This window comes from Giraffa tippelskirchi, chromosome 12, assembly GCF_054371585.1.
Source record: "Giraffa tippelskirchi isolate mGirTip1 chromosome 12, T2T-mGirTip1v1.2.pri, whole genome shotgun sequence".
Lineage (NCBI taxonomy): Eukaryota > Metazoa > Chordata > Mammalia > Artiodactyla > Giraffidae > Giraffa > Giraffa tippelskirchi.
Genome location: NC_137286.1, coordinates 122,446,121 through 122,734,478, shown reverse-complemented (window position 1 = coordinate 122,734,478; position 288,358 = coordinate 122,446,121). Strand labels below are relative to the sequence as shown.

At 39.5% G+C, this 288,358-nt stretch overlaps 1 protein-coding gene and 2 long non-coding RNA genes across 7 annotated transcripts; 2 read left to right on the top strand and 1 right to left on the bottom strand.

The window, feature by feature from the left end:
• The first annotated feature begins 44,358 nt into the window (after positions 1–44,358).
• Positions 44,359–50,273, top strand: SPRY2 (sprouty RTK signaling antagonist 2). Of its 5 annotated transcripts, none has more exons than XM_081547222.1 (3): positions 44,813–45,562; positions 47,666–47,788; positions 48,459–50,273. In XM_081547222.1, the coding sequence occupies exon 3, from the start codon at positions 48,510–48,512 to the stop codon at positions 49,455–49,457; it is 948 nt and encodes a 315-aa protein (XP_081403348.1). In that variant the 5' UTR covers positions 44,813–45,562; positions 47,666–47,788; positions 48,459–48,509; the 3' UTR covers positions 49,458–50,273. The 5 variants fall into 5 exon arrangements, with proteins under 5 accessions (XP_081403351.1, XP_081403347.1, XP_081403348.1 ...); XM_081547224.1 differs by having other exon boundaries at positions 44,992–45,539; XM_081547223.1 differs by lacking the exon at positions 44,813–45,562 and adding an exon at positions 47,206–47,423.
• A 32,308-nt stretch (positions 50,274–82,581) lies between these two features.
• On the bottom strand, positions 82,582–256,777 carry LOC145529448 (uncharacterized). Its single transcript, XR_014071240.1, has 4 exons — positions 256,543–256,777; positions 253,349–253,442; positions 172,380–172,563; positions 82,582–85,828 (listed from the first exon to the last, which is right to left on the bottom strand). It is a non-coding gene; the product is annotated as an uncharacterized LOC145529448 (long non-coding RNA).
• Positions 256,778–266,554: 9,777 nt separating this feature from the next.
• On the top strand, positions 266,555–270,769 carry LOC145529443 (uncharacterized). Its single transcript, XR_014071234.1, has 2 exons — positions 266,555–266,637; positions 267,932–270,769. It is a non-coding gene; the product is annotated as an uncharacterized LOC145529443 (long non-coding RNA).
• The last annotated feature ends 17,589 nt before the right edge of the window (positions 270,770–288,358 follow it).

Genomic DNA, 288,358 nt, shown 5'->3' with positions numbered 1-288,358 from the left:
GCAATTTAAGAGAAGCAATTCCAAGGGCAAAGGTATGGCCAAAAGTATATTTAAAGGAGCTCTAAAGAACCTCTTCTTAATCTTTGAAACTTTGTTTCTTGTATCAGTCACTTATCACTGTGTAACAAATCATCCTAAAATATAGAGGCTTAAGGCACTATTACTTATTATGAAACTATGTATCACCTTAACTGTTTTGTTGCCTTAGGTTTAAGTGTTCTCATTTGGATTCTCCATATGTTTGTGGTCAGCTGAGAGACCAGGGGCCAGGTGGTCTAAGCTAGCATTACTGGGGTGACTCATTTCTGCCTCATGTGTGTCTTATCCTTTAGCAAACCTCACAGACTTGTTTTCATGACAATGGCAGAATTTCAAGAGAAGAAGTAGGATAGCTCAAATACGTTTCCAAACCTCTGCCTGTATTATGTTTGCTACTATCCCATTGGCTGAAGAAAGTCATGTGAACAAGAGCAGAATCAGATAGGGAAAGCACTATCAAAGGACATAAATAAAGACAGCATGAAAAATAAGGACCATTAGCGCACCTTGGTTAATATGCTTAGGAAAGGCTAAGTTTACATAAAAATCTGTACCAGTCAGCACTCTAAGACCATTCCTGAAACCAGCTCACAGATGTGGTTCTGTGATTGTTCTGTGTGGTTCTAAGTGGTTGTTACTGGCTAATGACAACTCACTTACTAGAATCTATTCCCCTTTGTCCAGGCCCACTTGGCTTCTGTGTGCTCTTGCCAAGAAAGTCTGGCTCCCATAAGTCAATGGTCTCATAGCCCTGCACACACTTGGCACCTAAGATGTCTCTGTACACTCTTGATAAGAAAGCAAAATGGCCCATGGGCAGTTTATGTTTTTGTTTTTAATCTTGAAATCTTCCATGACTCTTAGAAATTGTTCCTTATCTATGCATCAAACCTCCATAAGTTAACAGTTGCAGACTGTCAGAGATTGAATGTTTGCATCCCTCCAAAATTCATCTGTTGAATCCCTACCACTCAATGTGATCATATTAGGAGGAGGGGTCTTTGGGGGTAATTAGGTTTAGATGTGGTCATGAGGGTAGAGGATAGCATCATCGACTCAATGGACATGAGTTTGAGCAAACTCAGGGAGATAGTGAAGGACAGGGAAGCCTGGCATGGGTTCACAAAGAGTCAGACATGACTTAGGAACTGAACAACAATGAGGGTGGAGCACTCACGATGGGATTATTGTCCTTATAAGGAAGAGACACCAGAACTTTCTCTCTCTGCATGTGAAGATACAGCAAGAAGGCAAACATCTACAGGCAAAGAATAAGGTCCTCATCACACACTGAATCTGCCAGCACCTTGATCTTGGCCTTCCCACCCTCCAGAACTGTGAGAAATAAATGTCTGTTGTTTAAGTCCATCAGTCTATGGTATTTTGTTATAGCAACCTGAGCTGACTGATACACAGACCAAAGTCAAATACCACAAGCCTAAAAACAGTAGAAAGAGAAAGTTTGTACAACATAAACGTCTACCAAGTGCCAAGATCAAAACAATCTACATACACATTAAAATCAAATGTCCAAAACTACACCAAAAGCTTCTTTGGGTGTAATTTTTATTGGCAAGTTTTATTCTCTGTTATATCTAGCAATATTTCTGACCTCTATACCAAATCCTAAGAATTTCAGAAGGTCTTAAGAAATAGCACCCCTCTCTCCTGCTGAAGTTATTACACAAGTTAAAAAGAAGACATATCAGCGCTTCAGCAACCAAAATATTGCCTTTATGATTGATAGAGGCAAAGCTAGAGGACAAAAGTTAGTGTGACAGCCAAATGTGCCTGCTAACTGAACCCTAGAATTAGGCAGACTCCTTTATTCAGACATACACAGTACTGATGAGAACTCCATTCCTTCTGATGGGAGCTGGGTGGTCTGATCCAGGGAGAATTACTGCATGGAAAGCAGAAGTTATCCTGCTTCCTGATTCTTGCTTCCCTCAGGCTTTTATTCCCCACAAGAAAAAGAGTGGAAACCAAGCCAAGCAGGTTTAATTTATTTCATCCAAACTGTAGAGCTCAGATGCATCGCCGATTGCTCTCTGGGACAGATTAAGTTAGGGGCTGAAATTACACTAATCAAGTTACCTCTACACTGAAAGATATATCAGAAATGGGAAGTACATATTTCTCCCTCAGGTCAACAAATTGAATTAAAAAAAATACAAAGATGTAATAGGAAAAATTCCCTGCATTAAAGGAAAAAGAAAATATGTATATTAAAATTAAGCACTATGAATTCCACTTCCACCATGAAGAAATTGAATGAAGGACATATATAGATATATGTCTGTGAGTGTACATATATATCCTTGACACTGGAGCAATTGGATATCAATGGGTTAAAAAAATGAAACCTGACCTTAATTTCACACTTCACGCAAAAACTTACTTAAAATGGATAGTGCACTTAAATTATAAAAGCTAAAGTGTTATTATCACAAGACAGGACAATGATTGTTGAGGAACCTTAAAGAAAATGTCCTTAGCTAGTAGTGATTTGGAAGTATTATTTCCAATCAGAAGTATCAATGCTGTCTGCTATTTATTGTTATTTATTCATTCATATATGTCACTCTTCTTGGGGGAGTTCAAAACACCAGAAAATAAGAGTGCTTGTTCTTCAGCCATCACATCTGCTGATCTGTCCTGAAGTTAATCCTGTAGAAGAAGTAACACTGAACCTCAGATGTGGTACCCTCATGGTGCACTGAGACATACTGCATTGGCTGAATTGTGGCAAGAAAGTGGGGAGATTGCTACGACCGGCTGCCCAGACACCTCATCTGCATTAAACTCTTCTGTCCAGATAGAATTCCTCTGAATTAAAATTTTTTTCATTGAGATATAGTGGATGTACAAGGTGGTTCAGTCAGTAAAGAATCCACCTGCAATGCAGGAGACCCGGTTTTGATACCTGGGTTGAGAAGTTCCCCTGGAGAAGGAAATGGCAACCCACTCCAGTGTTCTTGCCTGGAAAATCCCATGGACAGAGAAGCCTGGCAGGCTAAAGTTCATGGGGTCGCAAGGAGGCAAGGAGTTGGACAGGATTGAGCAACTAAACCACCACAATATTATATGTTTCAAGTGTACAACGTAGTGATTCACAATTTTTGAAGGTTATATTCCATTTATGGTTATTACAAAATACAAGTTCTATTCCCTGTGCTGTACCATATATCACTATAGTTTATTTCTTTTATACATAGTAGTTTGTGCCTCTTAAGCCCTACCCTTATTTTGACCCTTCCTTTTCCCCACTGGTAATGACTAGTTTGTTCTCTACAGAACTCTGAATCCTTTAGGTTCTTGGTAATTCTACTCTTACTTGAGTCATTCCTATCAGAAACAGCACAGAAAATGGGGGGGGAAAGGCAATAGTGGTGTTATTTTCACAACCATAAAAGGCTATCCGGTTGAGGATCTTCTGACTTTTTGCCCGCTTTCTGTTGCCAAACAGCACAACATTTATTAAAACATACCAAAAGCCAAGTAGGCTGGTTGCTGGCCACAAAATTCATTTAAAGAATTGAAGTAGGAAGATTACAGAACTTGAGAGCTATGAGAATTACTTTCCGAGGAAAGCTAAACAGTCAAGAAAGCACTGGAGCTTTTGTAACCCTGTCTGAAATCAGAGCAAGTGTGGGGAGCTGCTCCAGCATGTCTGGCCTGCTTTCCCTTCCCATGTTACAATATCAAAAGCAATATTAGCAATGATTTACCAATATCAAACATCGATAAGAGATGTGTGCAATGATACACTAATAATTAGGTTTAGAAACCACTGTGTGGATTTTTATCATCAACAACTGCATATTCTATTTCCTATAAGTCACTTTCATTCATGTTTTTAAAGTCTGTTTTAGTTTTTTTTTTAAAAAAAATGTTAAGGATTTTCACTTATCTATTTATTGTTTTCTATGTCATCTCTTGATGAGCCAGATTTGTCTCTTTCATACAGAGAAATCCTAGACCCTTCTGCCTGGCTTTCAACAGAGGGTCCCATTAGCAGAAGCAAAGGCAGTTGGTGACCTCCCAATTAGGAAGCCTCTCCCTTCAGCCCCTAGATAAGGACTATGGGCATTTGCTCACTATCAGGCAAAGTCCTACGCTGATGATGTTTCAAGATCAACCTCACTGCTGGCTTATTTTATAGAGAAATTCAGCCACCGTCAGCAAGTGGATTTAACATATTCAAAAAGATTTGGCATTTTACAAAGTTTTTTTTTTTTCTTTTTTCGCTGTTGTTACTGCTTAAAAAACACTGTAACAATTTGTATATTACTTCTTACAAAAATTGTTTCTTGCTATATCTAACTGCATTCATGATGATGCTTGTAACAATCTTCCATACATGAAGATAACTATTTTGAGGAATGGATAAAGATGTGGTGCATATATACAATGGAATATTACTCAACCATAAAAAGGAACAAAATTGGTAGAGATGTGGCTGGACCTAGAGGCTGTCATACAGAGTGAAATCAATCAGAAACAGAAAAACAAATATGGTACGTTAATGCATATATATGAAATCTAGAAAAATGATATAGATGATCTTATTTGCAAAGAAGAAATAGAAACACAGATGTAGAGAACAAACCTATGGATACCAAGGGGGAAAAATGGGAAGTGAGATGAATTGGGAGATTGGGGTTGATGTATATACAGTATCTATACTATGTATAAAATAGATGACTATGAGAACCTATTGTATAGCACAGGCAACTCTCCTCAGTGCTCTGTGGTGACCTAAATGAGAAGGAAATCCAAAAGGGAAGGGACATGTGTATACATGTGGCTGATTTGCTTTGCTGTACAGCAGAAACTGGAACAACATTGTAAAGCAACTGTACTCCAATAAAAATTAATTTAAAAACAAATGAATAAAAAGATAACTGACTACTTTGGATTTGAAAGCAACTTTATATATTGTATACCTATACATAATACATGCGAAGTAAATATTTTTACCCCTTTTTTAGAGATTAGGGGAAAAGGTCCATTTATATGTGCAAAGAACTCCTAGCTAGTAATTGGAAGAAGAAAAACTTGGACTTGGGTTTTCTGAGCAAGTCCACCAAGCTTTGCACCTCTACTCAAAAAATAACATAACCACTTACATTTTCATAACACTTGAAAATACTGAAAACAGTTTGCAGGCATGATGTCATTTGATCCTAGAAGGATGCTATGAAGTATATAGAACAAAGCATTATGTCCATTTTATAGATGTAAAAACCAAGGCCCTAAGGGTAGATACGGGGGGTAAAATGATTTATCTAGGATCAGACAACTTACTCTTTTTATGAGATCATATTTATTCAAAGCTTGCTATAGAAAGGGAGTCAGCCACCGTAAGTTATGTTTTTGTTTTTGTTTTTTTTTTTTTTGGAGTGTCCATTATGGTTTTTTTTTAAACTTTTTATTTTGTACTGGGGTATAGCCAATTAACAAACATGTTGTGATAGTTTCAGGCGAACAGTGAAAGAATTCACCCATACATATACGCGTATCCATTCTCCCCCCAAATTCCTCTCCAATCCAGGTTGCCACACAACATTGAACAGAGTTCCATGTGCTGTACAGTAAGTCCTTGTTGGTTATCCATATTAAATACAGCAGTGTGTACATACGCATCCCAAACTCCCTAACGATACCTTCCCTCCATCCTTCCCCCACCCAACCCAAGCACCCAGCATCCGTAAGTTCGTTCTCTAAGTCTCTGAGTCTCTTTCTGTTGGTGCAAGTAAGTTCATTTGTATCAGAGCTCAACTTTCAAGTGGCAAACTCAGAGATAGAAGCCAGGCACTGAACCCTCTTACTCAGTCATAGTCTGGTCCCCCTGGATTAGCTTGTGCATTGCCTCTTATTCAAACTCTTCTCAGTCAATCCAATTAAATTGGTGACAAACAGTTTTGCCTCTGTGCATGAAGAAAACTGGATTGGGGATATTTTTATAAGGAGAAAACTTCTTTGGAAGAGTTCTGTTCAATAGGATTTTTTTAAAAAATGATGAATAATGATGAAGGTGATGAGGATGACTGAGATAACAACTGTCAATTATCTCCAATGTGTTTGTGTGATTCTGTTTAGCTTTTCAATTATGGAAATGTATGCCCAACCTGTTTAAAACATGGTTAGTGTGAGGTTTGCTTTGTTTCACAGAATTGATGATTGCATCATGAGCATTATAGATTAATATTGGAGTTCAGTTCAGTTCAGTCGCTCAGTCATGTCCAACTCTTTGCGACCCCATGAATTGCAGCACGCCAGGCCTCTATGTCCATCACCAACTCCTGGAGTCTACCCAAACCCATGTCCATCGAGTTGGTGATGCCATCCAACCATCTCATCCTCTGTCGTCCCCTTCTCCTCCTGCCCCCAATCCTACCCAGCATTAGGGTCTTTTCCAATGAGTCAACCCTTCGCATGAGGTGGCCAAAGTATTGGAGTTTCAGCTTCAACATCAGACCTTCCAATGAACACCCAGGATTGATCTCTTTTAGGATGGATTGATTGGATCTCCTTGTAGTCCAAGGGACTCTCAAGAGTCTTCTCCAACACCACAATTCAAAAGCATCAATTCTGCGGCGCTCAGCTTTCTTCACCGTCCAACTCTCACATCCATACATGACCACTGGAAAAACCATAGCCTTGACTAGATGGACTTTTGTTGGCAAAGTAATGTTTCTGCTTTTAAATATGCTATCTAGGTTGGCCATAACCTTCCTTCCAAGGAGTAAGCGTCTTTTAATTTCATGGCTGCACTCACCATCAGCAGTGATTCTGGAGCCCCAAAAAATAAAGTCTGACACTGTTTCCACTGTTTCCCCATCTATTTGCCATGAAGTGATGGGACCAGATGCCATGATCTTAGTCTTCTGAACGTTGAGCTTTAAGCCAACTTTTTCACTCTCCTCTTTCACCTTCATCAAGAGGCTCTTTAGTTCTTCTTGAGATATCTTTAAATATTCAAGCTTTTATTTTAAAACTTCATTATTTGACATAATTGTCATAAAACACTTTGCAGACATAGAAAACTCTGTCAACTGGTTTAAATGATCTAGGATTGGGAATTGGTTGGCAGTCAAGTGGTTAGGACTCAACAATTTCATTGCTGGAGCCTGGGTTCAATCCCTGATTGGGGAACTAAAGTCCCGCAGGCCTCACAACATGGCCAAGAAAAGAAAATGAGCTAGGATCATTCAATATATAACTCATGTCTTTTTGACATAGAGAGGTGACATAGCAGTTATTTTATTTTCTATTCAAGTATAGTTGATTTATGTTAGTTTCTGGTATATAGCAAAGTGATTCAGTTTTTATATATATATGTATGTGTATATATATATTATTCTTCAAATTATTTTCCATTACAGTTGATTACAGGATATTGAATATAGTTTCCTGTGCTATACAATAGAGCCTTGTTGTTTGTCTGTTTTACATATAGTAGTTTGTATCTGCTAATCCCAAGCTCCTAATTTACACTGCCCCCCCCCAAAATTTTCTTTTCTGTTTGGTAACCATAGTCTGTTTTCTATGCCTGAGTCTCTTTCCATTTTGAAAATAAGTTCATTTGTATTATATTTTAGATTCCATATATAAGTGACATCATATCACTTAGTATGATAATCTCTGGATCCACCCATGTTGCTGCAAATGGCATTATATGGCTTTTTATGGCTGAGTGATATTCCATTACAAACACAAACACACACACATACATACCACATCTTCTTTATTAATTTGTATGTTAGTGGACACTTGGGTTGCTTCTTTATCTTGGCTATTGTAAATAGTGCTGCAATGAACTTAGGGATGTTCTTTTCAACTTAGCATTTTCATATTTTCTGATTTTCTGGAGGACCCTCCATCTTGTTTTCATTGCAGTGGCTGCACCAGCTTACATTCCCACCAAATGGTGTAGGAAGGTTCCCTTTTCTCCATGCCTTCTCCAAGTATTTAGTATTCAAAGGTTTTTCAATTCTGACCAGTGTGGGGGCTTCCCTGATAACTCAGCAGGTAAAGAATCTGCCTGCAATGCAGTAGACACAGGAGATACAGGTTCAATCCCAGGGTGGGAAAGATCCCCTGGAGGATGAAATAGCAACCCATTCCAATATTCTTGCTTGAAAAATCCCGTGGACAGAGGAGCCTTGTGGGCTACATAGTCCAATGGGTCAAAAAGAGTCAGACACAACTGAGCATGCACACACCACTGACTAGTGTGAAATGATATTTCATTGTAGTTTTGATTTGCATTTCTCTAATTAGTGATGTTGAGCATCTTTTCATGTGCCTATTGGTCATCTGTATGTCTTCTCTGGAGAAATGTTTAAGTCTTCTGCTCATTTTTTGATTGGGTTGTCTTTTTTTGTTGCTCTTGAGTTGTATAAGCCATTCGTATATTTCGGAAATTAAGCCCTTGTCGGTCCCATTGTCTGCAACTGTTTCCCAGTCCATAGGTTGTCTTTTCATTCTGTTAATGGTTTCCTCTGCTGTTCAAAGTTTATACTTTTGATTATGTCCCATTTGCTTATTTTTGCTCATAACAGTTATTTTCAAATAAAACTGTAAAGGATGAGATCAAAACACTTCCTTCCATTTAATTTTCCACTAAAAAAAAATTGTGTATTTCAGTTCCAAAGACATATAAACATCTTTGAAATTTGCTTGACTTAGTAAAAAGTGTGCAGATAGCACACCTTTGTTGAATAAAAATACAACTATGACTCTGAGGGTTTTAAAAATGTGCTAAAATTCTCTCCAAACATTAATATCAGTGAATATGAGGATATTTACAGAAAGATAATGAGGGTATAACATTTCCCTCTTTTGTTAAAAGGTAAGCTTTATTCCTGCCACAATGAATTCCTATTTCTCCCCAAAATGGTGTGTGTATGTGTGCATGTGTGTGTATGAAAATACTTCACCAACTACTGGACACTAGTCACATATACACTTTTTTATATCATTGCCCCATTAAGGAGTTAAAAGTATATCATTTGTTTCCCTTTAGCCTTTAGTGTCTGATTACTAGGCCATAGAGCTTCATGGATAATAAAGGTGAAATCGCCAATGAAATTTTTTTAAGAAAATAAAAATATCCAGCTAATGCCAAAGTTCTGAGAGTTCCACATTGTGCAACAAAGCCACTGGCTTTGAAACAGTGCCACAACTCCAGCACCTTGTGCCAGATACTACATTTACTCAGGGTCATTTGGGCAAAAGTAATGAAAAATATTAAAGCAATGTTTATGTAGCAGATATGCAATATCAATCACGTTATGTACATTGGTGATAACAGTAAGGATTGGGTTGTTCGGGAGAAAAGTGACATTTTCTCTTAAGCAGTGGAAAATTACCAGCCGACAGTGTGTTTGACTTCTCTAGTTCTTTTTTGTTTTGTTTCATTTTTTTCTTTTAATTCTGCTTCTTTATTCTTTCTTCAAGCAGCTCCACTGTTAAGTATTATGATAGAAAAAAAATAGTATCACCAGAAATCTTTTCGAGAAGTGATCTGAATTAAAAAAAAAAAAAAACATGGTGATGAACTATAACTTATACACTGTCTAGTCTATTATTTCCATGATGAGATAAATGAGCAAAGTGTGAGAGCAATAATTAGGCTCAGAAAATGCCTTACTAGTTGCCCTGAAGTAGAAGATCCCTATTCAGCTCCTACCTCTCCCAGCCTTACGCTGATGACCAATCCTGTGCATGCATGCTAAGTTGCTTCAGTCATGTCCAGTACTTTGCAACTCCATGGACTGTAAGCCCACCAGGCTCCTCTGTCCATGGGATTCTCCAGGCAAGAATATCGGAGTGGGTTGCCACTCCAGTGATCTCCTCTAGGAGATCTCCTCTAGAAGGTCTCCTCTAGGGGATCTTCCCAACTCAGGGATCAAATCCCCATCTTTTATGTCTCTTGCATTGGCAGGCAGGTTCTTTACCACTAGTGCCACCTGAGGAAGCCTGATAACAAATTCTAAAGGCTTATAATGGCAAGTGAGAACCTTGCAGTTCTGCTTAGCAATACAGCCTAAGTCCTAGATCCACCAATAGGTTCAAGTTGAGAGTTGTCTTGTGGCCCCAAATATAGTTTTATTTGAAACCCACTGAGCTGTTGCTGTTCCTCAAACCCCAGCAATGCTTGCTCCATCCTAGTGACTAGCTTTGCTGTTTATTCAGTAATCATTTAGTTGGGTCCTAATTCCACACCAAACTCTTGTGTCTACTGTCAGCAAACACTAGCCCTTGATACCTTATTTTCTATTCCCAAACTGAACACCATTCCCTAAAATAAAGGGCTCTCAATGCTTATCAATCCCCAGTCCAACCCATAGAAGCCTCAGTGGGTTCACATGGCACACATGAAAACAGTATTCTGAAGGTACTGAATCCCACCAGTGCAGCCAGAAAAGAATGTCTTCCACTGATAATAACAGAAACCTTTACCTATTTTTGAAGGGGAAGAAATAGAACTAAGCTTACCGCCTACATCATTGCCCTGGGCACTTCACACAGGTTATCCCATTTAATCCCCAAGCAGATATTACACAGATCTTACAAATGGGAAAACAGAGGCTCAGAGTCCAAACCGAAAAAGGAATAAGTGATTAAATCAGGATTCACACTGTTAACAGTCTAACTTCACAGCCCATGCTCCTTCCATGAGCACTATCCTGCCTTTCAAAAGAGAAGCCCAGGTCTAGGTCAGCTATTGCTCGGGCTTCTAAAGGAGGAACAAAGAGAAATTATTCCTGCTATGGGCTGAACCGTGTTTCCTCAAATTCACATGTTGAAGTCCTGGACCCAGCACCTCAGAACACGTCTGTATTTGGAGACAAGGCCTTTAATTAAGTTGAAATGAGTTAATTTCCGATGGGGGTGGGGGGTGAGCTATAATCCAGGATGATTAGAGTCCTTATCAAAAGAGATTAGGACACACTAAGAGATACCAGGGACATACACGTGTAAGAGTGTATTACACACACAGGGAAGAAAGCTCACATGAAACCACAGCAAGAAGGTGGCCATCCTCAAAGCAAAGAGAGAGGCCTCGGGGGAGATTAACCTGGTTAACACCTTAATCTTGGACTTCCAGCCTCCGGAAATGTGAGAAAAAACTGTAAGCCGCCTTATGGTTGTTCAGTCGCTAACAGTGTCTGACTCTTTGCAACCCCACGGACTGCAGCATGCCAGGCTTCCCTGCCCTTCACCGTCTCCTGTAAGCCACCATGGTATTTTGCAATAGCTGCTGCTGCTGCTGCTAAGTTGCTTCAGTCGTGTCCGACTCTGTGTGACCCCATAGACGGCAGCCCACCAGACTCCTCCGTCCATGGGAGTTTCCAGGCAAGAACACTGGAGTGGGGTGCCATTGCCTTCTCCTTGCAATAGCAGAACTAGCAAACTAATTTATTTCCCACATTAGGGAGTGCTGGACCTCCTAGCCACTCATGTAGGATGGGCTATTTTGAGGTCATGGTTGAACAATGCAATTCACCTTTTCTAGGCTTGAGATGTGATTTCTATCGAGCTTTCTAAATGACCAAACCAGTCTACTGTCTATTAGGTCTTCAAATACTTTCTTTAGGTACAGAAAAACACTTTATGTATGGGACTGAAGATAGAGATATAAAGTAAACATGACAGAGATGTGAACAATAACCTGATATGATTGGCACCCTCCCAGTCTGGGAAAACTCAGCTTTCGACCCCAAAGGTGGGGGTGTGATAGGCTGGAGATTAAGCTCTATAAAAGCTCAGGAAAGGCAAGATTTAATAAGCTTCTAGATGAGTGAATAGATGAAGGTGGTGGGAAGGTGACACACCCTAAGTGGGCAGGGAAGCTCCACACCCCTTTGCCTCACACCTAGTCCTATGCACTTCTCCCATACAGTTGTTTTCTGAGTTGTATCCTTTTAAAGTAAACCATTAAATGAAAGGGAAAACTTCCCTGGGTTCTGTGAACCATTCTAGCAAATCATCACTTGGTCAGAAGTATAGGTGGCAATCTGGGCTTGTGCTTGACATCTGGGGTGGAGGCAGTCCTGTGGAATTGAGCCCTTGACTTGCGTGATCTGATGCTATGTCCAGGTAGCTAGTGTCAGAATCAAGTTAAAGTTATGACATTCAGTCAGTGTCCACTGAGATTATAGGCCACTCAGTCAGTGTGCACTAAGAATTGGAGAATTTCTTGGTGTGGGAAAAATCCATATCTCTGGTGGTGTCAGAAGTATTGAGAGTAGAGCAGAAAAATTAAGTTTTATCTTACACTACCCTAAAAAAACCCACGTACCAGAGGGTCTGCTACTAGCTGCATCTTCCACGACACTGAGACTCAGAAACTTACCTTCTTCTGCTTCATCTGTGTGCTTTATTTAAAGGTTAAGATGTAGGATGAAATATTTAATAAGTACCCCAAGACTCACTGACTTCTATGTTGCACGTGTGTTTGCTAAGTTGCTTCAGTCATGGCCAACTCTTTGTGACTCTATGGACTGTAGCCCTCCAGGCTCCTCTGTCCACAGGATTCTCCAGGCAGGAATATTGGAGTGGGTTGTCATTTCCTTCTCCAGGAGATCTTCCCCACCCAGGGATTGAACCCGCATCTCCTGTGGCTCCTGTGTTGCTGGCAGATTCTTTATCGCTGAGCCACTGGGGAAGCCCCCTTCTGCTATATTACCTATCTTGATGTGAATGATGTCTTTAAATTAGCACATTGGCTTTTGATGTTCTCTAAAGCACACAGAAGTTGAACTGGAAAATCATTTCCCCCTCATCCTTCCGTTCCAATTCTCTGGGGTGGTGGAAGAATGATCTAGAGTCATTACTACATGCTTAAAGTCTGCTTCCAAAAGATAGATAGGGCAAATTACTTAGATATTAGGGAAGATAGAAACCTCAGTCTCCTCCCCAGCCAATTGTTACAGGGACGAGAGTTGACTTGTAAGCACACTTGCTGGGATTTGTAGGGCTCCACTCTGCCAAGCACAAGTGTGTTGCTCTCTGCCTGCCCCTGACCTGGGGCACTTCTCCTAAGTGTAAGCATGTGCTGGAGCCTGTGGGAGAGGCAGAGAGGGCAGGAGGGAGATGAGGAACAGAGGTCAGAGAGGAAAATCAGCCTTCAATGCCATCAGCAGCTTGCTCTCCCTAGTCAAGGGAAGAGTTCCATCGTGTACCATGTTCCTGGTCCCCTGGACAAGCTCAGTGGATACTGCCAGGGCAGCCAAGAAATGCTTCCATTCATAATCAAGCCCAGAAAGAAGACTCAGCCCCTGAGAGAAATGCTTTTTCCCAAACTCAAAGGGAAACTGCCAGCCTAGTGTCTACTTGCCTGATACCACAAATACATGGGCATCAACTTTGTTGCACTAGGACTCAAACCTTTATTACAAATTATCAGTATCATAGTTTTCAGAAGAGTATGGTGGTGGTTAGTTGCTAAGTTGTGTCCAGCTCTTGTGACCTCATAGACTGTAGCCCACCAGGCTCCTCTGTCCATGGAATTTTCCAGGCAAGAATAATAGAATGGGTAGCCTTTCCCTTCCCTGGGGGATCTTCTGGACCCAGGGATCGAACCTGGGTCTCCTGTACTGTAGGCAGATTCTTTACCAAGTGAGCTACCTTAAGATAAGACTTTATTAAAAAAGCATATTCCTTTATTGAAAAATCAGCCCCACCCATCATTCTTATTTTTCCTCCACCTTACTAGGGAATGAACTAAATCCTCTTTAGGCCCACAGTGCATGAAGGTATCTCTAGCTGGTGAAGGAGACTCTCCCCACCCTCCTCTCTCTCCTTTGGCCCCTGGCCAAGACTGCTGGCAGGATCTGCTCAGTTACACCACTTGAGAAGTCATAGGAGAGCTATGTGGTGGCCAGTGCTGGAGGGCAGAGCATCTACCCCTGACAGCAGCCCTCCACCCCCCACCAGCAGTCTCAGACATTCCATCTCGCTGGGAAGTGCAGCCAAGATGTTTGGGTGAGCCAGGTAAGGTGATGCGGAGAGCAAAGTTAGTCTTAAGTACATGGTTCTTCTTCAGGGAAGTCAGAAGAGGCATCCGAGGGAGAGAGAGCACCTCAGTGCATGTGTGCTGTGCTTAGTCACTCAGTCGTGTCTGACTCTTTGAGATCCCATGGACTGAACCCACCAGGCTGCTCTGTCCATGGGGATTTTCCAGGCAAGAATACTGGAGTGGGTTGACATGCCCTCCTCCAGGGGATCTTCCCAATCCAGGGATCAAACCCAGGTCTCCCACATTGCAGGTGGATTCTTTACCATCTGAGCCACTAGGAAAGCCCAAGAATCCTGGAATGGGTAGCCTATCTCTTCTCCAGGGAATCTTCCCCACCCAGGAATTGAACCAGGGTCTCCTGCATTGCAGGCGGATTCTTTACCAGCTGAGCTACCAGGAAAGCCCATCTCACTAGGTATTTATTCAATAATAGGAGAAAATGTGCTCCTACTGCAATTCTAAAAAAAAAAAAGAGTTCTTTAGAAAAATCTCACCCTCAAATGTGTATGCTTATTTCCTTTCACATAACAGAGAACAGGAAAAAAAAAAAAAAAAAGTGTGAAGGGACAAAATGACATCTCCCAAGTCATGGAACATCTGAAAGTAGGGATTAAAAGGGGTAGGGGGATGGTCTTCTACTGTAACTAAGCAGGACCCTATGGGGCCTTCCCAGAACCAACTCCCCACTCCCCACTATGTACTCTACCTGCCCCTTGTCCATAGCCTCCTAGGACTTCCCTGAGTCCCAAATAGTAAATTTAATCAGAGAAGTGGGGGAAAAAATGCAGAAAGAAAGAAACAAGACAAAATAATTATACTTTAGCCATTAAACAAAGTCAAGGATCTTTAATTCCTCAAGGGCTCTGCAATGCAGGAGACCTGGGTTCAATCCCTAGGTCAGGAAGATCCCCTGGAGAAGGAAATGGCAACCCACTCCAGTATCTTCTCCTGGAAAATTCCATTGACAGAGGAGCCTGGCAGGCTATAACCTAAGTAATAGCATTTCATGGCACAAATTTAAAGATATTTTGCGTCCATGGGGTCGCAAAGAGTTGGACACAACTGAGTGACTAACACACACATACATGTAAGAGTAAAGACTCTGCCTGCCATGCAGAAGACCTGGGCTTGATCCCTGGGCCGGGAAGATCCCCTGGAGAAGGGAACGGCAACCCTCTCCAGTATTCTTAACTGGGGAAATCCCGTGGGCAGAGGAGCCTGATGGGCTACAGTCTATGGGGTCACAAAAAGTCGGACACAACTGTGTGACTAACTTTCACTTTCAAGGGCTCTAGATAATATTCTGATCCATGTCCTTTGAGCTGTTTTGCAGATACTGAAACCCCCACCAGATGCAAGAAGTTAACCGTATGCTGCCCACAAGCCTGTAGACCCTAGATGGGTTGGAGCTAGCAGGTTGACGATAGTGACTCCTGATCACCTCACCACCAACCAATCAGAATGTTCACAAGCTGATAACAACCCCCCCAAACCCCATCTCCCTCACCCTGTCTTTAAAAATCTTTCCCTGAAAGCCTCCAGGAGTTGAGACCTTTGAAGCACTAGCTGCCTGCATTCCTTGCTTGGCAACCTGCACTAAACACTACTCTTTCTTTCACCACAACCCAGTGTCAGCAGATTTGCTTTACTGCAAAGCAAGCAGACCTAAATCTGGTTTGATAACACTCCTTTCCTTTCCCTTTTGTGGTCATACTGTGTGGCACGTGGGATGTGAGCTCCCCTGACCAGGGATCAAACCCCTGCCCCTACAGTCCAAGACCACTAAGGAAGTCCCTATCTTCCTCTCTAAAATGTCTCATTTCTAATCCACTAACAAGAACCAAGTATCTGGAAAGACAATAGAGAAAATAGATCATATTCTCATCATAAAGCAGAGAGAATAAAATCTGGTGGTACCCATTGTTACTTACAGAAAAAAAATTTTTCATTTACAAATATATTTAGCTTAAATACAAAATACCTTACTATACCCTTCTTATAAATTAGAATCTAGAGCAAAAATAAGCAAATGGAAAATAATTTTAGCAAATGTGCAGCTTAGGCTTTTACAATGTGTTGCTGTCTGTATAGCATACTATCCTTGCATCATCACACAAGAAAATTTAAGTGGACCTGTGAAAAATGATTAATTCTACCTATTTCTGAAAAATAGTGAATGACATTTATTAACACTTAAAGCCAAATGTTAAATATGCCTTGGATAAAACTGAACAGCAATTTAAAATTGATTATATCACCCATTGTTACTATGATTTACAGTTGGCAATCCTATATACATCCAGTAGCAATGGAAACTCCCCAAGGAGCCTATACATGGATGGACAACCCCTACACATGTGTATCAAGTAACATTTTCAAGTCATGCTACCCAAATATATGTATTATAGTACGTTGAATGTGAGTTTTAAATGATTTCACTTTTTAAAATTGTTTTTATTTCTTTTTCCTATGCTTCCTTTTTTAAACCCATATATGTGTATTTTCCTTCCATTTTAAAAATAATCTAAGTAATAGCATTTCGTTACACAAGTTTAAACAGTACCAGAGTCCGTCAGACAGTAAGGAGATCAAACCAGACAATCCTAAAGGAAATCAACCCCAAACATCGTTGGAAGAATTGATGCTGAAGCTGAGCTCCCATACTTTGACCACCTGATGCAAAGAGCTGATTCTTTGGAAAAGACCCTGATGCTGAAAAAGAATGAGGGCAAGAGGAGAAGGGGGCAACAGAGAATGAACTGGTTGAATAGCATCACTGACTGAATGGACAAGAGTTTGAGCAAACTCTGGAGATAGTGAAGGATGGGAAGATCTGGTGTACCGCAGTTCATGGGGTCGCAAAGAGTCAGATGCGACTTAGTAACTGAACAACAAGAATATACAACAGTAGACAAGGAAAGTCCCCAGCAAGATCACTAATAAAACCAGAGTCTTCCATGCAAACACTGGCTTTAGACTGCCTGCCTTCAAGCTCCTTCAACTTAGCTACTTGCTACCAGTGTGATGTTGGCATAGTTACTTCTATCTGTGAAAAGAGATAGATAAGAAAGGTAAAAATCCTTTCTCAAAATGTTATGAGCAATTCATGTTGATATTTGGCAGAAACAAACAAAATTCTGTAAAGCAATTATCCTTCAATTAAAAAACAAATTTTAAAAAAATGTTTTTAATATTATGAGCAGTAAATAAAATCATCCACATAAAACATATAGTAGGTACCCAGCTACACTTAAAGCCCAATGAATACTAGCTTATTGTCATCATCATCATCACCATCATTAGTATTATCATGTTTAATGGGCAACTACTTCAGTGGTTTGATTTAATTTTCAAAGTTACTTCACTACTCCTAGTGACCTGAAGATCTCAGTTCACTTCCCCCTTGACAGATTCTTAGACCTATTTCTGTAAAGTCACAGGAACCAAGTTCTGTGGATTGTAACAAAAGCCCAGGATAAATAGAAGCAGACTATTAAGACAATATCTGCTCTCTTTTCCTACTACCTTTTAGAATTTTCCTCTCACCAAGCGTTCATTTCCTGTCCCTGAGAGTTCTATTCACAAATAGATTTTCCTGGACAATTCTGTTATAGATTAGAAAGGCTGTGTAAATAGGTCATTCTCAATTGGTATCCAATGGGAATCTACCTTCTCTGCTCCTCAAGTTCAATGTCTTCTACCCTCAGGAATCCAACCCCATAACGCATTCACTCTCTACACTCCACTGGGGTCTCCACAAATTGCTCAATACTCCCCCTTGTTATAATCCCATATAACTATGTAAGGTACTATAACACCTTGAAAAAACCGATTGCTGGCATTTCACCTTTGCTTCCTCATGCCTGGCGTGCCCCGACACTCCTCCAGTCTGCAGGTTGCAAACATGAGCTGTGTATGACAACCTATCCTGGTGTATGTGCCTACAATCAGTTCTGCTAGAACGCTTATTTTGAAAACGTGAATTTGTTCCAACGTGACTGACAAATTAGGGAAGACTGTAGCACAATACTGATTTTGTATTTGTGCCAATTTTATCTGCAGGCCAACAAAGAAAACTGCACCTAGCAACAAAATGCACGCATGCGCACATCTCTTAAGAACAATGAACTCTACCTTTGCTGTTTAATTTACTGTTCCAACTTTCTCCCGGCTTCCCTGATAGCTCAGCTGGTAAAGAATCCGCCTGCAGTGCGGGAGACCTGGGTTCCACCCCTGGGTTGAGAAGATCCCCTAGAGAAGGGAACGGCTACCCACTCCAGTATTCTGGCCTGGAGAATTCCATGAACTGTATGGGATCGTAAAGAGTCGGACACAACTGAGCGACTTTCCCTTTCACTTCCCAACTTTCTCCTTGTGCTCTTCCAACATTCCATCCGAGTTCAGGTAACCTCCCAATCACAAGCTGCAACCTCGCTGACTGGCCATCAGCCTCATGCCGTCCCTTCCCTTTCATTTTTTCCCCTTCTTTCCTCTCAGCCTATTTTGTGTTTTTCCTGTCTGTTCTCTGTTATTTTTCTCTTTCTCTTTCCCTCGGTCTTTTTCTACTTTCCTAACAAGTTCTCTTCCTCTGACACCCAGAGTGGTGGCCAGGGAAACAAGGCAGGCATTGGAGGCGGGCAGTTGTAGAGCTCCACCCCCACAGGCAAATGAGACCTTTTCAGGGTCAAGCACCATATTGATTGTAATACTGGCATATTTCTTAACCATTCGCCATGGACAGAACCATGCTATCATGTTTATTATGTCCCTTCACATGTCACTGATGAAATTGTTGAATGTCTACTCCAGTGCCAGCCCTGTAGCTTCCATTGCATGATTTTGCACAGCACGGCGAGTCTTAGGAACACATCTGTTGCCTGCAACAGAATTGACATTATCTATCTAACTAAAGAGCCTCTTGATGAAGGTAAAGGAGGAGAGTGAAAAGGTTGGCTTAAAGCTCAACGTTCAGAAAACTAAGATCATGGCATCTGGTCCCATCACTCCATGGGAAATAGATGGGGAAACAGTGGAAACAGTGTCAGACTTTACTTTTTTGGGCTCCAGAATCACTGCTGATGGTGATTGCAGCCATGAAATTAAAAGACGCTTACTCCTTGGAAGGAAGGTTATGGCCAACCTAGATAGCATGTTTAAAAGCAGAGACATTACTTTGCCAACAAAAGTCCGTCTAGTCAAGGCTATGGTTTTTCCAGTGGTCATGTATGGATGTGAGAGTTGGACGGTGAAGAAAGCTGAGCGCCACAGAATTGATGCTTTTGAACTGTGGTGTTGGAGAAGACTCTTGAGAGTCCCTTGGACTGCAAGGAGATCCAATCAATCCATCCTAAAAGAGATCAATCCTGGGTGTTCATTGGAAGGTCTGATGTTGAAGCTGAAGCTCCAATACTTTGGCCACCTCATGCGAAGGGTTGACTCATTGGAAAAGACCCTAATGCTGGGTAGGATTGGGGGCGGGAGGAGAAGGGGACGACAGAGGATGAGATGGTTGGATGGCATCACCGACTCGATGAACATGGGTTTGGGTAGACTCCGAGAGTTGGTGATGGACAGAGAGGCCTGGCGTGCTGCAATTCATGGGGTCGCAGAGAGTCGGACACAACTGAGCGACTGAACTGAACTGAACTGAACTGATCTCTCTATGATCTATTGAGCTTTTATCAGAGTGTCAAAGAAATGCATCATTATTCAAAAAAGATTAAGAACTATTGGTCTACAGGAGTTTCCCTCAACAGAAATGTGAGCCATATATGTAAATTAAGATTTTTCAGTGGTAAAAAGTAAAAAGAAACAGAAATTAATGAAAAGAAATTAATTTCAATAATGTTTATTTAACCAACTATTGTCATTTCAATGTATAAAACAAAAATATGCAAATGAGCTAGTTCACCATCATTTTTTTTTTTCTGCACTAAGTCATTGAAATCTAGCATGTATTCAGGACATTTCAGCTACGTGTAACTAATGGCTGTTAACAGAGAAGGTAGGTCTAAAGGAGTCTATCTCTCTGATCAGAAGAGAATGAAAGGCAAAGAAAATTCTGATAATATAAATAAAGAAAAAAAGTAGCTTTGGTTAAAAAGGACCTAAAATAAATCTACCAGCTCTTATATGCATCCTAGCTTCGTTTAGATCAATACCTTGGCTGTGTCAAATTTTATGTGGTCCAAGGGTGGAAAAAAATGCACATCCACTTAAGTACATATCTATTTGCTGGGGAACTCCTGGGGTATAAAGACAGTTTTCTCTCTCCAGACTGCTTCTCCTGGACTATAAGGTTTATGAACCCATGAGCACTCTTGTACTAAAAGTTCTTCTAACAGTAAAAAGCATGGCTTTTAAAACCACTATCGTGAACAAAACAAGAAAAAGAAACACATATGATTTTAAGTTGAATCGTACAGGAATTCATATAGGACTAGTAATACATAAAGTATATATTCATAAACAAGTCAATTCATAAATATCATAAGTCAATTCATAAATAATCTAATTTAGACTTTCAGTGAAAAGTTTTCTACATTCAGTTGCTTTTAAATATTACGTTGATTATCATCAGCAAAACACACTCATAGTTTTGAAGTTTTTCAGGGCAATTCTTTCTTCAAGGGAAATACCATACAAAACCCAAATATGTAAAATCAAAGCTCCTTTCCCTCCCACACCCTCATGTAGAAACTCAGGGGATTTGCTCTATAGAGCATATTGGAAAAAACAAACAAAGCCCTAACATCTCTCATTTAGAATAATTTGGGTAAAATCAAGTTAAAATTCTTAGGGTAATGTAAAAGATTTGAGAAAACAGTCCTGCATTTAATAAATTTAAAATATATCACCTGAAGAGACAGAACTAAAAATAAATACATAAAAAATTAGAGAATAATTATGTGGGACTAATGGTAAATATAAATGTTCATTCAAATTTGATGGAGAAATCAAAAGCTTTTCAGACAAGCAAAAGTAAAAAGAATTCAAAACCACCAAAACAGTTTTACAACAAATGCTAAAGGAACTTCTCTAGGCAGGAAACACAAGAGAAGGAAAAGACCTACACAAAATAAAGCCAAAACAATTAGAAACTGGCAATAGGATCATGCATGCATACGTGCTAAGTCGCTTCAGTCACGTCCAACCGTGTGCAACCTTATAGACTGTAGTCCACCAGACTCCTCTGTCCGTGGGATTCTCCTGACAAGAATACTGGAGTGGGTTGCCATGCCCTCCTCCAGGGGAACTGCCCCACCCAGGGATTGAACCTGCGTCTCTTGAGTCTCCTGCATTGGCAGCCAGGCTCTTTACCACTAGTGCCTCCTACAAAGTCCCATTGGGGACAGTGGGGGGAGAGAGAGAGAGTGTGTGTGTTAGTCATTCAGTGGTGTCTGACTCTTTGTGACCCCATAGACTGTAGCCAGCAAGGCTCCTCTGTCCATGGAATTCTCTAGGCAAGAATACTGGAATGTGTTGACATTCCCTTCTCCACAGCAGGATCATACATATGGATAATTATCTTAAATGTAAATAGATTAAATGCATCAACCATAAGACATAGACTGGCTGAGTGGATGAAAACATATGCATGTATGCACTTCCACTTACCACATCACTCTACTTAATCCCCCAAATTGTGTGTGATTATTTTATACTGTTACGTTAATCATGTTTCCATTATAGCTTGCAACTGTAATTATGTTTTATTTTTTGTCTGGTTATTTATTGTGAAAACTGATAAACATCTTTTACTACTGTGACAAAAAAGAAATGGTGAAAATCGCTAATTTTATATTGCATGTATTATTCAAAGAAGTTATGTAATATACTCAAACTCATTTAACTGTACACTTTAAAAGGGTGGATTGTATAGTATCTGAATTTATACCTCAATACGTACATGCATGTTAAGTCGCTTCAGTTGTGTCCAACTCTTTGTGACCCCATGGGCTATAGCCTGCCAAGCTCCTCTGTCCATGGAATTCTCCAGGCTAGAACACTGCGGTGGGATGCCATGGTCTCTTGCAGGGGATCTTCCCTACCCAGGGATCAAACCCAGGTCTGGATCAAACCCGCATCTCCTGTGTTTCCTGCATTACAGGTGGATTCTTTCCCACTGAGCCACCAGGGGAACCCCTTATACCTCAATAAAGCTGTTTAAAAAATTCGAAGCAGGGGTGTTCTTCTTTCTTTAATCTCTAACCTCTAATGCACAGTGACTTTTTAAGTAGGTTAAATGTGCATTAGCCCATATATCATGGTTTGAGATGCAAGGGACATAACCTCCCATCCAATAACATCTCCTAAAATTCCAGATTTGGGCCATTATCTGCGTGGCTTGTAGGTCTTAACTGAACATGCACTCATACACAAACCCTCTCCAGACTCAGGATGAAGGAATTTGCTAGTACATTGGGGTCAATATCAAAACAGCCTTGACCCTAACTGCTCATAGCCCATGATCCAGAACAGGGATCCTGCCAGGAATCCTCCTGAACTCAGAGTCCAGGAGTTTTGTCTTTGCTATGATGCACTGCCTGGTACTCCAGGTTCTCCAGCACTGGAGTCCTACAGTATGTATGCGGATGCCCTCAGTATGCCCAGACCCCCAACACTCATCACCCTCCCCACTCTTTCCAGAGCCCAGAATTCCCATGCCTAAACTCCAGTAGCTGTGGCTGATCTCAGCTACATGAAACTGCCTGTCCCCAACATTGTCACTTGTCTAAATCTCTACCTGGTATTCTCCATGGAATGATCTGAGTATGGTATCTGGCTCATCCAGTGATGGGTAAAGTTGATTTATGAGATCTGGCTTTCTTCCCTATTATTCCCTTTCTCTTTCACCATTCCCTGAGCACCCCTCACGAAGGGAATGACTTTTTAAAAAGAAGAGCAATACACACTGCTATATTTAAAATGGATAACCACCAAGGTCTTACTGTATAGCAAAGGGAACTCTTTTCAAAGCTATGTGGCAGCCTGGATGGGAGGGGAGTTTGGGGGAGAAGGGATACGTGTATATATATATGGCTGGGCCCCTTTGCTGTCCACCTGAAACTATCATAGCATTGGTAAATGGCTACATTCCAATATAATATAAAAAGTTTTTTTTTTAAAAAAGGAAAGCAGTTCTCTTATAAGGAAATGCAACTCCTGTTCTTCTCCACTAAATAGCACCTCCCACATTCTTTATTGCCTATTGCTTGAAAAAGTGAAAGTCGCTCAGTAGTGTCTGACTCTTTGGGACCCCATGAACTACAGCCTGCCAGGCTCTTCTGCCTATTGCTTGGAATTCTCTAAATTCTCCATTTCTTTCCCATGGGCCTGTCCAGAGGTGACCCTTCTCCAGTCTACTTTATCCTCCTACAAAAGCCCTCTCCCTGAAACCTTCCATTAAAAATGCTTCTTTTGAAAGTTCATAGATTCACCAGAGCTCCCTATTAAATGCCTATATCCCTAAGGGAAACAGTGTCATATATTCTATCAGTTAATACTATAGCTGACATCTGCCTAAAGGCAAAGCTAGTAAAAAGAGTTGAATATGTACAGACAGAATCTTTACATTAAACCCCTTTAAGACACAGAATACCATATTATGTATATAATACAGAATACAATAAAAGATTTAGGAATGATTTAATAAGTGAATAGTATATATAATTCAACATATTCTGATCCATGAAAGTCAGGATCCTCCCCCCCAAAAAAACTGATGAATTCAATGAATTCTAAGAATCTTATAGTTTAGATATCGATATTAACTAAACCAAGAAAATTTCAAATATCTTTTATATAAGAATTTATAATTACAGTAATGATATAACAGGTATTTAATTTTTAAAATGGCTCATGGACTTCCCTGGTGGTACAGTGGATAAGAATCCATCTGCTAATGCAGGAGACTCGGGTTCAATCCCTGGTCAAGGAAGATTTCACATGCCATGGGTAAGCTGGTGTGCTACAGCTACCGAGCCCACTCTCTAGAGCCAGTGAGCCACAACTACTGAAGCCCACACGTCTAGGTAGAGCCTGTGCTCCACAACAAGAAAAACCACCACAATGAAAGGCCTACACACCACAGCTAGAGAGTAGACCCCACTTGCCGCAAATAGAGTAAGCCTGCGCACAGCAAGGAAGACCCAGCACAGCCAAAAATAAATACATAAATAATAAAAAATAAATAAAATTTAAAATGTTTATGTCTGAGCCACCAAGGAAGCTCAGAATAAAAATGGCCCGTGATAATGTCACTCTTCCCATAAGTTTTGCTTACTAATGTCAAGATGTTCCGTCAACTGACTACTAGAGTTAGTTATATAAAGTTAACCCCTACTCAAAAAGTCCCAATAAATTAGGAATATTTGTGTTTTATATCTTACTATATGATATGAAAAAGGAGAAATTTAATTATCTAGCCCAACTTCAGTATCACTGTTAAATATCAGGAAAGAATGCATTTTCACAAAGTGCTTTAACACTTGCTGCCAATCTAGGATAAAGCTCATATGTGGAAAGGGTGTTTAAAGATCAAAGAATCAACATAATTTTCACTGTTATCTTTTTACTCTCCCAAGTTGGCTGGCTAACTCTCACAGGGAAACCAGCAGAGGGAGCACCAACCATTGCCTTGTATGTGTGTGTGCTCTAAAAACAAAAGGGACTCTTTTCCTCGCGGATTTTTAGACATTTGAACAAGATTGGCCAAAACCTTGTAAAACACAAATATTATCAATGACTACTAAAGTTTGTCTTTAAGTGTTTATATTAAATCAGTATTGAAACTTTTTCCATTAATGTTTTAAGAAAGTAATACAATAAAATAATAATTTTAAAAAAAGTAACACGTATTTGTTGTACAAAGTGAAACAGAGCAGGAAAAAAGTTTATAAAGTTAATAAGTTCCTTATTGAAACATAATTATTACCCTGTGTAAAAGAGATAACCAGTGGGGCTTTGCTATACGAGGCAGGGAGCTCAAATCTGGTGCTCTGTGACAACATAGAGAGCTGAGACAGGGTGGGAGGTGAGAGGGAGGTTCAAGAGGGAGGGGACGTATGTATACCTATGGCTGATTCATGTTGATGTATGGCAGAAGCCAACACAATATTGTAAAGCAATTATCCTCCAATTAAAACTAAATAAATTCATTTTTTTTTAAAGTTAATAAGCTTCTGCCTCCCCTTCAGATCCTGTGTATTATAGACAGACTGATATGTTTCTTTTCATATCCTTCTTATTAAAACAAGTAAAATATATATATTTATATATTATATTTTAAATGTATTTTAAAATATTTTAAACGTACATATACTACATTTTATATACATATATATTTATGTCCCCCATGTAGTAGTCTTTTCGTTTTTTTTAATGAGGGGAGTCACCCTAAAAAAGCCTATCTATAAGTAGCAAAATAGAATAACACATTTTAGAATATACAATGGATGCAATAAGAAGTAACAAACACAATGTCAGGCCATGTAAAAACCATGTATGTACATAAGATCAAAAGCATACACCACCAAAATGACATTGCTGCCTTTTGAATGAAAAAAATCCAAACACATATGAATTGATGTGTAGATGTGGAAAATCCAATACGCAAGCCAGAATATACACCACCCTTCTTAAAAGGCCATGAGGAATGCTAAGTGAATTAACATCTGGCTTGTAATTTATATTACCAAACTCTTCACAGAATAAAATGAAAACAATAGCAATAAAATTCAACCACTAAAGATTTTTTAAAAGTGTGTGCTTAGTCACTCTGTTGTGTCTAACTCTTTGAGACTCACTGGACTGGACCCATTGGACTGGACCCATAGCCCTCTAAGCTCCTCTGTCCACGGAATTTCCTAGGCAAGACATCTGAAGTGAGTTGCCATTTCCTTCTCCAGGAGATCTTCCTGGCCCAGGGATCAAACCCATGTCTCCTGTGTCTCTTACACTGCAGACAAATTCTTTACCCACTGAACCAGGTAAAATGTATTAAGATACATGCTTTAAGATACATGTATTAAGATACATTCATGATACTTCACACACTCTAACTTGAAGTAGGAGTTTTGAAATCTCTTTCAACTCAAAGCTACACTCTATGCAGTTGTACAATTTACTGAAAAGGGAAAAGGATGCAGCCATGGCTGTGGTCAGAACAGGCCCTCCATCCTATCCCATTGAGAGAATCCTTGAATTTCACAACAGGTTCCAACCCTTTCCAATCCCATCTCTTTGAGACAACCTCTAAATAAGTGGTCCCAGGCCCCAGAGATCCATCTTGCCAGCTGGTAACTGTTTCTAAAGGTTTACCTTTCTAAGTCCAACATATTTGCAAAAGCTTCCCCTTACTGTCCCTCCCCATCCAATCAACTCAGGATACCCTCCTACTTTCTCAGTGTCTCTGCTCACCCACAATGAACAGAGCCTTTTAGAAGTGTTCTTCACCTTTGCTGATTTCTGCACACCTTGATCTCACAGCACATTGCTATGAAAGAAACATTGCAGCGGTAGAGGAAAAGGGAGAAGAAAGATGAAAAGAGCAAAAGAACAGGATGAGGTAAAAACTGACAAGGGGAGGAGGAAAATTCCTCATCTATAAGATTATAGAATGAATTACTTCTGGGAGTGGGGAGTAATTAATCAGCCACAGTTTCCTTTCCATCTCCCCCCCAAAAAGCAGAAGAAAAGGTCATTTTATCTAATTGCATTTCCCTTTTGCTAAGGGCTTCAAGCATTTAGAAATTCCTTCAACAACCACACCTTCCTGATAAATAAGAGAACATCCCACACTGATTCTCATTGTATAGAAGAGGAAAAGTGAGGTATGGGGAGGTCCAAAGCCTGGCTCAATGTCACAAGGCAAGGCAGTTGCAAAGTGAGGAGGATAAGACCCAGGGTTCTTGACTCCAGCCCTTGACTTTATCTACAAAGTCAACAGGAGCGGTCTAGATGCGTTATCTCGCTCCCTTCTGTCTCAAAGGCTGAGTGACAAAGAGCGCTTAGTGTGATAGTGAGTGTAAATGACAGCACAGGAAGTCCATTCTCAGGGCAAGCTGTGAGACTGGCAGCTGAACAGGAGGCCAGAAAGCAAGTCTGCACAGAGCACTTTCAGTCTACACTCGCTATCTCGCCTGCCCCTGCTGTGGCCACAGTCCACAGGGCCAAGGGGAGGAGCTGTGAGGCTGAAGGAGGACACCAGGAGGTTCAAAGGCCACTTAACTCAGCAATTCCTGAGCATCTCTGAGCGAAACAAAAGGCTGTGACTTAATAAGAAATGATTCATCTACAGAACTATTTTATAATATTTTAAACATAATATTTATTATGTAATTCACTTGCAAATTATAAGACCATTTATGAACCATACTATAATTACTGTGCAAATTCTCAAATTTTCTGACATGGTACTAACCTCAGGATTCAGCTCTTTGGAACATGTTAATACAGTTCTCCAGGAATTCCATCCAGTCACGTATCACATGCTCGAAGCTTAAATGCTGAAAGTAAAGAAATATTACATCAAAACAGGTTTGGTATGAATATCAGCTGTATATGGAAGAATCATTTAGATGGAAACCACACCCACTGCTAAATTCACACTTATATCAGCCAAGATATCTGTATATATACAAAGTGTATAAGTTTACTCATACAGCACCAAGATGGGTTTATTTGTGCTATTAAAGCATTGTCATTAATAAAGGAAATACAAAGGAAAACAAATTTAAAAAGAAATGAATAGAAATACAAAAGAAGCCTGCCATGACCTAATTCTACTGCAAATTGAATTTCATTATTATCTTCCTGTAAACTTTCATTACAAGTGTTTTATTACAAATGAATAATCTCTTCAACAAAATTAAGAAATATAAATTTATTATACATAAAGGTCAAAATCCCTAAGTATAATTTATAATTTCTCACTTAATGCTATATTATAATCAATGTTTTTTCATTTATTGTAGAGTGGTCAAAATATCCTGTAAAAGAGATGTTTTACATAATCTTAATATCTAATCCTGATTGTTTAGTTATATTTAAATAGATTGAAATAGGCCTAGTGCACTAAAATTTGACAGTTTCTCAAATACATTTCTTTTTTAATTCTCAAAGTCCACAAGTCGTGAAAAGCTGACCTCTAAGGTACACACTGATAGATCATGAAAATATTTTCACTTAAAATGGATTTCTATTGGAAATATCAAGGATCTGTAAAAGAAAGGTAAATGGTAATCATCACAGAAGAGTGTTACTTATATTTTTAATTACTGCTAAGGTCAATCAGAGGTTAGCAGATTTTTCTAGAATCTGAAGGGCAAACATAGTCAAGGAGAGAAAGACACACACAAAGGAAACACAAAAATAGGCACAAAGAGAGACGCAAAAAGAGCTCAAAATGTCCTTTCTTAAAACACCAGACTACTTCAGTTGTGACATATGCACTAGCTCAGGGTTCCTAAATCAGCAGACTGGAGAAAAACTGCCTTGTCATCAGAACTCCAAAATAAATGGATCTCTGGAGAAAAAGAGACGTGGAGCCATAGGTCTAAAGCCAAACTTTTCCTGCAGAAGAAAACAAATTTTAGCTGTATAAGAAGTGGAGCATCTTGACCACTATGTTAGAAATTACACCAAAGACAAAACACTAAACTCGTTTTCCTTTCATGAAGGAGGAAACCAGAGACAAGGGACCCACGACAGCACACAGAATGCAAAAAGGAAAAGCCGAAATAAAAAAAGGCCGATGAAAGCATAACATTAAAAAGAGAAGTGTTTAGCTGTTAAATCATCCAAATTGCTTTGCCAAATTTTGACATGCTTGATTTCCTGTAGTAAAAAAATCTCTCTTTTTTTTCGTCTTTGAAAAAAAAAAAAAAGTGAGGAAAAATAACCAGCTGTTCCTTGTATAGTTCAGGAAACAAGTTTGATTTATTACTTGAAGGTTATTTTTGAATGAGTCGCTTGTGGCAGCCAGAGTGCAAGAAAAGTCACTGAGGCCTGTCCACTTGAAGGGCTCAAACTGCTTCCTGAACAGTCCTTCACTCCGCACCTCCGACGGCTGTTATTGACAACGTGTGACTGGGGCCTTCCAGGATTTTAAAACAGCAGGGGGCCCGGCCAAACAATCAGGCTGTCAATTACCTTTTCCCCTGTTGTGAAAAAGGGGGCCCCTGGACAATGCAACTTCTCAGCAGGGAGTCGTGCAGCTCCCAGTCTGTAACCCACTACTGCCCCGTTCAGCATTCAAAACCCAGTAAATGGTCGGGGCCTTCAGTTTTGTCTGTTGCATCTCAGTTTCAACCAGCATTACTGCAAGGTAGAGATGTCTCCAGGGAAGGATTTTTCAGTTCTTGCTAGGGCAAAATTGACTCTGTACATTGCTTTCCCTGGTCTTGGTGGTGTTTCTTTTCTTCCTCTAAGATCCAAAAGGACTCAAAGAGCACCCCTCCCCTCCCAGCTCCCCCCAACCCTTGTCCTCTGGGAACACCCAATCCTCTCCACCTAGATTGTGGCTTTACAAACTTCGTGTGGGCATTGATGACTCGCTGTGAGGACTGTCCATCATCCCGCCCCTTTGTCCGGCAGTCACTTCCATTTGAATTTGACTGACCGAGGAAGCCTGAGTTATTTGTAAAGAACAACAAGGCTTTTCATTCATAATTTTAGTAGGGGGACAGGGTGCTAATGACTGAGCTTGAATAACTCGGGAATGTGGTATTCAAGGCAGGAAGAAGCTCAACCAACTGCCAAATGAGGGAAAGAGAGGATGTAGGTGAAAAGTGCCTGGGTAAAAAACCAGACAATGGGAGGAGAGATCACACATGTATACAAATACAAATCTAGGTTTTCAAAGGTGAGACAGTCAGAAAGATGGAAGCAGGAAGGAGGGCAGGGAAAGTTTAAGAGGATTTCATTAGCTTTGGGGTCAAGTTACATGGCAGAGTTTATGGAATCCAAAACCCATAAAGCGTCTACAGAGGAAGTGATCTTTTCTTCCACTGGTGGTTCTACAAAAACAAAAAAGAAGTTTAAAAAGAAAAAAAAAAAAAAACTGGATTGCACTCTCTTTTGGTACGTTACATATGTTCAGACAAAGAGAATTTGTTTTGCAGGGGTACTCGGCTTGGCAATCCAGTCTGGGTTCCAAAGAGCTTGCTTATTTTCAGGATCTCTCATCAATTTTATGTACATGCAGCATACATACAATATATATAATAATTTTGTCTACCTGCAGCTTCCAAGGAGGAGAGATTGTACAAATATCAAATTCTGATTTAGTTGAACTGTATACCTGAGTATTATAAGTCTTCTTTTTCTTGCTAAAATAATACAATTATAGTTGGACTTTTTTAAGTTAAGAAATTTAAAGTCTCATATTGGCTTTTTAATGCATGATTTTGTACTTAGGATTATAGAAAACAATCCAAAATAACAATGTTGCACATTTTAATGCAGAATGATACAAGCTGCTTTTTTCCCAAACAATACAATTCCCTAAGTGAAGAACGTTTCAATCATTACGAGAAAAGGTTTACTATGTCTCTTTTGTTAAAGCAAGTCAAATAAAGGTTAAAATGAACAATAACAAATGTTGATTTACTTAGAGATCAACAAAAACAAACTGTCAGGCAGTACCACTCTAGCTCTACCTCCACTGAGTCTACTAGGACTAGTGGTCCTAGAGAGCTCTTGGGGCTACTGAGGTCCAAGGTCAAAGTTCAGAATCTGGGCAGGGTGCTTACTTAGCTCTAAGTAATCAAAGTGTTAGTCGCCCGCAAGTCCCACTCAGGGACTGTAGTTCTCAAGGCTCCTCTGTCCATGGAATTCTCCAGGCATGAACACTGGAGTGGGTAGCCATTTCCTTCTCCAGGGGAACATCCTAACCCAGGATTAAAGCCAGATCTCCTGCATTACAGGCAGATTCTTTACCATCTGAGCCACCAGGGAAGTCCTTCTAAATTCCTAAGTTATAACCTAACCCAACAAACGTTCTTGAAAACTGAGGAACTAACTGCAATCACTATGCAGTTAAAATCCATTACCCATATCACTCTGATAACGATTCTGTTCTGATTAATGAGGAAACTAAGGCATGAAGACCCTCTAATACTTTCCATCCGTTTCCACCTGAGTACCCAACAAAGGCAAAGGACAATGAACAGAGCATCTCGGAGCATTCCAAAACTAACCTAAAGTAGACCTCAAGGGAATTTCATCATCATCATCACCACCATCATCACCATCATCATTTTGGGCTTGGGTTTTGAGAATGTACATCCATCTAAATATAAGTTAGATGGACCATGTTCATCTTGTGGCTTCCAATACCCCCTGCTATATCCCCCACAAATCCTTTTTTTCCCCAGATTTATTGAGGTATAATTGACAATTAAAATTTTAAATATTTAAAGTACCCAACACAATAATTTGATACACATATATATATCATGAAGGGCTTCCCTGGTCCGACTCAGCAGTAAAGAATCCGCCTGCAATGCAGGAGCCACAGGAAAGGTGAGTTCAATCCCCGGGTCCAAAAGATCTCCTGGAGGAGGAAGTGGCAACCCACTCCAGTATACTTATGTGGAGAATCCCATGGACAGACGACCCTGACGGGCTACAGTCCGTGAGATTGCAGAGAGTCAGGAACAACTGAAGCAACTTAGCATGCATGCATATATCATGAAATGATTCCAACACCAAGTTAATTGACACATCTATCACCTCATATAGTTACTTTGTGTTTGTGCATGTGAGAATGCTTTATATCTACTCACTTACCAAATTTCAAGTACACAATGAAGTATTATTAATTTTAGCCACCATGCTAGACATTAAATCCCCAGAATCTGTATTCAATCTATAACTGAAGGTGCGTACCCTTTGACCATCCTCTCCCCATTTCCACAAGCCTTTGGCAACCACCATTCTACTCTTTGTTTCTATAAGTTCAAATCCTTAAGTTTTTGAGGGCAGGATTAAATAATTTGCCCTAGACTTGGAACAAATGTTTGAGCGATAGCTCAATCATACTCTGGTGATTCTAGATTCAAAACCAGGTGAGGACCATGATACTCATAAATCTACCACCTCTACAGACTCAAAACTTTAGCCCTGGGTCCATGAATGACAGATACCATGGCTGTTGTTCAGTCGCTAAGTGTGTCTGAATCTTTGCAACCCTACAGACTGTATCATACCAGGCCTCCCTGTCTTTCACTATCTCCCAGAGTTTGCTCAAATTCATGTCCATTGAATCAGTGATGTTATCTAACCATCTTATCCTCTGCCACTCTCTTCTTTTACCTTCAATCTTTCCCAGCATCAGGATATTTTCCAATGAGATGCTCAAATTCATGTCCATTGAATCAGTGATGTTATCTAACCATCTTATCCTCTGCCACTCTCTTCTTTTACCTTCAATCTTTCCCAGCATCAGGATATTTTCCAATGAGATAGCTCTTCACATCACATGGCCAAAGTATTGGAGCTTCGGCATCAGTCCTTCCAATGAATATTCAGGGTTGATTTCCTTCAGAATTAACTCAGAATTCCTTCGGAATTGCAAGGTTTGATCTCCTTGCACTCTCGAGAGTCTTCTGCAGCATCACAATTGGAAAGCATGAATTCTTCAGCGCTCAGCCTTCTTTATGGTCCAACTCTCATATGCCATAACTGGCTAGGTCCAAATTCAGGCCAAACCACAAGGTAAATGTATGATGTTTTTCATCCCAGACCTCTCTGTCACTTGCCCTCATCCTCTCACATGGTGATATTGCCAATAACTGGATCTCTGGGGTACAAAAAAACAAAAGTGAAGAACTAAAAATCCTTGATTTCAGCCTTTGATGATTTCTGTGCTGTAAATAAATTCACCATGGCTGATTTTCAGACCTAACGTCACTAAATGTAGGGATGAGCAGAGATATCCATAATCAGCTCTTGCATGCAGATGTGAGCCTTTCTAGCATTTTCATCTACCCATGCTTTGCTTGGTATCTACTGCATTTTCTAGTTCTCAATGAGCTAGGAAACTCTATTATGGTTTCATTACAATAATACAATGACTTTCATTTATTTAAGAGTGATTACAAGTCAGACTTCTTCTAAAACTCCACCTGCATTACATATTTAACTCTCATGATGAAACTTGGACATAGGAAATAATTTTACCCCCACTTTATGGGTGAGGAAACTAAGGCAGTGAGCAACTAAGCAATAAGGCCCCTCTCAGACCAACCTAAAATAGACTCTACATGAAGGATCTTGTCATATAACCTTTGTAAATCTCCACAAGTAATGCTAATGTGTAGTCAGGGCCAAAAATCACTGATCTAGAAAATAAAACAAGAATCCTTGCTATTGGAAAAAAGTACAATTTTCCAACTGAATGTGGCTAACTGGCTTCCCGTGTAGCTCAGTTGGTAAAGAATCTGCCTACAGTTCAGGAGACCTGGGTTTGATCCTTGGGTCAGGAAGATTCCCTGGAGAAGGAAATGGCAACTCACTCCAGTATTCTTGCCTGGAGAATCCCATGGACAGAGGGGCCTGGCAGGCTACAGTCCATGGGGTCACAAGAATTGGACACGACTTAGCAACTAAACCACTACCAACTGTATGTTAGGTCTCAGATAAAGCTCAATTCATACTTCTACTTGGCTGTGTAGACATGCAACATACATTAAAAAGAAAAACAAAAAACCTTTGTTAGGATGTGGATCATCTTTAGGATGTGATAGAGTTTTTCAAAAAAAATATATTCTGAATAACCTAACTATCTCAATACATAAGGTAGCAGTACATTTTGAGATGACTAGCTTTTATTTTGAATACTGTCATATTGTTCTTTACTTGCTTTGCTTAATGTGGAGTCACCAGATAAGATACAATATTGACCAAACTTATAAAAAAAAACAAACCTATTTGTTGTTTATCTAAAATGCAAACATGACTGAGTATTCTGTGTTTTTATTTGTTAATCTGGCCTTCATTAGCATGCTCAGCTGTGTCCTACTCATTTCGAACCTATGGACAGGAGCCTGGCAGAGCCTTCACAGGCAAGAATATTGGAGCAGGTTGCCATTTCCTCCTCCAGTGGATCTTCCTGACCCAAGGATCAAACCCACATCTCTTGGGTCTTGCACTGGCAGGTGGATTCTTAATCTGGCAACCCCAACTTAATTCGATGCCAGAAATTTCATGCTTTGAATTAAAATTTTACACAGAACCATCTTCCATCCTTACCTCTCACCATCCAAATATTATTATTCTTCTTCCTTCAAATTTAGCCTAATGAGCATGCCAATAAGAGACATGGCTCAGCTATTTGTACCACATTATCCCCAACGATTTCAATTTTCAATGTTAATTTATAATTTATTACTATGACAGTCAAGAAGCTGTCTTAGGCAATTGAACACAGCCAGAAACCATGAATGAAAATAGGCATGAGCTCATTAACAAATTGAAAATGTCCGCATATGGAAAAAACAAAACAGAACAACAACAACAACAAAGATACCAAAGTTTGAAAGACAAATGGAAAAGGATGGAAATAATTGCATTTTAAAATGAGGTAACCAAAAATAAACAAAGGAACAGCACTCCAATTAAAACATGAACAAAGGATGTGAAATTCAAATCACAGAGAAAAAATGCTACTATCCAAAAAATATTAAAATGTAGGTTTAAATTCAGAACTAAACAAAGAAATACAAAATGAAACACTGAGATATCATGATCTACCTATTAGATAAGCACAGGTAAAAAACTGTGGCAAAACTTACTATTGGTAAGACTTACGGAGAAACAGTCTCTCTTAACTAGAATTAGAAATTTAAATTGGGATTTCCCTTACCACTTGGTCCAGTGGTTAAGACTGCCTTGCAATGTAGGGGACACTAGTTTGATCCCTGGTTCGGAAAGATCCCACGTGCCACATAACAACTGTGCCTGAGAGCTGCAACTACAAATACCCATGTGCTCTAGAGCCCTGTGCTCTGCAAACAGAGAAACCACTGCAATGAGAAGCCAGTGCACCTCAACTAAAGAGGAACCCCCTCTCTCTGCAACGAGAGAAAACGTGTGCATGCAACAACGAAGACCCCACACAGCCAAAAATCATTAAAAATATATAAATAAATAATGAATTAAAAAAAAAGGAAATGTAAACTGGAGAAATCATTTGGGGAGCTATTAGCAATAGTATCAAAAAATTTAATATGCATAAATTTGACTAAAATTCTACTTCTACGAATGTATCCTAGCAGGGTAAGATAAATGCATGAATATACAGGAACAAAATGCTTACCACAGCATTATTTATTCAAGCAAAACAACTGAACTCTGAGCCCTCAAAAAGAGAAAATTGAATGACTGGCAATAAAGTGTCTCAAAATAAATATTCATCAAATATTATCCGTGAGTGGGACTTCTACTTCTTCATAGTTTTCTGAATTGCTTGATTTTTATTTTCTTCTTATAGTGAACATGTAATTCAGAAAAAAATAAAATTAACCCATTTGTCATTTGGGAGGCAGCGATACAGAAAAAAAGCAGAGCAAGGTCAGTTATCTTTGGATAATTCTGGAACATAATGTATTCAGTATAAATTGATGGAAAGTGATCATCAAAAGATAGCAGAGATTTTTGGTAAAATCTCTACCATCTTACTGCAAGTATGCTAAACCCCTCCCAATCCTGATAATGTGATTTATAACACCTGCTGAGCTGCAGTGCTAATGTCTGCCACATGGATGGTGCCCTTTGCCTCAGAGGCACCTGGGGCCTAGGGCGTTTGGGTATTATTTTAGATTTCAGAAGTTTCAATCCACCAATAACTTGAGAAGTAGTCAAAAAGTACAAAAAGAAGTAAGGCATAGGTGGAAGGGAGGTGACACATATATTCTTATGGCTGATTCACATTGTTGTATGGCAGAAACCAATACAGCATTGTAAAGCAATCATCCGCCAATTAAAAATAATTTTTAAAAAAAGGTAAGGCATAAAAGCAACTTATTTTGGATTTCTGTGGTTGGTTCAGTGTTTAAGACTTTGCCTTCCAATGCAGAGAGTCCAAATTCAATCCCTGATTGGACAACTAAAATCCCACATGCCACACAGTGCAGCCAAAATATAAAAATTTTAAAAATATTTTAGAAAAGAAAACAAAGGTAAAATAGATAGCCAACAGGAATTTGCTATATGGCTCAGGAAACTCAAACAGGGGCTCTGCATCAACCTAGAGGAGTAGGATGGGGAGGGAAATGGGAGGGAAATTCAAAAGGGAGGGGATATATGTATACCTACGGCTCATTTATGTTGAGGTTGGACAGAAAACAACAAAATTCTGTAAAGCAATTATCCTTCAATAAAAAAATAAATTTTAAAAAAAGAAACTTATTTTAACAGTTGTACAAAGTTCATGAGAAAAGGGTGACAAATAACAGGAAGATAATCATTTGTCTGTTGCCACAAACCCTGGCCCTACCTGAGGTTGAAATGTTCCTAGGATGACTTGTATATATTAACAGAATATTTTAGGGAAATTTAAATATTTCAGCTTCTGTCCAAAACTGTCTTATCTGAACTCCATTCTAAAGTTAGAGTACTGGAGACATTAAGGGTCTTTTTCACCCACACCCTAGGCATACATTCAGAGAGTCTTAGCTTTTTAATAAACCACTCAATATGTACTGACAAAATGGGAGAATAACAGACCTGTACACTGAGGCTCAGAGGTGTCTCCTTTGGAAGCCTTCTTCCTAGCCCTGCTGAAACAGCAAACCCTCAAGCATCAACAGTACCCAGCTGAAAATGACTTAGTGCATGCGTGCTTAAGTAGCTTCAGTTGTGTCCGACTCTTTACAACCCTATGGACTGTAGCTTGCCAGGCTCCTCTGTCCATGGAGATTCTCCAGGCAAGAACACTGCAGTGGGTTGCCACACCCTCCTTCAGGGGATCTTCCCTGACCCAGAGATCGAACTGCATCTCTTATGTCTCCTGCATTGGCAGGCAGGTTCCCTACCACTAACGCCACCTGGGAAGCCCAGAGGACTTCGTAGATGCCCTTAAGTGGCTTTCCAGTGTTTTCATGGCTATTTGCCTCATCTCCCATTTAGCCTGTCAGCTCCTTGCAGCTAGACACTTGCAAGTTCTCATCTCAAACCCACTGAGCAAAGTGATCAAGCCAGCAACTCCCAGGCCATGAAGACAGGAACCCTGCCGCCAGAAGGCCACTCCATGTTGATATCGAATAAGAAAGAGTAGTTGATAAATGTTTCCTCAAAATGCTAGAGAACAGGACTTGTGATGTAGTTCAAGACTCTAAATATTATTCTGAGTTGTTGTACTTTCACCTTCACAGGATCATCATGACCCAAAGAATTGAAAACCATGAAACATCATTGCCTTCTGAAGTACAACAAACACCTCTGTCACACATCATTTACTGTAACTGAATGTGCATCTTCTTCCTAACAGAGGATGGAACTTCCAACCCCATTGCAGACACAAGGCTCCATCCCCAAGATATACACTTAAAAATTCACTGTTGGTAAGAGCCTAAATATCACTCTCAAATAAAAAGAAACTCACATTTCTAAAGCATCTATATTTTCTGAACAAGTAATTAAATCAAGAAAACTTCCAGCCAGAAACAACCACATCAGCTAAATAGGTCCCACCTTCTCTAAAGTGTTCTAGTTTTTCGAGAAGGGGCTTCCCTTGTGGCTCAGCCGGTCAAGAATCTGCCTGCAAGGCGGGAGACCTGGGTTTGATCCCTGGGTTGGGAAGATCCCCTGGAGAAGGGAAAGGCTACCCACTCCAGTATTCTGGCCTAGAGAATTCCATGGACTATATAGTCCATGGGGTCACAAAGAGTGGGACATGACTGAGCGACTTTCGCTCGTAACTCATGAAAACAAAAATCAGTATAAGGTTAATGTTTCTGTAGAAATACCATTAACAGCTGAGTATAGCTAATAATAGTCACTGAAACATGCTTTAAATCTCTACTTTTATTCCTACATAAACACAAACAAGTAAAATACATAAATTGGGGGCTTCCCAGGAGGTGCATGTGGTAAAGAATCCACCTGCCAATGCAGGAGACACAGAGACACATGTTTGATCCCTGGGTCAGGAAGATCCCCTGGAGAAGGGCATAGCAACAAACTCCAATATTCTTGCCTGGACAATTCTATGGACAGAGGAGCCTGGCATGCTAAGAGTCAGATATAACTGAGCAACTGAGCACTTACGTAATTTTTAAAACTTTTTGAAAATATGGGGGCAAAACAATTATTTCTACCAAATAAACTACCAAGCCCAATTGAACTGAAATTATCACTGCTACTTATTGAGAACTTTCCATACACTAGCCTTTGTAGGTACTTTATATCATCCAACCCCAACAGCAAGTCTTTTATAGGTGGGAACTAAGGTTAATTATCTGACTCACTCATTCATTCATCTTATTTAAAAATATTTGAGATACTTATATGTGCCAGGCCCTTCAGTGCCTTTATTAAATTGCAAGCAGCACCCACTTGGATTCCAGACCTCATGGAGCTTAAAATACAGCGAAGGAGACAGTTAATAAACGATCACTCAATTGTTACATGAATGTTTGCAGCAGGGACGGTCAGAAGAACAAGGGAGTTCTGACCAAGTCAAAAGGTCAGAAAAAAGGTTTTCTAAGAAGAAGACAAGAGAGATTTGAAAGATAAGTAGGAGTTAACACAGCAAAAGGCCAGAAAGTGAAAGGGGAAATTGCATATACAAAAGTAATAGTCATAGCAGCAGAAAGCAGGGGGTGAGGTGGGTGTGACAAAGGTTGTGAAGGAAAAGTGGACAGACTGTAGGACCAGGAAGTTGCATTAAGGACTTGGATCTTTATCCCAGGAAAAATGAAAAGCCAAGTTTGATCATCAAGGCATCCTGATGAGATTTGCCCCAAATGGCTGGAATTTTCACAAAGAACCTGAAAGGCAAAAATAGTCCACTATTTGGGGGCTTTCTGGAAGCTATTTTAAAAATGCATTCTTGAAAGTTAGCAAAGTGCTAACTTCTAAATTTGAAGCTACAGATTATTTAATTATTAATATATATAGACTTTTGTCAAATGCATTTTTGAAGGAAAAAAGTCATGAGTTTTCTTTTAGATATACTCTAGCTCTCCCATGATCAGTCTTTTTGTTAATTTCTTTAGTATACAGTTAGAGAATAGATGTTCCCTACATATTTTCTTTCAAGCACATAAAATTTCCATAAAGATATTTTTAAACTTTATAACATTTACTATTTCAGGGGTTAAAAATCATGGCCTTAACAGACTTATTTCAGTCACTTGCTAATAATTACACAAAACAATAGTAATTTCTAGATCAACAGAATGACTCAAGTTTAGTCATTAAAAAAAAATCTCAAAACTGTATTTAAGAAAATTAAGGTTAATAAAAAATTTAATTACATTTATTAATTTCATTCATTCATTGGAAAGCGCTTACTGAATGTGAACATTTAAGAATTTCAAAGTGAGTGTTTTTGGTTTTTTGAAAGAATAAGATGGTAAAGAATCTATTTTCAGTTACAACCCACTAAGTCCAAGGCAGTCCTGATATATACTCCCTCAGTCCTTGGGGCAGATTAGCCTTTTGAATAGTCACACCCAACACAGTTTGTATAGAAAAGCTGTTTTATACAACCCCACGATATCCTCAAATGATTAATTCTCTGTAACTTCATAACACTTCCTGTCCAAATGATCAGGACTGGAAGAACAAATTGAGTCAGTATGCACCCATCTTCCATTTACCAAATTGAACATTTTTAGACCTGACCTATTAACTGAGATTAATTCAGGGCTGGCTGGCAGCCTGGATGTTATGGCATCTGAATTATAAGAAGGACTATCATGGAATGTGTTCGACATCTTCCTTAGAGAACAAGTTGAACTTCCTATGCCCTTTTGATCACATGTCCACATAATGGGAAGTATAAAACCCAAAACTCCTATTTTATTCAGAGGCTAAAATCTTAGTAATATCCAAATATTTCAGTTTGTGGTTTTTACTTTAGCATCTAGGTTAAAAAGTTTCCAAAATATCCAAATATTTCCAAAAATATCCAAATATTTCAATTTGTGGTTTTTACTTTAGCATCTAGGTTAAAAAAGATTCCAAAATAAAGGGCATGTGTGTGTGCTAAGTCACTTCAGTCATGTCCAACTCTTTGCGACCCCATGGACTGTAGCCTGCCACGCTCCTCTGTCAATGGGAACTCTCCAGGGGAGAATACTGGAGGGGGGTGCCATGGCCTCCTCCAGGGGATCTTCCTGACCCAGGGATTGAACCCATGTCTCCTGCAGCTCCTGCACTGCAGGCAGATTCTTTACTGCTGAGCTACCAGTGAGTGAGTGAGTGAGTGAGTGAAGTCGCTCAGTCGTATCCGACTCTTTGCGACCCCATGAACTGTAGCCCACCAGGCTCCTCCATCCATGGAATTTTCTAGGCAAGAGTACTGGAGTGGGTTGCCATTTCCTTCTCCAAGGAAGCCCCATAATAAAGGGACCAAATGTTAAAAACAGAATAAAACATATAAACCTGGGACTATCTGGGGAAAGGCAAAGTAACAATACAATGGTCTCACCAATTAGACTTTCTCTCCAGACATCAGTCTTACAAAGGAAGAAGCCTGACGGAAGGTCAAGGGATAATGAGAAAAATCATGTTGGCCAGTAGAGAAATTTTGCCTTGTTACAGAAATTCAGTCCATAACTGACTTTCATAAATTGTAGTAATAAAGTTCCTAGAGCTGGCAGGAAGACTGATTAACCTGTAGAAATTGCCAAGTAGATTCAGGTTAACCATAAGATTTCTGAAAAAAAACAGACCAACCAGAGCCTCTAGTTCAAGATCAACCCATCACTTCTCTTACCCAAGGATGATGACTCCAGATCTTTCCCCCAGTTTAGCTAAGGATAAAAGGACATCACCAAAGAAGGTCAGATACAGAGATAAGCTCTCCCCAGTCTTCCTAGGGATGTAGATAAGAACTGAGTGTTCTATTTTGAATTTCTATTGTAGCAACTCCCAATTCTCTCCAAGAGGTAACAGATACAGAATTTAGAGATTCAAAGCAATTCAAAAAGTAAAATGACTACAGTCCTGGCTGTCAAATCAAAAGGTTATTATTGCAAAGCCGTTAACTTAGGAAGGTCTCTCCCAAAAGAGTCCACGCATAAATTTATTAAGGCAATTAAGATACTCAGTTTTTACTCTTGGAAGCAGTATACACTGTTGTGTATACTGGGCCATCTTTAAATATGAATACATAGATAAGTCACCTTGGTTATAAAACTAAAAAATAAATGAAACAATCAATGTTCTTCTTTGTCTCAAAAAAACACAACATATCACTGCAAGATACGGTTGGTTATAAAAACTGGATCTAAACCCTAAGCCAAGTGGTTCAGTTAATCTCACAAAAAAACTGGAACTAGAGTTGTTTAAAACTACATTCTCCTGTTACTACAATATAAATCAGAAGCTTCGATAAGTAAGTGCAACCTTGAAAATATCTGACTTAACTTGTCCAACAGACCTACTGGTAAATAAGCAGTCTACACTGTCTATGGAAGACTGGGGGAGGCAAAATTCAAACCTGTTTATACACTGCCTCATTTGAAAAAACAAATTGAAGGTACTTAGAGTTAATAAAGGGCTTTCCAGGTGGCTCAGGGGTAAAGAATCCACCTGCAATGCAGGAGATGCAGGAGACTGGGGTTTGATCCCTGGGGTCAGGAAGATCCCCTGGAGAAGGAAATGGCAACCCACTCCAGTATTCTTGTCTGGAGAACCCCATGGACAAGAGGAGCCTGGCAGGCTACAGTCCATAGCGTTGAAAAGAGTTGGACACTACAGAAGCGACTGAGTCAGCGAGCGATAGTTAATAAAAGGAAGTAAGTCCAAAGAAATGAATACAGAAAATTAAAAGAAGGCAGAAATAAGATCCCACTGTTCAACGAGTGCGATTAAGAGCACCTGTTACTTTGTGCCTCCAGAGAACTTAGAGGTAAGTGTTGGTGAGGCAGGTGTTTCCAAGGATTGGGCATTTTTCAACATCAGTCAAGCAGGAACACCTGTTCACATATTAGGGTTACCTCTCTGGAACTCTCCACAACACATTTGAAAATGGAATCCATTGTGAAGTTTTACATAACATTCTTTCAAAACTCTAAAGTATCTCCTCAAATTAACCCGTTATAATTTTTGCACATAACACGAAATCAATTTTAGCACACATTATAATAGCTACACCAAACACTTCACTAGGAGTGCATGCACGCACGTGCACACACACACAAACATAATTCCTCTTCGGGATCACAAGATAGTGCTTTATACACCACGTGCGGAAGTAGCAACAATGAATAATAATAAAAAAAATAGCAAGGAGTAAATTAGAATAAGAACCTAACAGATTCTCATTTTTACATTGGCTTAAGGTATAGGTTAAATGTTTTCCCAGCTTGCAACCCGGATGTTGGGTGAGCTAGATTACACGGAATTCCTTCCAATTCATGAAAGATAAGTATAAATTCCTAGATTCTTCCCTATTGACTCTGTAAACACAGAAGGTGTTCTATACAGCCAGAAGCTTCTAACTTAAATTCCACTTTATGCTTTGAGCCCGAACAGCGTTTTCGCAGAGCTCCTGCAGTGCTGGAAACACAGCCTGGGCACAAGTGTCCCCTAAGAAGCAGCCGTCGGGTTTCTTTCACCTGTTCGGCCCGAGACTTGTTGTCCAGACTGAGGCAGCGAGTTCCCGCCAGCCTTGCACACCCTGGCTTTGACCGCCAACTCCGTCCCCCTCGGGAAAAGCTGGGGTTCTTCAGCACCTGGGCCCCTCATTCGCACTCAAACGGAATGTGTCCGCGGAGATGGTAGGCAAAGGCACCTGCTGTTGCACTTACATGAAAAACGTCTTTTTATTCTTTGTGAACCGGCCGGACCAAGGTACATTTTGGAAGGCAACCCCGGCTGCCCTCGTGGAGTCGCGTTGAAGAAAGCAACCTCAGCCCCGCGCCGGGCGAGTGGGCGCCCCCTGGTGGCCCGACGGGCTGGGAACGCCGCGGCGCCTGCGTCCGCTGGGAGGCTCGGAGGACCTGAGGACCCGGGCGTCAGGGGAGCTGCCGGGGCTAGGGGAGGAGGCCCCGTCGTCCCGGGGACGCGCGGAGCAGGCGGACGTAGCCTGGTCCACCCGCACCCGAGGGGTAAGGGGGACGGGAGGCCAGCGTCCGGAAATAACGCAGGCCACTTCCCCTGCCACCTCTGGTTCCAAACCCGGGGCGAGGAGCACTAGAGAAACATGGAGAAGGCAGGGGAGAGGGCAGAGGGGCAGGGAACGCGCCCGGGACGTCCGCAGACGAGGGCTCGAGTCAGGGCGGCGAGCGCCAAGGTGGTTGTGAACCGAAGTGGGCTGGAGCCAGACTCGGGAAATCTAGCCCCACGTTTTCCTAGCAATTTCAAGAACTCTAACCCCAGGACCGCGAGGTCGCAGGTGCTATTCGGGAGTTCTGACCGTACTTCCCCGTAAAGTAAAATCATTCTGTAAATCATTCAGAATCCAATATTAAGAGTGTGTTGGGGGGGTGTTAATTTCCCATTGGTGCTCCCTCGTCCCTGCACGTTTCTTCGTCAACGATCGGCAGTTAGAGCAGTGCATATATATGCATTTTCTATCTTTACGTTTCTTTTTGTAAGTGGGAAAATAGATCGCCTTCCAAATGGACAATAGAATCTTCTTGGGGAATGTTCTACGTGACAAGGAGAGTCGGAAATGAAAGATGATGCTTCTAGTTGAGGAAATCTGCAGTGGAACGACGAGACCCCTCCCATTTCAGAAGCCCATGATGTGGCCCTTAGTAATCGAGTACGTGTGTAGGACTGAGTTATCTAAAATTTTTAAAGGCCTAGACTGTAGCATTTCCATCAGCAATTGGTTCTGTAGCTCACTCCCTCTGTTAGAACATCTAATATTAAACCGAAAAGCTACAACTGACACCATCAAAAGCAAATCCCGGCCAGAGCAGAAGGTACTTGAAACCCGAATCTGCATTCCGCCCCTCTCGTACGCCGCTCGGAGGTGGGGGTGGCGGTTTGTCCCAGTGCCTGGTGTATAATCGGGTTAATCCAGTAGACAAAGGATAAACCAATAGCCCTCCCACCTCACTTCCCGCTCCCCTTCCCCTCCCCCTGCTTCTCTCCCCGTCGCCCCCTCGAGGGGGAACAGAAAAGGCTGTCTTGCAATGGATTCCGAAGAAAGTCTCAAAACCCGCAACTGGTTTTTAATGCTAACACTGCCTGGCCGGGATTAGTCTGAAACGTTCATTCCCTTCTCCTAGTGGCGGTGAGAAAGTTCCCTAAATCCGCCGAGCTCAAGGTTCGTCCTCCTGGCCTCTGGGGAAAACTTTAAGGTCAGTGTTTCCTTGAAACTAGATCAACTGACCCCGCCGTGCCCAGCCCGGCCCCGCGGGCACCGCGCGTGACGGCGGCCCGGGCGGCAGGACCGGCCCCGGTACGCGCGGGGCGGCGCGGTTGCCCTTTTGAATGCCTCCTGCGGCTCGGAGCGCTGGCGGGCGCTGGAGTGTGAGTGAATGTAGCCCCGCGGAGCCAATGAGCTGGGACCGGATGCGATATATCCTCTGGGACAACAACTGCTCTGTTCCGCCTCGGATCCACATGACGCCATTTACTGCTGCCGCGGCCGCTGCAGAGCTCCCTGCCTCCTCCGGAAAGGCGAGGGCGCAGGCCAACGGCGAGCCCCCCCGGCCGGGCCCCAGACCCTCCTCCTCCTCTTCCTCCTCCTCCTCTTTCGCACCCACCGCCCCCGCCTCGGCCTCGCCGCCGCGCCTCCACAACGCCCAGTCTGCACCGCCGAGAGCTGCGCGCCGCAGCGCGAGCGGAGGAGAGGGGCCGGCGGAGCGCGCAGCGCCCAGGCCCCCGCGCCCGCCCGGCCCGGCTCGTCCCAGCCCGCCGCCCCGCGCGCCCCCGCGCCGCCTCCGCTCGGACGCGGCCGTGGCCGCACGACTTGGCCATCTGGCTTTTAGGTCCTCGCAAAGGCCGTTTTCTTTTCTCATTCGCTCATCTGCCGGGAAAGGAGACTCGCCGTTGGTGCTTCGGCCTCCAGTTCATTGAGAAAAAGGGGGGGGAAAAAAAAAGGAAATACTCCGCGTGCGCTTCTAGAAGGGGGGTCGCCTCCAGCCCCGAACTCCAGAGTGTTCTTCGGCTAGGACTTGGCTCCGGATTTTTTTTCCTCTGCTTTTCTCGCCCAGCCAATCGCTCAAAAGTTAGACTAAAGCAGAGTTTGGAAGGAAGGAGAGGCAAAAAGTTTGCATCAGGGCTGGATTTATTTGCACATCGCGGAAAGAAGAGAATCCAACGGAGAGGGGTTGGTGCAAAGCCGCGATCACGGTGAGGCGCGTTTGGCCGGCTCGTCCCCTCCTGGCGCCGCGGCCAGCGCGTTGTGGGCAACATGGAGTAGGTGCAGCCGGACCGGCAGTGGGGTCCGTCTCTCCTCGGGCCTCCCTTTCTCTCACTCCGCAGGTTTTCCGTGGGGAGCCCGGGAGCTGCCCACGGATCAGCCTTGCCCCCGCCTCGGCCTGCCTCGGCGGGGGTGGGGGGGTGAGGTGCCGCGCGCGCCGGGTCCCGTGTCCCCGGCCCCACGACCCAGCGCGCCCGCGCTGGGGGCTTGGGGTGGCGGCCGGCTCGCGGCGGCGCACTGGCCGCGAACTGGGCGCTGAAAGCGGGAGAGGGAGGGAAGCACTTTGTGTTTTCCAGGGCGCCGCTGCAGGCGCCCGCACTTCGAACCTGTTCTCTCCGGGGAAGACAGGTCCCAGGAGAGGCTGTCCCGAGGTAGGGGCGCTGGGGTACCGAGGGGGCGCGGGTCGCTGCCTCGCGGGTGGAAAAAAAGAGGACAGGGTGGCGAGTGGAGGGCGCCCCCGCCTCAGCTCAGCGTGGACTGCGGCGAGCACGCAGAGGGTGGGAGCGTCGCCCTGCCTGGCGCCGCGTCTCCGCGGTTCGGAAGTGCAGCTTTCTCTTTTTTCCGTTCGCCGCGGTCGGCCTGGGTCACGCTTTTTTTTTTTTTTTTTTGGACGATTGGGCTGACCCAGCACAGGAAGAAAGTCATCAAGCGGTCGCGATCGTTTTCCATTACCTGATAATAGGTGGCAAAAGAGACTAGGTTTGGGTTTTTTTTTTTTTTTTTCCTTTGATAGACTGATCCACTTTTTTGTGTGTGGTTGCTTCTGTTTTTTTAATTCGGAACCTTGTGCGTTTTTACAAAGCGGTTTCTATGTCGGTTTGCCCCACCCTTGTGCTGAAGTCCTTTTCCCCTCATCCTTAGTCTGATCACACACAGTTCTTAATGGGGGGTTTCAAAGCAGGAGGTGACGAGGGAGCGCGGGGCGGTGGTGGGGGGGGTTCTGCGGAGGGGAAGAGGGATCAGCAGAAATCACTTTAGCAAACCCCCTTACCCCCAAAAGATGCTACTTTGCACTGCAAGCATAGCAGCAAGTGTCCAGCTTAGGGACCTGGGTCTTGCATGCTCGGCGTAGGGTGCTGGAAAATGTTCTTAATTTTTAAAGCAATTTTTCTGTGACTTGAAGGAATACATACATGCATACAGATGTATATTTTTAATATTCAGGCGCGTGCACATTGCAGGCATTGCCCGTCAGGTCAGCGCAGGGTGGCGTCGCCGAGTGTCCCAGGGTTAGATGACCCAGCTCTGTGTCCCAGGCAGGACTTTCTTCCTTGGGGACACGGGGCTGAAAACCAGTGCCCTGCGTTCGAGGGCCTTGGCCGGAACGTCCTGCGATGGGCTGTGTGACCTCCGCCTGAAGGTGGAGCGGCTCCCTCTTGGAGTTGGGAGCCAGTTCTCTGGAGTGGGGGAGATTTCTATCTGGGAAGGCAGGGAGGGGTGCCTCCAGCGTTCCAGGGCATGTTCCTTTGCGAGGCGCCCGCACCCCCTCCCCCCCCCCCGCCCCCGCCTGTCTGTCCGTCCCGGGATTGTGCGCAGGGGGCCAGCTTGGCCGCTGGGCTGCGTCTGTCCCTCCGGACAAAAGTCCCTCGGGGCTCCGACCGAGTCCCACCTGCTGGGGACGGCATTGGGGCGCAGATAGAGCCGATAAACGGCGTGAAAGCTAAGAACAGTGCTGTCTTGTCTGCCTTTCTGTTGGAGCTGAGATCCGGTTTCCAGCTCTGCCTTTTTCCGAATTGGAAGGCGTGTGTCACCTGCCTGTGTCTGTTTTCTAAAAAGTCAGACAGGATGAAGGTCCACTTGAGCGCGTTTTTGGTCATTGTAGACTGGGTTGACAAAGAGGATGGTAGTTTTGAAATTTAACAGAGGGATGGCAATTTAAGCGGTTACTTGTCACGATTGATAGATTTGCGATGTGACACTTGAATTTTTAAATCACTTCCTGTTATCACCAATCAGTGTATGTTTTCAATTATTAGGTTTTGGGAAATGGGCAAAAGCAGTTAAGATTTTGACATGATTGATTTCTAAAACAGGGAGAACGGGTCTTTTAGCTGCAGAATCGAAGATGTTCTCCGAGGCTTTCAGGTTGTAAAATATGTGATTCTCACGTTGTTGGGAAGTTGAAAATAAGTTCCTGTCTTTTTGTTGCTGGAAGTGTAAGTTTGCTCTATTGTATTCCTGGCACCTAACAGGATTTTAATTGATGTGTTTTCAGTTCTATAACTTTGTGCTACTATATAGTTAATGATAATGCATGATTGTTGTATAAAGTGTATATTCCTGGGGAAGAGAAGTATTTACCTTTTTTTTGCATGTCATTTTCATCCTATGGGATTTTATAAAGTCACAGAATAGTTCAAGCTGTTTAATGTAAAAGCAGACGTAAAGCAGGAACCAAGAATTTCTAGGCTGTATCTATTGAAGTTCCAGGCAAAAGTGACCATGATAGGTTGAAACCTATTTCACGATTTCACCTTTTGAAAACGTCAGTATGAATGTTATGTTCCAAGAGTACTTTCCTGCAGTTTTTACAGGGAACCTGAACCTTGCAAATTTTTTGCTTGTACGAGTACTCCTGTGATTGAAGCAAAGATCAGTTTGGTGTCACTACACTTCACAGGATTAAAGAACCGTGGATACCTAGCTGTAATTTTCACTTTTGGGTACGGGCGTGGATCAGACGGCTGTCCTAATACACTCCACAGCCACTCCATTTTCAAAGTCTGTTTCTCCAGGGGTCGTGGGGAGTGAAGAGTTAAGCCAGGTGGGTGGAGAGTGGGTAGTGTTCTGAAGTGTAAACCGTCTCCTTCCTCTTGGTTTCCGCAGGAATTCAGATGTGTTCTAAGCCTGCTGGAGTGACTACACTTCCCAGACCTGATGGAGGCCAGAGCTCAGAGTGGCAGCGGGTCGCAGCCGTTGCTGCAGGCACCCCGTGAGGGTGGCCGGCAGCGTGGGGAGCCTGACCCCAGGGACGCCCTCCCCCAGCAGGTACACGTGCTGTCTCTGGATCAGATCAGGGCCATCCGGAACACGAATGAGTACACGGAGGGGCCCACTGTGCTCCCCAGAGCTGGGCTCAAGCCTGCTCCTCGCCCCACGGCCCAGCACAAACACGAAAGACTCCACGGGCTGCCCGAGCCCCGGCAGCCCGCCCGGCCCCAGCACCCGCCAGCCCACCCTTCGGCCAGGGCCCCTCTGGCCCGGTCCGTCAGCACAGTCAGCTCGGGCTCTCGCAGCAGCACGAGGACAAGTACTAGCAGCAGTTCCTCGGAACAGAGGCTCCTAGGATCCTCCTTCTCCTCGGGGCCTCTGGCAGACAGGATCATCCGAGTGCAGCCCAAATCGGAGCTCAAGCCAGGTGAGCTGAAGCCGCTGAGCAAGGAAGATGCAGGGCTGCACGCCTACAAGTGTGAGGACTGCGGCAAGTGCAAGTGCAAGGAGTGCACCTACCCGAGGCCCCTGCCGTCAGACTGGATCTGCGACAAGCAGTGCCTTTGCTCGGCCCAGAACGTGATCGACTATGGGACCTGCGTGTGCTGTGTGAAAGGCCTCTTCTATCACTGTTCCAGCGACGACGAGGACAATTGTGCGGACAATCCGTGCTCTTGCAGCCAGTCTCACTGCTGTACACGCTGGTCAGCCATGGGCGTCATGTCCCTCTTTCTGCCTTGCTTATGGTGTTACCTGCCAGCCAAGGGTTGCCTTAAATTGTGCCAGGGGTGTTATGACCGGGTGAACAGGCCCGGATGCCGTTGTAAAAATTCAAACACAGTTTGCTGCAAAGTTCCCACTGTCCCACCCAGGAACTTTGAAAAACCAACATAGCATCATGAATCAGGAAGATTACAGTCATAAGGATTGTTTCCCTCTGCCCCTCCTTTTTTTTTTTTTAATACACACATATGCAACCAACTAAACAGCTAGAATCTTGGCACTGTTGATAGAGGGTTGGGATATCCTGTGCTGTTTGCAGTGAAATGCTTTTTTCATCCATGTGCCATTTTAATTGATATGCTTGTTAGAACTTAGCTAGTGGAGCTCAGAGTATGGGATACAGACCTTGGTGACCTACATGTTGCATAAGCTAAAGCAATAGACACTCTAGGCGAAGTTTTTGTTTGTGAATAGTACTTGCAAAATTTGTAAATTAGCAGATGACTTCCCCTCTCCCCTCCCCTGCCCCCGTTGTTCTCTCCAGAGATAATGTGCTATATTTTTGTATATACAATAATATTTGCAACTGTGAAAAACAAGTTGTGCCGTACTATACGGCACATTCACAAAATATTATACTAATATGTTGTACATTCGGAAGAATGTGAATCAATCAGTATGTTTTTAGATTGTATTTTGCCTTACAGAAAGCCTTTATTGTAAGACTCTGATTTCCCTTTGGACTTCATGTATATTGTACAGTTACAGTAAAATGCAACCTTTATTTTCTAATTTTTTTCAACATATTGTTTAGTGTAAAGAATATTTATTTGAAGTTTTATTATTTTATAAAGAAGAATATTTATTTTAAGAGGCATCTTACAGATTTTGCCCCTTTTATGAGGATGTGATAGTTGCTGCCAATGAGGGGTTACAGATGCATATGTTCAATATAAAATAGAAAATATATTAACGTTTGAAATTAAACTGAGCTGTATTGTCTTATTTTACATTTTTTTCTTTTTTTTTGAACTGAAAAAGAAACCATTTTAGAAATAACATTTCAATGGCAGACAGTTTCACTTATCTATAAGATACTCTTATGCTTGCTTTAAAGTGGAGATTTGGTGATTTTCAGGGATGTTTCTAGCAATCAGGAGAGAAATAATTGAGGATTTGACTCACTTAACAGTATTAATCATAGGAGGGCTCATTTTGGCTCCTGTTGTTTTGCTGATTTGCAGACTAGCCTTTGTTTTGCAGGTTTAAAACAAAATCTTAAGTAATTCATTCAGGAGATTTACCTAAACGATGAACCATTAGACTATTTTATATAAAGTTATCAAGAATGAATGTCAAGGCTGGTTTAAGACCAGAGAAATGAATTTGGTTCTACATTTATTGAATGGTCTCTATGTGTCAGGCATGTAGTATACACAGATCAATGCTTATAATTGAGGCAAAATGTTTTCTTGACTTAACTGGCCATGTTTTTCCTAGTCTCTGTTTTAGACTGTTAGGCTTATCGCCATGATACAAGAAAAAGACATGGAAAATATAACTTGTTTTGATTCAGGTCCTGGGTATCAAGGAATTTCATCCTATATTGGCCTAATAATTCAGGCCCAAGCAGCCCCAACTTAGCTGTTTGAGAGGCCAACTTGAGAGGCCCTGTCTTAGTTGTTTAATCAGATTATCCAGGATATTGTTAAATTTTACACTGGGAAAAAGATGCAGTATGGCAAAAAAAAAAAAGTCAGTGTTTGTAGTTAACTTTTGGAAGCAAGCATATAACAAGCTCTTACAAGCCCATCTTGACAAATACTGGGTTTTCTTATTTGTAATAAGTCACTTGATTAGTCACTTCATGGCTGATTATTTTTTTTTCCAAAAGCACAACCTTTTGCTGCCAAGAATCACCGGAAGTCTAGGAAATGATTTACCTGTCATTATTGTTTAATCTCTCATTTCCTGTTCTAAGGTCTTAGTTAAGTCTTAGTACAGGCTGTCTTCTGTTTTGTCTTTTGAAAATGGCTTTCAAGGAACTATATAGCCTCCTAAACCAAGACATTGCTATAAGGACTTTCAGTGCCCTCTATGCTTTTCAAAAAACACAAAGCTAAATTCAGAAATTATTTACTCTTTAGTTCAACTTTGGAATACTGAATGTTGCAATTCTAATACTCTTAAGGTCTAATGCTGATGGTCTCAGAATTAGAATATTAGGGGAAAAATAGGGCAGTTTCTTATTCACTGTATAGTTTTTCAGGATTTGTAAAGCACAAAAATTTTGATTAACCAGTTTCTGACTGTTCATCAGATACTGCCATATGCACTGATAAAACTATTTTGGTATAGAAATTCTGAGAGTTCTTTTTTTTTTTCTTTTTAACACATGAGCAGCTGTCAAAGTCTAATCTAGATAAATTTATCAGATGCCATTGGGTGTTTATTGAAGATGTAGATTAAGGACCTCTTCCCATGATTATTGAATCAGTTTCTTATCCTATTGCTTAGGGATTTGCATTTTTAATCATTCCACTAGTGATTATGTATAGTTTGAGAACTATTGACCTAGAAATTGCTTTCTAATTTATCTTTTTTTGTTTTTTCAATGGAGCCCATTGCAAACCATAAGTCACTAGTTTGAATGTGGAACATGGTAATAAACCAACTGAAGCTAGAAGAAGACTTGGCATAAGTATATATATATATAAAGTCCTGATAAAAATTATTTAAAGATAAATAAGGAAAACTGGATTCCTCAAGAAGCTTCCAACTAACCTATTAAATGTTGAGTTTGTCTATAAACCAATAGAGAATTCATTTTCAGAATATAAAAAATGAAATATTTCTATCTAAACAGGTTGAAAACAGCTGATGTTCACTTTTCAGTGTGTTAAAAGAGTTTTCCAGTGTTACGGGTCATCTCACTAAGGAGGAAGAATGCTGCTGCTGCTGCTAAGTCACGTCAGTCATGTCCGACTCTGTGCGACCCCATAGACGGCAGCCCACCAAGCTCTGCTGTCCCTGGGATTGTCCAGGCAAGAACACTGGAGTGGGTTGCCATTTCCTTCTCCAATACTTGAAAGTGAAAAGTGAAAGTGAAGTCTCTCAGTCCAGTCCGACTCTTTGCAACCTCATGGACTGCAGCCTACCAGGCTCCTCCATCCATGGGATTTTCCAGGCAACAGTACTGGCTGGAGTGGGTTGCCATTGCCTTCTCTGAGATGGAGGAATAATCACCTCAAATTCATGAAAATTCTTATAAATACCAGTCGATAAAGCAGTGGTCATTATTTGGATATTGTGATAGGTTAAAAGTATAATGATACAGTAAGCATTAGTTGACTGCTTAGCATTTAGGGATATCTTCGCTATATATTCTGGTTTCTTGCCTTTTATTTTCTTAGAAACTATTGAGATTCATTTAAGGATAACAAATTGATTGCTGTTACTGAAAACATTTATGTGTGTTGAGATTTTAAGGCCCTGCCAGAGCTCTCCTTGTCGGAACATGCTCTGGGCATTGTCTGTGAAAGAAGAAAGCCAAAACCAAATGCAGGTACTCCCAACCAAACTTTTTGCATAAATTCTTTTTCCAATACACCTTTGTCTCAGGGACAACTCGCCTCCAGGTTATGTAAGACAGTGATGATGTCAGATAAATGAGTTCGCTCTTTGCCCAGAGCGGTGAGATACTGGATAGACAGTTGATGGGTCTGACGCTTTTGAACATGCATGTCAGAACTTTCAAGGGTTTATGGGTTTTGAGTTTCACTTGTGGTAACATCCCAAATTGACCATTTACCCTCCTCTCTTACATGTGCAGGAAGACCAGGATGTATGTGCCAAAGTCTCAGCTTTGAAAATGGGCAAAACAGTGTAGATCAAAAACATTGTTAGTCATCTTGTGCACAATAGTTTACACTATTTTAGTAAAGGAAAATAAAAATAGGCATTAAGGAATTACATCAATAGTGTATCAGGATCCATTCTTTGGTTTTTAGTATTTATTAAGACACAAGTGATGTTAATTTCAACTTTAGGCCAATTGCTTCATTTCTCTCTGAGATACCAAGGATGCATCTCCATTGATTGAAGACTAGAGCAGACTTTTAAAATAAGGCCTGTCTGATTTGGCTGAACTGATGGTCAGAATGAAGCTTTATATCTGGATTACTTAACCACTGGTTTGGCCACTCATGGGAGGATAAAGCTGCCAGACTATAGTTCGGGTTTCATTTGGATATCATGCCTCTATCTGCCTTATACCACGAGAGACAACTATGTGAATAATGAAAGACAATGTGCATTTTACTTATGATAGTATACCTCTGGTCAAAATTAAAGATACCCGTTTAACTTACAGTGAAAACAAAGGGAGAAATATATCTAGAATATAATATATGTTGTATAATACACATTATATTCTATATAGAGAGAATATAAAAACATACAGATGCATAGCAAATAAGAAAAAAAGATTAACACTTGACTATTCAAATGTTTCAATGTTTTTCTTTTTTCACTTTTTGGCTATACCAAGAGGCATGTGCGATCTTAGTTTCCCAACCAGGTATCAAACCCAAGTCCCCTGCATTGGAAGGCAGATTCCCTGGACCGTCAGGGAAGTACCTCACATTTTTATTTAAAAGTACCTTTTTATCAACCTAAAGAATTTTTAAAAACCAATCTTAGTTGATAACTAATATTTTCTGAACTATTAAAGGAGATTAGAACGAAGCCTGTTGCCTTGAACTCTGGCTTGGCTACATGAGCATATAAAGCTTCAGCATACCTCAAAGGAGTTTATTTCTCAAAACAGTTCTAATGCACAGAGAAGAAATAAAATTTTAGCTTACTACAGGGACCCCATACCCCTACCCCTGGAATGGAATTTGAACCTGAAAATATCAATAATTACGCATTTCAGTATAACACCTTTTATTTTTGAATGCCTACTCCTTACCCATCACAGGGCTAGTTGATGAAGTATAAAAGGAAAGGGTTAGTGGCTAATGCAAGACAGGACTTTTCACAGCAAAGGCGCAAGCAAGGTGCTATGAGACACAGAAGACGGGTAAAGCCCTGATGTGTTCCCTGCGGTGGGTTTGGTCTCCAGGGCTTTGCAATGGTTGTGTATATATGTGCTCACTCAGTCGTGTCCAACTCTTTGCCACCCAGCGGACTATAACCTGCCAAGCTCCTCTGTCTGTGGGATTTCGCAGGCAAGAATACTGGAGTAGGTTGCCATTTCCTTCTCCAAGGGATATTCCTCACCCAGGGATTGAACCTGGATCTCCAGTGTCTCTTGCAGTGGCAGGAGGATTCTCTACCATTGAGCCACCTGGGAAGCCCATTTAAATAGCCATGGAGTTTTTTGCTCAGGGAGATGCAATAGGACTCCCTTTATTCATTAAATAAAACTATGTTCACCATGCTTGTATCTTAAATTCTAAGTGAAATGTAGAGATGTTTGATTAATACTTAGACACCTATAATTTGCTATGTTTATTCTTAATTTCATGATTCATGACTCATTAAAACTTTTCTCTAAAAAATACATTTTTAAGATATGTAACTAAGACATAAGTTGGAAAGATCTGTTTATTCTTGCTTTTCCAGTTTTTGTTAGAATTTACCTCTTGTCATTAACCTGTAATTTTAGCATGCTTCTGTACCTAGAAAAATGAATACTCATGAGGAACAAATTGGGGATAATCAAGCTGAGAAGAAAAAAGTGTTCATGATAGTGTGAAAGGAAGTAGTTGAGCTTTGGAGTAATTCCGCCCTTGCCAAAACACAATGTCAGAGACCTGGCTTTGCAGATTCACAGAGCTTCCCAGCTGACTCAGTGGTATGGGTTTGATCCGTGGGTCAGAAAGATCCCCTGAAGGAAGAAATGACAACCCACTCCAGTATTCTTGCCTGGAAAATTCCGTTGACAGAGGAACCTGGCAGGTCACAGTCCAGTGGGTCACAGAGAATCAGACACGACTGAGCACACACATGTGCACATGGCTCTCAAAGCCCAGCTGACCACCTTTGGCACCTAAGTCAGTGAAGTGAAAGTCGCTCAGTCGTGTCTGACTCTGCGACCCCATGGACTGTAACCCACCACTCTCCTCTGTCCATGGGGATTCTCCAGGCAAAAATACTGGAGTGGGTTGCCATGCCCTCCTCCAGGGGATCGTCCCAACTCAGGGATCGAACCCCAGTCTCCCGCGTTGCAGGCAGATTCTTTACCGTCTGAGCCACCAGGGAAGCCCACCTAAGTCAGTAGAACTTCCATTTTTAAAAAATGGTTCTGTGTTCCACATAACATCTGTTTTATTGACTCGCATAGGGTTTACAGTCAAGCAGGGTTCTGGTAATTACCATATTTGTATCACCAAATATGGCTCTGGTAAATACCATATTTGTATCACCTCTTATTTCTGGAAGTTCTTAATAGGCTCAATGAATCCTTCCTAGACCTGGCTTTACTGCTCCAAAGTAGGCTCAAAGAAGCCCTCATACCCTCTGCTAGTCATACTGGAAACTGTTCCCGAGTTTCCTGCTCCAGGTCATAAGTTCCAAACTACATTTAAGGGTCACTGCAAATGTTATAAAGTCTAGTGACCAAGCAGCCCAGCATGCATCAAGCAGTGGCACAGAGCCTTGGGATCAACATTTAGCACCTGCTACGTTGGCACACTAGTGGCGAGGATGTCCTGAGAGAGATTTGTCTCTAACCCATCCATCTGCCAACAGGGAACTGACTCCAGGAGCACCAACAACCACACAGTCAACATTCGTATTCAGGTCCCCGTGTCACCTGGATTCTGACCACACATTTAGGATACAGCCCAATTCGCTTTTGTTCCAACCATTCATTAACATGATACCTTGAAGCTTAAACTTTGGAAATGGATTCTTTCACAAACTATTGATCTGATTCTAGTCATCTGTGAGAATTTACAAGAACCCAATAATGTGTCTTCAGAGCCTTTGCCCTGACATGTGAATGATAAAAAATCCAGGCTTAGAGTGCAACTTCTGGTCACTAACTTAATATTTAAGGTGTATCTGCACTTAATATGCCAGCAAATATGGAAAACTCAGCAGTGGCCACAGGACTGGAAAAGGTCAGTTTTCATTCCGGTCCCAAAGAAAGGCAATGCCAAAGAATGCTCAAACTACTGCACAATGCACTCACCTCACACGCTAGTAAAGTAATGCTCAAAATTCTCCAAGCCAGGCTTCAACAGTACATGAACCGTGAACTTCCAGATGTTCATGCTGGTTTTAGAAAAGGCAGAGGAACCAGAGATCAAATTGCCAACATCCGCTGATCATCGAAAAAGCAAGAGAGTACCAGAAAAACATCTACTTCTGCTTTATTGACTATGCCAAAGCCTTTGACTGTGTGGATCACAATAAACTGTGGAAAATCCTGAAAGAGATGGGAATACCAGACCACCTGACCTGTCTCTTGAGAAACCTGTATGCAGGTCAGGAAGCAACACTTAGAACTGGACATGGAACAACAGACTGGTTCCAAATAGGAAAAGGAGTACGTCAAGGCTGTATATTGTCACCCTGCTTATTTAACTTATATGCAGAGTACATCATGAGAAATGCTGCTCTGGATGAAGCACAAGCTGGAATCAAGATTGCTGGGAGAAATATCAATAACCTCACATATGCAGATGACACCACCCTTATGGCAGAAAGTGAAGAAGAACTAAAGAGCCTCTTGATGAAAGTGAAAGTGGAGAATGAAAAAGTTGGCTTAAAGCTCAACATTCAGAAAACTAAGATCATGGCATCTGGTCCCATCACTTCATGGCAGATAGATGGGGAAACAGTGGAAACCGTGGCTGACTTTATTTTTCTGGGCTCCAAAATCACTGCAGATGGTGATTGCAGCCATGAAATTAAAAGACGCTTACTCCTTGGAAGGAAAGTTATGACCAACCTAGATAGCATATTAGAAAGCAGAGACATTACTTTGCCAACAAAGGTCCGACTAGTCAAGGCTACGGTTTTTCCAGTGGTCATGTATGGACGTGAGAGTTGGACGGTGAAGAAAGCTGAGCGCCGAAGAATTGATGCTTTTGAACTGTGGTGTTGGAGAAGACTCTTGAGAGTCCCTTGGACTGCAAGGAGATCCAACCAGTCCATCCTAAAGGAGATCAGTCCTGGGTGTTCATTAGAAGGACTGATGTTGAAGCTGAAACTCCAATACTTTGGCCACCTGATGTGAAGAGCTGACTCATTTGAAAAGACCCTGATGCTGGGAAGGATTGGAGGCAGGAGGAGAAGGGGATGACAGAGGATGAGATGGCATCATCGACTCAATGGACATGGGTTTGAGTGGACTCAGGGAGTTGGTGATGGACAGGGAGGCCTGGCGTGCAGCGGTTCATGGCGTCGCAAAGGGTCAGACACGACTGAGCAACTGAACCGAACTGAACTCAGTGTAAAAGATGTTACTGTAAGTGGGGAAAAAAAGCAGTCATTTAGATCTGTGATTGTGGACCAGCAAAATAAGAACAATGCCCACAGCTCTTTGGAAGCTAATAACCAAGACTTAGATTCTAAACCATAGATAAAGATTGGTAGCAATATTTAATTCCTGCCCTGGGCAATTTGATTCCCCCAAGGGGACATTTGGCAAAGTCTGGAGACATTTTTGGATTTCACCACTGGGGGTTGAAAGGGGGAGCTATTGGTATTTGCAGGTAGAGGCAAATTGCTAAGCAGCTTCCACTGTCCAGGACAATCCTGACAATGAAGAATTATTCAGTCCCAGATGCCAATAACTGAGTTTGAGAAACCCTTCTAAGAGGAAGCTAGGGGAGTTGTGGGGAGAATGAAACATGTCCTTCTTAGATGGCCATCAGTGTGTGAGGAAGGGTGAGGTCAAAGTACATGGGGGAGGGGGGTTCACTGTGACCATAATTTTGAAATTTTCAACCTGAGTGCTAAACCTCTGAAATTCTTCTAGTGGAAAAATGCCCTGTTTGTTAGTATCTATATATGTCCATACACCAATTTTCTGTAGCGCTTGAAGTTCATGTGGCCTGCAGAGAAGTCGCTGTGCAAATTCCAAACCCCAACCCCAACCCCACCTCGTGACCTGTTAGCTGTGTAGCCACAGGCAAGTTAGTTAAGGTCTTTAGATCTGATGTCTTCATCTGAGAGATAATAATTCTTGACCCAAAGGATGTGAAGATTGAAGAGATGTGTGAAATATTAACTCTTAAGATAGGTACAAAATAAGTACTAAAAAAGTTTACTATTATTGTGTATTTAGGTGATTTTTCTTCCTCTGCTCCTCCTCTTCCTCCTCATTCTCCTCCTCCTTCACCTCAGGCTCAGTGTTAAACCTCCTCCTTCACCTCAGGCTCAGTGTTAAATGCTTATGATATAAGACAGTATCGCCTGCCCTCCTACAGCGTGCAGGACAGCGAAATGTTTACCATAGTGTATAATACACGTGATTACAGACTTAAAACACATGTAAAAATGAAAGGATTACCTCTACCTTGGGTGTAGTATGTGGGATCAGGAAAATTTCCCACAGAGGATGATGTCTACAAAGCAACTTGAATGATTTTCTCAAACTGAGGTGGTGGATGAGAGCCCACGGACAGCCAGGTGTGAAAGAGAAAGAGATCCATTCTTGAATGTGAAAGAAGAAAAACAGAAATGATGTGATGCCAAAGGATTGATCAATTTCAAATAGTGTTTCTTTATAAGAGATTTGTGAGATTTTAGTTTCTAAAAATTAACTTACAATAAATATGTGTGTGTGTGTGTGTGTGTATGTATGTATGGGCTTCCCTGGTGGTTCAGATGGTAAAGAATCCACCTGCAATGCAGGAGACGTGGGTTTGAACCCTGGGTCAGGAAGATCCCCTGGAGAAGGGACTGGCAACCCACTCCAGTATTCTTGCCTGGAGAATTCCATGGACAGAGGAGCCTTGCAGGCTAGTCTAAGGGGTCGCAAATACATTTTAATTGTGTTTAAAATGCCATCCCAAAACAGCATGAAAATGAAAAGGTTATCATATGCCCCCAAAGCAAAGCTATTAAGTGTTGTGTTACTGGGCTTAAATTTAATAGTAAGGAAAAATATGTTATTTGACAATTGATTCCAATCTGACTTTTCTTACAAAAAACAAATAAGTGCCTTTAGGATCTAAGAAACAAAGACCCAAAAGCTGATGAACAAATGAGATAAATTTCAAAGCCCATGCTAAGCTGGTATGACTAATTTATATACCTCAACAGACTCACATTAAGAATTTGCCACAAATTTATCAGCAGTACTTTCATTTTCTTCATTGTTCAAAAATATTATTGTCTCTTACAATCTTTTTTTTTTTTTTTCTGAAAAACTTTTCAGAAAAATAGTGATCATTTGGGACATTTTAAGATATTGGCAACATTCAACCAGGGTACCGAGGACAGAAAAATTTTGCCTAGCTCTTGAAAAATAAGTAATAAGGTGTTCTGGAAAGCCAAAAATCAGGATTGAGCGAAGGACAGAGTGAGTAGACTAGTCTGGCTGCAATGCATGTTTATGTAAGGGAGAAGTGAAAATGAAGACTGGAAAGATAGATTTGGCCTCAGCTCTGAGGAATCTGAATGTTAAAACTAAAGAACCTGGATTTTATCCGAACGTGTCTCCTCAAATCCATTTTTGGCTATTCCATCACATTTTCCAATTAACAGTAAGCATAATCCTTCAAAAGTGTATTATAAACATTTTGATCCCTTTATAAACAGATTTGATGACTTCCTTTTGCTCTTGGAACAGAATTCCAGTTCTGTCAGGATCCTGAATGATCTGGTTCCTCCCTACTCTGATATCAATCCTTCTGCCCCTTTCCACCCTAACCCCAAGGATCTGCCTTCTCTGCTTTTCTCATCAGTTTCTTTCCTTCCCTCCACACATCCTTCACAAATACGACTGCCTCTGTATGGAATTTTCTTCCTTAGCCCTCATCCCATATCCATTAACCTGAGAAACTCTTACTCTTCCTTTTTCAGTGAAAATGTCATCTCCCAGGAAATCAAGCTCCAACTCCTAGTCTAGATTAAATTTGTAATTCACTCTCATATTATTCAGTCTTCTTCCACAGCACATTATCAATGCAGCTATGTAATCATCTGTGTGATTACTTCATTTTTTATTTTCATTAGACCTTATTTATTTGGTTTACGGCTGGATTTCCAGGGCTAAATCCAGCACCTAGTATATAGGAGGTGCTCAACATGTATTTGAGGAATAAATGAATGGATGAATTGAATAGTATAAAGATACATTGATGGTGTCTAAGAAAGAATAGGTATGAAGAAGTAGCCATTTTGGAAAATTCAGCTGATCATTTTACATGGAATGAATTAGAAGAGTAAGAATTTAAAGAAAAATTTACCTCTTTTGCCTTTCATGGTCATTTGTTGGGGAGGCAGCTGTATTTTGTTATTGCTCTTACTTATACACCTATTCTTCTGAACTGACTATAAGGTTTTTAAGGATGGGAAAGAAATCTTTCTCTCTGTAGCATTTATCATAATGGTTGACACAAAGTAGATACCCTCTAAATGTCTTTCAAATGAATGGGCTTTTACTAACCACAATCCAACCATTACTGAGATGAGTCTATTATGGTTTTATGTATCTCTTATCCTAGATACTCATGACCCGTTAAGGTTTTTGTTTTTCTTAGCCGAGCAGTCTCTGCATCAACACCATCAATCCAAGCAGAAACATGGACTAGCTTTCCTAGTGGCGATGAATTTGATCACAAAATTGGGGAGTTTTATCAAAATTTTTGAGCTTTCTCAGTAGCAGAATGAAACCAACAACAATTTCCCTCACTAACCCCTCACTGTCCCAGAGCATTCAACTAGCCTGAAATAAAAGGACCCTCAAGTGCCCCCCAAACAGACACCAACCTAGCAGCAATGCACTTAAACAAATAAAAGGAAAAAGAGAAAAAAAAAAAATCTTGAATTTCTGATTATCCTGGGTAGGACTTCTTTAACTTAACTGTGTGCACAAAGACCTGGGGATCCTGTTAAAATATGCAAATTATGAACAGTAGTTCAAGGGAAGGATCTGAGATTATGAATTTCTAGGAAGTTCCCTACAGGTCTACTGGTCACTCTGGAGCAGTATATTAGTTAGGGTTCTCCAGAGAAATAGAAACAATAGGATATGTGTGCACACTTATACGATGCAAAACGAGAGATTAGTTTTAAGAAATTTACTCATAAAATTATGGAGTCTGACACATCCAAATTTTGCAGGATGGACTACAGGTTGGAGACCTAGGTAAGAGCCACCGTTGCAGTTCAAGTCCAAAGGCTTCTGCTGGTAGAATTCCTTCTTGGGAGGATGTCAGTCTTGGTTCTATGAAAGCCTTCAACTGACTGGATGAAGCTCACTTTACAGAGGGCCATCTCCTTTACTCAAAATCCACCAATTTAAATGTTAACCTCACCCCAAAGACACCCTTACAGAAATGCCAAGAATAATGTTTGACCAAATATCGGGATACCATGGCCCAGCCAAGTTGACACATAAAAGTATCACAAGCCACAAGGCTCTCGGCAAACACTTGGTTCTTAATCAGAATAGTCACGTCTGACTTGCTTTGTCGTTAGGCCTTCATCAATCCATCAGAAATTCACTGCTGCTGCTAAGTCGCTTTAGTCGTGTCCAACTCTGTGCGACCCCATAGACGGCAGCCCACCAGGCTCCCCCGTCCCTGGGATTCTCCAGGCAAGAATACTGAAGTGGGTTGCCATTTCCTTCTCCAATGCATGAAAGTGAAAAGTGAAAGTGAATTCGCTCAGTCGTGTCCGACTCTTCGCGACCCCATGGACTGCAGCCTACCAGGCTCCTCCGTCCATGGGATTTTTCCAGGCAAGAATACTGGAGTGGGTTGCCATTGCCTTCTCCGAATTCACTACCTGGTGACAAAAGAATGGGAATTTTAAAGATGGGGCACTAAGCCTTCAGTATTAAATGATATAAAATATATTTCTCTCCTGAAAACAGATATATTTAAAATGTCACTGTGTATGTAACTAACTTTATAAAAGAACAATGTAATGTCTAAACTACCTATTAGAGCTTCAGTTGGTCTCTAGGAAAGCACCAAAAATTTTATTTTGATGCCAAACACACATAAAGGCTTCCCAAGTGGCGCAATTGGTAAAGAATCTGCCTGCAATGCAGGAGATGCACGAGATGTGGGTTGGATCCCTGGGTCCGGAAGATCCTCTGGAGTAGGAAACGGCAACCCACTCTAATATTCTCACTTGGAAAATTCCACGGACAGAGGAGCGTGGTGGGCTACAGTCCATGGGGCTGTAAAGAGCAGGACATAACTAAGCAACTGAGCACACACACATACAAACATATACAGTCCAAATCACTTACTTTAGAAACTGACAGAAGGCTCCTCATATTGATGTCACCACTTGCCGGCTGAATGATCTTAGAGTGGTTACTTAGCATCTCTGAGCATTGGTTTAACCACATATGAAAGAGAGATTTAAACTATTCTTTTTGTGAACTGTTTTAGAATTAAAATTATAACCCTGGTGGTCCAGTGGTTAAGACTCTGTGCTTCCAATGCAGAAGGCACAGTTTTGACGCATGGTTGGTGAACTAAAATCCCACATGCCATGGGATGTTACCAAAAAAAATTTCAAAATTAAAAAGAATTATGACATATCTTTATAATCTTCAAGTTGGTTTATATACTTCCTGATGGGGCAAAGGATATTTTATTCCCAGTATCTGGCACATGCCTTAGATTTGCAACATTTGTGGCATAACTACAAGCAATAAACAAAGGACTTCATAAATGGCAGCTTTAGTTGTTAGGCAGCCACTTCACTTTATACAGTAAAGCAGAATAGAAATAAGGTCATTTTAGACTAAATATAATTATGTACCAAAGTACCCTATCTCTATTTTCACCCCCAAGTTCTGGATCCAGATTTTAATATGCAAATTGGGGCCATGTCTGTGTTAATCATAGTAATTTATTACAGTACCCTACTGTTGGCTTATTGCTGTCACATATCGAAACTCATTTTGACCTTTGATCCTCACAGGTGGCCCTGAGATGTTTGCAAAGACAGAAATTAATATTTCTATTTTACATAACAGGAAATTGGAATTTCTGTAGATGAGAGGGTTGCTACAAATCACATAGGAAGCAAGTGAAAATATCTTCAAGTCCAGACTTTTGATTCCAAGTCCCATGTTTTGACCATATCATAGTTGAATCTTTCTATTAATGATTGCAGAGAAACACCTTTTAAATGCACTCTGCATTGATGACATTTTCCATTATGGCATCTTCATACATGAGCAATGAATCATTATTTAAAATGAGGCTATTCCAAACTATCTTCTTACAGGAGATCCAACACAATTTTTTTTTACATATACATATTCATTTATTTGGCTACACCTGATCTCAGTTGAAGCACATGGGAGTTTTAGTTACAGCATGTGAGATCTAGTTCCCTGACCAGGGATCAGACCTGGTCCCCTGCATTGGGAGCACAGAGTCTTAGTCTCTGGACTACCAGGGAAGTCCCTCTAACCTTACTTTTATTGTTGTAATTGTTGCTACTACTCCTTCAAATCACAGATTAATAGTGTATCTGAGCCAATACTTCTCTGCAATTCTAATCCTATAAAATATTGAAAATATACAGACCTTCATATTTTTGATATAAAAAGCACTTAAAACATGTCTAAACAGAAAGTCATGAAAATATATTTTATATCCTCTACTGTGTTGTGTTTTAATGAACCAGAATTGAGAAAGTAGTTGAACAACATATGAGTTCTCTTGAATTGAAGAACAATTTATGTAACGGTTTACTCAAAATTTATCATTCACATCGCTGGTCAGTTAGCCTTTGGAAACATACCATTTTATGTTAATTGATTTTCCTAATCCTAATAACTATAAAATGCAATTATTTTGCAACTATTCTAATCATACTAACCTAAAAATGGAAAAAGAGTTATGAATTTAAAACTGAAACATTAAATTACACATTCTATTTGAATTTGATAGAACTGATAAATAAAGGTCACTGAAGGACTGTACTGAAGTTATAATTGTGAACCTCCCTAATTCTAGGTTGGTTATTACTACTGCAGCTTTCTTTTCTCCCCTATAGACAATGAAAAAATGCTGACTTCCTAAGCGTGGCAGATCCATTTTTATTGTTTTAATTTGTTGTCTGTCTCATACATCATTAAACTCTAGGATTCACATCTGCAATTGCATTTACCAAAAGGAGAAAAAATAACTTAAACTTTTCCCAAGTTCAACAGATTTGCAGGTACATTCAGATATATACATATGGGGCTTCCCTGGTGGCTCAGACAGTAAAGAATCTGCCTGCAATGCAGGAGACCCAAGTTTGATCCCTGGGTCAGGAAGATCCCCTAGAGAAGGGAATGGCAATCCACTCCAGTATCTTGCCTGGAGAATTCCATTGACAGAGGAGCCTGGTGGACTACAGTCCATGCGATCTCAAAGAGTCTGACATGATGGAGCGACTAACACTTTCACTTTCAGATACATGTAATTATCTGCTACCCCATCATCTGTGTTCCCTCTCTCCCCCACCAAAAGGAATCTCCTTTGCTAAGACTCTGAGTTTTTTTTTTTTCATAAGTTCCTATACATCCACTGAAGGGAGAAATGAGGCAAGGATTTGACTTAAAAGGCCAAACTCTCTCTTAGTTCCCTGCCCAAATCCTTGGAACCAAGCCTGCTGCTGCTGCTGCTGCTGCTGCTGCAAGCCTAAACTTTAGCAATTTAAACAGTAAATAAATTCTGCTAATGGCTATTAGATTGCTAGCCGGGGAGATTAGTGTAAGGACTAATTCTAATTAAATAGAGAACACTGCAGAGAATTGAAATGTTTCAAGAGCAGATTTTTGTCTCTCATGCCTCATTAGGAATATAAAATCAGCTTCCATTGTGAGAAAGACAATCTTTCAAACAATTGCTCTTTGGCCATAAAGAGGTCGTATATACTTCATTTTTAAATTTTGCATTGCTTTTTCAGTAGTGAAGGGTATTTTTCTGTCCAAACCCAACAGAAATGATGCTACATCACCATGTTCTGTGAACAACAATTTATCTCCCATTTAGACACATAAAAAGGCTGACTTCAGCCATTGTAGCAGAAGGTAAGATTTGATACATCATGGCTTCCCAGTGGTTCTCAGATAGGTTGTTAAAGGAGTGGGTGTTTTCTCCACTCGCCTTCTCCACCTCACCTGCCTTCTGGATCTGGATCTTGCACTTGTTGCAGCCCACTAGATATAATTCACAAGCAGAAGTGGAGAAGTTGAGGGTAGATCACTAAGTTATTGATGTGGTCTGCCTGAGAGTCTTATCAATTCAAAGTGTAATTGCATAATTGATTCACCTGAAAGGGTGACTGAGTTTTGTGGTAAGCGAAATGAAAAGAAAATCTTGTATTTGCTTCACTGATTCCTCCACTAACACGAGAGAGTTAGCACTAGTTCTACAAACTTTGCATTGAATCTCTGACTCGTGTTTGTTTGGCAGGTATTAACAATATTATGAGAGCATTTCATATAGAAGAGACTACAGTTTATTCTTTTTTTAATGTTGTATAATCATGATATAAATGTCTAAGGTTTTAAGCTTAGACATTGAGATAGAAAAGAATCACTTCCAAATTTTGAAAATAAACTTCTAGGGGATTTCTCCAAGAGTAGAAAATATAGAAAAACCCTCATGACATACACTGCTTTGAACATAAGGTAATGAACCTGCCACATATCTTAGCCAGAAGGAACGGCCAGGTGCCTAGTTGCATCCCCTAGCTCCTTTACTCAGTTGTTCCCCCCTCCTGTCTCTCCAAGTGGAACCAGAACAAATTATGCTGTGGTGTTGTCATAGATTATGTCAACATCATCAAGGTAGGTTTTGACCCTTTGCGTGGAATATACGTGCTGGTAGGGAGCACACCTATAACTAAGACTCTCATGAGTCATTTTATTTATTAGTTTATTTGCTTATTTTATGAAGGGAGTCATTTCCTGCAAAAATAAATTGTCCAATTTATTTATTTGTTCTACTGATTCATTGTAGAGAATGAACATGAGACTTGAAAGAACATAAGACTTGAAGTCGGCAATATCCTCATTTGGTCCCTGCTCTGCCAGAAAGCTTCCCTTGTGGCTCAGTTGGTAAAGAATCTGTCCTCAATGTGGGAGACTTGGGTTTGATCCCTGGGTTGGGAAGAGAAGGGAAAGGCTCCCCACTCCAGTATTCTGGCCTAGAGAATTCCATGGAAATTCTCTGTATAGGGGTCGAAAAGAGTTGGACATGACTGAGCAACTTTCACTTCACTTCACTTCTGCCAGAAGAAACCATGTGGCCTTGGGTGAGTGTCTTAACCTCTCTGAGTTTCTTTAGCCTTATTGAAAAGTACTATTTATCTCTCAAATTTTATAAGAATTCATGATAAGATAAGGTTTGTGCATTTTTAAGCACAGCAGCTGGCTCATGGAGGGTGGTTCACAAGTATCAATATTAGTTCCTTCTTATCTCCAATTCTCTTTACATCTGTCAATCTCATATCAATCTCTCATGTGACAGTCTAATCTCTCCTGATACCATAGTTTCGGTGTCTTATCTTTGCGTATGTGCGTGCTAAGTCACTTCAGTCATGTCCGACTCTTTGTGACCCTATGGACTGGGGCCTGCCAGGCTTCTCTGTCCTTGGGATTCTCCAGGCAAGAATACTGAAATGGGTCTCCATTCCCTTCTCCAGGGCATGTTCCCTACCCAAGGATCCAACCCCAGTCTCTTACATCTCCTGCATTGGCAGCCAGGTTCTTTACCACTAGTGCCACCTTTAGCTTTATATTCGTAATTAAGACACACTGACTGAATAGGTATCTTTTCATTCTGTTTCTACTATAGAGCCCCTCTCATCTGGCTCTTGAAGAAGGATTGCAATGAGAGTCAATATCCCTTTTAAGGAAATATACTTTTTCTCTCAGGGTGAGCAGCATTTCCCGGAACTGCTCAATACCAGGGAGTCAGCGGTGGTTTGAGATGCTAGGATATCAGCATCACCTGAGGCATAATCAAGTGGTAAATACTTGCCAAGTTCAAGCAACTTTAATGTTCCCCAATAGTCTCTGCAAAATTGAATAATGGAAGTCCTTCCCTTTCTGTGATGTAATTACACTGTTCAGTCCTTAGAGAATACATTCAGCCTTCCTGGTAGCATGTCCTCCTACACCAGGGGACAGGACCTTGCTTGGACTATCAAGACGATGCTGGAGATCTAGTACAATCAGACCTGCAATGCATGCAAAGCAATGGCATCACAGGGTTCTAACTACCGGTGGACATGTGTTCATGCCACAGCCAACCTAAAATGAAGCTACAATTCATGCACCAGCTTTCACTGTTTCTTTACACCCTCCCACATACTTTATTCCTGCTGCGACTAGGGCAGCCTATGGAAATAACATGGGCAAAGAGAGTAACTAGATAACTTTCTCGGAGAAGGCAATGGCAATCCACTCTAGTACTCTTGCCTGGAGAATCCCATGGACAGAGAAGCTTGGCAGGCTATAGCTCATGGGGTCTTAAAGAGTTGGACACGACTGAACGACTTCACTTTCACTTCTCACTTTCATGCATTGGAGAAGGAAATGGCAACCCACTCCAGTGTTCTTGCCTGGAGAATCCCAGGGATGGGGGAGCCTGGTGGGCTGCCGTCTAGGGGTCGCACAGAATCGGACATGACTGAAGCGACTTAGCAGCAGCAGCAGCAGATAACTTTTTAGAGTGTGCTCCATCCAAAGTCATTACTTTGCTTATATTATCCCAGATTTGCTTCTCTCTGTCTGTCTCACCTTTAAGAGTTTGATTTCTCTTCTAATTTATTTCACATAAAATTATTAACCAAATTTCCCAAAATGGCTACTTGTTCATATCTCTTCTTTCTTAGACACCAGCAGTATATCTTTGTTTTATAAATTCATTCAATCATTTATTCCTCAAATGCTTATTGAACACCATCTATGTAAGAGGTGCTAGGCTTAGCCCTGGATACCTGTGTGTGTGTGTGTTAGTCATTCAATCATGTCCAACTCTGCAACCCCATGGACTGTAGCCCACCAGTCTCCCCTGACCATGGAATTCTCCAGGCAATTCTCCACTGGAGTGGTTAGCCATTCCCTTCTCCAGAGGATCGATCTTCCTAACCCAGGGATTGAACCCAGGTCTCTCTTGTTGCAGGCAGATTCTTTACTGTCTGAGCCACTGGAGGAACCTAGTGGCTTCCAGTTTCCTGCAGCTGCCTCCCTGGGAACCCCAGACCAAGCTGAGTAAATGCTATTGCCCTGCTCACTCTACATTGCAACATGGCACTGGATCTGATGAGAAAATTTACTAAATGGTAACTGAAATCTCTTACAGAAATAATGGGTTCTACTTTTTGCAAAAAGAAAAGCAGAACTTAGCAATAGCTAAGTTCCTGCAGCTTTTTCCTATCTAGTCACCAAGATGCAACTCTCCTCTGATGTCTTTAACCTCTACCTCTAACTCTACCATCTCCAATCAGGGATTCCCTTGTGGCTCAGAGGGTAAAGAGTCTGCCTGCAATGCAGGAGACCTGAGTTAGATCCCTGGGTTGGGTAGATCCCCTGGAAAAGAAAATGGCAACCCACTCCAGTATTCTTGCCTGGAAAATCTCATGGATGGAGGAACCTGGCGGGCTACAGTCCACAGAGTTGCAAAGAGCTGGACACTACTGAGAGACTTCACCATTTCCAATCAGTCTATTCTAAAAGAAATCAACCCTGTAAGGACTGTTGCTGAAGCTGAAGCCCCAATACTTTGGCCACCTGCTGCAAAGGGCTGACTCATTGGAAAAGAACCTGACGTTAGGAAAAATTGAAGGCAAAAGAAGAAGGAGGTGGCAGAGGATGAGATGGTTAGATAACACCAATGACTCAATGGACATGGATTTGAGCAAATTCTAGGAGATAGTGGAAGACAGAGGAGCCTGGTATGCTGCAGTCCATGGGGTCACGAAGAGTTGGACCTGACTTAGCAACTAAACAATAACAACAACCATCTCCAAAGTACATTCTCAACCTTCCATGTTATCCAGGAACACAGTGAACTAAATTTTCAACACAGAAGGAAAGGATATCCTATGGAGTCCATTACACTGGATTTATATATGCCACACACACACAAAAAGAGAGAGATAAAGGTAGATTGATTGTCATTTAAAGACATTTACTCAAGGGAATAGCGTCTGCTTAGAGAATAAATTTATTTTGAATAAAATGCTACTTTACTACTAAAAAAATGTTCATTTCCAAGAGGTAACAAAATTGTTCTTTTCATCAGTAAGAAATTTTTTTTGTTTTTGGCTTTCATTGAAACTAATATTTCTGACCAGATTAGTCTTTTACGTTGAACAGTCTAGAGGAGTAGTCTCCAAAGTGGGCTGGGGGGTTCCCCAGAGGTGAACACAATGAACTACTGGAATGTAGAAAGAGTATACCTATTTTTTACTTTACAAATAACAAAAGTAGGACTTCCCTGGAGGTCCAGTGGCTAAAACTCCACACTCCCAACTCAGGGGACCCAGATTCAACCCTGGTCAGGGAACTAGATCCCACATGCTGCAACTGAGAGTCTGCATGCCGTACCTAAAGATCCCACATGACACAATGAAGATCGAAGATCCTGTGTGCGGAAATTAAGACCAGGTGCAGCCTAATTAATCCATTAATATTAAAGTGAATAAAAATAATAAAGGTTACTCTTTCTTAATTTTTAATTTAGGGATACACACTAATGACTTCAAAGTTCTCATGCAAATGTCAGACATTCATCCCAGGTGTGGGGAGCAGAATGCTGAGGAGAGTAGAGGACCTAGCACCTTGCTTTCAGCACATACTAACATTTGACAGCTATGTCTATGGGTTAACTGCATTTTCCCATTATATTTTATAGTTTACCTTAACCTAACACTCAAAGTCAAATGTTTAAAAATTTAATTCGAATAGTACAAGCACAAATAAGCAGTAAAAAAAATAATATCGCTTGATATTTCTACTTCAAGTCTTAGTTTCCCATTAGTTAAGATACAAAAAAAAAAGAGTGATAGTTTGAAAGGAAATTGAAAAAAAAACAACAAGGGTATGTAAAACATGGGCATATTCATTAGTATTAGCAATACAACACACCTCAAGTGTTTATTTTATATAATAACACTTTGTGACATGTCTTTCCCAACAACCAAACCAATTATCAATATTAGCTGAACCTAATCTAGAATCAGATTTTCAAGTCAGTGTATCAGAAAACATTAATTTTAAAATTAAGTATATTCAATAATAGTGATTTATCATTTGTAGTAAAAGCAAATTAATTTTTGTATTCAGTAATAAAATAAAGGATTACTTTAAAGCATTCATTATTCCATTTTTATCATATCCTTTTTAATTTTTATTTTGCTATATTTTGTTATAGACTTGATACATAAACATAGTAGCGCTTATATATTTACAAGTTATGACATAGTAGTACACTGTAAATTGTTACTGATGGGTTCACGAACAAATATGTTTGGTTACCACTGAGGGAAAAATTTAGAAAGTGACTTGAAGGAAGCCTTCTTCAAAGTGTCTTAGGTTTCCCACCTATAAAACGGGGCTAATAATAGCACCTAATATGTATGATTTTTGTGAGGATTAAATGTGTGTATATGTGTGTGTGTGTGTATCTTTTAAAAGTGCATGATGTTGATGTCTTAGATATTCGTTCATTCATTCATAATGTCACTACACCATTTCCCAAACTTTGTTCCAACATACTTTCTTAGTAAAGTGTCTGCATAATTGTGAGCAATGCCGCATGTTCATCTTTTCTTGGAGATCTCCAAAATACATTACTATGTTAATAGTTTTGAGGCTTCCTAAATAACCTGTTTAATTTTATTTCATTCTTCATTTCTCAGATATGGTTGAGCCCAGAAGTCTTTTTTTTTTTTTTTAAGAAACACATGACTATATCTCAAAACACGGTCTAGGAAAACTGCCTTTCTGATTATTTATATCTTAACATTGTTCTGCTATGAAATGTCATGAATGTTAAAAGTCAAGTTGGGACTTCCTTGGTGGTGCAGTAGATAAGAATTCACCTGCCAATTCAGAAGGCAAGGGTTTGATCCCTGGTCCCGGAAAATCCCACATGCCTCCAAGCAACTAAGTCCGAGCACCACAACGGCTGAAGCCCACAAGCCCTAGCCCATGAGCCGAAATAAGACAAGCCACCACAATGAGAAGACTGCCGAATGCAACTAGAGAAAGCCCTCAGAGAACCGAAGACGCAGCACAACCAAAAATAAATAAATAAAATTATTTTTTAAAAAAGATCAAGTTGGTTGGTATAAACTCTCACTACCCAGGTCTATGTCCAGAGAAAACTCACCCTTTATTGTTCGGTCATTAAGTCATGTCTGACTCTTCGAGACTTCATGGATAGACTGCAGCATGCCAGGCTCCCCTGTCCTTCACTGTCTCCTGAAGTTTGCTCAAATTCACATCCACTGAGTAGGTGATGTTCACCCTTGAGAAAGTGAAAGTGAAAGTGTTAGTTACTCAGTGGTGTCTGGCTCTGGGACCCCAGCGACTGTAGCCCACCAGGCTCCTCTGCCCATGAAATTCTTCAGGCAAGGATACTGGAATGGGTAGCCATTCCCTTCTCTAGGGGATCTTCCTTACCCAGGGTTAGGGCCGGGTCTCCGGTATTACAGGCAGATTCATTACTGTTGGAGCCACCAGGGAAGCCACTCCAATCATAGAATCTCCTTTTATTTCAGTTCTCCCCAGAAATTGAAAAAATACTAGGAAAACTCATTCAAATCGAAATAGCACAGTGAAACAGTGGATACCTCCATTTAAAAAAAAGAAAAGAATAAAGAAAATACTACTACTACTAGCACAGTGGCTTCCTTAGGGAGGTGAAGAGGGATTCTATTCTTGCTCAAGTCCTTGGCCTAAGATAAATGAATTTAAACCTCCCTTGACCTTCTGATCCAGAGCATAAATCAGGTACGAATATTGCTGAACACAGACTTAGCAGCAAGCCTTCCAGGGAGAGTTTGTTAAGTCCAGTACACTGCTGTTAACTCTCTCATAAGAGTAAGTTTCCACTTCCATCTCTGGTGTTTAAGGTTAAAATCAGCCCAGCAGAATCCCTGTTCCCCTTTCCTCAGGAGAAAGGCACATTTCCTTCCCATCTCCTGTGAAAACTTTTCTAAACAGCTGTCGACATGAACTAACAAAACTTCTAACTCTTCCTACAAATAGCAAAGCACAACGGAAAGGCTTTTGAACATTCTTATTTAAAATGTCATTGGAATCGTTCCCGGTTCTCTTCATTCATTTGTGTGTGTGTGTGTGTGTGTGTGTGTGTGCTTTTTCAGTAATACTATTCCTGTATTCCCCTGGAAATTCAAAATCAAAAGCATTTCAATATTAGCATTTCTGAAAAAAATATGTGCGATATATGAAATGAGAAGCAGAACATAATAGAAGAACCTCTTTAAACTGCTTTAAGAAAACTTAATAGCCTTGAATAAACAGAACAATTTCCAGGAATAATAACAATTCTTAGGGCATTTTTTTTTCCTTTTTCCAAAATAAAACATAGCATTAAAATATTCTTTATAAATCACTAAGATATGAAAATGAAGAAAGCTATGTAACTCCCTGAATCAGGAAAATGTCTTTAAATTCAATGTATCTACTTATAAGGAAAAATACATCGTATTTGAAGTATAAAATAATTATAGAGTCACAAGTAATTTATTCTTCAGAGTGGCAGACTTTTGAACAATTTCCAAATTTTCAACACTGTAAATAATACATAATTTAAGATTCTGTTCTTTATGTTACAGTGATGATGAAAGATATTTTTCTACTGAAATGCTGTCATAACTCTGGTAAATTTGTTCAAGTTAAAAGCCAGATATTTCATAATTAGATGATTAATGAGTTTCTTTCTTTAGTTCATGGGTCAGATAGGGGTCTGAGTTAAAGATTTCTTAGGGTTTATTATAAAGAAATACATTCACTCACATTCTTTAGTGCTTAAAAATGCCTAAGACACTTTCCTCTGGTTCCCTAACACAGCGGTCATTTGGCAATCTGGCCTGGAAAAGGTCAGAGCCTCGTATTTCCCCTGGAGAGTCTTCAAAAAGCTTTCTTTCTGAAACTCAGAACTGATCACAAAATCCTCCTGCACAAAATTCTTCCATACCAATTCATATTCTCTACAAAATGACCCCATCATCTCTCCAGCTCTACCAACCACTGCCCAGCCCAACTTTACCCTTCCCGTGTATGCTCGAAGTTTCTGAAATGTCATTCATCAATTATTATTCAAACTGTTTTCTCAGCCTGGAATTTCCATCTTCCACTACTCCCTCCACCTGCACCTTTAAATTCCACTGTGAATCCCACCTCCTCCAAGAAGACATTCCTAATGCCCTTAGTCAGAATGAAATTCAGCCATCCTTAAACTCTCGCAGCATCTGTGCTGATCCCTGGTATACCTTGGATTTTCTTCAGTATTCTAGCCTGTGTTCTTATCTCATCTTACTACAGATTCTCACCTTGGTGGTTAAAGTCATCTACCCCCATAGTATTAGCTATTATTGAAGTGAAACTGATTCCAAAATGTGTAACTTCTTTTCCGATCACTCCTCTGAGTGTCCCACTAAAACCTGCTCATTGACCTGCCTGCACTATACTGGAAGACAGTTTTATAACCTGCTTAGTCACTCAAGCTGTATTCCCAAATCACCTTTGACTCATGTCTCTTCCTTATCCTTCACATCCAATGGGTGTCCAAGTCTGGTCAATTAATCTGGCAAATGGCTCCAACTTCCTCATCCTCAGGGTTAGAGCCCAATGACAGACTTCGTTCGTTTTTTGCCTGGACTATTGCACCAGGCTCTTGGCTTCTTTTCTCTTTCTAGTTAGCCTGTTCCTGTTTTGGCTTTCACTTATTGCTAGAATTATCGCTTTAAAACAACAATGTGAGCAACATTAAGAATGTCCATTTCCAAAGTCAAGTAGATTTTGAGACCTAGATTTTCAACTTAGTGTATGACTTTGGGGAAGATACACTGTCTCTTTAAGCTTCAGTTTCTTCAAGGGCCAATGGAGTAAAAACAGTATGGACTTCAGGGGATTTTTTGACAGCTAAGCAGTACAAAGCATATAAAGCTTTCAAGACAAAATTCATCCTACAAGAATTCTCTATCAAAAAGCTTCATATGTGGGCTCCTATTATATTACTATCATCATCATTTTCACCATTAAACTGGCTAGACTCCTGAGTATTGAAAAGGTAGTTACTAATCATCATTCAATAAAAATGATCTTATTAAGTAAATTAACTCTAACGAAAAGCAGGCTGATTGCAAATCAATGCCTGCAATTTGGAACCTTTGCTCTCAGGGCTTATAGTTGAAACCACTGTTTATTCCTTTGTTCGTAGTATTTTAATTTGTTGTTAGTTCTCCCCCATCAGCTGTCATACAAGCCTCTTTCTGCCTTTTGGAGGATAGCTGCTTCTATGGCCCCCTAAAGTAAATTTAACATTTGTCAAGAACTTGGGTTTTAGGGCTCACCAACTCAAATGTAAATTTCAAGTTTGATGAAGTAAATTCAACTTTTTTGCTATGATCAGGTAAAGGGCACTTAGAGGCTCTAATATATATTGAAGTTGTTTTAAAAATTGCTGCTCTCTATTACCCTATTCCGGAGAAGGCAATGGCAACCCACTCCAGTACTCTTGCCTGGAAAATCCCATGGATGGAGGAGCCTGGTAGGCTGCAATCCATGGGGTCGCAAAGAGTCGGCAGGACTGAGCAACTAACACTTAACTTACTTACTTGTGTAGTTAACTTTGTAGATCTGAGTCCCTTGATTAAGTCATTAGTTTCTTTAGGATCATTAGTCCTTCTACAAATAATATCTAGTGCAGCACCTGGTATATAGCTACTGACTGGATCTTTGCTTCATACAATGGCATTATAATGATGTGTAGTACACTTTTGATAAACTTTTATTGAAGCTACTTCCAAACAAATTTTCCCAACTAGATTGTCTCCTGTGGGCAAACATCATGCTTCATTCTTCTTTATATTTCTCAGAAAGCCTATTATGGCCTTTTGACCACAGGAGGGGCATAAACTGGCAAAATACTAACATGAGAATAGATATTTACATTTTATTTGATTTTAGCATTTTAACCATTACATGTACAAAGGCTTTCCTAGAAAAGAAATGAAGCAAACTCAAAGAAACAGTTAAATCCAGGGGTTTCTATATAATTTTAGCAAAGGATAATAAACTGAGGGAGACATGATGAGATGAAGAAAAAGGGATTTGAGCTTCTAGGGGTAGTAAGTTATGAGAAGGTAAGTTATGAGAAGGGTAAACTAATGGCAAAAGAGAATTATTTTAGTAAGATTTATTTGTGCAGGCCCATTCCAGTGATAATCATTGCTTTTGCTTCCTGGTACAGGAAGAAAAAGGGGATAAACTTTCACAAACAGGAATTTATTTCTTGCTTTTAGGCAGGCAGGAGGAGGGCAGAGACCCCTTTCCATGTTTGCCGTTTTTTTAAACTGCTTTCAGCTTAAAACAAGTCTTATGCTAAAATGGCATATTTGGGGATGGCATATTCTGATCCCTATCATATAATATAGGTGACATTTTAAAGTCAAAGAGGAAATGATAGATTGTTTAATAAATAATTTGGAGTGTACTGACAACTGTTTGGGGGACAAAAGTAAGTTTGTCCCCTTCAAGTACAAATACATTCAAAAGGAAGAAATAGTCAAATGCATAAATTAAAAAGAAAACAGAAAACAAAAACTAAAGGAAGTTACATGAGCTTTTTCTTTTAATTAAAAAAAAAAGACTTTTCATAACACCAAAACCAGGAAATTTAATGTAAAATAGTGGCAGGTGGCTACATAGGTTTCTTCAATTGGCAAAGGCATAAATGAAGTTGAAAGACAATTTTTTATCCATCTATCTTCACCTACCTACTTATACCTATCTACCTACAGAGGGAGATTTCTTTTAAGAAAAGATGAGCCAAATCATGCAAAATGGGCAAACAATAAAAAAAAGAAGTTGAAAAAGTTGTGCAAGTGAAATATTGAAAGATGTTTAAGTCAATAACAGGAAAAGAAAGAAAAAATTGTTACCTATCACCTAAAACTCTGATAATGATTAAAAACTACCATGGGGCTTCCCTGGTAGTCCAGTGGCTAAGACTCCATCCTTTTAATGCAGGGGCCCAGGTTTGATCCCTGGTCAGGGAACTAGATCCCACATGATGCAATTAAGATCTCGTAGGCTGCAAGGAAGATTGGAGATCCAACATGCTGCAACAGAAGACCTGACATAGCCCAATAAATGAATATTAAAAAAAAAAGATTATATACATTGTTGGTAAAGTAGAGGAAAGCCCAAAATTGAGGAAATAAAGATTGGTACAAACTTTCTAGAGAACTAATGTGAAATATTTATAAAAAATATGCATACTCAAACACTGTAAATAGATTTAAGACAACTATCTTTGAGAATTATTAGACAAATGTCATAAATTTTGTATCAAAAGATGTCTAATGCACATGTTTACAATAGCTACTATCAAGCAACCTAAATAGTGATTGTTATTGTTAAATATATCATGACACAGTTACATAAGGAAAAATGTTTCATTGCATGTATCAGTTAAAAAAGGATACCATATGTCCATATTAATGGTCAGACATGAAAAATATCCAAGAAGAAGATCAGAGAGTAGTTTGTATTTCACATCTCATTCTTGGAAATATGGGTGTGTTTGTACTTATATGGGTGTGTTTCTGTTTCTTTAGAGTAGGACATACACCAAATTGTGAATGGTGATGATTTTGTCTGAGGATGAAATACATAGAACTTACATTTTATTCATTGCTGAAACATTTACTAGAACACTTTCAAGTTCTTTCTATTGGTTTTACTTTATTGTTTATTGGAATATAGTTGACTCACAATGTTGGGTCAGTTTCAGGTATATAGCAAAGTGAGTCAGTCATACTTACATATATCCACTCTTTTCTAGAGTCTTCTCCCACACAGATCATTACAGAGTACTGAGTAGAGTTCCCTCTGCTATACAACAGGTCCTTATTAGTTATCTATTTTATATATGTGTGTGTTCAGTCATGTATGGATGTGAGACTTGGACTATGAAGAAAGCTGAGCACAGACAAATTGATGCTTTTGAACTTGTGGTGTTGGAGAAGACTCTTGAGAGTCTCTTGGACTGCAAGGAGATCCAACCAGTCCATCCTAAAGGATATCAGTCCTGAATGTTCATTGGAAGGACTGGTGCTGAAGCTGAAACTCCAATACTTTGCTCACCTGATTTGAGGAACTGACTCATTTGAAAAGACCCTGATGCTGGGAAGGACTGAAGGCAGGAGGAGAAGGGGATGACAGAGGATGAGATGGTTGGATGGCATCACTGACACGATGGACAAGAGCTTGTGTAGTCTCCTCTGGGAGTTGGTGATGGACAGGAAAGCCTGGTGTGCTGCTGTCCATGGGGTCACAAAGAGTGGAACACGACGGAGAGACTGAAGTGACTGAACTGTGCTCCGTCACTCAGTCGTGTCCGACTCTTTGCGACCCCATGGACTGTAACCTGCCAGGTGCCTCTGTCCATGGGATTTTTCAGGCAAGAATACTAGAGTGGGTTGTCATTTCTTCTTCCAGAGGATCTGCACGACTGAGTGATCGAATCCATGTCCCTCTACCTCTCCTGCACTGGCAGGCAGATTCTTTACCACTGAGCCACCTAGGAAGCCCATATTTTATATACAGTAGTGTGTATACATCAATCTCAATCTTCCAATTGATCTTTCCCCCCATAAACCCCCTAATAACCATAAATTTGTTTTCTACATCTGTATCTCTATTTCTGTTTTGTCAGTTAAATTCAGTCGCTCATTCATGTCCGACTCTTTGCTACCCCATGGACTGCAACATGCCAGGCCTCACTGTCCATCACCAACTCCCGGAGTATACTCAAACTCATGTCCATCAAGTCGGTGATGCCATCCAACCATCTCATCCTCTGTTGTCCCCTTCTCCTCCCACCTTCAATCTTTCTCAGCATCAGGGTCTTTTCCGACGAGTCAATTCTTCACATCAGGTGGCCAAAGTACTGGAGTTTCAGCTTTAGCATCAGTCCTTCCAATGAATATTCAAGACTTATTTCCTTTAGGATGGATTGGTTGGATCTCCTTGCAGTCCAAGGGACTCTCAAGAGTTTTCTCCAACACCACAGTTCAAAAGCATCAATTCTTCAGTGCTCAGCTTTCTTTATAGTCCAAATCTCACATCCATACATGACTACTGGAAAAACCATAGTTTTGACTAGATGGACCTTTGTTGACAAAGTAATGTCTCTGCTTTTTAATATGCTATCTAGGTTGGTCATAACTTTTCCTTCAAGGAGTAAGCGTCTTTTAATTTCATGGCTGCAATCACCATCTGCAGTGATTTTGGAGCCCCCAAAAATAAAGTCTGTCACTGTTTCCACTGTTTCCCCATCTATTTGCCATGAAGTGATGGGACCAGATGCCATGATCTTAGTTTTTTGCATGTTGAGCTTCAAGCCAACTTTTTCACTCTCCTCTTTCATTTTCATCAAGAGGCTCTTTAGTTCTTCTTCACCTTTTGCCATAAGGTTGGTGTCATCTGCATATCTGAAGTTATTGATATTTCTCCAGGCAATCTTGATTCCAGCTTGTGCTTCATCCAGAACAGCATTTCTCATGATGTACTCTGTATGTAAGTTAAATAAGCAGGGTGACAATATACAGCCTTGACGTACTCCTTTTCCTATTTGGAACCCGTCTGTTGTTCCTTGTGCAGTTCTAACTGTTGCTTCCTGACCTGCATACAAATTTCTCAAGAGGCCGGTCAGGTGGTCTGATATTCCCATCTCTTTAAGAATTTTCCACAGTTTGTGGTGATCCACACAGTCAAAGGCTTTGGCATAGTCAATAAAGCAGAAATAGATGTTTTTCTGGAACTCTCTTGCTTTTTCAATGATTCAACAGATGTTGGCAATTTGATCTCTGGTTCCTTTGCCTTTTCTAAAACCTGTTTGAACATCTTGATGTTCACAGATCATGTACTGTTGAGGCCTGGCTTGGAGAAGTTTGATCATTACTTTACTAGCGTGTGAGATGAATGCACTTGTGCAGTAGTTTGAGCATTCTTTGGCATTGCCTTTCTTTGGAATTGGAATGAAAACTGACCTTTTCCAGTCCTGTGGTCACTGCGGAGTTTTCCAAATTTGCTGGCATATTGAGTGCAGCACTTTTACAGCATCATCTCCTTTTGTAAGTTCATTTGTCTCTTTCATTTTGTTTAGATCCCACATGTAAGTGATATCATAATGATATTTGTCTCTTTTTTACTGATTCACTTCAGTTAATACTAAATCCTCTAGATCCATCCATGTTGGTGTAAATGGTATTATTTCATTCTTTTTTTAAGGCTAATATTCCATTGTGCATAATTCACATGTTCTCTAGCCATTCATGTGTTGACGGACACTTAGGTTGCTTCCATGTCTTGGTTATTGTAAATAGTGCTGCCAGAACATTGGGGTACATGTACCTTTTCCATTACAGTTTTCTTGGGATATATGCCTAGCAGTGGGATTGCAGAATCATATGGTAGTTCTACTTTTAGATTGTTTAAGGAATCTCCATACTGTTCACCATAGTGGCTAGTGGGTATACCAAGTTACATTCCCATTAACGGTGGGAGGGTTCCCACACCTCCAGAATTTATCTGTAGACTTTTTAATGATGGCCATTCTGCCTGGTGTGAGATGATACCTCATTGTAGTTTTGATTTGCATTTCTCTAATAATTAGTGTTATCAAGCATCTTTTCATGTGCTTGTTGGTCAAAAATGTACTCAATTATAACAAAACCTTTTAGCTCTAAGTCAAAACACTGCTGTAAAAGGAGCCCTGATTTTTAATTAAGTTGTATACTTACTTCTGTACAGTCCATGGGGTCGCTAAGAGTCGGACACGACTGAGCGACTTCCCTTTCACTTTTCCCTTTCACGCACTGGAGAAGGAAATGGCAACCCACTCCAGTATTCTTGCCTGGAGAATCCCAGGGACGGCGGAGCCTGATGGGCTGCCGTCTATGGGGTCGCACAGAGTCGGACACGACTGAAGCGACTTAGCAGCAGCAGCAGCATACTTACTTCTGTATCCCTTGGTTGCCTTAAAAAAATATTCTAAGGCATCTCACTTAGTCTGTAGTTTTCTTTTCTAACCACTGAGGTAACATCACGCTTTGACATTTAGATTTTAATTTGGGAATGTTTTGCACATTGCTGGTTGCTTTGCCTACATTATTTCTTTTGGGATATTAAGGTTTTGGCATATCCAAAGCTTCAGCAATCTAGGAATAGACTTACTTATAGTCACCGATCTCAGAATTGTTAGAGCCATGACAAGTCTCTGCCATTGATTACTAGATAAGGTAGAGCTGATGAAAAAATGAGATTCAAGCTTCCAGCCAAATTCACCTCCCAAATCAAAATTAAGCCAAATGTAAATGCAGTAAAACACCATTTGCATTGAGCTAAAAGCAGTGACCGAGAGGAAATGGGCAAATGCACTCGTTATCTAATGTAGAGCTCTGTTTTTTTTTCCTTTTTAATAAAAAGCCTACCAGCAAATTACTCAGTGTCCCAGACTCTATACGCTCCAGTGAAACCAATATCTAATTTTATCATTACACCTTATAAAAGGAAACTGGATAACCTTTTTATTTTATTTTATTTTTAACCCAGGAACTCTTGAAGGCCAAACTCTATTATTTGATGAGGGGTAGTCTCTAGAAGGCAAGGAGTTAAAGACGTCACTTTCAATGACAAAAGCTAAACACTTTACCCCACTTTCAGTCTCTCATCTATTCACCCTTCTCATTGTGACTGATTTCAGCTTTCCAAGCTCCTCAACTACCTGCCCTTCATTTGTATTCCTGTCGAGAAGCCTGGCTGGAGATTTTGCATTTGTGTGCTAATGCTGATGAGCTTCCTTCTCTGGGGGAGGGGAGACAAGGAAGCCACAGAGATGCCTGGGGGTGGGAGTAAAGGTGCTGGGTTAGCCCTGAGAGTCGAGCTGAATGTTAACCTTGAATTGCCTCTTACAGAGCTTCTAACAAAGCCTTACTGGTTTTGAGAAACCCTGTTCAAGCTCTCATGTATACACATACTTAAACCAACTAGGTTAGCCAAAAGTGAAAGGTGGATTTAGGGAAATTATTTTGTTATTATAATGATAACTAAAGAATAATAATGTGCAAAACCTTTAAAGTATATCAGTGCCTCAGAAATAAATCAAGAAAGAGAGAGATTTACTGCTTAGGCAAGGGTTTCCTGGTTGGCTCAGTGGGTAAAGGATCCACCTTCAATGCCGTAGACACAGGAGACACAGGTTTGATTCCTGAGTCAGGAAGATCCCTTGGAGAAGGAAATGGCAACATACTCCAGTATTCTTGCTTGGGAAATCCCATGGAGAGAGGAGCCTGGTGGGCTACAGCCCATGGAGTCACAAAGAGTCATTCATACACGGCTGAAGGAAATGAGCACGATCCCCTTAAGCAAGGGAAAAAGGGAAAGATAAAATGTCAAATATTTTACTGAAAGAAAGGGAGACATTTTCTTCTCCATTATTAATAGACTATGGAAAATGAACTGTCCAAGAAAACCAATTAGAATAATCATTTCAGATATCTTCATAGTTTAGAAATATTAATGCCCTGATTTAGTTATACCTGGTGTTTCAGTCTATTTCTGAGGGCACTATGCAGTCAGACTAAATGAATGAAATACTTCTGATCTGCTATGTTTAAAGCTAAATAGCAACATGCACATTGGTTTTTTTTAAAAATATATATGTATATATATATAATTTTTATTTATTTATTTTTGGCTGTGCTGGGTCTTCCTTGCTCTGTGGGCTTTTCTCTAGTTGCAGTGAGCAGGGGCTACTCTCCAGCTGTGGTGCACAGGCTTCTCATTGCACTGGCTTCTCTTGTTGCAGCTTCCGGGCTGTAGAGCACAGGCTCCATAGTTGTGGCACACGGGCTTAGATGCTCTGTGGTATGTGGGATCTTCCCAGGTCAGAGATTGAACCCGAAACTCCTACATAGGCAGGTGGACTCTTCATCACTGAGCCACCAGGAAAGCCTGCTCATTGCTTTTGATTAACTTAAAAGCGGTACCAAAATACCTGCCAGAAGGCGCAGCTATGACCCATTATGGAAGAGTATTAATTCACCAGCTAACAAGGGTAAATTTCATTGCTTCTCATCAGCTTCTCGTCAAATTTTGAATATCCAAATTCCAAATTCAAAATTCTCATAAAGGTGTAGAAGATCACTGGCTTTGTCTGATCAGTTACTCTTCAAGGTTGTTGTGTCATCCTTTTTGCAGATGAGAGTAAATCGTATTATTCAACAACAAGAAAAATTTAAAATGCAATCCTTAAAACATTTTCTGAAGGGGATGGCAAAAGGATCTTGAGAAAAAAGGGTGTTCATTCAGGACATCATAAGCTAGTGAACAAAGCTCTGAATAATGGAGCAGAAATCAGAGATCAATGTTCAAACTGTGCATGGAGTACAAGTCTCTCAGATAAACGGTAGGATATCAGCTTCAAATTGACACTTGCCACCTACCACTACAAGGATCCTGTACTGTTGCAGCCGCTGACCTTCAACACCGCCTGAAAGGAGTTCAGGGTGGAGAACAGAAATGAGGCACTCTGTGCTCCAGGAAAAACTGGCAGAACAGGTCTTCAGATAGTTAGATATTTTCAGGAGCTGATTTTATGAGCCCAATTCTTGCATCTCCTCATATCCAGAGAAGCACTAAATCCCTTCATGGTGATTACTACTCTTCCTGACTAGCAGTAACCTTCTGCAAAAAATGTGTGCTTTATTGCTTGTACTCCCCCTTTTCACCAAAATCACAAACATCACGTTTCCCTTACCTCTTTGGAGCAGTTTCTCAGAGCTATCTGAAATGCTGTCTCCTGTGCAATAATCTACATTTTGCCCCAATAAAAGTTCACTCTCATGCTGTGCACTTTTTTAAGTCAGTGATGAATTTGCATGTCCTTGACCTTTCTATATCTCAGTTCTTTTATTTCTCATATTAAGCTAATTCTAAAGAGAGAATAACAAAAATGCCAAAAAAGGTCTTAAGTGAAAGTTGCTCAGTGTTGTCTGACTCTTTGGGATGCCAGGGACTATATAGTCCATGGAATTCTCCAGGCCAGAATCCTGGAGTGGGTAGCCTTTCCCTTCTCCAGGGGATCTTCCCAACCCAGGAATCGATCTGGGGTCTCCTGCATTGCAGGTAGATTCTTTACCAAATGAGCTATGAGTGAAGGCAAAAAGGTCTTAAATAGCCTTAAAAATATCAAAAGGGGATTATTATTTCCCTACAAATAGTGCAAACACTTATTCATTGGAAGGACTGATGCTGAAGCTGAAACTCCAATACTTTGGCCACCTGATGCGAAGAACTGACTCATTTGAAAAGATCCTGATGCTAGGAAAGATTGAAGGCAGGAGGAGACAGGGACAACAGAGGATGAGATGGTTGGATGGCATTACCAACTTGATGGACATGAGTTTGAGCAGGCTCTGGGAGTTGGTGATAGACAGGGAAGCCTGGTGTGCTGCAGTCCATGGGGTCGCAAAGAGTTGGACATGACTGAGCAACTGAACTGAACTGAACTGTACTGAACTTATTGGCTGATTTACTCCTGTTTCCTCTGGAGTTTTAGCCTGTTAATTTAGTAATCTCTGCTCTCCCATGCTGTTTATCTTCATCCTATGAACACTCATAATGGACTCACCTTGCAGTATCAGTGAACAGTATGCAAGAAATATAGGAATTCACAACAAAAAAATAACGCTGAGGTCTGAAGTCTCTGGTTAACCTGACAAACACAGCCTTCAAGAAAAACAGAAAGAAATGTGCTTCTTATCCGATCATCCTAGTCTGCTTTGGGATGAGAGTATAGGCAATATTCTGAAATAGATTTTCCCTGTCAGATCAAGCCAAGGGTCTGGCATTTGAACCTGTCTTCCATTGAAAGGCTTGGAAACTGGCCATTTTATTTATTTATTCCATTATTCATTTAATAAAAACTTGTTAACACACTTTGAGCTAAGTGTTATGTAAGGATGGCATCTGGTTCCATCATTTCATGGTAAATAGAAGGGGAAAAGGTGGAAGCAATGACAGATTGCTCTTCTTGGGCTCTAAAATCACTGGGGATGGTGATTGCAGCTGTAAAATTTAAAGACACTTGTTTCTTGGGAGAAAAACCACTGACAAACCTAGACAGTGTATTAAAAAGCAGGTACATCACTTTGACGACAAAAGTCTGTCTAGTCAAAACTATTGCTTTTTCCAGTAGTAATTCATGAATGTGAGAGAGTCACACCATAAAGAAGGCTTAGCACTGAAGAATTCATGTTTTCAAATCATGGTGCTGGAGAAGACTCTTGAGAGTCCCTTGAACTGCAAGGAGATCAAATCAGTCTATCCTAAAGGAAATCAACCCTGAATATTCATTGGAAGGTCTGATGCTGATGCTGAAGCTCCAATGCTTTGGCCACCTGATGTGAAGAACTGACTCATTGGAAAAGACCCTGATGCTAGGAAAAATTGAAAGCAAAAGGAGAAGAAGGTGGCAGAGGATGAGAGGTTAGACAGTATCACCAACTCAATGGACAGGAATCTGAGCAAACTCTGTAGTGGAGGACAGAGGATCCTGCCATGCCTCCATTCCATTGCATCCATGGAGTTGCAAAGAGTCAGACATGACTTAGTGACTGAACAACAACAACAGCCATGTAAGGAAGATCTATACATTTTGGCACTGAAACTAAGGAGTAAAGACACACATAATATTACCAGAGTAAGTAGTCTGCCAAAACTTAGATGAGTGCCCAAGAAGTTGTGGGAGCTCAGTGATTGGGGACCAGAATTAACAGACATATATTCAGTACTGTTTGTGTATGTCTGGTAAAGCAAAAAAATGACAATGTTCAGCTTACTTGTACCCTCATGCTTTAAGGATGATCTTACATGCTCTAATGTGTGATGTGGAAGGAACAGAGAAAGTGTAAAGGGAAACTGCCTTAAAACCACAGGTAGGACTGGGCCAGGTATTTCAGTGAATGAGAAGAAAGTGGCTTTGAAATTATAATGATTCACATATCACCTCTGATTTCTTCATAAGGAATATGAGAACTCTCCTCGCCCCTAGCAGCATCTGTTGGAGGACAAAAATAGTATATAAATACACACATACAAATACATAGATATATTTATATATAAACCAATAGTTTGGTTATGGAGAATTTATTATTTGTTTTGTGTTATGACAAGGACCAAAAGAAGTTTCATTTTACAGCTGCTGCAGTTCATTCATTTACTCAATTATTCAATCATTCATTAAAAATGTATTAGGAATTGTCCTTCAGGCACCATCGATACAAAGATGAAGACAATGTGGGCCTTGATAATACCAAATTAGTTGGGAGTACAAAGTGACATACGTGAAACAATTAGCTAATATGACAGTACTGGAGACTGGCTTAGAAGCAGTGCCTTTCTATATGGGGAGCAGAGCTAACATCAAAGGAATTTATCCTTTATGTAGGCAGAGATGAAGCTATTTATAAGACTAAAGGGGTGAATGCTTCACCATTTCCGGTAAAGAATAAAATAGAATTTGTCCTGCTCATTAAGCATGAATCTCTCTAATGCCTTGTTTCAGAAGCTACTCAAAGAGAAGGGTCTCACATCCTGGAAAACAGAGGTGGCTGGGCAGGATGAAATCACTGGTGACAGAATTATCCAATTTGGTTTATTTTAATTAGGGTATCTCAGAAATTGGGGGTGAATGAATTACTTAATTCTCTCTCTTTTTCCCTAAGCAGGTAGGCTCAGTGGCAGTTGCATTTGCATCAGGCCAGGTACAAATACTCATAGATGAAATCACTATGTGGTTAGAGTGTAATAGTTTCATTTTGCTTGCCCAGGTGACTGCTAAGAACCAGACTCTAGTGTATAGAAGGTTTCCTGCAAGAGAAATACCTGATGAGGCTATGGGAGCTCAAGCATGTTGATGAAGGTTCACCAGTGGGGTGGCCTGATATGTGTCAGTGCCCAGGAAAGGTATTCATGCAGAGGGTGCTGGTCAGCTTGCTTAGCCCAAGAAGGGTGATGATAACCTTTCATAGTGCTGGTGGTGGGAGGGAATTGATCAGCTTGGGGTAATGCGAAGAGTCTAAGCAAGGTGATGAAATTGTCCATGTGGAAAAACTGATGGGGTTTTTGGAGCCGAAGCAGACTAAGAGGGCTTCTAGATGTTGGGGTGTCCCAGACAGGGGTGTTACATGCTGATAATAATGGGAGGGGGGTTGTAGTGGTGAGTGGAATTTAATTGCATTCTGTGAGATTGATCCAATGTATAAATACATGGATAATGTGAGACAGAGTCTTACTGCTAATAAGGAAGTTAGAAATAAGGAGAAGAAGAAAATTACAGAGAATTCTGATTTTGAATTGGAATACAGGGCATTGGTATTAACTCCTGAATTTCAATGTAGAGAAATAGAAGTAAAAATAGATGTTAACGTGTATGTAGTGTGTGTGCATGCTCAGTCATGTCCGACTCTTGTGACATCATGGACTGTAGCCCACCAGGCTCCTCTGCCCATGAGATTTTCCAGGCAAGAATATCGGAACACTGAGTTGCCATTGTGTATGTATACACACATATATATTCCTAGTGCTGTGAAATGGGGTGAGAAGATCATCTCAATAGCAATGAGAACACCTAACACCCAAAACTGGACTTGAAATATCATTCTCTACACTAAGGAACCAAAGAACTTTGAAGAAATGGCTGATTATAGGGCCTTTGTTAACATGTCAGATGGACACAGCAGGCAGTGTATAAGTGGCTCCCACTGGCCAAAATAAGGATACAAATACATAATGATATGAATGGATTATAAATCATCAAATAAAGTAAAAATCTATAAGATGGCACTGATATAAATTAAAAAATGGATAAACTGGAAGTTTATTGAGGAATAGGATATTTCATAGCTACAAAAGACTTCCCCCACAAAAATTCTTTTAATTGTAAAGGAACAAACATAGCTTCATAGCAGGAAGAGCTGTCAGGCATCACCTTAATTAATCAAGAGATTAAAGGGAACGTCTCTGTGTGGTCTCTCGATACAGTGCAAGGAGAGCACAGAATTCCTTTTATGATACTCCTGTAAAGAGGCATAACTAATCAAGAGGAAAATCAGAAAAACAGAAATGGAGGGATATTCTACAAAATAAGTGGCCTAGGATTTTCAAAAGTCTTGAAAACTAAACAAAGACTGCATAACTGTTCCAGTATGAATAAGATCAAAGAGACATGGCATCTAAATGAAATGTGTGACTCTGAACTGGATCCATTTCTCATAAAGAATATTATTGGATCAACTGGTAAATGTTGAAGAAAGTCTGAACATTAGATGGTAATATATCAAGCCTGAAGCTCCAATAATTTGGTCATCCAATTCGAACAGCCGATTCATTGGAAAAATCCCTCATGCCTGGGAAAGACTGAGACGTAGAAGGAGAAGAGGGTGTCTGAGGATGAGATGGCTGGATGGCCTCACCGATGCAATGGACATGAACTTGGGCTAACTCCAGGAGATGATGAGGGACAGAGAGGCCTCGTGAGCTGCAGTCCACAGGGTCGCAAAGAGTCGGACGTGACTGGACGACTGAACAATATCGTGTTTATATAAATGTCCTTATTTGTATGAAATACACACCTAAGTATTCAGTGGTGATGGGCCATCAGATCAGCTCCTTAATCTCAAATGGTTGAGGAAAAAGAAAGTTTTTGTTCTGTACTTGCGACTCATCTATGTCTGAAATTCTCTCAAAATAAAATCATATTTTATACTGCTAAAAATAAAAAGTCCTGGGACTCTGTTGTCAAGTTGCGTTGGCTCACATTACAGCTGTGTGAGTTTGTTAAAACATGTAACCTCTCTGAGCTGCTGTTCCTTCATCTATGAAAGGACTATGATAATAGTAACTTCTTAAAAGGGTTTTTTTAAAGTTTAAATGAAAAAGGATTTTTTTTTGGCTCTTAGGAAATTTTATTTTTCTTCATTAGAGGCTATTTTTCTTACTCATTTTTATGGAATAAGACAAAGGGCTTAATCAGTTCATGTGTAAATGACTACAAATTAGCAAGGATGTAGTGTTTGATTTTTTTCACACTGGAATATGAAGCATTATACATTTTGTTGTTATTGTTGTTCAGTCGCTAAGTTGTGTTTGACTCTTTTGCAACTTCCTCTGTCCATGACATTTCCCAGGCAAGAATACTGGAGTGGGTGGCCATTGCCTTCTCCAGGGGATCTTCCTGATCAAGTGATTGAACCTGCCTTTCCTACATCGGCAGGTGGATTCTTGACCATTGATCCACCAGGGAAGCCCAAGAACACAGGTATTCTTGACTAAAAAAAACTGATCAGAGACACTGCTGCTGCTGCTGCTGCTGCTAAGTCACTTCAGTGGTGTCTGCCTCTGTGCAACCCCATAGACGGCAGCCCACCAGGCTCCCCTGTCCCTGGGATTCTCCAGGTAAGAACACTGGAGTGGGTTGCCATTTCCTTCTCCATTGCATGAAAGGGAAAAGTGAAAGTGAAAGTGAATTCGCTCAGTCGTGTCCGACTCTTCGCGACCCCATGGACTGAAGCCTACCAGGCTCCTCCGTCCATGGGATTTTCCAGGCAAGAGTACTGGAGTGGGGTGCCATTGCCTTCTCCATCAGAGACACTGGATATGATAACAAAAAAACAAAACAAAACTGTCAAAATAGAAAACATCAACACGTGGAAGGCCAGCAAGATGAAAGGGGGAGGGAGCTGGACGCTGGACGGGGAGGGGTTGCTGGAGGAATGGAACTCCAGGGCAGGGTGGCAGTGTAGAGCCCTGGGCGCTGGAGACACTAGGGTCAGTGCACCGCGCACCAGCAGGCGACACGCGCAGGAAACACCAGGGTCCCAGGGCACACCCTGGAGCAAGCCCCACCCTGCGTCTGCAGCTGAGGGCTAATCCCCCTCCCCACTGCTTGCACCCCTAAATTTTAGTCATTTAATAAAGAGCACGAGATATGTTTGGCTTCAGCTCCATCACATGAATAATATAAATTCGTTTAACCATATTATGATTTCATGTACTCTAAATACCCCTATAATAACAATGTTAGATGCCACCAAGTTCCAGCTGTGGAAATGTCCACATATAAATACACAGATGTTTCTCATTTTTTTTTTTTTTTTTTTGGCTGAGACTCATGGTGGAATATTAGTTCCCCAACCAGGGATAGAACCAGTACTTTCTGCACTGGAAGCACAGAGTCTTAACCAATGGACCTCGAGGGAAGACCCTACACAGACACTTTTACTGTCAGAAAGAGTCAAACATTACAGATGTTACAGTGGCAGAAATGATATCCAAATCAACAACAAAAGAAGACAAAATAAATCTTCATATTTGAAAATTACAGGTGCAACTGAGAAAATTCAGTATAGTGAAGAAGAGGAAAGATGTAGTAACCTTTTAAAAAAATATTGAACTATAATTGTACAATATTGTTAGTTTTAGGTGTACAACATAGTAATTTAACATTTAAATATATTAGTAAAGTATCACTATGACAAGTCCAGTAACCATCTGCCACCATACAGAATTAGTATAGCATTATGAATTATATGTCTTATATGCCTTATACAGCGACTTATTTACTTTATAACTGGAAGTTTGAAACTCTAATTCTTCTCACTTGTTTCTCCCAATTATTTACCCAAAGATATACACACCCCTATGTTCACTGAAGTATTATTTACAATAGCCAAGATAAGGAAAAAACCTAAGTGTCCATCAACAGATGAATGAATAAACAATATGTGGTGTATACATACAATGGAATATTACTCAGTCATGAAAACCACTGAAATCTTGCCATTTGTGACAACATGGGTGGATTTAGAAGGTATTATACTAAGTGATATATTATTTATTGTTTTTATTGATACCCTGACAAATGACCACCAGCTTGGCTTGAAACAAAATCCATTTATTGTCACACAGTTAAGTAAATACAGATCAGGGTGGATTTGGCTTGGTCTTTGATTAGGATCTCCAAGACAAAGTCAAGATTATCTCCTGGGCTGTACCCTTATTTGGGAGCTCTGGGGGAGAATTTTGTAAGATCATTTAGGTTTTTGGCAGAATCTATTTCCTGGCACATATAGATCTGAAACTGTATGAAGAGAATCATCCTCAATATTAATTTCTCTTGTATAAATGCAACATAGGTAATTTTAAAGACAATTGAAATTGTACACTCTATATATACATGCTTCTATAGAGAATACAAGATTATTTCAATTTTAACTTAGAAATTTAGGTTTACTTAAAACAGAACTCTATAATATTAGACATTTCATATCTGTCTTTCACACCTTTTGTGATTCCCTTTCTTAACTGCCAAATTAGCCAAATTATCATCTATGTAGGTGTTTACACACATTGAATCTCTACTAGGGTAGAGAGGGAAGGATGGCTTAGGAAGAGTATTGAAGGTGATTTGAGAGTCACCATCACCACAGTTGTCCATAACAATTTTGTCTTTGTTGCCACAATGAAGAAAGTTTTGAAACATTCCAGGGAATTGTAGATTAGAAAGTGGAACATGACAACAACTGCATTGGGCAATTACAGATGCACGGAGGAGTGAAAGGGGTGGCCCTCCATATAAACAATAACCTGCATTTACTTGCTTTTGTGCGTACCCCCCCAGAAGGGCCTGAATCTGGCCGCCTCCCTCCCCCCATGGTTCTATAGCTCGGAGGCTTGGCTTAGGTGGGGTTGGAAATGTCCTAGAATGGCTCTTTGTTGATTTTCCCTCATGCTAGAGCCCAGTGTTGCTGTGAAGCAAAGTGCTATTGAATTTGCTCACTCAGGCAGAACACTCAACAGGAAGGAAGGAAGCGGCCATTCTTTCTGGTCCTATTGTCCAGCCCCCAGGCTTAAGCAATCAAACCGCTCTGTGGCCATAGCTGGGTGCTTACAAGCCTGTTTTTTTGTTTTTTTTGCCCAGTGGTGGGCACTGGGGAAGGGGGCAGGGATGGCTCTGCATGCTTTTCATTTATTTTTGATTCAGTCTGATGGCATGTTTACATGCTCACTCGCAGGTAGCCATTTTCTTACAACAAAGTGAAAGGAAGAGTCAGAGTGAGTGAGAATAAATTTGGGAAGTGGAGTAGCCATATATTGGGCTTTCTCTATGGATGTGTTGTGAAAATAGGAAGAAGTAAGCATTTATGTCACTAAGAAATTTTGACATGTGTCACTATTTTTGGTGTGTGTGTGTGTGTTTTAAATATCTACTTATTTATTTTGGCTGTGCAAGGCCTTAGTTGTGGCATCTGGGCTCTAGTTCCCTGACCAGGGATGGAACCCAGGTCCATTGCACAGGAAGCATGGAGTCTTAGCCACTGGACCACCAGGGAAGTCTCTGCGTCACTCCTTTTAAATCACAGTCTTTAACATGCTTCTAACCTTGTCTTTGGACAAGTCTTTTATCTTCTCTGCAAGTCAGTTTTATTTCCCATTTTCTTTAACAGAATAAGGAGAGTGACCTTACTTTGTTTATGTCACAAGGCTAGTATAATAATCGGATGTATGAAGAACTACTTAGAAAAATATTGCATCAACCTAATATACAATATTAGGATTCTCCTGAGGAAAAAAACGCCACCAATGAAAATAAGTAACCAAGGTGAAAAAGAGAACTTAATAAATGCTAAGAGTTACTGAATTAAAATAATACATTTTGTCATGGATATATCTGTTTGTAAATTAATAAAGAATACACAAATAAAAATTTGACAGCTTTCTTCAAAGTCTGAGGTTTCTCCAAAACACTGTAACTTTGGGATTCCACAAGAAGATAGTAGAAATCGATGCCTGGCAGTGAAATTGTCCCTACTCTCAGGAAGGGACAATCTTTTCCCCAAGTATTTTCTCAATTTTTAAGTGGTTTTAAAATGCATTTATTAAAACTAAAACTTCATGTGATTATTATTCTTTTACACATAAACTTAAAAAGAAATGAAAATCTTAAAATCAAATACAATGTTAAGAGTAATTATAGTTAAGTTTCGTGGGGGAAATAGTGCCTTCATTAAAATAAGCTTTAAACTTTTTGGACAAGAATCCTAAGTAATTATATTGATTACAGTTACATCTTGTAAAATCCAGAAGTCATGAGGAGTTTAAATTACTCTGGATTATTTGGGACTTTCTGATAATCTCTGGAGAAACTATGCTATAATTTTTATTAAGTAATAATCTTTAAACTGTAGAGAATGGCAGTAGCTTTGAAGGCATGAGACAGTCATCAGGGTTAAATTATATCCTCTAAGGAACATAGTCAAAGAAATATTTTCCTTTTCTTGGAAAGGATTTGAATGGATTTTTCTTTCTTAGGGACGCAATGTCAGGAGACATCTGTGGCTAGATTGTTAATCTAGATCCCTATGATCCAGAGCAGAGCTCAGATGGGTGTATTGAGATATTACCTGCGAATCTGGATGCCTTCCCTCTCTGATGTTCCACTTTTAGAAGTTGGGTAACGATGCCAAGTTCTTCTTCTTGCCTTACCCACTATTCCTCTCATTGTTGTTGTTAGTCTCTAATTATGTCTGACTCTTTTGGAACCCCATGGACTGTAGCCCGCCAGGTTCCTCTGTCCCTGGAATTCTCCAGACAAGAATACTGCAGTGGGCTGCCATTTCCTTTTCCAGAGGATCTTCCTGATCCAGGGATAGATCCTGTATCTCCTGCACTGGCAGGTGGATTCTTTACCCCTGAGCCTCTAGGGAAGCTCGCTCTTCTCATTAGCAATTCAGTATTTGGCACTGTCAGTGTAATTTTCCCAAGTGGAAGTCAAAATCAGTTCTTTAGGAAAGGATTGCGGATACTTGAGTAGAGAATCTATTTCATCCTGCTACTTATGGATATGTAGCCTGGTTATGAAGCCGGGGCTATCAGAACTGTGATGGCAGCTCTCAAAAGCTGACAGCCTTACAGAGATTGCAAGAGAACAGTAATTCCTCAACTGTAGACTAGGTTTAGATAGTCTCTTGTGTCGTAATTTATAGTGGGGCCTGGAGAGAGTCCAACCTTTGAAAAACTATTTACCCAGTTAACTCAGTGTCAAACTTCAGAGTTTTAAGGTTATTCCTTTGGATTGTTATACATTTGGGTGGAGGCTCCTTCTTATTTACGGCTTTCCTGGTGGCTCAGATGGTAAAGAATCCACCTGCAATATGGGAGACCTGGGTTGAGAAGATCCCCTGAAGAAGGGAGTGGAAACCCACTCCAGTATTCTTGCCTGGAGAATTCCATGGACAGAGGAGCATGGTGGGCTACGGTCCATGGGGTTGCAAAGAGCTGGACATGACTGAGCAGCTGACACACACTCACACATCCTTCTTATTTAGGATGAATTTGTTTTCTAGGCTCTCTTTCTAGGGGTGTATCATTGTGAAAATACTAGTGCCTCCAGGGTAGTAAGGGCAAGCTGTGCTGAAAAGGGAGAAAAGTCCAAGAGAGAGGAGAGGCACTTGAAAAAGAGAGATTTTTCTTCCTTTACATGTTTGTCTATTGCCCCTCATTCAAGGCTTCAAACTCTGAAGTTTTAGGTAGAGAAAATAGAAAGGAAAGGTGATTAGATTGACAGTCTAGTGAACTCTGATAAATGTCCTGCATTTCCACCGAAAGCATGTATTATAATTTACATTTCTATTGCAATTTCCTCCTTTGTTAAGTGAGAGTCTTGGACCAAATGCTTTTTCATAGTGCTGCATCTTCTAAAATACTCAGGTTCCTTGAGTATGATCTGGGAACCTACTTTCACATATTTGTTCAAAGCCTAGGATAACTTATCCAGTTCTTTCTGTGACAGAGAAGAAAAAGAAATGACCTACTTTATTGATGCACAAAATCCTTATTGAAAGAGTTACAGAATTTGCTCTCAGGAAGAGCAGGAACCTTTTCTCTGGATGGGATCATGTCTTTGTTATTGAAGACATACTAGTTAGATATAGATTTAATTTAGTAATTTATTCCAGATAAATCTACACTGCATCTGTAATCCTCAGGTCTGAAGGAGGACAAAATAAAATCTAAAGTGAATCTTCAACTTACCAAATTTTTTCTCCAGAGATTCAGACCAAATTTGTAGAGGAACATTTCCTACAGTTTCTAGATGAACAAAATTTCTTATTCATTCTCTAGAACTAAACTTTCTCTGAAATATACCAGCTCAGGCATACACTTGTCATAAAACAAAAGAGGGCAAATCAGTAATAATGATTGCTAATACTTCTATAGTGATTGCTACAAGATAGTTATATTCTAAATGCTTCACATTCAAAATACATTTAATTTTCATAACGATGCTATGAGAAGTATACTATTATTATTTTCATTTAACAGATAAGAAAATTGAAGCATGAAAAGTTTAAATGTTTGCCTAACACTACTTTCAAATAATAGGTAGACTCACAATGTGAATGGAGAGTCTAGGCTATTTCTAGGCTTTTCAGGTGGCTCAGCAGTAGAGAATCTGTCTGCCAAGCGGGAGATGCAAGATTAACAACAGTAGGCTGTTTCCAGAGCCCTTACTTGTAACTCCGACACAATTCCATTTTTCTAGCTAGACAGAGGAACATGCTTATTAAAAACATGCTGCAATTTAATTTCTAGAGTATAGGCTGTTCTAGATCCACACTATTCATGCATTAAAATGTACCTGGAAAGAAGTAAACTGAATGTAAGTAACTGTCTGCTGGAAGTATAATATTCTTTAAAGAGCAAAAAAATCTAACACTCAACAATGTAAAATTCATAATGTCCAGCATGTGACCAAAAAAGGCAAGCAAAGAAGTAGAAAAATGTGACCTACGACCTGGAAAAAAAAAATTTGGTTGAAAGAGAACCAACATGGCAGAGACAAGGAGGTTAGAAAAGCTCAAGGATTAAAAAGGAAAGCACAACCATAATGAGGAGAACAATGGAAGACATACACAAGAAGCAGATGAAAATTTAGAGATAAAACACAATATTTTAAATAATAACATCTCTGCAGATTATAAACTGTAGGAGAAAAAATCATTAAACTTGAAACATAGTATTAGAACTTTAGAAAATGAAGCCTAAGGACTTCTGGTTTCCAGTTGCTCACGTAAGAAGCTTGCTGCTGCTGCTGCTGCTGCTAAGTCGCTTCAGTCGTGTCCGACTCTGTGCGACCCCATAGACGGCAGCCCACCAGGAGCCCCCGTCCCTGAGATTCTCCAGGCAAGAACACTGGAGTGGGTTGCCATTGCCTTCTCCAATGCATGAAAGTGAAAAGTGAAAGTGAAGTCGCTCAGTCATGTCTGACTCTTAGCGACCCCCTGGACTGCAGCCCACCAGGCCCCTCCGTCCATGGGATTTTCCAGGCAAGAGTACTGGAGTGGGGTGCCATTGCCTTCTCCGATGTAAGAAGCTTAGAAGTTGCCATTCCATGCTAAAAAGTAAAAATCTGAACAAAGTGAGAAAGCAAAAACTCTTCTTAGAACTATCAGAGAAGCGAAGCCAAAGGATAGACCACTGATCCCCACGCTGGAGAGACAGGCAGGCAGATACAGATAATCAATTTATCAAAGCTGAAACACCAGAGCAGAAATCTAACCAGGCTCAGATAAAGGGGTGATATTGACTCTATTGGGCTTCCCAGGTGATGCAAGCGGTAAAGAATCTGCCTGCCATTGAAGGTCTGATGCAAAAGACTTGGATTGATCCCTGGGTTAGGAAGATCCCCTGGAGGAGGCAACCCGCTCCAGTATTCTTGCCTGAAAAATTCCATGGACAGAGGTACACAGTATTAAAATAGGGACATACTATGATTTTTAAAGTCAAGTGAAATATCCAGCATCCTCTCCTGCAGCACTGAGTAAAATCTCTTTCTCCCATGTGAGAGCGGGTTGAAATATTTCAAGAAATATTCTGTTTTAAGCCCCAACCCTCTAGTTTTCTCATCCGTGTCCACCCATTCATTAGTGCCGTAGATGTACAAACTGTCAACGTTCCATTAAAAGAATGCAGTGTTTCCGAGAGGCTTATTCTATTGTGCCAAGGACAGGACTCATCTTCCTCCCTGGAAGTGGAGACCACAGATCAATTCAGCAGCCTAACTGAGAGCAGTCTGTGAATTTTTTATGACTTGGCAATGCCATTTCAACTGAATTGCTTTCTTGGCAACTCCTCTGTCCCATGAGCCACAGGAAGCCTATTTCCAACTTACAAAACTCTTAATATGAATTGTATTTATCTTCCATTTCGATGGGTTTCACTTGTGGCTCAGCTAGTAAAGAATCCACCTGCAATGTGGGAGACCTGGGTTCGATCCCTGGGTTGGGAAGATCCCCTGGAGAAGGGAAAGCCTACCCATTCCAGTCTTCTGGCCTGGAGAATTCCATGGACTGTATGGTCCATGGGGTTGCAAAGAGTGGGACATGACTGAGCGACTTTCACTCACTTTCCATTTCTATTTCAAAATAGAAACAGGAAAAATGAATACTTTCAGCTGTTTCTTCTCATCAGTTAGCTTTACACCATTTCCTCCAAGCAGCACTCTTGCCTGGGAGCAAAAATAAATAATAATAAATTAAAATATTGGATGGCTGATTTAATGGAGGTCAAAAATAAACAATCCCCCCCTAACAAATCCAAACCAGTTGCCTCTATCAAGTGGACTCTCAAACTGGCCTGGAATTCAGGGGAGTAGTGTGCTCTGAACCACAAAGTTACATAGGTGACCTCTCACCTCCAGTAGTGACTCCAATCATCTCTTTCTTGGCACCCCAACATCTCTCATCTTCTTGACTTTTCACTAGGTTCCTTTCCTCTATTCCCAGCTCTAACAACTTCCTACAACAAATTTCTGTCCCCTGGTCCCTTTGCTTCAGATCAGTGTTAGAAGTGAAGAGAAAGTGTTGACCGAATTGTCAAATTCCTTTCTAAAAATGCTTCATTCATAGCATTCATAAACTATGATTATTTTCCATCTTTTAGTTTCTAAACCTGTTCTTCACTCTGTTGGCTGTCACTGAACTTGTATGATTTGTACCTGTTTCCAGTATTTTAGGGATTTTCAAATTTTGTTCCCCCTTAGCTCTTCCCTTTCCTGCTTCTAATCTGCCAGTCTATTGAATAATGTTACTAATTAATGATATAATTGTAATTTTCTACCCTTCTGCCTACAACTTAACACACATATACATATACTACCACACTCAGCATATATTCATATACATGTTATTTCACTGTTTATTTGCTTTCACTGTGTGCTCAACTTGACTTTCTTCCCTCTCTCAGGACAATTGTGCTATGAGATATTTTATGTTCTTCAAAAGAATTCTATGTGGGACACACAAGCGATAGAACATCATGTTTATGAATGTGTGATCTTTTCTATAGTTTAACTTTTCAATATAAGAATTTTCATGCTTGGTACTTCTTTTCTTACCCAGTATTTATTCTTTCATTTATTAACAAATATTCATTAAGAGCTTTCTAGGCCCAAGAGATTGCAATAATTTTTAAAGGGAGACCAATATGTCTAAGATATAATTATTTTCCTACAGAACCTAAAACCAGGCATCATTAGATATGAGCACAAATAATTTCAATTTAAGAAAGAAGGGATAAATTCACTCATCTCTTCCAAATAACCTAGATTATCTGGGTGGTAAAAAGGATTTCAAAGCATCACTGAATACTAGGCTGAGGTTAAATAACATGGATTTGACACAGATACAATAAATGGAGTCTTTGGCTTTCTCTAATCATGCTTAGCAACCTGAAATTGAGTGTGGACAAAATGTATTGTGAAAATAACATTTCACAATAAAATGATGTTGTATTGACATGTCAGGTGCAGTGGAGCCACAAGGAGTGAAGAAACTGGAGACCTAGGTAACTAGGTAGGTATAGTAAGGATACATGAATCAGAAAGGGATTGGCAAGAAGGGGTTTCTCTAAAGGAAATACACAAATATCCGATACACACATAAAAAATACTCATCATTACACATTAGAGAGATGCAAATCAAAACCACAATGAGATACCACTTCATAGCTGCTGGCATGGTGATAATTTTAAAAATTAAGTAAACAAACAGAAAAACAAAAAGTCCAAGTAGAATTGGCTGAAACATCTGTCACAACTGTCTCGCAGTTCTATTTCTCCTTTTGCCCAATCCTGCTTCCCTTACCTTTAGAGGTGTTTTTCTCTGATATAATTTCCAGAAAACCTTCAGGCAAATATATACCTTAGAATCGCTTACTGTGAGAGTGCAACCTAAAACAAATATTGGCTTGCAATCTTAACTAGGTAATTGAATTCCTCTTGTGATGTAATTATTTGACAAAATGTAGTTTTGCGATAGCTTGATTTTCACAGCAAGAAAGACTAGATTCAATTTTATTTTTGAAGTCAGCATCATTAATTTAATCACTTATTCATTTATGCGGGCTTCCCTGGTGGCTCAGTCAGTAAAGAATCTGCCTGCAATGCAGGAGACCTGGGTTTGATCCCTGGGTTGGGAAGATCCCTTAGAGGAGGGAATAGCTACCCACTCTAGTATTCTTGCTGGGAGAATCCTATGGACAGAGGAGCCTGGTGGACTACAGCCATGAGGTTGCAAAAGAGTCAGACACAACTGAGCAACTAACACTTTCACTTTCATTTATTCAGCTAATACTTGTTGACTACCTACTATGGGTGAGACTCTGTGCCAGGAAATCAGTCAAATAAATGAATGAGAAAGTCCAACATTGTCTACTAAATACTCTTCTACAATTTGTAAATAATAATTTTACTCCAAGTTTAAACCTACCTAAATTCTCTAAGCTAGGCTTCAACAGTACATGAGCCAAGAATGTCCAAATGTTCAAACTGGATTTAGAAAAGGCAGAGGAACCAGAGATCAAATTGCCAACATCTGTTGGATCACTGAGAAAGCAAGAGAATTCCAGAAAAACATCTACTTCTGCTTCATTGACTACGCTAAAGCCTTTGACTGTGTGAATCACAACAAACTGTGGAAAATTCTTCAAGAGATGGGAATACTAGACCACTTAACCTGCGTCTTGAGAAACCTGTATTCAGGCCAACAAGCAACAGTTAGAACTGGATATGGAACAATGGACTGGTTCCAAATTGGGAAAGGACTACGTCAAGGCTGTATATTGTTCACCCTGTTTATTTGAATTATATGCAGAGTACATCATGCAAAATGCTGGGCTGGATGAAGCACAAGCTGGAATCAAGATTGCTGGGAGAAATATCAATAACCTCAGATATGCAGATGACAGCACCCTTATGGCAGAAAGTGAAGAGGAACTAAAGGACCTTTTGATGAAGGTGAAAGAGGACAGTGAAAAAGTTGCCTTAAAACTCAACATACAAAACACTAAGATCATGGCATCAAGTCCTATCACTTCATGGCAAATAGATGGGGAAACAATGGAAACAGTGACAGACTTTATTTTCTTGGGCTTCAAAATCACTGCAGATGGTGACTGCAGCCACAAAATTAAAACACACCTTCTCCTTGGAAGAAAAGCTATGACAAACCTAGACAGCGTATTAAAAAGCAGACATTACTTTGCCTACAAAGGTCCATCTAGTCATAGCTATGGTTTTTCCAATAGTCATATATGGATATGAGAGCTGGACAATAAAAAAGGTTGAGCACCAAAGAATTGATGCTTTTGAACTGTGGTGTTGGAGAAGACTCTTGCGAGTTCCTTGGACTGCAAGGAAATCAAACCAGTCAATCCTAAAGGAAATCAATCTTGAATTTTCATTGAAAGGACTGATGCTGAAGCTGAAGCTCCAATACTTTGGCCTCCTGATGTGAAGAGCTGACTCATTAGAAAAGACCCTGATGCTGGGAAAGACTGAAGGCAGGAGGAAAGGGGGATGACAGAGAGTGATATGGTTGGATGGCATCACCAACTCAATGGACCTGAGTTTGAACAAACTCCGGGAAATAGGGAAGGACAGGAACGCCTGGCGTGCTGCAGTCCATGGGGTTGCAAAGAGTTAGACTGAACAAGTGACTGAACTAAGTGACTGAACAATCACAACAAAAGTTGTTAAAGTTTTTTATTTCTCCTAATTCCAGAGGGGATAGAATGTTCTATTAAAATGATCTGCTGTTAGAAAGCTAATAGGAATTAGAGATATAATCTAGACAGGCTGAGGAAGATTAAAAAAAGTAAGCACAGAGGTCAAAAATTACTGTAGTATTACTTTAGCATATTTGTTGATTGTTACCACTAAAGCTAAACTTGGACATGTAATTTTATTCTGATATCAAGAAGAAGAATAAAATCATTTTAACAAATTTCTATACACATTAAAAGACTTTGTTATGACAAAGTCATATACAAAAATTGATAGGAAAATGTAAACAATCTTCTTGTATCTTTCAACCAGTTTCCTTTATGGCCAATTTTGTTTCATCTATACCCATATCTACTTCCCTCCTCTCATAATATTCTGATATAAATCTCATCCATTAAGTTACATCTGTTAAGTGTTTGAATATATCCCTGTAAAAGGTAAGGACTCTAAAAATACACATCAAAAAATTAGGTTATATGGTATGGTGTGTGTGCTCAGTCATGGCCAATACTTTGCAACCCATGGACTGTAGCTGCCAGGTTCCTCTGTCCATGGAATTTTCCTGGCAAGAATACTGGAGTGGGTTGCCCCTTTCTACTTCAGGTAATCTTTCCAACCCAGGAATTGAACTCTCATCTCTTGTCTCTTGCATCTCCTGCATTGGCAGGCAGATTCTTTACCACTGTGCCACCTTAACCATAAAAAAGAATGAAATAATACCATTTTGCAGCAACACGAATGGACCTAGAAATTATTATACTAAGTGAAGTGAACCAAAGACAGATACCATATGATATCACTTACATATGGAATCTAAAATAAATAATACAAATTAACTTACATCAATATATAAAACAAAAATAGACCAAATGACATAGGAAACAAACTTATGGTTTCCAAAGGGTAAAGGGTAGGAGGATAAATTAGGAATTTGGGATTAATGGATATACACTATTATACATAAAATAGATAATACTATATGAACTATAGTAGTAAGAATTAATTCCTAGCCTACTTAGGTGACAGAGTTGTTGTGACAATAAAGTGAGATAATAGGCTTCTTTGGAGACATTAATATTAAAGAAGCCAAGAAGTTTGTGGAAATAATATTAGTAAGAGGATTTTGAGTCAGCTTCTCAGTCTATGTGATTCAAAAATGCATCTTATGAAATTAGCAATCTTTCCACCATTATATGAAGGGCTCAGAGGTGACCATCTTGAAGGTATTTTATCATTATTTAAGCATTTTGATCCATGTAAATGAGAATTTCACACGATTCCAGCTAATAGTTCAAAACTTACAGTAATAAAGAAAAGATACTTGATATTCTAAGTCAGCATTTTTTTCCACTGTATTCCCAATATAGCAAATAAGCCGTTTCTATTGAGTCCTAAATGAAAGCTTCCATGTTTAGCTTCTGTATCCATAAACAAACTTCCATCCATAAGCTTCTGTATCTCCACTTCTGCCTGAGAGTCTAAAAGAATTCCATTTTAGGGCTCAAGATTTACTATAGGAAGACAGGAAATGAAAGAAGGAAAGGTGAGAAAACCCAGCAGCAGCATAAAGGCTTTTGTTTTTTTTCCCTTTTTCTTCCTTCCAAAAAAATTAGATTTTTGTGTTCCAGACTAAGCAACAGTAAGTTACAAGTAAAATTGGTTATCAGTCAGGAAGAGCTAGGTTACGCTGCAGCAACAAAGTCCAAAATCTCAGTAAATCAACAACAAAATGTTATTTAACAACCATTCTACATATTCAAGTTGTACTTCAGAAAGCCTTTACTTCTGGTGGTCTCTGGGACTCAGGTTGATGAAAACACCATCTTGGTAAGATAAGATGCTCATCAAGGCAATGGGAAAGGGACATTGAGAATCACACATGAGCACTTAAAACATTTTTGTTCGTGAAAACGACAAAGACTACTTTCGTACACGTTTCTTTGACCAAGTAAGTCATTCATCTGATCCCAACTTACCATGTACTCAGAAGGAAGAGTATTAGAATATTTGTGGGCATCCCTAATGACTACCACTACCATATTTGATGAAGGGTGATAATAATAGCTCTTATAGATTACTGTGAGAATTTATATCACACAAGCACAGAGTGAACTCTAGTATATGAATTATATTTTAAAAAATATTTAACTTATACAATAGATATTTTTAGAGAAAACAAATGTATGGGGATTATGATTGGTTAATATATTCTCTGGGAGACTTATGTGGAATTTTTATGTTTTATATATGTAATTTTGTTTCCGGCTTATTTCCATGTTTACAAAATCATTGATATATCTAGACAATTTTCATTTTTAAATAATCATTGACTTCCCTTCACTGATGAAAACAGAGGTTGGAAAATAAACATCAGTTGTATCACTCCAAGCATATACACATGCACACATGAATTCAGAATATGCTCTTATTAAATATTGTTTTGATGGAATGTTAAATTCTCTCACAAAGAATTATATATGACCTTTACACAATGCAAATAAAATAACTGGCCTCGGTCATGGTCAACCAACCTTTAAAAAACCATTTCATCAAATGCTTCACAAAGAGTTATGAAGATAATAGAAAAGATATCTCTATCGTATGTCAGCATAGACATGCCTCTAAAAACTTGGTAGGAGGCAACTAAACTCAGAACTGCTTAGGATTAGAAATCAAGATGAAGTCAGTTCCTGTCTACACAAATGAAGTGTCTGTAGATGCAAAATACAATAATTATGCAATGAGTTGCATCTACGTAGAGGATACCAATCTTGATAAAGTAAAAAAAAGGCAGGTTTTTCTCAATGCATTTGTTTTGGACTGAAATATCTCAATAATTGTCTTAACCCTCCACTTCACTTAAGGAGTTCTTTCTAAAGCCAAAGTAGTGTTTTGGCAGGTAGCCAATGATTTGGACAGTAAAATAGAGAATTCAAGCCAGTGCAGTACTTGGGGTAGGGATGGAAATTTGTAGGCTTGGCTGAAATGATGACAACGGAGAACTGTAAAACCCTTCCGCCCCTGCAACTGATGGATTCAATGGCTCCGTCAGGACCCTCTGCTGCAATCTCCTTCTACCCAGATCCTCTTTTCCCAGGTTATGTTAACCTGATGCACGTGAGAAATAATGTGGTCACAAAATATTCAAATCCTAGAAAAGCTCATTGTTTTTTTTCTAAACCATATGAGATATGGAAGGGGATTCAGATATACTATAAACATAGTGATTTGTAAAACCAAATTAGAAAATAATAATTTTACGAGATGTAAAACCAAAGATAAATAGAACCAGATGTAGAAAACTAATAAGAATCTGAGAGTAATGGAATTTGGCTACACTGAGAGGTACAAAACCATATTCTCAGGAAGTAAACATTATATTAGATAGTTTTTTCCCAGAACCTAAAAAATTTTATAGTAATGTATTTTATTCCCAGAAATTAATAAAAATAAGTTACATAATTCCCAGAAAATACAGTTTAAAGTTGCCTTTACAGAAAAGGAAATACTCTATTAGCAATTGTTACCAAAAGAAGAATTTATTGTCTTGAGTGAAAAATAAAACTGGAAGTTCAAAAAATTTTGGAATCCAGATTTTTCTTTTCCAGTCAAGAAGGATTAAGTATTTGTAACAGTACATTTAGAGAGCCCTATCAAATTAAAAAATATTAAATGTTTTTACCATTAGTGATTTTTCTTTTTATTATGCAAAGTTCTTAAATGATGGAAAGGAAGATCAAATATAGAAGAAATGTCTTTTTATAGATAAAGAGAATTTTTTATTCCCATAAATGAATAGATTGTTTGATTTAGATTTTTTCAGAAGAGTGCATTTCAGATGTACATACAGCTGCCAGTGGTCTGTAAGAAATTCCCCTTTTGAATCAGAGAAAACTTTATTGTCCTCAAGATGGTGTTTTTGTTTTTTTCTTGTTTGTCTTTTTATTTCTTCCTTGCAACTGAAGCTGTAAGTCAACATGTTCTTTTATTATGAGTTAATACACTCAGATTTTTATAAAAAGCAGATGTTCTGAGTTTTAAATTCAAATCATATTGTTAAGAAGCATCCTTTTACTTACTTTTTTCTTCCTTGTCCTCCTTCCGCCCTTTATTCTATTTTCAATTCCTTTATTATTCACAGATCTTTCCTTAGATTTCCGCCCTTCAGAAGATTATGGTCTTCCAATGTTAAACCATTTAAATCTGTCCTAATGGAAATGCTTTTTTTCAGTGGTTAAGAAGGACATTGCTTTTGACATGACTGAGTCTAAATTTCCTCCCTCCTTTTATGTAGCTTTTATTTTCTCACTGTCTGCATTTTTCCCCAAATGCCATTTTATGGTTTGCTTTCATAATAACATTGCCAATATTATAGTACCTATTATTTATATGGTGTTTTACAACTTTATAACACACTTTTATTTCTTTGGCTTATTTATTACATCTTGCTTCTAACAAATGTATTTGTCAAAACTTTTTTCATGTGGAAAATGAGTCATAAATGAGGCATATATTATTGTAGAGCATCAATTGCCAGAAATAGTTTTAACTACTTTCAGAATTATATTAATCCTGGAGTTTAAGTCATTTCTAAAATATATTAATCCTGAATTTAAAGCTACAAAGCATTAACTGTTGTTTTCATAATTTCTCATCCTAAAGTTACTTTAGATAAGGGTATGATTTATTTATTTGTTTTTCTACAGACTATTAGAGGTATTATCAGCTTCAGTTTGAAAGAACCATCGCAAGATGTTAGCATCCTAAAAGATAAATATTCTTGGGGAGTATATATGGCTATGCATATGTCATGGTCGCACATTGGATCTATTTTAAAGTGACTGCTAAAATTACGAATGCAATTTTGTATTTTTTTATCCCAGTATGATTATTATCTTCTTAGTGCCAAAGAGTAATAACTCTTCAGTGAAGAATAATAAGCATTTTTTTTTGGTTGTATTGTTTTGTTTCTAAGAAAACAAATGACTACATTTCAATTTTCATTGTGAAAGCAGGACAAAGTGAATTATGGCTTGTCCATAGTAGTGAACACAGCTTGTGATACTTCAGATATCTTTCATTTTACTGAGATTTGAGGATTTCGTAGCTGAATTTGTTAGGCTGAAATTTCTCTTTAGACACTTGAGGAATTCTATTATTAGAGTTAGTGGGAGATGGAATTACCCATGATGATATATTGACCTTTGGATAGTACTTTTTTAATCATTTTTTTGGGAGCATTTTCTTTAATTTTAAGAAATTAATAATAGTTATTCGGCAAACTTATAACAGTTTGCTGAGGTAGGTGCTGTGTAAGAAATTATCCTCAACCTTAGCAGCTTAAACCATTTAAGAGCTCATAATTTCTCAGGGTCTGGAATCTGGAAGCATCTTACCAGGCTAAGTTCTGGCTCAGGGTCTGTCTAGAGATTACATCTGCTAGGGTTGTAGTCATCTCAAGACTTGACAGGTTGAAGGGTCTAATTCCAAGTTCAGTCACATGCTTATTGGCAGGCTTCACTTCCTGACTGTTGGCCAAACATTTCAGTCTCTTGCCGTGTAGGTCTCTCTATACACAGAATCAGAGTTCATGGTAACTGGCTTATCCCAGGAGAAAGAAAGAGAATGAGAGAGAGGGTGAGATGAAAAAGAAGAGAAAAAGGAAGAAGGAAAAGAAGAAGTCATTCAAAACAGAAGCCCAGAAGCCACAGTCTTTTTTATAACCTAACCTCAGAAGTGATACACCATTACTTCTGCTGTATGCTGCTATTCACAGACCTGCCCAGGTACAATGTAAGAGGGGACTCCATGTGAGTATGAATATGAATAGGTAAAGATCACTGGGTGTCACTGAGGAGATTGGCTACTACAAAAGGCAATCAAGCGTTATAAAAATAAGTCAACAGAGGCCCTGGGAAACAATTGACTTGCTGTAGATCGTATCGAAAAAGCAAGAGAGTTCCAGAAAAACATCTATTTCTTCTTTATTGACTATACCAAAGCCTTTGACGGTGTGGATCACAATAAACTGTGGAAATTCTTCAAGAGATGGGAATATCAGACCACCTGACCTGCCTCTTGAGAAACCTGTATGCAGGTCAGGAAGCAACAGTTAGAACTGCACATGGAACAACAGATTGGTTCCAAATAGGAAAAGGAGTATGTCAAGGCTGTATATTGTCACCCTGCTTATTTAACTTATATGCAGAGTACATCATGAGAAACGCTGGGCTGGAAGAAGCACAAGCTGGAATCAAGATTGCCGGGAGAAATATCAATAACCTCAGATATGCGGATGACACCACACTTATGGCAGAAAGTGAAGAAGAACTAAAAAGGCTCTTGATGAAAGTGAGAGAGGAGAGTGAAAAAGTTGGCTTAAAGCTCAACATTCAGAAAACCAAGATCACGGCATCTGGTCCCATCACTTCATGGCAAATAGAGGGGTAAACAGTGGAAACTGTGATGGATTTTATTTTGGGGGGCTCCAAAATCACTGCAGATGGGGATTGCAGCCATGAAATTAAGAGACGCTTACTCCTTGGAAGGAAAGTTATGACCAACCTAGATAGCATATTAAAAAGCAGATATTAAATATTTTATTTATTAAAATAAATAAATTTATTAAAAAAAGAAATAAATAAATAAAAATAAAACAAAAAGCAGAGACATTACTTTGTCAACAAAGGTCTGTCTAGTCAAGGCTATGGTTTTTCCAGTGGTCACGTATGGATGTGAGAGTTGGACGGTGAAGAAAGCTGAGCGCCGAAGAATTGATGCTTTTGAACTGTGGTGTTGGAGAAGACTCTTGAGAGTCCCTTGGACTGCAAGGAGATCCAACCAGTCCATCCTAAAGGAGATCAGCTCTGGGTGTTCATTGGAAGGACTGATTTGAAGCTGAAACTCCAATACTTTGGCCACCTCACGCGAAGAGTTGACTCATTGGAAAAGACCCTGATGCTGGGAAGGATTGGGGGCAGGAGGAGAAGGGGACAAGAGAAGATGAGATGGCTGGGTGGCATCACCGACTCAATGGACATAGGTTTGCGTAGACTCCGGGAGTTAGTGATGGACAGGGAGGCCTGGTGTGCTGCGATTCATGCGGTTGCAAAGTGTTGGACACGACTGAGTGACTGAACTGAACCGAACTGAGATTGTATACATAATTTTGTGGCTATAAATTTTCCACATGAGAATCTCATGTTCTTCATAAGTTTCTTTTCCCATAATCATTGTTTCCTACATTATGATAAAAGTTTACAAGTTAAGAAAATTAAGTTACTGGATTCTATGAGATATTTTTCAATTCATGACAAGCTAGTTTTTTAAGCACAGAAAATGAGACCTGCTGTCCATGTCCCATTGCCATCATCTCTACACTGAACTAGGGTACCACTCAGGTAGAAAAGGGAATGTGTTCTGTGTGATTTTTGATCACCCTCTCTTCCCTGTCTCATCAGCCAAACTAGGAACTGTAAGTATGGAGAATTGTGACTACAAAGCCCCTTTATGCCATGAGTGCAGAGATTTGGAAAAGTTGTATCGGAAAGCAAGGTGAATGGTGTCTGAGAACTTAAGTGTGGTTAAGGTTTTATCTACAAAGCAGTAAGTGAAAAAATATGCGATAATTATCAGGAGAATTTTCTACATTGTTCGGTCATGCTATTGAAAAAAGCTCATTTAACTAGAAACTTGCAGGAATCAAATTGATGATCTACTATTTTCCATCACAAGACTGTTACACTCAACTGACTGTGTTAGTCATTGTACTTTTTGTATTGTTTGTAACTTCTCAGCATAGCACCCATAGTCCTTTAGAATTGGATTTTTACCTCTCTCAACAGCTCCCACTCCTCAATTCCTTCAATTTATATTTGATGATTCCTGCATTAAAAGTGTGCTCCCACATCTGTATTTCTTGCCACTTTTGCACATGGATCCATTTATCTGATAAATGCAAAAGCACATGTACTGTGCCAGGCCTAGGGTGAGAGGACAGGAGTCCATGTAAAGAAAGCTGACCAATTCCCTCCTCTTAATCTCTCTGTGGGATATTTTCCTGAATTAATGATTATAGACAAACATATTAAATTATAATTGTTAGTTCAGTTCAGTCGTGTCTGACTCTGTGACCTCATGGACTGCAGCACACCAGGCTTCCCTGTCCTTCCTTATGTCCCGGAGCTTGCTCAAACTCATGTCCATTAAATGGTATAATAAAAAAAGAGGACCGAGTGTTGCAATGCTATGCAATGGAAAGGTGGGGATGGGGGTCCTAACCTAATGTGTATGGTGGAGGGAGTCTTCCCTGAGGAAGTTTTTAACAGTCTGAGGCTTATATGAGGCTTGGCACAGGCAGATTCTTAGGTATGTTTAAGACTGTTCTTTAATATGCCATTAATTTAGGAAGAGTTTCTGAATTGCCAAGTGCAGTTACAGATGTTATGTTACCATTCATTGAAAGTTCTGGAAATGTTTTGGTATTGGCCAACTATTTCACACTAAAGAGGTGAAAACAAAGCATACACTTAAGCATAAAATTAAAGATAGCTTTAATTTGTTACTATAATTAATGCATTTATTAAATAGTATCTCATGGTGATAAGAGAATGAGCCTTTGAATCAGAGATTTGGGGCCAATATTTACTTTAACATTACTGTTTTGGGGAACAGGGATCCCCAACCTCTGGGCCATTGACCACTACCTCCTGTCAGTTCGGTGGCAGAATTACATTAGAAATAAAGTGCATAATAAATATAATGTACTTGAGTCATCTCAAAACCATCCCCCCATCCTCAGTCTATGGAAAATTTATCTTCCAGGAAATCAATCCCAGGGACAAAAAAGGTTGGGGACCACTGTTAGGGAATAATTGAACCTCACTGAGATTGAATCTATTCATCTGTAAAATGGGGACAGTGATACACACTTAGAGAGCTATTGAGATAATGCAGATGTAGTATCTATCTACGAACAGTTGGGGCATTGTCAGTCTTCAATACATGGTAGCGATTATCATCATTATTGTTAATTATTATTTGCCAAGGTTGAAAATGAATCAGATTTAGCTTGAGACATAATAATTGTTCTGTAATTCAGTTGTGGAAATGTTATCAAAGTTTAACTATCTCAATACAGAGCCCAAGAATTACATTTGTAATTATCATTATCCAAGAATACTTGACTACTGTGTGCGATTTGGAGAATGTGGTAATATATTCTAATTCAATAATTAGAGGTATTGAAGAACCACAGGTTGTGCATAAAAAGAACGGGAAATGACTAAATAGCCTTGATTTTGGTAACTTGTATTTATGGTTATGCTCATGTATATAATTAGGAGCTACTTACTGAAACCAGGAGTGGTGGGAGTTGGTGGTGGGAAGGAGGAGGTGGAGGCTGCTTAGAGGGCATGGCCAGCCCTGCTAAAGCTTGAGACCTTCATGGTGTGGATGACAGAGAGACAGGGAAACATCATAAGCAGAAGCGTGATGCAGGCAGATCTGTTTTTTGATGGCTTGCTTGGGAGAAGGAGTGGAAGAAAAATGGAATGAAAAGCAGAGAAGCCAGCTTTCGGTGCCTTAGCAGACTAGGTGAAAACCGCTGAGGAACTGAACTGGTCAGTTCAGTTACAAAGCAACAAAGTAATAAGAAATAATGATGGCCTGAAACAGGTGAAATGAAAAAGAATCCTTAGGAGATTTAATTGGCAGGTTTTTGTTTTTTTTTTTTTAATGAGTTGGAAGGAGTTGTGTTTAAGGAAATGAATGACTTGGAGGTAGTGACAATATTGACAGAAAGACAAGGACAGATTTGGGGGAAAAAAAATTTCAAGGGTGAAAATCAACCATGGGTGGAGGTAAGTGAAAGGACTCACAAACGATCCCTGGGAGGGGCTACCTTTTGAGTAACAGAGCATAGCTGAGAAACTTGTTGAGAGGGGAGTTTACAATTTCTACTCAAATCCAACCTGCTGACTTGGAAGCGCTAATGGAACTGTCAGGTGGTTATAACAGTTAGATGCTGGGCAATATGTGTCTGTTCTGCAGGTGTAAGTCTGGGAGATACCAACTGATGTGTGGCAGCTGACTCTGTGAGTGGGGGTTTTCTCTGAGAAGAAAACCCTTAATTTATCACCCTTAACTTCTCCCTTGCCCTTATACATCCAAAGAAATATCTTTCAAATGGGTCCCCTTTATTACATTATTCCATGTCAGGAACCTCATTCAGATCTTTACTATCTATTTCTCCTAGAGTCTTGGGAAAACTCCATTCCTGATACCCAGCAGGGCCTTGGGGGGCTCCTGAGCACAAAGCCTTTCTGTGTCCTTCCTTCCTTTGATTATAGGCCACTGCTTTCATTCAGCCTCCATGACCTTCCCTGAGTTCCAGTGGGCAGATTCAAGAAGTTGTTAATTAGGGAAGGGAGGGGATGCAGGACTACGGAGAAACAGTCTAGAGCAGCACGTGGGCAAGGTCCTGGTTCCCCATCAGTGGATACACACAATGCCTTTGAGCTGTTTTGAAGATACTGAAACCCCCTCCAGGTGGGAGAAGTGAAGTGAAAGTCAATCAGTCATGTCTGACTCTTTGTGACCCCATGGACTATACAGTCCATGGAATTCTCCAGGCCAGAATACTGGAGTGGGTAGCCTTTCCCTTCTCCAGGGGATCTTCCCAACCCAGGGATAGAACCCAGGTCTCCTGCATTGCAGGTGGATTCTTTACCAGCTGAGCCACTAGAGAAGCCCTCCAGGTGGGAGAGTTAATGATTAATGATGGTAGACTGCCCACAAGCATATATATCCCTCTGTAACATGAAACTATGAGGGGTGCTTACCTCATACAACACCTTCCCTTGTGGCCACAAGGGAAGATCTCACCAAACTCACCACCATCTCTTGCACATATTGTGTGCATTTTTACATATCTAACATCCTTGCTCACGATCTTGGAACTCATTAAAATATCCCTCATGACCTTGTTTGCATGATGAGCTACTATTCAGCCGCCAAGAATCACGTAGATGTCATTCTACATTTTGAAGTTTCCCCTGGCTCCTGAATTCTCACATTCTCAGTTCAACTGTGAGTGTGTGTGTGTATGTGTGCACTTCTACATATGTGTTCACATTTGCTGACATGTGTGTGAGCTTTTAAAAAGATAATCCATTGCCTTTTTCATCTTGTTATCCCATTGCTGACACATAAAAGGCATTTAATAATTGTTTACTGAATTGAATATGGCAGGAATAAATTCAGTAAAATCCTGTGGATGGATATATATGAAAACAATGACTAAATTAGGTTATTTGATTGCTATGAAGAGACCAATTTACACCAGGGTTTGATTTTTGGAAGTATACGTAGAAATGTTAATTCTTTCCCAAGAATCTAAAATATTGAGAGAAACAGCCCCTTAATCAGTTTAAAGGATAAAGTATATTTGGAAGAGGGTTGGGAAAAAAACTCTACAGGCAATCTTTATCACTAAGTGAACTTAAGCCAAGGGAATTTAATTGATGTGAAACGGTGAAATTAGACTTTACCTATTATTCACAATCACACTTTATCCTGCATAGTAAAGATGAGCTATCGCATCTTTGTGAACTTTAAACAGAGCTGATGCTTAAGTTGTAACTGGTGAATTTTAAATAATATTAATTATTTCCTGAAATAAATGTATCTTAGAAAAAAATAGGCAATTTTTACTCTTCATAAACTGAATAGAAATACATTTTTTCCCAGTTAATCTCAAGGACATCTTTACAAGGATCAAATAAAGTATAGAATATAGAAAATTAACATGGAATTTCAATAAAAAGAAACTGGCAAAGTAACTTCAATCACTCTGATTATAAAAATTGTACATATTCACTGTAGAAAATTAGAAGTTATATACACATTTAAAGAATATAAGAAATCACTCAAAAATTTTCCACTCAGAGTAAACAATCATTTTTGACATATCATGGAATTTCTTTCATAAAAAATGTTTTTTAATAATTGGGGTCACTTCATATATGTCATTTTTATTCTACTTTTTCATTTTGGTATTGTTAAGGTGGCTCAGATGGTAAAGAATCTGACTTCAATGCAGGCGACTCAGGTTCGATCCCTGGGTTGGGAAGATCCCCTGAGAAGGGAATGGCTACCCATTCTAGTATTCTTGCCTGGAGAATTCCATGGATAGAGGACCCTGGGGGGCTACAGTCCAGGGGGTTGCAAAGAGTCAAACACTACTGAGGAACTAACACACACATTATAAAGTGAATCTGAGTCAGTAAGCTTCCTTCAAAAAAGCCTAAACTTAACAGCTTTTTCATAGTTCATCACACTGTCATGTCTTACTATATTTAATAATATTCCAATCTTTTATGATGTTTCCATTTGTTAGCTGTTAAAATTAGTCACCGTCTTCATTTCTTTGCCCCTTGACCTTTTTTTTTAAAACACATTATACTCTAAACTTCTGCCTGTAAAAGTCAGCAGAGAAGACATTATGGCAAAGGTCACCAAAACCCTAGTGCCCACATCATAGGATTCTTTGCAGTAACAGAGAAACAATAACTGCAGACTCTAGAAATAGATGTGGCTGGGGCTAAATCCTGTCTTAGAAACTGTGCTCATGGGCAAATGATTTAATTCTCTGGGGATCAGTTTTCTCATCTGTAGAGTGGAGCTCATGTTTGCAAATGTGATTTTACTAGGATGGCTGGAGAATTTAATGAGCTGTCCATCTAAAGTGCTTAAAGAAATGTCTGACACAAATAAGTGCTAGGTATGATTTTTAAAAGCTCTTTACCAATTAGTTCTTGTCTAAATTTTCTTGTCTCTTGACTTCTATAATGGTCTAATGGTAATTCCTCCATGTTTTTCTGTTGATAATCTTCAAAGTTCTTCTGTTAATCTAACTCCTTCCTGACTGCCCTTGGATGACCCTCTCCTGTATTTCTCATATCTCTCTAGCTGCTCCTTTACTGACCTTTAACAGATTCACTCTCTTCTACTCACCATTAATTAAATGTTTTAGTTCCTCAGTGTAGACACCTTTCTTGCCTCACACTCCTCTCTCTCCCTTGCTCTTTTGACTATGCGTTAAGAATTCAACTACCAGCTATGGAAAATTGACTCACAAACATGTTTCTAGCCCAGACCTCTCCTTTGAGTTTCAGACTTTTATTTGATATGGGTGTTTTTGCCATCACTTGATTGTCTATTTGACATCTCCCCTCATGTCTGACTCCGTGAAGCCCCATGGACTGTAACCAGCCAGATTCCTCTCCATGGAATTTTGCAGGCAAGAATACTGGAGTGCATTGCCATGCCCTCCTCCAAGGGATCTCCCCCACCCACAGATCAAATCCAAGTCTCTCTTGTCTCCTGCATTGGCATGCAGATTCTTTACCACTAGCACTACCTGGAAAGCCCATTTGGTTTCCAAAGGCACCAAAAATTCAAACAAAATGACATTTTGATCTTCCCGATCTTACGCCTTTTCAGTATCACTTGGGCATCATTCTTAACCCCTTCTCCCCCGTTTTTATCTGCTGCTGCTAAGTCGCTTCAGTCATGTCTGACTCTGTGCGACCCCACAGATGGCAGCCCACCAGGCTCCTCTGTCCCTGGGATTCTCCAGGCAAGAATACTGGAGTGGGTTGCCATTTCCTTCTCCACCATCCTTATATAATCTGTCATTAATGGTTGATTTCACCTCCTGAGTAGTCCAAACTACCACCATCACTTACTTGAAATTTTAGTAGCCCCCCATTCTCTCCATTCCCTAAGTGTGGTCACAAAACTACATCCATACTGAATTTTTCTTTATACAAATATGACTGGGTCACATTCCTGCTTTAAAAATTCCCTTGGTTTCCTGGTATTTAAGGATAAAGGAGGGTGGTGGTAGATGACAATCTCTTTAGCAAAACACCTAAGACATACTCCCTCAGTCTGTCCTTCCCATTACACCTTTTACAGCCCTTTTCCCCTCTCTTCCTTCCTCTTCCCACAGCTTTAATACTCAGTTGCCCTAAGATCCCTTTCTATTTCACATCTTTATGTTTTTGTTCCTGTAACATCCTTTGCTTAGAATGCCTTTTTCCATGCCCTAACTTACTCAGCAAATACCTAATCTTCATTTAAGTCTCAAATCAAAAGTTACCCCCTGATCTAAACCAACTGATTGCTTTTCCCTCCTACCCTTCTGTGCATGGCCAAAATTTAATTATGCCGTTGCAACACTTTATTCTGCTTATTTATTTGTAGGCCTTATGTCTGTCTACTAGATAGGGCCCATCACTTCATGGCAAATAGATAGGGAAACAATGGAAACAGTAGCAGATATTATTTTCTTGGGCTCCAAAAATCACTGCAGACCGTTTCTGCAGTCTTGAAATTAAAAGATAATTGTTCCTTGGAAGAAAAGCTATGACCAAACTAGATAGCATATTAAAGAGCAGAGACATTACTTTGCCGACAAATGTCTGTCTAGTCAAAGCTATGGTTTTTCCAGTAGTCATGTATGAATGTGAGTGTTGGACCATAAAGAAGGCTGAGTGCTGAAGAATTGATGCTTTCAAACAGGTGCTGGAGAAGACTCTTGAGAGTCCCTTGGACTGCAAGGAGATCAAACTGGTCAACCCTAAAGGAAATCAATCCTAAATATTCATTGAAAGAACTGATGCTGAAGCTGAAACTCCAATATTTTGGCCACCTGATGCGAAGAGCCAACTCATTGGAAAAGACTCTGATTCTGGGAATGATTGAGGGCAAGAGGAGAAGGGGGTGACAGAAGATGAGTTGATTGGATGGCACCACTGACTCAATGGACATAAGTTTGAGCAAGCTCCTGGAGACAGTGAAGGGCGGGGAAGCCTGATGTGCTGTAGGTTGCAAAGAGTCAGATACAACTTAGTGACTGAACAACAGCAATAACTAGAAAGTAAATTTCATGATGATAACATGTAAAAGAAAACCCAGCAGAGGGCCCAGTACAAGGTAATAAGAAAAGATAACAGCTGTTCTAATCTTCGTATCAGGCATTTTGCAGTACTTTACAGGTTTTAATTTATCTAACCTTAAAAGTTCTATCAGAAAGGTAGTATTAACAGATGAAGAAAAAGAGACATAGTAAATGGTGCCTTCAGACTTTGAAATCAGAAGAAACTGGCCCTCAATTCTAGCCTTTCAGCATAGGTACTTAAAATATTTGCTGAATCAATTACTGAATTTCTTTCTAGTGTAGTATCTTTGATGTCTCTTCCCCCTTGATAGAAGCTAAGCTGAACCAGGAAACTAGGCTTAAGATATTTAGGGTACTTGGTGGCTGCCCTCATGTCACATGTGATGGAAACAGAGCTGAGGGCGTCCCCAGTCATGCTGCAGGGAGTTTTATTTCATGGTTGAGGAAGCTCTTTCCTTCTTCTGTCTCTTCTGCTGGACTTGAACAAAGAAGATGGTTATCCCAGTTGTCATTGGCAGCTATTTTGCCACCATGAAGGGAGCCAGAGGGAGGACAAAACTAACTCAGAGAAGAGAGCCAAGAGCATTGCCAAGACTGAATTGAAGACTCGGTATACCAAACCCGGAACCTGGCTCATTTCTATATTCCTGTTCCTATAAGGTGATTCTTATTTCTTAAGCCCACTTAAGGAGACTCCTGATTCTGGCAGCATGTCATTTCCAAGCTGCTATGGTTTTGCAACAGCTAGCATTTCTTGAGTGCTTACTATTTGACATTTACAGCTCTGAGAGCAATAAACCACAAGGTAGGTGCTATTATTAGCCTCAGTGTACAGGAGGAAGCTAAGACTTTGAAAGCTTCATTAATTAGTCTTGCTCACTTCACTAGTAAGTACTTCAGTTGTAATCCAAACCTGGGTTTCTCCCACTCCACCCTCCTCCATTAGCAGCGTGGTTCTCAGTCTGACACAAACTCACTTTGTAGGCAGCTACAGCATGACCATTCCTCAGTAACTCACTTCCAAGCAACTGAGGCACTGGCAGAAGCTTTCCCTCTAGATCGCTTTACATTCTCTCCGCCACCCCCCACCCCCACACCCCCTGCTGGGGGTGGGTGGGGGTAGGGGAAGGCAGGTTGTGGGAACTTAGTTCCCAGACCAAGAATTGAACTCTGACCAAGGCCCTGAAAATACAGAGTCCTAACCCCTAGACCACCAGGGAATTCCCTTATCTCACATGCTGATCGCAGAGATAAGTAAGGTTTACTTTTAATTGCATATTGGGATACAGAGTCCAGTGTTAGGTAGAGGGTAACTGTAAAGAAGAGGGTGGTAAAGACTCAAGCAAGAAGACAGTTTTGAAGGTGAGGCCACTATTTACTTAGGTGATGCCGATGGCAATTTATATAAATTCTGGAAACACACTGGGAAAACAATCAGGAACGTTAATGAAGTTCTAGGGTCAGAGCTGGGAGAAATGAATGATTCATAGATAATCTTACTTGGGGAGAATATGCCAATGTCATATTTTCTTCCCTTTTTCCTTCCTACTTTCTGGTCTCACTGGGTCTTTTTTGTTGCACAAAGGCTTTCTCTAGTTGCAGTGAGTGGGGGCTACTCTTTGTTGCGGTGCACAAGCTTCTCATTGCGGTGGCTTCTGTTGTTGTGGAGCACAGGCTCTAGACACATGGGCTCAGAAGTTGGGGCTCATGGGCTCTAGAGCTCGAGTTCATTCACTGTGATGCACAGGCTTTAGTTGGCCGCGGCATGTGGAATCTTCCCAGACCAGGGACTGAACCTGTGTCCCCTGCATTGGCAGGTGGATTCTTATCCACTCTACCACCAGGGAAGCCCTCATATTTTCAATATAAGTTTTAAGTAAAGTTTGAGACTATAAATGCAACCAGTATGCAGAAATTAAAATCAGACTAAATCAAGTCAGTCTTGTATTCTGTTTTTTTCTGACTGTGAATCTGTCTTATGTGTGCTGAAAAGAATTTCCAAACATCATCTCTGAATTATGCTTTCAAAAACCCAATCCAGGAATCTGTTTTATCAGTCTTCCCTCCTGCAACAACTTATATTTGTTCATAAGCATGGATCTTTTGGTTCTGATATATATTTTTTTTTTTTTAGAATGTTGAAAGGAGGAAAATACTGGCCTGGACCAAGTGTTTGTCGTCATAGGGCTGCTCTTTAACTGGTGTGACTAAATCAGATGAAGTGGCCTCATGCAGACACTCTGACACAAAGGATTTCAGAGCCACCTCTAATGACAGCATTTACTCTTAATACAGAGGGTGTGAGAACAGAAACATAATGTTTATTAGCAGCCCTTACTAAAACAGTCACTCAAAGAAAGAGCAAAGAAGATGAAAACGGGAAGTCCTCAGCTAAGAGCTCCCATTTTCTTGTGAAATTAATTCACATTATTGGGTGTGCTGCCTTGAATGAATTTCCTTCCTTTTACACTCCCACTTAGCTTTCCTTTAAGTGTCAAATGAAGCGGGTGGTGGAAAATGCGGTGCACCAGTCATTTTGACATTCCTTTGCAAATTAGTCAGGCTTTGATAGTACAGGTCGGCTCCACCAAGCAGGGGGGCTTTCAGCCATGGGAGTCTGGCAGGAGTTCAAGAGCAACGCGTTGCTTTGAACTCACTTGTTAGCCGTGCAAAATAAACACCATCCACCTTGCAATAAAAAAGCATCAGCAGGAGAAAAAAGAGAACATTCTAAACCCCTCCCTGGAGACTTCAAAACCCTCTCTGGGGCTGCTAAATTAGGACAGGAAAAAGAAGGCCTGCTTGTGAAAAGAAAGGAGCGGGGAAAGAACCATCCTACAACAAACACACACACAAAATTACAATCACTGAGAACTAATTATGTTTTCATGATCACAAATGCATTGAGAGTTTGAAAGCTCACGGACGCATCCTGATGCTGCTATAAAATGTTTCCTGGCTAATTATTTGCCAGTACAACTGTTCACTTCCTGTGGTGGATTTATGCTAAATCCTGTTATTAGTCTTGCTCTGCAATTGCCATTGTCTATGACTAGAAGCAAGGCTGAAAGGCTACAGTCGGCCTTTTATTACACAACATGTGAATGGAGATTTGACCCAATGTCCGACCACTTCCCCCCTTTGGTTTTTATGTGAGCCCCCTGGGCCTTTCCCTATAAATCACCAGGTTCCAATGAACTTTTACTCTTTTTTCTCTCCTTTCAACTCCTCTACTGTGTGTGTGAGTGCATGCACACACTTGAAAAATAAACCACACAATTTCTTTATTCTCATTAACGGTCGTTAAAACCTTTTCATCATGTGCCGTTTCTACAGTTCTTGCTTTAAAAAAATGAAACCAATTTTTGATGACTTGAGTGGCTGAAACTGGGAGTGGTAAAAAATTTTTCAAGAAAGAAAATTTACATTTCAGCAAAGTTATAATTTTAAATAAATATAATGTGCAAACTATCATACAGCTACAATAAAAATTAAATGCTTTCTGTAGAAATCCAAGTAGTTATTTTCTAGAATACTTGATATTTTGGGCATCTTAAGCAGACTTTGTAACAACTTCAATATAATGTTTTTCTTCAGACAAAATTAATACAAATACTGTGAATCATCTCAAAGAAATATTCTCAAATATAGTTTATACTATTCTATATCTCCAAAATATAAATGCAGTATTCTTGATTTGTGGTACTACTATATTCAAGAATATATTCTATATTTAAAAGCTATTCTCACATTTAGAAATGAAATCTTAAAGATTTATGAAAAATACAGGTTTTTAAGAGCAAAGTAGATTATGAGAGTGAAAAAAATTGGAATGGTAACAGGACTTGATTTTCAAGTTATTTACTCCATTTTTTCAGTTTTTAATGGTTGCATACACTTCTTTATTATTCATTCTTTCTTCAAATTTTTTTGATCAAAATTGCATCCACAAATATCTGTAAATATTCACAAGAATCATTCTTGTGAACTTTTAAATTTTCTCACAGCTCTTTTTCTAATGTTCATGTAGACATTTGATATTAACAACTTTGAAAATCTTGTCTTAATTGCAAATATTCTTTGTCCCAGAAATTTTGTTTTTAGGAATCAATCTTGTTAGAAAACTTCATCTAGAGGTACATATATCCTCAAATATTTTCTGTCCAGACTTTTTTAAAATTATAAAATTGTAGGCAACCAAAATAGATATCAGGGAGAGTTAAATAAATTATACCATACCAAACTACATAGACATTAAAAGAAAGAAAAAAGGAAGAGAGAGAAAGAAAGGAGTTGAATGTTGCATGGAAGATGGATGCATGGAAAGATGTCCATAATCATTTTTTAAAACATTTATTTATTTTTGGTTGTGGCATGTAGGATCTTTCCTTGTGGCTCACAGGCTTCTTTCTAGTGGTGGCAATCGGACTCAGTAGTTGCAGTGCATGCAGTTGCCCCGTGGAATGTGTTCCCTGGCCAGGGATCAAACCCACGTCCCCTGCATCAGAAGGCGGATTCTTAACCACTGGACTACCAAGGAAGTCCCCATGATCATTTTTGAATGAAAAGATATGTAGCAAATAATATGTATAGAATAATATCATTCTGTATCATACAACTATATAAGCATATGTAAACACAGAAGAATTTCAGAGGACTATGTTACCAGCACATGAAAATGTTGTTCCTGGGGACATAAGGAAGAAGGGAGGGGGGACCATCTTCACTATTTGTCTTGTGTAAAAAGGTATTGCTCATTTAGAAATTGTTAAAGGTAGTAGTAATCATTATTAGGGCTTCCCTGGTGGCTCAGTGGTAAAGAATTCGCCTGCAATGCAGGAGATGTGGGCTCGATCCCTGGGTCAGGAAGATCCCCTGGAGGAGGGGATGACAATCTACTCCAGTATTCTTGTCTGGAGAATACCATGGACAGAGGAGCCTGGAAGGCTATATAGTCCATGAAACTGCAAAGAGTTGGACACAATTTAGGGACTAAACAACAACAGTAATCATAGGCCTTTGCATCTTTGATGTGTGTCTGTGGCTGGTGTCGGCAAATCTTCTATATCTTCAGTAATATTTTAGTTCTGCTGTGTGAGACATCTATAAGCAGGAAGTGCTTCCTGGGGGCACATCTCTCTGAGGCAGACTGTAGATACGGTCTAACACTGGCCTAAGTTCTCCTTCACTCCTCTTCCCTTCTAATAAAGAGCGGAAAAGGGCACTGAGAATACTGGCTGCATTCCACAGCAGCAAATAGACCTGAACTTCTGAGGGCATGTGAGGGTCTCCTCTACACTCAGAATGGGGCTCTGGAGGAAGTCTGGATGAATAAACCTCATCACTTCATTTCCCTCCATTACAGTCCATTACCTCAGAGTTTCTTTACTGTGTTACACCCCTCCACTCTACACACACACACACACACACACACACACACACACACACACACGAACTTCCTCCCTTTCCTCTTCCGAAGGTGCAAAATTCCTAATCTGATCTCCGTGTATAGTATGTCTGGGGAGGATGGTGCATCATTTTTTAAGTTGAGGACCTCATAGCATGAATTGAGGAAAGAACTCAGGCATTGACACTGAATCTTGGCATTTTCTTCTTTATAGAAATTTTACACATTTTAAAACAGAAACTTGCCTTTAACAGGGTTCACAGTAACTTGTGTAATGGTACCTCTCATATAGGTTGGTGTGATAAATAAATGCCTATCACATTACCTAGTTCATGGTGTTCAATCAACAAAGTAAAAGTGTTAGTCACTCAGTCGTGTCTGACTCTTTGCAATCCCATGGACTGTAGCCCACCAGGCTCTTCTGTCCATGGGATTTCCCAGGCAAGAATACTAGAGTGGGTTGCCATTTCCTTCTCCAGGGGAATCTTCCCAACTCAGGGTTCAAACCTGGGTCTCACGTACCACAGGCAGATTCTTTACTGTCTAAGCCACCAGGGAAGCCCAAACAAAGAATGAAACCAATACTAATATTATAAATGGCAGCTATCATTTGTTGTTTTTTTTTTTCTGCAAAGTTTCCCTGGGTTCTTAGCAAACAGGTCTGAGGATCTGGAATTTTCTTTATTCTGTTTCTGGGGCCAGCTGTCTCAATTATATACTTTGCCCAAGGGCTGCATATTATAGTAGTCCCCCCTCATCCACAGGGGCTATCTTCCAAGAGCCTCCACGGATACCTGAAACTGTGGATAGGACTGACTCTACGTATGGTTTTCCTTATACATATATACTTACGTTAGAATCTAAGTTATAAATTAGGCAGCAAGAGATTAACAAAAATAGCCAATACAACAATAATTCTGACAATAAACTCTAATAAATAATCACTAAGCACTCATCATCCACTCTGACTGTAAGTTTTGCTGTCTGAGGTGTGACAGCAAAGTTAGCATGATTTTTTTTTTCCTTCTTCATGATTTGATGAATAGATTTATTCTTAGCAACCTCAGCGTATAATTATTTTCTTTCCTTATTAAGTCAAGAACTTTTAGCTTTTCACTTAAAAGAAACACTTTTTATGACTTCTTTTTGGCATACCCAAACTGCCAGTGTCACTAATCTGGGACCATTATTAAGACAGTTCACAATCTATCCGATAACCAAGATAGAAACTAAGTTACTAAAGGAGCAAGGGCGGTATGTAGGGGGAGGGGACACCAGACAATGAGATGAGTCTCAGGGGCACCCAGCAGAATAGCACAAGATTTATCACACTACTCAGAATGGTGTGAGATTAAAACAGACCACTTATTTACTTCTGGAACTTTTCATTTAATATTTTCAGGCTGTGGTTGACCTAGGGGAACTGAAACTATGGGAAGAAAAATTACAGATAAGGGAAGTACTACTGTACATCTATTACTGTTTATAAGTAACAGTGTCAATGTATGCTCTTAGGGTGAATTTTTGTGTAAAGTTACTTAGGTGAATCCCACCAACTGAACTAGGTAGCTTCATTCCCAATCCCTTCAACCTTGGAAAGATCACAATAACCCCTGGATATGGTTGGTGGAAAATATCTTCCCTTGCTTGGTGCCAAAATATTTTCTATGGGGAGAATGAGTGGCAGTACATGAACCCATTAACATCATGGTAGAAGCTGGTTCATGAAACTAGATTTAGGAAGTTGGAAACCAAGAAAAAAAGTAATAGGTTCACATGGAAGTCCATTGCTTAGTAGGTGGATTTGTAGAGCACAGAGGTATAACTGATAGACCCAGCTTGGCGGAATCTAGCTGTAACACTTCCTTGTTATATGATCTAGCGTCCCTAATGTAATCTCTGTTCCTTCACTTGTGAAAAAAGAGTGACGATAACTAACACTGCTGCTGTGAGAATAAAATGTGAAAGGCTTTTTTAGTTTTAAGCTGCAGAAGACATGTGGTAAATATTAAATGCTTTGGCTGTTCTGTTGACCTCAGTGCCTTGTATTCAGTGGCCTAGCTTTGATTGAGAAGATAGGTACTCAAGAATCAACTGTATTTCAGATATTATAAATATGAAAACACAATATTTATAAATAGATGGATGACAGAGTGATTGGTTATATTCTAGGAGCTTGTGGTCTGATAGGGGAATCAGATGAATACTTTATGCCTCAATGTGAAAAGAGCTATGGGCAAGCACATAATTTGGGGGCAAAAGCATAGACTGAGGAAATGATATCAAGAGGACAAGACCTTTGAAGATAAAGTACTACCCAGAAACTGAAAGGAAAAAGAAAGAGTCAGTATAGTGAAGATTTTACATGTTGTGAGCAGTGGCAAAAATCAAGGATATTACATAACAGAGTAAAATTTTCTACAAATTTTGCATTGATACAATTTTAAATAGTAAGTTTTTTGTAATACAGGTCTACCAATAAAGAGAATACGATTCCTTTTTTGGGGAGGTTGATAACGTTTCACATAATTAGGGTTCAAAATTACTTATCTATCTTAAAAACTGATTGTAAAGGTTTATCTGATTTACAAATGATGATTGGTAAAATGTGTATGAGATTTTATATATTTCATCTTTGAAAATGTCCTTTTAGACATAAGTATCCATTAGCATCTAATTTCAACTGAGTAAGTGTATTCATCTTTTAGAAGGCATTTATAGAATTCTATTAGAGTCATCTCTTGATATTTGCATTAACTTCCAATAGAATGCTATACAGGATTTCCTTTATTACACATTTAAATGAATTTTGAAATCTGGAAATTTCCTTCACATTTACATCATGTTGGAAAATGTTACTGGAGGTCAGAAGCTATATTCACAACACATGTGTGTGCAAATGGAGATCTCACTCCTTTCTTTAACCTTCAGCAGCTCTCGACATTACTTGTGATTCAAACAGTGCTAGTTTTTGTCAAAATGTCTTTATTGTAGTACAAGTTTCTCTGACAGTGCTGTTTGACTTGTAAGTGTAGCTTGAGTTCATAAAGAAGCAAAATCAATTCTACAGCAAAAGCTAATTTCTAAGACCATTCAGTATTTGATAATAGTGGTTGAGGGTAAATTCTCTCAGGAAAAATTTCATCTTGGCCCTGAACTAAAATTAAAAAAATAACAATTAAATTTTCTCATTGCTAAAACAACAAGCTATTGTGCTTAGGGCAAGTCAGAATATTCAGCTTTTATTTCTAAGAAGAATTCATGGAACCAATGATGTTGGTTAGCCCACAGAAAGTGAAGGAAATTTGCTGTCATCACTGCTGGTTCAAAACCACACAGTAGATTAATGTATTCTCTGAAAAGCCCTGCTGATGAATAATCGCAGGCTTTAAACACTTTGCATTGTCACAAACTTTTTAAATTTGTTCAACTAAGCATTTTCTGTTCTGTTTACGTTTTTACTACCATTAGTTTTAAAACATCTTAGCAGATTCCACTTCATGTTGTATGGAATTAATATTTTGTTAACATCTTTGAGAACATTCTTGCCTATAGTTTTTAAATGCAGACTATTCATAGTGGCTAGTTCTTCACTCTGCTGAACATTGTTAATATTATCAATATTAACAATAGCTTTAACATCTGTCAATTCTTAAAGAGAGAAAACGATTCAAAATCGTGTGCCTTGTATTTTAATTGGCTATTGATGCTTCTCTCAATGTCCTCAAGTCTTTATCCAAGAATTCTCACCAATAGGCTACTAGTCTAAAGAATTTTTTTCTTCCTCTGGACATGTTTGTTTGGTTAGTGTGTCAAACATGATTTAATCACATCACCATCAGTAAACAGATTTCCTTAATTTGGTTGCAGCTCATTTTAACTCTTCATTTTAGTGAAGAAATTGTACTAAGATGAGATATTTTGTTTTAATTTTTCTAATTGTCCCAACCTCTGCTCTCCTTCAAGTTGGAAATATTGAAATGAGCGCTTGGTCTGGTGGTGTTGAAGTACATTGTATTCTGTTAGCATGGCCATGCTGTCTTTGCATAATAAACATAATGCTTTAACCACCCAATTCCATACCAAAATAATCCACATTCAATTGTGCCTTGAAAGTGTAACAATCAAAATCCACTTTTTCAGGGGCTTCCCTAGCTGTCCAGTGGTTAAACATCTGCCTTGCAATGTAGGGAATGTGAGTTCGACACTTGGTTGGAGAACCAACGAAGAGTAGACCCTGCTCGCCGCAAGTAGAAAAAAACCCACGCGCAGCTATGAAGATCCAACACAAACAAATATAAATAAATAAACAAAATAAAATGAGATGCAGTACAGTGACACGCATGATCCTAGAAACACGGTTGAGTTATAACTGGGTCACTGTTGTTTGTATTGCGCTTAGCAGTAGTGTGAAACCAATGAGTTCACCACCTGACCCTGTTGTGACTACCTATCTGACTGTGCTGTTGGGACATGAAAGCAGACAGATGATGTGGAAATTAATGAGAGTAGCTGTGTGCCAATAAAACTGCATTTACAGACTAAATTTTAACTTTCATAAAATCCTTACCTGTCCCAAAATGTTATTCTTTTTTTTTTTTTTTTTTTTGAGTTTTTAAAACTGTTTGAAAATTTAAAACCCATTCTTGGTTTACAGGCTGTATAAAACAGGTGGCAGTCTGGATTTGGTCTTCATGCTTAGCTTGCCAGTCTCCAACCTAGAACAGTGCCTGGTATATAGGAAGTGGGCTGCCCTGGTGGCTCATTTGGTAAAGAATCTGCCTGTATTACAGGAGACCTGGGTTCTATCCCTGGGTTTGGAAATTTCCCTGGAGAAGGAAATGGCAACCCCCTCCAGTATTCTTGCCTGGAGAATTCCATGAACAGAGGAGCCTTGCGAGCTATAGTTCATAGGGTCACAAAGAGTCCGACATGACTGAGCGACTAAACCACCACCACATATAGTAAGTATTGAATCCAAATATTTGTGATTTAACAGTTAGTTTGCAGACTATAGTGTACTTGTGGATCATATTCACTTACTCAAACAGGAATTTCTGATATTAACCCTCATCATTTGACTGAGTGGCTCAGGCAGCCCGCAGAGCCGCATTTTTAACGAGCCTCATTTGGCCACCTGTTACTGGCAGTCCTTGGCCCATTCGTTAGAAAAACTGCTGTTTCTTAATTTCTTTAAACCTCTCTGATAATTTTCTTCCTTAACTGTACTTTAATTAACCCTTAAGACAAAAATTGGCATGCCTTACTTTTTTTTTTTGATATTGAAAAACCCACCTTAATACTTGAATTAGTTACCTTCTGAGTAGAAAATGTACAAATGTTATGAGATGAAATGAATATAATTACCAAAAATTACAAAAAATTTTTAAGTCTCAAGATGGAATGGCAAATTCCTTCAAGCTTGAGAATTCATCAGCCTCTGTTGGGCCTGGGCAAACACCAGCAAAATTCTTACATCCTATTAGGGATAGTTACCAAACTTTATATATTTGCTTTCCACACTATCACTATAGGTTTATGAAATGGTCAACTATTTCAGATACTGTGAGATGCATGAGTCAATTCCTATTTGCAAATCTGTTTGCTCCTTATTTCAAATTACAGTGTTTTAAATATGCATGTGGATAATATGACATACATTGGCTAGAACTTGCGAAATATCTAAAGTACCATACAAATGTGGTATTTTATAAAAGTATGTTAGGTGGATAATGGATACTTTAAGTGGACAATGTCAGAAATCTTTGCCTCCAGTAGGCGTTAATTATCACACATTTCACTAAGAAATCAGTACTCGTATCATTAGCATATACAGAGTTTAACTATTGCTAAGAGATCAGACTAAATGCTGAAATTTTATAATTTCATTTGAATTTATTTTCCCTGAATATCTACTTGAGTTTCTGAGGTCAAAACTGATGACGTAGGTCAAGTAATTTCTAACTATCCATACAGAAAGAATAATATCCGTATGTCTCAAAAATTTAAAGAAAAAAAGGTAGAGATTTTACATTCAGGACCACACTAGGTATAATGTGTCTTGTATTATATTGAAGTAAGTATTGGAATAAGTCAGAAAATTGAAGGCAGTCCTAGAAATGGTGGTGAACAGTACTTCACAGAAGAAAAGATCACGACATTTACATACTTAAAATCACTTAGCTCTAAATTTTCACGCAACCAGTGCAAGGAGAACTATAATAAAATTTCTTATGTGTTTGAATTAGATAGAAAGCATTTACATTAATTTTAGGTGATTGATTAGAATTAACCTCAGAAGTAAGTGCTGAAAATCAATGACACCATAAAAAATGATAAAGATGACTCTCCAGCTTAGTGACTTCTAAACTAGAGTAGCTGGATTGTAGTTATCTGAAGATTGATGATTTATGAGAGGTAAACTTGGACAGTTATATATTATATTGACAGTTAATGTATTGGAGGAGGTTGTGAAGACTATGTATAACTCCTGCCCACTACAAAACTGATAGAATTACATTAAACTCTTACAACCTATCTGTCAGGCAGATATTGTGTGTTTGTGTTAGTCACTCAATCACATCCGACTCTCTGAGAGACCATGGACTACTTGCCAGGCTCCTCTGTCCATGGAATTTTCCAGGCAAGAATATGGAAGTGGGTTGCCGTTCCCTTCTCCAGGGGATCTTCCTGACCCAGGGATTGAATCCAAGTCTCCCACATTGCAGACAGATTCTTTACCATTTGAGCTACCAAGGAAGCCCCAGGCAGATATTACTGAACTGATTTTAAAGAGAGATTAAAAAGCTCATAGAAGTTAGGTTACTTGTTCAAGGTCACATATAAGACATAGGACTTGGACCAAAGCTCCTCTTTCCACTATATGCTATTAAAGTCTGCTTTCTTGACCTTGACTTTGGATTACTTTATCAAATTCAGTTATTTCAGTGGATAAAAAAAGTTTCCATTTTATGACTTTCATGACTCATTTTGATATAAAATGATAAATGAGTCATGCTTTATTTCCTCCCTCCCTAACTTCCCCATCCTCCTCTTCCATCCCACATATTCATTAATACATTGCATCCATAAAGGTAAAGTATTTTTAAAAAATGTGAACTCCTGAGTCACTATGCCAATCAAGTGTAATTATATGTCAAGTAGTGTTTTCTCTTCTTCGTGTTAGTCATAGAATAAGGTTGATTCTATGCATATCATTGGCTGATTAATTTTGACTAAATTTATTGGTGTCTTTCAAGATGAGTGTGTCTTTAGGTTCTATTATTGACATTAACTTCATACTTCAATGTGGGAGATGCAATAAAAGTTTTCCCAAGATATCCACATCCTGAAACCTGCAAAATATGTTCCCTTATATGGCAAAAAAGACTCTGCAGGTGAGGTTAAATTAAGGATCTTGAAATGAGGAGACTATCCACGATTATCCATTGGGCCCAATGCATAATGATAAGAAGGAAGTAGGACAAGTCAGAGAGGGGATATGACAGTGGGAGTTGAAGTGATGAACTCTGCAGATGAAAGGAAGGACCATGAGCCTAAAAATGAACATGACCCCTAGAAGCTGGAAAAGCAAGGGAAATGACTGTCTCCGAAACCTCAGAGGAAGCATGGTCTCGCCAACACTTTAATTTTTGTCTAGTGAAACCCACTACAGATTTTTGACCTCCAGAACTATTAAACAATAAACTAGTGTTGTTTTAAACCACTAAGTTGGTGGTTATTCGTTACAGCAATACAAGGAAACTAATACATTTAGCATATCCTCTTAGAGTCAATTTTCACTGAACAGTATTTCACTAAGGTATGGTAGCTAGCATGAGGCCATCTCCAAAAAACTGAGGATCGGAATGACCTTGGTAATTTTTTAGAGTCATATTTCAAGTAGAAACTTTAACAGCATACAACTTTTCTAATTGCCAGTACTTTGTTGCAGACTAGTGGTTTGTAACTCTGCCAGATCATGGATGTCTTTTACCTTATATTGAAATGACTATCTTTAGAGTGGTGAATTGTGGACCCGAATTTAACATGTTTCTCATGATGACACATTCTACTAAGACTGACAAATACCTATGATGCAAAGAGCTGACTCATTGGAAAAGACCCTGATGCTGGGAAAGATTGAGGGCAGGAGGAGAAGGGGGCTACAGAAGATGAGATGGATGGCATCACTGATTCAATGGACATGGATCTGAGCAGACTCCAGGAGACAGTGAAAGACAGGGAAGCCTGGTGTGCTGCAGTTTATGAGGTCGAAAAGAGTCAGACATGACTAGCGATTGAAGTACAACAAATGAACCAACACAAAAACCAAAGTGTATCAACTGTAATGTTTGAAATAGTCACATTTTATAAGATAATCTTTAGGAAAATTATAAAGTAAATGTAGTGATTTTTCCTATTCCCAACAAATTGGGAAATTTTGTTCTAATAAATCTTAACTTCCTCCTGTCCATCTTCCATGGCTTATCTTTTTGGAACTACTGTTAGTTGAATTTTGGATTTTCTGAAATAAATCTCTGTGTCGTTCTTCTTTTTTCCTAATGTTTTATTTCTCAGTTTTTAAGTTTGGCAATCATATTTTTAATTTCTAAAAACTTACTTTTTTTTCCTCTGGCTGTTTCTATTTTCATGAATTAAGCTCTCAAATCTCTTTGAGCATAATAATTAAAGAAGGATTTTTTTTTCCTGTTCTCTGAATTATTTATATTTATTTTTCTCTGTTTAAAAAAAAAAAGCTTTAAAAAATGTTAGGTAATGTTTCGTAGTTTTTAAAAATGTAGATTCTGGGAGCCAGACTCCTGGCTTTCAAGCTCAGTTCTATTGCTTATTAACTCTGGCTTTTGAAACCGTGTAATTCAGACTGGGACTGAACCCATTGTCTTTTAACTGAGATCACACACCTGGTCTCAGGACTTACTGAAATTCAGGTTCTTGATGTTTCATAGCAGAAAGAATTCATTGAGAGACAAAGTGATTGGTAAGAAGTGGACTTATTTAAAGAGAAACACATTCCACAGAGAGTGGGCCATCTCAGAAGGCACCAAGGTACGGGGTTGCCAGTTTTTATAGGAATGGTAATTTCATAGGCTAATGAGTAGGAGGAGTATTTCAGCTATTTGGGGGAACAGATGAGGATTTCTAGAAATTGGGCTACTGCCCACATTTTGAGCTTTATGGTCAGCCTTGGAACAGTGATGGCACCTGTGGGTGTGTCATTTAGCTTGCTGAAGTGTTACAATGAGTGTATACTGAGGCTCAAGTTCTGGTGGACATCAACTCATCTGTCATCTTGAACCTGTCTGGGTCTAATCGGTTTATATTTGTCCCTGGGCTACGCCATTCCTTTAAAGGCTGTGCTCAGTCCCCTTCTCTCCTGTTTCACTTTGGACAAGTGATTAAACTTTTAATGTGACTGAGTTTCCTCAGTTGTAAAATGAGGATTCTAATAGCACCTGCTTGACAGAGATTTTATTTCTAAAAGGATTAAATAAGTAAGTGAAGAATGTCAAGATATTGAATGGTATCTGTTACACAGCTCAGTTCAGTCACTCTGTCGTGTCTGACTCTTTGTGACCCCATGAACTGCAGCACACCAGGCTTCCCTGTCTATCACCAACTCCCAGAGCTTCCTCAAACTCATGTCTATCGAGTCGGTGATGCCATCCAACCATCTCATCCTCTGTTGTCCCCTTCTCCTCCCACCTTCAATCTTTCCCAACATCAGAGTCTTTTCCAATGAGTCAGATCTTCACATCAGGTGGCCAAAGTATTGGAGTTTCAGCTTCAGCATCAGTCCTTCCAATGAATATTCAGGACTGGTTTCCTTAAGGATCGACTGGTTTAATCTCCTTGCAGTAGTAAGTACTAATAAATTATAGCTGAAACTATTGGTCTTTCACATTAGTCTAGTGATCTGTAGTTTTCCCTTGTAACTGAAAAACGAAATGTCTACTTTATTTTAGGCAGCTTGTGTGGATATGTGTGTTAGTTGCTTAGTTGTGTCCGACTCTTTGTGACCCCATGGACTGTAGCCCACCACCAGACAGAATACTGGAGTGGGTTGCCATTCTCTTCTCCAGGGGATCTTCCTGACCCAGGGATCAAACCCAGGTCTCCTGCATTGCAGGGCTTGACCATCTGAGCCACCACGGAAGCAGATGTAGGGAGCTATAATGCAGCCAGTTTAGTTTCCACAAGGGCTTCTCCCCCAAGTGGGAAAACCACTCAGGATGCAAATGAAGTACTTCAGTTCAATGGACAGATTTCACCTTACTTCAGGGACATGTGCAGGGAGAAAGCCAGAGGTTCTCTGGGCTCTGCAAGGCTGGAGCAAGGAGTTTTATCCTCCTCATCCACATTGGAAGTCTGAGCTTTCAATGGGAAGCTTGTTCACTTTTTTTCTGGATAAAGCTCTATACTGTTTTGCCTGAAGGTAAATGCTGGGCTGCAATTCCAGTTTTTCTGCCTGCAATGGGGATGAGGAAGCAGGGTCAGAGAGCTGGAGGTTGCTGTAGGTGGAGTCCTTTTTAATCCCCCTGTTTTAGCTTCCTTCCTCATTCCCACTCTCCACGCTGTCAGCTCGGAGCCCACAGTGTTACAGTCAAGAAGACTGGTAGCCAACAAGCTCCCCCAGGGTACTGTCTGGAATGTGGATTCCCCTTCTTTCTCTGGTTTTTCTGGTCAGGGGCTTTCAGCTGTTCCTACTCTCCCAGATTTGTTGAAATCTCTTATCTGCTAATGACTACACCCGCTCCCTCCTTCCCTCTTTTCCACTTCCTTAGAGTCTTTTCAGTGTGGTCCTGGGGCAAGGGTCTTGATTCCGGAGACACAGACTTAGTACCTTGAAGAAAATGTTGACTGCCCTATCCCCCCAACCTCCTCTCATTGAATTTTCATTAACTTTAACAATTTTATAATGAAATATATATTATCATTGTTTCAATTTTACACATGAAAGTTTTAAAAGGACCAGAACACATCACTCGAGAGCAATAGCACTCAGGTTCAAGTCTTTCTAAAAAAAAAAAAAATCCCAACCCCGTCTTCTAAAATCCAAGAATGAGGACCCAATGTGAGGATAAGCATTATGACTACTTAATATAAGCATTTCAGAAAAAATAAAAATATTAATCCTATAGATTTTGACATTGTGTAAACCAATTATTTCAAAATTAAAAAAAAATAACTATGGATTTTTAAACGTTTTCTCTTTATTAATTTTTATTGGAGTATAGTTGCTTTAGAATGTTGTGTTAGTTTCTGCTATACAGCAAAGGGAATTAGCCATACATATTATATATATATACATATACATATATCTCCTATTTTTTTGATTTCCTTCCTTTATAGCTCACTGGTGTCAGAATCTGCCTGCCAAGGCAGGAGATGCAAGAGACATGGTTTTGATCCCTGGGTTGGAAAGATCCCCTGGAGGAAGAAATGGCAACCCACTCCAGTATTCTTGCCTGGAAAATCTCATGGACAAAAGAGCCTGGCGGGCTATATATAGTCCATGGGGCCGCAGTCAAACAAGACTGAGCACTTGTCAGTCAGTCAGAGCATCTAGTGCAGCTCCCTGTGCTATATAATAGGTTATGGATTTTATTTTAACATAGTGCTAGTGATAGTGTTTGAATTCTTCTGTTTTGGAACCCAAGACTCTGGGAGTTCTGTGATTTGGAAGACCTGTGTTATGTATTCTTTGTTGCCCAACTCCATCTGGAGTTTATTACAGCTCAGTCAGTCGAATCAAAGTCACAAGGAGTTCTAGACTTGACATTTCTTTCCAAGCCCTTCAGGCGGCAAGAGCCTACAGTTATATTTCTCCAGAAGCAAATATAGCATGATACAGAACCAAAGGTGGCTCAGCAGTTAAGAATCTACCAGCAATGCAGGAGATGGAAGTTCAGTCCCTGAGTTGGGCAGATCCCCTGGAGAAGGGCACAGCAACCCACTCCAGTATTCCTGCCTGGAGAATCCCATGGACAGAGGAGCCTGGCGGGCTACAGTCCAGAGGGTCACAAAAAGGCAGACACAACTGAAATGACTGAGCATGCATAGAACCAAGGAAAATCACCGCTCTAGCAGAAGGCTGAAATATTACCTTAGATCTACATTTTCACTTTTGATGGCATGATGAGAAAAATATTAAAAGTCTGACAAGATTTTTATGGATTTGTAGTGCAAAAGTTACTACTATTAACCATACCAATCCAATATTCCTTGGATTAAGTTTGAGAACATGCTGTTACTATTATTCCAGAAGTTATTTGTGTATTGCCTCTCAACAATCTCTCAGTAAATGCAACCTGAGAGGAAACGGAGACAACCACTGTATTTAAACAAAAATGCTACCTTTACTTGCTGAGTCCAGTTGCCCTCAGGCCTATGGTTGAGGGAAACTATCAAAAAATATGCTATGGATTCCTTTGTTTCTTTTGGCTTTGTTTTAACATTTTTATTTATTTATTTGGCTGTGTCAGGTCTTAGTGGTGGCATGTGGAACCTTCTAGTTGTGGCATGAGGTGTCTTTAATTGCATCGTGTGAACTCTTGGTTGCGCTGTGTGGGATCTACTTCCCTGACCAGGAATTGAACCCAGGTTCCCCAACTCTGCATTGGGTGTGCAGAGTCTTAGCCACTGGACCACCAGGGAAATCCCTTATCCTTTGTTACTTTTTGAATGATATTTGTGGTCTTAGCTGTTTGCAAAGAAAAGACTGGAAGAAAAGCCAGCATGTTTCTTCTGATGATCAGCGGCTGCCACTAGATTTATTCATTATGATCACATGACCTCTAAGAAGAAACTTTGTGATTAGTTCTTTCTCTTGATCTGGCTTTGACAATTTGAAAATCTTCAGTGGTTTGCACATGAGTCCAACTTGAAAAGCAATATATTCAGAAAGGCATTAAATATTCAGAGCAATAAATAGGGAAGAAAAGAAAGAATTTTCCTAACCAAGTCTGAAAATATCAATTGATTCAGATTTCTAATAACACAATGTTTCGATATAATTTTAAGTCTCTACTGGTGCAAATTGTTATGTTTCCTGGCCAAGGTCATTAGGATTCTTCTTTATATACAAAAGTGTTAGTCACTCAGTCGTGTCTGACTCTGTGACCCCATGGACTATAGCCCACCAGGCTCCTCTGTCCATGGAATTCTCCAGGCTGGAGACTGGAGACTCCAAGACAACCTACCTGAGTGGGTTGCCATTTCCTTGTCCAGGGGATCTTCCTGGCCCAGGGATTGAACTCCAGTCTTCTGCATTGCAGGAGGATTCTTTACTGTCTGAACAACCAGGGAAGCCCTTATATACAAAAGGTCTGATTTTATTGTTCAAATAATTTTGATTTTGTTACTCAAATGTTGCACCTAGTTGGTATGCTCAGTGAAATATTACTGTGTACTTTTTCTCTTTCTTAGCTAAAATATTTTCTTAGCCATTCTTTCTATTTTTTAACATTGCTATGATTTTCTTATTTAAATATAGAAATCTGTGTATCTATTCATCTGTGTATTTATATATTTATAATAATATATATTTATCTGTGTAAAATATATTTATCTGTGTAAAACTATGAGAAATAAGAAATGGGGCCCAGTTTTTACAAAGTCAAGGACTACAGTTGAATTGAGAAATAATATCCATGTATTTTTAACAACTTAGTGCTATAGCCTAAACATGTCTGCCTGCATTCTTTATTTCTCTTGAGTGGTGTTTCTTGTGAAAGATTTTGTTTGCATTGCTACAGTCAGAGAAAAGTACACTCTTTGGAAGTTGGACACGGAAAGTTTTCTGAAAGAATAAAAAGCACATGTTCTGACCATCACCACCTGTGTTAGCTCAAATCTGAACCCCAAATTTGAAACACTCTAGAAACATCTAAAATTTAATACTCCCACTTATGCTACTGAGGCTTCTGAATCTAAGAAGAAGCTGGATATGTTTACTTTCAACATGCATTGCAGTGGAATTAGCATTTCTTATCTTTTGTAAGACAATATAATTTTGAACTTGTTTCAGGAAGACTGTTTATTATAGGATAAATTGGTGTTGATCAAAATATGTTCAAATACTTCACATCTGTTCTGATGGTAGTATGATCAGGTCCAAAATAAATCCCCATTGTAACCTGCCCACATGCAAGTTGGAAAAAACAATCTTTGTTTTTGGTTGATTTGTAAGGCCACTCTACAAATGAGAATAAAATCAATCCCTCCTCCAGATTTAAAGTTCAAATGTGTTCCAGATTACCCTCTCTTGAACATATACAATTCAGTTAACTTGTTTAAAACATACTGATTCTCTGTAGGCTGCTCCACCTGGGAGGAACTGCTTTCCATCCAAGTATGTAAACTTTTGCTTTTCCCCTGGCCAAACATGTATGCATGCACACACACACACACACACACACACACACACACACACACACACACGTGTACACACAGAGTGGGCTTTTTTCACATTGAAACTGAAGATGTAAATAATGGCCCACAGTCTCTCTGGCTCTAGTTACAAGCTCTGTTTGTGACGTCACAGATGAAGGCCCGCAGTCTCTCTGGTTCTAGTTACAAGCTCTGTTTGTGATGTCACAGATGAAGGCCCGCCGTCTCTCTGGTTCTAGTTACAAGCTCTGTTTGTGACGTCACAGATGAAGGCCCGCAGTCTTTCTGGCTCTAGTTACAAGCTCTGTTTGTGACATCACAGATGAAGGCCCACAGTCTCTCTGGCTCTAGTTACAAGCTCTGTTTGTGATGTCACAGATGAAGGCCCGCAGTCTCTCTGGTTCTAGTTACAAGCTCTGTTTGCTGATGTCACAGATGAAGGCCCGCAGTCTCTCTCGCTCTGTCTACTCCATTTCCTCTCTAATGAGGCTTTCCCCTCAATTAACTTAATGATGCAACTTTTCCTAGAGATCATTTGCCCTTTCAGTCAATTAACACAATATGAGGGTGCATCTCTCCTTGGCTTGGGGATGCAATTGCCTGAGGGCAGACTGTTCAGTTCTCAGAAGTACCACATAAGCAAAAGCAAGATGCTGACTACTCCGTCACATATCATCCCTGAAAAAATCAGGCCTAATGGAAGCCTTAACTAAACTGTGTCTCTTTATTGGTTTGTGTCAGGGTAAAGAATTAATCCAAAACACTAGGGTAGGTCAAAAACATTGATGGGTGCGTTGTGAACTTAAGTCAGTTTAAAATAAATTCAGGGTCAATATTCTGAGAGAGCAAATGAGGACTCCTGTAATGTCAAGTAGAATTATGAAACACACACACACACACGCACGCACGCACACACACACATACACACACAGCTCCCTAAGTGACCTGGACAAATCATTACGGTTTCCATTAATAGCAGAGGAATTCAGAATGATCCCTCTCAGATAAGATTACTTATCTTCTCCCAGCCTAGAATTAAGGTTTACAGAATAGATTTTTAAAACAATTTGATTTTAGATAATAAAGATAACCATTATGACCTTATTGGTGTGGATGCCATTTCCTACCTTAGGGGATCTTCCCAACCCAGGGATTGAACCTGAGTTTCCTGTGTCTCCTGCATGGGCAGACAGATTCATTACCACTGAGCCACCTGGGAAGCCAGACTTCTGGTAGGTGGAGTCTATTGCTCTTATCCCAAGGGTACTCTGTTAGTGATTCTGATTTCCTGTGTGGTTACCAATGGAACAAATTGGAAAGAAGATGAACATTGTCTCTGAGAGAAGATAATGAGTTCAAGTTTGGACATCTTGGGCTTGAAAAAATGTGAATGGGACAGCCAAGTGACGTCATTATTCTTGTCAATTATACTGAGGCTCAGTTGTGGATCTAAAGCTAAATATCCCTGGAGAGTACATCTGTTACCTGAACTTGTTATCCACACCAGCATTTGAATGATACAACGATCAATATTTTAAGATCAAGTTGACTAATGCTTTCTTGAAATAGCAATTAAGCTAAGAAAGGAAAACATGCTAAACATGGAAGTTTAGCATTTTACCAACAGGCAGGATGGAATAGATATAGAATGGCCACAGGGTTCTACCTAGACAAGAAATATGAGAAATCATGAATCTTCCCCAGAATATTTATTGTTTGTTGAAAACAAAGACATATTCTCACATATTAGTATCTTTTCTGTTACTTGTAATATGGGACATGTACTTTTAATAAACTATAACTCGGGCTTGATAAAGGCTTCAGATAAAAAGAAACACTTTCACCAAAAAAAATTTCTAAAAATTATATTATATCTAAAGGATAGGATTTGTAGATTTTGCCTGTAGAAGACTCAAAAAGACTATTGCATATAATGCAAACACATATGAAGTAATTTTATTTAAGCAGACCTCATTTCACTAAATATAGCAGGGGGGAGACTTATAGCAAGAAATTTAAATTAGAACCTAGAAGTTCTAAGAAGTATTATAAGTAATAAACTGTATATATGACATATAGAAGATTCTTCTCCAAAGATGTTGAATACAGAGGATATGTAGATCATTGTTATAAAGGAATAATATTAGACATTTTTTTTTCTTTTCAAAATTAAGGAATTGCTTAACTTCTTGGGTTGCTTTCCTTTATTCTCAAGGATCTTTCATCTTGGTCTGTGCTTGTGTACCCAGGTGAGTATCTGCTTTGCACTGTAACCCCCAGGAAGGCAGAGTCCATATCAAACCTGCATAACCACACCTAGAGAGGGAAAATGGGGCACACAAATAGCTTTAAATTTCATGCCATAGTTGGACTTGAGCTTAAGGAAAGCAGGGAGCCATGGAAGGTTTTAAAACACTCTGCACAGGACAAGTTCAGGTAACAGATATACACTCTAAGGATATTTAGCTTTAGATACACAACTGAACCTCAGTATAATTGAAAAGAATAATGGCATCACTTGGCTGTCCCATTCACATTTTTTCAAGCCCAAAATGTCCAAACTTGAACTCATTATCTTCTCTCAGAGACAATGTTCATCTTCTTTCCAATTTGTTCCATTGGTAACCACACAGGAAATCAGAATCACTAACAGAGTACCCTTGGGATAAGAGCAATAGACTCCACCTACCAAAAGTCTGGCTTCCCAGGTGGCTCAGTGGTAAAGAATCTGTCTGCCCATGCAGGAGACACAGGAAACTCAGGTTCAATCCCTGGGTTGGGAAGATCCCCTGAGGCAGGAAATGGAATCTCACTCTAGTGTTCTTGCCTGGGAGATCCCATGGACAGAAGAACTTGATGGAACTTGGCTACAGGTCACAGGGTCACAAAGAGCTCGACGTGACTGAGCATGCATGCAGCAAAGAGGTCTACTTAGATCAGAGAAAAGGAAATGATTTAACCTAAACCTCACAGCCAGGAAAAGGATAGATACCGTATTCAGATCCAGTTAGAAATTACTCTCTAGCCAGGTTCTTTCCACAAAATGAAAGTTAAATGATAATTAATGGAAAAGAACCATCCAGTTAAATGATAATCAATGGGAAAGAACCATCCAGTTAGGGTTAGGCTTAGGGTTCAAGTTACAATGGAAATATGGGACCAGGGCAGAAGCTCAGGTGGAAGCATTAGTCAGGATGTTGAACAACGCCCCAGGAAGACAGGGATGCTGCCTGTGTCCAGTGTTTCACTCAAGAGGAGGGGGACCCAGGGAAAAAGAAAATGACATTCCTAGACATCATTCTTGGGCAGGCATTCAAGTTTACATTAATGGGACAAAGACACACATTAAGCAACTGTGGCCTTGGGAGTTATCAGGATCACAGTCCCTGGTACCAAAGGCATAACCCAAGTGCTAATACAGTTAGACTGATAGCCTATGGTCATTTTATAGGATTTGTTTGCTCTTGGGCCAGTAAATGCAAAAAAAAAAATTACTTTCATTACTTCTTTAAGGATTTACAGAGTTATTATCTGAAAAGGGACTTCCTTGGTCACTTAGACAGTAAAGAAACTGCCTGCAATGCAGGAGACTCAGGTATGATCCCTGGGTTGGGAAGATCCCCTAGAGAAGGGCATAGCAACCCACTCTAGCATTCTTGCCTGGGAAATCCCATGGACAGAGGAACCTGGCAGGCTGTAGTCCATGGGGTCACAAAGAGTGAACACAACTGAACGACCAGCACTATTAGTACTACCACCTGAAAAGGAAGCAGCTGATTCCTAATTTAGTTCAGTTCAGTCATTCAGTCGAGTCTGACTCTTTGTGACCCCATTGACTGAAGCATACCAGGCTTCCCTGTCCATCACCAACTCCTGGAGCTTGCTTATACATCCTGAATTCATTGATGATGAAGTCAATGAAATTGAAAACAAACCAACTTATCCTTGTGTCTGTGGGCCACAATCTGTTTTATCCTCCTCCTTCTGTGAACATAATTTTACTTGGAACTTCTGGCCTTTCTCAAGTTACTGAACTATCTCTGAGACAGGACTGGTGTCATTTCATTTAGGAGATTCGGATCTCTGGTGCACTAAAATGTTAAGTAGACATAAGCCTATTTTCTCCTCTAGCTTTGAATTTAGCTAATGGCATGATGCTAGGTAACAGAATAGCAGACCAAAGAAAGATCTGGGTGCCAAAAAATGTGATGCCATCTCCAAACACTTTATCTTTCTTTCTGGATAAATATCTCTCTCATTATTCTTTGGATAGTCTTCCAAAGAGGAAACTCTCAAGGTAGGTTCTGTTTGTTTGGTTGATTCATTGCCTATGAAAGATCAGGGCAATGTCTCCTCCATAAACATCTTTAAATTGCACCTTTTCTTGTTTATTTTTTCTGAAGTACCTTTGGTCCATGGTGTTAACTTATTATTAGATTACACAATTTCTTAGTGAAAAATTCACAACTAGCCTATTTTATCATGGAGGAAATGTTGTGGTACATACCAGATATACTTGAGGCCAAGTTAAAAGTATGCATCACAACTTACTCAAATAGACTGATGATGCTAGAAATATTAATCAATCTAGAAAGTGAAAGTCAAGTCGCTCAGTCATCTCTGACTCTTTGCAACCCCATGGACTGTAGCCCACCAGGGTCCTCAGTCCATGGAATTTTCCAGGCAAGAGTTCTGGAGTGGATTGCCATTTCCTTCTCCAGGGGATCTTCCCAATGCAGGGATCGAACCAGGGATTCCTGCATTGCAGGCAGACGCTTTACCATCTGAGCCACCAGGGAAGCCCTAAACAATCTAGAGAAATCCACGTTTTACCATTTTTCAAGTTGACCTTTGATATTACTGTTTTTTGTTTTTTTTTTGCTGTTGTTGTTGCTACTTTTATTTTTTTTTCCCCCCATACAGAGATTAAGGCTAAATTAGTTTTGTGGACAGATATTTTTTGAATCCTAAGCAGACAACCTTCCCCCAGACTTCTACCATTGTATTTCATCACTTCTCAATGTACTATTTCTTTGGTAGCCCAATTCCCTTTAGACCAGCCACCCTCAGTAAAATGCCTTTAAGTTTTTTCTATCTCTTCTCAAGATCTGCACTCTTTCCCTCTTCTGAAAGTCCTGAACATTTTCCACTTCTTCTTCCCTGGATGTGTGTGTGTGTGGTGGTGGGTAGTGGTGGTTTATAACCTTCTTTTGTATTGCAATAGCTTTTCCTGGATCTTCCCCTACAGATTTCATTTTTAACCAGTTCTCCTAAAACTGATGTCAATGCACTCTAATTCTCTGAGAATCTGCAAAAGTGGATTTTTATATTGGTGATAATTGACAGAAACCATTACAAACATATTTCAAATCACTTTGCCATCTCCCTGTGAGATGTGATGTTACTAAAATTTGACAAATGAAAACAAAATTAAGATTCAGGGAAATTAAGCAAATTTTATAAAGTCACATATTGCTACATAGTAGAGCCAAGTTAAAACCCCAGGTATTGTAGTTTCTCCAGAGAAGTAGATTTGAAGACTGAAATTGCCATTCTCCAGTGATGACCCTGGGGACAGCTAGGTTGTACAGGGCTCTTTGTTTCTATAACAAAGTATTCTCCTCACTGATACTTTGTAGATTCTTGTGTATTATGTGCTGTCAGTTTGCCCATTCTGGAAACAATCTTGCCTTGTGGTTGCTTAGACAGAAGAAAAACTGAAGGGTCCCAGATAACTGAGGCTGCTTAATTATTAAATTGCATTTTATTTTCCAGCATTAAGTCAATGGGGCACTGACCTAAGGCTGACTGCTCTTCACCTGAGAGTAAAACCTGAGCACACTGACTCTGTAAGCGCTAATCTGTGCTGCTTGAAATGGAGCTTTCAACTGGTTTCTGAATCCTTAGATTGGGCAAAAAGTGTAACAGTTGTTGACCATGTATCGGAACTCGTGGTTTGCAGTCTGAGTTTTCCCAAGCTTGTTAATGTGCTTGCATTTAGTAATTAGGAAACCTTAAGCCATTTGTTACTCTTGGAGTAACTTGTAAACTCTTCACATAATTACTATGGTACTCACTCTTATCTAAAGTCACTGTGTTTTTCTTGTCTTTATATAACACTTTTTAAAATTATTTTTCCTTTTTATTATTATTTTCTCTCTCACCTGGAATATCAATTCCAATAAAGCAACTATAATCCATTCTGTTCACCACCATATCTTAAGCCTATACCCATGTCTTAAACATAGTAGTGAAAGTGAAAGTTGCTCAGTAGTGTCCAACTCTTTGCCACCTCATGGACTATAGAGTCCATGGAATTCTCCAGCCAGAATACTGGAGTGGGTAGCTGTTCCCTTCTCCAGGGGATCTTCCCAACCCAGGGATCCAACCCAGGTCTCCCACATTGCAGGTGGATTCTTAACCAGCTGAGCCATCAAGAATACAGTAAATGTTTGCAGAATAGATACATAAAACATATACTAGAGATGCTATGGAGGATGGGTTAGATAGCTCAAAGGTTCCTTCTGACCAACATGTTTATTATTTCATAATTTCAGTGTTTCAAGATGATCTTTTAACATAAAATTAAAAGCCATTAGTAGGGGAGTTACATTTTAAAATCAGAGCTTTAAGAAGATTGATATGGTGGTGGTGGTGGTGATGGTGGTTTAGTCACTAAGTTGTGTCCGACTCTTGAGACCCCAGGGACTGGGAACCTACCAGGCTCCTCTGTCCATGGGATTCTCCAGGCAAGAATACTGGTGGAATATGCTATATGAATGATGGAAGGAAAAAGCTGTAGAGAATTTTACTACTTAGATGGAAAATAACCTAGTTGAGAATGATGAAGTTCTATATAAGAGCAATTGTAGGAAGGATGAAGAAGAAAAAAATATGAGAAATATGTATGTATATAGCGATTATAAAACAAACCAATTTTTAACTAAATAAAATAGATATTTGGCAAATAAATATAACTGGTATGAGATTTTCACTTATCAGCTCAGGAAAATTTCTAAACTGCCTGTGGATTGTGGGCGTGAGCTTATAAAATTGCATCATGAACTTACAGGTGAATGTTTGTATTAACCCAATAAGTAAAAAGTTCTTATTCATTTATATCTTTTGAGTAGTTGATGACATGTATGTTTGAAGGTCAAATATACCTAGCTGATTATAAGATAAGTATTTCAGAGGGTATTTTCTGTGAATCAATGAGTCAGGTCAACTCTTAGCTTAATAAATTCTAAGTGGATTCCAGAGTGTAAGTCATACCTTTAATCAAATTTTGATGGTTATTTTAGAGTAGCAGTAGAAATCCACTTACTGCCATTTATACCTAATATATGAGAGACTCAGTTTATTCTATAAAAGTACATTTTCTTGATAAATGGAAATTAAAAATTTATCTAGCAGATTTCTTGGGATGACAAATGTTATTGATTTTATAAAGAATAAAATATGTCAATACTATATAAAGAATAAAATATATCAATTACAGAAGTGTTTTTCTTTTTCTGAATGACTTCCTATATATAGTAGAAATAAATCTTTATTGAAATAGGATTTCCTAAAATCTGATTCTACTGTATTAATCTAAATAATAGTCAAAGCAAATTAAATTCCTGAGATGAGAGGCAGAAATGGATCAGTAATCACATTATGCAAAGAAAGATAGCAAAAGAGCAGTTCACCTGCAGGAAGAGACACTGTTGTCTGATTTCATTGCATTGTTCACATACGAATCAAATCAGAAGTTTCAATTGCAGTGAATTTCTTAAAAACCACTTATCTAATGGACATTTATGTTATAAATCATATATTTTACAAGGTAATTGTAGATAATTTGAGGAATGTGAAGTTTTAACTGTTGAAAGCCATGGTGCAGTTTTTCAAAGTATTTGGGGAAAAAGTCCTTGTACTTTATAAAATCAGAAAGCTAAAATATACAAGTCAGATGATATCACCCTATTGGTGAAGGAGTAAGTCATGTGAGTAAATTAGGAAAACCTAGGATAGCCTGTGATATTATAATTTTTCCTCTAAATGGACAGTTGAAAAGTCTCTAAGAGCAGATCATGGTTTGGAACCAGATGGCTGGAGACTCAAGGAAGGCTTTGAAATGGGCTTCAAACTGAAAGAATATTCTGTGCTGCAAAAATCTGAGATCATTTAAGGGCATTCAGCTACAGAGTGAGAAGTCCTATGCTTGTATTTTACACTTGTGTGTGAACCTGCATCTGAGAATAAACTTGAACAGAGGGAGCCAAGAATGAATAGTAATGAGAGTGGTATACTAGATATAGGTTGAAAAGCTTGCCCTATTCATGCTCCCATCTAAGGGGTAAGTCCAGACTCACAGGTTCTGATCTCCAAAATTCCAATATTTGGTCACACATGCCCTTACTTCTTTGTTCACCTCGGTCATGATCAATCTGGATCTAGGAAAAGACTGTTTAAGGTTTATCTGGCATTAAAATCTATGCCATGGCTCTAAAGGTACAATATAATCACAAAGTTTAGATTTTTGTATAGACTGAAGTTGTACAGGAATAGAAACAAATAAGAAAAGCAACTAATCATTAGACAGAGAGGACTGGAGTTCATGTAAGGAAAAAGGAAAGACACTGTTAAGAGATATAGCAATTATTCAGTGGCTGGATGGATGTTAATTAGAATGATTGTGATGATCACTTTGCAATATATATATATATATATAAATATAAATTCATTATGTTGTACACATGAAACTAAATATATAATGCTATATGTCAATTATACCTCAACAAAAACCAAAAGCAAAAACAAAAACCTGACTGATGGTAGTTCCTCTGAGGCTTTATTAAATTTCCCCTGCATTCAATGTTAGTGTGTTCTCTCAATAAAGTCCCTTTTCTGGCATGATCCAGGCTAACTGGTTGACCAACCACCCCAATTTGCATAGTACCTTCCTGATCTGAGGAGAAAACTTCTCCATTCCCAGCAAACTTGGACAGTTGGTCACCTTGTCAGAGTCTCCACTTCTTGGAGCCAAAAGAACCCTGATTAGAACAGATTTCACTCATAGAAGAAAGATAAAAGCAATAAATAGAGAAATGGATAAAAATTTAAATTGATAAGACAAGACTCAGTTACTGTAAAGCTATGAATTGATGAATTGAAAAAATGTTAGAGAATAATTAGGTATAAAAACCACAAGGGCTTTCCTGGTGGCTCAGTGGTAAAGAATCTGTCTGCTAATGCAGGAGATACAGGTTCGATCCCTGATCTGGGAAGATCCCACATGCCACAGAGCAACTAAGCCCATGCACCACAAGTATTGAGCCTGTTTTCCAAGCCGGGGAGCTGCAACTACTGAAGCCCATGTACCCTAGAGGCTGTGTTCTTCAAGAACAGAAGCCACTGCAATGAGGAGCCTGCATACTGCAACTCAAGAGTAGCCCCCGTTCGCCACAACTACAGGAAAGCCTGGGAGGCAACAAAGACCCAGCATAGCCAAAAATAAATAAATAAATTTTAAAAATTGAAAAATACCCACAAGAGTTAGAGGAAGACATTTTCCAGTTCACTTAATTCTAAATTACATTTTCCAAATGATTCAATGGACATGAGTTTGAGCAAGCTCTGGGAGTTGATGATGGACAGGGAAGCCTGGCATGCTGCAGTCCATGGGGTCACAAAGAATCAGACATGACTGAGCAACTGAACTGAACTGAACTGAAGAAATGATACCTAAAAGGATTGATTTGCTTAAGCTACAGCAAAGTTATACTAGAAACTAGGTCTTATAAAACTGAATTCCTAGATATTTTACTATTTCACACTGCCTTTAAAGTTGGTTGTTGCTACTTTTCAGACATTTTCCTATTTTAATGCAATTCATAAGTTTTATAAGGAAAATTAAATAAACTAACTGGTAGTATAGAATTTTTAAGCTCTACTTTAATTTTATTTAACATTATTTATATAGTTTATATATATAATATATCTTAAACTATAATAGATGTACTTTATTATATATTATATATATTATATTATATACTCAGTGTGTGTGAGTGCTTTAAGTAAGTGCCTCTCACACTTTATTTGGCATAGGAATAACTTCATCTGGCATCTTATGAAAATGCTGATTCTGATTCAGCTCTCAGGAGATGCCTATGCTGTGAAGTCCTTTGTGAAATCATACCTGGTTTTCTAAGTATTCTTATTTGCACTAAGTTTAATCTCCACATATGGGCTACCCCCAGGTTTGAAGAGTAGAGAAACCGGGTCAGAAACTGGGTTGGAATATGGAGCAAGTTAGCAAGAAGGAAGCTGAGCTAGTCAGTGCTCCAGTTTGATATAGAACAGACCTAAACCAAAGATTCTAGGACCCTGAGAATCAGGACAGTCAAAGCCTAGATACAGATGTACCTTAGAGATATTGTGGAGTTTTTTCCAGACCACCACAATAAAGCAGTCATGAATTTTCTTTAGTTTCTCAGCGCATATAAAAGTTATACTTAATGTCAATTAAGTATGCCATAGCGTTATGTCTAAAAAATGTACAGAGCTCAATTTAAAAAATACTTTATTGTTTAAAAGAAATGCTAACCATCATTTAAGCCTTCATTGAGTTATCATCTTTTTGCTGGTGGAGGGTCATGTCTCAGTGTTGTTGGCTACTGACTCATCAGGGTGGTGGTTGCTGAAGGATGGGGTGGCTATGACAATTTCTTAAAATAAGACAGCAATGAAGTTTGCTCCATTGATTAACTTTTCCTTTCATGAACAATTTCTCTGTGGCATATGATGCTGTTTGATAGCATTTTACCCACAGTAGAAGTTCTTTCAAAATTGGAGTCAGTCCTCTTGAAAGCCACCACTACTTTATCAACTAAGTTTATGCAATATTCTAAACTTTTTGTTGTCATTTCAATAATCACAGCAAAATTATAAAGGGTCAGGTCATCAAATTAAATAGTGCCTGGTGTTGAGGTCCAATAGGCAGAATGAGTCAGGGTCCCTGGGGACAGGAATATGAGCTGAGATCCAGTGTCTCGGAGCGTCCATGTACCAGGCTGTGTAGATGAGACTTGATGTTCAATGAATTGCACATAAGACAGGAATTGTATACCACGGGGAGTGTAACAACATCTTATGAGACTAGGGGTCCTTGATTGGGACAGAGGTACAGTCAGAGTAAGGCAAGACTGGAGCCCAAGTCCAAGCAAATAAGGTTGCCTGATGGGCAGAAACCAGGCATCATGAATGGACCAAATAACGAGTCATTGACGTAAAGCAAAGGAAATCACTAAATGCAGATGACCAGCTAATACTAGAAAAGGGTAAATCTAAAACAAGAAGCCAAAAAAAGTTAATCTCCTTGCTTCTTTTATTTCTCTGACAACCCACCCTCTAGACCACACCCGTGTTCCAGAGCACAGCCAAAAGCAACATATATCTTTGCTTACTTGAGGAGATGGTGTTTAACTGGGAAAATGCAGCATGAAATATGTACCACTTGCATCAAGACAGTCACAGCAGGATGCAACCCTATCCTTCAAGGCAGTAATAAATGTAGAATATAAATTTGCTTCATTTGATAATATTGTCATATATTCATGTAGTACTTTTGAACCCAAAAGTACTTTTGCAAATATTATCTCATTTAATCTTCATGGAAACACCATAAAAATTATATGCTGGCATACCCAAGTCATGAATAAGGAAACAAAATTATGGAGAGATTAGTTTGCCAAAGACCAAGTCACCTCTAAGTGGTGGCACTGGAGTTTCTGATTTCAGATTAGTGCCCTTCTAAGTAAATGTAAAACATTTTGTTCAACTTCAGATTTCTTTGCACAGATGTTTTTATATCTAAATCTACAAGTGGTTGGGGCAGAATTTGTAATAAAAATATTTGGAGAATAGAAGAGATGGTAAAGAAAATCAAAGCAGATATAAGAGGAAAAGAAGTAGATTAGGATGTGCTTGGTCAACATTATTATAATGAATATCTTTGGGTATCAAAGAATGAAGAATCAAACCAAATAATTCTCAGGCAATTAAAAGCAAAGCTAACTGATTTACAATAAAATGAATGGAGTCCAGGATGCGAATGACAAAAAATGGAACACATGACTTGTTTCAGAAGAGAGGAAACAGTCACTTCAAGATGGCTGGGAAAAGGGAGATAAAACTCAGCCCAAGTTTGAAGGGGCGAGTGAATAAAGCTGATATTAACGGTAGCTATTTTAACTGCAGCCAGTAGGAGCACATGACTCACTGTAACAGGCCACTTTTCTCCTCAGGACCAGAACATAAAAACAGAGACAGCCATCATGGGGTTGAAGCATAGCACCATTTTATCATCAGAATCCCCTGGTAGAGGAGAGACAGAAGTTAAAATTGAACCAAAGAACCAGAAAGCATAGAAAGGACCATAACAAAGTTTGGTTCTAACCTTGAGTTTTGACCTGGGTCCTAGCTAGATATCTTAGCAAGTGAAGCAGTAACTACCAAGAAACATTTCTTTATAAATCTATCCACTGAAGAAGGAGAGGAGATGAAGATCAGAGATCGTAGATTTGCTAGATGTGCACTGAGATAGGCAGCTGGCATATTCTGATGGCCTAAAATGTGTTTTAAAAAGTCAGAAAGTGTTGCCAGTCTGGTAACTTCTGGTAACTTCTGAAATTTAAGAAATGGCTTCTCTTTGGGGGAAAAAAAAATCAGATCTGGATTTATCACATGGCTACAATGAGCCAAACTGAATCGTCTTCTTTTTTCAGGGCTCATCCTGAATCCTATGACCAGCCCTGCCTGACCCCTATAGAGATTTCAACTTGCTCCATCTCTCTCTCTGCCTTACCTTGGGGCTGCTTGTTGCCAAGTAGGCTTGTTCTAGACTAGAACAAAAGAAATGAAAATAGTGACCCAAGTTGGAAAGGAAAACCCTGTCTTTGATCATGTATCCATTCAACATATATTAATTAAACAATTAGTATATGCCAGGGACTCTGCTAGGGAGTCCTAGGGAGATAGACTTGGATAAGTTGTAGTCTTTGCTCTAATGGGGACTACAATTTAAAGGGAAGGACATCATGTGAATAATGATAAACGTGATTAATATAAGCTGGAGATGTCAAGTGCTTGATGACTGAGAATTTGGTGAGGCAACCTGGTGGGACATCATGGGAGATTCCTGAAATAACTGAGCCTCCGAGTCTCCCCTGGATTGTCTAGGGTTAGTCTTGGACATAATTTTGTTAATCACGGATTATTTCTAAAATGATTCATGCTACTGTGATGCTGTATAGAAAGAAGAATATGCTGAAAAACTGGAACATCTAATTCTTTCTCAAAGTGTTAGTGTTTTAGTCCTAGCTCAGTGATGCTGCAAAATATTTGTACAATTCACCATCCTTACACCCAAGAGCAAGGACTCTGTTGGGTAAAGCACAGCATTTATTTATTTATTTATTTATTTTTTTATGAAGGTTATTTTTTATTTTTTATTTTATTTTATTTTATTTTTTTAATAAATTTATTTATTTTAGTTGGGGGCTAATTACTTTACAATATTGTAATAGTTTTTGCCATACATTGACAAGAATCAGCCATGGGTTTACATGTGTTCCCCTTCCCGAACCCCCCACCCACCTCCCTCCCCCTCTCATCCTTCTGGATCATCCCATTGCCCCGGCCCTGAGCCCTTGTCACATGCATCGAACATGGAATGGTGCTCTGTTTCACATATGACAATACACATGTCTCAATGCCATTCTCCCAGAACGTCCCACCCTCACCTTCTCCCTCAGAGTCCATAAAATTGTTCCATGCATCTGTGTCTCTTATTCTGTCTCGCATATAGGGTTATCGTTACCATCTTTCAGATTCCATATATATGCATTAGTATACTGTATTGTTGTTTTTCTTTCTGGCTTACTTCACTCTGTATAATGGGCTCCAGTTTCATCCATCTCAGTAGAACCGGTTCAAATGTATTTTTTTTAATGAAAGCACAGCATTTACAAAATTAATACCTTTCTACTAAAAAGTATACATTAAAAAATATTCTGATGGCTAAAACAGTTATCTCACAAGTTAGAAAGACAAAGAAGAATTTTTTGTTGGAATGACAAAAATGCATGGGTAGCAATAATGGTATTGATTGAAACTAAATCTTGGAAAGAAATGCCGTCTGGAAAAGGAAGGCAATGTTATTTGATCTTTATTATCTCCATCAAAGGCTCCTGTAATTCAGTTTGACAGCATTTTGTGAGTAGCACCGACCATTTCACAAGGCTGTAATTTACCTCAAGAAGAAAATGACAATTAACAAGGTGCATCATGTAAAGATAATAGTGAACTGAAAGAAATGAAACAAAAGGATGAAATCCTAAGATTTTTTTAAAAGCAAAATTTCAGCTTACAAATGGAAGCTGGTTAATATTAGTTTTTGTCTGTTTGTTTTTGCTTCTTCAGAAAAGACAGAAGTGTTTGAATATATGGACACACATACAGAGAAAAAAAATATGCACAGCACATATTCTGAACCTAAACCCCTATAGGTTGTTTTGCATAGTTTACTGAATAAGCACATACATAATAATGGTTAGAGTTGGAGTTTAATACCTGGCATAATCATTTACTCTGCTTTATACAGACTAAGCTATTATTACCAACTAGGAATCTTGGTTTGGTTGAGAGGATAAACTCTGCGAAAGTGAATTAGAACAAACACTAAATTTTTAGATGAAAAAAACTGAAAGGCTAGAGATTCCTTGACCTGCAATGGATATGGATTCATCGTATTAAAGCAAATATTATTCACAGAACAATCATTTCACTTATGGTTATTCTGATCATGTTTTGCTTCTTCATCTACCACGCAGCCTCATCACAAGTTCAACACTCCTTTGAAGTGTCGTTTTATCCAAAAATTAATTTAAAATTTAAAGTCATTCCATTATATAATGCTGCTGCTGCTGCTAAGTCGCTTCAGTCGTGTCCAACTCTGTGCGACCCCACAGACGGCAGCCCACCAGGCTCCACCGTCCCTGGGATTCTCCAGGCAAGAATACTGGAGTGGGTTGCCACTTCCTTCTCCAATTATATAATGAGTTTAGTATAAAACACAATGCTGGAATTACTTGATTCCTGTTTCCCAACAGTAAAATGGGGTGGATGACTTAGTCCCATTTCCTTCTTTGGCAATTCTGAGAAGTGCATAGTCCTCTTCTTTGAGAGAAGAGTGCTGAAGATGTTATTCAAGAAAGGTCAGCAGTTCACTAATTTAATATAGTATGTAATTTAAATAAATTTGTTTAGTGGTTCATTCCAAATGAAAGTAGAATCAAAACTGATTGCTTTTTTTCTTGTTTCTATACTTTATGAATATTTAGCAAGAATTTCTACTCAAGTTTATAGAGTAGTAAAAGAGGATATTATTACTTTTAATAAAGAGACATCTACTTTAATTACTGTTGGTTATAACACTTCTAGTATAATTCATTGCGACAAATTTCAATTATCTTTAACAAAGCATAATGCAGTTTAGAGACACTTGCAAGTGACCCTTGATCTTTATTTCAATCAGTTACAGTTAAAATAATTTATTTTATTTCATCTTGTTATCAATAATCCCAAAGGGTCCGAGCCACCAGGTATACAATGAAGCATTCACACAATAGTTCAAATAAATCTAATAAAGTCATCCCTCGATATCTACGGAGGATTGGTTCCAGGGCCAAACTCTATGCTCAAATCCTTTATATGACTGGATGTAGTATTTGCATATAACCTATGCACGACTTCCTGTACATTTTAAATCATTTAATCATTTCTAGGTTACTTATGTTACTGAATAGAACCTAAATGCTATGTAAATACAACGTAAATGCTATATTAATAGTTACCAGCACACAGCAAATTCAAGCTTTGCTTTTGGGAACTTTCTGAAAATTTTTTCCCAAATATTTTTGATCTATTTGTTGAGTCCACAGATGTGGAAGCCACCTATAAGGAGGGCTACCTATAATTCTAATTTTCTATTGTGTTGACTTTAGTATGTTTTTAATATCTGTTTATTTATCACTCAATCATCTAGCTAGCTAGCTCCTTCCTAGGATTAAGTTGGCCATGCATCTCATATTTATCCAAGATGTGTGGAAAGATATATAGAACAGTATCTTTTATTCTGGGCCATCTTGCAAGAGAAACTCGATTCTTCAGTAAAATATAGGAAGCATCTGCTTAAAGAAGCATAATCATGTCTGAAGCTGCAATGACAGCATTTAGTATGGGAAGTGAAGAATTTATTTTTCAGTTGAAACTCTGAGGAGAATTTTTAGGTAGAAAGGGGAGGGTATAATTATGTGGCTTGGAATCTGGCCAGGCACTGGAATTCATACTCTTCACTTTCAAGATGTGTCACAGACCCTTTAATTACTCAAAGTGGATCAGGACCTCTGTTTTCTGTCTACCCCATCAAAAAGACAACACGCTTTGTTACACATTTACCCAATGTGTCTTTGAGTTATAAATCTTACTGAGCAACACATTGAAATAATCTTAATTTCTCCTATTGAATTTTTTTTTTTTTTAGGAAATCCTGACTCATAGGCACTGCAAAGTGGAAGCCATCCTTTCATAAGAGGATGACCACAGGTGTTCTTGTGGTCTCAGGCAAAAACTTGAGGCCACTACCTACTAGGAATCAGACTCTTTGGTTAACATTGACCTTGGCTACTTAGTACCTGTAAACTCTTGAATGTTAACATTTGCTTGAGCTTCAGTTTCCTAATCTATAAAATAATCAATATTCTTTTTTTATATGTATAAGTAAGATGGTGTTCAAAAATTCTTAAAATTATACTTGGAAATAGCAAACAGTCAAGGAATATTAAGTATTATGATTATTATTTTCAGGGCCATCTCTAGGTCTTAAACCCAGCACATACTAAGCTATGTCTTGTGGAGAAGTGGTACAGGCCCAGCTAAGAAATATAAATGACAGTCTGGTTGTGAAGAGCTTTGTACACCAGTTTTAAAAGTTGGATTATTAGCCTCCAGGCAAAGGGAAGCACTGAAGGGTTCTAATGGGGAAATGACAGGATGGCATTTTTGTCTTAGAAATAGGGCTGTGTTTATAGGATGGAGGGGGGATTTGGGCTGGAAACAGTCTCAGATACATTGCATATTCATCTATGTCTTCAAAGAGAGAATGAACCTAATTTAATCTCAGTTATTGAATCGTCCTACATTGCTTTGATGCCTTCATTGTTTTTTTGAGAATCATAATAGATTATTTCATCTTTATATAAAATGACCCCAAACTTCTATTCATTTATTTTTTTTCCCTGCAGACAGGCTGTTTCAGCTGTCTGCATCCACATTTCAATATGCTTCTTGTTATACTATTTCCACTTTCTATGTATTACTTCTAAGCCATTATGAAGATTCAAAGAATCAAACTTGTTAGGACTGTGGCTAAAATAATACTTGCGTGGCTAAGGAATAGAGTTTCAATGCAGACATATTTCTACTTATCAAAATTCAGTTTATATATGTTTATAGATAGAAAACAGAACTAGCTACAGTGGAAGTGAGAAATAGATTTAAGGGACTAGATCTGATAGACAGAGTGTCTGATGAACTATGGACGGAGGTTCGTGACATTGTACAGGAGACAGGAATCAAGACCATCCCCAAGAAAAAGAAATGCAAAAAAGCAAAATGGCTGTCTGAGGAGGTCTTACAAATAGCTGTGAAATAAGAGAAGTGAAAAGCAAAGGAGAAAAGGAAAGATATATCTATTTGAATGCAGAGTTCCAAAGAATAGCAAGGAGAGATAAAAAAGCCTTCCTCAGAGATCAGTGCAAAGAAATAGAGGAAAACAATAGAATGGGAAAGACTAGAGATCTCTTCAAGAAAATTAGAGATACCAAGGGAACATTTTATACAAAGATGGGCTCAATAAAGGATAGAAATGATATGGACCTAACAGAAGCAGAAGATATTAAGAAGAGGCGGCAAGAATACACAGAAGAACTGTACAAAAAAGATCTTCACAACCCAGATAATCATGATGGTGTGATCACTCACACTCACCTAGAGCCAGACATCCTAGAACACGAAGTCAAGTGGGTCTTAGGAAGCATCACTACAAACAAAGCTAGTGGAGGTGGTGGAATTCCAGTTGAGCTATTTCAAATCCTGAAAGATGATGCTGTGAAAGTGCTGCACTCAATATGTCAGCAAATTTGGAAACCTCAGCAGTGGCCACAGGACTGAAAAAGGTCAGTTTTCATTCCAATCCCAAAGAAAGGCAATGCCAAAGAATCCTCAAACTACCGCACAATTGCACTCATTTCACACGCTAGTAAAGTAATGCTCAAACTTCTCCAAGCCAGGCTTCAGCAATATGTGAACCACGAACTTCCAGATGTTCAAGCTGGTTTTAGAAAAGGCAGAGGAACCAGAGATCAAATTGCCAACATCCGCTGGATCATCGCAAAAGCAAGAGAACTAGCTACAGATGAGGGCAAAAGTGTCCCAGGTCTGGCCTTCACCAATAGTGTGTAAATAGTGATGTATAATACTGTCACAGGATATGGGGGAAATGGAATTATGATGCTCCCAATTCTGTAAGTTGAAGCCTTGCTCTAAAGCAAAAGAACCAGGAATCAAGTCTTTGTCCTGCCTCTGACTCACATTTTTATCCACTGTAAACAATTTTCTTTCTAGCAATGGCTCTTGGTCACTATATTCACTGTAGGAAGAAACAAAAAAATTTTTTTTTCATGCCTATCACTTGTTTATGACAAAACAGTGTTGATTTCCTGGAAATAAGTGTGATGTTATGTTGGAGGTCAGCACTGAAGCATTATCATATGAAAATATTAAAAATATCACATTACTGATTTAGCTGGCCTAATGGGAACTATGGGGCATGGAGTCAACCCTAATAATGCTAGTAACAGGGAAAATAGAATAGAAATGGAAGTTGTCAAGCTCAAGACATGGCTACTGATAGCCAAGGTAGAACCCCAGGCTTGAGATATCAAGTCCAGATGTTGGCTGAAGGCCATGGGACAGGAACAAAAAGATAAGAAAAGAAGAGACAAATTAAAATATGTAGTATGGTCAAAGATAAGGAAAGCTGACAGACAGGAAACCGAAGACAAATCACCTGAAGTCCAAGGGAACAGTGGAAACCTAGAGAAAATATAGGAGTGAAAAGATTTTTCCAAAGACCTATTTCCAGTTCTAGAACTGTTAACTGGCTTATTATAATCCCCATTTTAAAACCTCTAATAAAAGAGTACACTTCCAAGCCCCAATGATTTTCTCAAAAGACACCTTAAAAGTCTCAGTGATGAATGTAAGTGCCGTTGGTAATGAAAGTGGTGCTCTGTTCTGTGAAACCTATGCTTGGAAATAGATATTTGATATTTTCAACAATCTTGTGTAGTCTCTCACAAGTCATGCAGCAGTAATGCATTAATAGTGCTTCAAAATAACCCCCAAATCTGTTAGCATTAAAAACAGTTGTCTGTCTTGAAGAGATATCTAATTTTGAAAGGAAATGGCTTCACTTTCAAATATGAAACAGCTGTAAAAAATTGTATGTATGTACGCATTTACATACAGTACAGACTCTTCTAAAGAATTTTCAATGGAGAAGAAATAATGCTCTATTCTTCAAAGACATCATAACAATAGTTGGGCATCTGTATATATACATATATAGAATAATTCATCCACACAATTAATCTGTTCATTTACTTTGAAAGTCAATTATATTCACTATAACCAGTATATCTAATTATTGAAATATGTTTCTATATAAAAGAAACAAAGATGAATAACAGTTCTTAATTCTTTCATTGAAGCAATTTCAGTGCAGTATAATGGAATTAATACCTAATATTTCAAAAAGGAATTTACTGCCAAAATAATTCCATAGATAACCAAATTTCCTTTCTTCTCTCCTTCCTTCCTTTCTTTACTCTCTCTTTCTCCCTTGCTTTTGTCTTTCTCTACTAGAAATATTATTATTCAGCATAGAATCGATGAATAACAAATAGCTAAAAATCATGACAACTAGTTCTTGGATGCCTGATATGCCGCAAGGCACTGTTAGGTGCATACACAACTATGGCCTAGACAGGGACCTTACTGTCATTGTCCATAGTCTGGTGTGAATCCAGACAAGGAAAGGGGACATTTCAATACAGCATGAGGAAATGCAAGACACATTACGTGCTACTAGAAAACTTAGGAGAGTCACAGACGTGATGTTTGGGAGTAACAAACACTTTCTGAGGAAGCAGCATCTTAGTGACCTGAGAATAAACAGGAGTCACTACTTTGTTTTAAAATGAGAGTGGGAGAAAAGGATAAAAAGTGTTCTAAGCAGACAAAATATGCATAAAAACTCAGAAGCAAGGAAGAACCTAAAAAATATGAGAAACTTGCAGAGTTGGAGGTTTACAGGTAGGGGAGACTGTGGGGGCTGGTATGTGGCTCAGGGGTGATGGATAAGGGGGAGAGGTTTCCTAATAAATGCTATGGAGTTTGGACTTACAGAAAAGTAAACATAGAAATGCTCGTGAGTACAAATATTCAGTCACGTCCAGGTCACCTAAATATCTAGAATGCTTTCCAACCTCTGCTTTAAAGCACATCCTTATGAAAATCAAGACTGGCTCAGCAGGAAGGATGTCAGTTCAGTTCAGTCGCTCAGTCGTGTCCGACTCTCCACGACCCCATGAACTGCAGCACGCCAGGCCTCCCTGTCCATCACCAACTCCCGGAGTCTACCCAAACCCATGTTCATCCAGTCGGTGATGCCATCCAACCATCTCATCCTCTGTTGTCCCCTTCTCCTCCAGCCCCCAATCCTACCCAGCATTAGGGTCTTTTCCAATGAGTCAACCCTTCGCATGAGGTGGCCAAAGTATTGGAGTTTCAGCTTCAACATCAGACCTTCCAATGAACACCCAGGATAGATCTCTTTTAGGATGGATTGATTGGATCTCCTTGCAGTCCAAGGGACTCTCAAGAGTCTTCTCCAACACCACAGTTCAAAAGCATCAATTCTGCGGCGCTCAGCTTTCTTCACCGTCCAACTCTCACATCCATACATGACCACTGGAAAAACCATAGCCTTGACTAGACGGACTTTTGTTGGTAAAGTAATGTCTCTGCTTTTAAACATGCCATCTAGGTTGGCCATAACCTTCCTTCCAAGGAGTAAGCGTCTTTTAATTTCATGGCTGCAGTCACCATCTGCAGTGATTCTGGAGCCCAAAAAAGTAAAGTCTGACACTGTTTCCACTGTTTCCCCATCTATTTCCCATGGAGTGATGGGACCAGATGCCATGATCTTAGTTTTCTGAACGTTGAGCTTTAAGCCAACTTTTTCACTCTCCTCCTTCACCTTCATCAAGAGGCTCTTTAGTTCTTCTTCACTTTCTGCCATAAGGGTGGTGTCATCCGCATATCTGAGGTTATTGATATTTCTCCTGGCAATCTTGATTCCAGCTTGTGTTTCTTCCAGCCCAGCGTTTCTCATGATGTACTCTGCATATAAGTTAAATAAGCAGGGTGACAATATACAGCCTTGACGGACTCCTTTTCCTATTTGGAACCAGTCTGTTGTTCCATGTCCAGTTCTAACTGTTGCTTCCTGACCTGCATACAGGTTTCTCAAGAGACAGGTCAGATGGTCTGGTATCCCCATCTCTTTCAGAATTTTCCACAGTTTATTGTGATCCACACAGTCAAAGGCTTTCGCATAGTCAATAAAGCAGAAATATATGTTTTTCTGGAACTCTCTTGCTTTTTCGATGACCCAGCGGATATTGGCAATTTGATCTCTGGTTCCTCTGCCTTTTCTAAAACCAGCTTGAACAGCTGGAAGTTCACGGTTCACATATTGCTGAAGCCTGGCTTGGAGAATTTTGAGCATTACTTTACTAGCATGTGAAATGAGTGCAATTGTGCGGTAGTTTGAGGATTCTTTGGCATTGCCTTTCTTTGGGATTGGAACGAAAACTGACCTTTTTCAGTCCTGTGGCCACTGCTGAGGTTTCCAAATTTGCTGACATATTGAGTGCAGCACTTTCACAGCATTATCTTTCAGGATTTGAAATAGCTCAACTGGAATTCCATCACCTCCACTAGCTTTGTTTGTAGTGATGCTTTCTAAGGCCCACTTGACTTCACATTAGAAGTAGCCAGTTCACAGGTGAAGACCTGTATCAGCCACAGATTATTATTTGTTTTTTCTCCCCGCCAATGGCTAAAATAAGGTTACAATACTCAAGGGCAGAGTTAACAGATTTGAAAAATAGTTTGGAATTGTCATGTAAGCTATTTTAACCCTGAATTATATAATATTCGAAATTATATAAATCTTCCCCAGGCAGGGATTCTGGCCTCTGTGTACACAGCAGAGATCGCTGCTCAAAGGACACCCCCTGAATAGAGGGAGGCAGACCCTGAGGAACAAGAAGTGAGGAGACCTGGAAGGTGGTGTGCAAGTCTGCACAGACACATCTTCCCAGATCCTACAAGTATCTGGATGAAAGTGCAAAAGTGTGGGTTGCTCAGTTCTGTCTGACTCTCTGCAACTCCATAGACTGTAGCCTGCCAGTTTCTCTGTGCACACGATTCTCCAGGCAAGAATACTGGAGTGGGTTGCCATTCCCTTCTCCTGGGGATCTTCTCAACCCAGGGATTGAAACTAGATCTCCTGCATTGCAGGTGTATTCTTTATCATCTGAGCCAACGACACAAAGATTAAATAATGAGTTGGTAGGGGGGGGGTTGTTTCTATTTCCCTTTGATTAAATTTCTACTGGAAATTTTTTTTGAGCTCTTTCTAATGCAGTGACACTTGCTCTGTGGATCATCTCCATTGCTCTGTGGATATGTGTTTAGAGCAATGGTTCTTTGCCTATTTTGAGTGTATGGAGCATTTTGAGAAATTATTGAATTTTGACCCTTGACCTCTAAATATGTAATATATGTAAATGTAATCACACACACAAAATTCTACTTCAAATTTCAGAAAGCTCACAGATTCCCAGGGTCTATCCATAGACCCAGATAGGGATTGAACCCAGGTCTCCCTCATTGCAGGAGGATTCTTTACCATCTGAGCCATCAGGGCATCCCAAATAATGGAATACTAATAGCATTAACTGAATATGTATTATATGCATAGTCCATCCACGGACCCAGATAAATAATGTAATAATAGTAGCATTAACTGAATATGTATTCTATGCCAGGCACCCAGCTGAAAACTTCATATGCCTTATCTCATTCAATCCTCACAATAATAATCTGATGTAGTTTCTGTTTGTGTCTGTGTCTAAGTGTGCGCGTGTGTGTTAAGTCCCTTCAGTCGTGTCCGACTCTTTGTGACCCTATGGGCTATAGCCCACCAGACTCCTCTGCCCTTGGAATTCTCCAGGCAAGAATACTGGAGTGGGTTGCCATGCCGTCTTCCAGGGGATCTTTCTGACCTGGGGATTGAACTCACATCTGCTTGTGTCTCCAGCATCGCAGGCAGATTCTTTACTCACTGAGCCACCTAGGAAGCCCAACTGAGGCTTAGAGGGATTAAATAAGGTTGCGTGGATAGAATGGTGGAGCCATGATTAAAGCCTAGGTAGGCTGTCTCCAGAGTCCAAGCTCTTAATCACTGCCCAGATGATCCCTGGTCACATTTGTAGTTGAATGACACAGAATGACATGGAAATAAGACCACATTCAAATACAAGAGAAACAGTTCTCATTCTGGTTGGGCTCTTCAGAGTAAAACAAGATAAAATAAAAAGGTTTTAAATCATTTTAGGGAAGAAAAAGATGCAGGGAAATGAAATCAAAATAATCCATACTCTGTGACCCAGGGATATACATTAATGTTGCAAAGTTTATTGAATAACTTCTATGTGCAGAAAAGTAGAGTAAAGATTCCACAAGCATCTCACTTGATCTCCATGGTGTTAACCCAGGGAAGGATCTGACTTTTACCCCAACTTTATAGAAAAGGACATAGACTTAGAGTGAACAAGCAATTGATTCAAAATTATACAGTCAATGATTAGGTGGTAAATTCAGAAATTATAATTCAGTTTACCTCACTGTAGATTCATGCTCTTAATCATTTTGCCATATTAACTCATCTTTCAATAAACTTTTCCAAATATTTATCTCTAGGTATAAATATCTACATATAAATGCATATTTTAAAATTAGAACATACTGAACACATACTTGTGTAACAATATATTGAAACTTTCTATATCAATACATGTATATATATTGGTCACAAGTATATTTCTATAGACATGCTTTATAATGACTGTGTAGTATTGTAATGATTTGTGGACTACCTTACATTTAAATATTCAAGTTGCTTTCAATTTTTTACCTATCACTTACTTCTATATAAAATTCTTATTTTATTCCCTCATGTTAATAGCATTGTTCTATCCATCATAGGAATGATATGAGGACTGAATCAAATAATACTTAAGAGTAAGTCCCATGAGGGAGAGCAATATATTATCATTCCTCCTTTGAGGAAGGAAATATGTGTAGGCGATAGGAAAATGAAATGGTCACTTTGTGCACACAAATGAAATCATGATTTTGTGAAAATTCTCTACTGTTCTACTTTATCAACTATGAGCTCTATGCTTTACTCTACAAAATAAAGATATGTAAGAAATTATCATTTGAAGAATAAGACAGATAGATCACCAAAAACATTGTCTGATTATATAGTTAGTTTACCAAAAAAAAGAAGAAGAAGGAAAAGAAAATCACAGATTGGGAAATTTCAAGTATCATTTTTTTTTTTTTTTTGGCTGCACCTCATGGCTTGTGGGATCTTAGTTCTCTGACCAGGAACTGAACCTGAGCTTCCTGCAATGGAAGTCTTAACCACTGGACCACTAAAGAAACTTGAAGAGAAATTTAACTACTATTCATGTAGGCTTAGAGCAGCTTGGGTTAGGAGGGAGGGAGTGAGAATAAAAAAGAGAAGAACACTGTACAAATAATAATGTACCAGTAACTGGTTTTCTAATTTTTTTTAGACTTATATCTTAGTAGTAATAGAAATTGCATGACCCAAACTGAATTTGCACTTGCCATCTGAATATGCACTTTGATCTTCTTTAAAAATCCTACTCAAGTATATAAATTACTAATCAACATGGAGGTACGATTGGAAATTCTCTTTAGTAGACTCAGAGGCTGACAGTTACATCTGTCCATAGAGTGACTGGCAGGAGAGTCCCATTCCCATTTGAACTGGTCTGTTATTGGTGTGCTTGATCTCAGAGAGAAAAGCATATGAAAACGTGGGGATCTCTCTCCTCTCTCCTGGCTACCACTCCCCACCTGCTAAATCCTTCTCTCAGACTCTACTACTCTCAGTGGCATCTCCAACTTCACTGATTTGCAAAGTGAAGTGTGCGTAGAAGTTGGCACTCAAATACTGATCCAAACTCAGTATCATAGATTTCATATCTGGAAGGACCATCTACCCATGCTGGGTTTGGCTGTCTCTCTGGTTATGCAAAGTGTTACAGATAATTTCCATATTACAACTAGACACATGGAATCTTGAAGGATTAAATGAGTCTCCCAGGTAGGAGGCCAGAAACTGTTTTCTGATTCCTTGGGCAATAAAAATGGTATTGAAATTGATGAAGGTTTAAAAAATATATTTGAAAGCAAAGGATAAAAATGTTTGGCCGAGTATTTTTTTTCCTACAAAATTCTTCTTTGAATATACTTTAAATGGAGACAACACTGGTTTTATGTCATTTTATTCATGGGAAAACAAGTTCTGCCACCAAAGTCAACAGTGTTTTCCAGATCTGTAAATTAACAAACTTGATGAGATATGTCTGTTTTCAGATATACATGACAGAAGGAAGAGTGAGTACTCTATAAGTGCCTATAAGGGTCCCTAAGGGCTTCCCCAGTGGCTCAGTGGTAAAGAATCTGCCTGCCAATGCAGGAAATGCAGGTTCCATCTCTGGATGGGGAAGATCACTTGGAGGAGGAAATGGCAACCCACTCCAGTATTCTCGCTTGGAAAATCCCATGGACAGAGGAGCCTGGCAGGCTACAGTCCCTGGGATCGCAAAGAGTCGGACATGACTTAGCGACTAAACAACAACAAGGGTCCCTAGAGAAAATGCTAATAAGCAACGAGAAAGACCAAAGCCAGATGCCAAGAACGGAAGAGAGAGGCTGAGCTGTTCACATGAAAGTGAACCAATCTTCAGTCTGGGGGTGCCAGGTTATGAGAGGGGGGAAAAAAGACAGAAGATAATCAGAGGAGTAAGAAAGAAGAAAAATGAAGTAGGAGAAAGGTCACAGAGAGAAAAAAAAATATGCAACAAACAAAAGGAAGAAGGGGAAACTATCAGTTTTTCAAGTTCACATAAGAACCACATCTTTACTATCAGAGTCACCAGGGAAGCCATACCTACTTTTTTATTTTTTGCTGCCAAAATTGGGTTGTTTTAATAATTAACTCAGATATCAACTTCCTTTATAGAAATGAATCTGAATATGTCTCCCTTGTGTACTTTGGGACATTCTGTTTTGTTTTGTTTTTAAATTGCAGGATAATTGCTTTACAATATTGTGTTGGCTTTTGCCATACAGCAACATGAATCAGCCACATGTACACATATGTCCCCTCTCTCCTAAACCTCCTCCCTACCCCCCCCATTCCATCCCACCCCTTTAGGTTGCACAGAGCACCAGGTTGAGCGCCCTGTGCTATATAGGACCTTCCCACTGGTTATCTATTTTACACATGGTAGCGTATACTCGTCAATGTTACTCTCTCAATTCATCCCACTCTCTCCTTCCCCGGCTGTGTTAAATCTGTTCTTTATGTGTGTGTCTCTGTTCTTGTCCTGCAAATAGGTTCATCAGTACTATTCTTCTAGATTCTGTACACGCACATAATATAAAAAATTTGTTTTTCTCTTTCTGACTTACTTCACTCTGTGTAACAGGCTCCATGTTCACCCACCTCACTAGAACTGACTCAAATTCATTCCTTTATGTGGCTGAGTAATATTATATTGTATATATGCACCACAACTTTATTCAGTCTTCTGTCAATGAACATCTATATTGTTTTCATGTCCTAGCTATTGTAAATAGTGCTGCCATGAATATTGGGGTACATGTGTCTTTTCCAATTAATGGTTTCATCAGGGTATATGCCCAGCAGTGGGATTGCTGGGTCATATGGTAGTTTTATTCCCAGTTTTTAAAGGAATCTCCATACAGTTCTCCATAGTGGCTGTTTCAATTTACAGTCCCACCAACAGTGCAAGAGGGTTTCCTTTTCTCCCCCACCCTCTCCAGCATTTACTGAAACATACCTACTTTTAATCAGGCTCTTCCCCTTTTTTCTCAGGGCAATGTTCCTGTTTGGCCTAGAAGCTCACTGATTGATTACATGGGCCACCTCCTCCGTAGCTTTCTTTTTTAAAAACATTTATTTATAATAATTGGAGAATAATTTACAATATTGTGATGGCCTCTGCCATAAAGTAACTTTAAAAAAATTATCCCTGGTTTGAATATCTTTCAGAAATATTAAGTAAATGAAAATGCTGTTTTCTCCCACAACCTTAAAATTTAAGGATTTTTCAGAATTCTTTTTAATTGCAAATAAATGGCTTATATGATCTATAAATATTTAGCATCTATTACATTTATTCAACAGAGATTGTCAACTGCATATGGTATGCCAGACCCTGTTTTAGGTGCTGGGTTCTTGCCTGCTTTCAGTCAAGTGGCTGTAAACACCTCCACATAAACTATCAAGGAGTATTCACTTTTTGAGCAACACGTAAGTAAAGTCTGCTTTACAGTAGTTTTAGACCTACAAAAAAGGTTAAAAAGGCGGTGCCTGTGCACCCCTCCATAAGTTATCCCCATTGCTATCATCTTACTTTACATTTATCACAACTAAGGACCCAATATTCATACATTGCTATTAACTAAACTCCACACTTTGATTTCACTTGTTTTTCTCTAAAGTCCTTTTGACTATTTTAGGATCTCACCAAATGTGTTACATTTAGTCCTCATGTCTCCTTAGGCTCCTCTTGGCTGTGACAGTTGTTTAGATTCCTTGTTTTTAAGGACCTTGACATTTTTGAGCAAAACTGGGCAGGTGTTTTGTAGAATGTTCAAGGTTGGTTTGTCTGATACCTTGTTATGACAAAGACTGGGGTTACAGATTTTGAGAAGAATATCATGGAAGTGAAATACCCTTCTTATAATGTTTTATCAGAGGATAAATGACATCAAAGTGCTTTATCACTGCTGATGTTATCCTTGATCAGTTGGTTAAGGCAGTGTTTACCAGGTTCTCTGTTGTAAAGTTATTATTTTTCCCTTTCTATACTCTATTCAGGGAAGATCCCCTGGAGGAGGGCACAGCAACCTACTCCAGTATTCTTGCCTGGAGATTCCCATGGACAGAGGAGACTGGTAGGCTACAGTCCTTAGGGTCACAAAGAGTTGGACACAACTGAAGCAACTTTGCATGCATGCATGCGAGTTCTATTGGACTGCAGCCTGCCAGGCTCCTCAGTCGGTGGGATTTTCTGGGCAAGAACACTGGAGTAGGTTGCCATTTCCTTCTCTAGGGGATATTCCTGACCCAGGGATCAAACATGCTTCTCCTGCACTGCAGGTGGATTCTTTACCACCGAGTCATCTGTGAAGCCCCAGCAAGTCATTAATTCCAGTCAAAACTCAAGGATATGGTAGGAGTGGGGATGGGAGATAATTGAACTTCATCTCCTGGAGGAGAGAATACTTATATATATATATTTGGAATTCTTCTGTGAGAAAAACAATTTTCTCCTCCATTTATTTATTTAAATGGCTTACGTATTCTTTAGTCTATATATTTTGGGTGGGTTATCCAGTGCTATGTTTTTTTGTTTTGTTGCTCCCATCATTATAGTTTTGACCACTGGGAGGCCTTCCCAGTTGGCTTCTGTGTTCTGTGATATGTCCTTAACTTTCTTTGTTTGAGTACTTCCTTACTTCCTGGTACCACAAGATACTCTGGGTTCATCTTGCATATTTCTCATCCCAACCCTAGAATCAATTTTCCAATGAGTGCTGCATCTTTTTTAATTGGAAAATGGTATTAGAAACCAGCAAAAGAGAAACAGTCTTCATTATGACACTGTAAAGATTCTGTTTTTGCCTCTGGGGGAAAAATAGATTTTTTTTCCTCAGGAAAGAATAGCTTTTTCTATTGCTGTATGTATATGTTAGCTGCTCAGTCATGTCCAACTCTTTGAGACCCCATGGACTGTAGCCCACCGGGCTCCTCTGTCTATGGAGGTCTCCAGGCAAGAACACTGGAGTGGGTAGCCATGCAGTCCTCCAAGGGATCTTCCTGATGCAAGGATCACACACCCTGGGTCTCCTCCATTGCAGGCAGATTCTTAACCACCTGAGCCATCAGAGAAGTCCATTTAGACTCCTTAAAGCTCTTAAGACAGCTAAAGGACCAGTTCTTTTTAAACAGTGGGCAGAGAACTAATGTCTGCTTGATCAGACAGTAAATGGGAATAATATTTATTATTTGAACAATTCAAGAAGATTAATGGGAAAATCACTGTGAAAAATATCCTTTTCCACAAGCACCTCTTGAAAACTCTAACCACAGAGGTACCTTCCAAATTACTACAATCTCAGCCATCATTCAGCCTTTCAGTTCCTGAATGGCATAAAGAATAAAATTAATGTGGAAAGCAGACATCTAACATGCATGCGAAGTGCTAAGTCTCTTCAGTTGTATCTGACTTTTGTGATTCTATGGACTATAGCCCCCCAGGCTTCTCTGTCCATGGGATTCTCCAGGCAAGAATACTGGAGTGGGTTGCCATTCCCTTCTCCAGGGGATCTTCCTGACCCAGGGATCTAACCTGTGTCTCTTACCTCTCCAACACTGGCAGGTGGATTCTAGCGCCACCTGGGAAGCCTGTTTAATATGCAGTTTTCTTTTATAAACTCATCTTTCTTAGATGAATAAATATTTCAATTATTGAAGTTAATAAATACAGCTCACACTTACTGCAGACTTCAGTATGCTAGCCTCTTTACACACACATTCTCATACGTGCAGGAGATGCACAATTTGAGAGGCAAAATATTTATGAGCACAGAGCCAAAGTCACATGCAGAAAACAAAATAAAACCACAAAAAATCCCCCTCACCTCTGCCTCATCCTAAATAACCAAAGGCAAAAGGTAAATATTAGATTTTAATCTTTTTTGTTAGGTAAGTAAATTAAGAAAATATATAGGCAAGTGAATGCCTTTTAAAAAGTACAGTTGTAGCATGAAACTTAGAAAGAGTCAAGTCACACTCTTTAATCTTTTGAGGAAGAAAGTAGAGCTCACAAGACAAGACTTGGCAGCTTTGCCACACCTTCGCTCTGCTGATTAATGGCAGAAGCAAGACTGGAGCTCAAGGCTTTTGGTTCCCAGTTCCACACACTTTCCTCTAATTTTGTTGTCTAAGTCAACTATTGAGGTCAAGAACCGTTTTGGGTTTTGATCACCAATTTCAACATATGGATTCCTCCACGCACACTGACAAACAATGCTGTGGATGGTGGCTGGGTGTCCTGCAATCCAACTCAGTTCTTTTCCAGTCTACTAGAGATGGAGTCAGATTCTACAAGGAAAGAGTTCAGTTCTACAAGACTGTACCTCCTCTCCATTTCCAACACTAGTCAAACCCCAGGTTGTCCCCTGGGCTTCTGATCCACTGGCCATACACTGGGGGTTCCAGTGATCCCCTCCTTGGGCTTCAGATGCTAGTCACAAGTCTAGGTTGTTACTTGTACTTCTGACCAACTGGTTACCAACCAAGTTGCCACCATCTCTCCTTTAATTTGCTAGAGTGGCTCACAGGACTCAGAAAATATTTGATGTATTAGAGTACTGGTTTATTATCAAAGGATATGACTCAGGAAGAGGCAGATGAAAGAGATGGGCAAGGCATATGGGAAGGGGCACAGAGCTTCAATGCCCTTTCCAGGTACCACTCTCCCCAAATCTCCATCTGTTCACCAACCCAAAAGCTCTCTGAATCCAGTCACTTTGAGATTTTAGGAAGACTTCATTACAAGGGCACCACTGATCATATCATTCATTCAGTCAGTTCAGCCGCTCAGTTGTGTCTGACTCTTTGCAACTCCATGGACTGCAGCACACCAGGCCTCCCTGTCCATCACCAACTCCCGGAGTTTACTCAAACTCATATCCATTGAGTCGGTGATGCCATCCTACCATCTCATCCTCTGTCGTCCCCTTCTCCTCCTGCCTTCAATCTTTCCCAGCATCAGGATCTTTTCCAATGAGTCACTTTTTCCACATCAGGTGGCCAAAGTATTGGAGTTTCAGCTTTAGCATCAGTCCTTCCAATGAATATTCAGGACTGATATCCTTTAGGATGGACTGGTTGGATCTCCTTGCAGTCCAAGGGACTCTCAAGAGTCTTCTCCAACACCACAGTTCAAAATCATCAATTGTTCGGCACTCAGCTTTCTTTATAGTCCAACTCTCACATCCATATATGACTACTGGAAAAACCATAGCCTTGAGCAGACGGACCTTTGTTGGCAAAGTAATATTTCTGCTTTTTAATATGCTGTCTTGATTGGTTATAACTTTTCTTCCAAGGAGCTAATGTCTTTTAATTTCATGGCTACAGTCACCATCTGCAGTGATTTTGGAGCCCCAAAAATAAAATCTGTCACTGCTTCCATTGTTTCCCCATCTATTTGCCATGAAGTGATGGGACCAGATGCCATGATCTTAGTTTTCTGAATGTTGAGCTTTAAGCCAACATTTTCACTCTCCTCTTTCCCTTTCATCAAGAGGCTCTTTAGTTCTTCTTTGCTTTCTTCCATAGGTGTGGTGTCATCTGCATGTCTGAAGTTATTGATATTTCTCCTGGAAATCTTTATTCCAGCTTGTGCTTCATGACTCATTGTCCGTTCCCTCTCCCTTCTCCAAGGTCAAGGGTTAAGACTTGACCCAACCCTCTAATGGCTGCACTGGCAACCAGCCTCCATTCTTGATGCAGGCCAAAAGTCACCTCATTAACATAACAAAATACACCTTTTTTAGCCTCAGTGAATTAGCTGGGATTCCAGAAGTTTTGGGAGCTATGAGCCAGGAACTGTAGGCAAAGACCAAATATAAATGAAATATATTTGGGTTATTTAAATGACCAAATATATATATATATATATATTTTGTATAAGTTACAATGTCACAATATTGCAATACCATCCTGGGGTATAACTAGTGGTATTGCTAGAAATCAAACACAGAATGCGGTAAGGTATAAACCCTAAAGATGCTGTATATAGATTGATGCAACCTTCTCCTGTCATGAAATAAAAAACTTTTAACTTTGAGTTAATGGCATTAGTACGTTTTCTATGAGGTGATTGTCTTTGGTCCTCCTTCCTCCTTTTTTCTCTTTCCTTGCTTTCTTCTCTCTTTTTAGCTTCCTACCTTTTTTCCTACTTGCTTCTCCTTCTCTGTGATATCCTATAAACACTGGGACATCTGACATCAGGGTTAGACCCAGGAGTAGGTAGAATAAAGAGTCCTTCACGTTTCTGTGAGGTCAAAGCTCTGCTTGGTTGAGCTGATTGTTAAGCAACAATAGATAATCCTATTGGGAAGAATGCCACAGGGAGAAGGTACTTAAAACCATGCAGCCTTTTCCATTACTAGAGGCAAATTTCCTCAGATGCTAATCAGGTAACTTGCCCAGTCACAGGCAGGATAATTATTTCTTTTTGCTCTTATTGGGAATCAGGGACAGAACCAGAGTCACCATACACCTTTGAAAATGTAGTCTTGTCCCCTACAGCCCTCACAGTTATTCCTCCGACCTTGTGTGTATGTGTGTTTGTGTGTGTATGTGTGTGTGTGTGTCTGTGAGAGAGAGAGAGATACACACAGGCACAGAGAGAGAGAAAAAGAGCAAACTGAGGTAAAGGGGCAGTGTATGTTGGGTTTTTTTAAAACATTTACTCCATTATGGATTACATTGTTTCAAATGCAAAGCAAATGAATTTCATTACTAGAAAAGTGAAGGAACACAAAAAATAGGACATAGAAAATACAACCCTTAATGTATTTATTATTAGATTCCACAGACATGTATTACCCTGGGAACTTGCTATAAACCTTTCTGAACACTTAGTCTTGATTTCTGTCTTCACCTGATTGTACAAACAACAATCAAAATCAGTGCAGAGACGGGCTTTGAGTGGCATTGCCGTGCTGCTGTGTGCTTAGTCTCTCAGCTGGGTCCGACCCTTCTGGACCCCATGGACCATAGCCCGCCAGGCTCCTCTGTCATGGGGATTCTCCAGGCAAGAATACTGGAGCGGGTTGCCATGCCCTCCAGGGGATCTTCTCAATCTTAGAGTTAAATCAGGGTCTCCTGCATTGCAGGTGGATTCTTTACCATCCAAGCCACCAGGGAAGTCTAAGTAGCACTACTAGACCAATTAACTCAGAATCTTAGGAGTAGGGTCTAAATCTCTCTCTCTTTTTAAACAGGATTTCTAAGTAATTCTAAGGTGCAACTTTTAAAAGAAATGCTACCATTATAGTGGTCATCTATAAAGTGGTCTTTATAGCCTCTTGTACTTATATAAGCCCTTCAGTGTTTAGAAATAAATTTGGGGGTGAGGCAGGGTCTTCTTAGCCTGTCCTTTCTTAAATTCTCAGCAGATGAACCATTTTTTTTCCTTAAGGGAATTTATCATACAGCAGAAAAAAGTATCAGGGTACTGTGTGACATCAGGGGTAAATGGAGGGACATGCTTTGAAAAGGATGAAAATGAAACTATTAGTCGCTCAGTCATGTCTGACTCTTTGGGACCTTATGGACCGTAGCCCACCAGGCTCCTCTGTCCATGGAATTCTCCAGGCAACAATACTGGAGTGGGTTGCCATGCCCTCTTCCAGGGGACCTTCCTGGCCCAGGGATAGAACCTGGTTCTCCTGCATTGGAGGCAGGTTCTTTATCCTCTGAGCTACCAGGAAGGATGAGCCTTTTAAAAACTAGCTTCTATTATCATTATGTTGGGATCACTTTCAGGAAATAATAAACACATTTGAATCCTCTTTGATGTTAAACAAGAATGAGGTCTAATTCCCATAATTGAGAATTCATTCTTTTATGCACTCAACAAAAGCAGTTGTATAGACACTAGGGATTCATTAGGGCATTAGATAGAGCTCCTGCCCTCATGGGATTAATAACCACTTTTACTTTAGAGAGAGGAGTGTTAGTGACTTTGTCCATAAGAAATACTTCAATCTGGTTGAAATTGATCCATTAATTTTACTTCAGTCCCTGCAGATGCTAATGAGTTAGGACCACATAGGGATTAAGTCCGTTGAAAGCTCAGAACTTAATTTATCCAGTACTAATCACCCACAGGCTTACCTCCCAGAAAGCCACATGAAAGAAGTTGCAACTGAGTGATTCAGGCCATGGATTTTGATAGAGGGCTGAAGGGTGACAAATGTTACCATCTAGCACATCATGTAATCTGTGACCTGAATCCCATAGATTATGCCGGGGGAGGGCTAGTGCTACCCCAACCATGATTTGTTGTTGTTCAGTCACTCAGTCATGTCCAACTCTTTGCAACTCCATGAACTGCAGCACGCCAGGCTTCCCTGTCCTTCACCGTCTCCCAGTCTGCTCAAACTTATGTTTTCATGTTTGAGCAAATGATGCCACCAATGAGTCGATGATGCCACTCAACCATCTCATCCTCTGTTGCCCCTTCCTCCTTCTTCCCTCAATCTTTCCCAGCATCAGGGTCTTTGACTGTGGATGTACAAACCAACCAACCAGCTAGCCACATTTCAGCCACACAGCTTGGACTCTCAAATGTTTGTTTCTGTGACCACCGGTGCTTGGCCAACGAGCCAGGGCCAGAGCTGAGGTTCCACCCATCATATTGCTGGTGTGTGTCAGTCCCTGACTATGCCAGGGAGGAGCTGGTATTTCCCAGTCTCTCAGTTCAAAGGTCTGGGGTTCCTCTCTGGAGATTGACACTCATACCCCTGGAGTCCCTGGCTAATGCTCCAGGATATAACAGGCAGTGCGGAAGGGCACATTTACTATTGCTCCCATCTCTCAGAATTTCTTTTTAATAACCCTGCTCTGGCAGTCTTGGTAGATCTGCTTGGATATTGGCTAGATTTCTGTGATTATCTACCAACAATAAGAGGCATAGATCTTCCTTTCACTAAGTGAGGTCGGAACAAGTACCAGAGAAGCTCTAGTGAAGACGAGTCTTTGTCATCACTCAGATGCTCAGATGCTCAGTCGTGTCTGACTCTTTTGCAACCCTATGGACTGCAGCCCCTTTGTAGCCCACCAGGCTCTGCTGTCCACGGAATTCTCCAAGCAAGAATACTGCAGTGGGTTGCCATTTCCTTCTCCAGGGGATCTTCCCCACCCAGAGATAGAACCCGGGTGGCAAACAGAGGTATAAACTCAGGACAAGATTTGACAGAAGAACCAAGATCTTTAGAGATGTGAATATAAAGAGCCTTAGAATAATCTAGAAGGAATCTCCTACAGGGCAGTGGAGAAGCTCAGGAACACATTCTACAGTGAAAACAGGAGCAGAGCAGTCTATCCACATTAAGCACAGTGGAAGCAGCAGGTAAAACTCAATCCCACAGATTTGTGATTTGGAGAGCTGCCAGTTCAGAATGGGTACTGCTTCCACCAGTGCATTCTTATGGGGAAATATGATTGAGAGGTGACTGCATGCCAGACGGTTAACAGGTAAGTACTAGGGCCACAAAGATAAAGAGAGAATCTGTATTCAGGAACTATGGCCACTGAAGGAGACCAAGTCTAAAGTGATAAATGATGGGTTACACATACAATGCTCTGAAGGTACAGAAAAACAAACAGCAACCACTATTTGAGAAAAATCAGGAGGACTTCACAGAGGAGCTGAGCCTCAAAGCAAGGGTCTACAGCCTGTTTGAGGAAATCTCACACAGGACCCTGTGAGCTGCCTTCAGTTAAGATTTATCTGTTTTGGGACTTCCCAGTTGGTCCCATTGGAGAAGGAAATGGCAACCCACTCCACTGTTCTTGCCTGGAGAATCCCAGGGACAGGGCAGCCTGGTGGGCTGCCACCCATGGGGTCGCACAGAGTTGGACACGACTGATGCGACTTAGCAGCAGTAGCAGTTGGTCCCATGGTTAAAAATCCACATTGCAACGCAAAAGGTGTGCTTTTGATCCAGGGGGCTAAGATCCCACATACCTCATGGTCAAAAAACCAAAACATGAAACAGCAGTATTGTAACAAATTCAATAAAGACTTTAAAAAATGGTTCATATTAAAAAAAAAAAAAACGTAAAAATAAACGATATATGTGTTTCTAGTTGATGCAGGGATGTTTTCCTGAAGACCTGAGATCCACATATATGGTACACCATTGACATTTGTAAAGAAAACATTTTGAGATGTTCTAGAATTCCTGAATCCATGAATACTGATTACGATATAGAGGATGAATAATCAGTTAGGCTTACTCACCCTTTTACATTTGAGCCATGTGGAAGCACAGATGTGGCCAAACTTGGAAAGGTTGAAAGTGCAACCATGAGTCCAGCATGCTTTAGAGAAGGATTTTCCCATGTTCCAGAGAGGTAGTGATGCTGCTGGACAGGGAACAAGGTTCATCGCATCCCAGGAAGATGATGAAGGCACACTTGGTTACCTGGGAGACACAGCAGACGTGACACAGAAGGAAGGGGTTGGTATCTGCCCTCATGTTACATGACCTAATGAGTCACCATGGGCCCAGATGGATTCCTTGTGGCTGGAAGGAACTGGAGCATGTATCATCTACTCAACACACTCACTGCATCCCTGACACAGAGCTCAGAGCATCACACACACATCAGTATTCACTTGTCACCAAAATCCTGTGAGTTGGAAACCAGTATGTCCCCATCTCTGAAATGGGAAAATGGAGTCTGGACAAGGGACAGACTTGAGGGTTAACCCAGAATTACCTATCACCAGAACCTTCTGCTTTGAGCAGTTCGATCCTTCTTCATCCTCAGTTAAAGATCGAGGCCTGTTGGTGGAGTTTGTGCAGAGATGAAAAAGACTGATGTACTTGGGACCTTGAGGTTCTAACAGAGGACCACGGGGACCAGCTCCTCTTCCAGAGGACCATCCTTGTCTTCGGAGCAGCCCAGAGAATTAAGACAGGGGCTCCCAGGCCAAGTCAGGAATCCAACAGGAATCTGGTTTTTGTCTTTCTCAGGTTGATGTGGCCCATGACAGGAATTATTCATGTCAGGGATGAATATATGTTACTAGAAATAGATTACTTTAGGAAGTCAGATTTATCCATTTTAAATAGAAGTAGAGGAAACTGGAAGTAAGAACAGCAGCTTCATCTGTGGTTGAATCATGCACCATAATTAAGCCTTCTCATTTCCTACTCTTTCCTTCTTCATTTTGCAAATGTCTCCATCTGTGACTCATTCTTTTGCAGCAACACTACCCCCTCATATTTCTTTTTCTTATCTTGCTATATTCTCCATCAACCCTGTCTTCTAACATTTCTAGGAAGAGCCTACTGATTTTTAAAATTATCGAAGAGAAAGATGGAAGAGACAGCTCTTGGAGAAACATTAAAAATTCATATCAAATAAGTCAAGGTCCTAGATAAAGCCAGAGGTTATAACTTTGTAATTGATGTTACTGAGAACATGATATACATAAATTAGTACCACATATTATTTTCAGCGTCTAAGTTTTGGTTGGAAGTATTCTAGCTATTAGAGATATGAAAATAAATCAGACACAAAATCTTTGGGGTATTATGGGCTGAGTGTGTCATTCCCAAGTTCATATGTTGGAGACGGGTTCTTTGGGTGGTAATTAGGTCATGATGTAGAGCCCATATGAATGGGATTAGTGTCCTTATAAGAAAAGCATGAGAGAGATGGTCTTCCTCTGCCAGATCAAAATATAAGAAGACAGCCATCTGCAAACTAGAAAGAGGGCTTTCATCAGGAACCTAACTAACTGGCTGGCATCTTGAGTTTGAACTTCCCAACTTCCAGCACTGTGAGAAATAAATCTTTGTTGCTTAAGTTATCCAGTCTATTTGTCCATGCACCCCAAGCTAAGACGAAGACTTAAAAAGATAATGTCAAGGGACTTCCCTGGTAGTCCAGTGGCTAAGACTCCATACTCCCAATGTAGAGTGCCCTGGTTCAATCTCTGATTAGGGTATTAGATCCCACATGCAGCAACTAAGAGTTTGCATGCCACAACTAAAGATCCCACACACCGCAAATGACACTCGGTACAGCCAAGTAAAAAACTAAATTTTTAAAAAAGATAATGTCAATAAAATACGATATGTGTTATGACAGAGATATATGCAAGTGGCTACAGGAGCTCTTCATCCAACTCAGGGGTTTCAGGAAAATTTCTGAAGAAAAAGATGACCTCTGAGCTCATTCATTAAGCATGAATTAGAATTAATTGGGGGCAGATAAAGGAGTAAGGGATGGGGAAAAGAGTATTTCAGCCCCAGCAAAGGCACAAAGGAATGGAACCACCTGGTATGTCTGGAGAATTACACACAGTGCAATGTTGCTAAAAGTCAAAGTTGCAGTTGATGAGAGAGAAGAGTAAGGCTGGGGAAACAGTCAAGTAGAGAGAGCTTTTAAAGAGCATGCGTTTCATCCCTTAGGCGTTGGGGGATGGAGTGGGTCCAGAAGGAATTTAAGAAAGAGAATTGACATAATCACATAGTATTTTAGAGTGATCACCTGGATGGTTAAAAAAAAAAAAAAAAAGGAGAGATCTGATCTGAAGGGTGAAACACTAGAACCTGAGACTCCAGGCAATAGGGGAGGGGATGGGGCCTTGCCCTGGGCCCTTGTGGTGTGAATGGAGGAGACATAAAGCTGTCAGCACTTGGATAGAGGGACTTCATGAAGTGCAGGAAAACAAATTTTTCCTGAGACTCTTCTTGAATTGCTGTTTATGAATGAACAGCAAAGGTTACCCTAGTCAGAATGTTGAAATCCTACAGAGGTCTTTCTGCCTTTCATCTTTACAGACCATGCTGGATCTCAGTGCAGTCCTTTCTTTCTGTGCCTGGGGTCCAGGGATTCAACTGCTCTCCTTCAGTAACTCTAGCATCCTGTTGTCTCTTTGGAGGACTTTTCCCTCCAGTCTAGATGTAGTATGGGTCCCAGGCTTCCTTCTTTGAAGAAATATTTATGTATTTATTTATTTGGCTACTCTGAGTCTTAGTTTTGGCTTGCAGGATCTTCCTTGTGTCAGCTGAGCTTCTTAGCTGCGATATGTCGGGTCTAGTTACCTGATCAGATTGAACCTGGGCCCCCTGCATTGGGAGCTTGGAGCTTACCCACGGGATCGCTAACAAAATCCCTCAGGCTTCCCAAATATCTTCCTTGCTTGCTACCTCCAAAGACAAATACACCTTTCCTTCATAGCACTTACTGTGTTTGCAATGAATGAATAATTCCAGCACTCTCTATTTAATGCTTCCTCTTCTGCAAGTATCTATTCTTGGTGGCAATTGTCAAACACTAACTCTGTTCAACGGGAGCTCGAGAAGAAATGGGAAAGAGGTTGACAAGATGACTGAAAGCTTAGGGAAGGGAAATTGGCAGGAAGCCCAAGGCTGGGCAGCTGAAACATGAGCCAAGTTACACGTGGGTGACTGTCTGTCCAGAACTTCATCACTGAGCCTGCTGCTACACTATTGGACTCAGAACTCTGTTGGCATGACATTTCTGAAGAATGTCAATTTGTTTCTGAGCCATTGTTATGTGCCCTCAAGGTTGAAATTCCTAGAAAAGAGCATGTCTGGTTCTGGATGCTGGAGATAGAAAAGAATGAAGGTTTCCTACTAACTTCTTCAGTGGGAAAGTGGGAAGCAAGGCACCCTCTTCCCCTGACAACTCTCTAGATTTTCCTGCCCCCAAAAGGGTGAATTGTTTGTTGTATATCTCCCTATCGCTATATTTAGAGATACACACACACATACATACATAGACACATTACGCATCTGCCAGACCGGAAGTTCCATGAAGATAGCGTCTTAATCTCCTTGATTGTCTCATCTCCCAGTGCCAGCCACTGTTCACTCCAGACAAGGGTAGGTAGTAAATCATCAGCAAATATTTCTTGGATGAATGGGAGAACAGATGAATGAATATGCCTTAAAAAACAAGCATTTTATTTCTAATCACTCTAGCATTTTAAAAAATGCTGAAGCTCCAATACTTTGGCCACCTGATGCGAAGAACTGACTCATTGGAAAAGACTCTGATGCTGGGAAAGATTGAAGGCAAAAGCAGAAGGGGCATACAGAGGATGAGATTGTCGGATGGCATCACTGACTCAATGGACATGAATTTGAGCAAATTCCAGGAGATAGTGAAGGACAGGGAAGCCTGGCATGCTGCATTCCTTGGGGTCACAAAGAGTCCGACACGACGTAGTGACTGAACAACAGCAACAATTCTCATTGATTGTCCCTTCTCCTAGTGCCAGGCATTGTTCATTTCAGAAAAAAACTAGATAGTAAATCCTCAGCAGATATTTCTTGGATGATTGGGAGGACAGATGGATAAACATGCCTTAAAAAAACAGGTATTTTACTTCTAATAATGCCAGCATTTTAATAAATCTCTATTGTGTGGTCCTCATTTGTGGTTCCTGACTCCCTTGTGAGACAGTAACTGGAATTTCTTCTACCTTATGCTTGTTTCAAGGGGTTTATCAGGCCCACCACAGACTCACTGGTGAACCTCAGACTTTAGCAAAGGTACTGTAGACCTCTGGGTCCATGCTTACCCTGTTTCCTGGCTGGAAACTGATCAAAGCAATGCTATCGGGATTCCTAAAGACAGCTAAGCTGTTTACCTCTCCTTGGATCTGCAGACATGATAAGACCCAGCTCTGGAGATCTCTGGCTCAGGGAGAAAGCCTGCAGGCCATTTGCTTCCAAAAGGCTGGGAGGAAGAACAGCTCCCTTGGCCCTGTTTAAATGTTAGTTGACAATGAATATGGTTTAAGTTGAAAATTATCTGAGATTCAAACCAGTTCTTTGCTCAGAACCAACAGAAATATTAAAATTCTGGGGAAATACAGCAATGCTTTGACGTGGATTATCTCTTTATGACTCCCTGATTACCTTAAAAGAGTGAGCTCATTAGTCAAAGCCATGTGACAATGGTATAAAAATATAACCCATTTAGGACACTGTAAACTTAAAAATCATCATAAAATCTTATCTGAGACACAAATGCTCTCATTCAGTTAATGATGCTGCAAGTTAGATTTTTTTTTTTTTATCAACAGAAACTAAACAGCTTATGCTAATGATCTATCTTCAGAAATAACTCACCTTCTGGAGGATTTCTTAATCTAAAGGATTTTGAAAATACAAATGCTTTTTGAAAATACAATGTTTCAAAGATTCCATTACTGCCCTCAGTTTCTTGATTAATATTTTCTCAGAAGATGAGCTGGCTAAACTTCACTACCTAGGCTATATTTTAAAATTTTGTTAACTTTTGGTTATCGGTAGTCGCTTGCTTTAATGCGGATTTATAATTCTCCCTGCTGAGAATAAAATTTTTTGTCAGAATAAAGCACATTTGACTCTTTCTCAGCTGCCAAGATGTGAAGTCTTGTGGTTGGGTATTTTGGAAAACTGGCAGGTTTTGTTTACATATTGTGGTCTTTCTCCAAATTTATCCCACATCCCACACCCCACAAGTCTAGGACCCCTTCCAATGTAATTGCTGTGGACAAGTGCGAGGCGAAAACGGCTTCCACAGTCACCAAGGCGCTTCCCTCTCTGAATCACACACGGCAAATGCCAAAAGAACTTCCCTGGCCTTAAAAAAAAAAAAAGAAACTGCTGACCTAAAGAAATACCTGATTCTAATTTGCTGTACAAATGGAAACCCTTTCTTCTCCAGATTGGATGCAGAGAACTTTTTTTTCAATGTTTATAATTTAACAATTGCTTCGAGCCTTTCATCTGAAAGCAATTTACGCGTGTTGAACCCAATTATCCTAACATGTTTTAAAACTTACCAGTGTTTTTCCTCTTTCTCCTTGGTGCATTAGTCTCATTGCACAGCAAATCTTAAATTTAATCATGGAAGTGCTTTATGGATTAAAATGCTTAGAAAACTCTTCTTGCCCAGGAAAGAATAATACTGGAGAAAATGATATATTCTTCTGATGGAGATTAAAACTTTTGATTTGGATCTGGATTCAGCCACGCCATGTACTATTCAGTCAGAAGAGATGGTGAGTCATGAACCCACACTCACTTTCTGTTTCCTTCATTTTGGGAGAAAGCCAGGCGGCAAATATGTTACCTTAGTCTGGTGCCATCGAGCAGTCTCGAGCCATCTGCTCTGCCCATTTGTTAGGATGGTTTATTCAGTCAATTCATTCAAGAAATGTTTATTGAGGGCTTACTCTGTGCCAGGGACAATGCTAGAAACTGGAAAGATAAGGGTGGAAGAACAAGATGTAAGTGTGCCTGGGAGTTTACACTTCTGAGGAAGATAATACGTACACAAATGGTTCATTGTACTACTGTTAAAAAAACACCTGATGAAAGAACTTGGCCTCAAATGACCAAGAACTTGGCCCCATCACCTGACCAAGATGGAGGACATGAAGTTAGGCTTTCAAAAGAAGTGAGAGCTACGATGAGGCAGGAATGTGTGGTAGATGAATAGGAGGGAGGAAGAGTACTCTGGAAGAGGAAATACAGCATGTTTGAGAGCTCAGAAGTCACATATTTCCAAAACTGGAAAAGTTTCACTCAGCTAAAGGGTAGAGCATAGGGTTGCATCTTGTAAAAAAAATGTTGCTGAGCATTTAGGAGAATCCAGTTCATTAGGACCCTGCAAACCCTAGGAAGGAATTTAGACATTTTCCTGAATGGAGTGGGGATCCACAAGAGGACTTTATACAGAGAAATGGCAGGAGTTTACTGCATTTTGGAATGAATATTTTGGCTGCAGTGTGTTGAGTACATTGGATGGGGATGGAAGCTGAACTTTTGCTATCATAAATGAGAAGGATGTTGATTGTTCTGAAAAATGGTGGTGATTGAGGAAATAAATCAAACCACTCAAGTGAGAATCAACGGGTGACAGATTAGATGTGGGAGAGATAAGAGTTGAAGATAAGGCTCAGGTTACTGCTTAGTGGTTTCCCTACTGCCATTAATATAACACCATTGGTCAAAAGTTCATGATTTCTCCTAGGTAAGTAGTTTTCATGATTTCTCCTAGGTAAGTAGTTTTGTGGGACATTACTGTACCCCCAGCACTCTTGAGAGTATCCAAAATATCAAACATATTGAGGTCAGGAGGAGAAGGGGGCAACAGAGGATGAGATGGTTGGATGGCATCACTGATTCAATGGACATGAATTTGAGCAAACTCCAGGAAATTGTTTAGGACAGGGAAGCCTGGTGTGCTGCAGTCCAAGGGGTGGCAAAGGGTCAGACACTATTTAGCAATGGAATAACAACAACAAAATTAACAGGAAGCTGAAATACAACAAATGAACTTCAGGAAACATTAAGTAAGTAAATGGCATAAGCACTGTAAAATTCTAGGTGATTGATTCCTGTGACTATATTCAACTTCAGGTTGCAAACATAGACTTTCAAGCTAGTACATGACAGAGAAGAGGTCTGAAGCAATGTCTTCGGGATGCACTACCTATGTTTGTGTCATTACTTCAGAGATTTCAAGCTGTCAGACTCCTAGGATCCTGTGGAGGTATCTACCCTACACTCCTCACACCACCCCTTCCAGCCGACACTCACACTCCATCTCTGCTCCAATCACAGCATACCAGAGTTTCCTGTTTTACATAGTGGTAACAAAAAGTCATTGGGAAATGGCTGATTCATGCTGACGTTTGGCAGAAACCATCAAACTCCTGTAAAGCAACTATCTTTCAATTAAAAAAATTAACAAATTTTTAAAAAAGAAAAAAAAAGTCATAAGGAAAAGTTTAAATGTTACTACTCTATACACCTGCCTTCCTCAAGCCCCAAGACTTACTAGCCATCGCAAGTCATTTCGTCTCTTGATCTCCAATCTCCTCTTGCGATTCACAAGATCACAATCTACTATGGAGAAGTTATGGAGATGATCTAATGTGGTTATTTTTGTGGCAGTGCCTTTAAAAAATTAACTTTATTGAGGTATAATTTATGTCCAATAAGCTGAATCCACTTAAAGTATGAAGTTTGACCAGTTTTGACAGCATGTACAGTGCTATAATCAAATTATACTCATTTGTTGTAACAGTAATTCATTTCTTTGTATTGCTGAGTAGTGTTCCATTGTATGGTTGTATATTTTACCTATTCACCTGGTGACGGATATTGAGACTATTTCCTGTTTTTAGCTATTTTAAATATCCCTGCTATAAATATTTATGTACAAGTTTTCCTCTGGACTTACAATGCATTTGAACTGAAAGATGGCATTTAATACAAACTTTAATTATTTAGGTGTTAAAATAATTTTGGCTTTTATAAGGAGTGCTTGTCTCATGTAAGAGCAGTTTCTGCTTATTGATTTCTTGGGAACAAATATGAGGATGACACATATAGCATGTGTCTGAATGCTGTCAAACCAGTTTCATTTCAAAAGGATCTGTAATACTTCTTACTATAGACATGTGAGAATAAAGCTTTTAATTTGAAATATAAAATTGGAAAGTGATACACATTTTTAATGACAGAGTCCTTCATGAAAAATAAGTTTTGATCAGTACATATTCACACTCCAGGCTATGCTATTCCCTTGACGCATGTACTGAAGTCCCTTTGACTCCATGGAATCTGTGCCTATAAATTGAGAAAAGAATATATGCAGCAATTGTGTTAATTACAATAGAGTTATTGTTCAGATTGTAAAGCATCTCACTGAGGCTTTGCCTGGCGGGTCAGCATTAATATCTTATTTTCCCTTTGACTACTGAATTTAAAGGAATACCCATTTGTTTCTGACTTTTTATATTTTGGAATCTTCTCAAGTTAAGTTGCACTCTTGCTCACCAGGAAGTAGATATGAACTGGAATATGCTTACTGATTTTCCAAGGGTCAAATGAATCTAGTCCTCACCTCCTTCTTGAGGCTCTTCCAGATTTCCAAGAAGAAGTATAATTTCAGTCTCTTCCTTCCCTTATGTGCAAACAATGCTTTCCTTGCTCAACAGTGTTATGTGCAGTTCTCTGGAATGTATTTTTATTTCCTATTCCAAAATTCCTGGCTCGCATCTTCGTTAGAAAAGCAGAGTACTTCCTTACAATTCTGAGAGCTATTAACTGCTCTTGGTCAGCAGTTCTCAAACTGTTCCTAAGGGCCCTTTATATACTTAAAAATTACTGAGCAACCCAAAGCACTTTTGATTATGTGAGTTATATCTACTAATATCTAACCCATTAGAAATTGAAGCTGAGAAAAAATTTAAAGTATTCTTTTATTAATTCATTAAAAATAAATCTATCTATTATGTGTTCAAATCAATAATGTTTTTTCCAGGAAAATAATCCTGTTTTCTAAAGCAAAATTGCAGTGAGAAAATGTAGTGAGTGCTACTGTTCTACATTTTTGAAAAATCTCTTTAATATTGCCCTAATAGTCAACTCTTTCTGCATTCAATCTGCTGCATTGCACATAGACTGAAAAACTTTTCTCAATGTTAATGACAGAAGGATAGTGAAAACATAAAAAAGCCCTAGTGTAATTATTATTATTTTTTAATGTTTATTTATTTATTTGGCTGTGCCAGGTCTTAGTTGCGAGTAAAGGGATCTTTATTTGCAGCTGGTGAACTCTTACTTTCTGCCTGTGGGATCTAGTTGCCTGGTCAGGGATGGAACCTGGGCCCCCTGCATTGGGAGCGTGGAGTCTTAGCCACTGGACCACCAGGGAAGTCTCCAAGTTTTAGCACAATTATGAAAATAGGTTTTTTTAAAAAATATTTATTTACTTATTTCTAGTTGCACTGGGTCTTCATGGCTTTGTGCAAGCTTTGCGGCAAGTGGGGGCTATTCTTTATTGCGGTATACGGGCTTCTCATTGCCGTGGCTTCGAACCGGCATGCCCTGCATTGAAAGGTGGATTCTTAAACATTGGACCACCAGGGAAGCCCCTGAAAATAGTTTTGATCCTGCAAAACCCCTGAAATGTATTGAGAGATTCCTTCCTACCACCCCTGTGCCCAGAGAGTTTCGTGGATAAACTTAGAAAACTGCTATTCTAGTCATTGCTCTAATATGATGAATGTTTTATTAGCAAATTGTTGTTTAGTCACTAAGTCATGCCTGACCGTTTGCAACCCCATAGACTGTAGCCTGCCAGGCTCCTCTGTTCATGGGATTCTACAGGCAAGAATACTGAAGTGGGTTGCCATTTCCTCCTCCAGGGGATCTTCCCAACCCAGGGAATGATCCTGCTTCTCCTGTGTCTCCTGCATTGGCACATTGGGAGGCAGATTCTTTACCACTGAGCCATCAGGGAAGCCCCCTGCCTTTAGAGACTGAGTCTCAAATGGCTGGCAGCTCAGGATGGAATTATTGATGATTTGCGAATCTTTGACTTATGACATTTGATGCCAAATTATTACAGAACTATCCACCCTTCCAAGACTCAGCTGGCTTACTTGATTCTTCTTCCTTGGTTTTTGCCTTCTTTCCTTCCTCCCTTCTTTTTTCCCTCCCTCCATCCCTCCCTCCCCCCCTCCCTCCCTTCCTTCCTTCTTTCCTTCCTCTTTCTCTTCCTTCCTATCTCTCTTTAGATGCCTGTACTTCTGGGTAAGAGTTTCAAGTCAGCCCTTTCATCTGTATCATCCCTGACATCTAGCTTCACATATGGGGTTTCCTAGAGCAAATTTCTCAAGGTCTCCAGGTTTCTTTAGACTACTATTAACACTGCACAGTCCTGACTTTACGGACTGCATCAGAATCCATCCTGTCCTTTCCTGGGTGTGCTCTGTCAAAGCAGAGTCATAAGTGCACAGAATTTCCTGAATGACTCTCAAGGGCTTACAATGACTGCAGCCAAATGTTGAGTTGGGAGAGTTTCCCAGAACAATATGAGAATATCCATAGTACAAACTGTTGCAGACAGAGCACAAAATGCTCATTTTTATCAGTCACATGTCATAGTGACTACATTCCCTCCCCCTGTGAATGAGACCTCAAACTTAAGTTCACCCCAAAACTTACCATTTTCCCCTACACTTGTTCTTTCTGCCTTTCCACCTTCCAGTTAATTTCAGCACCAGACCCCCGGTCATAGAAATGAGCTCCTCTGATTCACTCCATCCTCACCCTCGTGTCCTCAGATACACTGAGTGGCTACATCTGCTTCTCCCACATCTGCCCTCTTCTTCTCAAAGGAAGTCTTATTCCCTCCCACGTGGGCTATTGCAGTACTCTGAACCCCACTCAGCTTCAGCTCCATGGAGCAGCAAACACTTGCACCACTGTCAGGTAATCTTCTAAAACACATTTCAGATTATGCTGCTGTCTTATTTACAATAATTCATAGCTTTGCATTGTTCAAAGAAATAAGTTCCAATTTTATAATCTGACATCTCGTTTCAAAGGACCTTTCAATATTTCTCTGGTGAAACTGCTTTCTGTACCCACTCCAGAGTATTGGAATGGGTAGCGATTTCCTTCTCTGGGGGATCTTCTCGACCCAGGGATTGAACCCAGGTCTCCTGCATTGCAGGCATATTCTTTACCATCTGAGCCATCAGGGAAGCCCCAAAGTGTTAGTCACCCTTATGTCCAACTCTTTGTAACCCCATGTACTGTAGCTCGCCAGGCTCCTCTGTCCATGGAGTTCTCCAGGCAAGAATACTGGAGTGGGTTGCCACTTCCTTCTCCAGGGGATCTTCTTGACCCAGGGTTCGAATCTGGGTCTCCTGCATTGCAGGCAGATTTTTTTTTTGCTGTTTGAGCCTCCTGGGAAGCCCTCATACTTTCCCCAGCCCTGCCCAATTCCCATTTTCTCCTTCTTCCAAATTAATATAGTTTCATGACACATGAGTGTCCAGTTAACATTTCCAGGCTCCCCTGAAGCTACAAACGGCCATCAGACTAGGTATTGGCCAATTATTTGTACAGAATGGATGAGTATCCTTCATGGATTTACATTTAAAATAACTGGATGTTTGCTGCTCTAGGCTCTTCTCCCTTTCTGGATGCCTGGAAAATGATGCAACTAGAATGCAATCTCAGGTTTGCAAGTGGGGGCTTATAGAAGATGACAGAAATACAGACCAATGTTAGAATAGCTCTTAACTCTAGCCCATGGGTCTAGAGGCTGAGGAAGCCTCCAGAATCTAATGCTTGATAATGTGAGGTGGAACTGATGTGGTAATAATAGAGTGTACAGTTAAATGTAACACGCTTGGATCATCCTGAAACCATCCCTCTCCCCCCTTCACCCCCCTGCCCGGACTGGAAAAATTGTCTTCCATGAAATCGGGCTCTGGTGCCAAAAAGGTTGGGGACTGTTGCTTCAGACTGTTAAACCACTGTTATTCAAGAACTTTACATTAAGCCCCTTAGCCTGTACCCTAATTCTTGCTGTTGCTCAGTCACTCAGTCATATCTGACTCTTTGCAACCCCATGAACAGCAGCATGCCAGGCTTCCCTGTCCTTCACCATTTCCCTGAGTTTTCTCAGACTCATGTCATTGAGTTGATGATGCCATTCAACCATCTCATCCTCTGTCACTCCCTTCTCCTCATGCCCTCAATCTTTCCCAGCATCAGGGTCTTTTCCAATGAGTCAGCTCTTCGAATCAGGCAGCCAATGTATTGTAGCTTCAGCTTTATATGATTTCAAATCGACTTCTGTCTTCAACATCACTTTAGGTTACAATTCTCTGAGCACAGTGATCTCAATCATCATCAACTTTAAATACATATATTTTTGGCCTCAGGACCTTTATACTTGCTAATCTCTGCATTCAGCACTCTTCTCACCCATTTTTGCAAGACTCTATTCACATTCAGATCCCAGCTTGAATGTCACTTCCTTATGGAAGCCTTTTCTCATCACTTCATTTAAAGTAGCCATTTGCTTAATTACCTTCAATGATAATATCCTGTAATATTATTATCTTCATAGCACTATCATCACATGAATTTATCTTATTTATTACTTGTTTATTTTCCCTTCCCTTTATGTGCTAGGAGTTCAGGGACATTTTATTCTTTGCTCTCTATTGTATCTTCACTGCTGACACTTAATAATTGGCTAACAAAATATACTAAATGAATAAATAATAAAGAGAATTGTGCATGCTAAGTCACTTCAGTTGTGTCTGACTCTTTGCGACCCTATGGTCAATAGCCTACCAAGCTCCTCTGTCCATGGGATTCTCCAGGCAAGAATACTGGAGTGGATTGCCATGCCCTTCTCCAGGGGATCTTCCCAGTAAAGAGAATTAGTTATGAAATATTTTAACTTTTCAACTTTTACAGAAATAATTATTATGAACTAACATAATTGGGAATTGTTTTATGGTTGATGGATCAAATCTTTTAATGCTTATTCCATGATATTAATATAATTAAAATATATTGATATATTTTGGAGTTTCTACATAAAACTCCAATACATATTGGAGTTTCTATATAAAAATTTTTTATTAAGCAACACATGATGCACTTCTGCTGCTAAGTCACCTCAGTCATGTCCGACTCTGTGCAACCCCATAGACAGCAGCCCACCAGGCTCCACCGTCCCTGGGATTCTCCAGGCAAGAACACTGGAGTGGGTTGCCATTTCCCTCTCCAATGCATGAAAGTGAAAAGTGAAAGTGAAGTCGCGCAGTTGTGTCTGACTCTTAGCGACCCCATGGACTGCAGCCCACCAGGCTCCTCTGTCCATGGGATTTTCCAGGCAAGAGTACCAAAGTGGGGTGCCATTGCCTTCTCCAGTAATAAGTAAATTCATCGGCAAGCATGTACTCTATTTAGGTAAGAATTACGAGAATAATATAAATAAATGTAAAAGTTTAAGTAAGTTATCATAAACCCATTATAACAAAATGCTATGGAGAAGAAAAAGAAGAAGGACCATAAATGATTGAGGGAATGTGGCAAGGTTTTGGCATGGCCTTCGAGAACAGATATAATTTTCTGTTTTTGTATTCTCATCTGTCTTTTCTGTTGTTGTTGTTATTCAGTCCCTAAGTCCTGTCAGACTCTTTGTGACCCCATAAACTGCAGCACACCAGGCTTCCCTGTCCTTCACTGTCTTTTCTGTTACAAGTATAATAACACTAAGCTCAGAGAATTATTTTTATCACAAATTCTCCACAACCTATCTGCAGTTCTGTATGTTCATCAGACCTCATCCTGATCCTATGAAAAGTCAGCATACTACCTGGTAAGAAAGTGTACCTGTTTGGCAGAAACTTCTCAGACTGCCAGGTACTTCTGCCAGGTACCACTGCACACTACTTCCGGAACTCTTGACCTGCTCAGGGCACATTTATCTGGCCTTTGCCTCCTCCACCTATTAGTACTGACATCCTGCCTGAAATATTCTTCTACCTGTTTTCTCTTATCTCATATTCTGGCCTCTGATTTGGCAACAATTTGCTGAACTCTCCCTCCCAACAGAAGCAAACATCTGTCATTCTGTGGTCTATAATAGTTACCATGAACAAAAATGAAATTAGAAGCCTGAGTGAAATAGAAGCTCAACACCTGAGTGGCCATCACAGTCTCAGTATTATACTGTGATATCTTGAAATTTAGAGGATCAGTGTATGTTTTCTTCCATCTAAATCACCTTCAGGGATCGACATAAGCTCCAATCACTTAGGCAAAGTCATTGTTCTACCAAGGATGTTTAACCATGATTAAATGCCTAGTAGATTTTTAAACATTGTTCTAGCCTAGCTGTTCAGGGGAGAATAAGGCTTGTGACCGTGCATAAAGGACAGCACAGGCCAGTGGAAGGGAGAAAGCACATCAGGTTACACGAGGTTGGAGGTATGAACACAGTCAAGTGGTTGTTGTTTACTCGCTAAGTCATGTCCAACTCTTTTGCGACCTCGTGGACTATAGCCCACCAGGCTCCTCTGTTCATGGGATTTCCCAGGCAAGAATACTGGAGTAGGTTGCCATTTCCTTCTCCAGGGGTAGCACAGCCATTAAGTCTGGTGTGTGTGTAGGGGTTGGGGGCAGGGGTGGGGTTAGTTGAGAAGATTCCCAGGAGAGGTGACATGTGAAATAAGTTTCATAAGGTCAATATGGTTTTGAGAAGCCAGGAAGCTTGGGGCATAGATCAGTTCAGGCAGACACCAGCAAATGCAGCGACTTTTTAAATACATTTACTGACTTTCAGGGAATGGTTTTGGACTGCAATTGTTTCTGTCCTGGAGAAGACAGGAAGAGGAAAAATTTGACTGCCTTCTGATTGGCTTGTATATCTACTTTGATTAAGGTATCTTCTCTTTCTCTACAGTGAAGCCAAGTCTGTCATAGCTGAGTAATATAATAACTTATATATCTACATCACATTTTATAGTTATTCAAGTGCTTTTGAAAAATAGCTCATGTCTGATCCTTACACCAAGCTTAGAAGTCAGGCAGAGAGGGTATTATGTATCACAGTCGTTAAGAGCATGGCCATCAGAGTCCAACAGGCCAGCCTCAGATTCTCTCAAGTTTGGGCCAGTTACTTCATTTCTCTGAGACACATTTTCTTCTCTTAGCCTCTCACATGCCTGTAATATCATGCTTCCCTTGACTGATCAGATTCCCTTAGTGCAGCTGACATTCCATTTGACTGTAGGAAATCCAACCATGGGGCTAGTGGTAAAGAATGTACTTGTCAATGCAGGAGATGCAAGAGTTGAGGGTTTGATCCCTGGGTCAGGAAGATCCCCTGGAGTAGAAAATGGCAACCTACTCCAGTGCTCTTTAAAAAAAAAAAAAAAAAATTTATTTGGCTGTGTTGGGTCTTGGTTGCAGCACTTGGGATCTTCAATCTTTATTGCAGCAAGTGAGATCTAGTTCCCTAACCAGAGATGGAAACTGGGCCCCCTGCATTGGGAGCCCAGAGTTTTAGCTACTGGACCACCAGGGAAGTCCCATGCTCCAGTATTCTTGCCTGGAAAATTCCATGGACATGTAGGAGCCTGGTGGGCTACAAAGGGGCTGCAAAGGAGTCACACGTGACTGAGTGGCTGAACACATTGAACATGTTGAATCCAGCCCCCGCCAGCTTTAGAAGCCATAGAGAATGAAGACAAAGGCCTCTGGAGTCCTGTTGCCTGGGTTGAAATGGCAGCTTCACTCCCCTCACATGGAAGGACCCATGCTCCTCTTTGGAAGGTAACATCTTGCTGTCTTGAGACCGAGTATCCCTCATACCCCTGTTCTTTTTGCCTGGACCATATTCCCCAAGCTTGGGCAGAGGTTTCTTCCAGAATTCACTGTAACAGAGCTAAGGTATTGCTATAATATTGACAAGACCACGGAAGGCATGAGAAAAACTGAAAGGGGACCTAAAACCAAAGTTAGCTTCAGCTGCTGTTAGAATCCACGGTCCTCAGCCCCCATAGAGGTACTTCTGGAGTTCCTTTCCATCTCCCCGCCTTCGAGGCGAGCTTACCACTCCCCAGGAGCCTGGCTCTGTACCCAATAAGGGGCTCACCGAAGGGCGAAGGGCAGTAGGAGAGGGGAGGAAGTTTTTCCTCTCACACTAGAATAATACATCCTGTCAGAGGTACCCCTCCCCCTCAGGAATTCGATCTTCCCAGGATGACTGGCAGAAGTTATTTTAATTTCTTTCAGGCTGAAAAACTTCCCCTCTTCCAAAGCCTATTGAAGTAAGGCAAAACTGGCAAGCTAAAATTCTGTCTAGGCTTCCAACTGAAATTTTTAAGTGTCCATTTATTTAGTGGGGCAAATACTGTCTTCTATTAATAAAAATGGCAGATATCTTTTTAAATTTGAAAGGAGAGGAGGACATAGTTTGCCTATAAATAATATTTTCATATATTTGCCATTATAGGCAAGATACTTAGTCCCCCAATCAGGGCTCGAAGCCACACTTGCTGCAGTTCATGTATGGAGCCTTAATCACTGCACCACCAGGGAAGTTCCTCCATATTGACTTTTATACTCTACTAAGTCTGTGCACCTAATTTTTTGTGGGGAATAATTTAATGACAACAGTACACATACACACATCCATTCTGCCAAGATAAACACTATATTTTTTAAAGTATGTTATAGTCTAACTCTGTATTTAGAAAGGAGAGTTTTCTATAGAGAAAAAATTTCCTCCCAAAATGATTACACCTTTTTACATTATAATTCAGAACAAGTCAATTTCTTTGAGACGTCTCAGCCTTTACCTCGTCTCTTTGCTCAGACATAGCTACTGTCCTCGCTTTTGATCTTCATTCCCTTGCTTTTCTCTATAATTTACTCTTGGGGCAGGTACCCTGATTCAGCATTTTATTTACCTTCAATTCCTTACAAAGACTGTCATACGGATTTCCTTTACTTAACATTAGTGTTTGGTTTGTTTTCAACATTTCTGGAAACCTTTTTCCTTTTGGTGCATCTCTTAAATTTTGTTTTATGATTCAACATGAAAGTCTTTTTAAAATTTTAATGTCACTTTATGCCATAGAAATATGGTTGATATCATTTGGCATAATTTTATGGCATATTCTGTTTTACTAGCTTTTAAACATTGTTTAAACCTGAGTTGTTGTTTTTTTTTCCTGCTTTTCTGGGATATATGATTTTCTCATACATGTATTTAGCCTTATACATTTTTTACAGTAGTTAACTTTATAGTTATTACTGTATGTCATATTCTTAGACCTTTATTTCAACTGTTGTTATTCAGTTGCTAAGTCATGTCCAGCTCTTTTCGACCCCATGGACTGCAGCATGCCAGGCTTCCCTGTCCTTCACCATCTCCCAGAGTTTGCTCAAACTCACATCCATTGAGTTGGTGATGCCATTTAACCATCTCATCCTCTGCTACCACCTTCTCCTCTTGCCCTCAATCTTTCCCAGATCACGGTCTTTTCCAGTGAGTTGGCTCTTCCCATCAGGTGGCCAAAGTATTGGAGCTTCAGCTTCAGCATCAGTCCTTCCAATGAATGTTCAGGACTGATTTCCTTTCGTATCAACTGGTTTGATCTTCTAGCAGTCCAAGGGACTCTCAAGAGTCTTCTCCAGAGCCACAGTTTGAAAGCATCAATTCTTTGGTGCTCGGCCTTCTTTATGGTCCAACTCTTACATCCATACATGACTACTGTAAAAACCATAGCTTTGACTATACACACCTTTGTCAGCAAAGTGATATCTTTGCTTTTTAACACTCTGTCTAGGTTTGTCATAGCTTTCCTTCCAAGTAGCAAGCATCTTTTAATTTTATGGCTGCAGTTACTGTCCACAGTGACTTTGGAGACCAAGAAAATAAAATCTGTCACTGTGTTCACTTTTTCTCCATCTATTTGCCATGAAGTGATGGGACTGGATGGCATGATCTTCATTTTTTGAATGATGAGTTTTAAGTCAGCTTTTTCACTTTCCTCTTTCACCTTCATCTAGAGGCTCTTTAGTTCCTCTTTGCTTTCTGCCATTAGGGTGGTATCATCTACACATCTGAGGTTTTTGATATTTCTCCCTGAAATCTTGATTCCAGTTTGTGCTTCATGCAGCCCAGCATTTCATACGATGTACTCTGCATATAAGTTAAATAAGCAGGAACACAATATACAGCCTTGACGTACTCCTTTTCCAATTTGGAACCAGTCTGTTTTTCTATGTCCAGTTCTAACTGTTGCTTATTGACCTGCATACAGGTTTCTCAAGAGGCAGGTAATGTGGTCTAATACTCCCATCTCTTAAAGAATTTTTCACAGTTTTTTGTGATCTCCTCATTCAAAGTCTTTAGCATAATTAATGAAGCAAAAGTAAATTTTCTTTCAAATTTCCCTTGCATTTTCTATGATCCAACTGATGTTGGCAATTTCATCTCTGGTTCCTCTACCTTTTCTACATCTGGAAGTTCTTGGTTCACATACTACTGAAACCTAGCTTGAAGGATTTTAAACATTATCTTGCTAGCAAGTGAAATAAGTAATTGTATGGCAGTTTGAACATTCTTTGGCATGGCCTTTCTTTGGGATTGGACCGAAAACTGACATTTTTCAATCCTGTGGCCATGGCTGAGTTTTCTAAATTTGTTGACATATTGAGGGTAGCACTTTCACAGCATCATCTTTTAGGATTTTATTTCAATAGACAATACTTATTATTTTCCTACTAGGGATAACGAGGACAACAATATATTTTGTTATCTTTTTCCCCCTTTCTCTCTTTTTCCTCCACCACCCAATATTAACCCATTGCTCATATTTTCTTACAGTTTGCTTTTCTTTATTAGATAGGATTATATTGCTATTACTAGGTTTGTCAGCTTTAAATAATATTCTATGAATCCTGATTGATAGAGATGAGAAATTAACATTCTTCACTGTCTGCTTTTTTTCCTTCTTCCTGTCCATATTTTTACTAGTCATTCTACACACACACACACACACACACACACACACACACACACACACACACACAATTTACTCCTCTCCCATCCCACCCTAACTGTCTACATTTGTCTGATTCTTAAAGGCTTTTGTTAGGGTTACTCTTATGATGCTGAGTTAGGTAATGTGGAGAAGTCTATATAAGGTTGAATACAGACTTCTCCACATTATCTAATTCAGTCTTTAAGGAAAAACATAAGGATTTTATACCCAACTAAATTGCTATTTAATGATAAAGCTAACAAATTATATTTCTCATATAATAACAGGCAATACCATAGATCTAGTAGAATCTCCAGAAGACCAAAGAGCACTATGAAAAAAGACTCAATGATGGTAGTAAGAATTGACTATATTTATCTGTGCAACCAAGAATCAAACAAATGTAGACAATTAGAGTAGGATGGAAGAGCAATACTCCTTTCCCTGATTAATACTAGCTCATTTTTTATTTCCTTTCCCTGATTAATACTAGCTCACTTTTTATTTCCTTTCCCTGATTAATACTAGCTCATTTTTTATTTCCTTTCCCTGAGTAATACTAGCTCATTTTTTATTTCCTTTCCCTGATTAATAGTAGCTCACTTTTTATTTCCTCCTCATATCTCAACATTATTTCCCTTTATTCTTGTATACCTGCTTTGTGGTCTTGCTTCAGAGTGACAATTATACCATCAAATTATTTTTTTAAATCATGGCAAATTTACATGCATTTCTATGCATATGGCAGTTTTTTGAGTGGTTCTTTATTTAGACCTCCCTCTTCTGTGTCTCAAAGTCAATGCAGGTGCAATATTGCTTCTTTTGCTTAACTTTGTGTTGCAAGCAAGGATCTAGATTTAATGATTAAACTGCACCCATCACATCTGAAAGTTGTCATTTTGCTTCTTTCTGTTATCTGCAGAAGCTGCACCTTGGCCTCCTGTCAGGGAATTCACTGTGTGGCATTTTCTCTCGGCTTCCTTCCACTCAGCTCCTGCTCTGCCCTGTTTGGTCTCCACTGCTTTTGGCAGTCCTTACACCTCTTTTGGGCTCTGGAGATTTGAGCTGTCTCTTACTTTTGCTGAAAATGAAGTTTGTATTTTTGTTTCCCATTCTCCTTGTTGCTTTTGGATGTTCTCCAGCAGGAAAAGGGGGATATGTTAACTGCATGGAACACATTCAGACCACAAGTGCCCCCTTTACATTTTTATACTTCCATTTCTTCCACAGTCAAAGACCTGAAATTAAAGTTACTAGACCTCTGACAAGAATGGCTAATAAAATGATTATAAAGTTTTTCATGAATAATCTATTATTACTGAGAGAATGGGAGTGAGTGTGAACACTGCTGGCCTCATTTGATTAGGCTCATGCACTCAGACTCTATTGAAATCACTTTTTACTCTATTCTCATTGATGAATTTACTACTATGCTGTTTACTTCCTCTACCAGATTACAAATGAATGAAATTAAAATTCTAAAGTAAAAAACCGAACTCTTTTGCCCTCATTTAATGCATACCTAAAGCATCTAGATTCATACACAGTATCTATTCAACATGTGCAATGATATAAAATAAAAACTCTATTCAGCTGAAAGGTTCTTTTGTGGTTATGACTGAATTATTGAAGGAAAAGTACAGTTCTCTCATGTCATTTTAATAAAACATGCAACAAAATGGAAAGTAGTAAAATAAAATACACTTCTGATTAATAATCAGCTAAGCAAACATTTATTTTAAAGTCATTCAATCCAGTCTCAAGATATTCTAGTAAGTTGAGCTTTTAAAAAATTATATTCTTACTATATGAATGCTTGGAATAAAAATTGGTGTCATTTTCTTCTCTAGATTTCAAAACTATCTGAAGTGAAACTCTGTTCAGAGCAAAGATAGTTTCAGAAGCTTTCTTGAAGCACTCAGATTACAGAAGAGGAGAAAGAAATGTGTGCATTTACTGTTCTCTTGACTCTTAGACTTGAAGCCTCCCTTCTATTTTCCAGGCAAAATATTATACATGTTTGCATATGAACATTATTTTAAACTCTATGTATGTTTCTTCTCATGTTTAATTCCATTTGATTTATATATGTAAGTTCTAATATTTCATTTCCCTTTTCATTAAATATTGACTTCAGAAACTGAAAGAATTTGTAGCAGGAAAGAGCTAATTTTAATAATATTAAATAAAATTGATATTTAAGTTGAAACATGGCCTTCTTCACCTCTCAATCCCCCATAATTCCTCTTATGCCTTAATTATGGTTTGTCAGGCCTGTAATTTGGCTATAATTTGCTTCTTTGAAAAAAGTTTAAGAAATGAATCATTTGTTTTTAATCCTTATTAGTGAGATTTTTTTTTTTCCTCTCAATTTTCTCACCTTCTAATTTTCAATACAAATGATGAATCATGAAGTCACTGGGATTTTCCTAAGCATGCTTGGCATCCTCGTCAAATTTCTTGCCTATAAAGAAGTCTAATTTGGGATTTTTATGACAGGAAGACATCATTTATTGCCTGAATAAAACATGTGTTAGTGAAACAGATTAAGTGAAGAACTGGTATATGATGTAAGTTGAAAAGTTTATATTGTTACACCATGTTTTTTAAAAGTAATATCTTATTATTTTACATTGATATTTACTGCAGCCTGTTCACTTTAAAGTTATCTAAATTTTAAAAGTTAATGTAGTAATAATAGTGCCTTTTACAATTAGTTTTAAAGTTACATGTTATATGATCTTCATATAATGTGTTTTTAAAAAAATAATTGGGCTATAGTTGCTTTACAATGGTATGTCAATTTCTGCTATACAATGAAGTGAATCAGCTATAAGTATACATATATCCCCTCCCTCTTAATTCTCCCACTCACGCACTCACCCCCATCTCACCCCTCTAGGTCATCACTGAGCTGAGCTCCCTGCACTCTACAGCAGGTTCCCACTAGCTATCTATTTCATACATGTTAGTGTACATATGTCGGTCCCAGTCCCCCAATTCATCCCACCCCTTCTCTCTCCACCCATCAAGTCCACACATCTGTTCTCTACATCTGTGTCTCTGTTCCTGCCTTGCAAATCCAGAAAAATGGTAAGTGCTTCATTTTAATTTGAAACTTTGTTGGTTCAATGTTAGTCGGTACTCAACATTAAATGAACAGTTGGATGAATGAATGAATGAGATCTAGTAAAGGCAGAGTGATCAACTCATCTCAGTTTTCTCAGAAATGTCCCACTTTTCAAACTGACAGTCGTCTGTCCTAGGAAACTTTCAGTCCCTGGAAGCCTTAATGTTAGGTCACCCTAGAAAATGTAAGTTTACTTCATGTACCTTCTGCTTTTTTTTAGGACAGGGGTCAGCAAACCATGGCCCTTGGGCGAAAGTCAGCGTGCAGCTTGTTTTTGTAAATAAAGGCCAAAGGTCTGCCGGAATACAGCAATACCCACTCACTTATATATTGTCTGGGGTTGCTTTCCCACTACTGTGGTTAGTTGCAATGGACTGTGTGGCCTGCAAAGTTGAAAATTTTACTACTGTTTCCTTTACAGAGAACATTTCTGTATTTGTATATTCCATATTTTATTTATGATTTGAGTTAATTGTTATTATTTTTGGCTGCACTGAGTCTTTGTTGCTCCATGTATGCTTTCTCTAGCTGCAGTGAGCGGGGGCTGCTCTTCATTGCAGTGCATGGGCTTCACATTCTGAGGGCTTCTCTTACTGTGGAGCACAGGCTGCAGGTGCTCAGGTTCCAGGGCTGCAGCACACTGGCTCAGCAGCTGCAGCTCCTGGGTCTAGAGCGCAGTCTCAGAAGTTGCGGCACACAGGCTTAGATGCTCCCAGGCATGTGGAATCTTCCCAGATCAAGGATCGAACCCTTGGTCCCTCGCATTGGCAGGTGGATTCTAATCCACTGTACCATAATGGATGGTATTTTAATTTATCCATTTTACACAATGAAAAGAGCATCATTTTAGAAAATAACCTTTGAAAATGTGTGATGACATTTGAGCAAAGATATTACTTATGATTTGGGGGTTAAATAAAATATAATCACATATTTTAACCTCCCATCCTATGCCAGCTACTGTGCTAAGCTTTAGAAATCAATGTGAAAATAAAGAAGATACTGTTTCCTTGGGAAACTCATTCTATAGTCAAGGAAATAAGCAGGTTATGCTGGTAAAACATGCGTGCTAAGTCACTTCAGTCATGTCCGACTGTTTGCAACCCCATGGACTGTAGCCCCCCAGGCTCCTCTGTCCATGGAGTTTTCCAGGCAAGAATACTGGAGTGGTTTGCCATTTCCTTCTCCAGGGGATCTTCCCAACCCAGGGATCAAACCCACATCTTTTATGTCTCCTGCATTGGCAAGTGAGTTCTTTACCACTAGTATGGCCTGGGAAGATAAATAAAATATAAATGAATGCAAATACATTCAGATGAAATATTTTAGATCAGATGGGATAATGTTTTAAAATAGTAGTCATTGTTTAAAAATTTCAAGTTTTGATTTTTTCTCCTCTAAAAACTATCCTTTATTTACCACCTCAGTATAAGGATCAAGAAAAAAGGTGAGAAAAAGTAGGAACCCTGGCTACTTTAATTTTTTGATTGAAGATTGTGACATACACCTATCACTTAACATTTCAGTGACTACACTGTCAGATTAAAATTTTCTTCAGCATTCTCATGGGCTTTAAAGTTAGTGCTAGCATGATAAAAATAGAACAAGCAGGACCATTTATGGGAAAGTTGAGGTTTAAACCAAACTCGAAAAAGATGACACTAGTGAGTCAGAGTTGTTGAGATCTCATAGGACTTTCTTAGTAAAATACAGACACAGAAGGAAAAAAGAGAGACAGAAAATGGGGGGAAAAAAGTAAGTTAATCCAGATTAGAGACATAAGGGATGAAAAAATTCTTCAAGTAAAGTATAATAGGAGCTTATTAAAATCTTATTACATGGTAGCATTTGAATCCTGGATCCAGCTATGCCTGAATTCCATCCCTGTACATTTTAGCAATGGGAACCATTAAATACCATTTTTCACCTGTGTCTAATTCAGCTGATGTTTCTATCACTTGTAATTGGCAAAATCCCAACTAATGCATAGTGCTTCTTAAAATTTTCCTCTGAAATAATTGGGAAAAATAAAAATGAATATGTGAAAACTTGAAAGTGTAGCCCAGAGAAGTATAGCACATGTATAAAACATCCATCTCTCAAATCTTGCATTTTATTTTAAAATTCACAGGAATTATGTGTCATTCTTCATGTAGCTTTTTAAATAATAAAAAAGGATATATGCTTTGGACAGAAAGAAAAAGAATAAAACTTACATGTGCCTTGCACTTGCCTATGTGGTATACATACGTCATCACACAAAATTTCACAAAAACATTACACAAAAAATTTTCCTATTTTACGTAGGTGAAACCTGAAGCTCAGTGAGATTACCCAAGATTACCCAAGGTCAGAGCTACAGACTGAAAAGTCAGTATCTAAATCCAGATTGAGTTTAACGCCAAACCTCAACTCTTGTCCTGAGACTCTGTGGTATCTGGACTAGAAAGGATACAGAGCTGAGAGGCATCGGAATCAAGATGGACTAAGAATGTGTCAGGTTCACCTCATGGACATGGAATATAGGTTTAGGTATAAGAATAACAACAGCAAAAACAGCCTTTCCAATGTATTTCATATGCATCAGGCACTGTGAATTGAAAGGCAACTGGAAGGCCTTAGAAGGAACTACCAAGCTAGCAAAGTAATATGACCTTGGGCAGGAAATTAACTTCAGCTGTATGTAGTTTATACCCCCAAGAGGTCTTGACATTCCAGTAACCACTGTTGTGCCACTGAACTGACCAGACACAGAAACAATGTGGTGGAATGGGTAACACAAAAGACCTGCCAAAGCTATACTGTGAACTAAAGGGTGCCATCTTGGGAGAGCAGATCACCCTCCCCTTCCTTCCCCCTTGGCACAGGTGCAAATGGAACATCAGTGCTGGAGTGCTTGACTAGGAGAACTTCTTTTTCTATGTCATAGCTGTTTCACCTTGGTTAGTCTTTTACCCTGGAATCTGTGACTCACTGGCTGAGGGTAAGTAATAGCAATTATCAGGTATGTTTTTAACATAGCAATATATTTTAAAAACTACTTTGAAAATCAATTTATTACATGAGGATGGCACACAATTTTAAGAGTTTTGGTCAAGTTGACGTAATATATTAGTATGTTATGCACATACACACATATAAATGCCTTCTTGTACTCTGTGTTTTTTAAGCATGAAATACTTTGTGTAGCTACATGGCAAAAAGACTCATGACAAGTGAGTTGCTGCTGCTGCTGCTAAGTCGCTTCAGTCGTGTCCAACTCTGTACGATCCCATAGACGGCAGCCCACCAGGCTCCCCCATCCCTGGGATTCTCCAGGCAAGAACACTGGAGTGGGTTGCCATTTCCTTCTCCAATGCAGGAAAGTGAAAAGTGAAAGTGAAGTCGCTCAGTCGTGTCCGACTCTTCACGACCCCATGGACTGCAGCCTACCAGGCTCCTCCGTCCATGGGATTGTCCAGGCAAGAGTACTGGAGTGGGGTGCCATTGCCTTCTCCGGACAAGTGAGTTACAATCCAGTAAACGATCCAGAATTGATGAAGGTTAGAAAACTCACATTCTAAAGCAGAGCTTTTCTTTCCCTATTTTGTGAAGGGGGAAAAGATAAGCAGAATTTTGTTTTGTTCACTGATGTTATAACAGATATGTGCCTAGTGCTCTACAGTTTCTAAAACCCAAGTCATCCCAATTAATTCTCAGAACAACCCGTAAGATAGATGGAATTACTGTCCTTTTAGAGAATAGGAAATCAAGATCCGGGAATGTAAGTGATCTACCTGAGGTCAGTTCAGTTCAGTTGCTCAGTTGTGCCCGACTCTTTGTGACCCCATGGACTGAAGCATGCCAGGCTTCCCTGTCCATCACCAATTCCCAGAGCTTGCTCAAACTCATGCCCATTGAGTAGGTGATGTCATCCAACCATCTCATTCTCTGTCATCCCCTTCTCCTCCTGCCTTCAATCTTTCCCTGCTGCTGCTACTGCTGCTGCTGCTAAGTCGCTTCAGTCGTGTCCAACTCTGTGCGACCCCATGGACTATAGCCTACCAGGCTCCTCCATCCATGGGATTTTCCAGGCAAGAGTACTGGAGTGGGGTGCCATTGCCTTCTCCATCAATCTTTCCCAGCATCAGTATATTTTCTAATGAGGCAGTTCTTCACATCAAGTGGCCAAAGTATTTGTATCAGGTGGCCAAAGTACTTGAGGTCACATTGCCAATAAAGATTGGAGTTATGACTAAAGCCCAGGTGTCTGGACCCAACTCAATTCCTTCTCCAGCCCATCATCACTTCATTTCACTTACTACAATGTAAGGTCTGAGTGGATAGAATTTCTAAATAAATAAACAAACAAACAGAAAACTGAGATGTTTTGATGAACTGGAAGTATAGGTATCTCTTTGAGGGCCTGAATTCGATCCTTTCAGATAAACATCAAGAAATAGGATTACTGAATCATATGGTAGGTCAATTTTAAATTTTTTAAAACTGTTGTCTACAGTGGCTACATCATTTTACTTTCCCACTAACAGTGTAATAGTATTCCAACTTCTCCACATCCTCACCAATACTTGTTATTATCATTTATTATTGCTATTGTTTTATAATGACCATCCTAACAAGTAAGAGGTGGTACTGCATTGTGGCTTTGATTTGCATTTTCTTGATGACTAGTGATGTTAGCATCCTTTGCTATACATTTGGCCATTTGTAAGTACTCTTTGGAAGAATGTCTATTTAGACTCCTGTTCATTAAAAAAAATCAAGTTATTTGGGTTTTTTGCTATTGAGTTGTAGGAGTTCCCTGTGGTATTTTGGATATTAACCCCTATCGGATTTATGATATTTGCACTCCCGTGTCCACTGAAGCATTATTTAAAATAGGCAAAGCAATCTAAATACCAAAGACAGATGAATGGATAAATAAAATGTGAGCTATAAAAAATAAAGCTGATATTTATATATGTATATGGGCTTCCCAGGTGGTGCTAGTGGTAAAGAATCCACCTGCCAATGCAGAAGATGTAAAAGATGTGGGTTCAATCCCTGGGTCGGGAAGATCCCCTGAAGGAGGAAACAGCAGAGCCCTTGAAGGAGGAAACAGCAACCCACTCCAGTATTCCTGCCTGGAAAATTCCATGGACAGAGGAACCTGGTGGGCTATAGTCCATGGGGTCCCACAGGGTTGGACATGACTGCATGTCTGAGCACATATATGTACATATATACATGAAATATTATTCAGCCATAAAAAGAAAGAAATTCTGCCATATGCCACACCATGGATGAACCTAGAGGACATCATGCTGAGAAAATAAACCTGCTGTTCAAAGGGTAAAGATTTTTAGTCTTCAAAAGTTTTGGAGATAGACTGTACTGCCTGATGCTTATTGTTAACAGTACTGTACTGTATACTTAAGAACTTAAGAGGGTAGAGCTCATGTGTTTTCCACCACCATAAAAAAACCTACCAAACAATAACAAGATGAAGGAAAAGATGGGAGCACTGAAATATAAAAATCTATTCAATGCAGTAGTTGACTGTTTTTGAATACAAATCCACTGCAGATGACAATTCAGACCCTCCCTCTGGGCCAGTCTTTGTTCCACTGATGGGCAGTTGGGGCAGTGACACCAGGAGGCCACCTGCTGAGAACTGGGCAGAAAAGTGACCAGAGGTGGGATCCATCAATTAACCTTTGACCCCCTCGCCATTCACCGTCACAGCAGAGCAGATCTGGCTGGCCCTCTTCGTGTTCACCTCTCTTCACCCTCAGAGTGTAGCTGCCTAAATTCAGCTCCTTTTTTTGAGGGGCGGGAATGTGAGGATGTTCACATGCTGACCTTCCTGAAATGAGTTAAGAAGTAAACTCTTAAAAAAAAAAAAAAAAAAAAAAAGAAGTAAACTCTTTTTTTTTTTTTCTTTCTTTCTTTTTCTTTTCTGGTTGACAGTCAAGGAGATCGCTGGTTTATGAGAGTAAACTTGGTTACATTTTTGGCTACCAATGACTGGCTCTCTGAGCAAATACAGATGGATAGTCCTTGGAGTCTGGAGAAGTGTGGAAAATCTGATGAGGAAGGTGTGGGCCTGGCCAATGGAAAGCGTTTTGGTGGGTCTAATGATTTTGGGAAAATCTCTGCAAGGCTGGAACATTTTGCCACACATAAGTGGTTATTTCCTTAGCCTCTTCTGCATTCACTGAGGGCTCTGTGTAGCTGACCGGAGAGCAAGAAAACTGAAAAACAGCCTCAACGTGTTTGTCAGGAGAGAGATTTCAATTTAGGTTTTTTTTCAAATGTATTGCATGTAACAAAGCCTGTATTTCTTTTTCATTTCCAATGAAATCTGCCTCATTCTGGTTCATTGAACTCTTGGAAACATAGTTTAATATGTTCCGAAAGCCCTTTGAGCCCTTTGAGGCAAGACTGTGAAGGCTTTCACCACCGCCCCCCTTCTGTAGAAGCAGGAAATCAAGTTCTGCCAAATGCAAATGAGCTCAGACTCCAAAAGGCCAAATTTCAAAATCCAGAATGCAGTGGGATTGCAGACAGCAAGCCCTGCACACATGATATTTTGGGGGTCTAAGAAAAGACAGAAAGTCATCACGACACACTTATAATTTGCGACTTAAGAAATACCCATCTTGTACAGCACAGGGACCTCCGCTCAATGTTATGTGGCAGCCTAGATGGGAAGGGAATTTGGGGGGGAATGGATACATGCGCATGTATGGCTGAATCCTTTCGCTGTTCACCTGAAACTATCACAACATTGTTAATTGGCAATATAATAATAAAAAGTTGAAAAATAAAAACACATCTGCACAGGACGTCTTAGATTTCCGTCAGTGACTTCGAATCCTTTTCCTCCCTTTTTAAGGTGGCTTCAGAACCCCCTACCCCCAGGACCCCCTGTTTCTACAGTTGTTTGTGTTCTCGTTGGGAAAAGTACGACCTCTCTTTAATCCCTGTGTCCTAGTCGATCCACACTGCTTGCCTGCAAAATGGCCCTGGCTTTGCTGGAAGCAAATAGAAGTTGGTCCATTAAAAGTTCCTGCCGTCCCTCAAAGGGTTAAGGGAGTCCGTTCCAAAGGAGTTAGGCAACCACTGAAATAGGATAATAAATGTGGCACTCTCAGACTATCAGTAGCAAATATTTGAGCTTATCAAATAACGGAGGAAGTAGTTTAGTTACAAATAAACCAATCTCTCATAAAACAAGTTTTCACACAGGGTCATTTCATTGAGCTGGAGACAGCTAGAGGCCACTCGGAGGCAGAACTCCCACTCTGTGCACCGGGTCCAGCCCCTGGTGATTAATGGACAGCCAAGGGGGGCGGCCGCCGCCCGCAGCTCCGCTGAGAAACCCAGCCGGGCAGCCTATCAGCAGCACAGCCATAAACAGCATCTCAGGATTATTGGGAGGAAGTGACTCATCCTCTGGGAACATAGCTGGATTTGTGCTCTCTCTCCCTCACCACCCGCCTTCTTTCCCTCCCTTTTCCCCCCTCTGTATAGCAGAGGCCGTCGTGTCCTAGAAACTATAGTAGATGTCACTGCTTGGCACTTGCTGTGCAAAGAGAGTCTGTGGGTGTGAGGGGGAGGCGAATGCTACTCTTAAAGTAACAGTGACTGTGCTGCCCAGGAGCTCTATGGAGGCTGTTGTTCTCCCGCCTTTGAGATTAGTTTGTTGAAGGCATCTCATTTAGATTCCAGAAAAAGCACAGACGCTGTGTTCGGCAAAAGGAAAAAAAAAAAAAAAATAGAGTTCCTTGTTTCAAAGTTAAACTCTCATTGAGAGTTTAGAAATAAAAAATATCTTGGCGTGATTTGATTAATTTAGCAAGGAAAAAAGAAAAAGACAGAATGCTGCCAGAGTCTCAGGATGTGAACGTCACCGCTAAGGAAACTGAAATATGAGTATGATATTTCTATATTATGATATCATAGGACATTTGTTTTAGTCCCCCAAGGACTGTAAAAATAAAACATGTAGATTATACCAACTACAGAAATAGAACTATAAAGCTGGAAAAATTCAACCATGATACCACCATTTGAAGGCAACCATTATGAACACTTTGTAAATTTTCTTCCAGCATCTTTAAAAATAGATTGTTGAGACCTTAAGCATATGTGGAGTTTTGTTTCTTACTATTTTGAGCCAACATTTTAGCATAATGATGGCCCCATCCTGTTATTCAATCTTTCCTTATACATAATTTTAAAACTGCGAAAAACTTCTTCTAGCAACTTTAATTAACATAGGGCAGTTTGGGAAAGGCATAAGCCTGTGCTAAAAGCAACATTTGCTCTATTTTTGAGGCATATTTATTAAAAATTTTACTTGATCTGTTTCTAATAAAAATGGAAGAGAAAATTCTATGCTATTATTCTCATGGTCTACTCATTAACTTTTGTGTTTAAAAATGAATATTCTCACCATTGAATTTTCTACAGAATTAGAAGACTCGGTCTTGATCTGTTAGCTTATAATATACTTAACCTGCTAATGCCCTGTCCAAAACCACGAGCCCTTAATGACTAACCACTTTTAGATGTCAAGATGAATTAAAAAGTGAAGGCATGACTTTCATGTTCACCCTTTCTCACCCACACTCCCTACAGTACCTGCGTTTAGATGCATTTTGTTTATGTGGGACATCTGAAATTAGTTTTTATGACCATTATCTGTTCTGGGTCCAGAAACTGGACACATTTTCTCCCAACCAGCCCCGGAGCCATTATACATCCTGAACAGTAACTCTACTGTGTCTCACCAACAATGCCACTGCCTTTCTCCTATTTAATCCGGAAGAGAAGTTGAGTGTCTATGTATAAATATGGCACTGAATTCACTTAAAATATTCAGCATGCCTTCTGGTATAAGGTATGTCCTCTCCTTGTTCCTAGAACAATTCTCACTAAGGGTTAAAACACTGTGGTCACCCCATCCCTGGGGGTGGAAGAGACTACTGCCTGTTCCCAGAGCAAGGGATTCAACTTGTTTCCAAATAGGATTCCTCTAAATTGACTTTCCTATTGATTCCTATGAGACTTCAGAGAAAGGACAGAAAATAGTTTCCTTTTAACAGAAAGTACAGTTGTACCTAGATTCTTGTCTTGCCCCAGAATAGATATAATTTAGAAGGATAATTTAGAAGATAGTTTTGAAAGCTGTTTCTTTTCGCAGAGTCCAAATGTTAATAGCCTTTCATTATAGTTAGAACTTACTGAGAAAGAAAATCCTAAATACTGAGGTATGTTGTAAAATATTAAATTTTAGTGTAGTCTCTATTTTTTTTTAAAGATTTTATGTATTTAATTTTAATTTTATTTGTTTATTTTTGGCTGTGCTGGGTCTTTGTTGCTGTGTGGGCTTTTCTCTAGTTGTGGCGAGCAGGGGCTACCCTCTAGTTGCAGTGTGCAGACTTATTGTGGCGGCTTCTCTTGTTGCAGAGCAGGGGCTGTCGGTGGTGAGGGCTTCAGTAGTTGAAGCACATGGGATCAACAGTCTTGGCTCTCTGGCTCTAGGGTACAGGCTCAGTGGTTGCCGTGCATGGGCTTAGTCTGCTTTGTGTCACATAGGATCTTTCTGGATCAGGGATCGAACCTGCATTGGCAAGTGGATCATTAACTACTGAACCACCAGGGAAGCCCTGTTGTCCCTCTCTTAAAGATTTCCTCTTAAGTTAATGGCAGCTCTCAGCTATAGGGAAGTTTACAAGATAACGAAACCAGCAATTTGGATATAGATTTGAAAAAACATTAATATATCTCTATTTTTTTAAAATCATTTGCAGTTAGTAAAAACACTTATGTTGAGTAACCACTGCATGAAGATGGAAATGAGTGAACATTTATTCACTTCATGGGAAATAGATGGGGAAACAGTGTCAGACTTTATTTTTTTGGGCTCCAAAATCACTGCTGATCGTGATTGCAGCCATGAAATTAAAAGACGCTTACTCCTTGGAAGGAAGGTTATGGCCAACCTAGACAGCATATTTAAAAGCAGAGACATTACTTTGCCAACAAAAGTCCGTCTAGTCAAGGCTATGGTTTTTCCAGTGGTCATGTATGGATGTGAGAGTTGGGTGGTGAAGAAAGCTGAGCGCCGCAGAATTGATGCTTTTGAACTGTGGTGTTGGAGAAGACTCTTGAGAGTCCCTTGGACTGCAAGGAGATCCAATCAATCCATCCTAAAGGAGATCAGTCGTGGGTGTTCATTGGAAGGACTGATGTTGAAGCTGAAACTCCAATACTTTGGCCACCTCATGCGAAGGGTTGACTCATTGGAAAAGACCCTAATGCTGGGTAGGATTGGGGGCAGGAGGAGAAGGGAACCACAGAGGATGAGATGGATGGATGGCATCACTGACTCGATGGACATGGGTTTGGGTAGACTCCGGGAGTTGGTGATGGACAGGGAGGAATGGCGTGCTGCGATTCATGGGGTCGCAAAGAGTCAGACACGACTGAGCGACTGAAATGAACTGAACTGAAATATGTTCCAAATGTATTTTCCAAGCTTTACATATGCTTAAGTAATTAATCCTTACAACAATTTGGGGGGATAAGTATTGTTATCCTCATTTTATCAAGTAACAAACCAAACACATGTTATCGATAAAGAGTGGAAGGTCGGCCATCTCAAATTTGACAATCACAAAGGAGAATTATTCACTTTTTTTTTTTTTTTTTTACAGACAAAGATGCTTCTGGTAGCATATTCTACAAGATTGAAACATAAAACTATAAAGTAAAATCCAATCACAGGGAGAATTCTAATAGAAAGTCTAAAGGTAAATTTAACTAAAGATACCATATTGGTTTTTCTTCTCCTGAAAATTCAAAATTGGAATTTCTTAAGAACTATGAAAATGCTCTATCATTGAGCGAGCAAAGAAAGTCAAGCAATAAGTGATGATATTGTTTTAGTACCATAATCTGAGGTTCCCATCAGCCCTCTTATTTTTCTTCTCCTAATGAATGAATGGGCTTCCCTGGTGGCTCAGTAGTAAAGAATCTGCCTGCCCATGCAAGAGACACGGGTTCAATCCCTGGTCTGATAAAATTCCCTGGAGAAGGAAATGGCAATCCACTCCAGTATTCTTGCCTGGGAAATCCCACCAACAGAGGAGCCTGGCGGGCTACAGTCCATGGAGTTGCAAAAGAGTCAGACATGACTTAGCGACTGAACAACAACAACAATGAATGAACACTCACTTCCCAGTTTCCCCAATTATTGTTGTCACTCTTTCTGGGTGGTATGACCCAGTTCTATTTCTGCACGATCAAACCCCACTTCCGTTACCAGAGCAGAGGACCTGAGGGGCCTTGGATGAGAGGTAAAAGAAGTGAGACCCAGGATCCAGAGAACACCACAGTGAAACTCACTATTGAAGACTCTGTGACCAAGTTTGTGCCAGTTGCCCTGCCTGTGATCCTACAGTTCTTGAGTTTGACTGACTCAACTTCACTATACGCATATGTTTTTATTACAGAAATAATATTTTTGCAAATATTAAACCAATTCATTTAAACTGTTTCCCTTAAGTAAAATTTCCTTTGCATAGTTCTAAGCCTAGTGCTTCAGGATGGGAGGGAACAGGGGTTTGTTCCTATGACAAAGTAATGGACTTGAAAGGCAGGTTGTGGGGAGAGGAGTGCTGGGAATGGCTGAATCCCCACTACACTCACTTCCTCCTACAGCACCCCTCCCTGAACATCTGCACACACTCAAATAAACATTTCAATGACACCAGGAAGACCTCCATCATGGGGTCCTCCAGATTTGTAGAGAGTATCTGCACATTTACTGTTAAAGCTTAGCCTAGAGGCTGACATTTGGAAGGAGGGAAATGGCATAAAGGGGACAAACCATCAACCCATCTTTCTCATTCTGGTGGATTATGGAGAAAGAAAGAAAAGAAAGATTAGTCTTTGAAAATATATTTGCAGTCCCTCATGTTTTGGCTTAGCATACCATCTCATTGGAAAAATCCACTGATGCTGGGAAAGACTAGGGGCAGGAGGAGAAGGGGACAATAGAAGTTGAGATGATTGGATGGCATTACTGACTTGATAGACATGAGTTTGAGCAAACTCTGGGAGATGGTGAAGGACAGGGAAGCCTGGTGTGATGCAGTCCACGGTGTTGCAAAGAGTGGGACATGACTGAGTGACTGAACCACAACCATCCTTGCGGCTGAAACTGTCTTATTTGAGATAGGACCTGACAGGTAAGAGCTGAGTTGGCTCCACCCATCTTCATGGGGTATAAAAACACAGTGCAAAGAAAGGATAAACACATATGGAGAGTTAGAGCCGTGTGCCCACCTAGCACTCCTAGATTGTGCTCCATTTAAATTTGGAGAGCTTAGATTCTCTTGGGAGTCCTTCAGGTGGATATTAGCAGGTAGTGATAGACTTTAGGGAAATCTTTGGGTTCATTCTTTAGCCCCCAGCCATCTAGAGACCTGGTATGCTGCAGTCCATGGGGTCACAAAGAGTCAGACACAACTGGGTGACTGAACAACAACATCTAGAGAAAGCAAGCAAACTCCTGAAACTTTATTTACCTAGCTCATTTCCAGGGAGCTGGACTCTCCAATGAATTTCAGAGCTTGTTGGCATAGCAGCCATGCCTGCCAGCTAGAATCAATGGCTCCCAATCTCTGACTATGCATTACAACTACCTGGTGAGCTCTGGAAGCCACCTAAGTCCAGGCTTAAACTGGACTGGTTTAATGAGACCCATTCAACCAGCATCTCCAGTGGGTGGGGCCGTGGCACTAATCCTTCTAAAAATCTCTCCAGTTAATTCTAACATGCAACCTGGCCCAAAGATGACTTAGTTAGCTGCAAATTCCTATTGTCCAACAATGGCATGCATTCATGAGCCTCCTCCTGAATCAACTATATGTAATTTTATTTGTTATCACTCAGGAAGACTTTAAGCACAGAAGCATATTTCCTTTACAGAAGGATACACTGTTCACTTATCTTACATTAAAGGAGCAAAGGGCTTCCCAAGTGGCGCTAGTGGTAAAGAACCTGCCTACCAATGTAGGAAACATAATGAGATGAGGGTTCAATCCCTGGGTTGGGAAGATTCCCTTGAGGAGGAAATGGCAGCCCACTCCAGTATTCTTGCCTGGAGAATCCCATGGACAGAGGAGTTTGGTGGGTTACAGTCCATAGGGTCACAAACAGTCAGATATGACTGAAGTGACATAGCAAAGGAAAAAAGCTATGACAAGAACACATAGTGAGGTGAAATAACTTCTCTTAGTCAATAGGCATGCTCTGATGTGTAAGGTAGGATTAAAATTGGGCTCCCCAACCTTGGCACTGTTGATGTGTTGGTCCAGATAATTTCCTGTGTGTGGCAGGGACTTTCCTCTACATTGTAAGACGTTTAGTATGATTCCTGACAGTCACTCACTATATGCCTGTAGCACCCCTCTTTCAGTTGTGACAAATAAAAGTGTCTCCAGACAACAGAATAATATCTCAGGGATCTAGACATTTGCTCAAAAGAGAGGGAGGTAGGAAGAAGTGAAAGTAGGCAAACCCCGATCCTGGGGTTAATCCATTACAGTCAAAACCGCTGTCAAGATAAGTAACATTTCCAGTCTAGCCATCCTTGACAGCTACTTCCTCTTGAGAACCTTCTCTTTCATTGTGACAGTCCCTGGTCTTAAGGAATGCAACTGTCTGTAACTCAAGAAAGAGAGGCGTCAAACTGGGGGCTGTTTAAAACTTCAGGTATGGTCTGGAAAGAAGACTTTAAGATGCACTGGGATTAAGAACAGCTTTGGGTTTTCCTAATTCCACATGCCTTCTTTTCTCTTTCCTTTCAACCCATTCTCTTTTTAGATGACAAGCATGTCCATAATTAAAGCCAATCAGGCTCTTGTCAATTCTGTTACTCTACAAAACCTATTTCCTCCTTAGTGGTTTTAATACTGGTTAAGCTCAGTTTACATGAACTGCATCAGAAGGATGATAGGAATCTTGTGATAAAAATTTATATGAATATATTCCATGTGAAGACAAGCAATCCCTTTTCTATCTTGAGATATTAAAATTCCAAATTGAAAATATAATGGGGTAGTCTTTTAAAAAACATTCCATAGACTAGCTGCTTTGTAACATCACAAGGAAGCACAAACGGGTTAGGGGAGATTTTTAAGAGGTCAGCTAATCCAAATTCAATGCAAACAAGATCTAAATAAGGATCCATGATTTTCACTGTGACTTTCAAAATCACTCTCTAGTTTGGGAGCATATGAACTGCCTTCCACTGGCTAAAAAAATCCAAGTCAGCTTTGCCTCTATGTAAAAAAAAGAAGTCATTAGTGTATAATTTGATTTTGCATGTCCCAAAGCTTTAGGGATAAACAAACAAACCACCTCCACCAACAAAAACCTTCTCTTTTTCAGTAGCCTGAACGAATCTCCTCTCTTTTTCAGTAGCCTGAACGAATCTCCAGGCTTTCTTCAGCGGGAAAGCCCAGTGGAAAGCTGTCCTACTTTGACACATAGTACGAATTTACTTTTCCAGGTCTTTAGCCTACCTTTCTTCTTCTTTCTTCAAGTAATACCAAGTAACACCAATACACTTCCATTTTTTCTTCATATGTTTCTACCTCCTTTCAGCTCCAGAAAGACGGGCACCTATCTATCCATGCTCTTGATGACCTATGAGACTTATAAATAGGTTTATTTGGTATCTTCATAGTGTGAGGCAAAGAAGAGCCTAAGTTCCTTTTAGGGAAGAGGGCAAAAGATCCCTCTCTTTTTTTGTCCTGATCTGTGGGGACTTTCAGTTTAGGCAAGTATGTCCTGCAAATATGTTGTTTTTTTTTTAACTTTCTAAATACAATATGTTGACATTTGCAGACCTTTGAATGTTATTATTTTTCCTGAGAAACTGACATTTCTCAGTTTACAGATTTCTTACTTGTTGCTATTAGAAAGCATTGCGTAAGCTTCCTTTGTAATATTAGTCTAGAGCCTCAACATAAAGCCATAAAATTACTGCATACAAAAAACAATATTTTGATAAAGAAATCCATCCTAATGTAGTTTTTTCATGTCTCCAAAATTAAATTCTACATATTTAGTCTTAGAAGAAACTTGGGTCTGATTTTTATATCATTTACTTTTTTTCTTAGCAAAACCCTTCAAATGTAAAATGAGTTTGAAAAAATGTGTACGTCTTAAAGCACTTTGGGTGTTTCACACATAAAGTTTTCCAAACTCTCAGTTAAAAGCTGAGGGTCTCATAAGGGAAGAAGGAAATCCAGATACAAAACATTCAAAGCTAACTGACTAATCAGATAAACCTTAGTGAGACTCTGGACATTCCAGGAACATGTCTGGAAACTATCTCAATTACCAAATTCCCAAGTAATGAAATGTTTGGGCATGCTCCTTCCTGGATTTTTGCTGACTCCCATTTTTCTTCCCAGTAACACCTTTCCTCTCTCCCCTCACATCCCAAATGTAGCCTCCCTCCTGGCCTTCACCCAGTCGTGCCTCTGCGTTGATGTTCATTGCACAAAGGAAAAAGGTTTTACAGGAATGAGATCTGGGGCATCAAAGAGCTGCTCCAAGGTAGAAATGAGGGGAGGCCTTGCTACATTCTGCCAAGACTACAGAGGCACAGGACTTAGGTGGCCCTGACAAGGTCTAAGTCTTTGCTCATGATGGACTTTCAATGTTGCTTGCAAAAGGTTAGGATTCTTTACTGCTAAATCCATGAATGTAAAGGAATTTCTGAGAAAAGATTATTTCAGAAGAAGTGAGCTTTTCCTCCTCCTTCTTTCTTTCCTCCTCCCCACCCCCCACCCCGACTTCTCTTCTCAAAGGGGTAGGCGGGATAGATGGTGGGTGAGAATGTGGACTTTGGAGCTGACTTGCCTGACTCAAAACTTACTCTACACTTACCAGCTGTTTCATCTTTGGCAACCTGTTTAACTTCTCTGTGACTGAGTTTGTTCATCTGTAAAACCTATCTCTCAGAGGTTGTTGTAAGGATTAGTTGAGTTAATATGTACAAAACTAGCAGTATCTAGCACCTACTAAGTACTGACTAAAAAAAAGAGTTCCTATTGTATAGCAGGTGGATTATGCAGGATATTCTGTGTACATGGACAATACAATCCCCGCCTTATCTGATCCTAGTCCAAGCCCTACTAGACATAGAGATACCACTTCTGATTCCCAGTCTCAATTTCACAGGAGAGAAAATGTAATTTTCTTGGTGGCTTAGTGGCTCAGAGTGTAAAAAAAATCTGCCTGCAGTGCAGGAGACCTGAGTTTGATTCCTGGGTCAAGAAGATGCTCTGGAGAAGGGAATGGCTACCCATTCCAGAGAAAATGTAATTTTCTTCATCACTTAGTGGCTTAGACTGTAAAAAAAAAAAAAAAAAAAAAAAATCTGCCTGCAATGCAGGAGATCCAGGTTCAATTGCTGGGTTGAGAAGATCCTCTGGAAAATGGAATGGCTATCCCCTCCAGTATTCTTGCCTAGAGAATTCCATGGACAGAGGAACCTCTTTGCGACTCCCTTACAGTCCATGGGGTCACAAAGAGTTGGATGTGACTGAGCAGCTAACACTTTCACTTTGTACAGGGACTCCCCCACAAGTCTGAACCTCTATAATTGTGAGACCAAGATTCTTTAGTACATATGGAGATTTAGGGATCCACCCATTAGAAAATCTAAGGAGATAGGTTTTCTTCTTCAGGGGATCTTCCTTACTCAGGGATGGAACCTGGGTGTCCTGCACTGCAGGCAAATTCTTTGCTGACTGAGCCACCAGGGAACCCCCTCTGCTACCTAGAGGCCAGTATTCTTGGAAGCAAAGAGATTTGGCTTCCCAGTTGTGTTTTAGGATGGGAGTTGAAACCTATGGAATGTGATCAACAGCAGAATGTTTAGCAAAGAAATCCCTGATGCTAAAGTAAATTTATTAAATGTGAGTTCCTCTATTTCTCAGATAATTAAATCATTGCTTATGGCAAACAAGCTTATTTATGAGCATATATTTGCGATATCATATTTTGTGTGTGTTATAATTGAATATGCATGGCTGAATTGATTTTTGGCACAGCCACTAGAAATTTGGAGTTTAAATGCTCCTTTTCTACTAACAAAGCATATGCTTGGAGCTATTGTTTTCAATGGAGCATGTTTTATTTAATGTTGGAATTAAGATATAAATTCTTCATCAACCTAATACTATTTTCCTTTTTGGCAAGTGCTTCTAACTTAGCAAATTCACTTGTCACTATGATTTGATTTGGGAACCTGGAAAGTAGGGGTGATACCTTTACAAAGTCATTGTAAGAGAGTAATAGCTGGCTAAGCCTGGCTCTCATATTTCATATTTCTTGAAACATGCTGTAGAGTTTAAAACTGAAATACAATGGATGATGACAGTTATTTTTTCCATAAATATTTGGTGGTAGGACTCTCTGTAGTATATTTATTCAGAAACTAAAGAAATATAGATCCAACGCCTGAGCTTCTTCAAATTGCTGCTCTAGCAACTTGAACCAGATAGCATGTGAAGAGACTCAAAGATACTCTTTTTTAAAATTGTCTTCTTAATCTATTCACTAACTGAGATTTTGCTTCTCATCAACTTCAGGATTTATTTTTCCATTTCCTTTCTTTGTCATCTAGTCTCAAAGCCTATTTTTCTACAATCTTGGTTCCTTTGGCAATAATTCTAATTCTTTCCTACTCAGTACTGCTTTAGAAAGCACCTTAGTTTGCCACACTACAAATAAATTATGCAAGAAACATGCTTCAGTTGTTTTAAGTTACATTAGCATAAGAACCACACAGCTTCTTAGCATGACAGCTTTCTAGCTTTCCAGTTTCTAATGCAATTTAAAGTAGTAAATTTGAAAACATAAATGGATCTTATCCATTAAAAACCAAATATGATGAGGACATTGTGCCTGTAAGTTGAAACCAGTATCAAATTAAAAAAAAATTAATATTTAAATATCTTAAAATTAGCTTTTATTAGAGTTTCAGATACATAAAAATAGGATTTAAAATGCAAGCTTTCCATTAAAATGATAAATATAGTACCTGCTATCTTTTAATCATTTTCTAGTTTTACCTATTGGAGAAGGCAATGGCACCCCACTCCAGTACTCTTGCCTGGAAAATCCCATGGACAGAGGAGCCTGGTAGGCTACAGTCCATGGGGTCGCTAAGAGTCGGACGACTGAGCGACTTCACTTTCACTTTTCTCTTTCATGCACTGGAGAAGGAAATGGCAACCCACTCCAGTATTCTTGCCTGGAGAATCCCAGGGACAGGGAAGCCTGGTGGGCTATAGTCTATGGGGTCGCACAGAGTTGGACACGACTGAAGCGACTTAGCAGCAGCAGCAGCAGCAGTTTTACCTATAGTTATGATAAAGTATAGGAAGGAGGTGAATGATTGGATGATGTTGATAATGATGATTTAGTATCAGGTAGTGATTTAAATCTCATGCTAGTTGTATAGATTTCATATGCTGACTTTCAAAAAAACATTTTGACTATGTCAAAGGATTTTCTGGAATATTCTAAAAAGAAAAATCATTCAAATGTCTATGAATGCTAGCCATCTGTAACCACCTATTGCTCTTCTGAACTCCCATAACACTTTATTTGTACCTTGATTACCATACTTATCACTTTATTCCTTGTGTTATAGTTATTTATATCTTAGCTCTCCCAGCAGCCTATAAACTCTATGAAGTCATGATATAGATCTAATTCATCTTTGAATGCTCCATAACACCTATCCCAGAAGTCAATAAATGCTTATGGAATGAGTGAATGGAGGAGAATAACAGATGATGTTATTTTTATATCACTACTCCATAATTAATATTGACAAATTCATAAAAGCTTGTGGGAGTCAAAATGAAGGAAGGATAGATGATGACTTCAAAGCCACCAGACAACCATTTACTTTATCTGGGATCAAGGACTCTGCATGGATACAAAGCAAAGAAAGTCATCCTCCTTTAAAAAAAAAGTTTTCTTAAAATAGAGATTTGCTATCTAAAGCTCCTTTAATTCCTTGGGTTCAATCTTATAAAAGCACTCTCCTTGATGTTTAATCATTCCAAATCCCATAATAATAACTTGGGAAAAGATAAATGGTCACAGAAAACACAGAGGATGGTAGAATTATAAGTCCAGCATTAGGAAGATTTGACCTGGTTATAAAACTCATTCATGGAAACATCATGGTTAGAATTGGTGCAAAGCCACTCACCTCTACATTTGCTTTAAGAGGCAAACAGGATACAGGGAGAAATGCCTTTACACAAAGCAAAGGACAACCATAATTCCTAAGTTACTTAATTTAAAGCAGATGTTTTCATATACACGTCTGATATTGTAATTGCTTTTACGTTTGTTTGGATGTTTGTGCTAAGAGAAGAAAAAGATATTGGAGGAAAAATAGACAAAATGTTTTATGTGTGTTTGCATTTCTTAGGAAATTTGCAATTCTGTTAAGGTGTGGAAATACTTACCTGTTAATCAATAAAATTCTTCCAGACTCTCTCATTATACTGACCTTGTCTCTCTCTCTATCTTTTTTTGCCTCAGATTTGACAGCTGTAGCAGAGATTGTGGTTTTCATGAAAAAGTAGATTTTTTTCCTTTTTAAATATCCATGTATCTACAAATGTAAAACTTTAGAATTTCAAAGTATGATAAAAAATTTTTGTTACTTTATAGGTTTTATTTAATTTATTTTAGAAGCTTCACCATTCTTTTGATAGTAGCTGACAGATCCAATCCTGTTCCCATATGCTTCCTGCTATTTTAAAAGAAACAGTACACAATTGCCTCAGAGAAGCACCATGTGTTTCTGAAGTGTGAATCTGAAAACCATCCATCTGGTCATGCTGGCATCTTTCTGAATTGTATGTGATTGAAAGAAATGTATTCAACATTTTGCAGCTCTTTGGCTAGATGAGAAAGCTAATAAGAAAAAAAGATTTTTTTTCATCTCCATTTATTGAAAATCAACCCTTCAGCCTGGAATACCTTGTCTACCCTTCTACCTGGTTGACCCCATTATCCATCGAGACCCAAATCTCATGCTTTCTCCTTTGTGAATTTCTCTGTAACTCTAGGCTCTGTATTGTTTGCACAACTCTATTCATACTGAATAGAAATGAAATCCTCATGAAAATGCTTATTTACTTAAATTAGCATCATTTAAAAAAATATTGATTCTTCTGTAATCTGTGAACTCCTAAAAAGGAAGGCAGATGGTCTTCAATGCAATTTATTGATTATTTGACAAAATATGTAAATATTCCAGATTCTAGTCTAGGAGCTGCAGAGATAGAGTTGAATAAGCAGAGATCATTTTTCTCTATATAGATTACAATCTATCTACCCAAAATAAAAATTGAGTAATTAATTACACTTAAAGGTGAAGTTCAGTGAGGAGGTAACTACATCTGAAACCTCATGTAGGCAAAAATAAACTTGGAAGTTTAGTCTCTTTAAGGTTGCTCCTAGTATTAATAACTTTTGTATGACATAAATATTAGGTTGATTTTCTACACTGGTGGGATCATTGGATAGATCAGTTATATATATGCCTCGTGAAGGTAACGAACAGTCCCTGAATTATGGGGTAAGCATAGTGCTAGTTTTATAGATATATAATTTTATGATCTATTTGTTAACCTTCTATGCTAAAGTTACTTTATGTTTTTGAAACTTAAATAATTTAACTTAGAAGTAATTTAACTACTAAAAGTCAGAATTTTTTTAGTTCTTTAAAAAGCATGTAGGTTATATTGCATCGTTATAGTTTCAAATATTAATATGTGATATTAAAATATGTCAATATGTTAATCAAAAAGCATGATTAACTATGGTAAACTAAGAAACTGAGACATCCTGCCACAAAACAGTAAGGGTAGGATCTTCCTATATTTTGACCACATTGAAATACATAACTGGATCAATTGTTAAAAAGAACTATTTAGTAAAAAGACTCAGTGCATAAAATTTTGGTTAAACTGATAGTCACAGCCTTTGGTTCATTAATGAAATAATCTGTTTCTGCCCTAAATGGGGACTCCTTGATAATGGCTCCTACTAGAGATCAAATTCCTCAAGGGGAACCATCATCTCTACTTCTTTTGAATTTCATCACAGTCTCAGTACAATAATTCTGCACCGGGTGAAACTTACTGAAGGTTGAATAAATCCACTTTGACCCTCTTTTCATACTATTTAATATTAAAATGAGGGCCTCCCTCGTGGCTCAGCAGTAAAGAATTTGCCTGCAATGCAGGAGATCTGACTTTGGTCCTCGGTTGGGAAGATCCCCTGGAGGAGTGCATGGCAACTCACTCCAGTTTTCTTGCCTGGAGAATCCCATGGACAGAGGAGCCTGACGGGCTATAGTCCATAGGGTTACAAAGAGTTGGAAACGACTGAAGTGACTGAGCATGCATGCATGCACACAATATTAAAATGAAATAAATTTAATCAACACAGACTGTTTTATGCATCCTCTGCTCTCTGTACTCTTTCTTATCATGGAAGCTCTTTAGCTCTATGAACCCCGGAATTGCATGAAAGTACTAACACTTTAGAGTAGAACAGTACTGAATAAGATGGGCTTCAGGCACATTTTAGAAAACTAGTGATCTGTGCACCGTTGGTAGGAAAAACTGCCTATTCATTGGAAGAGATGAGGAAAAAAAGAGGTGGTGTTGCAAGAGTAACATGGGAGAAGCATAAAAGGTGACGTGGACAGGAGAGAAAAGAGAGATATGACTACCAGCTCAGTTCAGTTCAGTTTAGTTGCTCAGTCGTGTCCGACTCTTTGCGACCCCATGGGCTACTGCACGCCAGGCTAGAGGGCAGCGATATTAAAAATGTTGGGTTTTAACTTCCTGTGAAAGGAAGCATTTACTTTCCATTTTTTTAAAAAGTTGTACATTAGAAATAAATTTCAAATCCAAATTATTGTCCAACAATATTGAGTACATTTGCTACTTGGTTCTGTTTTGAGAAAGCTCCACTGAAAGCTGTGTGATCTTAGTGCAATGAAGAAGAAGAAGAAAAGAAACCTTGAAAATCTCTCACTTTGTCATGACTGGGCTGAGGGCAGATGACTCAGTGTGAATTCACGTTAAATCATTTAACCTTTTTCTCTTACTCAACCCATCTGGGGAGCTGAAATACAAGCGCTTCACCATGAAACAGATGGTGCACTAAGGCTAAATTTTCCCAGATTAAAAAAGAAGAAGAGAAATGTGTTATAAGTGCTAAAAGAACCAAACGTGGAAGAAGACCAAGGATTAAAAGGAACAGAGCTATAAACTGGATCAAACCTTTTCCTTTGTAGAAAATAACGTAAGTACTTAAAAAATAAGCCCTGTGAAATGATCTGGGGACAAAGTAAAATGTTTCCTCAGCACCATATGTGTAAAGGTGGTTATGATCAATGGTTATGTACAGAAATAAAATGCTCTTTGTTGGTACAGAATTGTGTGTTCATTTACCTATCTGTCTCAGAGAACAGGTATTATTCCTTTAGAGTACTGTTATTTATTTGATATCTGTGAAGGTAATACCAATAACATTTCTTGAGAAAATGTATGGGACCCATCTGATTATAGCTCTGATGAAATTTAGCACTAGTTGACAAATTTAAAATATTTCTAGTGTGGTATGGAATAATTTTGTTTTCTAATCTATTCTCTCTCTATGTATTATATATTTGTCTACATATGTGTGTATTTATGTCTGTATATATATACATAATTCTAATTTTATTGTATATGAAAGAGTATTATGTTCAAATCTATGTATATGCCAGTACTTACATCTGTCATATTTTATCGGAGAAGACGTGTACTGTTGCAGTGAAAGTAAAGATATATTGATGAACAAAGTAGAACATAATAGAAAGTGTCTGTACCTTCTTATTTCCTGGCTGGATTGGAAAAGACCCTAATGCTGGGTAGGATTGGGGGCAGGAGGAGAAGGGGACGACAGAGGATGAGATGGTTGGATGGCATCACTGATTCGATGGACATGGGTTTGGGTAAACTCCGGGAGTGGGTGAGGGACAGAGAGGCCTGGCGTGCTGCAATTCATGGGGTCGCAAAGAGTCAGACACGACTGAGCCACTGAACTGAACTGAACTGAACTGTGATAAACTTGGGGGAAGTTAGCTTACTATTTAAAAGACATAGTTCATAGATGAGGCTAAATGTGAAACCCAGGAAATTCACTTTGCAGAATCCAGATGCCACAAAATAGAAACCCAGATTGGACTTTGGGCCCAGGACTGTCACCAAGGGTAGGTGGCATTGTGGGTCATACAAACCATTGCTGCCTTTGATGGAGAGCCTTGGTCCTCTTAGATGGTGCATATTGATTTTTCCATCATTATGTCTAGAGTGAAAGTGAAAGTGTTGCTCAGTTGTGTCTGACTCTGCAACCCCATGGACTGTAGCCCGCCAGGCTCCACGGCCATGGGATTCTTAGGGAAGAATACTGGAGTGGGTTGCCACGCCTTCCTCCAGGGGATCTTCCTGACCTAGGTCTCCAGCATTGCAGGCAGATTCTTCACTGTCTGATCCCCCAGGGAATTTCTAGAGTACCTTCATATAGTTTCCCTTCTGATTGGAATACTGAACATAAATTCCTCTGTATCTAGTACTGAATTTTTCTCCCTTTTCCCCCTAAACTAATCCTGAGACATGACATGTTATCTGGGTTCCACGTAGATTAAGAATCATTTCTAATCCTTTATCATAACCAGAAGTACATCATGACCAACAGTAGGTAAGTGGTCAGGCTCACTTAAGAACAGTGCATTTACATTCCTTTATTGATGGTGTATAATGGAATTTGCAGAGTATAAACTCATATAAACACTTTAAAGTCATTTCTACTCTCTCCATAAATCTAGCATAAAAGCATCTGGTGCTGTGTCTATAATTAACATTAAAAATAACTAGTGTTTTATAGAGTCGTTGTTATCATTTCTCTCTGAGCATCAATTCTCTATATATTCAAATCACACAAGCTGTTCCCTGTCCTCACTGCATGGCAAGAACTGCAACCAAAACAAGGAATGTAATTTGAACACATCACAAAATTCTAATTGGTGGCTTCAAGTTTTATGTGCTCCATAGTTGCACGAACCTTATAACTCTCAGTGGCTAGGAAGATTCTCCAAATAGGTGAAAGATGTGAAAAACATTTCCTTAAAGGAAAATCCTCTAGATTATCATCTAAACTGAAACTTTATTTCAACTCTGCTATAGTATAGTGAGGGCTTCCCTAGTAGCTCACGTGGTAAAGAATTCATCTCCAAGGCAGAGACTCCGGTTCAATTCCTGGGTCGGGAAGATCCCCTGGAGAAGGGATAGACTACTGACTCCAGTATTCTTGGGCTTTCCTGGTGGCTTAAATGGTAAAGAATCCACCTGCAACGCGGGAGCCCTGGGTTTGACTCCTGGGTTGGGAAGATCCCCTGGAGGAGGGCATGGCAACCCACTCCAGTATTTTTGCCTGGAGAATCCCCAGGGACAGGGGAGCCTGGTGGGCTATAGTCCATGGGGTTGCAAAGAGTCAGACATCACCGAGAAACTAAGCACAGCATGGCACATAGTATAATTCATTTAAGTTACAACATTTTAGAATAGATAACCAAACTTATGGCCACTAAGATGACTGATGGTTCTATCAAATGAGAAAGCGTGAATCTTCCTGGTTGTTCAAGTAGTGGCTGACAGCATACTCTTAGCACACCGTGAAGAAAGAAAGGAAACACTTTTTGTAACCTTCTATTTCCTAGATACCATGTTGAAAATGTTACTTGCTCAGTCATGTCTGATTCTTTTGTGACCCCGTGGACCATAGCCTGCCAAGCTCCTCTGTTTATAGGATGTCCCAGGCAAGAACACTACAGTGGGTTGCCATTTCCTTCTCCAGGGAATATTCCTAACCCAGGGATTGAACATGGGTCTCCCGCGTCTTAGGCAGACTCTTTGCCATCTGAGCCAACAGGGAAGCATTTTAATACCTTTTCAGTTCAGTTCAGTTGCTTAGTCGTGTCCGACTCTTTGTGATCCCATGAACCTCAGCACGCCAGGCCTCCCTGTCCATCACCAACTCTTGGAGTTTACCCAAACTCATGTCCATTGAGTCGGTGATGCCATCTAACCATCTCATCCTGTCATCCCCTTTTCCTCCTGCCTTCAATCTTTCCCAACATCAAGGTCTTTTCAAATGAGTCAGCTCTACCTTATTTAATCTCCAAACTCCCTCTTTGGTAGGTGTTATTATACCAATTTTACAGATGAGTAAACTGAGGTACAATAAGTTTAAATCATCCTAACTCTAATCTTTATGGATCCAAAGTCCAAGCTCTTCCCACTAAATTGTAACAACTGCCACAAGAAGGAGAAACTTATATTTTTGTTTTTAGACATCTTAAACACAAATATTTTTATGTTAACCTACAAATGTCCCTACTGCTCCAAGGACTTCAACAGCCCTGTTCAATTACATGTGGTTTATTAGAGTTAAGATTCTCCAGAATGAGTGCTTGAAAATTCTGGATTTCCACTCAAGAGCACAGAGAAATAGCACAGATCTGCTTCTTTTTCTTCCTTTTAGTGGTCCTGAAATAAAATTAAACTTCTATTCGGCAGTGTGTTGATATTTTTAGCACGTGTGTATCAGCACATGTTTGAATAATTTAAAATCTCTAATATTATTCTTAAAGCACTATCTTATTTGGGATTCTGAGTGCAACTTTGTGATTAAACTGACTCATAATTATCATGTGCGAAAAGAATAACGTATCCAGGCTTCCATCAACATGGTTCTTTTGGTTTCTGCTTTTTAAAGCCTTTTCTCTTCTTGGAGTTTGCTTCCCCCAAAGGTAAACAGTAAGAGAACTTTAACTTGTCTTGAAAGTTGCAACAAAATAGTTAAAAACCCTTCAAGCTAGGCTTCAACAATACATGAACCAGAACTTCTAGTTGTACAGGTTGGATTTAGAAAAGGGAAAGGGACCAGAGATCAAATTGCCAACATCAGTTGGATCACAGAAAAAGCAAGGGAATTCCAGAACTACATCTACTTCTGCATCACTGACTACACTAAAGCCTTTGACTGTGTGGATCACAACAAACTGTGGAAAATTCTCAAAGAGATGAGAATACCATACTACCTGACCTGCCTCTAGAGGAACCTATATGTAGGTTAAGAAGCAACAGTTAGAACCAGGCATGGAACAACTAACTGGTTCCAAATTAGGAAAGGAGTACATCAAGGCTGTATATTTTCACCCTGCTTATTTAACTTATATGCAGAATACATCCTGTGAAATGCTGGGCTGGATGAAGCACAAGCTGGAATCAAGAATGCCAGGAGAAATATCAATAACCTCAGATATGCAGATGATACCCTCCTAATGGCAGAAAGTGAAAAGGAACTAAAGAACCTCTTGATGAAGGTGAAAGAGGAGAATGAAGAAACTGGCTTAAAATTCAACATTCAAAAAAGATCACGGCATCTGTTCTCATCACTTCATGGCAAATAGATGGGGAAACAATGGAACAGTGACAGACTCTATTTTTCTTGGCCTCCAAAATCACTGTGGGCAGTGACTGTAGCCATGAAATCAAAAGATGCTTGCTTCTTGGAAAAAAAGCTATAAGAAACCTGAACAGTGGATTAAAAAGCAGAGACATCACTTTGCCAACAAAGGTCCGTACCTGAACAGTGGATTAAAAAGCAGAGACATCACTTTGCCAACAAAGGTCCGTTTAGTCAAAGCTATGGTTTTTCTAGTAGTCATGTATGGATGTGAGAGTTGGACTAAAAAGAAAGCTGAGTGCTGAAGAATTGATGCCTTCGAACTGTGATGCTGGAGAAGACTCTTGAGAGTCCCTTGGACAACAAGGAGATCCAACCAGTCCATCCTAAAGGAGATCAATCCTGAATATTCATTGGAAGGACTGATGCTGAAGCTGAAGCTCCAATACTTTGTTCACCTGATGCAAAGAGCTAACTCATTGGAAAAGACCCTGATGCTGGGAAAGACAGAAGGCAAGAGGAGAAGGGGATGACAGAGAATGTCACGGTTGGATGGCATCATGGATTCAATGGATGTGACTTTAAGCCAATTCCAGGAGATGGTGAAGGACAGAGAAACCTGGCGCATTGCAGTCCATGAGGTCACAAAGAGTTGGACATGACTGAGCGACTGAACAATAACAGCTGAAAATTGTGTAACATTATTTATTTTCTTAGTATGTCTTTTGTAAACAATATGTCTCACAATCAAGGCCAAATGAACAATTACTGAATCATTAAAGATGTGAGCAGTCTAATCTGAACCAGATTTCTCTAGTCTGTGAACACATCCAAAAGACACATAAGAATAAGAGCATCTTGGATGGCTTCCTCTCCAACTGCAATTTAGACGTTATGTAAGTAACTCATATATTAATCACACTCTCAGTCAATACCATCCAGGGTTTTCTAACCTAATCCTTGAGCCGGTCAGTATAATAAAGCATTCTGTGGACAAATAAGTTTTAGATAAGTTCTCAATACTTCATTGACCTCATGGAGTTTTATATTGTACATCTATACATTTGTTTAATAGTAACTTTGAGGAGATTTGCTGTAAAGGAGCTATTTAGCTTTTTTTGGTCATGGAGCTCTTTGGCTTCTCAACTTTCCAAGGAACTACTGCTTCTTAGACCAGACACTGGGAAATTTTGGAGTGGGGAGATTCTATAGGCTGTACGGTTTTAAGTAGCTGAAGAGAAAGTGAAGTCACTCAGTCATGTCTGACTCTTTGTGACTCCATGGACAGTAGCCCACCAGGTTCCTCTGTCCATGGGATTTTCCAGGCAAGAATACTGGAGTGGGTTGCCATTTCCTTCTCCATTAAGTAGCTGAAGTGCTCATTAATTAACTTAATGACATAAAAGAAGATAAAGAAGAAATAGAACATTTACAGCATATATGATTAAAAGAGATAGAATATCTAAAAATTTATTCAATACAACCTTCGACTTTTAGTTTATTTGTCTAGTTAAACTTTTCTTACTAGAGAAGATTGGTTGTATTTAAATGTGTTTTCCAATAGCTATATTTATTTTTGTTGGTAAATAAAGTTACACTCAGGTTTTAGACCAAGAAGTCTCCCTAGATCTTATTCTCTAATGCAAACACGCAGAACTCTTTGTAAAGACTTTTCAAAAGCTCCTTATCATTCACTGAGAATCAGATCAAGGTGGACAGCAAACTGTGACTTCTGTTCTCCTCTGAAATTGGCCACAAAGATTCCAAAAGAGGGTTTGTTACAAATACACAGGGTTCTGTGGTTATTGACGGTCTTAAATTTTCATGCTTTTGTGTTCATTTTTGTTTGCAAATATGGAGGGATAAAATCCAACCTCCTGTTCTTTTACCTCTTACCTAAAAATCACTGCATTCATATACGGATGAGTAGAAAACTGTGTTCACTTTGGAGAGCTCATTAGAGCGTCTACAGTTCCAAAAATACCATTAACAATCCATCTTTTTTTTTTAACTGCACACCTATTGAAAGTGAAAGTAAGCCCATCAGTCGTGTCAGACTCTTTGCAACCCCGTGGACTGTAGCCCACCAGGCTCCTCCGTCCATGGGATTCTCCAGGCAAGAATACTGGAGTGGGTTGCCATTTCCTTCTCCAGGGGATCTTCCCCACCCAGGGATCAAACCCAGGTCTTCCGCATTGCAGGCAGACGCTTTAACCTCTGAGCCAATGGGAAGCCCACACCTATTAGAAGAGCACAAATTCAAAGAAAAAAAAAAAAATCGACAGTACCCAATGCTGGCAAGTATGTGGAGACACTGGCTCTCTCATAAATTGGTTATGGGAATGTAAAATGAGGCAGCCACTCAAGAAGTTTGGCAGTTTCTTTTAAAAATTAAACACAACTTAACATGCAATCACACTCCTGGACTTTTCTTCTAGAGAAATGAAAATATATGTTCATGCAAAAACTTGTAGATAATGTCTACAGCAATTTTAATTGTCATAGCCAAAAACTGGAAACAATGTATATGTCCTTCAGGGAGTGAAGGATAAACATTGTGGTAATTCATCCTAGGGAATACTACTCAGCAATAAAAAGGAACTATTTTTACATGCAGAAACACAAATTAGTCTCAAGATAATTATGGTGAATTTCTTTAAAAGTCAACCACAACATGCTACATACTGTGTGATTTCACTTATATAACATTTTAAATGATAAAACTATAGGAGTGGAGAATAGATCAATGGTGTCCAAGTGTTGGTGAAAGAGGTGGTGAAACTATAAAGGATACCACAAGGGAGCCCCTTTGTGGTGAGTTCTGTATCTTGACTTTTGTGGAGCTCATATGAAAAACATATAATAAAACTTCAAAGAATTATGTTCACACATATACCAAAAAAAAAAAAAAAAAAAACCCATACAAAAACCTCTAAAATCTGAGCAATGTCTGTGGACTAGTTAATTGTATTGTGTCAATGTCCATTTCCTAGTTTTGGAAAATGTGCTATAGTTATATAAAATGTTACCATTAGGAAAAACTAAGTGATGGGTACATAGGACTTCTCAATACTATTTTTCCAACTCCCTGGAGGTTATAATTATTTAAAAATAAACGTTTGTAAAAGCTTTTCAAAATTTCACCTGTTTTTCAGGGGGCAGGGGAGTGGGAGGGGTGGGTGAAGATAGAAGCTTCTAGCTATAAAATGAATAAGTCATGGGGGTATAATGTACAGCTTGGAGACTAGAGTTAATATTACTGTATTATATTATTGAAAGTTGTTAAGAGAGTAGATCCAAAAAGTTTTCATCACAAGAAAAAAATTTTTCTAACTGTATGTGGCAATGGCTGTGACCTAGATTTACTGTGGTGATGATTTTGCAATATAAATAAATATTAATCATTATGCTGTAAACCTGAAACTAATGTCAATTATACCTCAAATAAAAACACAAAAAAAATTTCATCCATTTTTAAGAAGTCTTGTGTCTTACGTCATCTATCCAAATTCAACTATGTAAAAGAAATGATCTGATCAAACTGTCTGAGAATTCTGCATCATTTTGTTCTCAGTATAATTCTTTACAGTGAAACTCAGAGGTTAAGATTTATGTTAATGTTTTTCATTATAAAAATGCTATATTAGGCCTCATAGAGAGCAAATGAAGATAATTTTCAACTCAAATTTAGAAAAAAGATGTTACCTAAACATACTTTCTAAAAACAATGGAATTTAACATTGTAGATGAGGCTTAAACCGCAGCTTTGTAGACAACACCTTTTAAGCTATGGGGGAAATTACTAATATTTTCTTTGATATGAGTGCATCAGGGAAAAACTAAAATAGAGTAACCATGTTATGTGGACAATGATTTTATTAAATGCTTACATGATTTAAAAACAATGTCAGATGTGTGATTCTGGGAGTGGCATGTGGAGGAATTACCAGTGAAATTCTGTGAAAAGTTGTAAACTTCTTACAGATGATTTGAAGGTCTAAAAAGAAAATATTGATTAAAAAAATAAGTGTTGCACCATGTCTAAGATACAACATGATAGCAAACAAGCTTCTTCAGTGACCCACTAGAAAGCCATTTATATATTTCCAAAGTTGACTTTGGCCATATCTTTATGTAACGTTGTAGACGATCAGCTTAGTGGAGGAAAAAAATACATAAGTTGTTTAAAATATTTTTCATGATTCAGATCATGACTAGATTGACAGTTACAAATGTTTCTCTTTGCATAGTCTTAGGGCTTCCCTGGTGGCTCAGAGGGTAATCTGCTTGCAATGCGGGAGACCTGGGTTCGATCACTGGGTCAGGAAGATCCCCTGGAGAAGAAAATGGCAACACACTTCAGTATTCTTGCCTGGAAAATCCCATGGACGAAGAAGCCTGGTAGGCACAGTCCATGAGGTCGCAAAGAGTCGGATATGACTGAGTGACTTCACTTTCTTTTGCATTGTCTTACCCAAGACTTTTTTTTTTTTTTGCATTGCCTTATCCAAGGCCGGAGAAGGCAATGGTACCCCACTCTAGTACTCTTGCCTGGAAAATCCCATGGACGGAGGATTTTCCATCCATGGGGTGGCTAAGAGTCGGACGACTGAGTGACTTCACTTTCCCTTTTCACTTTCATGCATTGGAGAAGGAAATGGCAACCTACTCCAGTGTTCTTGCCTGGAGAATCCCAGGGATGGGGGAGCCTGGTGGGCTTCCATCTATGGGGTAGCACAGAGTCTGACACGAGTGAAGCGATTTAGCAGCAGGAGCTTAGCAGTATCCAAGGCATTTACAGTCTCTGCTTTGCTTTAGGCACTTATTTCCAAAGACTTGTAAATTTGTTGTCCTGTATGTCCCAGCGGCCTTACATACTTCAGCCTTAACATATCAATACTGAGTTCATGATCTGAATACAATTTCAGGCAAACTTTTTTCTTTTCTGGAGTTTCAATCTTGGTTAATGATGTGGCCATCCACCCATTTCCAAGCTGGAATACCTTTCTCACAAACATTTTCAAATTCAGAATCTAGTGGCCACTGGAATCACCATCTCTACCTGAGCACGTCATCACTCTGTGTTAAACCTCCACTGCTCCTTAAGAGAGACTAGGGCTTAACTGTTCTCAACGCAAACAAGCAAGTATAACTATGTGACATGCTAAAGGTGTTAGCTAATGCCTCTGTAGTAACTGTATCACAATATATAAATATATCAAGCCAGCACATTGTACACTTTGAACCTGCACAATGTTATACGCCTGTTATACCTCAACTTTAAAACAACAACAACAAACAAGCAAAAAACCTCTCCCTTGGCTCCTGATGACATTGTATTAGTTTTCTGTGGTTGCCATAAAAATTACTGCAAACTGAGTGGGTTAAAACAATGCAAATGGTTGGCTCCCATACGTGTGTGTTAGTAACTCAGTCATGTCCAACTCTGCGGTTCCATGGACTATATCCCACCAGGCTCCTCCGTCCATGGAATTCTCCAGGCAAAAATACTGGAGTGGGTTGCCATTCTTTTCTCCAGGAATCTTCCCTACCCAGGGATTGAACCTGGGCCTCCTGCATTGCAGGAAGATTCTTCACTATCTGAGTCACCAGGGAAGCCCAAATGATTGGCTACCTCACCATTTTCTAGGTCACCAGTCTGACATGGGTCTCACTTGGTTAAAATCAAGGTGTTGGCCAGGCTATGTTTCTTCCTTTAGACTCTAGGGGAGAATTGCTTTCCTGCTCATTTCGGTTGTTGGCAGAATTCAGTTCCCTGTGGTTGTAGGACCAAAGTCTCATTTCCTTGCCGGCTTTTGGCAGGGAGTTTATTCTCAGCATCAGGAAGCTGCCCACATTCCTTGGTTTGTGGCTTCCATCTTCCATCTTCAAAGCCAGCCACGTCTGGTCAAATCCTTCTCATGCTGCATTTCATTTCTCTGACCCTTCTTCCATCCTCACATTTCTCTCTGACCCAGCTGGAAAGACTCAGCTTTTAAAGACTCATATGATTAGACTGGCATAATCCAGGATAATCTCCCCATCTCCAGGTCCTTAACCTTAAGCACTTTGCGAAGTTCCCTTTCCCATATAAGGTAACATAGTCACAGGTTCAGAGGAGGAGGGTGGTGACACCTTTAGGAACCATTATTTTGCACTCCAGAAGTGTGTTGTAGTTTTAGGAAAGCCAATACGTAAACTCACTCTTCTTCCAAATCAAAAAAAAACAATTGAGAGAGAAAATGCGGAAGTCAGACAGACTGCAGGGCATAGAAATATCAGCTTCCTTAGTGATAAAGCTGTTCTAGAGATGTTGACTTTAGATTCATGGCAAAAAGCCTTTCTAATATGCTATCCCTAAATTAGACAGTTTTCCCCTCAGTCACAGCTGGTAGGAGCAGACACAAGCTCCTGTAAAGATTTCAGTGGAGGAGCAGAGTGTTTGAACTGCGCATGTTCAGTTACATCACCAAAGTCATTTTCCAACCTTCCAATTTTCCAGAGATGAGTGTGAAATGGGACAGTGTGGTGAGGGGACAGTGAAAGTTCTCTATGAAAACATGGTGGAAGGAGACTAAAACTGACATAATTTTAGCTACCATTTCTTAAACACTTAGTATGTGCCAGATATTTTACATATTTTATTGTCAATATGCCACCAGTGATGCAAGATAGATATTATTAAATATTAAACAATTTTTGAAGCTGAAACTCCAATATTTTGGCCACCTGATGCAAAGAGCTGACTCATTTGAAAAGACCCTGAGGCTGGGAAAGATTGAGGGCAGGAGGAGAAGGGGATGACAGAGGATGAGATGGTTGGATGGCATCACCGACTCGATGGACATGGGTCTGGGTGGACTCAGGGAGTTGGTGATGGACAAGGAGGCCTGGCATGCTGCGGTTCATGGGGTCACAAAGAGTCGGACACGACTGAGCAACTGAACTGAACTGAAACAATTTTCTTGACTCATCACAGTTTGCCAACTGAATCCATACTTCAAGTACTATATTTTTCAGAATAGAACCACACTCACTACTTTATCTCCAGCCAGTGCCTTTCTTGTACTCAGCATCCCATCGACTAGGTCTTCTTACTGTTCCTCTGAAACACACCAACTTTCTTTTTAGACCATCTCTTTTCTATTTAGACCACCTCTTTTCTATTTAGACCATCTCTCCAGTCTTTCTGTGGTAAACTCTTACTCCTCCTTTAAGACAATGTGGTATGTCTCCTCTGGAGACAGCGCTGTAGCTCTCTCCAGACTCCCTTCTCTAGAGGTCATACCTTTGCATGTATCTTCAACGTCTCACACACCGGCATAATAGAATTTAGGCATAAATTCTATAATAGGATTTGGGCATAATAGAATTTCACTGAATGTTATTATATGAATGTAATGGGTTTTGAATAAAATTTGTGAATGAATTTCTCTGTTTACATTTCTCTGTGCATGCTCAGTTGCTCAGTGGTGTCTGACTCTTTGCAACCTCATGGACTGTAGTCTGCCTTCCTCTTATTCATTGTTTTAGCCCCAGGGCCACCATCTCCATGTCTGACATATATTAACAGAATGTTCCGCATAAACTTTTCCTGAAAGAATAAGTAGATGAATGATTTAAATAATTCTGGCAAAAACAGAATACATTATTGGAGTTGTCTGTATAAGTATATCTGGATTCTGTGATCAACCAGATCTTGTCCTTTAAAGGGAACTAATGATATATAAATCAAGAGCCCTTCTCATGGCCAACAAAGTCCTAAATAGTCTATCCTCAGGACACTTCTCTGATCTGATGACCAAATAATCTTTCCTGGTTGGTTGCCCTGTTTGTTTTTATTTTATAGCAGGTATAACAACATGCCTAATATTACACTATGTTATATTATATTTTGGTTTATTTCCTCTATGCTCAACTAAATGATCAGCCCTGTAAGAACAGTGACTTTGTTTTATTCAATAGCTCAAACAATGCCTACTGCATAATAGGGTTTAAATTAATTCTTGTTCAGTGAATGAAAGGATGAATGAGATTGTGCGGAATGGGAGAAAAAACAGGACTTTGTAATCAGAGAGGACTGGATTAAAATCATAGTTCTCCAATGTCACTAGCTGTCTGGTCTCAAGCAAAGTGTTTAATATTTAATAGTATCCATCTTGCCTGGTTGGTGGGATATTGACAGCAGTATATGTAAAATATCTGGCATATACTGTTTAAGAAATAGTGGCTAACAGTCATCAAGACAGAATGGTACTGGCACAAGGACAGAAATATAGATCAATGGAACAAAATAGAAAGCCCAGAGATAAATCCACACACCTATAGACACCTTATCTTCGACAACTGCTGCTGCTGCTGCTAAGTCGCTTCAGTTGTGTCCGACTCTGTGCGACCCCATGGACGGCAGCTCACCAGGCTCCGCCGTCCCTAGGATTCTCCAGGCAAGAATACTGGAGTGGGTTGCCATTTCCTTCTCCAGTGCATGAAAGGGAAAAGTGAAAGTGAAGTCGCTCAGTCGTGTCCGACTTGTAGCGACCCCATGGACTGTAGACTACCAGGCTCCTCCATCCATGGGATTTTTTAGGCAAGAGTACTGGAGTGGGGTGCCATTGCCTTCTCCAATCTTCGACAAAGGAGGCAAGAATATACAATGGAGAAAAGACAATCTCTTTAACAAGTGGTGCTGGGAAAACTGGTCAACCACTTGTAAAAGAATGAAACTAGAACACTTTCTTACACCATACACAAAAATAAACTCAAAATGGGTTAAAGATCTAAACGTAAGACCAGAAACTATAAAACTCCTAGAGAAAAACATAGGCAAAACACTCTCCAACATAAACCACAGCAGGATCCTCTATGACCCACCTCTCAGAATATTGGAAATAAAAGCAAACATAAACAAATGGGACCTAATTAAAATTAAAAGCTTTTGCACAACAAAGGAAACTATAAGCAAGGTGAAAAGACAGCCTTCAGAATGGGAGAAAATAATAGCAAACGAAGCAACGGACAAACAATTAATCTCAAAAATATACAAGCAACTCCTGCATCTCAATTCCAGAAAAATAAACGACCCAAACAAAAAGTGGGCCAAAGAACTAAACAGACATATCTCCAAAGAAGACACATAGATGACTAACAAACACATGAAAAGATGCTCAACATCACTCATTATTAGAGAAATGCAAATCAAAACCACAATGAGGTACCATTTCATGCCCATCAGAATGGCTGCTATCTAAAAGTCTACAAACAATAAATTCTGGAGAGGGTGTGGAATAAAGGGAACCCTCTTACACTGTTGGTGGGAATGCAAACTAGTACAGCCACTATGGAGAACAGTGTGGCGATTCCTCAAAAAACTGGAAATAGAACTGCCATATGACCCAGCAATCCCACTGCTGGGCATACACACTGAGGAAACCAGAACTGAAAGAGACACGTGTACCCCAATGTTCATTGCAGCACTGTTTATAATAGCCAGGACATGGAAGCAGCCTAGATGCCCATTAGCAGACGAATGGATAAGGAAGCTGTGGTACATATACACAATGGAATATTACTCAGCCATTAAAAAGAATACATTTGAATCAGTTCTAATGAGGTGGATGAAACTGGTGCCTATTATACAGAGTGGAGTAAGCCAGAAAGAAAAACATCAATACAGTATACTAACACATATATATGGAATTTAGTAAATCGGTAAAGATAACCCTGTATGCGAGACAGCAAAAGAGACACAGATGCATAGAACAGTCTTTTGGACTCTATGGGAGAGGGTGAGCGCGAGATGATATGGGAGAATGGCATTGAAACATGTAAATTATTATATGTGAAACGAATTGCCAGTCCAGGTTCAATGCATGATACAGGGTGCTCGGGGCTGGTGCACCGGGATGACCTGGAGGGATGGGATGGGGAGGGAGGTGGGAGGGGGGTTCTGGAAGGGGAACACATGTACACACATGGTGGATTCATGTCAATGTATGGTAAAACAAATACAATATTGTAAAGCTAAAAAAATACATAAATAAACTAATTAAAAAAAAAAGAAATAGTGGCTATAATTATGTCACATGCTTTTATAGTTCAAGGTTTTATGTTAAAATTATTAACGGAGATTAGTTTTCCTAGTGCTGGTCAAGTCTATTTTTATGTACCTCTTCACGAGGAATGAAGTGAAATTTTAAGGAACATACCCTGTTGCTATCAGCGGGGTCAAGTATCTTTAATGGAGTGTCCTAATATCGACTAAACTTACTAAGAATGCTATAAAAGGATTTTAAACATTCCTAAGCAAGAAATATTTCACAAGCTTCCAAAAAGCCCTCCAAAGTTAGTGCTTCTCATTCAACCCCAGAAGGTTGGGCCAGCGTGGCAGTCATAAGACACCCAGGGCCTCTGCAAAGCTGAAAGGTCTTTGTATGCATATGTCGTAGGCTGGTTCATAAAACAATAACAAAATCCAGCCTTCTATCATTTCCAAAATGTTTCATTGCATCTGCAATTATCCTAGATATTACACTAAATACAATTACAGTTTCAAGTTAGGTGATAATAGAGAACTTTTTATCTTAAATTATTCTGATTATTTTAAACATAATCATTATTTTCGATCTGGTATCTTATGGATTTCAAAGAAAAGTTGTGTCCATTGTATCTGCAGGATAGGGAAACACGAACTATGCACCGCAGGCACCTCATCTCAATTAAATTTGAACCACGCTAAAACAAGGCTAGTTTTCACTCTTCATTGATGAGAGAGCTGTGACTGGAAACATTCTGACTTCCCCAAGGCTCCAGGAGTCAAAATCTGGTTGGTCTATGGTGTGACAGAGAGAATAGAGCTTTTAGAAAAGGTTGTTTAGCTTGCAACTCCACAATTGGTTGTATGTACCTGGCAAATTTTCCTAAGCCTTAGTTTCCTTATCTGTAAAATGGGACTATTAGTCTCACACAAGGCTAATTGCTAACATTTAGATGGATAATCTACATATATGGTAATCTTTGAATGTAGGTATTTTATACAGTTTCTAATGTAGGTATTCCATAGAGTTTTTGATGAGTTTAAAGTATAAGTCTCTGACAGAGTCTAGTGTCTTTTAATAGACATATTTTCCATGTGGAAAAAAAAGCAAACAAGCAACATGCCATTTCTTCACTTTGTTTTCTGCTCTTGCGGTTGAGTCTTCCAGCGTTCCTGAACCACTTTTATAGGACATGTTCTACATGCTTTACTGAATCATGGTCATATCATCCATTCATCCTTTCACTAACAGATACTTATAAACAACTATTATAGTCCAAACACTGTATTAGGTATCCGACTTACCATGTTGAATGAGATAATCAAGGCTTATATGCCCCTGGGAGAGCCAAAAAAAATTAAATAATGGAACAAACCAAAATATTAGGTCTTTGGATTATGATTTGAGCTATAATGAAAACATGTGACAGAGTAACTTGGGGCATATGTAGACTGGTGTCTTAGGGAAGACTTAAGAGGAGACACTTCTGAGAAACTGACAAACTAAAACCATGATAAGGAGTCAGCTAAATAAAGACCACAGCAAGAGTTTTGGATTTTGCTCTTTATTTAATGGGAGTTCACTCTGGAAGCTAAGAGGACAAGTTTTGTAGGGGGCAACAGTGGAAACAATGAGATAAAGTAGAAAGCTATTTGTCATTAAGAAAAGGTAGCAAAGGTAACAGAAGATTGTACATTTTTAAGAACTTGCCCATTTCTTCATGGCTGTCCACTTTATTAGAAATAGTTGCTCATAATAGTATCCTTTATGCTCAATAGATCCTTTGTATTTCTGTATTGTCTGTTGTAACTTCTCCATTTTCATTTCTAATTTTATTGGTTTGAGTCTTCTCCTTTTTTTTTTTCTTGATGAAAAAAAGTCTGACTAGTGGTTTATGATGAACCTATATGCAGGGCAGCAATGGAGATGCAGACAGTGAAAACAGACTTGTGGACACAGAAGGGGAAGAAGAGGGTGGGATGAATTGAGCGAGTAGCATGGAAACATATACATCACCATATGTAAAATAGATAGCCAGTGGGAATTTGCAGAGCGCTCAAACTCAGTGCTCTGTGACAACCTGGAGGGGTGGGATAGGATGGGATGTGGGAATGAGGTTCAAGAGGAAGGTGACATACATGTACCTGTGGCTTATTCATGTTGCCAGATGGCAGAAACTAGCACAACATGGTCAAGCAACTGTTCTCCAATTCAAAATAAATAAATAACAAAGAATTTTAAAAGCAATAGAAGTAATAAGGGGATAGGAAAAGATGAGCAGTGATCAGGAAAGGCATCTCTGTGGAAGATTCTACATTTGAGAAGGGATCTGAGTGAGGTGAGGGAGGAAAAATATTTCAGGCTGCTGGATGTAGCAGTAGCAGCAGGAATGAGGAGAAGTGGGCAAATGGAGGCTACAGAGATGACATAGTCTGCAGGTGGATTGGATGCTGAGTGTCAGGGAGGAGAGAGACCCTAAGGCTTGAATGATTCCATGAAGGCTGATGTAGAAATCTAAGAGGGGAGATTTTTTTTTTCTTTCTTTGCTGTGCTGGGTCTTCGTTGCTTTCTCTAGTTAAGAGTTGCTGCTTGTGGGCTCTCTAGTTGTGGCACACAGGCTTAGTTGTCTCTTGGCACGTGGGATCTTGATTCCCTGACCAGGAATTGAACCTGTGTTCCTTGTATTGGAAGGCAGATTTTTTTTTTAAGAGGTTTAAATTAAATATAATTATTTTCTGAATTATTATTACTTTTATGATTCCAAATTAATCTAATTTCAGATCTGAATTTAAACTGTTAAGTACCTAAATTTATGATAAGAATTTTACATAAATTATCTCACTTACTCTTACAGTAATATTCTGAAGATTGTATTAATTATCTCATTATAAAAATAAGAAAATTAAGGGAAGGCAGATTCTTAACCACTGGGCCACCAGGGAAATCCCCAAGGAGATTTTTGAAAGGCTTGGTGAATCAAGAATGTATTTTGTTTATCAACGATAACTTTAGTGATCTGTGAGAGATAAAATAGGAAAGCAGTAAACTTTTACATAGAAAGCCAACTGCAGTCCCCTTATCTGGTATGACTCCATTTTCCAAAAGTGGTCAAACTTTGGCTCTTTTATTGAAGACTGCCGAGAAAGAGCGCAGTCAGGAATCATCTGCCCTGGATTGTGTGAAGGTAGAAGGCAAGACCACAGCATGAAGCTATAACATTCTCCTTGAGAATTAATTTTACTCATAGTTTAGGGGGAAAACAGCATTTTCACAGAAACACAAATACAGAGAAATTATGGAGTCGAGCGAAATATATGCATAGATTTTAAAGATGAAATAAACCCAGAAAATGCTACAATGAAAATACAAACACTTGTGTGTATAACACCTTGGGGAAACAATGTATACGTAAATCAAAAGAAATATTTTATAACTTTGAAATATAGAAAATTGGAATTATTGACTTTTTAGTTTTTTGCTTAAAAGCAGAAAAATTAGAGGAAATATGAAAATTTTGTAAACGAGCAGCAGAAAATGTATGGCAAACTGTTGATACTGACTTCCTCAAGATTCAGGTAAGAAACAGATGGTTTTTCTGTCACAGATTTTTTTGTGCATAATTACCTGTTTAAGTATTTAATTTTATTTCCTCTTCATTTTTCTTATTTCTAGAATCATAATTGTGAGATCAATTGTATTCTGCTTCAACCATTTGGCCAACACTCTGCTAATCTATTAACTAATCCATCAAATTTTTTGGAGAAAAATAATCTAGGCATTTACATACAAAGGAGGTTAATCACTTTCAATTGTTTGATTTTTATTTAATTTGATCATCTGCAACTGAAATGCATGGGAGGCCTGGGTTTTAATCCAGTAAATTCTCTGGGCAAATGTCACTGCCTGTTCCTAGGTCTGATTCCATTGCGCCAGGCTTCCCAGTGGCAGTTTGGGTAATCTGTTATTCAGATATCTCTGCCTTGCCAAGTTTCTATTTAAGCAGGAAAGGAAGTGATTATGGATTTGTCCTCCTTAAAAGAAAAGCCTGAGGGACAGATTATTGTCAGAGTAGCAATGTTTAAGTTATTGAGGCAGAAATAACTTGTGCAGGAAAAAAAATACATAAAGTGGTCCCAAGAGGATTAACACATGACTTAAATGCCTCCGCATCAACCTCACTAGACAGTTCAATGATAATTTTTCCATTGTAAGTACATGGCACTTTTATTCACAATGATGTTAAGAAAAAAAAAAAGAATAATTATCTTTTCTTGCATTTTAACAAAAGATTTTACAATGACAAAATAGTTTACTGAAAATAGCAGTTGAGAGGTCTGTTATAATTCTATTGTTACTTTCAGAGCAGATGCCATGTCATGTGTAAAATGCCAAGACCACAGAAAAATATTTTTAGCTGGGTAAAAATATGTGACATTTAGGAAAGAAATGGTCGTGCCTTGATTCATTTGTTAATTGAGCACTCCAGCATTTTCTATACACAATTGTTTGAAGGTTCAGAATGTAAAAGAGATGCAATCCTTGTCCTCATGGAATATATATTTTTAGACAATTAATAAACACTTTTCTTTATAATTTTTAACATACAAGAGAAAAAAAGAGAAAGGGAGATAGATGAAATATGTTTTTGGTCTCATCAAGGAGAGGTCCCAGTATTGACTTCAATATGACCAAAGCTTGGGCTGGACCTTAATGGGAAAAAAAGTCTTAAATGAGCAAAGGGGATTTTCTGAAGTAGAAGCTGAAAATGGGAGAGAAACATTGTAAGATGTGGGAGAAACTTACATACACTTCAGACAAAATTAAACAGGAGTTTTAAGGAGAAAAAAGACAGAAATTACCTTAACTCACTGGCAAGTTCTTTGAGCAATATTTAAGGTAAATAAGTGTAAGGCAGGATAGAAATAGATGACATTTTTTAACAAAATCTTAAACTTTAGGAAGTCTTGAAAAATGTATCGCATAAGGGCATCAAAGATACAGACAGTGAAGTTATTATGTGCTGTTTTTAGTCACTAAGTCAGGTCCAACTCTGCAACCTCAAGGACTGCAGTGCCCCAGGCTTCCCTGTCCCTCATCATCTCCCAGAGTTTGCTCAAACTCGTGTCCATTGATGTCGGTGATGGCATCCAAGCATCTCATCCTCTGTGGCCCCCTTCTCCTCCTGCCTTCAATCTTTCCCAGAATCAGAGTCTTTTCCAATAAGTCAGCTCTTCACATCAGGTGGCCAAAGTATTGGAGCTTCAGCTTCAGTATCAGTCCTTCCAATGAATATTCAGGGTTGATTTCCTTTAGGACTGACTGGTTTGATCTCCTTGCAGTCCAAGGGACTCTCAAGCATCTTCTCCAGCACCACAGTTGAAAAGCATCAATTCTTAGGTGCTCAGTCTTCTTTATGGTCTAACTCTCACATCGGTACACGACTACTGGAAAAACCATAGCTTTGACCATATGAACCTTTGTCAGCACACTGTATATAGGACCTCAATAACTTTTAAACAACAACAACAAAAAACCCATTATTTAAATGTTGCCTATTGATTTTTGTCTCTAAAGTGAAGATGCAAATTCCACTTTGGAACAGATTCTTTTGAACATTGTTTCATATAAGAATTTAACATTGGAAGTATATATATATATATATATATATATATATATATAGAGAGAGAGAGAGAGAGAGAGAGGCCATTTATGTCCTGATTGGTGAGCTGGATGCAGGAATTAAACAAAAATACTACAAAGAGAATGATTGGTTGTTCAGTTTAAAGCCATAACCTGGGTGTATTAGGAACTGTAAGTCTCTTTAAATCTTATTTCTGATAGAGACACATTTCCTTTACTAAAAGTAGGTCTAGATTATTTTACATGCATATTTCATCTTGCTCTCTGGAGGGATGTAGGTTCTGTTGCCTAAGCAGCTGCCTACAAGTGATGGGTGAGGAGACCCTGGAATATGAATGAAAGATAGAAAGACCTGATGTTCCCCTCATCTTATGGCCACATGCTATAGGAGGTGGATCCACATTTATGTAGTACATCCTGGACAGAGAGAGGGATGTTTCACCTATAAAGCTATTTAAGACAAATAACATGGAATTTGATGAATGTACTGATACTAATCTGTTATATCTTGATGCCTTTTAAGAGCCATCATAATTCTGGATATAAAGCAGGATGTGTCTCTGTGGTAGGCAGACTGGTGGCTCCCAAAGATGTCCATGTTTGACTCCCTAGAATCCATGGACACGCTGTGTTACATAATTAGGGGGGGATTAAGGTTGCTCATCAGCTGATCTTAAAATAAGGAAATTATTCCCGATAGTCAGGGTGGACCTAATGAAATTATAAGCATCCTTTAAATGTCAAAGAGGGAGGCAGAAGAACCAGAAAAGAAGTTAAGACAACAGAATCAGAGTGATGTGATATGAGACTCAATAGGCCATTGCTGGCTTTGGAGATGGAAGAGAGTGGCTACAAGCCAAGGAATGCAGGCAGCCTCCAGGAGCTGGAAAAGCCAAAGAAACCAAATCTCTGCTAGAGCCTTCAGAAGGAATACAGCCCTGCCACCTTCTGGATTTCAACTCCCTGCGACCTGTGGTGAACCTCTGACCTTCAGACCTGTAACATAATATCTTTGCATTGTTTCAAGCCGCTGCAATTTTTTACTTGTTACAACAGCAATAAGGAAAGAATACAACTTTAAATGCAGTGGATTATGGAAGATCAGTGTCTTGGTGTTCATCCTATGAACTACACCAATTGTATTGCTGATCCTGCTCAATGAGTCAATTGTCTTGCTGTTCACACTGTCCACACTTCACTGAACCCAGGGGAGGCAAGGCATGAGCTACAAGACGGGAAGCTGACTCGAGGAGCAGAACTGCAGACATGTTTATTCTCTCCTGACTGACGCAGCAGCTGTAGCAGTAGACACGCTATATTCTCTCCTCTTGTGGCTGACCCAATGAACACAGCTGTGATGCAGCACTAATCAGCTCAGTTCAGTTCAGTCTCTCAGTTGTGTCTGACTCTTTGCGACCCCATGGACTGCAGCACGCCAGGCCTCCCTGGCCGTCACCAACTCCTGGAGTTTACTCAAATTCATGTCCATAGAGTTGGTGATGCCATCCAACCATCTCATCCTCTGTCGTACCCTTCTCCTCCCACCTTCAATCTTTCCCAGCATCAGGGTCTTTTCCAATGAGTCAGTTCTTTGCATCAGGTGGCCAAAGTATTGGAGCAGCATTAATATGCCACTGCTTTCTAGGTGAAGCTCACATATATGTGTACCACACAAAGTAGCCCGTGACCAAGCAAGTACTTCTTGATGCCCATGTGTGGTACTATAAGTGATTTCAGTTGTTACACAAACCATGCAAAGTCATTGTTTAAACAACATGGGGTGAGGGGGTATGAGGGCATGGGGTGAGAGAGCCAGACTGGCGCCATCTTGTTAGTTTCCCCACAACTAGTCATTCCAGAAGGGAGTCAGTTACAGAGCGGAGAGAAAGAACTCAGGAGAAAAGCCTGAGAGTGAAAAATTTTCCTCTTTCTGAGGGTCAGAGCTCGTGTTTAGGACTTTGTGCCATGGAGATAAACAGAACAGCTCTATGATGGACAGTAAGGCAGTTCTTACCTCATAGAGTTAGACCCAGAGTGAGGGAGGGAAGTGGCTTGAAAAGAGAGCCCAAGGCATGGACACAGACGGGTGAAGATCTCTTTCCTTCTCTTAGAACCTTCAGCAGAGTACTATTAACTGCGGGACCTATTAGTCTTGGCTGTGCAGTGAGAAACTGAGCCAGCTCAGGAAAGACAGAGCAACACATTTTGTCCCTTTTCCCAGCAAGAGAGTGGTGAGCACTGTGGCCTCTTCCTTCACCAGCAGAAAATAGTTCGTCTACCAAAGTGCCAATCCCACTGGAAAAATGAGTAGAAGGAAGATGAGGGGCTGAATGACAGGATTTTCCTGTGTGTCTTTTAGCCGTTCTTGCAGCTAAAGCTGGGGTTAGTATATGACAGTTCTTATCTGGTGTCAACCTCAAGTGATCATAATTTGGGTTCTAGGAATAAATACAAGATTTCTGACTCATAGCAATAAACAAAAATGTGAAAGAAAAACATTAAGTAAATTTAACTGAGTTCAAAACTAAAATGGACAAAATGAACCAGAAACAGAATAAGCTGGACGTGAGAAACACATGAAGGATCAGTGCCAAGCAATAACTGAATCAACCATCTGAAAAGAAATTCATGATTAATTCCTTGGCATATCAAGGACCTAAACTGATAGTCTGATAATAGTCATCTTTTGAATACTCAGAAACTGATACATACAGATAGCTATATATGTAACTTTGTACATAACAGACATTGCATGAGTAGTCACTGGGAACTTTTAAATAAATCATGGTGGGATGATATTTTTCTATATGGAAAATGTAAATTAAAACATTACTTCACACAATATTAAAAATAATTTCCAAGTGAATCTAACCTATGACTATGAAAAGATAAACTTTAAATCCTTTAGAAGAAAATGCAGGATAATGAAAATATGATAATTAGTTAGGGAAAGAATTCTTAGCTACAAAATCCAGAAAAGTGTAAAGATTAAGGGACAATATTGATAACTTAGGTAGCACTGAAGTCTATCAACTGGACATTTTAAAAAATCTGATCATATTATATACAGAAAGTATGAATCTGTTTATACAAAGTTTCAAAACTTGCAAAACTACAGTGCATATTGCTTTTAGTTATATAGCAACATAGAAAAACACAAAAAATACATAAGAATTCAGACACATGGTCTGAAGAAAATATTTTTAAATGTTAAGATTTGTTAGAGCTAAGTGACTTTACATTTATTTTTATTTCTATAATTAATTTTTCCTAGAATTTCATAAATTGAAAATCCAATAAAAAAGCAAAAAGACTTTGGTTTCTTGAGTAATATATTTCAGACATATAAGATGGGATGATATGAGCTGATATGGGATGATACGGGATGATTTCATATATATGACAGGAAAAACACTCAGGGAGGACTATACCTCATACACAGGACAGCACTGTGTCAATTACTCATGAAGAGTAAAAAGCAAAATGAGTGAAATATCAGTCATGTGACAAGTTTTCCATTTAAAAGGACATAGATTTTGAAAAGTCTTTGGGAAAACTCAAGCTCACTAAAATTATAGTTTTATAAACTGAATGAATATAACCTGTTATAAATCACCATTGATAGAATGCCTATGATGTAAGATTGAATTCTATTATAGCTCCATGCTTCAAGGGCTATAAGAAAAGCTTTTATTTCCAGTTTCCATGTTCGGATCCACTAAAAGCAAACCAACTTAAAGTCTTTGCAACAATTTCTAATGCCAGAATATCAAGTGGACTGAGTCAAAGAAAATAAGATTTAACCCCAGATGAGTAATGCATTAAAAAGAACCATGAAATCTGTTTGTTGGGTTTTTTTTTTTTAATTTAATGCTTTTTGAAAAAGAACTGTTTAAAAATGCACATTTTCTTCAGCTTTATCTTCTGATTTCCCAATAAAAAGAAACATTTCTTCTAGAATTACCATCTAAATAATAAGTGGCAATTTGCTGTATGACTCAGGGAGCCCAAACTGGCACAAAGTGGCAACCTAGAGGGGTGGAATAGGGTGGAAGGGGGGAGGGAGGTTCAACAGGGAGGGGACATATGTATATCTGTGGCTGATTCATGCTGATGTACAACAGAAATTAACACAATATTGTAAAACTATTATCCTTCAATTAAAAACAAATAAAAAAATGAAAATGTCTGGGTAAATTGTACTACATAATCACTCTGCTTTTTAATGCTTAACATGGCATTTATATAAATTTAAGTGATTCACAAATAAACTTTCAAATTCTATTTTTAGATTACGCTTGCTGATAGTACTTCTGTTTTTATCTTATTTGAAACTTTGAATACAGGAGAAATTGTAAATTAAGTTTTATACCTAAAACATTAAAATACTAAGATGACACATATCTTTGATACAAAGTGAACGTATCAGTGATTGTTTAAGAAGGAATACATGGAGTTACAAATTAAATATCAATGAGTAAATATTTACAGATGCCTACTACCAAAAAGAATTTTTAAAAATTATAAAAGATTTGTAATATAACTCTGAGAGTATTAGCCAGTTAGAGTTCAGAGGGCTAAACCCAGGTTGTAAGGCTTGGAGTTTCTCAACATCTACAAAATGCCTGACTCACTTGAAAAAAGAAAAAATGTCTACACACTCCTTGTCTTGTCATTGCCATCCCACTCACAGGCTTCTAGTTGTGTTGGACATAAGCTCAGGATGTACTGCAGCCATATATTAAGGCAGAAACAGGCATAGCAGTTAGTGGAGAGGAAAGCGCAGGGAGAGGGACCCATCAAAGACAGCAAAGAAGTCTCCACATAAGACCACAAAGGAAGGCCTTCTGTAGGTACTGGAGGGAGAAATGTTTGTTGTGGAATGAACTTCGTGCTATTCGTTTCCACCCCAAATACTGTGTAACAAAGCGGGATTATTCTTGAGTCAATATTAGAAAACCCTCATGATTCACCCTAAGAACTGAAGATAACTATTGGTAACCCATCCTGACTCCATGAGACATTATCGCCTCATCAGCCTTCACCAGCACCACCACGTCCATCCCAGTAAACTCATCACTCTCTATTTAAAAAACACAATGTTATCATTGGCAGGATTATTGATGTCCAAAAGAAAAAAAGCACAACTCACAGAAAAGCCCAAACAGACTGACCACTCGTTCAGTCCAGCAGCAACACTGAATGGTGCTCTAGTCACAGACACAGATGAAAGAATTTTGGAAATGGCCCAAAGTCAGTGGAGAACGCGCTCAACTCTCGTGCTCCAAACAACTCAAACATAGAGAAAAGTGAGAATGCGACAGGCATGTAGATTTAATTGATATCATGCTTTGCCATATTTGAGTCAAATCTTTCTCATTAAAAAAACAGATAAAACAGAGTTCAAGTCCCACTTCTAACCCTTCACTTCCATTAATGACTACTATTCTAATATCAGTCTCTATCTTACCCATTGATTTAAGAGTTTTCATTTTTCTCTTCATGTATTTTATTTTATTTAAATTATTATTATTATTTTTAACTTCTTGGCTGAACCCTAGGTATGTGGGATCTTAGTTCCCTACACTTCCTGCATTGGAAGGTGGAGTCTTAACCACTGGGTCACTGGGGAAGTTCCATGTATTTCAACTACATATTAGAATTAGTAAATGAAATAACAAGTGTCTGAAAGAATACATGTGGGTTCTTAAAAAACTTGCTTAAAAGAAGAATGAGAAACAAGAGGACAGGAATGAAGGAGGAAGAAAGCTGGACCACAGGTATATTGGTGTATGGTTTCTGGGTGTAATTAAAAATGTGTCCATCTTAGAGATCTGCTAAAACATCTACACTTCAGAATTTCTCTGCCTACAAACTACTTTAGGGTCTCCAAAATGAGAAGACAAATTGAAAGAGAAGAAATAAAAATTTTTATTTTTGAGAAAAAAGGTAGACAAAAGAAACCTCTGAAATTCCAGTGTTTAAAAGGACAAAACATATAGATGCAAGTTTGAAGTTTAGTTATGCTTTTCTTTTAAAATAACTGCAAACTATGGAAACAGGAAGATTAACATCTAGGTATCCATGTAAACTTGATGACAGCCATTTGAGTAAGTCAAAGGTTATTCAGATTGTTTCTAGTTTATACTACAGTGATCGGTCCTGTTCAAGCTCCACGAAGAGACTGAAGAACAGAAAAAAAGGGGAGAAGTCCCTCTCCAGGGTCTCAGTGCATTCAGCACTTTGGTAAATCCCTCTCTAATGCCATCTTAGAGACATCCCACATAACCATTTCATTGAACAATGTTTTGGCGGATCTACTGAACCAAAATAGCTCCTTGTGGCACTAAGGTTGCTTAGATCTTTGGAAATGATATGATGTTTTTCATGTCGAAAGGATACCATTACATTTACTAGGATGCCAGCATCAGCAAATCAAATACTTGAGTGAGGAAGATAAATATGAGCAAAAAACTTGAATTAGTAAATGGAGATTTGTATTTCACATCAAGACCTAAGAAATATTTCTTTTTTCACTGGAGAGGATAGAAGTTTCTATCTCAAGTAGTAGAATTTAGACATACCTGTGGACTGAAATTTCCTTGAACATTTTAGTTGGGATTATGGGCCAAACTGTGTTCTCTTCAAATCCATTTATTGAAGTCCTAACCTTCAGTTAGGGCTTCCCTGGTGGCTCAGATGGTAAAGAATCCGCCTGCAATGTGGGAGACCTGGGTTCGGTCCCTGAGTTGGGAAGATCCCCTGGAGAAGGGAAAGGTTACCCACTCCAGTATTCTGGCCTGGAGAATTCCATGGGCTGTACAGTCATGGGGTGGCAAAGAGTCAGACACAACTGAGCCACTTTCACTTCACTTAACTTTCAGTACATCAGAATGTGACGTGTACTTGGAGACAGGTTGCAAGTGAAGGTGTTAGTTGCTCAGTCGTGTCCAACTCTTTGCGACCCTATGGACTATAGCTCACTAGGCTCTTCTGTCCATGGGATTCTCCAGGCAAGAATACTGGAATGGGTAGCCATTCCTTCTCCAGGGCATCTTCTCAACTCAGGGATCAAACCTAGGTCTCCCGCATTACAGGCAGATTCTTTACTGTCTGAGCCACCAGGTTATTAAAGAGTAATTAAGACTAAATGTCGTTGCAGTGGGCCTCGATCCAATATGGTCAGTGTTCTTACAAGAAGAGAAGGACAAAATGTAGACAAGCATCGAGGAAAGCCCATGTGAAGACACAGAGATATGGTCATCTACAAGGTCAGGAAGGGCCTCAGAAGAAATCAACTCTGTGGACATGTTGACCTCAGAGATCCAGCCTCCAGAACTGGGAGAAGATATTTCTGTTATTTAAGCCACCTGGTCTGTGTTACTTTGTTATGGTAGCCCAAGCAGGATAATACAGTTAATGTCTGTCCCTTTTAGATTTCACGGTTTGTGGCCACTTCACTACCTACAAGTTAGTTATAGACTGAAAACATGCATCTTCTTTCATGAGCATCTTAACAATGTCAAGAATCTAGAAAAGTTGCCATTTCTATAGTTATTAAAACCTAAAACAATATTTTTATCAGAAGATTTCCCCAGATGCAGCCAGAAATAAATTCTAACACTAAGTTCTGGTCCTTCCTTCAGCCCTAAAATAAGGGTGGTTGGAATAAGTGAAAAAAATTCTATAACTGCTATTAACCTTATTTTACTTGATCATTGATAAGAAGTAAAATGGATCCTCTCTAGGCAATGGCTTTTGCTTAATGACTGCCTCCTTTTGTTATCCATGGTTTGTTTGTTTGGTTTAACCAGGATCAGGGTTACTTGCAAAATACTGTTGAACTGGCTGATAAAGGAGGAACTCAGCATGAATCATATTATCTACAAAGTCATTTGTAGAAGAAAACATTCTAAGGGAGGTTAATAATTTGACATCTCATTATTAATACTTACTGTATGGTCTGACATCTCTTGTAGGTGCTGGAAATTCTACATTGAGCAATATAAGCTTGCCCCATGAAGCTTAAATTTCCTGAGAGAAGCTGTATTTAGCCATCAGAGTTCTATGGGCACTTAAGGGCATCAGTTTACTTGATTAAGAAGTCTACGGCAAAGTACAGCAAACATTTTCTTTTTGTAAAGGGCCAGATGGTAAATATTTTAGGCTCTGGTGCCACACAGAATATGACAACTACTCAATTTTGCTGATAGATAGTAAAAGTAGTTTGAGACACTGTATAAACAAATGGTGTGTTCTCAGAAGACTTTTTATGGACACGGAACTTCGAATTTCTTATCTTTTTCATATGTCATTAAATGATCTTTGGAACTTTTTTACACCTATTTAAAAATGTAAAACTCATTCTTTGCTAGTGTTCACAGCCAAGGCATTAGAGAAGACCCGGTGAAGAGAGAAAACCTGTACTGAGAGCTGGGGGTAAATAAAATCAGACAAAGTAAACTGGGTGGGATCAGGTAGGGTGGAGGATGGAGCCTTCTACTAGTTGATGAACAATGAGCAGTATTAGAAAAAATTGTCTCAGAATAGTTCATCTTGTTGAAGCTGTCTAACCTTAACAACAGCAGTTCAGGGGATACGGAACAGAGAAATTTTTTGTATCTCTATAATCACACAACATATGTGCACACCTCCTCAGCCTACCAGGAAACTGGACGGACTCCTTATATAAGCTGTGTGTAATTCTCACTTGACTCCACTCGCCTGAAGGCCTGTGAAAGTAGCAAATGATCCTCTTATTCTCATGCTGCTTTGGCAAAGCAATCGTATTAGAGCAGAACAAAAATGAGTTCACAAATGTATGTTTATCCAGCTACGATTTGGCAATAAGTTTGCTGATCTTTAACTCCATTGGTGTAACTCTTTGTGATGTTGAACAACCCACTTTACTTCCTCTGCACATCCATTTCCTTCCTGCTAAGTAAGTAAAAATAGTATCTACCAACAGACCTACCAGAGTTATCCATGGAACACACAAAATACTTTGGCATGCACATCACAAGCAAATTCCCAGTTTTAGAGCAATTAGATGAATACGGATCTAAGATCAAACATTAATATTTTCCAAAGACTAATTCATCCAAAATCAGATTTTAAAAAAAAGGACGGGTGTGCTGGGATATATTTGAAAATAAGATATAGTTTTCACAATTTGGCTGCTGCCAAAACAAATGTATTTAGCTACTTTAGAAAGGGAGCAACAGGCTTTTTTTTTTTTAAGCTTATCTGGCAAATAAAGTAGATTTATTGACTTTAAAGTGACATTCAATTTTAATTGGTATAGTATTTGTTCAGTGTGCTAAAATGTAATGATTATCTGGCAAACATAGAGAGCATGTGTTTGGCCCTGGGTTCAATACTTGAGTGGTGATGAGGCAAAAAGGTTTTTCTAGTAATCAAGCCAGCATTGAGTGCCTGCAGTCCTAATATAACTGCAGTCACTAAGATGTTAAAAGGCTATCAAGGGTTTGAGTCCACATCAGTTGGTAAATAAATAAATAAAACAGCCCTTCTGCTCATTAGGAAACCATCCAAAGCCAGGGAGAGAGAATCAAGTTCCTAATTTATGAGTCAGCCACTTTAAAAAAAAAAAAAAAAGGCAATGCTAGCAAGGTCGTTCACGCAGCCTTTTCCCCACGCTGATCTTTCTAGAAAAATTAATTCCTGCAGGACTCGGGATCACTACCAGTAAGATCTAATATACTGTCAGACTTAGGGGGAAAAAAAAATGTTGCCATGGAACTTCAAACAGGAGAGTAAAGAAATGATTATGGCAAATTGCTGTCTCGAATTAATTAAAATAATTTATATGATATGCTGTATAATTGAAATATGCAAAGTGGGGAAAAAAAGGCCCCTATAGTAAAATAGACGCATATTCAAGACAAATGAAATAAAACTGAATAAGGCTCCATTAGTGTGGTCTCCAAGTAAGCCTTCAATTTTGTCTTCATTGTTGGCAGCATATTGACCAGTAGATTGAGATTTACCAGAAAATTGTTGACCACAATTATTAAATTCTACAACAAAATATTCTCAGATTGGATGTCACCCTGTGAACCGCAAGACAACTGAGAAAACGTGATTTATTTTGCTTTTGATTCTCAAAAGCAAGAGTTTTATGTGTTTAAAATTCCCCATTAAAATAGCTTTTCATTCTCTTCTCATTGTCTCTCTTGCTCCTGGTTCCCTCCCTTCACTTCCCCTGCTGCCCCTTCCAATTCTGACCCACTCTGGTCTCCTGGCATTGTTCTGACATTTGCCTGGCAGAACATAAAACAACAAATATGTTCAATTTGAGTGGTTTCCTGCAATGTTATTCTATCAAACTGGCAATTTCCGAAAGGATTTAGAAAGGAGTGTACAATTCCTCAGACTCCCGGGAGGTCCGACAGTGACTGCCAAAGCCGGCCAAGCTTAGATCGGGTCCTAATATCTGAGCAGAGAAAAACATCCCCTTTTCTCAGGTTTATTTTTCACACCAAGTATCAGGCAGACTTCAGACACCATCTAAGTGGACCAAAAGCTCTATATTTAGCACCTTGAAACTCAAAGGAGTTTAGGATATTTTGATATGTGCAGTGCGTGGGCACACAATTTTTTTTTTTCCAGCAGTCATGTCAAGTAATAAAATGTTAATCAAGACATTTAAATTATATCTAATGGCCTCATATAAGGACCAGATGCAAAATTCATTAAAACAGGCTCCTTGATTCCCTGTAGTCATTTCCCACTCCCTCACCCGGCATTTGACATTTCCAAGATGGTGGCAGCTTTGGAAATTTTGTGATTTGATTGTGGCTTGGCTTGAATTCAAATTATAGGGTCTGATTTTGATCAAATTAGACATCTAATGCCTCAGGCAGAACAGTGCATGCCAAAGTCAATGGCAGCTCAATGTTCTATTGCACTAACTGAAGACAGAATCCTGAAGACTCTCAGAGCTCATGATAATGCACTTCGTGTCCTCAAAGTATCAAGGCCCTCAAAACCATAATGGGTTAGTGTGGCCCATCACATGTTATCATTTCAGCTCTTGGAAGGCTGAAATCTTCTGACCCAGCAATGTGGACTTGTGGGCCAATGCATTTGTTTGCCAGAGTATATAGCAACAGTCCCTTATCCTCAACCCTCTGCAAAGGTAGCAAGAGCTCCGAGTAGTTGGAGCATGCCCATGTGAATTCTCCCATAACCTGCCACAGTTATGCATTCACTTTTCCATTTCACGTCAATTTTTGGCACTGGGTTGAAAGATGTTTGGGCTTCCCCAGGGTGGCTCAGTGGTAAAGAATCTGCTTGCCATGCAGGAGCTGCTGGAGACGTGAGTTCAATCCCTGGATCGGGAAGATCCCCTGGAGGAGGACATGGCAACCCACTCCAGTATTCTTGCCTGGAGAATCCCATGGAAAGAGGAGCCTTGCAGGGGCACGAACTCAGCACTCATGCACACATGCATGAAAGATGTTGTGCATTTTTGCCTTTAAAACCAGAGAAATAAGCTTATGGGTTCCTGTCCGGAAGATAACTAAATGAACAAGGCATTGCATTTTCATCTTTAATAAAATCTCATCACTTTCCCCTTTCACAGACTATCTCCTATCCTGAAATTCAGCAAACACAGGGACTTCCAAAACAACCTGTGGCCTTCACGCAGTGTCACAACACGGCCTTTTGGCAAAATGTACTGGCACCAGGCAGTGACCTAAAAAATGCCACGTCAACCAAGGTAAACCCTAGGTTCTGGAAGGGAGCTCATAAGATTGAAAGTGGAAAGTGTTCAGTTGTTCAGTCGTATCAAACTCTCTGCAACCCCATGGACTGTAGCCTACCAGGCTTTTCTGCCCATGGGATTTCCCAGGAAAGAACACTGGAGTGGGTAGCCATTCCCTTCTCCAGGGGGTCTTCCCAATGCAGGGATCAAAGCCGGGTGTCCCGCATTGCAGGCAAATTCTTTACCATCTGAGCAACCAGGGAAGCCTGCTCATACGATTGTCCTTCCCTGAACTTCCAAAGCCCTAGTGGCTCCTGAAGTAGACAAAAAGATACTGTGCCTTATAGCATCCACCTCCGATCATCCTCTCCTTGCAGGACTTGGGAGTCCAGCATTTTTGGGGCCCGAGAAGAAGTCTCTGAATAAAATGTGGTATTCTGGGAGAAAGCCGCAAGACCAGACTCATCTACCTGAAAGCAGCTTGGTGACTAACTGCGTGCCCTTGAGCAGCTCACTTCATCTCCCAAGGCATCAATCCATTCAACTACCACCCAAATAAGAGATTACAGTCTATGAATTAATAACAAGAATAGTAACTGGATTCTTAGAAACTAAAAAAATATTGAGTAAACATCATGACTGCTGAAATGCAGAGAGGGGTTCAATTCAAGTTGTTGAATCATTCCTTCATATATGAATAACAGTCTCCTGGCCTTTGTGATAATTTTTTAGCAACTGTGGACGTGTTATCAAAAAGTGACATCGGGAGTTTGGGACTTCACTTCTGGTTTTATATGAATTAGGTCTTAAAGAGCTGTGTATCTTGGACAACTCACTTAACCACTCTAGACCTCCCCTTTTCTCTACAAGGTAGGGAGAACTGTTTCATGATCTTGAAGATCTCTTCCAATCTGTTCTATAAATGATTTCTGTCCCCAGCCTGGTGTCTGGGGACACCAGGAAAGGAAAGCAGACATAAAATGATTAGGAGTTGAGCTTTCTCTTTGGCCTCCAACCTGGAAATAGGACACCTCAGGATAAGATATCAGGAAGACAGATTAATGTACATCTGTTTTTTCCTTAGGGTTTGCATTTTCAGTTACCAAAGCCATCTCTATACTGGGGACTTTCATTGTTATGTATATAGCACCTTTCTTCTAGGTCGATTCTCAAGTCTGTGGCCTTTATTTTATTAATATTATTTAAAAAACATTTATTTGGCTGCACTGAGTCTTAGTTGGGGCACATGGAATCTTTAGTTGTGGCATGTGGGATCTAGTTCCCTGACCAGGGATTGAACTCAGGGCCCCCTGTATTGGGAGCACAGAGGCTTAGCCAATAGACCACTAGGGAATACATCTTTCTGCTGCTTTTAGGATATAACTATTCAACTTTACTCAACACTATCAGATCTGCCTTGGTAGCTGTCTGACCTTCGTCCTGGATATGGTGATTCCCTAGTCGAAGAAAAAGATAAAATCTCAAAACTATTTTGCTACAATATATCATTTCATCTGGCATATTCTGTGCTGCCCCTCGACATATATTTAAAAATGAGAAGTGAGATAAAGGTTGATCTTTTCTTGGTCCAATGCCGAGACAGCTGACAAGCCAGATTCACAGCAACACATGAGAGCTAGGATAACATCATGTCACCAGGAGATGGAGACTCCTGGTCTGCAGATCTATTAGGTCCCCAAAACATGGCATCATTGACTCAATGGGCATGAGTTTGAGCAAACTCCAAGAGACAGTGAAGGACAGGGAAGCCTGGCATGCTACAGTCCAAGGGGTTGCAGGAGTCAGACACAACTGAGAAAATGAACAACAACAAAGTGTGTGCTACTGCAGTTAAAATATTCCTGATTTGTTTCATGCGAATCCATCTAAAACCTAACGGTTCTTAAATCCATCCTAAAACCTAATAAGAAAAGCATGCTTTTATTAAACAATGTTGAAATTATCCATCTTTTCATGTGTTCATTTTTTCAGAATCTCTGGTTTTTGTTTAAAGAAAAGACTTTGTTTCATTTTTACAAGGAATACAAGGAATATTATATACACGAATCCTGCAATATAAAATGACTCACTTTTTACATAATTTCATTTTCAGGAAAGATGTAGATGTAAAGCAGTGTATTTGTAATTAAGAATTTGCAGAGAAAATAGCTTTCAAATATTGGAAATATTTCAGATATGTATATTTGTATATATAGAGATTATTTATATATGTTTATATGCTTTTTTCTCAGAAGAAAAAATGGCCGAATTCTTCTAAGAACTCAAATCAATAAAATTGAGAAATCAGGATTACTATTGTGAGTTTATCATAAGTTGCTCTCTTATCCAGGGAAAAATTAACTTTTTAAAACCTTTCTATTTATCAAGAGTCCTGTTTTAAAATTGAATGTATGTAGTTCAATGATTAAAGTGTGGCTTTTTTTAATCTTAAAATGTGTCATCACTATAAAAAAGATAGTGAAAAAATGAATGAAACAAATGAACAATATTTGCTGAATCTGTACATTTTCAAATGTCTGTGACATATTGGTAAGTGATATTTGTTCAGTGACCTGCCTATAAAATAGAGATTTTGTCAACAGTGCCCTCAATTAAATTGTATACTTAGGAGTTTATAGTTCACACATATCAATCTTGATTAACCTACTAATGTTAAAGAAATAATTTCTCAATAGGGCAAAAAAACATTAGCTAGTGGGAGAAGGCAATGGCAACCCACTCCAGTACTCTTGCCCGGAAGATCCCATGGACGGAGGAGCCTGGTGGGCTGCCATCTAATGGGGTTGCACAGAGTCAGACACGACTGAAGCAACTTAGCAGCAGCAGCAGTGAGCAAGATGGCATTTCTTTTAAAATTTCATTATGTTAAGAGCCATGTGATTCAGAAATGCCAACTAACCTTGTGATTCATGTATGATATTTAATGCTTGTGCAGTCTTCGCAAACTAACCTTTGTCTTGGAATCAAGTTTAAGCTATAAAACTTCCTATGAAACTTCCTGGAGAGCAAGAAAATGTGAGTGCTTAGACATACAGGAGAAATGGGGTAAATGTATAAATTCATGCTGATGTGAGTGAAAGTGGAAAGCATGTGTAGACTTCTTACTTGTTGGATAATACAATCCTGCTAAACTAAAGAATCTGCCCGCAATGCAGGAGATCCAGGCTCAATCCCTGGGTCAGGAAGATCCCCTGGAGAAGGGAATGGCTACCCACTCTAGTATTTCTGCCTGGAAAATTTCAGGCAAAGAGATTGGCACACTACAGTTTGTGGGGTTGCAAAGAGTCACAACAGCAGCTAAACAGCAACAACAAATGATAGATATGAAGGTCTAAGAATCATTTATACCTCTGATTATTAACCCAGTTTCATTCATTTAGGCAAACCTATTTCTCAATAACTTCTATTTGCTAAGTCCAATGCCAGATACCATGGATTCACAGAAGAACAGATCAAAAACTTGACTCCTGGAAAGTTTATAATAATTGTAATAGTGTGAGTCTAGGCTAGTGTGGAGTTATACAGAGGCTAATATAGTGGTGTTAAGGGGAAAATGGAAGTAACAAAGCATAGTGCTTGAGAATGTGACTTCTGGAGCCCATCTGAATGGGTTCATGTCCTGGCTCTGTTATTTATTACATGTGTTTGTAATAGCTCTATGCTGCTGCTAAGTCGCTTCAGTCGTGTCCGACTCTGTGCGACCCCATAGACGGCAGCTCACCAGGCTCCCCTGTCCCTGGGATTCTCCAGGCAAGAACACTGGAGTGGATTGCCATTTCCTTCTCCAATGCATGAAAGTGAAAAGTGAAAGTGAAGTCGCTCAGTCATGTCCGACTCTTCACGACCCCATGGACTGCAGCCCACCAGGCTCCTCCGTCTATGGGATTTTCCAGGCAAGAGTACTGGAGTGGGGTGCCATTGCCTTCTCCTAATAGCTCTATGGCTCATCTACAAAACTGAGAAAGATGATAACAGCATTGCCTTCCTCGAGTAGTAATGATGAGAAAATGAGTTATTATTTATAAAGACTTCAAATCACAGCTGTCACATGATGAGCAGGATACAAGAATTTTTGAATAAATAAAGTCCTATGTCTTGGAAAATGATTAGAAAAGTAGAAACTACTTTGAGGTAAGTGGTTCATTTTATATGGGGAAGAAAGAAACATATTATCCATACCAGGTACTTAGTCCTGATAACTTACAAATCTACACATAAAAGAAGAATAGCATAGAAGAATAGCATTTAGCATAGAAATTGCAGATGTGGCAATCCCAGATGGGATTTTGTTGATGGAAGTTAGATTGCTTTAAGTTTCATAACTTTATGAAATGCTCCTTCCATGAGCAACTTCGGAAATTCTTCAGCTCTCATTTTAAAAATAAACATGGAGGAATGGGTAGAAAATGTTAATCAATGCTTATGTAAGTGTGTGTAGAAAATGGACTCTGTCTATACTCTTCATAGAACCAGTTACTCATGAATTACTCCAGAATCAGACCAGCTCCTTTAAGGTAAGTTACTATTGCACTATATAAGAAAGACAGCACCCACCTCCTAAAACTGGTACCTCAAAATAGTCTCTGTGTAAATCAAAGCAATAAAACTAAATGAGAAATTCTCAGTACTAGGCAAAGACCTTTTCCAAGCTCACCTCTTAGCCACAAGACATCCTGGTTGCAATTGCATCTCCTTGTTCTTGAGACCCATCTGTAGCCATTAGGGAATTTCTCTTCAGGGGAGCAGTACTGCAAGAAAATTATAATCTTTCAGAATTGAAGATTAATACTTTAATCTTTACTTTTCCTTATGGTTCTCATGTTCCCACTGCAACTTTAGAAGAAAGGAATCCATTTTATCTATAATATCTAGACACTAGTATTTCCATAGTTAAAGCCTAAACTGGTTCTAAATTTACCTACCAAATAAATTTTGAACATGATCAAATGTCATACAAGGACCTCCTGAGTACAGGCATTCTCCCAACCCCTACATCTAGAGCTCTGCCTCTCATCGCCCCTTGAAGCAGATTAAAAATAACCACACTTTCTTTGACTCTTCTCAATCAAAATTGGAGCCTATGTCCACTTCTCTGAATCTGGACTGGTTTGTGGCTCCTTTAACCAAAAAAGTATGGTGGAAATCTCATGGTGTCAGGTTCCAAATACAGGCTTTAGGAAACTAGCAGCTTTCACTTCCTGTCTCTTGGAACTCTTTCTCCCTAAGGGAAAGTGACAAATTAAAAGTATGACTACCTTGAGACCATCATCCTATGAGAGAGCCCAGGTTAGCCACGTGGAAGGGCCATATGGAGAAGGAGATGCCTAAGTGAACTCTAGCTGGTCCAGCCATTCCAGCCCAGGAACCAGACCTCCAGGCAAGAAAGTGAAAGAAAGTGAAAGTCGCTCTGTCGTGTCCAACTCTTTGCCATCCCATGGACTATACAGTCCTTGGAATTCTCCAGGTTAGAATACTGGAGTGGGTAGCCTTTCCCTTCTCCAGGGAATCTTCCCAACCCAGAGATTGAACCCAGGTCTCCCACACTGAAGGTAGATTCTTTACCAGCTGAGCCACAGGGAAGCCCAAGAATACTGGAGTGGGTAGCCTATCCCTTCTCCAGTGGATCTTCCTGACCCAGTAATCAAACTGGGGTCTCCTGCATTGCCGGCAGATTCTTTACCAACTGAGCTATCAGGGAATGAATCCAGACTCAAGTACCATTTTACTGCAATTGCACCAGATCCCCTAGGTGAGCCCGTTAAGCCCCACAATCACGAGATATAATAGTAAGTTGTTGTTTTAGGCACCTGGTACTGGCAGAGTTCATCATATACTGACAGGTAACCAGAAGATTGCCATGGAACACCCCTGAGCCCCTATCCTTTCCAAACTACTTAAGTTACCCAAGATCCTAAGCTGTTTATGAACAGCTTTTCTATCTACTTTTCCCTTTGTTTTAAGATTTTCTGTTCCAAACCTCAAGACTCAGCATAACCATTACACTCTTAAAATGTTCCTTTACTACTTTGCCTCCAAGTGCAACCTGAGGCTGAAGCTGACTGTATGGATGTATATATGTATGTATGCTAAAGACGAGATGGTTAGACAGCATCACCGAATCAATGGACATGAGGTTGAGCAAGCCCTGGGAGATAGTGAAGGACAGGGAAGCCTGGAGTGCTGCAGTTCATGGGGTCTTAAAGAGTTGGACATGGCATAGCTACTGAACAACAAAGACAACAACAATACAACAATATATTTAACAAACACAAATAGCACTTTATTCTAATATTTAACACATTCAGTCCCCTTATATCACCCTTTTATAGATGAGGAAATTGAGGCAAAGAAAAGTTAAGGAACTTGTCTAAGACTAAACAGCTGGCAATTGGAATAGTCATGATTCAAACCCACAGAGTTTGGCTCCAGATTTTGTGCCTGTAACCAGCATAGGATGCCTCTACCTGGAGCATTTCCCCTTCACTCCTTCCATTACTGAGTCCAAGCTCACTCTGCTCACTGCACAATGGACCAATAAACTGAGAGATGAAGTGTTGAGGCAAGGAATATGACTTTATTCAGAAAGCCAGCAGACTGAGAAGATAGCAGACTAGTGTCCCCAAAAAAACATCTTATTGGGGTATGGATGCCAGTTTCTTTTCTAGACCAGAGAAGGGAAGGAGATGAGGAAGTAAAGTAAAAAGGACATAAGCGTTGCAAATATCCCCTGGAATGGCCAGCCTTTGGGAGAGATGTGTTACTTTATTCCCTCTTACAGTCATTCACCGGTGGACAGGGTCAGGATGGTTCCCTGAACAAAGACACTTTGGCTTAACACTCAAGCAGAGAGGCAGGGTTCTCCAGGCAGGCCATTATATAGACAGTAACTTTTTTGTGAACAAAAGGCAACAGGAACCAAAGGTTAGAGTAAAAAGACACATCCAACATGGAGTCAAAGTCAAATTTGGCTCTTTCCTGTAACACATCTAGAACTTCTAGTGGCTGCCTTTGTTTTCCCGCCAGGCCTCAGCTCAGATGAAGTTTCTGGGAGAATTCATCATCTAAGTCAAGTAGCAATTCTCCCTCTGCCCCTTGCTCTTGGTGGGTCAAGTTCTATCTACCCTGCTTTATTTTCTGCCTAACATTTACGATAGTGAAAACAATCTTTTGAACAGTGAAAACAATTTCTTTTTGTCCTTCTTATTCCCCATTATATCCCCAGAATCTAGAGCATTACTTGATGCATAGTAGGGCTTAATAAATATTTCCTGAAAGAATGAATACATGTACTTTATGTCTTCTGCATTGTAACCGTGGACACAGATGCAATTAACTCAAATTTATCATTATCATTAGCAATTTGCTTCATAACCACTCACTACTGCAAGAGAGTAACATGAGTTTAGCCCATATCAGCATAACTCAGCCACTTTTGTTTATTTATTGGTGCCTGAATATATCTGAGTTCCTAAAAACATCCTGTAACTAATGAAGGGCACTGTTTGCTGATACTTAACTGCTTTCTAGAAACTTTCTCAGAAAAACGAAGTGGTAGAAGTCTGTAGGATCTAAGTTATATTAAGACTGATACTATAATGCCTGAGATCAATATTACCTAGGATTATGGTGGTGATTGTTTGAGTAATACAGAAGTTATTCAAAGTTGGCTAAGATAAAAGCTGTAGAAAATTCAGGAAAACTGAGGATTCTCGGTTAGCAAGGTTTTTGTTTGTTTGTTTCCGCCTAAAATATTAATTATGTGTTTTATTTCTCTTCCTCTTCTATCAGCTTGCCTTTCTTCCTACCTCATTTCTCCCTTACTACAACCTCATCACATCCACAACTCACCCCTCCTTCTCTCTCTCTTTCTTTCTTTCTTTCCTTCTTCCTTGGTACCTCATTGCACACCGTATTTGAGACAGGTCATTGTATATCTTTGTCCTCTTGCTAGGGATCTTTTAATTTCATGCCATCTCCTTTGTCCTTCCTAACAAGGCTTCAGGTAAAGCCCTATTCTATCTTCCCTAGCCCAGCAGGACCTCCAACCTCTGTCTCCAGTCTCTCCTTCTCCTAATTCCACACTGATCCTGTCACAAAAGCAATGTCACCATGGTACAGATCTGATCTCACTATATTCCAGCATCTGGGATTCAGATTCCTATGCAGTGCTCACTCAGTCCATAATGGATTTATGAATAAACACTCTGTAGTCATTTCTTTGAGTTGTTTAACTATACACATCATTGTTTGTCTCTATTATAGTCACCATCACTGGAATCTACAAAGTTAAGAAACATTTCATTTATAAAATATCACATCAGTGAGGAAGGAATTCCCTGACCTGTGTGTATGAAAGCTTAACTATGTCTATGGAATGAAATATCTGCTTCAAACTGATGTCTTCAACAGCTGATAAGGGGGATTTCTTATCAGAAGGGTTTGAATGATGTTTGGTTTGGTTTTCCTGGTCAGTAGCATTCCCTCAGCTCCTAGGGTTTAGCATCATAATCATCTTTTCCTCAGGGGAAAAATATATCATGTAGACTCGATCAATGCTCTACAATTCTCCATACTTGGAAGATACTGTCCCCATCAGTCCTTAGAGTCAGTCCAGGTGTGTCCATATGTCTGTAGCAAGTGATTTGGGAACCAATAAAAAATCTGCTACAACTTCCACTATGATTAATGCAGATTATCTCTCAGCTAAACAAAACAAACTGAAAAAAATTTTTTTTAGAATTAACAGGAAAGTTGCAAACATAGTACAAGCGTTCCCTCATACCCTCACTTCACTTCCCCTTATGTAAAGATCTTAAGCAGTCATAGTATAATTGTCAAGAATAGGATATTAACATTGGTATGATATTAGTAAATAAGTAACAGTTCCTATTTGAACTTCACCAGTTTTCATTGATGTTCTTTTTTTTTTTTTTTTCCTGTTCTGAGATCCATGACATGTAAAAGACTTCCATTTAAATTCTGTCCTTTGCCTGAAATAAATTAACCTGGAGGATATTTGCAGTGACAGAGAGGGGTTTGCAGATATTCATAAAGCAAATAGAGAGGAGCCAGACCCTGCCTAGTGATTACTGAGTGGATAGGAAGAGCAGGTGGCCTGAGGCACATCTTTTAACTTTAGGCTTATTAATTGTGCCTCTACTCTTTTGGAACTTTAAAAAAGAATCATATAAAGATAACTTATTTGATAAGCTGAAGCCAAAGTTTTTTTTCTTACTCTGTTAATACCAACTGCTAATTCTCACTGATTTTTCCCCTCTCTGGAACAAGCACTTCTGAGCATTGTATAGTAATGCTCTCATGTAACTCCCCAGATGCTGTTAGAATCCCCATTTTACAATAAGGAGAATGATGCTTAGATATTATGTCAATTCTCAAAGTCATTCAACTTGTAGATGTTAAAGCCATCTTTGGAACCTACGCCTTCTGACTCTAAAATGACACAATTCATCTTCCTCTGCTGCTTCCTCTCCTCCTCCACTTTCTTCTCTTCTTACCCAATTCAAGATGGATTTCTGAACTATGATTCAAGAAAGTGCATGCACCCCAGTGTTCATAGCAGCACTATTTACAATAGCCAAAACTTGGAAACAAGCAAAATGTCCATTAACAGATTAATGGATAAAGAAGATATATATAAAGAAGATATATAAATACTTATTTATATTATACATAAATATATAATTACTTTAAAAAGATATATATATATATATATATATCTTCATATATATGGACTTCCCAGGTGGCGTTAGTGGTGAAGAACCTGCCTGCCAATGCAGGAGATGTAAGAGACACGGGTTTGATCCCTGGGCCAGGAAGATCCCCTGGAGGAGGGCATGGCAACACACTCCAGTATTCTTGCCTGGAGAATCTCCATGGACAGGGGAGCCTGCCTGGCTACAGTCCATAGGATCACAAACAGTTGGACAGAACTGAAGTGAATTAGCACGCATATAATATAGATATATACACACACCAATATACACACTACTTCTTATGGCTGAATACTACTTAGCCATAAACAAAGGAACAAAATGGTGCCATTTGCAGCAACATGAATGGACCTAGGGATTATCATACCAAGTGAGATAAGTCAGACAGGGAAAGACAAATATCATATGACATTGCTTATATGTGGAATCTAAAAAAATTATACAAATGAACATATTTGCAAAACAGAAATAGAGTCACAGACACAGAGAAAAAACGTGTGGATAGCAAAGAAGAAAGGGATGGGGAGGGATAAATTAGGAGTCTAGGATTTAAATACACATTACTTTATATAAAATAGGTAACCAACAAGGACCTACAGTATAGAGGAAGGAACTATGTTCAGTATCTTATGATAATCTATAAGGGAAAAGAATCTGAAAAAGAATATATACGTGTGTGTGTGTGTGTGTGTGTATGAACCACTCTGTTATACCCCTGAAACTAATACAACATTGTAAATCAACCATACTTCAATTTAAACAAGTAGATTAGGACTTCCCTGGTGGTTCAGTGGCTAAGACTGTGTTCCTAATGCAGGGGGCCCAAGTTTGATCCCTGGTCAGGGAACCAGGCCCACATGCTGCAACTGAGTTTGCCCGCTGCAACTAGTGTTCCTGTGTGCCACAACGAAGATTAAAGATCTCATGTGCTGCAACTAACACCCAGTGCAGCCAAATAAATTTAATAAAAATTACAAAAAAAGAATCTGCCAAAGAATTTAAGAAATAGATTAAGAAAAGATAAATATCTGAGCTCTAAGTGAAGACCACATTGACATAGTTCCAGTAAAACGTATGAATGTATCAGGATTTCTTAGGATGTGATGAACCTCACCGACAATCCATTAACTAAAAACCAAACATTTAATAGGGATTTGCCAATAAGGAAATTGAGGCGTAAGTGCTGGGAACCAGGGAACACAGCCTGGTTCTGTCCTAGGATACTCACAGATAGCAAAGGAGATGATGGTTAAGTAAATGACTGACAGGAAGAATTACAGATGCAATAGTAGAGGGGAATGCAAGGTGCAGAAGTGAAGAAACTCTGCCTTTAGCGTGGCTGATAGACAGCTACAAGTGCCTCAATGTAAGAAACAAAGATAAGGGATTTCCCTGGTGGTCCAGTGGTTAAGAACCTTCCTTCCAATTCAGGGGATGTGGGTTTGATCCCAGGTGGGGGAACTAAGATCCCACATGCCTCAGGGCAACTAAACCCACATGCAGCAACTAAGACCCAACAAAGCGAAAAAAACACAAAAGAGAGAGAGAGAGACAAAATTGAATTAATTTATAATATATGATGGCTTCATAGCGAAAATAATTTCTGAACAAAATCTATACTATGTCTTAGCCATTACTCTTACATTATTTCCAACTATATGGAATGTTCAGAAACCTTAAAATGTCAGTCAACTCATAGTATGGACAATGAGGTTATGGACACCCCTCCCCTTAAAATATACCCCACAATCACCGTGCCTTTGGCCATAGTTGCTTCCTGTGTGATCTTGATATCACAACTCTTCTAAAAGTTTTCATCTTTATCTGAGCCACGCTTAGCAGTCAGGACTATTTGAAAGAGCCCTTCCTTGTCAGAACAGGGCCCCGACTTGGAGGCCCAATCCGCGGGAAATTGATCTCTTGTGTCTGTCACAGGAGTATGAAGCTCTGCATGGTGCAGTGTCGTATTACCGGTGCAGGTGCATTGCTGAAATGACGTGCTGATGGCCAGGGGGTGAGGAAGCCCCGTTCTCTTTCACAGCTGAAGACAGAAGTGTTGCAAAGACAAGGAGGAGAACCGGCATGCTTCACATACCTGGGTGTTGAAAACAATCAGAGGTGGGGGAATGGGAGGAAAATCAAATTTCTATGAAGAGATGTCAGCAGTAAATTTAATGCAGGTGCAATATTCTTCAAACAAAGAACATTTTGTTTCTACCTTCTGTGTCTCTCTGAAAACCAGCCCCTGCCTCCTCCCTGCTGTGTGTTTTTCTTTTTATCAGTGTAAGGTAGATTAAAATGTTGATACCCTTCCTGGGCATAAGTATTTTTAATGAATGTTCTTAGTACAACTGTTGAAGAAGTATTAACTTCCTTCAGAAGTAAGCTTCTGGGTGTGTAACAGAGCTTTCTCTACCCTAAGGTTCAATTAGTTTGTTAAGCTTTGTGCTTTCTTGATTGCTTCCACATATTACTGTGACATACTTTTTACCATTAGTTTGCCTTTAAATCTATAATAGAGAAAATAAAAATTTTAGAAAGAAAAAGAAAAGAAGAAATTAAAAAATGAAAAGCCAAGCATTTACTTAGCTAAAGTAGCAATTTTATCACTTAAAAAATAACAAAAATCCCCATCAAATAAAGAATATTTTATGAGACATACACAGAAGTACAAGCTATTCACCCTCCCTTACTTAAAGGCTGTCATAGGCAGAGTGATTGCAGAGCAATCAAGAGGTGTGACTTTCTGATTGGTTTTACTTGGTGATTGCCTAGTGATTTGTTAGACTCCACTCGGATAATAGTTTACCAGAGAAGGATTTCCTGTGTCACTAAGTGAGCTTAACTTCAGGCTTTACCTGACTTTGTGAGAGGCCTTAGCAAGCCATTAGAGGTATTTCAAGTTTTCTTGTGTAGTGACTCATTTTATTGGGGTTACATAAGGGATATATCATGGATGTCATGATGTTATTACTCTGGGTGAACCAACACAGAAGGCTGGTTCCTTTACCAGGTGATCCTTTACCAGGACAGCTAGCAATAATTGAACTACACATGGACGTGACTGCAAATGCTGTACTATATTCATAAAATTTCTAAAATTTGCAAAATTAAGACACTTCAATTCCAGTTGACTGCCCTTTCTTATTCCAAAATGTCCTGTCAAGCTCACACCACCTGCCCTTCCCCACTTCCCATCCCAAGTGAGAGTAACATTTTAGGGGTTGGGAAAGTTGGGGATATGGTGCTATGGCTTATGGTCACTTCTGTGTACAGTTAAGTCATTGCTAGCTGTCCTGGTGTTAACACTCCTACTGCCTACTATGCCAGTACACTCAAGAGTAATAATGTGACCACATCCATAGCTCGTCACTTAGTGAGTGTCTCCAGCTAAATGAATCACCACACAAGAACACTTGAAATGCCCTCTGCATCTGCAGTTCATATGCGACAGAAATTTGATAGTTTCCAAACTTGATACCAACCTAAATATTTAAATAATGTTATCAATACCAGGTCGTGTAACTGAAAAGCAACATTTCTAAAGTACAAATAATAACAAATTTATTTTTAAAAAATCAATGCTGCAAGAGAAAAAGACTAAATTATCTTCTTGGTGTTTCTATAGAAAATATTACAAAATGATCATAGCAAAACATTTTGCTCAACTGTCACCACATAGGGTGTTGGCCATGTGCAAACCAAGGCTGTTATGTTAGGGAAAGTGGTGTGAGCAATTAAGAAAGGTGGGATCTGCCTTTCTTTTCTCTTCTTTGAGCCAAGTCCTAAGAGAGATAAATGTGTCAGACTGTGATTAGACCATCTGCAAGCAGAGATGGATTAACAAAGTAACTGGGCTGAGAGACACACTTTCTGCAGATGACCTGGAAACAAAGTTGAATGAAACTCTCATGGTTTGAACCTTGGAGGTTAGAAAAAGCTAAGGTCTTCTCCATCTTAAATGGAGGATGGCTTAGAAGAGGAGGCCTCAGATTTGTGCCTGGGGTCTTGAGCACATCCCTCCTACAAAAGTTCTCTGCCAAATACAGGGGGAAATTATTAGAAAAAAAAAAAAAACTGTGACTCTAAATGTTTCTATCTCCCTCCAAGATTATTTCTAATTACCTCAAGTCACTGACCAGGAGGACTGTAGGAAAATGGTCAGGTCACAGAAGCCAGTAGATAAAAGACTTAATGCATAAAACTATGTCTACATAAGGTCCTTGGCTATTGTTACTCAGAGAATTGACTGGAGCAAAGAGCCTGAAAGCCTACTAAAGGTTTGAGTGACCAATCTTATCTAAACAAACATCCTGAGACAGAACAAGATCTGCATGTGACTATTCAACTCCCAAAGCAATCCCTGGACTCTGAACTGCACTAAAAGCACAGGTAGCCCTGAAGGTGAGCTCCTACCCCAGGGCTCACCATTGCAGAGAGGAGACCAGAGAGATCTCTCAAAGTACCTAAACCGGGACAACAAGGTGAGGCAAATAAGAGCTGTAGTTCTTATCAGCAGGATCCGATATAAGTCCTGAGATATTGCTTCACTTTTTTCCCACATGTAAATTTTTATTGCAACGAATGCTTTTCCTACTCCACCATAATATACTGAAGGTTGTGCAAATGGATAACTAGATTATGGGCTTCCCAGGTGGCACTAGTGGTAAAGAACCTGCCTGCCAATGCAGGAGAAATAAGAGATGTAGTTTGATCCCTAGGTCAGGAAGATCCCCTGGAGTAGGAAATGATCTACTCAAGTATCCTTGCCTGGAAAATTCCATGGACAGAGGAGCCTGGCCGGCTATAGTCCATGGGGTCTCAAAGAGTTAGACACGACTAAGCACGCATGCAAGAATATTCCACAGGTTGTTATTGTTTAGTTGCAAAGCTGCATCCAGCTAGAAGAAAAGGAAAGACTGGGACTCATGTGGTGCTCTTGGCTGCTGTATCAGACTTGTCTACTCCTCCCCAGACCTGCATGAGCAATGTCAGCCCCTCAATTAATTAAACCTCTGTTGGAGTTTCTGTTACTTGCAGTCAAACTCATTTCTAACTGATACAAAGTGAAAGCAACTCTTTCTGTCCTAGTCTCAATAAAGATTTCATGGACTAAGGAGGCATGAAAAGGAGTGGAAAAAAAGAGCAATAAAGTAATGCTGTATTTTTGTATAAATAAATACAATAAAGTAATGTGTATTTTTGAGAATCCCAGGATGGACCTCTAGAAACCCAAGATAAATGTGGGGATTCAAGTGAAGATGGAAACTCTTGGTGGATTTCTTTTATATCCGCATGAGTTAGAGACCATTTTGCCAATATCATAAATATAACTTACAGGAATGTTCAAGATAAATATTACAGGAAGACAAAGTATTAGTGTTAGTGAAAGTGTTGGTTGCTCAGTCATGTCTGACTCTTTGCAACCCCATGGATTGTAGCCTGCCAGGCTCCTCTGTCCATGGAATTTTCTAGGCAAGAATACTGGAGTGGGTTGGCATTCCCTTCTCCAGGGGATCTTCCTGACCGAACGATCAAACCTGGGTCTCCTGCATTGCAGGAAGATTCTTTACCATCTGAGCCACCAGGGAATCCCTATGAGGCGGGGGGAAAGTGGGGACTACTACTGTTAAAAACTTTTAGTCCAATCAAGGTAAAAATATATCCTGTGGTGGGGGGATGGATAAATTAGGAGTTTGGGATTAACATATGTATATATATATACACACACACACATATATGTATGTATGCGTATATATACACACAGACACACACTCCTATGTATGAAATAGCTAACCAACAAGGACCTACTGTATAGCACAGGAAACTGCTCAATAGTTTGTAATAACCTGTAAGAGAAAAGTATCTGAAAAAGAGTACCTCTGTGTGTGTATGTATATAACTGAATCACTGAGCTATACACCTTAAACTAAAACAACATTATAAATCAACTATACTTCAATTAAAAAATACAACATGTGACATGATAGAGGATTTTTCTCATTGTTTCAGGTGTATTTTCAGTTCAGTTCAGTCACTCAGTCATGTCCGACTCTTCGTGACGCCGTGAACTGCAGCACGCCAGGCCTCCCTGTCCATCACCAACTCCCGGAGTTTACCCAAACTCCTGCCCATTGAGTCAGTGATAGCATCCAACCATCTCATCCTCTGTCATCCCCTTCTCCTACCTTCAATCTTTCCCAGCATCAGGGTCTTTTCCAATGAGTCAGCTCTTCGCATCAGGTGGCCAAAGTATTGGAGTTTCAGCTTCAACATCAGTCCTTCCAATGAACACCCACGACTGATCTCCTTTAGGATGGACTGGTTGGATCTCCTTGCAGTCCAAAGGACTCTCAAGAGTCTTCTCCAACACCACAGTTCAAAAGCATCAATTCTTTGGCGCTCAGCTTTCTTTACAGTCCAACTCTCACATCCATATATGACTACTGGAAAAATCATAGCCTTGACTAGATGGATCTTTGTTGGCAAAGTAATGTCTCTGCTTTTTAATATGCTGTCAGGTGTATTTTCAGTTCAGTTCAGTCGCTCAGTTGTGTCCGACTCTTTGCAACCCCATGAATTGCAGCATGCCAGGCCTCCCTGTCCATCACCAACTCCTGGAGTCTACCCAAACCCATGTCCATCGAGTCCGTGATGCCATCCAACCAACTCATCCTCTGTCATCCCCTTCTCCTCCTGCCCCCAATCCCACCCAGCATTAGGGTCTTTTCCAATGAGTCAACTCTTCGCATGAGGTGGCCAAAGTATTGGAGTTTCAGCTTCAACATCAGTCCTTCCAATGAACACCCAGGATTGATCTCTTTTAGGATGGATTGATTGGATCTCCTTGCAGTCCAAGTATTTTTACATTTGTTCAAATCAATTGGTTGAGACCTGCCAAGTATGAGTAGCTTGTTGTAAGCACAAGTGGGACTAAAGCACTCAATCCCAAGTGGGAAAAAGCAAGAATAAAATAAACTGCCCCCCTTTTGATGAAGAACATATATAGTTGAAAGAGGTACTACAAGAGACATTTGAAGTAAAATCAGTTAGTAGTGTCACATGCCTATGGAGTCTCACTCTGAAAATATCCCTTAAGAGTTCAATGAAGCTGGAACCGCATTCTGAAAACGCAGTTGTAACAGCTGCTCTCTGAGCCTCTTCTGCAGAGAGGAAAGAAAATAAGTTTTAATTAAATTGTATTAATTGGTTTAGCTGATCTGGAAATAGAGAAAGAGCTCTGCTCTAATTTTGTTTGTTGGCTCAAGTCCACTTATCCTTGACATGAGAATAAAGGAATGAAGCAATAAAATGCCTACAAATGCCCTGGTAGAGACTTTTAAACTGTCTAAGGTTAAAGAGTGATGCTATCTCAGAGATGAACTTAAAATTCTGTTGCCAACTCAGAGAAGTCAGAAGTGCAAGCAAGAAAAGAGTGTGATTAAAAACCCTACTTCCTTAAAGCTCTACAAAGCTGCAAAGAAAAGGCAGGCATTCTTCCCATAATAGTGAGCACTTGTTATAAAGAAAAGGAGAAGGCTGTGAAAGCGTCAGGGTATAATGACCTTATTTCAGGCCACTCGGCGTAAATGTTCGTATATAAGGTAACTGGGATTTCTAAGTAATTGAGGCTTTACAGTTTGATGCTGCTCTGTGTAAAATACATTTTATTAATACTTAAAACCATATTTGAATCCATATTCCTGCTTGTGTTTCAGGATTTTTAATCAGTATTATTCTTTAGAGATATTATTTTAAAGATTTAATGCTAATACAACCTACTTTTTTCTTTTGCTTCCAAGTTCCTACAAAGTAAAATTTAAATATAATCACAACTACTAGAAACAATTCTTTAAACAGCAGGATTTTATGACACATAGAAGATCCTCTGTAAGAATAGCTTAAATTTTGTTGTCTAGAAAAAATTTCCTTGAAAGTTGGTATGGAAAAAATATAGATGGGATGATAAGTCTGCTATGGATTAGATATTTGTGTCCTCCCAAAATTCATGTGATGAAGCCTTAACCCCATTATGATGGTATTTGGTGATGGAGCCTTTGTGGGGTAGTTAGGGTTAGATGAGGTCATAGGGTGAGGCCCTCATAATGGTATTGGCGCCCTTATAAAAAGAGACACCATTGAGCTTGTTCCCTTCCCCAAATCCCCCAACCTTCTCCCCACTCTCTCTCTCTCTCCACCATGTGAGGACAAGGTAAGATGGCCAGAAAGAGAGCTCTCAAGCTTTTAACAGAAACCAACCATACTGTCACTCTAGTCTAAAACGTCCAGTCCCCCAAACTGTGAGAAAATAAGTATCTATTGTTTAACCAACACAGTCTATAGTATTTTGTTATGGCAGCCTAAACTGACTACTACAAAGTCAGTGGGGAAAAAATTAACTGACTTCATTTCTAATCAAATGTTTATAGAAATGAGATTATATCTCTGATTTTTGGTTTTAATCCATACTGGGGCTCTGAGAGTTGTCTGATTATTAATCTTCGACTGTTCCTTATCACAATCCTGCATCATCATGCATTTTTCCTACAGTATGACAACCGCTGAAAGCAAACATCTGAATGTCAGTGATGCAAGCAGGCACTAAGTGTATATTTCCTATCTGTCCTGCATGTTAGAACAAACTGTGTCTCCAAAACTCAACTAGAACATCTCTAGAAAGAACTATATTTGCTATTTCCCTTCCACTGGAAGGCCCATGTGTTTGTGCTCCAAGAATTGTAGCCAAACGATTGACAATGAGTTTTTCACCAGGGAGAGGAGTGGTGATGGCCATTGGAGTAGATACAACTCCGGAGAGGGCCCAGTGCTTAACTGGATGGAGAAATTGACTCAGGGTGGGGCTAGGAGTAAGGGAAGAAGGAGGAATTACCACGCAAAAGGGCCAGAGCTTCCTCCCGTTTTCCCTGTCAAGATCCACTCAGCCATTTATCTGAATTTTCTCCCTCCTCTTTGAGCACCTGTCTGACCTTAACACAAACATAATTACACACCTAGTTTCAAAAGCTGAAAATGCCTGGCTTTGGAAAATTCTGACATACAGCACCATACAGAATGCTCACCTGGATGCAACTTTTTACTCCTTTCCCAACTATAATATCTTATTTTCTAATAAGACTGGTTAAAGACTTCAGTGGTCAAGGATGACCATTCCTTGCCCCCTCCAGCACAGTGAATAGTTCCTGGAGGCAGTTCTCAGGTGGGTCCCCAGGAGTGAGGTCCTAGAAATAGAGTTGAGAGTCACCACTCCTGACAGGCTCCTCTGTGCAGCCTCCTCTGATACTATCACATGGTCAACACTAGAACCTTTTAATTCTATCACCTCTTATGGGGTGGAGAAAGAAAGCTTTAGTGTCACAGTATCTCCTTTTCCTTCTTTCCTGAGAGGTAAACCCTCACAGGAAATTGAAGATTTCTCCCAAATATATTTAAAGCAATTACTTCTGTAAGCAAGTTTCTAATTCCAGGATAAATGCTCTTTCTTCCAGATCATTTGATCCTCTGGGAAGGAAGAAGGATGAAAACCCAAATGCTGATATTTCCCCAATGTCCCTTCCTGCTGTGAGCTTGTGCCAATATTCTGTGCTGTGGAGTGATGACACTTGCCCTTTTTCCCTCCTACCCAGGGCCAGGGATCAGCTTCTAAAGGTACAGGAAATATTCCCAAAGTCCCTTAGCATCTCAAATTCATTTTTAATGTGAATGTCCTTTTTAGAGAGACTTTACTGCTATGTTTATCAAAATAATACCTTCATGTGCTAGTTATTTACTGTTGTTGTTTAGTAGCTAAGTTGTGTCTGACTCTTTTGTGACCCCATTGACAATAGCCCACTATTGTCCATAGGATTTTGGACAAATCTGTCTATAGGATTTTCCAGGCAAGACTACTGGAATGGGTTGCTATTTCCTCCTGCAGGGGATCTTCTCAATCCAGGGATCGAATCCGCATCTCCCGCATTGGCAGGCATATTCTTTACAGTGAGCCATGTAGCAAATTACTCCCAAACTTGGCAGCTTAAAATAGCATACATTTATTATCTCAGTTTTGGATGGGTTGGGGGATGGAAATTGGGAATCTGGATACAGCTAGCTGGGTCCCCTGCTTCACATCCTCTAAAGTGAGTGAAGTCGCTCAGTCGTGTCCGACTCTTTGCGACCCCATGGGATGTAGCCCACCAGGCTCCTCCATCCATGGGATTCTCCAGGCAAGAGTACTGGAGTGGGTTGCCATTTCCTTCTCCAGGGGGATGTTCCCGACCCAGGAATCGAACCTGGGTCTCCCGCATTGTAGGCAGATGCTTTATTGTCTGAGCCACCAAATGCCCACTATTTACCGTTAAAATTATGACTCTCCTTGAATGGAATAATCAACACTTAAATCACTATGCTAAATGGTAAAGGTGAACACTCCTCTCTGATTCCTCTAACACTCCTCTAACAAGGCTATAATCAAAGCCTCAGTCCAGGTCTCATCTGAAGACTTGACTGAGCTTTATCCACTGTGAGTCTTAGTGGTGTGGTAGCCTTTGTCTCCTCACAGCATTTTGCCTTGGGTCCCCTGTCCTTTGTGGGCTGCGGACTTTAGTAGTTAGTAGTTTAGCACAAGTGCTCCTCCCAGTTCCTGGTGCAATGGGCTCCTACCATGTGGTAACTTGCTTATCAAAGCACGCAAGTCAAGAAGGTGATGGAGAAAGTTTGCTAAAAAGACAGAAGTTATAATCTTTTGTGATCTTATTATGAAAGTGACAACCCCTCACTTTGGCTATACTGAATTGCTTAGAAGTAAGTCCCACCCACATTTAGGAAGAGTAGATTATCGGAAGCTGTGCATTCCAGATGTAGGAATGCTCAGAGGTCATTTTAGAAGCTGCTTTTCATACCAATCATTAGAGAAAATTTAGAAGATGCAGAAAAATTAGAAGATGATCAGTGTGACCGAAAATCAACCACCCACATTTTTGATACTTCTTGTTGTTCTAGTCTTGGCTTCCATGTAAATAGTTAAATAAAACTTAATGATCATCACAATTTATACCATAAATTCAGCTTTTTAAAAAATGTTATCTCTAAGTTTTATAGTTAATTAACTTTATCTAAATTAAACAATTTACTTCAGTGTATAGATGTTTCTATATTATTACAGCACTCTTTTGCATTAAAGTCCATCAGATTTATTATTATTTCTTTAAACATTCTTTTGATTTTGGAATTTTATCATTATTTCTATTTTATAAATAAGAACACTGAGCATCTTTATGAACTCACTTTTTCCTCTGTAGTTTGGAATTCTCTTCTAACGGATTCTTAGAAGTAGCATATAAAAGTTAGGGTTATGTTAAAAGCATGGGGTAAATATTCAGAGTATTTTCCAATATTCCTACTAGTAAAATAGTATGGTATCAAGTAATAGATGACACTTCAGACAGATCTTTGATGCAAGGGATGTACTAAAAGGGGTAAACTAGGAGAAAGTCAGGGGAGAAAGTCCACTGGAGGGAATGGAGGCAGGTGAGAGTCAGAGTTGAACACAATGACAGTTTGCTTTAGGGAGACTGAGTAGGCAGGGAGAAACGACCACTGAACTAATGAAGAGATAGTGGATGGGAAGCCAACACAGTCATCTTTTGGTGTCTGCAAGGTATTGGGTCCAGGACCCTTGTCAATACCATCTGCAGATGCTCAAGTCCATTATATAAAGTGGCATAGCACAGTCAGCCCTCTGTGAGTTCTGCATTCATGATCCAACCAACCATCAATATGGAGGGCTGACTGTAACATAAGAGAATGGACAAGAGAAAGGATGATAATGGGGAAGGATGAGTAAGTGATCCAGGTAAATACTCAGGGATCAGTCAATATGTCTGACAATCAGCTACTGGTGACAAAGGGGGCCCACTCTGTCACTGGGACAGGTCAGAAGCCTAACTACTAGGTCTAGACAAGGTTAATTTGATGTTGATTAATCTGAAATATTTAGTAGTTAGTAGTTTAGCACAAGTGCTCCTTCAATTTCCCTCAATAACAAAAGAATTGTTCTAACATTTATAATTCAGCTGAGCCTGTTGATGGAATTTAATTAGAGAGTTGCAGAATGGGGGTTTGGGAGCAATCTGAGACTTTTAGCGTCATTTAGGATCACCTTGCTTGATGGGGATAAAGAAGCTGTGAAGTGGGGGAAAAAATGAGTGCTCCAAGGAGTGTGCAAAATTTTATAAATTAGAAGGAGAAAATTATCTAATTATTTAGAAATTTAATTTAGTCATGTTCTTGTGGATATTTTAAAAAATCTTTCATATTGATTTGAGGAACAAGAAAAAAAAAGAAAATATCTACCTGTATATGTTGATTTTGCACAAAATATTATTATGAAATTTGTCCCTGGACCAAAGAAAGGGAAACATTCTATTTAGTGTGTTTAGGGTTCAGATGGAAAGTATGTTTTGACTTAAACTATAGCAAGAATCAAAAATAACTTTATGTATTGGTCAATAAGATCTAGGTACAAGAATAACTCACTTTATTAAATTTAACCTAGACAGCATATTAAAAAGCAGAGACATCACTTTGCCAACCAACATCCGTCTAGTCAAAGCTATGGTTTTTCTAGTAGTCATGTACAGATGTGAGAGTTGGACCATAAACAAGATTGAGCACCAAAGAATTGATGCTTTCAAACTGTGGTGCTGGAGAAGACTCTTGAGAGTTTCTAGGACTGCAAGGAGATCAAACCAGTCAATCCTAAAGGAAACCAACACTGAATATTCATTGGAAGGACTGATGCTGAAGCTGAAGCTCCAATACTTTGTCCACCTGATGGGAAGAACTGACTCATTGGAAAAGACCCTGATGCTGGGAAAGAATGAGGGCACAAGGAGAAGGGGGTGACAGAGGATGAGATGGTTGATGGCATCACCTACTCAATGGACATGGGTTCAAGCAAACTCTGGGAGATAGTGAAGGACAGGGAAGCCTGGTGTGCTACAGCCCAGGGGGTTGCAAAGAGTTGCACATGACTGAGTTACTGAACCACAACAAAATGAAGTAAAGCAATTGTGGCAATAATAATTAGAATTTCACTTCTCTCCAAGTAGATCTTTGGTAGAGAAAATAAAGCACTAAGAGAAGAGCCCCCATGCCTCACTGGAGAGGGATCAGTGATGAGTCAACTTTGCTGAGAGGAACAGGGCAACATGATAAAAGGACTGAGGCTAAGAGTTTGGGATTCCAGCCATGGCATTTGGATGTGCTACAGGGAGACTCAATGCTACTCTTTCATCTCTCCCTGGGACAGGAAATGGGGGAACCGCATAACTGAACTCTGGTCCAAGAAAGGCCAATAATATCACATTCAGAATTCTCCCATTCACCCCACAGAGAAGAATACCAATTCATGGGGTATCCTCCCTTGGACTTTGGATGGGAGAATGAAGGGTAGGTATTTGGTACAATTTCTTTGCTGTTCCCCAAACCCAAATAAGTAGACTTGTTATTGTTTGTAGGGACCTGTAAAGACTGCTCAGCTTGGCAGAAATCTGTTTGTGGGAGGCTGTTAAACAGAAATCTGTTTAAATGGTAGAAGCCTGTGTGGGGGTGGATCAGGAAGAAGTAAATGGAGCATCTATAAAATACTCTTCCTAGTTCAGAGGTCAAGTATACAGCAATTCATATCAGGAACTTGGACTTTACAACAAAGACAAAAGAAAATGGCTACACAAACAAATCTCCTTATGTAAGATAGCTGGATATTGAGAGCAAAAATTGAAGTGTAGGCTGATTATTATTCTAGAATTTTAATAGGATCACCTTTAGTAAAAGTTATTATTTTAGAGCACTTATTACATAATACTGATAGACTGCCTGCTAAGTCACTTCAGTCATGTCAGACTCTTTGCCAACCTATGGACTGTAGCCTGCCAGCCTCTTATGTACATGGGATTCTTCAGGCAAGAATACTGGAGTGGGTTGCCGTGCCCTTCTCCAGGAAAACTTCCTGACCTGGGGATGGAAACCTCATCTCCTGAGTCTCCTGCATTGAGGGTGGATTCTTTATCACCGAGCCCACAGGGAAGTCCAATTTTGACAGCACTAGATAGTAAAAACAATATGTGGAAGGTGGACTAAATGATGTCCAGAGATAATTCACATCTTATAATAGCTTTATTTCTATGCATGAATGAAGAAGAAAGAAATTACACATTAAATTCACAAGTGTAGAAAAAGAATAACTAAGAAAGGTAAGTTACACTGTAGAAAAACATATTTAAAACAAATGGAAACCTTTTAGATAAATGTAAACTATTAAGGTGACTTCTCTCTGAAGCTCCTAACCAGTGCATTAAGAACCACTAGTAATGATGATATGAATGTGAAAAAATGTCCCAAATACCACCGCACTTACATATGCCATGACCTAGAGTCATTTTCTGTCTTACTTCTAGTATGTGGTCTTCTTTAGGAGAGATTCTGTATCATAAGGTATCCCTAATGTCAAATGTAGTGCCACGATGCTTAATAAAATTTGATTAAATGAACATTTTCATAAATAATCTCTAATGCTATATGTTATTCAAACTACATATATTTCTGACCCAGTTTGTCAGATAAATATTTTGTCAAATTTAATCCCTATTAGGAGCTTTTCTCGGAGAAGGCAATGGCACCCCACTCCAGTACTCTTGCCTAGAAAATCCCATGGATGGAGGAGCCTGGTAGGCTACAGTCCATGGGGTCGCTAAGAGTCGGACACGACTGAGCGACTTCACTTTCACTTTTCCCTTTCTGCACTGGAGAAGGAAATGGCAACCCACTCCAGTGTTCTTGCCTGGAGAATCCCGGGGATGGCAGAGCCTGGTGGGCTGCCGTCTATGGGGTCGCACAGAGTCGGACACGACTGAAGCGACTTAGCAGCAGCAGTAGCAGCAGGAGCTTTTCTCAGTCTTCACTTTTTGGCACAGAATTCTCAAAATCTAAATGAGAAAAGCATCCTCTTCGTGGCTTGAGAACAATTGCTTTGCACCTTTCCTAATATCTAAGCTTGACTAATTCTCACATGTATCTCAGAGATATGAATAACATCTTCATGCAATTCATCTAAGGCACAGAAGATAGGTATCGTTATTTCTGTTTTAATGACAGATTTTGAGGTTAAGGTGACTCATGAACAGCTGAGCAGCCAGTCAGTAGGAGAAACCAAAATAGAACGGAAACGCCTCCACTGCCAGCCCCACGCTCCAACCTCCAGAGCACCCTCCTCAGGGGATTGGAGCGTGATGCGCCTGGGAGGGAGCCGTGCAGCCTTCCTTCAAGTTGGTGAGCTGCAGCAGGAAGGGCTGGCTGTCCCCCACAAAGAAGCACAACTCACACTCCATCTAGCAGATAAAATTGGAAGACAAGATGAACTCAGAAAAGTGAGCCCTTGAAACACGGAGCTCGTTTTATTTGGAGGAAAATGATTCATTCACTTCTAACTGAGTAATTTTCAAAAATCACCATCCAAGTCGTCTAAACAGAATAATTTTTACATCCCAGAGAATGCCACCGTAAAAGGCCAATGACCTTATCTGTTATGCCTAGCCTGCTTTACTGTCTGTCAGAAGAAAAATATTTTATCAGATGGGTTTCTCTGATTCTTTTTATGTACACAATAAAAAAATACTAAGGCATGCTTCCATTGCAGGTTACATAGAATTAAATCACTTTTAAAAAATCAGTGATGGAATATAGCAGGTGTCATTCTTTGATTTGCAAACAAATTATTCTTGGAATTCTTAAGGAGCTTAAGAATGTTCTTAGAATACTTAAGGAGCTTAAAGGTAATTTAAAAAATGTTTAAAAAATATTAACAGTCATCCTGTGTCCACAAGCAAAATGGCCCTGAATGGATGAATTAAAAATTACATCTGTAATGTGTTTGATAAGGTTAAGATGCACCTCTCCCTTCACCATCCAATTCAAATAATCCTGTTATCCAATGCAAATACGAGCTTCCAGTAACCCGTCAGTCCTTTCCCTATACCTCTGTAACTGGAGGCATGCACGTCTATCATACTTACTGAGGCTGCTTTCATAATTTCAGTGGGCAGGGTCCTAAGAGAAATTTTAAAACTTTTCCTCTCCACTGAGTTCTTTTTTTTTTTTTTTTGCCATAGTACTATAGCTTACAGCAACCCACATCTCACAAAGAGGAGGAAAAGATGGTTACTAAAACTTACGCTTAATTCACCAGAGAATTTCTAATACTATTACTGCCCATCCCATACTCAAATTATTATTGAATCATTCCCCACAGCCTTACATCATTGGTCCTACTTGCTCGCTTTTCTCTGCTCTACGCTACTGCCTGTGGCTTTGTTTAGAATCATTCATTTCTCCTCTGAAGTTAAACTTCTAGAATTTAGGTTCTCCAAGGTCTGACTATCCCAGCTCCTCTGAAAAAACAAGCATGAATGCAAAGCAGTCAAGCCATTGGGTATAAAAAGAGGAGGCTGTGAAAGAGATAAACAAAGTAAACCAGGCACGCGAAACTCACACTTGGCCATAAGGAACAGCCTGAGTCTGATAGAAGGACTTCAGCCAAAACAGAAGGTTCTTGTGGTGAGGCGGCTGATACGGTCAGGCTGGAAAAACCTCTCCACTTCTTCCTGTGGGCACCTGAATTCCACAGGCTTGCAAATGGCAAAGTCACTGAATAACGATTCCTTAGAGTTTTCTGTGTGCTCGTTGGAGGCCTTGAACATGGTATGTGGCTCAGAACATGATGATTTCAGTTCCTTGAGCAAACTCAGATAAAACAGGAGGGGGGAGGGAAATATTTCCCTGCTTATCCTGGACACTGTCCCATGAAAGCGAGGCAGCACAGTCAAGGAAAGTTTTCTGAGGAGTGTTAGTAAAATGTGACACTATTCCAGTGTAATCTAGCTAGTAGGAGGTTCAATGGCCGCCAGTGGCTTCACACACCGTCTGTTTGATGTGGACAAGCTAAGGAGCCATGAAGACACACATTGCCTTACTCATTGGATAAATCCAATGGAAAAATTATATTTGGCCAATGAGTCCCTTTGAAATACCCTGTATCTACACAAAATTTGATAGTGATTTACTTCTCCCTTGAAGCTATGAATACAGTATGGACCCTGAGAAATCTTCATAAGTTTAGTAAGATTAAGGCTAGAGCTGAGAGAAGTTGGCTATATCTTGAGTAACTCCACTGCAGGAAAAGGATTCTTGGGGCCCTTCTTTTACTTTGTAATTTTGCCCTGCACAGTTTTGCCTAACCTAAGATTTTGCACAACTAACAGTACTGGCTGTGTACTCTCACTTCTGCCCACTGAAATGGGGACTTTGATGAAGTGTCAAACACATGCCAATGTTAGACAGAAGCTGACCTTCAGGATGAAATGTTCACTGGAAAATAAAACTGGAAATGTTTACCATGGTATCCATAATCCCCCTGAGAGGATCTAGGATGAGTCTCAGCAGATCTCAGATCTTATATGCCAAGCGATAGCATAATATTCACAAACAGGTGCAGGACCCCAACCTGTTAAGACTCGGCATCTAGAATCTTATTTCATTTTCACCTTTTCTTGTTTGTTTTTTGAACAAACTGTACAGAACTGTACAAAAAAAGATCTTCATGACTCAGATAATCATGATGGTGTGATCACTCACACTCACCTAGAGCCAGACATCCTGGAATGCGAAGTCAAGAGGGCCTTAGGAAGCATCCCTACGAACAAAGCTAGAGGAGGTGATGGAATTCCAGTTGAGCTATTTCAAATCCTAAAAGATGATGCTATGAAAGTGCTGCACTCAATTTGTCAGCAAATTTGGAAAACTCAATAGTGGCCATAAGACTGGAAAATGTCAGTTTTCATTACAATCCCAAGGAAAGGCAATGCCATAGAATGTTCAAACTACTGGACAATTGCACTTATCTCACACGCTAGCAAAGTAATGTTCAAAATTCTCCAAGCCAGGCTTCAACAGTATGTTAACTATGAACTCCCAGATGTTCATGTTGGATATAGAAAAGGCAGAGGATCCAGGGATCAAATTGCCAACATCCGTTGGATCATAGAAAAAGCAAGAGAGTTACAGAAAAACATCTACTTCTGCTTTATTGATTGAAGTAAATCATTTGACTGTGTAGATCACAACAAACTGTGGAAAATTCTTCAAGAGATGGGAATACCAGACCACCTGACTTGCCTCCTGAGAAATCTGTATGCAGGTCAAGAAGCAACAGTTAGAACCGGACAGGGAACAGCAGACTGGTTCCAAATAGGGAAAGGAGTACGTCAAGGCTGTATATTGTCACCCTGCTTATTTAACTTATATGCAGAGTACATCCTGTGAAATGCCAGGCTGGATGAAGCACAAGCTGGAATCAAGATTGCTGGGAGAAATATCAATAACCTTAGATACGCAAATGACACCACCCTTATGGCAGAAAGCGAAGAAGAACTAAAGAGCCTCTTGATGAAAGTGAAAATGGAGACTGAAAAAGCTGGCTTAAAACTCAACATTCAAAAAACTAAGATCATGGCATCCGGTCCCATCACTTCATGGCAAATAGATGGGGAAACAGTGACAGACGTTATTTTGGGGGGCTCCAAAACCACTGCAGATGGTGACTGCAGCCATGAAATTAAAAGACACTTGCTCCTTGAAAGAAAAGCTATGACCAACTTAGACAGCATATTAAAAAGCAGAAACATTACTTTGCCAACAAAGGTCCATCTAGTCAAAGCTATGGTTTTCCCAGTGGTCATGTATGGATGTGAGAGTTGGACTATAAAAAAGCTGAGTGCTGAAGAATTGATGTTTTTGAACTGTGGTTTTGGGGAAGACTCTTGAGAGTCCCTTGGACAGCAAGGAAATCCAACCAGTCAATCCTAAAGGAAATCAGTCCTGAATATTCATTGGAAGGACTGATGCTGAAGCTGAAGCTCCAACACTTTGGCCATCTTATGCAAAGAACTGTCTCCTTGGAAAAGACCCTGATGCTGGGAAAGATTGAACGCAGAAGGAGAAGGGGACGACAGAGGATGAGATGGTTGGATGGCATCACCAACTTGATGGACATGAGTTTGAGTAAGCTCCAGGAGTTGGTAATAGACAGGGAAATCTGGTGTGCTACAGTCCATGGGGTTGCAAAGAGTCGGACATGACTAAGTGACTGAAGCAGGTGTGATGGGAGGCTCCATAGATGACCTCAGACTGCAACCCTCCAAAAGGTGTATGTCACTCGTGAATATGTGGTTAGCTGAGTTATTCTGGAAGGAGGTACTTTTATCAGAGAAATCCATTGCACCCCCTACCAAAAGTAAAAGAGATACACTTTAAACATTTGAAATAGAAAGTGCACACCTTAGGAAAAAATGCCGCTTCTTAAAGAAATTGAAAACCAATTTGTTTCACTGGTTGGGGGAGGAGGAATGGAGAGAGGACAGGAAGAGAAAAGAGAGAGAGAGATTTCTGAAAGAAGGAAGCAGCATTTCCACAGCAAAATCTAAATTAGACTCAGTAAAGCAGGAAGGACTGATTGAATCTGCTTGTTCTCTCTTCCCGTAATCATTTTAGGGGAGGGTATGGTTTATAAGAATAAGCATCAGCTCTGATGAAGCAAATGAGATGAATGAGAAAGCCATATTTCATCTAAACACAGCAAATCAATGTTATCTCTCCTTACCCTCTCGTTGAAGACGCCTGCCACATGAATGATTCATGGTGAACCATCCACTCCGCACAGTCACTCTGCAAGAACACCAAGGGTTTGCTTACACATAATTACTCAGAACTGAGTAGGAGGAAATCCCTGTCTCGGATCATGAGAGATAATGGGATTCCAACTAAGGATGCCTTGGCAAAGTAGAAGGACTTTCCCTTGGACCTTTGAAATCCTTAATGAGTTGAATCATGTCAAGTAACAAAATAAACAAGGATGAGAAACATCAGTTGGGTTTGGTCCAAAGTCTAGCCTCTTTAAGGCCGGGCTTTCCCCATCACTGCTTACACATTACAGTTTTCTATCAGCCAAACCTGAGGTTTCATTCCATTTTTTTTTTCTTAAATCAGATTTCAAAAGCCAGGCACTAACTGATGGTAATTAGTAGGCATTGGTTGAAGTTTATTCTTACTGTTCTTTCCAGGCATGCATAATTTTGGGGAAGAGAAAAGAAAATCCAATTATCCCCAAATCCAGCCAGTGTGGCTCATCTGCTCTTGTGTTAGATCCTTAGAAATAGTTCTAAACAATTGAAAGGAAGACATATGGCATTTGAGAGCAGCGTCTTGTAACTTCATTTATAATATTAAGGGAAAAAATCCAGGCTTGTGATCACTTCCATCCCTCTTTATGAAAATCTGACACAAGAAATATCAGTCCTATAAAACCTGGGATGTATAGGCTTGTTCATATCATAAGGAATTTATTGGTGATTTTATTATTTTATTTCTAAGTTCCCTCTTACATTTAAAAGGATTTCCTTAAAAATGCTTAACTTGAAATTTTCCAGGACCACATATACAATATAAACTAGAAACATCTGATATAATGGTGAAGGACTCAGATTTTTCATATCTGAGGATATGGAAGGTAGGAACTTCTATTCAACTTTGCAAAGGTTGCATCTATGACAAAAGAATCAGTAAATGAAATAATCTCACTAATGAAATTCCTCCTTGAAATGTTGGGTAGTTTTGAAAAATTCATTAATCTTTCAGTACCCGCAAAGGCTTTAGTATTAATAAAGTAAATATTAAATAAAATTGTGGTAATAAAATATGCTCTTTATCATTTGGATTAACATAGTTTAGGTCATATTTTTATTCTACCCATATTTATCTCTAAGGAATAAATATGGCATGGAAGGCAAACAATATCCAAACTGCTATTTTTTTAAAATCAATTTTTGCTCCAGAAAATTTTCTTATTACAAATAATGAAAACTGAAAAAGGAAAACTAATTGAGAAAAATCAAGTTTACATTTTTAAATGAGCCTGTATTGAATGCTTGTGATAAAACCATTACTTCAAGGTTGATTTAGGTGTATAATTAATCTTCATCACCCCTGGTTTCTGAATAGACATATTGTTGGGTTCAAGTGACTTCAGGTCACAGACAAGCAGAAGGACAATCCCAAGATGGCTCTCTTTAGCTCCAGGGAATTTTTTTTTTTTTTACTAAATTAGTGACATTGATTATGGACAGAATTCACTTGCCATAAAAACTTTTTTTCTTGTCTGAATAATAATTTGATAATACCATATTTCTGTTAAAGGACTTCTAAAAGATTCTGCTAAAGGTGAATAGGTCACAACCTCTGTTTTGAGGAACTCACAGTTTAGGGTCGAAGGGTGACATGTCAACATATATGTGAGATAATGCAATGTAGTAAGGGCATTTGAGATTTTATTAAAGATTTATTTAAGGGACTAGCATAACCAGAAGAGGCAAAAGTTGACTGGAGCACTGACAGGTAGTTAAGAGTCTGCCATTAGAATCTGAATTTTGTCTGGTGAATTTATTCATGTATATTGCATGAGTGCATACTCAGTCGCTTCTGTCGTGTCCAACTCTTTGTGACCCCATGGACTATAGCCCACTAGGCTCCTCAGACCATGGGATTCTCTAGGCAAGAAATACTGGAGTGAGTTGCCATTTCCTTCTCCAGGGGATCTTCCTGACCCAGGGGTCGAACCTGCGTCTCCTGCATTGCAGGTAAGTTCTTTACCACTGAGCCACTGGGGAAGCCCCATTCATGTATATTACAGGTTTCAGAAATAACTATCAAATGAAAAACTAAGAAGATGCTATGCTATTTTTCTCCCCCGACACATTTCTCTTCCAAGTTTTTACAATAGTCTTATGAAGTTCCTAATATTACTGGCACTTTATAAATAAAAATATGGGTCCAAAGGAAGTTAATCCAGTAAGCAGAAGATCTGAAACCATATTCATTCTTCTCACTCTAAGGCCTGTGTTCTTTCTACTCTACCTTCCTAGTCCCTCACCTTCCTTTTTTTTTTTTTGATTTTTATTTATTTTTATTTGAAGGATAATTGCCTTACAATATTGTGTTGGTTTCTGCCATACATCAACATGAATCAGCCATCTTTTTGAACTTCCTGACTGCTTTTATCACAGGGTGAACTCAGAGGAGATACCCGACAATTACTGATTGATAAAGAGAGGCATATATAGATTTGACACCAAAATTTTAACACAGATTTTCCAAACACCTCAACAGCCTCTAAACTGGTCCTTTATCCCTCTTCAATACTTCCTCAATCAGGGCTAAATTGCTTGCTTGTATGAAAACAGAAGCACATAAACTTTCAGCAGCCAAGAGTGGCCCGTCTTGAAGACTCTTGTTCCAGAGCTCTTGTTGGAGGAGTGTTAAAGGAGAGGAGCATCCATAGCTCTGTAGAAACGTCTCAGAAGCCACTTATCTCTTAGACAAATACTCCCCATGACTCTGCAAGTTTTCTCTGCCACCCCAGCATGGGGTGTGGGGATCTCATTTCCTACCTGCTTACTTTAAGAGGTTCCAGGTCACCTAATTTCCATGACTGCGTTCATGTGTCTGTTGAATTACTCCTTTCCAGAAGGAACGGAAAACCTTTAATTCACAGTCAGGGTTTCCTGGTCTTTGTACTTCAACAAGTACCTACAGATAGTTGATGGGCAAAAAGTGGGGTTGTGACTGGGGAGAACTGCTCTGCCTGGAATTCTTGCTTCCCTTTCAGAGAAATTCCTAGAACACGCCATTGACCCTTTGTGCTCAGGATGATGAAAGACATTCCTGGATGGGATGATGTGTTTTCCACAATGTGTTCTCAGATGCTTTCCATGAATGACTCAGGCGAGGGTAAGCTGCTTAGAATTCTAGGGCAGAGGAAGGGAGAGAGCAGTGGTGTGCTCAGGCACAAGTGTTCCCCTTCTGAGCAAGCTGAGTAATGCTGTGCTGAAGGTGACTCCTCCAGGGAGAAGCTAGGGAGTAGGAGTCAAGCTCTCTGAATTTAATTGCTAACAAACAAAACAAATTTGGGCTGGCGATTTAACTTCTTTGGGGCTCATTTTCTAATCTGTGAAGCAGGAAAGCGAATGCTTTTTTGGCCCATTTGCCGTGATGGGAAAGGTCATGTGCAAAAACCAGGTTGACCAGAATTTATGGACTGTTTGACAAAAGAAGGGTGGCTGAAAATACTCACAGTCATTAGGAAAGGTGCCTGAAGGCAAAAGAGATTGTTCAACCCATGTTTAGTGTCTGGTCCTAAGTATGTGGTTGGTAGTAAACAGATGTGCTATTTGCCCTTAAGGGCCTATGTGGTAATTTAGGAGACAGACACTGAAAAATTAATTGTGCATTTAATCATACAATTAAAATTGTGATGTGTACCACAAAGAGTATTATGGTATTAATGTATGAGAACAGAAGAAGACTTACTCTAGCCTCATGAAAGGGTCCTGTATGGGAACAACATTTAAGTTGAATTATTAAAGATGAAAGGTAAAGAGGGAAAGTGGCAGGAGGTGGAGATGCTTTTTAGAAAGAGGCACTGGATATGCAAAGGTTTGTGAGACAGGAAACACATAGCAAGAATACAGAATTGAAAGCAGGCCTATGGGGCAAGAACCAAAAGAACAAGAGACAGGAGAGGGGCACCAGATAAGGCTGAGAGCTAGGTGGACACCAGCCCAAACAGGGCCTCGTGGGTCAAGTAAAACTTTGGAATGTTTGTCTTTAGAAAAATAGGAAGCCTTTACAATGCATTGGTCAGAAAAAACAACTGCAAACCATATATCTGACAAAGGATTAATTTCCAAAATATATAAGGAACTCCTACAGCTCAATAGTAAAAAATAAAAAAGAATAATCCAATTAAAAAATAGACTTGAACAGATCTTTCCCCAAATGAAGACAAACACATGACCAACAGGTGTATGAAAAACTGCTCAATGTCACTGATGATCAGGGAAATGCAAATCAATACCACAGTGAGGTATCATTTCATATGTGTTAGGATGGCAATTATTATGAAGAAAAAAAGAGCAAGTGATGGTGAGGATGTGAAGAAACTGGAACACTTGCATTCTATTGTTGAGAATGCAAAATAGTGCAGCCACTATGCAAAACATTATCAACGTTTCCCAGAAAAATTAAAAATAGAATTACCATATGATCCAGCAATCCCAGTTCTGGGTATTAATTGAAAAGAGCTGAAATTAAGATCTCCAGGAGATACTAGCCCTCTAACGTTCACTGCAGCACTATTCATGATAGTCAAGATGTGGAAGCAACCTAATTGTCCAACTATGGATGAATGGTTAAAGAAAATGTGGTATATACATACAATAGAATGTTGCTCAGCCTTATAAGACAAGAAAGTCTTGTAATACGTGGCAACTTGGACAAATCTTGATGACATTATGCTAAAGTGACACAAGCTGGTCACAGAAGGACAAATACCATATGATTCCACTTACATAAGGAATTTAAGATAGTCAAACATATAGGAGTAGAAAGCATGGTGGTTAACAGGGGGTAGGGAGAGGAGAAAACGGGAAGGTGTTGTTCAGTGGGTATAGAGCTCAGTTACACAAGATGAACAAAGCCTAGGGGTCTGCTGTAGAGCAGTGTGCATGTGACTAACAGTACTCTATTGTACACTTAAAAATCTGGCAAGAAGGTAGAACTCATGTTAAATGTTCTTGTGTGCATGTGTGTTAAGTCACTTCACTCATGTCTGATTCTTTATGACCCTATGGTTGTAGCCTGCCAGGCTCCTCTGTCCATGGGATTTTCCAGGCAGGAATACTGGAGTGGGTCACCATGCCCTCCTCCAGGGAGTCTTCCCGACCAGGGATCGAACCCACACCTCTTATGTCTACCGCACTGGCAGGTAGGTTCTTTACCTCTAGCGTCCTTCTTACCACGGTAAATATTAAATGAAAGGACAAAAGGAAAATGAGGCATCTTTAAAGAATCTTAGTGAGAATGATATAATCAGATGTCAATCTGAATCACCCTGAATGCATAGTGGAGGATGAATTACTGAGATGTGAATGCATGAAGAGACACCAGCGAGGATATTTTGAAAGAGTCTTTTGATTCTTTCCTGCGATGGAACAGGGACCCACGGTCCCTATTCAGGTGCCTATTTTCAGGCTTGACCTCTTGAGTAGATTGTGAAATTTTTGTCCTCCTCTTACACACCCATAAAATGAAATTTTCTTATATTCTGTTCTTTCCAAACCTCTGCATGATACAGAAAATGTGATTACTTCTTTTTTCTCTCTCTCCTTTTTTTTTATATGATTCTTCTTGATATGATGTTGACGGGTGGTAACTTTCCCAAGTAATGTAGCTCAATTCTAACAGTGCTGTGACTATGTTTCCTGATCATTGAATATATATTAAGCAATATAGCCTTCCAGGCTCCTCTGTCCATGGGGACTCTCCAGGCAAGAATACTAGAGTGGGTTGCCATGTCTTCTTTCAGGGGATTTTCCCAACCTAGGGATCGAACCCAGGTCTCCTGCATTCTAAGGGGATCCTTTACCATCTGAGCCACCAGGGAAGCCCAAGAATACTGGAGTGGGTAGCCTATCCATTCTCCAGGGGATCTTCCTGACCCAGGAATCAAACCAGGGTCTCCTGCATTGTAGGCAGATTCTTTCCCAGCTGAGCTACCAGGGAAGCCCAAAGAAAAGTTAAAGATAGATTAATAGATGATCGATAGATAGATAGCAGAATGTCCGGCCCTGGGCCCAGCAATCTGTCTTTTAAAAAGTTTACAAGGGATGCACAATAAAGTTTGAGAAGCACTGTGATGGAATTAGAAAACAAATTAGAAGCTTGTGTCACCTACAGATTGGCATTTGCCATCTACATCTACAAGGATTAAATCATGAGCTGCTGCAGATGCTGACCTTCAATACCCCCTGAAAGGATTCAGGGTGGAGAGCAGAAGTGAGGCACTCTGTGCCCCTGGAAAAACTGGTAGAACAAGTCTTTAGATAGTTAGATATTTTCAGGAGGTGATTTTATGAGCCCAACTCTTGCACTTCCTCATACCTAGAAAAGCACTAAAATCTTTCATGGTGATGTCTATTGCTCATGATTAGCAGTAACATTCATGAGACTAGCAGCTACCTTCTGCAAGAAATCTGTGTTTGATTGCATGTACCGCCTTCACCAAAATCATATATATCCTTTCTCTTTGGAGCAGTTTCTCAGAGCTATCTGAAATGCTATCTCCTGGGCTCCTTAATTTGCCCCAAATAAAACTTAACTCAATACTCTCACACTGTGCATTTTTTTTTTCAGTCGACAGTTGAATGACATCAAGCAAGGAGTTAAAAATATGAAGCAGGGGTGTGGGAGAGAGATCAGGCCTGGAAAATGTGACAGGCCAATGAAAACACAAACCTTACTTAATATCTAGTAAAGGAGACATTTTGCAAGGAAGCCATTTACCATCCTCAAACTCATATTGCCTTTCTTATCTACGGGTTGAACCCATCCTGACTGCCAGAATAAGACGAACGGGTAAAGCTAAGAAAACATCCTGCAAAAACTATATGAGGAAAGCATAATAAATAATTCCTTGGGAACAGTGCCCAGGCATAAAAGAATTTGAGTAGGTTTCGAATTTGGGAAATTGATCGTGATTCTGGAACATAAACATGGAAATGAAGTCAGAGAGTGGTTGGAAGACGTACTATTTTATAGGTCCAGAATAACAATCGTAGATTCTTTTTTTCTGGACATTTCCAGAATGATGATCAAAGCAGAATGCTTGACATGGCTGCAAATCGCCAGCTAATAAATCTATACAGAGGTTTATATTCTAAATGGGAAATACTTTTGAGAAACTGAAATGTGGGAAAAGGGATCAGGGTTTTATTGTATATTTTTTAGTTGTAGGAGTACATGTGGAAGCCACACATCTGCTCTGGATGTTGCTCAAAGGAACACGGAAGCCTGGTTTGTAGCAGGTTGAACTGTTTAAAATATGAAGGGAGGAAATAATATTTAGTGAATATTCATTAGAAGGAATGATGTTGAAGCTGAAGCTCCAATATTTTGGCCACCTGATGTAAAGAACCAATTCATTGGAAAAGACCTTGATCCTGGGAAAGGTTGAAGGCAAAAGGAGAAGGGGGTGACAGAGGATGAGATGGTTGGATGGCATCACTGACTTGATGGACATGAATCTGAGCAAACTCTGGGAGAGAGTGGAGGACAGGGAAGACTGGAGTGCTGCAGTGCTTAGGCTCACAAAGTTGGATACAACTTATCAAATGAACAACAACAACTGCCATGAAGGATGTCTTAGGCCAGTCACATGAAAAAGAGATCCAAGGACTTTGGCTCCCTGGACACATCCCAGCATGGTGGCCCACTGAATCAAACCACACATGGCCAGTTTCAGAAGAGAGGACAGGGGAAAAACTGGGTTCACAAGGGGATTGTTAATACTTACAATGTAAAAGAGAAAAACTAGCCAGGCTTCCCATAACAAGAATAATCATTTCCCTAAAGTGCCTTGGCTAACTCGGTGCAAAGTGTACTGTACACAGTTAGTTTGCATGTTATTTGACATTCTCTCTGGTCCTCTTCTTATGCACGGGTTCTCAAATTTGAGTGTGTGTCAGCATCAACAGGAGGGTCTGAACAAAAGCACAGCTTCTGATTCATGTAGGTCCTTGGAGGTGCCTGAGAATTTCATTCCTAACAAGTTTGAAAGGGTCAGGTTCTAAACGAACCACATATTGAAAACCACTAAAAGACTAAGATTCTTGAAGTTAGACTATTTTTTTTTTGTATTCCTTTTGTATTTTCCACTTCTCCCTTAAATATCCCAATACACATACAAATATACACAAAGACCTAGAGATTGTTCCATAGTATAGTCCAGGAATCCTGTATTATTGGTGGCTGAAGACAGCTAGTATTACACCAGCTCTGTTACAGCTCATGCTAACCACCCAGTATACTTATCACATTAGAAGAGCTGAGGAGGAAGGCCCACAGGTGTGATGATTCATTTTTGTTTACCAAACAAAGGAATGAGAACTTCTTAAAATTTAAGCTGGAGAATAGGTATTCTGTGCGTGCATGCGTGATAAGTCACTTCAGTCACGTCTGACCCTTTGTGACCCTTTGGACTGTAGCCCACCAGGCTCCTCTGTCCATGGGATTCTCCAGGCAAGAATACTGGAGTGGGATGCCATGCCCTCCTCCAGGATAGTTATTCTACTAGGAAGCAAATAAGGAAAGAAAGACAAGTCATAACTAAAAAAAATTATTTTTTTTGTCATTTTAGAGAATAGCATGCAACGCAGAGAAACTGGATACATGTAGACCCGGAAATAAAATTGACTAATAATACATAAGGCTTGGAACAAGCCATGGAGACCTAAGTTTATCAATATTTCAAAGAAGATAATCAATTTTACCAAAGATGGTTGAAGCTGGACTAAGTGAAAAAATGGGGACTGGGATAGGAGAGTATAGTCATTCTTTAAAATGTTTTGATTCTGTAATTTTTCGTTTGAAAGAAAAACATAGTTCATGAGCTATGTGTGTGAAGAGTAGTATTGCAGAGTAACTGTTTTTAAATATATATATTTTTTAAAATATAAAATGTGTTTTATACCAAGAATAAAAATGAATACAGAATTTTTGGAAAATTTGACTAAAATTTTAGAATATTTACCCATATTCTCACCATCCAAATGCAAGTTTTAATATTTTGCTGTATTTTAGCCTGTTTTCTAAGCAACACCCTTAACATAATTTTGATACAAAATTGACATAGATACACAATTTTTACGCTGTTTCTTTTTCTAAGTATTATAACATGAATGTTTCCCATTATTTAAGTATATCATTAGCATATTTAATGTCTATGTACACACTAATAGATATCACAATTTATTTAAATTTCCTTTATTGCCGAGCACTTTGTTTCTCCCTTTTCCCCCTATTCTAAATAATACTGTAATGAGTACCTTTGTCCATAAAACTCTCTCTGTATTTAAGATGATTTTTTTTTTTTTTGGATAGATTCCCAGATTTTGAATTACTTGTCTCAGCTTGGAAATTTAAAAGACCCTTTCTACATATTGTCAGATTATTTTCCAAACAGGCTGTAACTCCTTTTGTCTCTTTCTCACTAGCAATACTCTGTGTCCAGTATTGAGCACTCTGAAATTTTTTTTATCTCTGCCTTTTTAATAAAGAAAAAAAATATGTCCTGTTTTGGTTTTATCTGCATTTCCTTATTTAGTAATGACTGATTCTTTCTCATGTTTGTTGATACATGCTTTCTTGTATGCATTTCCTAACACTGAATTCAGTTACTTTCAATTCATATATTCATATTTATTTATGAAAACTATGAGTACATAGCTTTAAGAATTAATAAAATCTGAAAACACATGAAACAATTTAGTTGTGTTAGAGAACCAAGTATTATGTACAGAACTCATAGGTTCCTATTTTCATCTTTGGAGCTCAGATTTCAGAACTGCATTTGAGAAAAATGATTTCAAAATAAAACAGTTATCACATGAGGATAACTATATGCCAGTGCACTTGAAATCTTCCCAGCCTAAGACCAGCATCAAAGATGTGGCAATATTAAAGACTATCACTCTCAAAAGGAAGAACAACTTTGCTCCACATCAAATAGCTTCTGTTCTTTCCTGTGTTATCAAACTATTAGGGGGTGAGGGTCTAACTGCTTAGTGCAAATATCCTAAATAACTCTCCCACCATTTCCCCAACTCTTCACCGGCCACAAGAATGAACACGTCTGTCAAACCATTGCTTACTAAACACCGCTTGGAAGAAAGCAAGCTTGTTGATTTTGGTAGGTTTTCTAACTTCCTTTGCCT

Excerpts from the sequence above, each read along its gene's own strand:
- SPRY2 (XM_081547225.1), top strand. The coding sequence starts at position 48,510 with ATGGAGGCCAGAGCTCAGAGTGGCAGCGGGTCGCAGCCGTTGCTGCAG.